We start from the raw sequence: 288,358 nt of genomic DNA, 5'->3' as shown, positions 1-288,358 counted from the left end.
AATCAGGAGTTCATTATAATATATTTTGCGAATCTATTTAGTGCCTGGAATTCTCTTCTGCTATTATAGGGGTTCACAGTCATTGAAGGGATCATTGAAAAAACATTGAAGCAATGGTGAAATTATAGGAAAACAGCTGGATAAAATCAAGTTTTAGACTCTTTTGCACTTACTATCTTAGGAAAATAGCAAAAGTAATTGTTGAATCATCTGACCTTCAAATTTAGTTAGGAGGCTTGGTGCGGTGGCTCAATCCTGTAATCCTATCACTCTGTGAGGCTGAGATAGATGGATTGCTTGAGCTCAGGAGCTCATGACCAGTCTGAGCAACAATTAGACCCTGTCTTTATTAAAAGTAGAAAAAAAAACAGCCAGGTATTGTGGCAGGTACCTGTAGTTCCAGCTAGTCAGGAGGCTGAGGCAAGAGGATCACTTGATCCTAAGAGTTTGAAGTTGCTGTGAGCTATGATGCCATGACACTCAACCCCAAGGTGACTGAGACTCTGTCTCAAAAGCAAAACAAAACAAAACAAACAAACAAACAAAAACAAATTTAGTTAGGAGAGTTAGTACTGATAATACTGTAACTATGGATTTGCTCAGCAAAGCATTTGCAAACACACTTCCTTCTAGTATAAGACAACCCTTTCCAAAATTGGTAATAGAGGCAATTAGGTAAATAAGCCAATAATCTAAAAATTTTAAAGTATTATTTTAATGTAATAAATCATGAATTACACTATTTTATAAAAGGATAATAAAGTTTCTTGGTTGAAACTCTGTGGACCAGTTTGACTTCAGGTATTCTCCCCAACCCTGTAGTCATTCAGACCATTTTATTCTTCAATCACCATCCAAGACATAAGCTTTTTGTTTTCCAGAGAAATTTCTTCTAGGCTTGGGAATACCTGGCTGTTAGAGAGAGATGCAGGGTCAATATTATGATATTTCAGGAAACCGAAGAGTATTGGTGACAATATTTATCAACCAACTCACATAAACTCTCTGAAACTCATTATTAGGCCACCAAGAGGCTGGCTTAGTACCTCTTCCAATTGCAGGAAGCTTATAGGCGCCAAGATTTTTATAGCCCATAAAAATCTGAGCTGGCAATAAGCTTTTTTATCTTCTGGCCATGAGATATAAATGGAGATCGATAACCTGTGAATATCTCTCTGAGGAGAGAATAAACATTAAAGAGAGTGACAAAAACATTCAAACAAATAATAAAGGTTAAAGAAAGGATGGCTGAAACTTAGTAAATGTAGAATGTAAATGTCTTAACACAATAACTAGGAAAATGTCAGGAAGGCCATGTTAACCAGTGTGATAAAAATGTGTCAAATGGTCTATAGAACCAGTGTATGGTGCCCCATGATTGCATTAATGTACACAGCTATGATTTAATAAAAAAAAAAAAAAAGAAAGAAAGGATGGCAATGAGTTCTAGTGCAGTCCTCACTATCAGTCCTCCCCAGAAACAATAACAGGTCAGCTTTAATTTCTAATGCTAAGTAGTAAGGATCTAACACCATCAAAGTCCACATGCAAAAACTGAAGGAGTTGCTGTCTTCTCAAATTTGCATGCATCAACATAAGGTGCGAGGATTGTGAACGTTGAGGAAAATATGATATAATCAAAGATAAACAACAATGCTTAGCAATGATTCCAGAAAAATTGGGACCTGTGAATTGTCTGACAGAAAATTCAGGATAATCCTCTTAAAGAATATTAGGGAATCAGGGCGGCACCTGTGGCTCAAAGGGGTAGGACACTGGCCCCATATGCTAGAGGTGGTAAGTTCAAACCCAGCCCCAGCCAAAAACTGCCAAAAAAAAAAAAGAATATTAGGGAATCATAGATTATATAGGTAGAAAACTAACTGAAATTTGGAAAACAATCCAAGAATGTTATGAGGTATTTAAAAAAAGATATAGATATCCTATAAGACCATGATAAGTAAACAGAAAAACTCATTGGCAAGCTTTAATATCAGAATTGCTTAAACAGTGAAAAGAATTGGTAAGACTAAATTGCACCATTGAAGACAGAACATATGAAATTTCTTGATCAAAGGACCAAAAAGAAAAAAAAAGCAATAAAAAGAGAAAAGAAGGCCTATAAGAATTATGGACACATCAAGCAAACTAATATTCACATAACAGGAATTCCCAAAGGAGAAGAGAAGAAATAAGGGCTTAAAAGCATATGTAAAAAAAATAATGGATGAAAATTTCCCAAATCTGGAGAAAAATGACAGTGTCCAGCTCTGAGGATACCACGCAAATTCAACTCAAAGGGGAATTTTCTAAGGGACATCATAATTTAATTAGTAAAAATAAAAAATAAAGAATACTCAACAAAGTAAGAGAAAAAAAGCATATTACATAAAACAAAGTCCCAGTATGGCTATTAGCAAATTTCTCAGCAGAAACCCTGCTTGCAGGCCAAGAGAGTAAGATGCAATATTCAAAGTATTAAGGAAAAAAACATGCCAATCAAGAATAATATATCCAGCAAATCTTGTCTTCCAAAACACAAAGAGGAGATAAAGACTTTCCAAGAAAAAGCTCAGATAATTCATCCACACCAGGCCTGTCTTACAAAACATATTAAAGGCAATTCTTCAGCGTGAAAGAAATGAACGTTAATGTGTAACAAGAACACATTTGATAATATTAAACTCATTGGTGAAATAATTCACTTTAATTTCGCAAAATTATTTCACAATAATTTCACTTTATAATCACTTGTATCTTAAATATGAAGACTAAAAGACAAAACTATTAAAAAGAATAATAACTAAAGTTGTTTAGGAGATAGACCCTTCATAAAGTTACACATTTAAACATCAAAAAGACAAAATGTCTTTTGATGTTAAACTGCGGGATTTGTTTTTGTTTACTTTACTATCAAAGTTCAGGCATTATCAGTTTAAAATAACCTGTTGTAATTATAAGATGTTTTTGTAAGCCTTGTGGTAACCACTAAGGAAAAACCTTAATAGATCCACCAACACTACACAGCCTGGAATAAAAACACACTGCTAAATGAGGTCACTTAACCACAGGAAGGCAGTAAGAGTTGAAAAGGAAGAAAGGAACTACAAAGAACCACTAAACAAGTAATAGAGTGGCAGTGGTAAACCAATACTTGTTAGTAATAACCTTTAAAGAAAGGAATTAAATTCTTCAATTAAAAGACATATAAAGTGACTGCATTGATTTAAAAAAAACTCACCTATATACTGTCTACATGAAACTCACTTTATGTATAGACACATGCATACTAAAAGTGAAGAGATGTAAAAATATATCCCCTGCAAATGGAAACAAACAAACAAAAAAAACAGCTAGAAAACTAACTGAATACATTAGATAAAATAGACTTTAAGTCAAGAAAGGCAAAAGAAAAAAAGAAGATAAGAAAGCCATTATGTTATGATGTAATAATGAAGGGATAAATAGAGGAAGAAGATATAACTATTATAAATAGATATGGCTTCAACATCAGAGGAAACAAATATATAAAACAAATATTAATAACCTAACAGGAAACATTTACTGTGATATAATAATAGTAAAGCATTGCAGTACCCCACTTTCAGCAGTGAACAAATTATCCAGACAGAAATTCAACAAAGAAACATTGGCATTAAATTGCACTCTGAGAGCCAATGGACCTAACAGACATTTATATAACAGTCCATACAACAGATGTAGAATACAAAATTTTCACAACATCACATGGAACATTTTGCAGTATAGACCATTTGTTAGATCTCAAAACAAGTCTTAACAAATTTTTGAAAAAATAAACGTCCTAGAAAGTATCTTTTCTGACTATTATGGAATAAAATTAGAAATCCAATAACAGAAGGAACATTGGAGAATGTAACAAGTTTATGGAAATGAAACAATATGCTCCTCAGCAATAAATGGGTCTAATTAAAAATTAAAAAATGTAAGACAAATGAAAATGGAAACAAAGTACCAAAATCTAAGGGATACAGCAAAAGCAGGTTTAAAAGAGAAGTTTAAAACCCCTAAAAATTCTAAAAATCCCTTCATTAAAAAATAATTTGTTATATATTTCAAAATAGCTGAAAAAGATTTGGAATAGTACCAAAGAAATGATAAACATTTAAGGTGATGTATATTTTAATCAGCCTCATTTGATCATTACACATTGTATGCAGTATCAAACTATTACATATACCTCATATATATGTACAGTTATTATCTATTAATAAAAAATATTACATCTATTATCAAATGAGTTGAAACACACAAAATGTGATTAACATTTTGCTTTCATAATAATACTAAAAAACCCATAAAAATAAATCACTCTTTGATTGATTTCTGAGGATGTTTTGGAATCAACTTATTATTTTGAAAAATAATAAATAAGCGAGAATTAAACATTTATCCCTTTTTTCCTATGCATACTATGCCTCAGGTTCAGCAAATAGTTGATGATAAAAAAGGTTAACTTTAAGAAAGTATTCCAGATAAACGACACAAAAGAAAAGACATAACTGGAATATTATAGAAGAAAGGGGTATATGTTAAATAAACCTAGGTTTTTAATCATCACAATCTTGACCAGTGGTCCTCAACCTTCCTAATGCCGCGACCCTTTAATACAGTTCCTGTGGGTTGTGATCCATAGGTTGAGAACTGGTGATCTAGACTGTTAGAAACTCTAGGATAGGACCAACAAACCAATTTCTCCATCAAATAAGTTGATAGGGAAAAAGAACGTATCAATTGGGCAACATGACTCAAGAAGAGAGAGAGAGTCCACCTGGATCTTATTTGGATAATAAGTCAAAGAAACACACAACACATACAAAATGGAAAACAGTTATTGATTGTATAAAGACTTATTATAATTTCTGTGTTTGACCATGACCTGACTCAATGATTTGATATAATTACTGAAAAGACTCAGAAAAGATGTTATATTTATCATTATCCTTTAATACAGTGAAAGAAAATAAGGTAAACATAGCAAAGGGAAAATGCTTATGGGGCAAACAAAGTTAGAGGAAACAGGTACGCATGCCTAGGAGTATTTTCCTAGTGGAGTTTCAGACACACTTCATTCTCCCAGTAATTATGTGTAACGGCATATGCAAAATCTTGTCAACCAGAGGAGCATGCATGAACCTTGGTGTCCTGGGGTTTATTGAAGTTCAGTCATGCAGGCATGCAGTGTCTGTGTACCTGATCTAGCGACTCAGACTCTCTTTCAACACAAAAATATGTGTTCACGTGAATCACATTGTTAGCCAAACTATCTGATCAGACTAGCAGTACATGGCACAAAGCCTCAGGCATATAACAATATATTTATCAGGAAGAATATTCCAGGGGCTCAGGACTCATCTCCCAGGAGTCCACCAAGAACCCGAAGACAGATCTCTCTTGAGAATGTGCAGGGTTTGAGTAAACCAGGCCTCCTGAGTTATCACTTTGTTGCAAAGTATTGATATTGGGATTTCATTTATATAAAAAAGAAATATATTTTAGATTTTGTGTCAAAATACTTTATGTAAAATTGTATAATTCTTGGGGATGGCTTCCAACATATTATGGGAAAAAAGGAAATTTAGATGAGTAAAGATTGACCATAGTTTGGAGTGTTAGGCCTTGTAATAAGTACTTGGCAATAAGTATGTCATCCTCTCTATTATAGACTTACATAATGATTTTAAAATAGACATAAAAAACAGTTAACCTTATAGGACTTTTCTTGATGTATCTGGGCACTTCTCCCAAAATTAGATACAAGACTGGAGGTTACTCCTAATGGAACTGGGGAGCAGCACGCAAGGATAAAGATATCCCATTGAAAAAAAGAAAATCTGTGAAAGTCTAATATTTAACAATGAAATCTGACAGCTAATTAATGAACAGTCCAAAATGATTGAGTAGATGAATAGGAGGGAAACTATCAAACAAAAAATTGAAAAAAAATTTCCGAAACTGAAGAATGTGCTCTGTATGTAGCCTCTAAAATTGAAAAAGGATCACCAAGCATGTGATTCCTTTTTAATGGTTGTCTGTGCAAATGAAGCATTTTTTTTATGTTAGTAGAAATATGTTGAAATATTTCACACAGACTTCAGAAAATTTCATCAGGGTTTTGTGCCTCTGAATTTTTATGGAGAGATACTTTGAGGCTATGTAATCTGTTCTTCTTTGATATTTCACCCGCTGGATTTAGTATTCATTGATGATTCTTGCTTGAATAAATTATTGTTACGATAGTTGACAAATGTTAATATTCTAATTCCTTCATTCCTTCATATAAAATGCTAACTAACAAATAGAGACTTCCTTTCTTTTCCTCTATTATATTAATTTATTGTATTTATTTCTATAAATATGGACAGTGTTAATAATCTATTACTATCAATATTTGTTTGGATGTTTCAATATCACAGGTTGGCCAGTGGGAGTGTCTTCAAGAAACCTTCTTCATCCTTTTTAGAACTCCTCATCTTTATTTCCGCACTTCATAAGTACAAAATAGTCTAGGTTCATCTTTGAAATTTCCTGACTCTAGTGCTGAAATCATCTATTTGAATAAGGAGTTCTGATTGCTTTTGGTAAAAAGCATCAGAACATTTTAGCAACTAAGTTTACTAAAAAGGCAACTTTTCCTCTGGGCCCTTGTAGTCACCAAACCTAAGAATTACACGTACTACGTGTACATACACACACAAACACACACACAGATTTCCACAGATACGTCAAACATCTCTCCTTCTATCCTCTACCTATCTATTCAAAACCAGTAGTTCACATCAGTGAACCCAGCTGAAACTACTGAGCTTGTGTTTTCTCGTATTTCCATATTATTTCTCCAACAATGAGATATCTGTCTCTTATTATCCTCAATATATTCACTAATTTTTTGAAATTCTTCTGTATTTCCTGACAAGGTGGACTGCTGCTTTACAATACCTATGTCCATAAGCTCTGTCCATGCAGATTTCTTTCCTGGCTCCAAGGTCACTGAACTTTCTGGCTGAGCCCCATTTAAATTCATCCTGACCTATCAACGCCATCAGCCAGAGTAGCCACACTGAGAGACCACCAGCCCAGGAGAAGAGTACATGAATTGATTTATTGGAGTCCTGCTTAATATTGACCAAATGGCACAGTGTAAACATTACATTGAAATACTTCAATCTCCAAATTGAAATAAGTTCTTTCCTGGTAGCCTTCCTACCAATACTTAAATAAAATACAGCTGGATTTCACAAGGTCACTAAGATGTTTATAAGGTAGCTGTTTGCAAATAACTCATTTAACTGGACATGAAGACGCTTGTCCTATTTTATTATTATTTTTTTGTAGAGACAGTCTCACTTTATCGCCCTTGGTAGAGTGTTGTGGCATCACAGCTCACAGCAAGCTCTAGCTTCTGGGCTTAGGTGATTCTCTAGCCTCAACCTCCCCAGTAGCTGGGACTACAGGCGCCTGCCACAACACTCAGCTATTTTTTGTTGCAGTTTGGCCGGGGCTGGGTTTGAATCTGCTACCCTCAGTATATGGGGGCAGCATCCTACTCATTGAGCCACAGGTGCTGCCCTTTCTTTTTTAAAAAAATTTATTGTTACACTTTGTTTCTTTTAATTTTTGGTTCTCAGAGACAATATTTTCACTTTCCTCTTCTCTCTCCACAAAAAAAGAAAATTACAGTAACTTCCAACGACTACTGTCAAGATTTGTTTTAATCCACAGAAAGGAAGGCCTTTAAAGTGAACATTTCAAAGTCTGTATGCATATAATCAGCTTTTTTTCCTTCTCACTATCACCTTCATTCAAGCTTCATGTTACCTAACCCTAACCCTCACCAAGCTCAAAATGCCATTTTGTCAATAGATAAGCACTTCAGGAAATGGACAGTTTTCCTAGTTACCAACTCAGCTTTGACATTTGAACTTTAAACATGCAACAGGCACATTCTAATTCTGTAGGAAGGGGCAGTTTAAAATAGCTTCAACGAATGTTCTCAAATGTAGACTTTTCTCTCTGCCAAAAACTTCATCTACTCTCCTGATTTCCTTTCTCTCCTCAATGAAATATATACTTAGCTTGAAAAGCACATATAAACTAAAAATATTTCAGCTTAAAAATGAAATTAAAAGCTGCAGAAAATGTTATCATGGTTTTAAGTATCTGTTTGAGCTTTAAAAAAATTGTCATGAAGTAGATTATTTTTACATCTAAAATCTGAACCAAATTTGTAGTACTGGTTTTTTTTTCAGGTTTTATACATTTTCTTTTCTTCTTACACCTTAGGTATCATCTATATGTTGGCAGAAAATATGAAATGATTTGAGATAAAACCATCTAATTTTGGTAATTGTGGCAGAGTAAAAATTTTTTAAGCCCTCTGTAAATAATAATTATAAAATCTGGAATAATTTTGACAAATAACTATTTAGGTAACTGAAAAGAGTCTAAAAAAATCATAAAAACTAGAGGAGAGTTTACTTTTGAAAAGTCTCAAATAGGAAGAAAACTACGAAAGTCATCATATTAGAACAACATATTAAAATCATTCAAATAAAAAGAAATGTTAACTGAGAATTCTATAAATGACATGTTTCAGATAAACAAAACCTAAGAAAATCTGGAGCCAGCAGACAGATCCTATAAAATACGCCAAAAGCAGGGTACCCAGAAGGGAACCCAAATTTCAGAAGCAACAATAAGCACAGTAAATGGTAAATATGTTGGGTAAAGATAATATTTTTTAACTCAGTGTTTACCATTTATTTTCTTAATTTCTGAAAATTAACATAATCTGTTGAAAGCAAAATTATAAGACTATTAACAGGTTAAGGTCATATACACAAAATACCAAGGAGAGTAGAAAGTGGAAATACAGTGCTTTAAAGTTTATATATTTTATCAGAATTAAATTCAATATTCACTTTAAGTAGATTGGGATAAGTTAAAGATGTGTACTTTTAATCTCTAGATACCTAAAATTAATATTTTAATTCTAGTGCTTAAAATAATATAAAGAAATATAGTTAGGAAGCAAAAATACGAAGTAAAATTGAATACTCAAAAAATCTGGTGAACAGAAAGTAAGGCATGAAAAGATGAACAGAGAAAAAATGAGAAATAAAAGAGAGAACATGTAGCAAAATGGCTTATCAAGCAGTACCTCTGTAAATTGTAAGTAGACAAAACACTCAATCAAAATGGAATGGCTTTTAGACTGTTTACAAAAGCAAGAACAAACTCTACCTTGTCTGGAGGAGGTACACTTTAGATGCAAAATACAAATAGATCAAAGTAACAGTGTTATTAAAAAAATCACTGTGCAAGGCAAAAATATAAAGAAAGTTGGAGAGGGCATATTTATAGTAGACAAGATAGACTGTGAAACAAAGAGAATTACTAAAGACAAGAACACTTTAAAAGTTTCAATAAATCAAGAAAATATATTTACATATGTATATTTGCCTAAAAACAGAGCTTTAAACGAAAGGGGTAAACAACAAGTTTATAGTCACATTTGGAAACATGAATATCCTGTTTTTAGTATTCCCTAGAAAAGTGAGTCAAAGCAATAAGAATAATAAAGATGTAGAAGATCTAAATGACTCCATGAACTATTTTTAGCCTACTAACATTTATCAAAGATTATATACCCAACCTGCAGACAATATGTGGAGAAGGAGAAAGTATTAAATTTAATAATTCAAATTCCCTCTTTAGGAAGCGAAAGAATTAAAGAGAAAAGCAAGCCCTAAATAAATCAGAGGATAAACATAAAGATAAAAACTAACAATAGATAGGGCGGCACCTGTAGCTCAAGGAGTAGGGCGCCGGTCCCATATGCCGGAGGTGGCGGGTTCAAACCCAGCCCCGGCCAAAAACCACAAAAAAAAAACAAAAAAAAAACTAACAATAGATAAAAACAAATACAAAATAAAATTAAGGGGAAATTCTTAGATCAGAAAAGTCCATTACACGTTTTTAAAAAATGTTTCAGCATTATTCATCCTTGGGGAAAAAGAGTCTTTTAAAGCACAGGGAGACACCTTCTGTGATTAACATTAAAAAGACGTACAAAACCAAGCCTCAGGGAGAAGATGGGACAAGTGCAATTCTCACACATTGCTGAATATTAAAAGTGCTATATACAGCGAAAAAAGTCAGATACGAAGAGTAGATGCTTAATGATTCTCCTTATATGGAATTTTAGAAAGTACATATTTTTACAGAGACAGAAAACAGACTAGAGACTGTCTGCAGACTGAAGGTAAAGAGAATTCACTATTCTTTATGGTGATGTGGCTGGGGTTGTGTAAAGTCATGGACTTCTAGACTTGAAAGGGCGAATTATATTACACGGCAATTATACTTCAATACAGTTTATTGTAAACATAAATGAAAAACAAGAAAAACCAAAAGGGAAAATCATTTGTAACGAGGAGACAGGTTTAATTACTCTGGAATCAAGCCATTGCTAGTTGTTGGGCATGAGAATTTTCAAGGAAAAGACCCCTTGTATATTGAGCTCTTGCTATGGGATACAGACTTTACCAATTTACTCACTGTCACAGTGGTGCTCTAACATGGGTGCTCTTCCCACCCTAAATTAAAAAAAAAGAAAAGAAAAGAAAAAACAAGCCTGTTTCAATAGAACTTATTATAAGAGCTCATTAGATGTAAAAAGTCTGTCAGATTTTAAAGCTAATGCTTTTTTATGCCTCACCTCTCTTTGTCAACTTCTGTTCACTAGTTTGTTAATGTATTAATGAAAATGGCTTTAAATAACCTGCCTTTATTAGCAAAAGGCCTAATACAATACAAATGAATGATGGGTCATTTTAATATGTGAAACCAAAGACTCAACACAGCCCTTTAAAAAACTTATGCTAATTCAGTATTAAAACTGTTGGTTTTCTTGTTGTTAGCAGTGTTATACTAGTAAATGTTTAACTGTCAGTTCTCTGAAAGGAGGAAAAAAAAAACACAAAGAAATCTGAGGTTGTAACATTAGACAATTTCCTTGATATGAATGCTCCCGGAAAAGCCAATTTCAAGGTAATTGGTGATGTCATGTAGCTTGAAGGCCAAATTGGGAAGAAATGGACATCATTGGCCCTCCCCAGCTAATACAAGACAGCTCAAGCATGGGTGCTTTTAGCTTATTTAATAAACAGAACGAGTTGAGATTTCTAAAGTTTATTTTATTTCACAGCTTTTTTGTTAATAGCAAATTTCTCTGGCAGGTGTTAAAGTAAGTGTAGTTTTACGGCATTCATTAATAGAATTTGGAACTCATTAGCAGGTTTGTGTTACTTACAAGAAGAAAATTTCGTGATAGCAAGTTGAGTTTAGTACATCAACAACACAGGTCACTTTGGGCTTCAAAACATATCCCTTTCCGTCACAGTACATTTAAAAGAAGAACTTCAGGACTTTGTTGACTCACTTTCTTTTACAACTAATTATCAGTCCTTCAGAAAATCCTATTGGCTTTACTTTCAACACACATCTCACCACTTGTCATTACCTTCACAGCAATATTTATCCCAGCACAATCTACCCCCTAGATGAAAGCTGTTGTACTCATTTGCCACCTGGAAGAAAAACTCGGACCCTACTTCAGGTATAAATCAGATGGTGATTTATTACACATGCGCAGGTGGGTCACTGCCCAAAGGGCAAATGGCCCCAAAGTAAAGAGCAGGCCGACTTTTATACCATTTTTTGTTGTCATGCAAGCAAGCAAAAACAAAAGCAGAACGTAGCAGTTAGCTGGGGTGGAATCACAGTCAGGGGGTTACAGCGTGGCGACGGTGTGGCTGTGGCGTACGTCATGACCGTTGGCATGGGGACAAACCTAGGAGACTTAGTAGCTTGGGAAACCATTTAGGTAAGTTTTCCACCATTGTTTACCTGTTGCTAGGAGTTCTTGGGAATTCAGGGAACTTCCTTGTCCTGAAACCTGTTCTCAGAATTAACCCAAGGGTGGGGTTTGAGACTTAGGGGACTCTGGCTGAGACAGTTAGGGGCCTTTAGGGGTCCTTTTGCTAGGTACTACAAAGGCAATAGCCTCCTATCCTCTCTTTTATCACCTGTGCTCAATTGTTGTCTCTTCCAAGTACAGTCCAACATTAGTTGTCTAAAATCTACATCTTGACACTGTTCAGCTTAAATCCCTTTGATGGTTCCACTTCCCATTCATGGTTGAAAGCAAAGTTCCGACCTTGACCTACAAAGACATCCTACCCGATTGCTACAGGCTTCTGCCTGGTCGCATCATCCTCCAGGTTCTCTTTGCCTCACTTACTTCCCCTGCTACGCTGTTCTGCCAGTGCCCCTGGAACTTTTTGCCAGAGGCTGTTTGCTCTGCCTATAATTCTCTTCTGGAAGGTTTTCACATAGTTCTCATGTTCGTTCCCTTCATGTCTTTCTCAAACTTCATCCTCTCAGTGAACTCGGGCTCTCCACTCTCTCTGTTGGCTTTAAAATTGCACACTACTACTCTGTCCTATCCTGGCCCCTGCTCTGCCCCCTGAACTTACATGTTTCCCTGCTAATATTTACAGCATTTACAAATTTACTTCATGATCTGCACCCTACTTCACCACCAAGGTGTAAGCTTGACAAAGGCAGGGATTTTTGCCTGTGCATAATACCTAAAACGATATCATATAGATCATACTGCTCAAGAATATTTCTTAAATAAATGAGGCGATCAGTTAAGAATGACTAGATTTTTCCTTCTAGGTGAGGAATGTTTTCATTTTATTCTCCACAGGCAATTATGTAAAACAAAATTCCAGGGGGCTGAGCAATACCACAGCTTTGCCCAACTCTAGAATCTAAGTGCATGTTCCATGAAAATGTCATCCTTTTAGCTGGGCGCGGTGACTCCCAACTAATCCTAGCACTCCGGGAGGCCAAGGAGGGTGGATCACTTGAGCTCAGGAGTTAGAGACAGCCTGAGAAAGAGTGAGATGCTGTCTCTAAAAATAGGTGGGCACCTGTAGTCCCAGCTATTTGGGAGGCTGAGGCTAGAGAATCACTTGAGCCCAAAAAACTTGAGATTGCTGTGAGCTCTGCTGCCATGGCACTCTACCAACAGAGTAAAATGACTCTGTCAGAAAGAAAGAAAGAAAGAAAGAAAGAAGGGAGGGAGGAAGGGAGGAAGGAAGGAAGGAAGGAAGCTGCCCATCAATGTTACATTTTCCTAAGAGGGACAGTACCTAGGGAGGAAGAGTTCAACATTAGTAAGTGCTGTGGAATTTTTACCCTGACTGAAGGAAGGAAAGAAAGAAAGAAAGGAAAGAAATAAAATGCCACCCTTTGGAGAACAACCATATATTATAAATAAAGATTTTAGAGGCCCTAATACTTAGAAGAATCCTGATGGAAACAGATTTATTTAAAGCCAATGAAAACTCTTTCTGACTAGGGCGGAGTGAGCAGTTTTCCAGGTTCCTCCAGAAAAACAGACCGAGTAGAAGATATGTATTCAGAGATTTAATGCAAAATACTGGGTTTTAAGACTGTAGGTGCTGGGCGGCGCCTGTGGCTCAGTGAGTAGGGCGCCGGCCCCATGTGCCGAGGGTGGTGGGTTCAAACCCAGCCCCGGCCAAACTGCAACAAAAAAATAGCCGGGCGTTGTGGCGGGCGCCTGTGGTCCCAGCTGCTCGGGAGGCTGAGGCAAGAGAATCGCGTAAGCCCAGGAGTTGGAGGTTGCTGTGAGCCGTGTGACGCCACGGCACTCTACCCCAGGGCGGTACAGTGAGACTCTGTCTCTACAAAAAAAAAAAAAAAGACTGTAGGTGCTAACTAGGCAAGGCCAGCAATGACAGGGCAGCCTGGCAGGAAGGACAGGCTGAAGCTCCAGGCCCCAGTGGAATTTCATTTTCTTCTAGAAAAGCTCACTTCTGTTCTTAAAGCCTTTCCCCTGATAGTACGTGTATCAGGCCTACCCAGATTTTCTAGGATAAGCTCCTTCCTGTTAAGTCAACCGATTATGAACGTTAATCAATCTACAGAGAAACTTCACAGCCACACATCCATTAAGGTCTGACTAAATGACTGAAACTATCCCAAGTACAGACTTTCACTTTCTCCTCTCTCTCTCTGTCTCTCTCTTTCTCTCTCTTTCTCTGTGCCTGTGCTATCCCTTTTGGTGACCGAGCATACAAAGGTGCATTTTGGAATAATATCTTTATTTTGCTAGGAATTTTAGTGTCATTTTTTTTCTGTACTTGCTCAAAGCTCAACATTATTACAATTACCTGGCATCCTGCCACAGATTCTGGAAAGTTGTGGCAATTTTACTTCTTAATATAGAGATTCCACACTCTGTCCCTCACTTTTAAATCCACAGGTGATTAGTGGCTATATCAGTGTCATTCAGAAAATTATAGAAACAAGAGGCTTTCTGGCCCTCACGTCAGACCTCCAAAACTTTGTGATTTCTTCCTTGGAATTTAGATGATTTTCTTTGTTCTTTTTAATAAACTATTCCCCCACATTATTCTGATAGTCAGTGCTGAGAACTGTTGCTTTACTTTTGTGATTACTCATTTCTGTTCTCTATGGAATCAAGTAAAACACATTTTTATCATTTTTCCCTTTTCCTTAATTTTTTTTTTTTTTTTTTTTGGTCAAGGTAGAAATTGAGTGTTTTTCAGAGTAATCCTTCACTTAAAATTAAAACTGAACATAGATGACCAGCTTTTTAAAGAGTCAACATGAAATTGCCTGTGAAGTAGCAGTGAGCACGTAGCCTGGCCTTCCGTGAGAGCTCGGAGACGTTGTCCATCTGTTGACTTCCCAACCTGATGTACACTGCATGAAATTATAATCCCTTCAAAGCTGCCCATCAAGGTTACATTTTCCCAAGAGGGACAGTACTTAGGGAGGAAGAGTTCAACATTAGTAAGTGCTGTGGAATTTTTACCCTCACTGAGTTATGCATCAGTGTGGGGTATGCATCCAGCGTCTCTTAGGCTGTCCATCTCCATCCTGTTTCCAGCAAAGTGTAATTGGTCTCTAGCAGAGGCAGGATTTGACCTTTTCATAGAACAGCTGAAGATCAGAGCAGGAAAGGTCACTGTGGCAGGGCAGGATCATGAGTTGCATTAGCAAACCGACCAGGTCACTTCAGGGAGGTTTTCTTTTATTTTGATTTTAGAAACTCTGTATTTTCTTCCATTTATGCCTATGGTATAATGCTTAAGGTTTTGCCTTAGATCTTATTTTTAATTTTTCTGTAAAGAAATAAACCCTATGCAACGTTTTGTTGGTAGGTTAGTGATATTTATGAACAAAATAAGTCAGAAAAGGAAGCATGAAGCTCTTTAACAGCAAAACGCTGTGTACTTAATGGGTAGCTATTAATTAACGGTCCCAGAGACCCACCAGGCTGCCACAGCCAAGGGTTAGCCCTTCTAGGAATAAGTAGCTTCACGCACTAATTGCTAGTATAATCTATTTTCTCTGATTCAAAAGAGACCATTGGTTACGTCAAAGTAACAGAAAATAATAACTAGACTATTGGGTAAATTCTCTATTGATTTCAGACAGCCAGATTTTGCATGCCAATTTGTTAAAGATTTGTTACTACTGTTCTAAAAATAGACTTCAATGAGTAAAAGAGAGATTATCTCTACATTTCAGATTTATTGAGAATAATGATAATGATGATGATGATGGAATTTTTGCCAGGAAGCAGACATTTTGTTGTTACCTTAATAAATATGAAATTGACTTTGCTGATGACCAATATATAATAATATTATCCTTTTAATGATTTGAAAACTTAGAATAAAAAGACTTACAAGTCACGTTGACCAATTTCATCATGCAGTACGTCTACAGATGTATAATCTCAGTGGTATCTCTCAGGCGTAGCCTCTGCCAAAAGGAAGTTGAGGCGTAATGAAAAAATAGACATCTCAGTACCTATAAGTATTTGCTTCACTCCTAAAAAGGACCAGGTCTGAGTAGAAAATCCTGAATTTATTCAAACTTGCTTTTTAAGTGTACTTACTATACTACTGGTCATGCGAAGCCATCTTGTATATGTTCCCGTCCCAGAGAAGACCAAGAAAGTCTATGGTGAGGAACTTTTCTGTCACTTCACCTGGCAAAACTCTTACATCGATTTTTGTGTGTGTGTGTGAGAGAGAGATAAAGAAAGAGAGAGAAGTTGAGAGGTAGACAGTGGGAGTGCTAGACAGAAAGTATGTTAAGTCTTCAAAGAACAGTTCTGTCCAGGAGACTTTAGGAAGAAAGCATTCTTGAAAGTTATTCTTTGTAAAATATCTGCAACACCACATCTAAAGTTAAAATAGAAACTGATGAGTCCATGGAATGTGACGATGGAGTCTTAATTTACAAAGTTGAATTGTTTCAAGGGAATTGCTTAGATAGTTGGGACATCCATAATCAGGTAACACATTGCTACATGTAACAAGATTATCGCTCCCTCTGAAAGATTAAAAACCTTCTGACTGATGTCCAAGGGAAAATATATAAAACACATCTTTTTTTCTTTGACGTTCTGTCATCTCACCATCCCTAAATCTTCAAGGAGATGTTTCTTCTGTTAAAACTGACACCGATAATTTTTTTTTATATTAGTGAAGAGGTATTGGCTCTAAACGTAATTGCCACTTTCAGTTCTCACTCCTCCAAATAAAATGGCTACAGTTTCACTCTGGAAAACATTTTGAAATAAGAAAGTTCTTTCAGAATAGAAATGGAACCTGAGAATTTTTCAAATTCTTATTTTTTGCAATCATCCTTAGTGATTCTCCAATAATTTTATTCATTCATTTATAGGAGTTTTTAGTAACTATGCCCTTTGCAAAATTGCCTCAGGATTAATGCATATATATATGCACATTAATTAATATATATGTGTGTGTGTATATATATAGCATATATATCACAAGTAAATAAATGTATATATTTACACATTAATTATGTATATAATTACATATATTATTATATACATAATAATATATGTACATTATGTACATAATATTATTATGTACATTAATTAATATATATGTGTGTATATATATCACAAGTAAGTAAATGAAATTTTTTTTTGTTGCAGTTTTGGCCGGGGCATGGCTTGAACCCACCACCCCCGGTATATGGGGCTGGTGCCCTACTCCTTGAGCCACAGGTGCCACCCAATAAATGAAAATTTTAAAAGAGCTAAAATTAGGTTTTATTTAAGCTGCAGAAATGATATTCTATAAAAATTAATTTTGTCAGTGCAATTTCAACAAAAAGTGCCTTTTCAGATTTCTGATTGGAGTAGATGAGGCTGTTTTGGTAAAAAAAAAAAAAAATACGGGCAGAAAGGTTTGGATTTACATAGTGCTTTTTGTTTTACATCATGAACTAGAATAATTAATTCTAGTGTTACCTAGAGGATGCAGTGGGCTTTGCAGTAGTTTTCTTAATAGTATAAAAATGTGGGGATGACTCATTACACCTGCAAAAGGGTATGATATGAGAACAGATCAGTGATGACTGGACATTATAAGGAAAATCCAGGATTCCCATTGTGATCACTAGATTTACGTGAATTGCAGTAAGATGTTTTAATGTCACGTTACACAGTACATCAAAGATGAGCACTGATACTGAGAAAAGGAGATAAAACTGCCAACAAGTCCCCCATTAAAATGGAGATTAATACAAACAAGTGAAGAGTATTCAGATGCTTGGAACTTTTAATTTCCATGGGATATTAACTTTCATGACACAATTCAGGGACCTTTTAAAAAGTAAATTAGATTTTATTCAACCTAGACTTTTGCATTTAAATGCATTTCTATATAAACGTTTCCAAGGTGGTTATCCCTCTCATATGTATTTGCATTACATTTAAAGAAATAAAGTTTCAGCCACAGACCTCCATGGATGAGTGTTTTTCAACCAGATACATTCTGAGTTAGACATCTTCATGAGTCAAATGAGAAAGTGTACATGGAATAGTATTTCAAGCATCACATATCCATGGGACTCAAACTAGAGACAAACAGCTAGCTATGAAAAAAATACTGAATATAATATTTGCAACAAGGCATACTATGAGAATTCTGTAGTAAAAAACATCTCAGGTTTAGTGATCAGGCCTAACCTTAAGGCTGACTGTGGTCAGTGAACCTGTAGCTTGTAATTTTGTAAACCATTTTAAATAAAAATAAATAAGAACACAGAACTGTGGATACCCTCTACCTACATCCTGGGAGTCCTAGAAGGGTCTCTGCAAGTAATTCTAAAGCTGAATTCTCATCATAACACTGCTTCTCTTCTCAGCAATCAATGCGCAGCATTTCATTAAATTATTTTATCTCATGAGCACCATTGACTAGAAGGGCAGAGGAAACTGGGAAGACCCTCTTCTGTGTTTTTTCTTAATTAAATAAATGTCAACTCTTCAAATGAGGTGATAAAATCTGAAGCTGGATCCCAAAAGATTTTAAATGCCAATCCAAGGTTTGGGGGCTTTATTAGCTAGGTAGTTGGAAATGAAAGAGAATTTCACGGACAGAACTAGTCATCGATGTAAATAATAGAGAGATACTCTGGTTTGGGATACTATTGAGATTCCACGCTACCTGAGTAAGGAAAAGAGCTTTGATAAATATGTTGATAATGGAAAGAAGATGGATCCAACATTATACAGAAAAGGCTAACTGAATAGGGAATAAAAATAGTGTGTGTGTGTATATAGTAATAAGCCTAGTGCCCAGAAAAAATGGACTGTTTAACATGTCCATGCAGAGCCAGCAATGTTATTATAGCTTGGTGAAGATTGTTGTTGGAACTTTGGGATCTTGGAAATATAGAATCATAGGAAAAGTGAGCTGAAGGTCCTCTTGTAAGAGTCGAGCCATACTTGTCACATTTGTCCTTGTTGTTCAAATTCCAATGGGACCATCAAAGGGTGAACACTATAAGCAGGGTTGACACTGTCAGTGCTGCTCTTTGGATAAAGTTGTCATTATGATCTTTCTCTATCCATCCCTGCAATGTGAATGTATTACTGCTTCTTATTGGGGACATTTCTTTTCCACTTCCGTGGTCGTTTGACTAACACAGATTGGTGTTACCACAGATCTTCCAGTCATCACTGCTTCTAAATTTTAGTGGATGCATTATTCTGTAATCCTGAGAATAAATTATTCAAGTATTACAGAAGAATTTGGTGACTATACTATGCCAGCTACTACCTAGACACTGGTGCAGAGGGATTAATTAGGCTCCATTTACTGGAATAAACGTGAGTCTTAATAGGAATTCAAACAGGGAAGGTGCTGATCATAATGAACTGTCACAGGTGTTAAATTATATAGCATGTGGACTTATATAGGTAAAATATACAGACATAAATATAACAAGATAAGTATGAAGAGTGCTCTAATAATGAGGTTATACAATGGTTACAATTTCTTAAAAGCATGATGAATAAAATGGAAATTAAAGAAAAGCTTTGGACGCTTCCACCCTCTAGCTGCTAGCCCACTTCTCTTTTCTCCTTTACAGAATAATGAAACCAAAAGATTGCCAGCATTTGCTGTTAACAACCCTCCTCCATCCCTCTCTTGACATCCTCCAATTTGGATTATTTTTTCTTCAAACTCCAATGAATTTCCTTCTTGCCAGAGTCAATGGTTGACTTTCCTTCTCTGTATTAGTTGCCAGAAAGTTTGGAAGAAGAAAGCATTATCCTCTTTTTAAATTTTTAAATCCTGTAATCTCATTGATACAGCATTCTCTACGTGTAACTTCTTCATGGACTATTCTTTTTCTGTTGTAGTTTTTTTTTTTTTTTTTGGCCAGTGCTGGGTTTGAACCTGCCACCTCCAGCATATGGGGCCAGCGCCCTACTCCTTGAACCACAGGCACTGCCCCATGGGCTACTCTTTGCAAGTCTCCTTTTCTGGCTCTTTGGCCTTTGCCCAAATCAATGTAGGAAAGGACTCCATTTCCTTAGTCTTTTCTTTTTCTCTAACTATAATCTTTTCTTAGCTGATCTCATCCAATCAAATGGTTTTAAACATCCTCCCTGTGTGAAGTACCACCATGAATGCTTCTTTATAGTAAACTCTTTCCTCGTCTCCAGACTGACTCAATTATAGCACTGCCTGTTCCACACCACCCTTCAACACCTAATATGCATGTCAAATTAACATATTGAAAACAAAACCCTTTTGTTCTTTGATGTTTTCTTCACTCATTTGCTCCATTTCGATAATTCACACCACTTTTCCTGCTGCTAAACTCAGAGCTCTAAAAGGGATGAATTATTTTTTTCTTTTTCTATGGCATTCCACCTGCAACCTATCAGAATGTTGTGTCATTTTTAACTATAGTATTAACCTCAAATCAGAGAGCGTCTTAGGGTCTTCGCAGGCATCCTCAAACTTTTTAAACAGGGGGCCAGTTCACGGTCCTTCAGACGGTTGGAGGGCCAGACTATAGTTTAAAAAAAAAAACAAACTATGAACAAACTCCTATGCACACTGCACATATCTTATTTCGAAATAAAAAATCAAAACAGGAACAAACACAATCATACCGCTTCATGTGGCCAGCAGGCCGCAGTTTGAAGACTCCTGCGACTGGCGTACCACCATCATTGCCTGGCTGGATTGTTTCACAACCTCTCAAACTTTATCTATCTATCTATTCGTTCTTTCTTTCTTTATGTTGTGAGGCAGGGGCTCACTCTGTCACCCAGGCAGAATGCAGTGGTATGACCATGCCCCCCTGTAGCCTTGAACTCCAGGGGTCATCAACCCTCCAATTTCAATCTCCCAAGTAGGTGGGACTCAGCCTGAAGTAATCCCTCTCTCTCTGTCTTGGCCTCCCAAAGTGCTGGCACTACAGGCACGAGCCACTGTGCCTGGTCCCAATTTTTATTTTTATTTTTTCTTACTTCACTTCTACCCCTTCCCACATGAACATTCTATCCATTTTCCAAATTACATTCAAATGATCTTCTCAAAATCTAACCAAATCCTATCACAACCATATTTTAAAATTTCTAATGGCTTCCAGTTACATATGAACTAAATTCAAAATCTTCACAATAAAATAACTCATAAGGCATTTGAGATCTGGCCCCTCCCCATGTCTGAACAGAACTTACACAGTTCATCTACATCTTCCTGGTTCCAGACACTCTAGCCTTTTTTTTTTTTTTTTTTTTTTCCTGTCACTTGAATATCATGGCTGGGTTATAATCTAAGGAATTTTGGAGTAGCTGGTTTTTCATTCCCCTAATGTAACCACTTACTTGGGATCATGGCCTGGATGCTTTCTTTTTATCAGTGAGATCTCAGTTCAAGTTTGTCCTCTTTAGGAAAGTGGTCTGTAATTGTATGCAATGCAGTCCTCTACACACTCAGTCACCAGTCACTTATTATTGTGCTTTCTTTGTTGATAGTTGTACCTAACAGTAACTTTTTAAAAAAATTGTGGATATTTTCTGCCTTCTTCCACTAGAATATAACATCTATGAAGGCAAATATTTTGTCTTTTTTTTTTTTTTTTACTGCTGTATCTGCTGTGACCAGAACACACAGTAGATGTTCAGTAATTATTTGTTGAATAAAAGATTGAACAAATGTATACCATGGAATACTATTCAGCATTAAAAAAAAATGGAGACTTTACCTCCTTTATGTTTACATGGATGGAGCTGGAACATATTTTTCTTAGTAAAGTATCTCAGGAATGGGAAAAAAATATCCAATGAACTCAGTACTACTGTGAAACCAATTTATAATCACTCACACTTGCATATGAAAAATAATACATGAATCAGCTTAGTAAGAGTGCCAGAAGATATAAAAAGTACCCTACTAGGTCATGGCTGTTGTTCATCGACTTAAGTCTTCAATGGATCACATTACTGTGGAAGGCTTGCCTGCCTTTTAAAGAATTATCCTTGTTGACTGACATGTGCAGGTTCATATTCTAATTCAATCTAATTTCTCTTAATCAACATATTATGAATTTATAAGACATTCTGGGAGGATGTCTCTATTTTTTTTTTCTTTTTACTTAGAATGAACAGTTCACTAACAGAAAAGAGAGAAGGAGGCACATTAATCTGCACATGACCCGTAAAGTTTTGGAGATTCATAAGACAATCTTCTGTATTTTAAGTTCTATCTTCCTCTGGATATGCATTAGCTTTGTCAAGGATGATCTCATCCAAATGTACTTTGCTACATTATTTGAGCTGAACATTTTAGAAATCTTCAGTGCTTTCCCAAATTGGTATTTATTCAGCAGTATGAAATGAAAATGCTTGCCTAAGGTCAATGCTTACCAAACCCTTTGAATTTTGGTTGGGAAAGCCAAACTCAATCATTGCAGTAAAACCTTGAGGATAGATTTTCTTTTCTTGTTGCATCTCCAGTCACTACTGAATGGCTGAAATGTGCAGCTTGGAGGAGTGAACCCAGGGACGGCCTGTGGACCTTCAATTCCCACGAAGACATTTTGTATGCATCAGTTGCATTTTGCCTCTCTCCATTTTCTATACTTGTAATGTCTAATTTCTTTTTCTTTCCTTATTTCACTCAACCTAGCACTTATCTTCAAAAGTAGTGTTATGAAAAAGACAAAGCAATGTTTCTTTAACAGAAAACATTTAGATCTCCTGTGACAGCTTGCTATATTATCTTCTGCTTTTCTCCCACTCCTTGTTTGCTATCCGTATATAGTAGCTGCTCTTTCACAACTAAAATTTTATTTGTTAATTTTAATGGAAAATATTTGGAATTATCATTCAAACTATGATGAAAGCAAAATACAATTTAGGATTGGAATCATGGTCAAAGAAATATAGAGCTTGTGATTAAATAAATATTTCTAAGAAAAGAAAGAATTGTGTTGATATGCATGTTTTAATTAAAGGGTGTAATTAATTAAATGCAGTCATTATATTTTGGCACAATGCTATTAAATTGATACAGTTGGTTGAAATAGTCATGGCAGCAGAAAATATGAAATCTTGTTTGCCAGTTATTTTAGAATGATAATGTAAATATGCAACATTCTTGTTTTGAATAAGTACCTCTCTCTCTCTTTCTCTCTCTTTCTTCCTTTCCTTCTTTCTTTCTCCTGGCATTTATTTATTTATTTATTCATATTTTATGAAACCAACTCTCTCTGTCACCCTGGGTGAAGTGCTATGGCGTCAGAGCTCACAGCAACTTCAAACTCTTGGGTTAAAGTGATCCTTTTGCCTCAGCCTCCAAAGTAGCTGGAACTACAGGCTCCAGCCACAACTCGAGACTAGTTTTTCTATTTTTAGAGGAGGGTGGGTATTACTCTTGCTCAGGCTGGCCTTGAACTCCTAAGCTCAATTATTCCACCTGCCTCGGCCTCCCAGAGTGCTAGGATTACAGGTGTGAGCCACCACGCTTGGCCCTTCTCCTGGCTATGGCTCATGACCCTTTAAAACAATTTCAAATCATCCAAAAGTTAAAACATTATCGTTCTAAATAAGGGTGGAAAAGGTGATCATCTTGGGAAACAGAAGCTTTTATGATAAACCTGCATACCCACACAGCTTACCAGTGATCATGTTCACAATAATTCATTGAAAGTCTTGAAAGTCTTTTGCACAATTCAGAGAAAATATAAGCTATATTTATATACATAAATCTGAAGCATTGCTGGATCTTTTGATTGATACATGCCCCCTTTAAAATTGTTCATTTATATATTCTATTGCTTGACAGATTTCAATTTGATTTCATAGTTTCATTTTTTTAAAACAAATATTTGCTACCTGCTACCTTCCTATTTAAAGTTATCCCAATCTGGGACAAATCTGTTCAGGCTGAAAAACCTGGTCTATTTTAGGCAAAATTTTGCTACTGTTAAATGATGATACCACTGGACTGGAAAGACATATTTTATTAATAAAATAAAATTAAATAGAATTTTTAAAGCTTTGCTGAATGAAACTATGAGAATTTTTATAGCAAGGAAGGGAGTTGAAAATACTTTTGGTTGTTAAATAAAATAAAGGAGAATATTTTCATTCTAGCCTTCTTTAAAAAATGTGACAATGAAAGGTAATTTATATGAAGTGGGAAAAAACCTAACACTTAACAGTAAAGAGCTATACAAATGTCTTTTATATTTTTCTACCCCATACTAAAATTTTATACTACAATCGAGTTTGTAAAAAGTTGAGGTTTTTTTTTCTTTTGTTTGTTTTTTATTAAGAGATAAAGAAAGGACAAAATACCACAGGTATTTGGTCTTTAGGAAAGAGTAATTCTTTAATTCATTATTTAAAAAAAAAATGTTTATGAATGGCAGAGAAGATAGAAAACCAGGCTTTCCATAAGAATATTCATGCAGAGGTAAAAATACCTGCTGGACATGAGTCATGTAGAAATTTAAGAAAATATTGGGCATGATTTAATACAATGAACTTTATCTATCCCTTAGCCTAAAAGTCAAAGGCCTATGGGTACACAAAGAATTTTGGTAAAAGAATTAATTATTCAGCCTGAATTCAGTTGAATCTATCATAAGCAGCTTAATTTCAGGGTAGTATTATTATTGTCAAAATTAATTACATCTCAAAATTTTATTATCTTCACTTACATGACATTCATAATGCCCTGAATACTTGTGTTACCTTTGGACTAAATTCCTTTATTTTCCCTTGAAAGGGTGTGTTCTGTCTATATATATGTACATATATGTTTGTGTGTGTGTGTGTGTGAGTGTGTGTGTATGGATTTGAATTATTGGATGGAATCAGGTTTCTGAATAAGGTTTTTATTTAATCAGTTAAAACACAACATAACATAACCAACTAGTAGGATCATATTGGTAATTGCTCAAGGTTTTTATATCATTAGTTAAAACATAACATAAACCAACAGATAGGATTATATTTGTAATCACTCACTAAGAGATGTTTAATTTTTCCTCAAATTAGGATACTTATAGCCTGAGAATTAAAATTATTCAAATATATATGTAATAATATAATAATAATATAATTATTGTAATAATATAATAATAATATAATTATTATTTATATTTATATAAATATATTTATATTATCTGCATGTATAATATATAGGCTAAGGGATAGATAAAGTTCATTACATATATAATTGCATATATTATTTTACATATACAATACACACATACACATACATATATTTATGAATGTTCTAGTAGCTCACTGGCTAAGGTCAGAGTCAATACTGAGAGCCATGGTATCTTGTTCTTTTTCTAGTCTATAAAATGCTCTTTTAATATAGTGTCCTAATAAGTTGGGGTGTTTGATTTCCTTTGTATATATTTGAGGAAACAGAAGAAAAGGCTTTTGCCTCTCTGCATGCCTGTCCCAAGACTCAAAGGAGAGATCTCACGGGAATTCAGACACAGCCAGTCAATTCCCTAACGTGTGAGCCTCCTTTCCTACCCATTAATATATTTCAGATAGTTTTCCTGGAGGAATTCTTGCTCTTTGCAATTTGCCCTGTATGTGATGTTCTGTAGCCACCTGTTTTTCTATCATTAGTAATTACAACCAAGAGCATTTGAGGGACTATTAATGCTATTCCTAGTCTCATAAGTGACTTCAATTTCTACAATCCTTCCTTCTTCTACCCTTTGTTATCAACTTTGGAGGCTTTATCCCCATTGGCAGTGGAAATTGGTCATCTTGATTCATGCTTCAAAGTTTGAACAGTAGATACATGAATACTAACTTCTTTGATGTAACATCTCCCTATAGACTAGAAACTATGGTGATTGACAGCTATGTCCTAGTTTATTTAATCTTGGAGGCAGTCGTTATTATTATCTGCATTTCAGAGATGGGACACTGAAGCTCAGAAAATTAAGTAACTCACAAGGCATATCAGGACTTGTGCTAGATATAGGATTTGAACATAGGAGGTCTAGTTCTGGACCCGGCTCTTCTTTTACTGCCCAGTTAGTCAGAAAAACATATTGAGTGCATTTTTACCGGTGCGGGAGTCTATGAAATGGGAACCGATAAGACTAAGATATCAACCATGCAGCTGACCTGCACAGAGTGATTAAGAAGCTACAAATTAGTGTATGTGCATAAATTCAAGGTAGGCCTGGGGGTGGATTCTGTGATGGTTATGTATTTATGTTATTAGTCAATGTTCTGGCAGAAGCTGCAAAATAAATTCCAATTCCCAATAGTCTTGCCTCTCCTTCCTCACCTCCACCAACCAGTGTGTGTGTATTTATCCTGGATAAAAATAATTCTCAAATGTTTCATGTCAGTCTGTAAGAGAAAGTGCTTGCGAAGATGAATTCAGAATAAAATTCCTAAATCAATCTAACATTTCTGGTAGTAAAAAGAGCTATTTTTAATGATGAATAACTGTATACTACCTATTGACACAATCTTTCCAACCATTATCTCCTTTCAGTTTGATTTGAGCTATTTTACCAATACGAAAGTATGAATGGCACTGGGTGGAAACATATTTCTTCTCCAAACTGAGTAGCATGTGTTTATAAAAGAATATCCAGAGTACATGAAAATTATGATTGGATGCTCCATTCTAATATTCACAGCAATGAAGTCTACAGTAAAGATCATCATATTTTTCCCCTCCCTCGTGTTGCCAGAGAACAAGATGAAAATACCTTAGGGATATACACTTTCGGTGTTAGGAAATCAAACATCTTTGAAAACTTAGTATTTCAGAATAAACTAAGAACCCCTCAAAGACCTAGCAGATGACATATCACTTCTCTTTGATTCTGAAAAACTACAAACGCGCGCGCGCTCGAACAGACACACCCCACCCCGTACACAGGCAGTCACTTAAAACAGAACCCCAAAATTCTACATTTGTCTTGCTATAACTAAAACGGTCCACTAGAGGGCAGTACAGCTATTGTCATGCCGCCGTGCCGAGTTTTGATCCAATTTCCTGACGCTATTACAGAATAGAGAAAGCATACATTAATTTAAAATAAACTCCACACGTTTGTTTTAACAGCACTTAGCTTGCACCTGATGGTTAATAGTCTGAATTGCTTGGAGCCCCTGATGCACACAGAGTAGAGAACGGAATGTATGTGGCATATTTTTTAAAGAAGGGAGGTTGGGGAAAAAGATAAACATAAACTAAATTCTTTCCTTTGCCTTGATACCTTAAGGTAAAAAAAAAAAAAAAAAGTCAGGAATAATACAGAACCATTAAGTGTAAGTATTAGTTTACATTTAAATGAAAATAGCTTATAGAGAAAAAGGTTATGTTTCCAATAGTTTCCAGCTTCTCCTTTGAAATGCAAAAGAGCAATTTAAATTTACCTTAATTTAGGTGAATGTCTCTGGTTTTCTTGGGCCTTCTTAATGATTTGTTTCCATTCACCTTGGCAGTGAGTATTTGGAACATGAGTTGGAAGCTGTACAAACGTCTTGAACTCAAGACCTACAACGCTGGATGCCAATTTAGGAAAACAGAGCCTGGGTCATTTGAACATCCGTCACCAAGGAGAAGCAGACAGAGGGGACCCAAGCAATATGTTAGGGTGTCATTCCCTCTCACTGGCAAAATTTAAAAGAATAAATTTATAAACATAAGGCACCAGAAATAAGAACATCCTTTCATTCTATTTCCTGCAGTGACACGAGATATATATTCTAGATTGCAGACAGAGCTGCCTTGGAGATAAATTGTCTGATTTCAGCATCTCAGCGGTGGATAATAGATTCCCCTCAGAACCACATAATTAAAAAATGACATTTCTGCTACTTTGTGCCAACTCAGTACTGCTGATGCCCCTGGCTTCCGGGCCTGGGAGCCCTGCAGGGTACAACCAAACAAATTTTGCATTATTCAGTGGGACAAAGTAAGGTCGTGTTAATAAAAAAAAAGTTCCTTATGGGAGGACCAGAGGACTTTATTATATTATTCTCTACAAACTACTCTTTCTTTCTGCTTTTTTGCTTTGTTTTCCCCATTCCCACCAACTAGAAAATGATAGGAGTGATGTGATTAGGGCATCCACTCATTATAAGTCAGCCAGATGAAAGAGAGCATATGTGACTAGCAGAATAAATTAAGAGCCTAATTTTAGCACCTTTTTTCCTCCAAGCAGAAATTTACAATCAGCCAAAGAAAAGGCAAACGCTATGAAAAAGATATGTAAATTAAAGTTCTATTTAAGTCCATTTCCTTAGAAATCTTTTGGATGCGATGGTTAGTCCTTGTATGGATTCCCAGCCCCACTCCCCAGGAGTATCCTCAAAGGCAGGGGACTGCAATCTGAACAACTGTTTTTCATGGATCTCTCAGTTAACTGTGCATCTCTAAAAAAGTGTGCGTGCTAGACAAGCTTCCAATTAACAGTTACTAAAGTGTAAATGGGTTTCCAAATGTCACATGGCTGATAATTAGTGAAATCAGGACTAGCAGTGGATCTTTTGATTGTTCTTTGGGGTGTTTTTTTAGCAGCCAGTATTCTGCAGGTGTCTTTGGTTTAAAAAGCACTTAAAAGAATATTCCTTTATCTTAAAAAAATAGAAGATATAAGACTGTTTATAAACATGTAATGCAGTGAATTTAAATTTGAAGATTTCAACTCTCAATCTGGGCTTTGAATTTTAGGACCACAATTTTTTTTTCCCTTGACCATGAGGATTTCACAACACCTTCTGAGACTCGATGTTCTCATGAGTAAAAAGCAACTACAATTACTTGGACTGGACTATTTTTCTCTCAGACTCTTAAAATCACATAAAATACCATGTATGTAAACCATTTGCCTATTAAAAAGTGATAAAAAGAAAAGTAAAGGAGGATCATTATATATTTTCATCAATGTGTGCTGATTTAAAATCAACATGTTGGTGTAGGGACTGAGAATAGAGTTTATGGAATATGACAGTCAGTCCTGGGGCCATGCCTTTCTTGTACTTAAGGGTTGGGTCGTTTGGGGCAGAGGTGACAACTAAGCGCCTTTCTATAGAAGGTTTTGAGAATTATGAGGATTGACAGGTATGATTTGGATGCAGCAACTGATGTCTAGTAAGCTCCCAGAAAATACGCAGGCCCAAAATGTTCACCCTTATCATTTTAAACTTACCAGTGTGCATGACTTTTCCTCAGCAGACTACCAGGATACAAGATCCACTCTACTTATTAGCTGTGTGATTTTTGGCATTGCATTAAACTCTCTATGCCTCAGCTTGCCTCCTTTATTTTTTTACTCTTCAAAATAGAGAAAATAATAGTACCTCCCTTATAGGATTGTTAGGGAATTAAATGAATTAATATATACAGGGTGGCCATAAAGTGAATGTGCAATTTTAAATTGCACACTATTTTAAATTGCATAGAACCTTTATGGTCACCCTGTATATAGGAGAATACATAGCATATGTATCTATTTACTACTCCACATATTATGAGAACTAAAGAAAATGATATTCTATTTAAACATAGAGAATGGAGAAAAACAATGATGATATAAATCTATTAACATTAGATAGAATTTCTATGTGACCATAGAGAGATTATCTTGCTCTTTTCCTGAACTAATGATAGTCATATTGCCAGTGTGATTAAAAAAAAATAATATATCAGATGAATTACCATAGTGTTTGTGTGAATTGGTCTTGTTCTTAAATCAAATTCTTATATTCCTTTAAAATTTTTTGCATTAAAATTTAGGAAAAAATAGTAAATTGTGACTATCAAAACCTACAGTGACCTTGAGCTATATTTTCAGCAATTTACATATTGATGGCTCAGAAAAAGTGGTCTAATTACATTTTATTACATTGACTATAATATTAAAATATATATATACACTATGTTATTCATTTCAGTATCATTAGCAATTGTTAGATATTGAATACAAACTAAATAAATACCCATACATACTTGTGGGTAAGTGAATGCAATTACGAAAGAGGGAATATAGTTCTGTGAACAAAGATGGAGTGATTTGTATAATATATAGATAAGCAAAAAGAGCAAAGTGTAACAATATATAATATAATATGGTTCATGTTAGAAAAATAGGAATATGAGAAAGTATACATGCATATATTTATTTATAGAGAATAAATATAAGAATGATTTCTAGAAACTAAGGTGACAGGAAGAAAGTGGAAACAGGGTGGGTGGGGGAGATAATGGGAGAATGGAAAAGGAATAGTACATGGCTGGGTGCAGTGGCTCACACGTGTGATCCCAGCATGATGGTATTGCCATAGGACAGGTGGTTGAGACAAGATAGTCAGATCTCATCTGTACAAAAAAAAAAAAAAAAAGAAAGAAAAAGAAAGAAAAGAAAAATTAACTGGGCATAGCAATAATCACAGCTTCTTGGGAGACTGAGACAGGAGGATCACTTGGTCCCAGGAGTTTTAGGCTGCAACAAGCAAACTCATCACTGTACTTGTGCTCGTGCAACAGAAAGGGACCCTGTCTCTAAAAAATAAAAATAATAAATAAATAAGTACAAAAGAAAGAAATGAAGTGGTACAGATGAGAAGAGAGTGACACCTTTTGGAATACCCTTTTTGATTGACCTGAAACTAAGTTCAAGTAATGTTTATATACCCAAAATATACATTAAAGTATTAAAAATCCATGAGAATACAGGGCAAATCAAACATGGAATACAAGCACTAATTAATTAGTAAACCGAACTGTATCACAAATGGATTAACGTACCCCCACTAAAAAGGGTAGAAAAGAAAAGAGCCAACATCGGTCACTTTGGAAGGTGGTCTTGTGACAAGGTACTGAAAAGTTGAGGTAAAAGGGAAGAAAAACCAAAAACATTGTACTGTCATTAGTAACAATGTTTTTTTTACAGAAACAGATTTATAAAATCTGAAACTGCCTTTTGTGTATACCAGAATGGAATATACAAATATATTATGGATAATGTGATCCAGGTTTCTCTATGTCAGTTAAAGAAGTAACAATGAGGATAGGAGATGAGCTAGAATAAAGCCTACAGTGTTGGACTAGAGCTGATACCATAAAACATTATGGATTGTTAATATGTAGACAGATAAATAGTAAAGACATATTTATATGTGTCTATGCATAAAATACGTTTATGCATGCTTTAGTGTGTGCCTGTATAGGCAGTATATATATACACACACATATATATATATAATTTATATGTATATATAATTTCTTAGCTCTATTGGAAAAGCCTAGTAATATTGCTGCTCAAGTACCAACCAACACACATAGTAACCAAATCTTAGTTTCTAAATGCCATCCTTCATTTCTTTTTAAAAATTTTAAAGTATTAAGGGAGTACAAATGTTTTTGTTATATGGATTCCTTATATGTGTGTAATGCTTAAGTCAGGGTTCTTAATGTGCTCATCACCAGAACAGTGTTCATTATACTCTGTAGGTAAGTTTTCATCCCTCCTCCTGCCCAGCCTCTCCTTTTTCAGTTAACAATGTCCTTTACATCTCTGTGTGTGTGTGTGTGTGTGTGCACGTGCGAGTGTACCCAACGTTTAGATCCATTTTATAAGTGAGAACGTGTGCTGTTTGCTTTTCAATTTCAGAGATACTTTACTTAGGATAATAGTCTACAGTTCCATACATGTTGCTTCAAAATACATTAATTCATTTCTTTTTACAGCTGTAGCACTCTATGGCGTATATACACCACATTTTGTTAATCCACTCATGAATTCATGGGCACTTAGGTGCTTCCAAATATTCAAGTGCAGGCCAGGTGTGGTGGCTCACACCTGTAATGTCAACACGCTGGGAGGCTGAGGCAAGTGGATTGCCTGAGCTCACGAGTTCGAGACCAGCCTGAGCCAGAGCAAGACTTTGTTCTCACCCCCCAAAAAACCAAAACAAAACAAAAAACAAATAGCCAGATGTTGTGGTGGGTGCCTGTAGTTCCAACTACTTGGGAGGTTGAGGCAAGAGAATTGCTTAAGCCCAAGAGTTTGAGGTTTTTGTGAACTGTGACACCACGGGGACAAAGTGAGACTCCTTCTCAAAAATAAAATAAAATACTAAAATAAATAAATATTTAAGTGCAGATGTCTTTTTGATAAAATTACTTATTTTCTTTTGGGTAGATACTCAAGATATTATAGTGGGAATACTGGAATGAACGGCAGTTCTATTTTCATTTTTTGAGGAAACTGTACTGTTTTCCATAGTGATTGCACTAATAAGCAGCGCAACCAACAGTATAAAAGCATTATTTTCTCTCTACATCCATGCCAGCATCTATTGCTTTCTGACTTTCTAATATTGACCATTCTGAAGGGTAAGGTGGCATCTCATTATGGTTTTAATTGAATTTTGTTGATAATGAGTGATGATGAACATTTTTCACATGTTTCTTAGTCATTTGCCAACTTCTTTTGAAAAACTCTGTACATTTCTTTTGCCCATTTTGGAATTTTTTTTTTTTGTTTGAATTCTTTGTACATTCTGGAATCAGGGTATTAGCTTATTGTCAGGTATACAGTTTACAAATTTTTCTTTCATTGTGTAGTTTGTCTGTTTACTCTGTTGGTTATTTCCTTTGCCCTGTAAAATTTTTTTAATTTAATTAAGTCCCATTGATTTATTTTTGTTGTTGTTATATTTGCCTTTGGGATCTTAGTCACAGATTCTTTACCTAGGATAATGGCTAAACAAGTTTTTTCTGTGTTTTCTAGAATTTTTATGGTTTCATGCCTTACATTTAAATCTTTTATCCATCTTGAATTAATTTTTATATGTAGTCAGAAACAGGAGTACTGTTTCATTCGTCTGCACATGGCTGTTCAATTTTCTCTGCACCTTTTTTAATTCAAGTTTCTTTTCCCCATTGCATGTCATCATCTGTTGTATTGAATATCGGTTGGTCATAGCTATATTGTTTCATTTCTGGGTTCTTTACTCTGCTCCAACACCTTGCTGTTTACATTACTATAGCCTTGCAGTATAATTTGTAGTCAGGTAATGGGATGCCTCCAGATTGTACTTCTTGATTAAGATTGTTTTGGGTATTCCGGTTCTTTTTGGTTTTGAATGTAACTTGGAATTATTTTTCATAGGTCTTTGAAATACATTGGTATTTAGTGGGAGTTACAATGAATCTGCAAATATCTTTGGGTAGCCTGGACATTTTAATGATGTTGATTCTTCCATTCCATAAGTAAGGGATATTTTTCCATTTGTTTTTGTCCTCTCTGATTCGTTTCTTAAGTGTTTTGTTTGTTTTTAGTTCTTCTTGTAGAGATCTTTCACCTCTTTGGTTAAGTATATTTCTAGGTATTTTCTTTGCTTTATAGCTACACTAAACACTGTTGAATCTTTGATTACACTCTCAACTTGATCTTTGTTTTTATTTTATTTTTTTTTTTCTGTCTCAGGTTTTACTTCCAAGGCAATAGCATCAGGCACCCCAGTTTTATTGAATGCAACAGTTGTTTCTATGACCATTGGAGTCTTTGAAGCACAGCCGCATCTTAGGACAATACTTCTCCAAATACAAAAGTTGCTTGCTGTTAAAAGCTCCCCGCTGCTTTTGTCTTATGAATTGTACTGCATCTTCGTATTTCATTCCACCTTCAATTAACGCGAGAGCAACGAGCACTGGTGCTCTCCCAAGGCCTGCAACACAATGAACAGCAATACAACAACCAGGTTCTTCATGAAACTTGATTTTTACAAGACTTAACCAGTCATCAACAATCTGGTTAGATGGTGGTGCACCATCATCAAAAGGCCAGTCGAGAACATGGATGCCTTCTTTCTCCACAAGAGTAGTGTCATAAGTTGCTTCACACACTCTTACTATTGTGGTAACTCCATACTTTTAAGTTCCTCTATAAATTTGTTTAAGGTCGCATTGGTTGGATTGTGTGTAATAAGAAATCTCATGTTCTTGTATGTGACTTCTACAGGAGCTGGGCGGTTCATTCGAGCCATGTTAATTTAGTTAAAAACACTCAAAAGGGTTATGAAAGAATTTTAAAAATTGAATACAGAAATGATGCAAAGAAACTGAAGTCTACTTCAATATACTCCACTTGAAATTCTCAGTGCTTTGAGGGTGAAGTTGGAAGTAATGATAAATGAAATGACCCTCCTAACAAGAAGCAGCAATTCTTCAATCCAGTAATACTGAGGCAACAGAAAGGAAGTGCACTGAGGTTTACCCCATCCAGGTTGGAACTCTTGTAAAATGCTCTGCAGATTTCAAGTCAACCCTTCTGTGTCCAGGTTAACCACTCTTACGGAGGCTTCTTGGTGGAGTAGTAATGAATTTCTACAGTTCACTTGTCTGCATAGAGGTCGTGCTGTGCCTGGCAGTAATCTCCTTTGCCCTTCAGAAACTCCATAAATGTGTGACCAAGAACACCACAGAACTGCCCTTTCTGTAGTGATGTTTTCTCTCTCTGTGTGTCAGCTCCTCAATCAGGAGAAAGTGCCACTACTGGTGGCTTCACCCTCAGCTTTCCAAGCCTCAACTTGATCTTTATTAATATAGAAACATGCTATTGATTTGTGTACACTGACTTTGAAACCTGAGACTTTTATGAATTTAGTTATCAATTTTAGGAGTCTTTGAGTGCAAGTCATTAGGGATTTATTGATACTATATCATTTTATAGGCAAACAGGGACAGTTTGACCTCTTTCCTGATTTGGACAACTTTATTTCTTTCTCCTACGTGATTGCTGTGGCTAGGACTTCCAAAACTATGTTGAATAGAAGTGATGATGGCAGTTTTGTTCCAGTTCTTAGGAGAAATGCTTTAAATTTTTCCCCTTTCGGTATAATTTGGCTATATGATTGCCATATATAGCTTTTGTAATTTTGAGCTATAAAAAAATTCCTTCTATGGTTTATATGACTTAACAATTATGAATAGGGCTGCAATAAACATTCTGGTACAAATATCTTTGTTAGGATGTGATTTTTGGTCTTCTAGGTATATGCCTAGTAGAGGAATTATATGAATGGCAGATCTATTTTTAGATCTGTGGGCTGAGGGAGGGTGAATGGTGGGATTACACCTGCGGTGCATCTTACAAGGGTATATGTGAAACTTAGTAAATGTAGAATGTAAATGTCTTAACACAATAACTAAGAAAATGCCAGGAAGGCTATGTTAACCAGTGTGATGAAAATGTGTCAAACAATCTATAAAACCAGTGTATGGTACCCCATGAGTGCATTAATGTACACAGCTATGATTTAATTAAAAAAAAAAAAGAAGAAAAAATAATTCCTTCTATGCCTAGCATGTTGAGGACTTTCATCATGAAAGTACTAGATTTTGTCAAATGCTTTTTCTACATCTACTGAGCAGATAATATTGTTTTTGTTTTCGTTTATGTGGTGAATCATGTTTATTGATGTGTGTGTTAAGCAAACCTTGAATCCCTGGGATGAAACCTACTTGATTATGGTGAATTATCTTTTTGATGTGCATTGCATTTGGTTTGATAGTACTTTGTTGAGGATTTTTATATCTGTACTTATAATGGATATTGGTTTGTAGTTTTCTTTTTTATTGTGCCCTTTCCTGAATACTGGCTTCATGAATGAATAAGCAAGGATTCCCTCCTTCCTGATGTTATGGATAATTTTTGTAGAATAGGTACCAGTTTTTCTTTGTAGGACTAGTGGTTTCGACTGTGGGTCCACCTAATCTGGGCCTTTTTGGGGTGAGGGTGAGATATTTTATTACTGCTTTGATCTCAACACTCATTATTAGTCTATTGAGGATATACATTTCTTCCTGATTAAGGCTTAGAAGATTGTGTGTTTTCAGGAATTTACTCATTTCATTAGGTTTTCTACTTTGTGTGCACATGGGTTTTCATAGTATGCATGGATAGCATTTTGTAGGTTTGTGGTGTTGGTTATAATTTCTTCTTTTTTATTTCTGATTGAGATTTTGAGTTCTTTCTCTTCTACTTCTAGTAGTCTATCGATTTTGTTTATCTTGTCAAAAAAACAACTTTTTGTTTTATTGATCCTTTGTATTTTTTTTTGTTTCTATTTCATTTAGTTCTGCTCTGAGATTTGTTATTTCTTTTCTTATGCTGTCTTTGAGTTTTGTTTAATCTTGTTGTTCTAGTTTTTGAAATGTAACATTAAGTTGTTTTTAGAGCTCTTTCTGTCTTTTTGATGTAGGCATTTAAGGCTATATACTTTCTCCTTAACACTGTTCCTACTGTATCCTATAGATTTTGGAAGTATGTATACCCTTTGTCCTTCAAGTAGAAACATTTTGATTTCCATTTTAACTTTATCATTAATGTAAGGATGGTTCAGAGGCAAGTTGATTAATTCCCATGACTTTGTGTAGATTTGAAAGTTCCTCTTGAAATTGAGTTCTAGTTTTGTTCCACTGCAGTCTGAGAAGTTACATGGTATGATTTTGATATTTTTTTTATTTGTTGTGACTTGTTTTGTGGCCTAAGATATGATCAATTTTAGAAATTGTTTCATTTGCTGATGAGAAGAATATCTATTAAGTAGTGTTTGGACAGAAAACTCTATGAATGTCCATGAAGTCCATTTGTTCTAGAATCTCATTGAGGTCCAATGTTTCTTTATTGATTTTCTTCTTGCATGATCTGCATGCTTCTCTCAATGGGGTGTTGAAGTCTCTCTCAAGTGTGACGCTACTGTTTATTTTTTTGCTAGAAGAATTTGTTTTATGAATATGGGAGGTGCTGTGTGAGGTGCATATATATTTAAAATTGTTATGTCTTCTCTTTAAATTGCTCTCTACACCATTATATGTTGGCTATCTTTGTCTTTTTTTTTTTAACCATTGTTGATTTAGTCTATTTTATCTGATAAGAGAATGGCTATACCTGTTTGATTTTGCTTTCTGTTTGCATGAAATATTTTTTTCCATCCTTTTACTTTGCATTTGTGCAAGTACTTGCATGTTAAATGGGCTTTCTTGAAAACAACATATACTTAAGTTGTGCTTTTTTTATCCATTCTGCCAATCTGTCTTTTAAGTGCAGCATTAAAAATGTTCATGTTCAATGTTAGTATTTGGTAGGTATGGTACTGTTCTGTTCATCATGTTGGGTGATAACTTGTTTTGTTATTTCTCTTGTTCTATTGTTTTATAAGAGCTATGAGCTTTAACTTTTGGGTATTGTTACAATGGTGGTTATCCATTATACTGCTCTATGTACAGTGCATTTTTGAGCATTTCCTGTAGAGATAATCTAGCAGTGATACATTCTGTTAGTGTTTGTTTATTTGGAAAAGTCTTTGTTTCTCCATCATACATGAAACTTAGTTTTATAGGAATCAAAATTCTTGACTGGCAGTTGCTTTGTTAAGGACCAAAAATGGGGCCCCAATCCCCACTGGCTTATAATGTCTCTGCTGAGATGTTTGCTGTTAGCCTGTCGGGTTTTCCTTTCTGGGTTAGTTGTTGGTTTCATCTTGTAGCTTGTCGAATTTTCTTCTTCCTTTTGTTTTTGGCCTTGAAGTTATCTTATTTGTTATGACTCTTCCCAGTCTCTTGATATCTAAATCTCTGGCAATACCAGGTAAGTTTTTCTCAATATTTCCCTTGGACAGGATTTTTTATGCTTTTTGGTTTTTCTTTGTCTCTGCAAAGACACAGTTCCGTATTTTTCTGGGTGATTTTTCATGCTTCTTTATTCTTTACTCAGCATCTTTGACTGACTGGGTTATTTGATAGGCTTGTCTTCAAGCTCTGAGACTCTTTCTTCTCTTCATCTAACCTACTGTTGAAGCTTTCTGCTATATTTTGAAATTCCCTAAATGACTCTTTGACTTCTTTAATTTTTGTATATCGTTTCAAATGTTGCTATATCTTTAGTTATTTCTTCATTTTTTTCATTCATGTTCTGAAAGGTTTTCTTTTTGTTCCTTTGTGTTGGTTTTCAATTTTCTCTTCAGTCTCATTACTCTTATTTGCATTTCTATTTTGAATTCCATTTCTGACATTTCCTTTCTGGTGGGGTCCATTGCTATAAATCTATTGTAATCTTTTTAAGGTGTTAAACTAGCTTGTTTTTCATGAATTATTTTGAATTCTTTGAATTGAATTCTTCAATTCTTTCTAGAATTTTTTTGCTTCTCTTTCTCTCTCTTTCTTTTTTCTGAAAACTCTTTTCTTAGCTCAAGGAAGATAGATTTGTAGTGAACCTGTTTTTCTTTGCAAGGAGTTCTCTTATTTAATGAGTAGAAGGAGAGGTCTTTCAATATGGTGCTTTTGTGTGCTCTCTGGAAGACTGACATGGTAGGAAAGGGGTAAATGCAATGAGATCTCAAAATGTAGCTGTTCTGTGTTGTTCTTTCCCCTGTGGTTAGCACAGTCCAAGCCGGTGCTTGAGGATCTTCCTGCATAGCAGTGAGTTGGTTCCTAGGTCACTCTAAGAAGCTCAGATGAGGTGCTGGGGATTTCCTCTCCCTGGATGCTGGAACTGTAGGAGGTTGCTCTTCCTGGGTCTCCTCACAAGCTGTGGAAGCTGGAAAAATCTATCTAGCTAGTGTTTATGGGTTCCAGGGCTATGGGCCATTGCTTCACCCAGGTCCAGGTGCAATGTTGGCATCAGCTAGCAGGTTCATTTGGTGTATTGGATCACTGGTGCAGGTCCTGCTAGGTGGAAGCCATGGGGCTAGAGCCTTGGGGCTAGGTGATGGTATGGGAGCTGCACCAGTGGGGCTATAGGGCTGGTGGCAGTATGCTAACTACAGCAATGGGGTCAGGCTGAGCTACCTAGCAGCTGGGGCTTTTTCTCAACATATTCACCACTGAGGCAGTTGCTGCAGGGCTTCTAAGGTGGCACTGGTGGTTCCTGCTTTGTTTGAATCACCCTTGGTGGGGAGGAGCACTGGGCTCACAGTCATAGAGCAATCAAGAGAGTCTTTCCTCCCTACTCCCTCCCCAGCCCAGCAGGAGCTATACAGAGACAGTTGCAGAAAAGTTGAGTCTTGCATAGACCAGGTGCTCTGGATCTGAGTGGTCAGAGTAATGACATTTGCAGGAACCTGGGAAGGGAAGCCACCAGGTGGCTGCTGTGTTTACTCTCCCATGCAATGTCAATGCATAGACTCCAAGCAGTTCCTTGATAAGTTTGGTCTCTCTGTGGTGATGGCGGAGGCCTCCCCCATAGCTTGGGTTGCAGTGTTCATAGGGGAAGCATGGTGCCCCAGGATTCTCTCTTCCTGTCCCCATGTTGGATCACTCTCCCCAGGTATCATGTATGGATTCCTCCCCCAAGTACCATCCACTCTTGCCAAGTGGATCACCCCTTTATCTTCTCCTTCGTTCTGAGTGTCTCTCATCAATTCTTTGATAATTCACAATGCTTCTCTGAGAAAGTCCATCTGTACTTGTAACCTTTAATTCCCCCTTTGAAAGCAGCATACAAAGACTGCTTCTAGCTCTCCATATTTGCCTTGTCTTTATATTCCATATTTAAACAAACATAAATGGGTAGAGTCTTCTTTGGACAAGTGGATTGGGTAAGAAAGTATAAAATTAGCCTGAAACCTCTTGTGGTGCAAGAAAACAATGAAATCCTCAAGCCATGATGGGGACATGTAAAAAGAACAAAGGAATCAACTTAAAATTTCAATAGTGTTGACTGAAAGAATTGGAGAAACAATAATGATATTGTTTATCATTATTATCATTGAATTAAAACTTATAAATAATGATTGGTGAGTGATAGGAGAATAATAGGAATAAATAACTGAATACATTTAAAAAGCAGTAGCTCATCCTTACAATATAATTACAATTAAGTAATGTGGAAGGAATGAAGGAACTAGACAATCACCCTGGACATATACCATGGTGTAATATTATAATTTCAGCAATAATTATCAATGGTAACTAAAATTAGTGAGAAAAGTGGCCAATAGAATATAGTCATGATGTATCTTTATGAAAGATACTTATTAATTACAAAGAGGAAACTGAAAATTTATCATGGAGAAAATTGACAGACTCCCCATTGACCAATTGATTAAAGTTAACATCACTGATATTAAGACATACTGACATGAGATTTCTCCTTATACAACACAATAAGAAGGTTAAAACATTTCAGTGTCATTTTTGCTGAAAATAGAAAACTAAGTTTAATCATGAAAAATTTTATGCAAAATGGATGACATCATATGAGGTCTGACAATTAAGTTCACGATCTCATCTTAGAAAAAATGCTGCATACCTTATTGCTGAATATCACTCCAGTCACCTTTGAAGTACTCCCCTTGGGAAGCTATGCACCAATGCCAGTGTCTAGTCTACCCTTCAAAACAATTTTGGCAATCTTTTTTTAGAATGACATCAGAGCTGTTGTCGTAGAGCACACAAAAACAGGCAGCAACAGTAAAGAATGCCATCAGCAGGACACCACCACACATTGATACAAAAGCAGCTATAAGACGCTGATACACCAAGGTTAGTTCTCAAACGTAATTGTCAGCCCTCGTACAAAATACCTAACCAGTCCTCATCACACATGTTAAGGGTTTAAAAGACAACCCCCCTGCCCAAATTGAAAGATTGAGAAATTCTTCTAGATTGGATAAAATTAAGGAAAAATGGCAATTATGTGCAATATGGGATCCTGATCAGATACAGGAAAAAAACCAGTGTGAAAACTTTTGAAATTCAAATTAGACCTCTAAACGAGTTAATGAAAGTATATGTAAGGAAATTTTCTGGTTTTATTAAGGTCCATGTTTCTGGGGGAAATCTGAATAAATGATATACTACAACTCTATTAATTTTACTACATTTCTATAAACCTAAAATTATTTCAAAATAAATATTAATTAGAGAAAAATAATGAAAATAATCAAAGATCCAGGTACTTTTAATCTGTAGTGTTTATTTTAAAAATAGAAAAGGGAAAATCTATACAAAAATGCTTAAGACTGAAAGTAAAAGACTTTTAACATAGGTCTAGAAATGCAATCTAATTTCTAGTAATATAGTAATAATGATTGTTTAATTTAATTATTTGCTGTTCAGGTAGTATATTGGAATGCATATATTATTTCAACTATAAAGGTAGCTTCTATTGTTCTCTCCCACTTTAAAGAAAGATTAATTAGCAATTGAAGGGACTAAATCATTTCCCCAGAGTAAAAATTTGTTCTAAAAGAAATTTTATTTACTGAGTACTTGTAAGCTTCCATGGTTCGGCACCCGTAGCTAAGTGGTTAGGGCACTGGTCACATACATCAAGGCTGGGAGGTTCGAACACCACCCAGGCCTGCTAAAGAACAATGACAACTGCAACTAAAAATACCTGGGCATTTTGGCCAGTGCCTGTAGTCCCAGCTACTTGGTAGTCTGAGGTTGCTATGAGCTGTAATACCATGGCACTGTACTGAGGAGGATGTAATGAGACTCTGCCTCAAAACAAACAAAAAATAAATAAATAAAAAAGAGAGAGAGAGAGAGAAATTTGGTAAGTATTACAACCTTTGATATCAGACTCAAAGGCGATTGGGAGTAGAGCATTGTATTTAATTGTCCCTAGTTATATCCTCAAACAAATGGCTATCACATTTGGAACCAGGTGTGGTAGGGTTAAGGCTAGGGAACTATGTCAAGGAAAGATTTATAAACTGATTTTACTCTGCAGTATGAAATAATAGAAAGGGAGAGAAAATTGAACACTTTCTCCTGACCTCTGATGTCTACTAACCGCCATGTGCTTGTTCTCCTAGGGCTCAGAGCATACTATGAATGTTGACCTATTTGTTATCAGAGTTTCAGGGACACCTGGATAGACCTGATGCATCTTCAATGCAGATGCCAGAGGTGCTGTGTAGAATCTTTCACAAGGCTGGGGACTCTTCAAGAAATACCACCTGAGGTTATCAGAGGTAGAGAGGACGAAAGTAAGGATCAGCGTGCAGTCAAGGCAACAGAAACTTCCCATCAGTGGATAATTCAACCTCTGGAGACAGAAAAGAAATGGGTTAAATTTTAGAAAGGAGTTTCTGGGATGATAATATTTTAAGTTACTTGTGGAGGCAAATCCAATAGAACATGTTTTATTATACTTAATGGATTCATCCTTATTATAGTCCTGGAAAACTGGAGATACCAAATGTTGAGTTGTACTAACTTTTATTTAGAAATAAAAATATCCCTGAAGGTATTAGATTTTTTTCAGCAAATAAACACAAATCTACTTTTTCAATGAGTCAAGGTACACTAAATGAATTACAAACTGGCTACAAAAATATCTAATCACTTGAATCAAAAGTTCTAAGAATGAGTCCATGAAAGGAAGAGTTTGGCCAGGCAGATTTCCTTCCTATAATTATTCAGGGACCACATGTGACTGAGGCTCTCTCATTTTCTAGGTCAAGCTCCCAAAATTGCTTTGGAGATTGCTTCCCTCCTTAAAACTAGAGGGATAAAATAACACATGGGGTTGCACATGGGAAGGTTTTATGGACCAAACCTGTTTGTGTGTGTATCTTTAGGCCTGTGTTCCCTGTTCAAGAAATATCTTTAGGGCCACATGTCACTGCGGGACAGCTGGAGAGGAGAGCCTGCCAGACCAGGAAGAAGGAAATACAGGTTTTGTCAACTCGTCAGCAATCTCTGCCATACTCAACAGGTGTTCTTTGAATTAGTTTTACCATTCATTAAGAACTGTAGGGAGGAAAACTAAATACAGGTCCTACACTTAATAAGTATTGCTTAAATCCTTGTTGAATCAGTCAGATCTTTTAAAATAGACTTAATTTTTATAGTGATGAGCAAAATGTCTAAATAAAAGTTAACTTTTCATTTCATTATGTAGAGACATAGTTATTTAGAACCTATTTCCTTTGTCCATTCAATGTATTTATTCAGTGTAGGTTTACAAAATACCAGTAAAATCCCAATTTTAGGCATGGAGTCTATGTACGTAGCAGTTAGTAAGATCACTCAAGTACCTATCCTAACAGAGATGAAGGTAAGACAGAAGATGAGCAAATGAATCATCACATATATTCATCTATTCAATAAACTGTGATTACAGTATTGACTGTGTTTGAGGCACTATCCTGGGTGCTGGGGATGGGAGTGAATAAAAAATTTAAAAATATTTTCCCCCAGGGAGCTAAGATTCTAGTGAAGGGAGATGGACTACAAACAAACTAAATTAGAAAATTGTACAAGTTTATTAGGAAGCCAGCTATAGTATTGTGGGAAATCTGGAGCAGGAGAGAACAAGAAAGCTGAACATTGTACAAGCTAGGGCAGGAGCAATAATGATGGTAGAGTCTTTGGAGTATGAGGGAGTTATAGAAACCAGAAAGTGGGTCAGGCAACACCTAGGGCACATATGAGCAGAAGCAGTATAGGGACCTGCACAACTCAGCCTACAGCCAGATGGGCTAAGCCAATGTTTTTCAACCTTTTTAAAAATCTCACAGCACAGTTGAACCTACAGTTACACGTGTGCAGAACACTTATGTTGATCAAGAAAATAATAAGGAAAGAATCTACTTTCTGTGCTTTGAACTCCTTTCAAAAATAATATATAATGGTCTTTAAAAATGTTCGCAGCACACTCTAAGATCCTCTCATAGCACACCGGGTGGAAACTACGGGGCTGAGCCCAAAGGCACCCATACCTTAGACTCGGCCACATGGTTTGATAGTGGAGATGGGTACAGAGCCTCTAATGGATTGATGATACAACAGTTCACAAGACTATCTCAAGAGAGGACAGCAGACAAGGGCCTATTTTTATTTTTCAGAAGAGAAGTTTCAAAACCTGATTTTGTAATTGACTGAAATAGGGAAGCAGTTATGAGCTGCCATTCCTCCTCCAGATGTGACCACCCATGGTGAGAGGCTGCCTGAAGACCAAGCAAAGGGTGTGTAGAGAGGTCTGTATTCTTAGGCAAATGTCCTAGTTAATGGTGTCCACCCTTCTTTTCTCTTAGATGATGTGAGGTGAACCCCAAAGAATCATTGCATTTAGAGGAAATTTAGCAACTATGGAATATGCATTAGGGAAGGAAGCTAGGAGCCACCTAGATTTTGGCCCAGATTCCTAGGCCTTTCCGTACCAGGCATCCCTCAGCCTACCAAAGAAGTTGAGGATGAAGAATTAAGTCTAGCCAAGTTTACTGCTGAAATTCTTGAACTAAGCTCCAGTGTCCCAAAGGCCTGTAGTAGCAGCATGTAGCCCAATGCCATCCTCTGCATAACTTCATGACATAAACCACCTTATATCCATTTTTTATAGAAGTACTGGGTGAGACTATCCTTATAGGTTTCTTGTATTACTAATTAATTTGCCAGGTATGGCAAGAACACAAGGCCTTGACTGCTGGGCCATTTGTCAACTTTGACTTTGAGGAGTACAGCCTTGAAAGATGAGGTGATGTCTCCTTCAGGAACTAAGAACAAGCTGGTGTCTGCAAATTATTAAAACAGTGAATTGCTTTTCAACTCTATGTGCTCACTACTATTAACTTGAAACTAATCAACCAACACCCACATGCACATTTAATAGTAAAACCTAATGGAAAGCAAACAGGTGGGGCAGGGCAGCAGGGAGGGGTAAGTTCACATGCAACAGGTACTATGTACACTATCCAGGTGACGGGCACACTTACAACTTTGACTCAAACTGTACAAAAGCAGTTCATGTAACCAAAACATTTCTAACACCATAATATTCTGAAATTAAAAAAAAAAATAGCACAGCAAAGAAACCTCCAAACAACAGCTTGTGCAAAGTCAGTGCTCTTCAGTAGCAATGGAAGTCTACTGCAAGGATAGCACCCATCTACACCCCTGTATGTAGGGGCTTGAGGGCAAGGGGATCATTTATTGATGTCACTGTTGTTTGTGGTATCATAAGTAATAAAGTCTTTTGTCTCTGAACCAGGAATTTCAGTTCTTCTGAAAGAGTACTCTTCCTGAAAGAGTACAAGCTAACTTCTTTGCTTGTTAGTGGGGTTAAAGAAATCTAAACATGATAGGAAGTCTGCAGATGGTGTTTACTTTTGGGCAAGTTGTGTTTGAGAAGCATATTAAATATTTAAATAAAGATGTCCGGGCCGGGCATGGCGGCTGACACCTGTAATCGTAGCATTCTGGGAGGCTGAAGTGAGTAGATTTCTTGAGCTCAGGAGTTCAAGACTGGCCTGAGCAAGAGTGAAACCCTGTCTTCTACTAAAAATAAAAAAGCTAGCCAAGCATTTTGCAAGATGCTTATAGTCCCAGCTACTCTGAAGCCTGAGACAAGAGGATCGCTTGAGCCCAAGAGTTTAAGGTTGCTGGGAGCTATGATGCTATGGCAATCTACCCAGGGCAACAGAGTGAGATTCTGCCAAAAAAAAAAAAAAAAAAAAAATGCAGAAGTCCAGTATGTATTGCATATGAAGTTCTGGAATACAGGGGAGAGGTCCTTTCCATAGGAAACATTGGAAAAGTCATCAGTATTTAAAATCTTGAGACTAGATGAATTTACCAAGATAGGGAATGTAGTTATATAAGAGTAACCATGACCAAGACCTAACTTCAATCTTAATGTAATAGCAAAGACAAATAAATGTGTTACAGCATTTAGTGTTATTTTATTTCTCTTTCAGGAAAATAATATAGACTTCAGGGAGGTAGAGCAATATGCCCTTTGGAGAATGACAGTCTGGTCTTTGCCCACCTCTCCTTGTATCATACGGATTACTCTAGCAATGTTGGATATATTTTTTTCTTTGAATAAACCTATGTTATCTCTGCCATTTGTCCTTGTCTTAGTCTCATTCCTGGGCTTGATATGCTCTGTCCACTCCCTTCTGATTCCATCTGCCCGTTTAGAGCTCTGCCAAAAGAAAAGGCCATTTCCTCATTGAAGCCTATGTTAAACATTTTCCAACCAGTTCCAGTCTACCCAAATGCATGCCCTTTTTTTTTCTTTTTTAAGGCAGAGTCTCACTTTGTCATCCTTGGTAGAGTGCAGTGGCATCATAGCTCACAGCAGCCTCTAACTTCTAAGCTTAAGCGATTCTGTTGCCTCAGCCTCCCATGTAGCTGGGAGTACAGGCCCCCACCTCAATGCCCAGCTACCTTTAGAAACAATGTCTCACTCTAGCTCAGGCTGGTCTCGAACCTATGATCTCAGGCAATCCACTTGCCTTGGCCTCCCAAGTGCTGGGATTACAAGCATGAGACACCATACCCAGCCAACCATTTTCTTCATTGTATTAATCAGTTTATGTGTTTATTTATATGTTTAAATATTTTGATTATTTTATTTTATTTTATTTTTTGAGACAGTCTCACTTTGTCACCCTCAATAGAGTGCTGTAGCATCAGAGCTCACAGCAACCTCTAACTCTTGGGCTCAAGCAATTCTCTTACGTCAGCCTCCCAAGTAGCTGGGAGTATAGGTGCCCAACACAATATCCAGCTTCTTCTTTTTTTTTAGAGATTCGCTCTAGCTCAGGCTGGTCTCAAACCTGTGAGCTCAGGCAATCTACCCACCTTGGCCTTGCAGAGTGCTAGGATTACAGGTGTGAGCCACCACACCCAGTATTACTTTATATATGATTGCACATTTGCCTTATTTAGTATGCCCTATATAATGGTTCATGAGGGCAAAGACATGAAAACTCTTACTCTCTGCTAACTTCCCAACATCTGGCCCAGTGCCTAAATTTGGAAATAATGCAGTAAATATTTGGAGAATGAATTCAGAACCTGTTGTATGACATTTTGCTTCTTAATCTATCTGAGTTTCAGGTCACTCATTGGTAGAATCATATCAGTTTTATGAGTGTTATGAGAATTAATTAACCTTTCTCTTGTAAGTACTGTTGACACATAGTAGCCCCTCAGTAAATTAAAATTTAATCATTTAGTATTTGAAAACCTTATGGGAAGGATATGCCTAAACAAACAAACAAAATCATCTGTTCAAATGGAGAATTCTCTCTGCTTAGGGAGAAAAATAAATGGGTTCGACCAGTCTACAAGTGGATAAAGAGCAAATACAGCAAAAGACTAATGGACTGAAACTTCAACTACTGGGAGATTGGAAAAAGTCCAAAATGAAGCTAAAAAGACTAGAACCAAAATGAGTAAAGATCCAAGCTATGAAATGAGAAGAACATTGTACAGAAAGTGTCCATAAATCTAAGGAATGTTTCTGATTCAGAGGGAGCAGGAGATCAGCCAAGAAGAAGATAGATACTGAGAAATGACAAAGATTGCTCTTTGATAGAAGTGGCTGAGCTGTCATAAAATCAAAAATAATACTTTCTCTTCAGGATAATAAAAGAGAGTGATGGAGAAGAGATGCAGAAAACATGGGCAAAACTTCTTGAAGAAGTATTAGTTGTTGATGTTGAAAACTATCAATCCTGGTCTTAAATAACTGATTAAACATTGAGCATTAAATGTCCTTGACTGAACTCTCAGAAAATGACAGAATTCATAAGAAATCAAAATGCTCTAGTAAATATCTTAGAAGTTTCCTTAAAAATCCAGATATAAACTATAAGCTTTTATTCGTAAATTGGGAGTGCTTGGAAACACATAAATATTTAATATTTATGTTAATATATTTGTGTAAATATGCATATTCATAAATATACAATGAAAAGACTACAATAAGAAAAATATTCCAAAAGACTATTTCCAAAAGAAGGTCAATACAGTCTTAAACATAAAGTAAGCATTTAATTATAATTGTTATAATTCTATTATGATAGTTTATAATTATTATAAATTATTATGTGAATGAATGCTATACATAAACATCTGAACCACCCTTTGGAACAAGTGTGTGCTCAGGCTGAGATTCTGGGCCCTTGGACTAGGTCCTATGGTTAGCTAGAAAAATCCTCAAATGACAGATACAAAGCGGTAATTCAAAAAATTACATCATGAAGTGAAACTTAAATTCCATATGAGTTTTCAGTCAAGGGTCTTGGTAGAGGGGTAGAATATGAGTGGAAAAAAAAGCGCAGTGGAAATTCTGTAATGGGAAATATTAATAGAATGGAACTAAGGAGGTGGAGCCTGGAAGTTCCTTCCTCAGTTATCAAATCACTAAATGGTCAGTAGACAGAATATTGTGATGGTTAAGTTTATTAACCATGTCAAGTTAACCAAGGGGATCCAATTTAAACCGTCTTTCTCTGTGTGTCTGCTATTTCCAGATAAGGTTAGAATTTGAATAGGTGGATTCAGAGCAGATTGCCTTCCCCATTGTGGGCAGGCATCATGCAACCTGTTGAGGGACTGAAAAGAATAAGAAATGAGAGGAGGAGGAATTCATCTCCTTAATTTTATGCATCACTGTATGAGCTGGGACTCTCCATCTCATCTCCTGCAGTTGGAGAGCAATTTACATCATGGATTGCTCCGATCCTCAGGTATTTGGGCTCCAGAATGAATTACACCACCAGCTTTACTGGGTCTCCAGATTGCAGGTGGTAGATTACGGGAATTCTCAGCCTCCGTAATCACGTAAGCCACTTCCTCACAATGCAGGTATCTTTCTTCTTCTTCTCTCTCCCCCCCTGTTATGTATATCCGGTTGTTTCTGTAATACAACTATCCCAGGTTTTTGAGAGTGGTGGGGAGTTCTTAGGAGTAGCATAATATCTGAAAAAACAACTCTGAAGTTACTAAGCAGATATTTTAAATAGGTATTTCATATCAGTGTACTCTGAGGGACCTCATTCTTTTTTTTTTTTTTTAAGACATAGTCTCACTTTGTTGTTCTTGATAGAGTGCCTTGGTGTTGTCATAGCTCATAGCAACCTTAAACTCTTGGGCTCAAGTGATCCTCTTGCCTCAGTTTTATTTTTCCTTTTTTTTGTTTGTTTGTTTTTCATTTTAGACCCCCCCCCCATTTTTCATGGGGTCTCACTCTTTCTCAGGCTGGTCATGAACTCATGAGCTCAAGCCATCCACCTGCCTTCACCTCCCAGAAAGGTGGAGTTGTGAGCCACCGCGCACAGCCTGGAGCTCATTCCAAATAGCATCAGCTCCCTAAGGGTGCCCACCCTGCAAAAGTCAAATAATCATTTCCACTATGTGCCTCATTTGCATTTATCTTCATACCCAGGCAGTAATCTATTAGCAATGACATTACATAATAGTCAGTAGGATCCTGAGACATCTTTGGTGGAGATTATATTAGTCTTGATATTGACCTACACATCTAAAACACTATTTCTTACATTAATAAGGTACCAGGTCACAGCAAACTATGATGGTATGGGCCAAATTCGGCAGACCAATTATTTTCATTAAAGCTGAAGCTCAATCACACTCATCCTTTCACACCTAGTCTATGGCTGCTTTTGGGATGTTGATTTATTGTGACTAGAGTCTCTAGACACTGTTTCTAACATGAGCACCTACTATTCTATAGAACCACATCTGGTGGGGAAGTCTGCTCATAGATTTCTGGAAGAAACACACCTGTGAGATTTCCTTTTACAACATCATGATGCCTACACCTCTCTGTGGATTTCCTAACCATGTATGTGTGTGTGTGTACATACATGTTAATAATTTATACTTTCTAAGAGTATCTGAAAAGTTTTACAGGTATTTGAGGAAAAATCTCTACACTAATCACAAGGATCAAGATTCATGTTTTTTCCTTGGAGAGGCATTTCTCTAGCTTTCCAGATTCTGCTAAAGAATCCTCTAGAAATTATTATTTTTTTCCACACAGAGACATAGATCATGCCTGAATTCACTATCAGTATTCTTAATCTGAAATGTTTAAATAGCTTTTTGTTACTCCACTGGCCAGCTGTCTTCCATGCTCTCATCAATCTTTTTTCTTTCAATTGCTTGAACTTTAAAACATTATGATGACTTCTTCTTTTTCTTCAGAATAAAGTCTGAGTTTCTTAATGCATTGTGACAGGCTTTGCATTATATGTCTCTGGTCTGTCACCCACCACCTTCCTATGCTCACACTTTTTCCTGGCCGTACAACATGTTTTTTTATGCTCCCAACATCCTTGAACCTTCTGTTGCCTATCCTCTAAGCACCTTGTGCCTCTCCACGTGAAAAGTTCCCCTTCATCGTTCATCTCTGTGTCCTCTTTCATTCATCAAGTCATTATGGAGCACCTGCTCCATTTCTGGCTCTCTGAAGAATATGGGGGCATGGAGGCTGTATAAATACACATCACTTTCGAGGAACTAATAGTTCAGAAGCAACTTCAGCCATGTCGACATTTAATTGTAATGCAGCAAATCTATATAAAGAAAACTCCACACATTTTGAAAGCAAAAGACATATGTACATTATAAATCATTTTAAGAAATATTTTTATGGGGGATCCAAATGAAGCTTGAATCTAATGAAAGTGGCAACAAAATTGTCTACATTACATCGGAGTTGTCTGAATCCATAAGTGGACTTTCTTTTCATTCCTACCATTACTTTCTCACCAAATATGCCTCTCTTATGTAACTCCTTCCCTTTTAATTGAATTCCCAACCTGTAAAGTCATAAGCATCTTCAAAATCACGTAAGCACATGCACATACACATACAGCTTACATTTCATTTATTCAGAGAACTTGGCTAGTCTTATATTTGCTTATTTATTTCTATCATTTTCACAATATTGATAACAATTGAATTAGGGATAGCATGAATAATTTATTATCTCTCCTTACCTGCCAATTCCACCAGACTACAGCTGTATGGTACATGAGGAGTGGACTACTTCATCCTTAGTGTCTAGGCAAGTATCTGGCACAGAGTAAATGTTTAATAAATAGATCTTGAATGAATAAAGGAATATTAATCTATGTGTCCAATTATTTTTCTAGATCCACTGAAATCAATCCTGTAAAATCTTTTGTGTTGCAAGCTTTTGCCCTAACTTTTGTAAATTTACACCACTAGACTTCCCACTTCTTTTTAATGTATTTATTTATTTATTTATTTATTTATTGTTAAATCATAGCTGTGTACATTTCTGCAATCAAGGGGTACAATGTGCTGGTTTCATATACAATCTGAAATATTCCCATCAAACTGTTCAACGTAGCCTTCATGGCATTTTCTGAGTTATTGTATATAGACATTTATAATCTGCATTTAGTAGGTTTCACCTATACCCATTCTAAGATGCACCGTATGTGTGGCCCCACCCATTACCCTCCCTCCACCCTGACTTCCCCCCTTCCTTCCCCTCCCTTGGCCCTTTCCCCATATTCTTGTGCTATAGTTGGGTTATAGCCTTCATATGAAAGCTATAAATTAGCTTCATAGTAGGGCTGAGTACAATGGATACTTTTTCTTCCATTCTTGAGATACTTTGCTAAGAAGAATATGTTCCAGATCCATCCATGTAAGCATGAAAAGGTGAAGTCTCCATCTTTCTTTAAGGCTGCATAATATTCCATGGTATACATATACCACAATTTGCTAGTCCATTTGTGGATTGATGGGCACTTGGGCTTCTTCCATGACTTAGCAATTATGAATTGGGCTGCAATAAACATTCTGGTACAGATGTCTTCGTTATGTCATGATTTTTGGTCTTCTGGGTATATACCTAGTAAAGGAATAATAGGATTGAATGGCAGGTCAATTTTAAGATCTCTAAGTATTCTCCAAACATCCTTCCAAAAGGAACGTATTAGTGTGCTTTCCCACCAGCAGTGTAGAAGTGTGTCCTTTTCTACACAATCATGCCAATGTCTCTGGTTTTGGGATTTTGTTATATGGGCTACTCTTACTGGGGTTAGGTGATATCTCAAAGTAGTTTTGATTTGCATTTCTCTGATGATTAAGGATGATGAGCTTTTTTTCATGTGTTTGTACATCGTGCATCTGTCTTCTTTAGAGAAGTTTCTCTTCAAGTCCTTTGCCTATCCTGAGATGGCATCACTTGTTCTTTTCTTGCTAATACGTTTGAGTTCTCTGTGGATTCTGGTTATTAGACCTTTATCGGAGGTATAACCTGCAAATATTTTCTCCCATTCTGAGGTCTGTCTGCTTGCTTTACTTACTATGTTCTTGTCTGTACAGAAGCTTTTTAGTTTGATCAGGTCCCAGTAGTGTATTTTTGATGCTGCTTCAATTTCATGGGGAGTCTTCCTCATAAAATATTCACCCAGGCCGATTCCTTCAAGAGTTTTCCCTGCACTTTCTTGTATGTATTTTTATAGTTTCATGTCTTAAGTTTAAATCTTTTATCTTAGTTAATAGTGAAAGGTATGGGTCCAGTTTTAATCTTCTACAGGTTGCCAGCCAGTTCACCCAGCACCATTTGTTAAATAGGGAATCTTTTCCCCACTGAATATTTTTAATTGGCTTGTCAAAGATAACATAATAGTAAGTAGCTGGATTCATCTCTTGGTTCTCTATTCTGTTCTAGACATCTACTTCTTCTTTTTGTGTCAATACCATGCTGTTTTGATCACTATCAATTTATAGTACAGTCTCAGGTCTGGTAGCGTGATTCCTCCTACTGTGTTTTTATTTCTGAGTAATGTTTTGGCTATTTGAGTTTTTTTCTGATTCCATATAAAATGAAGTATTATTTTTTCAAGATCTTTAAAATGGACTTTGATAGGAATTGCATTAAAATTATATATTGCTTTGGGTAGTATAGACATTTTGACGATGTTGATTCTTCCAAGCCATGAGCATGGTATGTTTTTTCATTTGTTAACATCTTCACCTATTTATTTTCTTAAAGTTTCATAGTTCTCTTTGTAGAGATCTCTCTTGTCCTTTGTTAGATAAACTCCCAAATATTTCATCTTCTTTGGGAGTGCTATGAAAGGAATAGAGTCTTTGACTGTTTTTTTGGCTTGGCTATTGTTGGTATATATAAAGGCTACAGATTTATGGGTGTTGATTTTGTAGCCTCAGTCATTGTTGTATTCCTTGATCACTTCTAAAAGTTTTGTAGTAGAATCCCTAGTGTTTTCCAGATATACGATCATGTCATCTGCGAAGGGTGAAAGTTTGATCTCTTCTGAACCTATGTGAATATCCTTGATCACCTTTTCTTCCCTAATTGCAATGGCTAAAACTTCCATTACAGTGTTAAAGAGCAATGGAGACAATAGGCAACCTTTCCTGGTTCCTGATCTAAGTGGAAATGATTTCAATTTAACTCCGTTCATTACGATATTGGCTGTGAGTTTGCTGTAGGTGGCCTCTATTAGCTTAAGAAATATCCCTTCTATACCAATTTTCTTAAGTGTTCTGATCATGAAGGGATGCTGGATATTATCAAAAGCTTTTTTTGCATCAAATGAGAGAATCATATGGTCTTTATTTTTTAGTTTGTTTATGTGCTGAATTATATTTATAGATTTACGTATATTGAATCAGCCTTGAAAGCCTGGGATAAATTCCCCTTGGTCATGGTGTATAATTTTTTGATGTGTTGTTGGATTCTGTTTGCTATTATCTTATTGAGTATTTTTTAATCAGTATTCATTAGTGATATTGGTCTATAATTTTCTTTTCTTGTTGGTTCTTTCCCTGGTTTAGGAATCAAGGTGATGTTTGCTTCGTATAATGTGTTGTGTTGGGTAGTATTTCTTCTTTTTCTATATTTTGGAAGAGGTTTAGTAATATAGGTACTAGTTCTTCTTTAAAGGTTTGGTAGAATTCTAATGTAAAGCCATCTGGTCCTGGGATTTTCTTTTTAGGGAGATTTTGTATAGTTTATGCTATTTCAGAACTTGATATAGGCCTGTTCAACACTTCCACTTCATTCTGGCTAAGTCTTGGTAGGATGCGTACTGCCAAGTATTGGTCGATTTCTTTCAGATTTTCATATTTCTGAGAGTAAAGTTTCTTGTAAATATTCTTTAAGGATTTTCTGAGGGCTCTGTTGTTATTTCATCTTTACCATTTCTGATTGATGAATTTAGAGACTTACTGTTTTTTGTTTTTTTTTTCTGATTAGGTTGGCCAAAGGTTTATCTATTTTTTTTTTTTTTTTTTGTAGAGACAGAGTTTCACTTTATTGCCCTTGGTAGAGTGCCGTGGCATCACACAGCTCACAGCAACCCCCAACTCCTGGACTTAGGTGATTCTCCTGCCTCAGCGTCCCGAGTAGCTGGGTCTACAGGCGCCTGCCACAACGCCCGGCTATTTTTTTGTTGCAGTTTGGCCGGGGCCGGGTTTGAACCCGCCACCTTCGGTATATGGGGCCAGCACCCTGCTCACTGAACCACAGGCGCTGCCCAAGTTTATCTATTTTATTGACCTTTTCGAAAAACCAACTTTTGGATTTATTGATCTGTTGTATAATTCTTTTGTTTTTAATTTCATTTAATTCTGCTCTGATTTGGGTTATTTCTTTTCTTCTGCTGGGTTTGGGGTTGGAATGTTCTTCCTTCTCCAGTTGTATGAGGTGTCCCATTAAGTTAGTAACTTCCTCTCTTTCCATTTTCTTGAGAAAGACTTGCAGTGCTATAAATTTCCCTCTTAGGACTGCCTTTGCAATATCCCAGAGGTTCTGATAATTCATGTTTTCATTGTTGTTTTGTTCCAAAAATTTGGTGATTTCCTTCTTAATCTCATCTGTAACCCATCTATCCTTCAGCATAAGGTTATTTAGCTTCCATGTTCTTGTATGGGTATGCAGATTCCTGTTGTTGAGTTCAACTTTTATTCCTTGATGGTCTGAGTAGATGCAAGGAATAATTTCTATTTTTTAAAATTTGCTGAGGTTAGATTTGTGGCCTAGGATTTGGTCAATTTTGGAGTATGTTCCGTGGGCTGATGAGAAGAATGTGTATTCAGTTTTGTTGGGATGAAATGTTCTGTAGATGTCTGTTATGTCCAGATGTTGAATGGTTAATTTTAAATCTAAGATTTCTTTGCTTAGCTTCTTTTTAGAGGATCTATCCAGCACTGCTAAAGGGGTGTTACAATCTCCAACTACTATGGAACTGGAGGAAATTAAGTTGCTCATGTCTGTTAGAGTTTCTCTTATAAATTGAGGTGCGTTCTGGTTGGGTGCATAAATATTAATAATTGAGATCTCATCATATTGAGTATTACCTTTAACAAATATGTAGTGTCCATATGTATCCTTTCTTATTTTGGTTGGTTTAAAGCCTATTGCATCTGCAAATAGGATTTCAATGCCTGCTTTTTTCTGCTTTCCATTTGCCTAGAGTATAGATGACCATCCCTTCACCTTGAATCTATATTTGTCTTTTAATGTAAGATGAGATTCTTGCATGCAGCTGATATCTGGCTTGAGTTTTTGTATCCAGTCAGCCAACCTGTGCCTTTTTAGAGGACAGTTTAAAAAATTCACATTAATTCAGAATATTGATAAGCCTTTCAAGAGTTCAGTGGATATTTTTAATCCTTTTGCGATTGTGGAAGTTGGAATTTGATCAAAATTTTCAAAATTTTTCTGGGTAGGTTTACTTTTGTGGTGGATTATGCTGGTCTTTATGGAGGACAGGTCTGAAAATATCCTGGAGAGCTGTTTTAGTTGTGGCAAATTTCTTCAACATGTGAATGTCATTAAAGTATTTAATTTCTCTATTATAAATGAAGCTCAGTTTAGCTGGTACAGGATCCTGGGTTGAAAGTTATTTTGTTTTAGGAGATTAAAAGTTGATGATCATCCTCTTCTAGCTTGAAAGGTTTTAGCAGAGAGATATGCAGTTATTCTAATATTCTTCCCCTGGTTGGTAATGGTTTTCTTTCATCTGGCTGCTTTCAGAATTTTATCCTTCACATTAACTTTAGTGAAACTGATTATGATGTGTCTGGGGGATGTCTTATTTGGGTTGAGTTGTGTTGGAGTTCTGAAACTGTCAGCTGTCTGAAATTCAGAGTCTCTTGGCATGTCTGGAAAGTTTTCTTTCATAATCTCATGGAGAAGAGACTCTGTGCCTTGTGAAGCCACTTCATCGTTTTGGGGGATCCCTATAAGACGAATATTGGTTTTCTTTGAATTATCCCAGAGCTATCTGAGAGAGTGATCTGTTTTTGCCCACCTTTTCTCTTCCTCTCTGAGAGTTTGGGGGCATTCGGAAGCTTTGTCTTCAATGTCAGAAACCCTTTCTTCTGCTTGCTCCATTCTGTTACTGATGGATTCTACTGTGTTTCTCAGATCTTTGAGGGCTGCAACTTCTTGTTTCGAGTGTCAAAATCTTTGGTCATTTGGTCTTTGAATTCATTGAATTCTTGAGACATCTTTTGGGTTACTGCTTGGAATTCTAATTCAATCTTATTTGCTATCCAGATTCTGAATTCGATTTCTGAGATCTTAGCTATTTGTTTGTGCATGGGATCTTATGCTATGTCTGCCACATTGTTCCTTGGGGGAGTTGATCTACTCTGATTATTCATATTGCCAGAGTTTTTCCTTTGAATTCATCTCATGATTGTTTTTCATCATTACCTCTAGCCATCCTCAGAGTTCGAGTGGTGTCTCTCTGAGATTAGACCCTGGGTGGGGGGGATCACCCTATTGTTGCTAGATCTTTGTAGGGAGTGACCCTGTGTAGCTCTTCTGGGGCTGCCCCAGCCAGGATTTCTTGTTGTGGTAGCAGCTCCATAGTGTGACACCCCCGGATCCAGCAACAGGGCGGGGCTGGTGGTGGTGGTGGTGGTGCACATGGTTCTGGGAGTGTCTGGAGCCCAGTGACTTTGGCACTGAGGGCCCAAGGCTCCAGCAGTCTTTGGCCAGGAGAAGGGTTCTGCGCAGAGGCAGGGAGGGCTCTGGAGGGCACGCGGCTACCAGGGTCCCTAGCTAGAAGAGCAGGCCGGTGTGGAGGCAGGGAGGGTACAGGAGGGAGGATGAGGGGTTGAGCAGCTCCTGGAGTTCCTAGTCAGGGCATGGGGAGATCCCTCTGGCAGGGTAGTGGGTCCCGGCACAGCTCTTACCGAGGTCTGGGAGGGCGCAGCTCTTACCGAGGTCCAGGAGGGTGCCGATCCCGGGTCCTGGCGCAGCTCTTCTGGAGGTTTGGGAGGGTCCTGGTGCAGCTCTTACCGGGGTCTGGGAGGGTGCTGATTGCAGGTCACGGGGCAGCTCTTCCAGAGGTCTGGGAGGGTGCCAATCACAGGTTGTGGTGCAGCTCTTCTGGAGGTCCGGGAGGGTCTAGACTTCCCACTTCTAATTTATTTGATAGAAAGGGGTCAAATTATATCACTTGAACTACTGTTCAAAATATTTTACCAAAGTAGCACAAAAATGTTCCTTAATTACACATTAGTAAAAAAATGAGCCCAACATTATTACACTGTTAATCAATACCCCAAATATTCTCTAAAATCTATAATGCATTTTCCATTCACTAAATTTGAATAACGTTTTCTTGTCCCCACTAAAACTCATGTTGAAATTCGAGTCCCAATTTGTTGGAGTTGTGAGCTAGATGTGTTAGGGTCGTGGGAACAGATCCCTCATGAATGGCTTTGTGTTCTTCTCTTAATGAGTTCTATGGATTAGTTCTCACAGAACTGAATTAGTTTTTGCAAAAGTGGGTTGTTATCACCCCAGGATAATCCTTGAGTTTTGTTCCTTTGCATGAGGCCCACTTCCTTTTGTGTCCTTTAATTGCCCAGCCCACAGAAGTGTCTTTAAGATTGGCTGGTCTGTCAGTCTCAGGTGCTCTGTTAAAGCAACAAGATATGGACCAAGACACCAGTCATTCTTAAAGTTAGGTGTGCACATGGAACTGAGTTTCATTCAGTGGAATTCACCATAGTGATGAGCCTTACTTCCAGGGTCAGTTCATCCTACACTCCAATATGTGATTCTCCTTTACCTTCTCCTTTCTGGTTGCCGGGTGACAAATCCAGGGCAATCTTGGTCACTGCATCATAAAGACGGCAGATAATCCATCAGACAGTGTAATTGAATGTGTGCAGCAAACTCCCTCTACATCTCACATCTATCAGTTGGGCTTTGCATGAGTCGGAAGTCTATTTTTATTTTGTTAAGTCACTGAGATTTTTAGGCTTACCAGTTACATCACCTAGTATATTTTATCTAATATACACTTATTTACACCAATATTCTTCTTTAGATAATTTTCCTGTAGTCAAAGTGAGATCATACCCATCTCCTTTTAGGTATAAAAGGCATACTTTGTACTTGGTATAGTGCACATTTAATAGAAATATAGCCTGTTGTTTATATATCACATTCTTCCTCCCTGAAGTCATAGCAGATTTTAGAAATTATAGTCAAAACAAACTCAATTCTATTAACTGTGCCAAATTGGGGCAGACACTAGTTGGATAACGTCAAGACCTCAAACCGAAAGTACACTGGAGGAGCCACACTGAGACCATTGTCATGGATCCAATATGAGGAAAGCCTAGAAGACTAATATGAAGAGGAAGAAATTCAGAAGACGACCGAGGGAATTGGAGATGAGCCCTCATTTACCCTGAGACAGAGACAGGAAAAGGGCAACTGTTTATCTTTTCAATGACATTCATGCTTTTTTTTTTTTTTTTTCCAGGCTCTGGTTAGGCCCAGATACCCTGTTGGCCATGGCTTCACCATAAGGCTTCTGTGTTCATACACTAAATGTTCCCTTTCAGTGTAATCTACTTTGAGTTGTCTTCTGTTGCACTCAATCAAAAGTCAATTTGCTAAGGCGGTATTCCAACCTTTTGGTCTGTGCACCTTTGCTTGATCAAGTTCCCTGTGTGAAATGTCCCCTGCTGACTCCTTCACTTTCCAATTATACTTTTTCTTCATGGTCTCTCTGATTGTTTTAGGAAAGTTTAAAACTAACAGAAAAGGCACATCCTCTCTCCCAAATTTTCCAAGCACACATTTCTATAAAAAAATGGAAAGAAAAAAAAGAAAGAAATGAAATGCTTAAATTCTTTAAAAGCTCTATTTAACAAGAGCTTTATTAATTCCTTAAAATCTGTGAAAGAAAACATTTTATAGTTCAGAGAACTGATAAGATCAAATCGTGAGCATATTTTGTCTTATATTAAAATATATAAAGTATAAAGAAAGAATAAAATAGTCTCTCAAAGGTACTGGTGTATTTTACCAAAAGAATGTGTAATGACTCTAGTTAATTAAAATGTTTAAAATACAAATCATAAAGGGAATATTTCTACAGCTTCACATCAGGACATATGTAGTCTCATTTCTCAAGCTTGCTTCCTTTAAAAGTATTATTAGAAAATGTTATTGAAAGGAATTTTTTTTTAAAGGATTACTTGATTATAAATTTTATGCCTTCTATTGTCTATATGCCTTCTATTGTCTAGTGTTGAACTGGTGTATTTTATCATTTTCCTACGTCATAGTTTGGTCATTATTACGTCTGAAAGGAAATATTCTGCTATCATCTTTTTTTTTTTTTTTTTTGTAGAGACAGAGTCTCACTGTACTGCCCCTGGGTAGGGTGCCATGGCGTCACACGGCTCACAGCAACCTCCAACTACTGGGCTTAAGCGATTCTCTTGCCTCAGCCTCCCGAGCAGCTGGGACTACAGGCGCGCGCCACGATGCCCGGCTATGCTATCATCTTAATAACATTTTGATAGTAAAAAATATTTTGCTTTGATCATCAAAAATATTCTTATATTAATCTAAATATGAAAAGATACTGAGACCTCTTTAACTTCACTGGGTTTACATTAATGCTTATTATTTTTGGTATTACTGTGTCTTCTCATTTGCGTCTTAGTGCCACAAACCAAGTCAGAATTCTGCTCCAGTCACTAGTTGACAATGTACCTCCCTCAGCTCCATCTTCATGCCAAGAAGAAATGGCAAGTATTTTTACTGAGGAGGAAATTAAGTCTCAGAGACATTCACTATCTGACCCTGAGCCACAAGAGAGCTGAAAAATGGCTTTTTGGTGCTTCAGCTTAGCTCATTCCAAAGCCCTCTATCTCAATCTCTTTCAAAGAGGGGAACAGTCATGTCATGGGGGCTGTAACATGGCTCAGAGGATGACCATTGTTTTGGTTTGGGGAAAGGATGGTAGACATTTGTTCAGATGGTAGATAGGTATGTCCACATAGAATATCACACTGATACAGGAGAGTGTTTGCTGTGATCTACCTCAGATTCCTCTTCTTGGAAAGAATTAACATGACAAAATAATTGAGTAGAGAAATCCAGTGATAGCCTCCAAAGGTAAGAGGAAAGATCGGAAGAATAGTCCATGCTAAACTTAATACATATGTCATCATCACTATAAAAACCCAATACATGAATGGAAAGAATTTTGTGCTGTAAACTTTTTTAACACACAATAGGTATGGTAGGTAGAAAATTGTGTTTGTATTTACTATGCTAGTACTTAATGCCATACGCCGCTTCCTTCTCTAGAAATAACATACCTAATCATTTGGGTGATGCTTATATTAGTAAGAGGATTAGATTAAAGCAAGCTCAGAGATGGTGGGCTTTTCTGTTCAGAGCTATTTCAGCATTACCAGCTGGAATCCTACTATTTTGGCTTTTGTTCTATATCTGCTACATTGTGCCCAAGCCTTGAGAAGATTTAAATTCCCTCGGCAGATTGGAGCCAATCCCAGCATCGATTTAGAACTATAGCATATTCCCACCCACTTCATGTTCTTGCCTTTTAACACTTTCCCTGTAACTTGTTGGATAAAGGTGCTATTGCTTTGGGGAGAAATGGGGGAGAAAGAGGTATATTTCTGATATCCTGAGGATAATTGGCTAATTGCTGGTTATAAAGTGACTGTGGCTTGCTTCTTTTTCTACCATAAGAGAGGAGGCCAAATATATAATGTGGAGTACCAGGAAAGGGCCTGAGCTGTGAGCAGGTTGGTTGCCCCCAATTCCAGATACAGAAACCTAGCCATGGCCATGATGGACTTTGTATTAGGCAAACATCTTCGTTCAGAGACATTTTTTGCTGAGGTGACATTTCTGCAAACCACATAGCTTCAGCTTTCCTGGAAAGTAATAGAGTCATGGAGGAGCCAGAAAATAAAGGATTTCAATGGTGTATGACTTAGAAATGCCATGGCATATGGAATAAATTGTGAAGAAGTAATCATGGACTAGAAGCCATAGATTTAATAAGACTCCATTTGCGCCACACATACAAACAAAATTAGGCATAAACCTATGTGATAGCATGGACAAAGTAAGACAAGAAAATTTCTCTTCAATTACTTTACTTATCTGTTTATACTTACAAAGGGAAAAATGTACAATGTTTTATGCATTTACTTTAACTCTTACAAACAAATGCATGTTATAAAATTAGTGTGATAGTTCAATAATGGCTTTAAGATTTTCTCCCTCTTTGTAAACACTCATTAGCCATATAATACCATGGTTTCACAAACAATATGCATGCCCTCATAACTCAAAGTAATTTTTGGATCTCTGTAGCATTGGAGCTGAGAACCACTAGCAACATTTGAAAGCTGGGATTTTTCTCTATGAATTTAATTTAATTTTATATTTTACTCAGCATGATATATATAGTGATTTATTTAACTTTCAACCCCTCACACATTCTTCCTATATTCTTGTGGTTAGTTTTCTTAAATTATGGGTAAAGGCTTAAATAAAATCCTCCTTGACTTTTTTTATTTTTCAATTAAAATAACTGGTGTGGAGGGGTGTGTTCCATATTAATCCCCAAATTATGACTAAATAAGAGCTTTAGAGTCTAAATTTACTGGTATTATTTTAAATTTTTTATTTATAAAAAATAAAATGGAATTTAATATAAAACTGATTACTTAAAAAATAGCTTTTAACTTTCCATAGTCTGTGCTCCATGTAATAAAAACTAGCACAATTTAAAATTAAATTGTTTCATTCTTGGGGGGAGACAAGATGGCGGACTGAAGCCAGCTTTCCACAGAGACTCTTGTCCAGAAGGAGAATTAAGGGACGAAAATTTAGCAAGAAACCTGGTGGATTTGAGCTGCACCAAGAGAGAAGGTTGAAGAACGCACATCAACCCCACTGAGGTGAGCTGTGACCACAAGGATACAAACAAAAGGTACAAAATCCATAACCAAGCGGACTGGAGTCCCCCTCTGCCCCACGAGACCAGCTCAAGAGCCCCACAAACAAACAAACAAATGGGCAGAAATCAAAGACCTTCCCACTACACTCCACGGGAGAGACCTTCTCAAAACTGGACCTACCTCCCCTACTAGGATGCCATGACGTCCTCCTGCCAGGCATAAAATTGTATAAAACTGTAAATCCTTTACCTGCAACCCTGAACTCCCAGCACCCCCCTCCACTCACACTGAGGTCTAGAGGCCTGCCCCCCAGGAGTTCAGATTCTTGGGTGATTTCTTGAGGAGTGTGGACAGTGCCCAAGCTGCAGCTGGTCAGCGCTGACCCTAAGGCATGGGAGTGAGGATAGGGCAGTAGACTGAGGGGTAGCCACGCCAGGGTGGCCCTTCCCCAAAGCATGTTGCAACAGCCCTCCTTGGGCAGCAATACAGCCAGGCATAAAACTAAGTGAAACTGTGTGTGCTCGCTACCTGCAGCTCTGGGCTCCCAGCACTCTCCTTCGCCCTCACCCTCCTTCGCCCTCACTCTCCTTCACCCTCACTCTGAGCCCCCCAAGAGTCCAGACTTTTTGGTGATCTCTTGAGGGGTGTGGACAGAGCATAAACTGCAGCTGGTCAGTGTTGACTCTGGGGCACAGGAGCGAGGAGAGAAGGGTCGGCTGGGTGCAAGCCACACCAGAGCTTCAGTTCCCGGAGGCAGATCAACAGCCGTTCTTTTTTAATAGCAAAACACCTCACTCCTGGATATTCTGAAGCCACACCCCCTATCTCCCTGGGCAACCAGAGGAGGCCACCCGTGAGTAAAGGATTTGCCTGAGGCTACTCACAAACCCAGGAAGCTTCCAGGGCGGGCCGACTCAGAGAGGTAACCGAATACAAACCTCCAGCAGCAAAGAGGTTGGAACTCAGAACAGCTTATCTTCTACAGACAATTTTAGCAGGAACAGAGACAGAATCCCACATAGTTGTTCTGTTCTGTTATGTTCTGCTCTGTTTTGTCAGTAACATCAATCAGGGGTGGGGCTGAGCCTAAGTGAATGCCCCCCAACCTTCATCAAGAGCCCGAGGATGTCAGGCATCACCTCTTCCTGCTAGATAGTGGCAGAGTGCAGAGGCCTGGCATATTTCCTTGTGATTCAGGCAGGTGCAAACCCCTGGAGTATCTGTTCACTACAGGCAACTGGGTCAGCCATCTGCAGTGATATCAGTGACTGGGTCTAACAAAGGGGCAAGGTAAGGAAGGAGGCATCAACCTTCCCAGACTGATCTATTTGCTAGGTGTCTCCTCCTGACTCCACGCAGCACTGGAGTAAGCTATCTCAGAGTAGTCACCAGACCCCTGTGACTCAACTGCCAGAGACCTCTTGAACTCTCCCACCCGAGACAGGTGCCAACTGAGACAATTGATTTGGACCTTTTGAACTGAACCAATAGACTGAGGACTTTTCAGGTGGTGCCCTGGGTGTGCGGTTGTAGGAAGGTTTGATTTTCCTTTTCCAATTTGTGCCAGAGGTGGGTAGGGTGACTTAATTGCTGGTTTTTCTCAACAACTGAGACTTCAACCCAGAGTAAATGTTTCACTAGGGTTGAACAGAAACCACCTAAAAACAAGACAGAACCACTTAGCCCCACCACAAACAGACAGGGCCCCAGTTTCTCAGGCCACAACACTGTATGGGCCCTCGACAAAACCCCAGAGGAAAAACCAAAGGGAGTAAAACAACCATGGGGTGGAATCAGTGGAAAAACTCTGGTAACATGAATAACCAGAATAGATCAACCCCCCCAAAGGAAAGATATGGCAGATGTAATTGAAGATCCCATTCATAAACAACTGGCTGAGATGTCAGTAATCGAATTCAGAATTTGGATGGCAGACAAGATTAATAAAGTGGAATTAGGAATTCGAGGAGAAATTCAAAAGTAGTCTCAAGAATTTAACGAATTTAAAGACAAAACCACCAAAGACTTAGACACACTGAAGCAAGAATTTGCAGCCCTCAAAGTTATGAAAAATATAGTAGAATCCCTCAGCAACAGAAGGAAGCAAGCAGAAGAAAGGATTTCTGACATTGAAAATAAAGCCTTTGAATGCTCTCAAACTCTCAAACAGGAAGAGAAATGGAGAGCAAAAATGAATCATTCTCTCAGAGAGCTCTGGGATAATTTGAAGAAGGCTAATATACCAATAATTGGAATTCCTGAAACCTATAAAGTGACCTCAATGGGCACAGAGGCCCTTCTGCATGAAATTATGAAAGAGAATTTTCCAGACATGCCTAGAGATTCTGAAATTCAGATAGCAGACAGCTTCAGAACCCCAGTATGACTCAACCCCAATAAGATATCCCCCAGGCATATCATAATTAACTTCACTAAAGTTAATATGAAGGAGAAAATTCTCAAAGCTGCCAGGCGAAAGAAGGCCATTATGTACAAAGGGAAGAATATTAGAATGACTGCAGATCTCTCTGCTGAAACTTTTCAAGCTAGAAGAGAGTGGTCACTGACTTTTAATCTCCTAAAGCAAAATAACTTTCAACCCCGGATCTTGTATCCAGCTAAACTGAGTTTCATTTATGATGGAGAAATTAAATACTTTAATGACATTCATATGTTGAAGAAATTTGCCATAACCAAACCAGCTCTTTAGGATAGTCTCAGACCTATCCTCCATAATGACCAACCCAATCCCATACCACAAAAGTAAACTCACTCAGAAATTTCGGATCAAACTCCAACTTCCACACTGGCGAAAGGATTAAAAATGTCCACTAGACCTTTGAAAAACTCAATACCCAAAATTTCATCAGACTTATCAGTATTCTCCATCAATGTGAATGGCCTAAACTGTCCTCTAAAGAGGCATAGGTTGGCTGACTGGATACAAAAACTCAGGCCAGATATTTGTTGCATACAAGAGTCACATCTTAAATTAAAAGAAAAATACAGACTCAGGGGTCAAAGGATGGTCATTTCAGGCAAATGGTAATCAGAAAAAAGCAAGTGTTGCAATTTTATTTGCAGATACAATAGGCTTTAAACCAACAAAAGTAAGGAAGAACAAGAATGGTCACTTCATATTTGTTCAGGGTAATACTCAATATGATGAGTTTTCAATTATTAATATCTATGCACCCAACCAGAATGCACCTCAATTTATAAGAGAAACTCTAACTGACATGAGCAACTTGATTTCCTCCAGCTCCATAATAGAGATTTCAACACTCCTTTGGCAGTGTTGGATTGATCCTCCAATAAGAAGCTGAGCAAATAAATTTTAGATTTAAATCTAACCATCCAATATCTGGATTTAGCAGACATCTATAGAATATTTCATTCCAACAAAACTGAATACGCATACTTCTCTTCAGCCCATGGAACCTACTCCAAAATTGATCACATCTTAGGTCACTAGTCTAACCTCAGTAAATTTAAAGGAATAGAAATTATTCCTTGCTTCTTCTTGGACCACCATGCAATAAAAATTGAGCTGAGTAACAACAGGAATCTGCGTACTCATACAAAAACATGGAAGTTAAATAACCTTATGCTGAATGATAGCTGGGTCAGAGATGAGATTAAGAAAGAAATTTCCAATTTTTTGGAACAAACAACAATGAAGTCATGAACTATCAGAACCTCTGGGACACCGCAAAGGCAGTTCTAAGAGGAAAACTTATAGCACTGCAAGCCTTCCTCAAGAGAACGGAAAGAGAGGAAGTTAACAACTTAATGGGACATCTCAAGCAACTGGAAAAGGAAGAACATTCCAACCCTAAACCCAGTAGAAGAAAAGAAATAACCAAAATTAGAGCAGAATTAAATGAAATTGAAAACAAAAGAATAATACAACAGATTAATAAATCAAAAAGCTGGTTTTTTGAAAAGGTCAATAAAATAGATAAACCTTTGGCCAATCTAATCAGAAAAAAAGAGTAAAATCTCTAATCTCATCAATCAGAAACAACAAAGACGAAATAACAACAGACTCTTCAGAAATCAAAAAAAATCCTTAATGAATATTACAAGAAACTTTATTCTCAGAAATAAAAAAATCTGAAGGAAATTGACTGATACTTGGAAGCACGTCACCTTCCAAGACTTAGCCAGAATCAAGTGGAAATGCTGAACAGGCCCATATCAAGTTCGGAAATAGCATCAACCATACAAAATCTCCCTAAAAAGAAAAGCCCGGGACCAGATGGTTTCACGTCAGAATTCTACCAAACCTTTAAAGAGGAATTAGTACATATATTACTCAACCTGTTCCAAAAGGTAGATAAAGAAGGAAGACTACTCAACACATTCTATGAAGCAAACATCACCCTGATCCCCAAACCAGGAAAAGACCCAACAAGAAAAGAAAATTATAGACCAGTATCACTAATGAATATAGATGCAAAAATATTCAACAAGATCCTAACAAACAGAATCCAGCAACATATCAAACAAATTATACATCATGACCAAGTTGGTTTTATCCCAGGGTCTCAAGGCTGGTTCAACATATGTAAATCTATAAAAGTAATTCAGCACATAAACAAATTAAAAAACAAAGACCATATGATTCTCTCAATTGATGCAGAAAAAGCTTTTGATAATATCCAGCATCCCTTCATGATCAGAACACTTAAGAAAATCGGTATAGAAGGCACATTTCTTAAACTGATGGAGGCCATCTACAGCAAACCCACAGCCAATATCATATTGAATGGAGTTAAATTGGAATCATTTCCACTCAGATCAGGAACGAGACAAGGCTACCCATTGTCTCCATTGCTTTTTAACATTGTAATGGAAGTATTAGCCACCGCAATTAGGGAAGAAAAGGCGATCAAGGGTATCCATATAGGGTCAGAAGAGATCAAACTTTTGCTCTTCGCAGATGATATGATTGTATATCTGGAAAACACTAGGGACTCTACTACAAAACCCTTAGACGTGATCAAGGAATACAGCAGCATCTCAGGTTACAAAATCAACATTCATAAATCGGTAGCCTTTATATATACCAACAATAATCAAGTTGAAAAAACAGTTAAGGACTCTATTCCTTTCACAGTAGTGCCAAAGAAGATGAAATATTTGGGAATTTATCTAACAAAGGACGTGAAAGATCTCTATAAAGAGAACTATGAAACTCTAAGAATAGAAATAGCTGAAAATGTCAACAAATGGAAAAACATACCATGCTCATAACTGGGAAGAATCAACATCGTTAAAATGTCCATACTACCCAAAGCAACATATATTTTCAATGCAATCCATATTAAAGCTCCACTGTCATACTTTAAAGATCTAGAAAAAACAATATTTTGTTTTATATGGAATCAGAAAAAAACCTCAAATAGCCAAGACATTACTCAGAAATAAAAACAAAGAAGGAGGAATCATGCTACCAGACCTCAGACTTTACTACAAATCGATAGTGATCAAAACAGCATGGTATTGGCACAAAGACAGAGAAGTATATGTCTGGAACAGAGTAGAGAACCAAGAGATGAATCCAGCTACTTACTGTTATTTAATCATTGACAAACCAATTAAAAACATTCAGTGGGGAAAAGATTTCCTTTTTAACAAATGGTGCTGGGTGAACTGGCTGGCAACCTGCAGAAGACTGAAACTGGACCCACACCTTTCCCCATTAACTAAGATAGACTCTCACTGGATTAAAGATTTAAACTTAAGACATGAAAGTATAAAAATACTAGAGGAGAGTGCAGGGAAAACCCTTGAAGAAATCGGTCTGGGTGAGTATTTTATGAGGAGGACCCCCCAGGCAATTGAAGCAGGTTCCAAAATACACTACTGGGACTTGATCAAACTAAAAAGCTTCTGCACAGCCAAGAACACAGCAAGTAAAGCAAGCATACAGCCCTCAAAACGGGAGGAGATATTTGCTGGTTATGTCTCCGACAAAGGTTTAATAACCAGAATCCACAGAGAACTCAAATGCATTAGCAAGAAAAGAACAAGTGATCCCATCACAAGCTGAGCAAGGGATTTGAAGAGAAACTTCTCTGAAGAAGACAGGCACATGGCCTTGAGACATACAAAAAAGTGCTCATTATCTTTAATCATGATAGAAATGCAAATCAAAACTACTTTGAGATACCATCTAACTCCACTGAGACTAGCCTATATCACAAAATCTCAAAACCAGAGATGTTGGTGTGGATGTGGAGAAAAGGGAACACTTTTGCACTGTTGGTGGGAATGCAAATTAATACATTCCTTTTGGAAAGAGATATGGAGAACACTTAGAGATCTAAAAATAGAGCTGCCATTCAATCCTGCAATTCCTCTACTGGGCATATATCCAGAAGACCAAAAATCACATCATAACAAAGAGATTTGTACCAGAATGTTTATTGCAGCCCTATTCATAATTGCTAAGTCATGGAAAAAGCCCAAGTGCCCATCGATCCACGAATGGATCAATAAATTGTGGTATATGTACACCATGGAATATTATGCAGCCTTAAAGAAAGATGGAGACTTTACCTTGTTCATGTTTACATGGATGGAGCTGGAACATATTCTTCTTAGTAAAGTATCTCAAGAATGGAAGAAAGAGTACCCAATGTACTCAGCCCTACTATGAAACTAATTTATGACTTTCACATGAAAGCTATAACCCAGTTACAACCTAAGAATAGGGGGAAGGGGAAAGGGAGGGGGTAGAGGGAGGGAGATTGGTAGGATTACACCTGCAGTGCATCTTACAAGGGTATATGTGAAACTTAGTAAATGTGGAATGTAAATGTCTCAGCACAATAACTAAGAAAATGCCAGGAATGCTATGTTAACCATTGTGATGAAAATATGTCAAACGGTATGAAGCTAGTGTATGATGCCCCATGATCATATATATGTACACAGCTATGATTTAATAAAAAAAAATAAAAAATAAATTATTTTATTCTCCATTGGTGGCAATTATATCTAAGGTTGCAACCAATATTTTCATTATTTTTAGCTTTCGTGGTTTGCCCACTTCTCTCTTCTAACACTGTATTACATTATTTTAGGACTTGGATCATACTTTGTTTTTAAAGTATCCAATAGTATTTGACATATGAAAATTTATAGTTTTACATTGTGAACCACCAGTGCACTCCTGAACACACACTCTCCATTTACTCCAGTCACATGATCTGGATTCTTTAGTAAAGTAACCACTACCTTTATTATGTTCATAATTTTCTTGCTAGTTTATAAATGACAATTTACCACACATGTATAGAGTCTTAAATGATACATTGCGTAATAGCCTTTATTGGAAAACGTTTGTAAAGTATCTTACTGTAGGGAGTCTTCTTTTCCTGGCCTGATTTTTCCCAATCATGTTTCTACGATCATATAGTTTCTTACATGTGGCTGTAGTTGATTCATTGCTGTGTAGTCCTATGTGTAGGCTATGCTGTACTTTATTTAGCTATCCTCCTGATGATTAACATTTGTGTTGTTTGCTGCTCTTGTTTTGTTTTATTTTAATTATTACAAACAATACTATTATACATATAGCATGTTTTATATATTTTTTAGTTTATATCCACAAGAGAGTATTCATAGCTTTCAAGATTTTTTGATAGGGATCCACAACCAGAAACATTTTATATTGTGGCCAGGAAAATACTGTAAAGAACTATGCAGAGTGTAGCACGTTGCCCTACTTGCAAGCTGATAACCTACCCTGTTATTATTTCAGGGATGCTAATAGAAGACCTAAAATTCCCAGGTCAGAGACAAAAGACTTTAATACTCATGGGACAAGCAGTAGCCAGAGCTTTATGTTTGCTGGACTCAATTTCCCATGCTCTTCACGTCCCAGAAGCAGGCTACAAAGGGCCCATGATGGATATCTGGACACAGGCTGTGTCAAAAGAGAGAAACAATGAGTGCAGGTGATCTTCTGCTTATATATAATAGTAATCCTGCACTTTGTCTGTAGGGAGACTACACCTCATGTCTCAAGGCTGTTCACTACGAACATAATTCAGGGTAGTTCCCTGGGAAGAAAATGGTCAGAGTTTGAAATTCTTGACACATGCAGCAAGGATGTGCAGGGACATGAGAGAGAGCCCACCGTGTATACCCTCCCTCAACAAATAATTTTTGACTGAAGCCCTTGTGTTTAGTGAATGTTGACCTTTTCCTTTGTATTCTAAGTCATCTTAAAAAAATATGTATGTATGACCCATTAAAAAATTTAACAAACTAATATGTAGTAATTTGTCAATTTACAAAAAAAAAAAAAATTAAATCACTATGCTAAGGTATATTTGCTACCTTAAAATACACTGTGAATTGTTTTATGAAGTGATTAATCAGTTATTTCTTACTCTGTTTTTCACAGTGTACGGATATTTCCCTTGTTAAGTGTCTTCACCACCACTTTGGTTTGTGTGACATTTTATTATTTGATAATCAAGTACTGCATAATTATGTCTGATTCGGGTATAATTTTCATTTTATATATTAATGAGGTTCACATGCGTGTATGTCATTTGTGTTTCTGTTTCTTCTAAGGTTTCCCATGACTTTGGCATATTTTTAAATTGAGATATGTGTCCCTTTCAGATTAATATATGAATTCTACATAGATCAGTTATGGACACTGCTAATATCTCGTGTCTCTCAATAAATGAAATTCCTTTTAATGTTTTTAAGTTTTCCAATTTAAATTTATAATATTTGTCATAGATAAGAAATCATCCTAGACCATTAGTTATGAAGATATTTTTCAAAAGTTTTAAACACTTTTAACATTTATGTCCTCAATGCTTCTGAACTGATCAAACCATAAATGAATCAAATGACTAAGAAAACTACAGCAAGAGAAGAGAAAAACCTATACAGAGTAAATTATAAAACATTCTTGAGAAAGAAGCCTTATGACCTACATAAATGAGGAAGTAATCATGAAATGGAAGACTTAGTAAGTCAAGAAGCCAGTTATCCCCCAATCCATCTGAATTTACTACTGTCTCAAGAGAAATTTCAGCAAGAGGTTTCTGTTGTTACTGTTCCCTTTGAAATTGACAAGTTGATTATGAAATTCATAAAAACATTTAAAGAATAGCCAGTATAATCTTGAAGAAACAGGCAAAAATTGATAATAAAAACTGTAGCTTCTGATAACCAGTACAGAAAGCTACACTAATTAAGATAGTAATTATTGGTACAACAGCAGACAAACCACTCAAGACAAGAATAAAAAGTTCATAAACAAAGCCAGACATACACTCATCAATGGTACAAGTGGCATTAAAGGAGGGGAAAGGGCAGTCATTTCAGTAAAGTGTACATTATCGATCGAATATTAGTGAGAGAGAAAGAGACAGTGAGAGCTTTTTGTTTCCATCTTGCAGCAAAAGCAATGATTTCAAGTGCACTTCATATTTTTAGGCAAAAAGTAAAATTGCAAATCTTTTAGAGGATAATATAGATATTTCATTATATAGCATACGTATAAAGATTCAATAGGACAAAAACTCTAATTATAAAAAAAGACTTGACAAATATCACATTGAAATTAAGAGACTATGTTCATAAATGTGCAATACAACTTTAAGGAAAGTGAGAAGAACAGTGATAGAGTGGGAAGTTTGCAATACACCTGACTGATAAAGTATTAATGAAAGGAAACTAAAATGACATACCATTAATGTGGCTATAAATAGAGTTAAAATAACACTAGGGAGGCACCTGTGGTTCAGAGTAGGGCACCGGCCCCATATACCGGAGGTGGTGCGTTCAAACCTGGCCCCAGCCAAAAACTGCAAAAAATAAATAAATGAATAAAAGAATTAAAATAGCTCTATGTTGTTGAGGATGTAGAGCATCTTCTTGGGCAATGATTATCCAGGCAAGTAAGTAGTTTTCCTGGTTGGCATTCCATACAGAGTTTTCATAGTTTATCATTTCTAAATCACAACTGAATGATCTATAGTAAATTCATAACCTATAAATGAGTTCAACCATTATTCTTTATAATTCTACCATTTTTATTATAAAAGTAGGCTGTTTACCTTCAAAACACATATCCAGCAACAGCACAACAGCATTTTCACCTATAACTCAGGTCATATTCACTTACTAATTTTTTAAAAAACATTTGGTGTCAATTTGACCCATTCTACAGGGAAGGAACTTACAGGGGCATGGCTGACTTATTAAACATACTCAACGAAAGTTGGCAGTTTCACAGTCATCAAGCTCACTAAAGTCTATAGGTAAATTTTCTTTAGTTTACATATTTGCATCTTATTCTTTATCCAAGTATCTCTATAATTTTAGAAAATAAAAATAAAACAGGAAAGAGAATAAATTTCTTTGTGGGGATTTTTTTTGTATGTAAACGAATAACTTAAACACAACCTTACGAAACCAATGATTAGAGGATCTATGAAAGTTTTCAGAAAATGATGTGAATGATGAATATTTGAAGTCGGACTAAAAGGTCAGTGGAATTTGGCAATAAATAAATGATACTCCCACAATATTCAGGTCTCTTTTCCTCTGATGTTGTGCCCACCGTGTTGATTTGTCTAACCTGCCAGGCTCTGTGTAATCACCTGCGTGTACATATTCTGTCTCATATTCTTTCTTCTAAAGAGTTCTCTCCTTTCATCAGTGACATATGAATCAGTTCTTAAAATAGTTTTAATCTATTTTCCTGATGTAATCATCAAATCTTCCGTTTCGTACCTTTCTTGGGGAAGCTTTCTGATCTCTACAATTGCAAACCCAGAATTGCATTCTAGCATCTTTATAAATTCTCCTCAGATTATATCGGTTCATAAAAATACTGCCATTTTTGTGCACTCCTCTACCTCCTAGTAGAGTTTGTGACTTCTTTCTATAACCTGTGGTCACCCTCTTACAGGGATGTTCTGTTACTCTTGTTTCTGTGTAAATTTGGAATGTGATTTTCTGTGCCAATGGAATGTGATTTTCTCCTTTTCCCTTTCATATCACCCTATAGGGACTTGCATTAAACGAATCTAATAGATACATGCTAAATATCATCTCAAAATAATATTACTGAAACTCATTTACGATCCAATTCAATTATTCTCCTGTGGTTGTTTGACAGTTCAAACTATTGGGCTTCTCTGTGGACTCATAGAAATTTGTCTGAACCCTGTGATACTAAACCTGAACCAGTGTTCTCATGGGTGGTTTGAGAATCATTCCTTGCTCGGTAGACATTTTGGTATTAGTGGAGTTGTGGAAGTGAAATTATTAGGATGTCTTTAAAGTCCTTTTCCATAAATGAATGATTTATTGGAGCAATGACAGAGAGGAATAAGTTTGCCTGCTCAATATAGCCTGTCATTTTTGATAAATGTGACTCACCTTTCTTTAAGAAGTCCAATTTAGTACTGGTACCAATTCTTGGATTTTATAGAGAAGGAAATTGTTAAATTTCTTAGAAATGTGGCCATGGAAGGAATAAACTGAGATTGAAAAGATTCAAGATGTGAACTACAGTGGACGCAACGTAATGTCAAAGCTGTACAGTACCAACGTCCTAGCAGGGGAAAATTTGTCTTTTTACTTTGGAAGCAATATATGCTTGATGTTGACTAAACTCAGGTGGCCACTTTATGACTTCATTACCTTCCTGCTTCATGTTCACATTAAGGTCACATTTTGAGACATGACCTTCAGTGCTGTGCAGAGACGGCTGCCATAGCTGCAGCGTGCATTGTATACATTTCTTCCTGACTTCGCAGTAAGCGACATGAAGTTGCTAGCTTGAAATTGGTCAGGAAGAAAGCATTTACACCATGAACACAGGCACATGTGAAAAATGAGGGTTCCTTCCAGAGATCTAATTGGCAAGCATTTATAAGCACAGTACTATCTGTGTTCCAAGGTTGAACTGCAGAAGCCTCTTAAATTTCCACCAAAGGGACCATAAAAACTTTGTTAGCTGATGGTTATGTTCATCTAATAAATGCAAGTTCTTTCATATTTGCAAATTTCAATTGGGTATTACTAATTACTAAATAAAATAAAATATGAAAAAAACAAATTGATGCACACGTATTTCCAGGTAACATAAAACATATGTATGTAACTGTAATTTATCTTCTATGGCATAAACTTAACCATAAAGCACAGAAGAAATAACTTGGGAGAAACTCCAGGGGACCTTGACTTAATTTGGATTTCATTGCTTATGCTTATTAGGGGAGTGATCTTGGAGAAGTTTGTTTCTCTGAGCTTCCTATAGCACATCTGCAAATTTGGAACTAATAATACGTGTATTACAAAATTTTTGTAATTCACTTAAATATGTGGCCACATAGTGCCTAACACATAGCAAATAAACACATACACACATCAAAGAAAATACCAAAATTCAAGAGAAAAAAGTCGGTAGTCTTCACTCCCTTGTTGGTGTTCCCTTATTTTAGGGTGTTAACTGTGTACATGTATCAATTGTGTCTCTGTCCAATGTGTTGGGATAGTACTAGAATAATTGCTCCTTTGTTGCAATTCCAGCTATGCCACTAAGTTGTTCACATAGTTGCATGAGCCTGAGCATATAACTTGACTGTCTTGGGAATCTTCTCTATACAGTAAGTATATTAAAACTTATGCGCGTTTTTATGAGAATCAAATAAAATAATGCATTTAAATAATTGTCCCCATGATGTTACTGAGTCGTTTCTTTTTTTTTTTATTATTTAATCATAGCTGTGTACATTGATATAATCATGGGGCATCATTCACTAGCTTCACAGACCGTTTACCAAGTTTCACATATACCCTTGTAAGATGCACTGCTGGTGTTTCTTAACAACAATAATGTATTTTTTTTTTTACATTTTTTTTTTATTCTTGGGTATTCATTGAGGGTACAATAAGCCAGGTTACACTAATTGCTTTTGTTAGGTAAAGTCCCTCTTGCAATCATGTCTTGCCCATTGTATTTTGTTTTTGTTTAAATTATCATTATTAGTATCATTATCACTTTAGTGATTATTATTTTATGAAATGTCTTGGGTGCATATTTCTTTTAAAAAATATGAATAGAAGGTCATAGAATGATGGATCAATCTCTCCTTTCACAAATATTATTTAGCCACGGGGTGCATGCCACCTAGCAGTGGAGACTGACCTGGCCTTGACACTGACTAACATCTATGTAACACAGGTGGGAGATATTGGGACACCCAGTCTCCTAACTCTACCTTTCATGTCTAAATACACTGCAGAAAATAAACACTGAATTGTCCTTCACTGGGGACAAAGTCTCAAGTATCAGAAAAATAAAGTATGATTGCACCCTCACGCCTGTTCCCCACTCCAGAATTTTCCTGAATGACTGAGGCAAGAAAGAAAAGAGTTAAGGAAATGCCATGTCCTTAATGTTTACATCTTTCCAAAATTCAGAAGCTGAAATCCTAACCCCTGCAGAGATGGTATAGGAGGCCTTTGGGTATTAACTGGGTCATGAGGGTGGAGCCCTCATACATGGAATTACTGCTGTCATGGAAGAGACCCAAGGGGGTTCTCTCACCCTCTTCTCTGAATGTCAGTACAGAAGAGAAGTTACAGACTTCGCCCCAAAGACTGCCCTCACCAGAATCTGTGGGCACACTTATCGTGGAAGTCCTGCCTCCAAAACCATGACAGATACATTTCCGTTATTTATAAGCCCCTTACTCTATAGTAATTTGTTATAGCTGCCTGAACTGATTAAAACAGGAGGCCTGATTTACAATTTAAGGCATGAGGATCATCGCGTGGGAAAGGAGAAGGTCTAAAGCTTCCCTGAGTCGTCAACATATTCTGATCCCTCAATTGATTTGACCCTTGCAACTGTTTATCATGGTTTCTTCTTGTGAAGACTAACATATCTTCTTCACTCCTCACCTCTCTCCTTTTCCACTGTTTCCACAGCTCCCAAACTCCTGTCAAAGCTCCGAAGTTTCACCTTTGTTTCTTCCGAAGGATTCCAAAAATGCCCCAATATGTGCCAAAATCATACGTGTCCCTTCCCCGCATTATCTCCCGGTAGCCTATATCACAGGAATTATTCTCTCCACTTTGTCCTTAGGGGGAATGACATAACTCATTCACCATCACCATCTTTTTAATGGTATGGGAGGAATTTTTATAAAGATAGATTTGTTTAAAAGCACCTGATCTTCCCAGCACAGTTCACTATCCCCAAAGGCAGGATCGGATAAAAATTAGAGGATCTAGACAACAATTCCAAATAATCCAGGTGACTCTCTAAAGGGTTGTATTTAAAGTTTCCTTATTCAAAAACCTCTTTGTGATTGAAAGAAAAAAAAAAAAAGCTTAACTTCAACAGCTGGAACTGATAAAAGGTGTCCTGAGAGAGAAAAATCCAGACAGAGGAGGCTTTGGGGAAAGGCAGAGGCTTGCAGTAGTAGTATGGAGTGTGGGTGTAAAGAACATTGTTCCTACAGAGAAAAAGAGAAATACATGTTTTGGTGAGGTCTAGAACATTATTCACTCTTTGCTGGGTGAAGGAGCTTTATTTCTTATGTGACAGGCCAGGATTTATTTATTCTTAGGGAGAAAATACATGTTGTAATCTCCCATTCTTTACCTACGATGAATGCGTACACTGACTCCCAAATCCATAGGTTACGACAGAGGAGTGAAGAAGCCATAGTGTAATAACATGTGTGTTCCACAACAACAACCCTCCCCTGGGATAATTTATCTTTTTCTAGTTGTGTTTTGTGGGCCAGATGGTCTATGGGGATAATGCTGTCTCCAGCCCATGGGTGGAGCTCTTTCCAAATAAAGAAAAATAGGTTCCTTCTTTGGTTTTGACGGTTTTCTTTAAAACTCATGATTGTGCCATGTATATTTCAGTTCTTTTTACTCCTCCAATTTCAAAACTATTAAAGTCATTCCTTAGAATGACTGCAATAGATCTGCAATAAATTGATTCGTTTAAATGTGTGCCCGGTTAATCTGCCTTTTGATTTGCCTTCTTACTCGGCAGAGCACAGGTATAAAGAAAGCCCATCTAAGAGTCTTCTGCATACAGGAAATTAATAGCTTGTTTTCTGAATGAATTTATTTTTGACTCTTCTTGTGATTTGTTCATCCATATTCCTGACCTGGAGGGATTAGAATTGATTTTCCTATTATATTTAGTCCAAAACAAATTTTATAAAATGAGTGTATTTTTTCAGATGATCCTTTGGACTCGGCAGTTCTAAATGGATGGAGAGTATAAAATATACTTAATTCTGTACCTGCTGCAGCCAGTTCTGATGTTGCATCCTCTTCTAAGGACAGCATCGAACAAGTCACATATCCTGTCTAAAGCACAGACATCTCATCTGGAAAATGGCGATCATATTATTCCTCACAGTATAACTCTAAGTGTATATAAACGAAGCTATAACTTTTGAAAACAGTGCCTTGCACAAAGTTAACATTAAGCAAATATTGCCTTTCTTGCCATTGTTCTTCCTTTTTTCTGTGTATTCCTTGTTTCCTTCTATTCCTTTTCTTTCTGAGGTTTGTCCTTTAATAAATCACATGTTCACCACCTCTTTATATCAGATGTTTTTCACATGAATGATAGGATATCATGAAGAATCTCATTTAAATTACAGTCACTATTGTTCCTAATGCCATTAAACTAAAGTTCTATAACTCAGACTTTCCCACCTCAGGCTTTATCTACAGTCACTGAATCAGCCTTCATTGCAGCAGCCATTGACAATTGAACTTTTCTAAGTGGAGAAAATTTAGGTGAAATTCCATTGCTGTAAAATAAATCTCTCACTCATAAAATCTAGTCCTTGGACAAAGGAGGTGCAACCTGGGCAGTTGCTGTTTTAACCATGTGAAGGATGGCTGGACATTAACAGGTGCTGCCAGGTGACAAAAGAAAACCTGTTGCATCACACACACAACAGGAGCTGTGGGGTGTTTATTTTGGCGGAAAAAGATGCTATTTATCCTATGTATTATTACTGGGAGATGTAGATTTCATACCAAAAGGATAGAATGCAACAGAAGGGACAGAATTCTGACTATATATCGCTTTTTTTGTTTTCTCTGGGAGAAAATTGACAGGTAGAATCTGAATTTTTGGAGCCTCTAGGTAATTCTTAGAGGAAGCAAGTGTGGCATATATAATTTGCTCCTTTTTTTTTAGACAGAGTCTTATTATGTTGCCCTTGGTAGAGTGCTGTGGTGTTACAGCTCACAGCAACCTCAAACTCTTGGGCTTAAGCGATTCTCTTGTCTCAGCCTCCTGAGTAGCTGGGACCACAGGCGCCTGCCACAATGCCCAGCTAGTTTTTGGTTGTAGTTGTCATTGTTGTTTAGCAGGCCCAGGCTAGGCTCAACCTACCAGCTTCGGTGTTATGTGGCCAGCGCCCTACTCACTGAGCTACGAGCACTGAGCCATAAAATTTGCTTCTTTGTTGCATTTTCCCCCAATATACATGTATGAGTGTTCTGGATAATTCTTTTCTCTGCAATGTGCCTTATACTGAGGACATCAGTATGTTGTGGCTAATGAAAAAAAAATGTGATTTTTAGTTGCATTAAATGTATCACATTATATGCGTCAATTGTTTAAAAACCTTATTACTTAGCAAGAAATAGTCTGTTTGAATCTCATTTGGCATTGTGTAGAGCGTAATTCTGCCCATGCTTTTGATATCCAGAAAAAAGTATATACTTTCTAGGACTTGTATTTCGTAATGACTTCCCTTTCCATCTTATTCATATATGAACACTTTCTAATACATCTTGTTATGCAGGAATCAAAATGCAAATGTCATTCCATAAATAACTTAATATTGTCAATTACAACGTCTACCTTGTTCAACCCTCCACACACTAACAGTGTGTTAGTGTTACCGTAATCACTTCGCCAGGTCCTTATTCTCAGAAATTCAAAGAATGAATTCGCAGACCACCATCAGTAAGCAAAAGCATAGATTTTGTTGATAGATAAGAGGAGAACGCAGACAAAGCCTTCAGCACAGCAGAGAGTTGTCACTAGCGGGTAGCCCACTATAGCAAGCTGTCTAGGGGGTTAGATATGCAGCTTTTCCTGCCCTGCAGGCATGGAGGTGTAAGGAGATGGAATGCACATCTAAAATATGTCACAGTAGTTGGGGCCAGAGGCCCGTGAGCAGACGCTAATTTGATAAATCTCCTTCCTTGTGTGGGAATGAGGTCCTGTTTGCAGCATTCTTCCCCTCCCCGGGAGTGCCAACTCAGATGGAACCTTTGCAACATTGATCAAACAGGTTTATGAGCTTGTTTGGGCCCAGAAAATGGGGTCTGTCTTCAACCCTAGGTGAAGGGGACCTGCACAGTAGGACTGACACACTTCTTTTAGTGAAAGGACAAAAAAAAAAGTCCTAGCCAGGCTAAGCTGATACGTATGTTTCTCTCGAAGTGAGAGAAGTTGTTTCTTCAGCTCTGCAAACCTCATATTTCTATTATCACAAGACCAGCAACTCAGAAGTCACTGTGCCTATTACTTCACAAAATTATTTTTGGCAACAGAAATAAAATAAAAATTAAACAGGTTTCCTTATATATTTGCAATAAAGACCGTTTTCCACAAAACATCTAAGCACTAAACAAAGATTATTAAATTTTCCTTTCACACATCCAGTCCATCTGATCTCTGAAGCTTATCTGCGTAATTTTTCTTTTTTCTTCTCTTTTCTTTTCTTTTTTTTTTTTTTTGCTGACACACACCCTTTTCTTTTTTTATTTATTGTGGGGGAGGGTTAAGGGTACAAGAAACCAGGTTACACTGATTGCATTTGTCAGGCAAAGTCCCTCCTATAATCATGTCTTGCCCCCTAAAAGGTGTGGCACACACCAAGACCCCCCCACTCTTCCTTTCCCCACCCCTTCCTCCTTCTTTCTCTTTCTGCTCTCCCTTTCTCCCACCCCACTGTGTCATTAATTGTCATCAATTGTCCTCATATCAAAATTGAATACATATGATTCATGCTTCTCCATTCTTGTGAAAGACACACACCCTTTTCATATGCATATAGCAGTAATCCCCTCTTCTCTGTAGGGGATATGTGCTAAGAACACTAGTGGATGCCTGAAATGGTGCATAGGGTAAAACCCTACATATACGCTATGTTTTATCCTCATTAGATTGAGAACTTTCACTTTTTCACTTAAAAGAAACACTATATTTTCTCTTTGGCATATCCAAATTGCCAGCATTACTGCTCTTATACCCTAGCCATTATTAAATAAAATAAGGGTTACTTGAACACAAGCACTGCAATATTTTGATAGGCAATCTGATAACTGACTCAGTCTACTAAGTGAAAAGGGGTAGTGGTGTACACAGTCTGGATAAGCTGGACAAAAGGATGAATTACATGCAGGGTGGGACAGAACAGAGGATGGCTCAAAATTTCATCATGCTTCTCAGAAGGGTACACAACTTAAAATTTATGAATTATTTAATTCTGAAATTTTCCATTTAATTTTGGATCACAGTTAACTGTCAGTAAAGCAAACTGGAAAGCAAAAACACGAATGAAGGGGAACTACTGCATGCACTCATCCTAAGTCTTACCAACTTTTGCACATTCCGACTGCACAATCAATTCTTATATGCAAATTTGTATATCCCGTTATGAAGATATACAATTATACCTTTAAACATAACATACATGCACTATTTGCATTTCATTTCTTAGTAAGTGACACAATAAAGGGGCCACAGATTTAACCTACTAAGGTTGTAACACAAAATTTGGGCTTTTTCCAACAATAAAAAAATCTAAATTTCAGTTGTCTGCTCTTGTCACACCTCGTTATTACAGTGATTACACTTTCTTTTTTTTTTTTGTAACTATTCTTTTTTTTATTGTTAAATCATAGCTGTGTACATTAATGTGATCATGGGGCACCATACACTGTTTTTATAGACCATTTGACACATTTTCATCACACTGGTTAACATAGCCTTCCTGGCATTTTCTTAGTTATTGTGTTAAGACATTTATATTCTACATTTACTAAGTTTCACATATACCCTTGTAAGATGCACTGCAGGTGTAGTTCCACCAATCAACCTCCCTCTGCCCACCTTCCCCCTCCCTCCCTCCCTCTCCCCCTTCCCCCTATTCTTAGGTTATAACTGGGTTATACCTTTCATGTGAAAGCCATAAATTAGTTTCATAGTAGGGCTGAGTACATTGGATACTTTTTCTTCCATTCTTGAGATACTTTGCTAAGAAGAATATGTTCCAGCTCCATCCATGTAAACATGAAAGAGGTAAAGTCTCCATCTTTCTTTAAGGCTGCATAATATTCCCTGGTGTACATATACCACAATTTATTAATCCATTCATGGATCAATGGCCACTTGGGCTTTTTCCACAACTTAGCAATTATGAATAGGGCTGCAATAAACATTCTGGTACAAATAACTTTGTTATAAGGTGATTTTTGGTCTTCTGGGCATATACCTAGTAGAGGAATTATAGGATTGAATGGCAGATTTATTTTTAGATCTCTACATATTCTCCAAACATCTTTCCAAAAGGAATGTATTAATTTGCATTTCCACCAGCAGTGTAGAAGTGTTCCCTTTTCTCCACATCCATGCCAACATCTCTGGTCTTGGGATTTTGTGATATGGGCTAATCTTACTGGAGTTAGATGATATCTCAAAGTAGTTTTGATTTGCATTTCTCTGATGATTAAAGATGATGAGCATTTTTTCATATGTCTGAAGGCCGTGTGCCTGTCTTCTTCAGAGAAGTTTCTCTTCAAGTCCCTTGCCCAGCCTGAGACGGGATCACTTGTTCTTTTCTTGCTTATAAGTTTGAGTTCTCTGTGGATTCTGGTTATTAAACCTTTGTCGGAGACATAACCTGCAAATATTTTCTCCCATTCTGATGGCTGTTTGCTTTCTTTACTTACTGTGTTCTTGTTTGTGCAGAATCTTTTTAGTTTGATCAGGTCCCAGGAGTGTATTTTTGAAGCTGCTTCAATTGCCTGGAGGGTCCTTCTTATAAAATACTCGCCCAGACTGATTTCTTCAAGAGTTTTCCCTGCACTCTCTTCTAGTATTTTTATAGTTTCATGTCTTAAGTTTAAATCTTTATTTAATCCAATGAGAGTCTATCTTAGTTAACAGTGAAAGGTGTGGGTCCAATTTCAGTCTTCTACAGGTTGCCAGCCAGTTCACCCAGCACCATTTGTTAAATAGGGAATCTTTTCCCCACTGTATGTTTTTAATTGGCTTGTCAAAGATCAAATAACGGTAAGTAGCTGGATTCATCTCTTGGTTCTCTAATCTCTTCCAGACTTCCTTCTGTGTAATTTCTACAGGTGTACAGGTATATGTGCATATGAACCTCGGGTAATTTATAGACGAGACAATGATTTTTTGAGTAAAAATCAATTAATTAAAAGGCATAAAGAAAAAGAGGAAGAAAAGTAGAAATAAGACAAATAGTAAATAATAAGGAAGATATACATTTATATAATAGTAATTTAATTAATGTTAAAAATTAAGTAACTAAAGAACAATGTGGTTGAACTAGGGAAAAAAGTGAAGCATAGGCCTTTTTCAAAAATATTTTTAAACTAGAAAGGTAGAAGAAAATTAAAAGTAAAGAATTTAATGATATATCTAACATGTAAACTCTAATAAAAGATCAAAATATTGTTACGTTAATATTAAACATATATGTTTTAATGCAAGTAATATTACCAGAAATAAAGGTGAGCTCAAATCATTAAACATGTATTTAATCTGAAAGATAAAATTATTTCAAGTGCACGAACCTATCAATATAGCTTAAAATATATAAAGCAAACATTAACAAGTAATATAGGAGCTATGCACAGTTACAGTTATAGTGAGATCATTCTTTTACTAAACAAAGCAAACACACAAAATAATAATAATATTTAGAACATTCAAAGAACAAGATAAACAAACATTGTCTATTGAGACTTAGGGGGCACCATACTCCAAAACTTTTAGAATATGCATTTTTCTTAAATAATTATGAAATGTTTGTCAAAAGTTAACCATGTATGAGCTATTGTTATATTAAGCCATAGAACAATCTTCATAACTTTCAGAGAAACGAAATCAATAGCCAATAGTTTGTTCTTCAGTCATAGAACAATTGATTTAATAGTGTCATGTAACTGGAAAATTATTGCATGTTTTCAAATGAGGAAATCTACTTGCAAATTATTTATGTTTCATAGAGAAATCTCTAGTTGTGACACTGCAATCTTAGTTCTTTCAGCTTCCACCTCTGCCTATTATGCCAGGCCCATAAGGGTGTCCCCAAACTCCTGTGGCAGTAAGTCACAGGTTTGGGCAGAACTTACATGAATATTTTAGAGCTCTCCCTTGCCTTATCTCCCTTCCTTCTGGGTCTCTCTCCCAAAATGTGTGGCTTCTCTTTCCAAATACTCTGTCCTCCATCAAGAGTGTAAACTGCATAATTCCTGCTACTTTGGTCACTTTACTTTACCAGTGCCCTCAGCAAAATGTCACAATTCATTGAGCAGTGTTCCCACCTTTCAACCATCAACCTTCTTGCAGATTCTGCTTGCATTGTTTGTGATTATTTGCCAATGCCTTTAGACACCTTGTTTTTAAATAATACTGTGCTATGATTTTAAAATTCTGTGATTACCAGAAGCTAGAAGCTAGGGTTTGTTTTTGTCTGTAGTTGGGAGGTCATTCAGTTTGTTTAATCTGGAGGATAATGTCTCCATATTTTAATAAAAAAGTCACCTTGATCTCTTTCTTTGATTTTAGCACTGTAGGGGATGATCTTTGTCCCTCCCTATAGTTTCCAATCCATCAATACTTATCTTTTCCTATTCCAAATGTGTCAGAAAGTTTTGATCTTCTTTATTTTTTGAGGGGGATGGAGGGTCTCTTGCTGTTGTCTGGACTACTGTTCAGTGATGTCATCATAGCACACTCCAACCTCAAATTCCTGGACTCAAGTGAACCTTCTGTCTCAGCCTCCCACGTAGCTAAGACTACTGGTATGTGCCACCCACCTAATTTTCCTTTCCTTCTTTTATTTTTTAATTTTTTCCCCTTCCTTTCTTCCTCCCTCCCTTCTTTCTCTCTTTCTTGTAGAGACAGGTTCTCATTATCACTTAGGCTGGTCTAAAACGCCATACCTCATCCAATGTTCCCACCTCAGCCTCCCAGAGTGCTCCTAAAGTGTGAGGGTTGCAGGGGTGAAATACTGGGCCCAGCCAAAGTTCTTTTATATGGCTCAACCTAACTTTTCTCTGTGATAAAGAGAACTGACTTGTTTAATTCTCTCTGTACTCAAATAGATTGTTATATTTAGGGTTTATTGACATTTTGATATTTCACAAAGAAAATAAAAGGCAAAATACATCTAATTAATTTTTTTCTCTTTTTTTATTGTTAAATCATAGCTGTGTACACTAATGCAATCATGGGGCACCATACACTGGTTTTATAGACCGTTTGACACATTTTCATCACACTGGTTAACATAGCCTTCCTGGCATTTTCTTAGTTATTGTGTTAAGACATTTATATTCTACATTTACTAAGTTTCACATATACCCTTGTAAGATGCACTGCATCTAATTAATTTAATTGAAAGAATATTATTTGAAAACAAATTGACCGTAAATTCTATGTTCTCTTTTAAGATTTTAAGAAATAAAGAAAATGAAACTTGAGGGTGGAGCAAGATGGTGGCCGAGTAATAGCTTCCCTGCAACTGGGCATGGTGAGTCTGAGGAGATAAGACTCCAGGCATCTCTGGCTGGTGGGATCTGCCTATAATCATATAGGCAGATACAGAAAATCAGCAAGGGACTTTGAAGATACAGAAAATCAGCAAGGGACTTCTGGACCCCAAGAGGAGGACAAAAACAGTGGAAAACTGGCAAGTGGTTGCTTGTGTTGGATCAACCTAATCCTGCTGGCAACCGTAAGTATAAGCATCAGTGAGATTGCAAACCAGAAAGGCCTTCCCTGTGAACTGTTTTGGTGTTTTTGGACTTGGCACTCAGTTGCACTGCCTTGGGGAAAGCTTGAGCAGGAGTGCAGAGAACTTTGGGCATTGTCTAGGGCCCCAGACTGAGCCACTGAGCTGGGCCGCAGGGAGCCATTGTGAGAGAACTGCCCCGGCAAGCTCTGCCCTCAGGGTCCCAGAGCAAGGATCAGGCAAGAGCTAGTAAGTTAGTGACTGAGCAGCCTAAAGGTGGGGACTGAGCTGCCTTACACCCTTAACCCTTAGGGGCACAGTGAGACTGGTTTTGGCACACTAGAGACTAGGGTTTTTGCCCTGGGTAGAGTGTTGTGGCATCACAGCTTATAGCAACCTCAAACTCCTGGACTTGGTGCCGCCCGGACCTCCATAAAAGCTGTATCACTACCCCCAACCTGCGACCCGTGCCCGCCAGGCTTCCGCATGCCCTGACCAAAAACTGCGGGAGCCGCGCAACCCCACATCCTCCCCCCATATCCTCCCTGCCTCCACACTGGCCAGGGATACTGGTAGCTGCGTGCCCTCTTGAGCCCTCTCTGTCTCTGCACAGAGCCCTTCTCCTGCCCAGAGATGGCTGGAGCCTTGGGTGCTCTGTGCCAAAGTCACTGAGTGCCAGACACTCCCAGAACCGTGTGCACCACCTCCCACCCTATTGTTGGATCCAGGGGTGTCACATGCCAGAGCTGCTTCCACAACCAGAAATCCCTGGCTGGGGCAGTCCCAGAGGAATGACACAGGGTCACTCCCTACAAAGATCCAGTAACAATAGAGTGATCCCACTGAGGTCTAATCTTGGAGAGACACCTCCCCAACTCTGAGGATGCCAGAGGCAATGGTGAAAAATAATCATGAGGCGAAATCAACAGAAAAACTCTGCAATATGAATAATCAGAGAAGATCAACTCCCCCAAGGATCAATGGGGCAGAGACAGCACAAGATCCCAAGCACAAATAGCTGAGATCTCAGAACTTGAATTCAGAATCTGGATAGCAAATAAGATCGAATTAGAATTCCAAGCAGTAAGCCAAAAGATGTCTCAAGAATTCAATGAATTCAAAGACCAAATGACCAAAGATTTTGACACATTGAGACAAGAAGTTGCAGCCTCAAAGATCTGAGAAACACAGTAGACTCCCTCAGTAACCGAATGGAGTAAGCAGAAGAAAGGATTTATGACACTGAAGACAAAGCTTTTGAATGCTCCCAAACTCTCAGAGAGGAAGAGAAATGGAGGGCTATCTGATCATTCTCTCAGATAGCTCTGGGATAATTAGAAGAAAACTAATATTCATCTTATAGGGATCCCTGAAAGCGATGAAGTGGCTTCACAAGGCATAGAGTCTCTTCTCCTTGAGATTATGAAGGAGAACATTTCCAGACATGCCAAGAGATTCCAAAATTCAGATAGCAGTTTCAGAATTCCAGCATGACTCAACCCAAATAAGACATCTCCCAGACACATCATAATCAATATCACTAAAGTTAATATGAAGGAGAAAATTCCGAAAGCTGCCAGATGAAAGAAAATCATTACCTACAAGGGGAAGAATATTAGAATAACTGCAGATCTCTCTGCTGAAACCTTTCAAGCTAGAAGAGGATGGTCATCAACTTTTAATCTCCTAAAACAAAATAACTTTCAACCCAGGATCCTGTACCCAGCTAAACTGAGTTTCATTTATGACGGAGAAATTAAATACTTCAATGACATTCACATGTTGAAGAAATTTGCCATAACTAAACCAGCTCTCCAGAATATTCTCAGACCTATTCTCCATAAGACCAGCGTAATCCTCCACCACAAAAGTAAACCCACCCAGAAAATTTTGGTCAAATTCCAACTTCCACAGTCACAAAAGAATAAAAAATGTCCACCGGACTCTCAAAGGCTTATCAATATTCTCAATTAATGTGAATGGTTTAAACAGTCCTCTAAAGAGTCACAGGTTGGCTGACTGGATACAAAAACTCAAGCCATATTTCTGCTGCATACAAGAATCACATCTTATATTAAAAGACAAATATAGACTCAAGGTGAAGGGATGGTCATCTATATTCCAGGCAAATGGAAAGCAGAAAAAAGCAGGCATTGCAATCCTATTGGCAGACGCAATAGGCTTTAAACCACCAAAATAAGGAAGGATAAGGGTGGACAATTCATATTAGTTAAAGGTAATACTCAATATGATGACACCTCAATTATTAATATTTATGCACCCAACCAGAATGCACCTCATCTTATAAAAGAAACTCTAACAGACATGAGCAACTCAATTTCCTCTAGTTCCATAGTAGTTGGAAATTTTAACACCCTTTTAGCAGTGCTGGATAGATCCTCAAAAAGGAAGCTAAGCAAAGAAATTTTAGACTTAAAGTCAACCATTCAACATCTGGTCTTAACAGACATCTATAGAACATTTCACCCCAACAAAACTGAATACACATTCTTCTCATCAGCCCACGGAACATACTCCAAAATCGAACACATCCTAGGCCACAAATCTAACCTCAGCAAATTTAAAAAAATAGAAATTATTCCTTGCATCTACTCAGACCATCATGGAATAAAAGTTGAACTCAATAACAACAGGAACCTGCATACCCATACAAAAACATGGAAGCTAAACAACTTTATGCTGAAGGATAGATGGGTTATAGATGAGATTAAGAAGGAAATCACAAAATTTTTGGAACAAAACAACAATCAAGACATGAATTACCAGAATCTCTGGGATACTGCAAAGGCAGTCCTAAGAGTGAAATTTATAGCACTTCCAGCCTTCCCCTAGAAAACGGAAAGAGAGGAAGTTAATAACTTAATGGGACATCTCAAGCAACTGGAGACAAAAGAACACTAAAACCTTAAACCCAGCAAAAGAAAAAAAATAACCAAAATCAAAGCAGAGCTAAATGAAATTGAAAACAAAATAATTATACAACAGATCAATAAATCCAAAAGTTGGTTTTTTGAATACATAAACCTTTGGCCAACCTAACCAGGTAAAAAAGAGTAAAATCTCTAATTTCATCAATCAGAAATGGTAATGATGAAATAACAACAGACCCCTCAGAAATTCAAAAAATCCTTAATGAATACTACAAAAAACTCTACTCTCAGAAATATGAAAATCAGAAAGAAATTGACCAATACCTGGAAGTATGCCACCTACCAAGACTTATCCAGAATGAAGTGGAAATGTTGAACAGACCTATCTCAAGTTCTGAAATAGCATCAACTATACAAAATCTCCCTAAAAAGAAAAGCCCAGGACCAGATGACTTTACATCAGAATTCTACAAAACCTTTAAAGAAGAACTAGTACCTCTACTACTAAACCTCTTCCAAAATACAGAAAAAGAAGGAATATTACCCAACACACTCTATGAAGGAAACATCAACTTGATCCCCAAACCAGGGAAAGCCCCAACAAGAAAAGAAAATTATAGACCAATGTCACTAATGAATATTGATGCTAAAATATTCAATAAGATCCTAACAAACAGAATCCAACAACACATCAAAAAACTTATACCCACAACCAAGTGGAATTTATCCCAGGGTCTCAAGGCTGGTTCAATATACATAAATCTATAAATGTAATTCAGCACGTAAACAAACTAAAAAATAAGGACCATATGATTCTTTCAATTGATGCAGAAAAAGCTTTTGATAATATCTAGCATCCCTGCATGATCTTAAGTGTTCTTAAGAACACTTAAGAAAATTGGTATAGAAGGGACGTTTCTTAAACTAATAGAGTCCATCTACAGCAAACCCACAGCCAATATCATATTGAACGGAGTTAAATTGAAATCATTTCCACTTAGATCAGGAACCAGGCAAGATTGCCCATTGTCTCCATTGCTCTTTAACATTGTAATGGAAGTTTTAGCCATTGCAATTAGGGAAGAAAAGGCAATCGTATGCTTATAGGGTCAGAAGAGATCAAACTTTCACTCTTCGCAGATGATATGATTGTATATATGCAACTAGGGATTCTACACTAGGGATTCTACTACAAAACTTTTAGAAGTGACCAAGGAATACAGCAATGTCTCAGGCTACAAAATCAACACCCATAAATCTGTAGCCTTTATATACACCAACAATAACCAAGCTGAAAAAACAGTCAAGGACTCTATTCCTTTCACAGTAGTGCCAAAGAAGATGAAATATTTGGGAGTATACTACCTAAGGATGTGAAAGATCTCTACAAAGAGAACTATGAAATTTTAAGAAAAGAATTGGCTGAAGATGTTAACAAATGGAAAAACATACCATGCTCATTGCTGGGAAGAATCAATGTCGTTAAAATTTCTATACTACCCAAAGCAATATATAATTTTAATGTAATTCCTATTAAAGCTCCTTTGTCATATTTTAAAGATGTTGAAAAAATAGTACTTCATTTTATATGGAATCAGAAAAAAACTCAAATAGCCAAAACATTACTCACCAATAAACACAATGCTGGAGGAATCCCACTACCAGACCTGAGACTGTACTATAAATCAATAGTGATCAACACAGCATGGTACTGGCACAAAAACAGAGAAGTAGATGTCTGGAACAGAATAGAGAACCAAGAGATGGATCGAGCTACTTACCATTATTTCATCTTTGACAAGCCAATTAAAAACATTCAGTGGGGAAAAGATTCCCTATTTAACAAATGGTGCTGGGTAAACTGGCTGGCAATCTGTAGAAAATTGAAACTGGACCCACACCTTTCACCATTAACTAAGATAGACTATCACTGGATAAAAGATTTAAACTTAAGACATGAAACTATAAAAATACTTGAAGAAAGTGCAGGGAAATCTCTTGAAGGAATCAGCCTGGGTGAATATTTTATGGGGAGGACTCCCCAGGTAATTGAAACAGTATCAAAAATACACTACTGGGACCTGATCAAACTAAAAAGCTTCTGCATAGCCAAGAACATAGTGAGTAAAGCAAGCAGACAGCCCTCAGAATGGGAGAAAATATTTGCAGATTATACCTCTGATAAAGGTTTAATAACAAGAATCCACAAAGAACTCAAACGTATTAGCAAGAAAAGAACAAGTGACCCCATCTTAGGGTTGGCAAAGGACTTGAAGAGAAACTTCTCTAAAGAAGACAGACGCACGATCTACAAACACATGAAAAAAAAGCTCATCATCCTTATTCATCAGAGAAATACAAATCAAAACTACTTTGAGATATCACCTAACCCCAGTAAGAGTAGCCCACATAACAAAATTCCAAAATCAGAGATTTTGGCATGGATGTGGAGAAAAGTGCACATTTCTACACTGCTGGTGGGAATGCACACTAATACATTCCTTCTGGAAGGATATTTGGAGAATACTTAGAGATCTAAAAATAGACCTGCCATTTGATCTTATAATTCCTTTACTAGGTTTATATCCAGAAGATCAAAAATCACAATATAACAAAGACATCTGTAACAAAATGTTTATTGCAGCCCAATTCATAATTGCTAAGTCATGGAAGAAGCCCAAGTGCCCATGGACCCACGAATGGACTAGCAAATTGTGGTACATGTATACCATGGAATATTATGCAACCTTAAAGAAAGATGGAGACTTTACCTCTTTCATGTTTACTTGGATGGATCTGGAACATATTCTTCTTAGCAAAGTGTCTCAGGAATGGAAGAAAAAGTATCCAAAATACTCAGCTCTACTATGAAGCTAAATTATAGCTTTCACATGAAGGCTATAACCCAACTATAGCACAAGAATATGGGGAAAGGGCCAAGAAAGGGGAAGGGAAGGGGAAAGTTATGGTGGAGGTAGGGTAATGGATGGGACCACACCTATGGTTCATCTTAGAATGGGTATAGGCGAAACTTACTAAATGCAGAATACAAATGCCTACATACAGTAACTACGAAAATGCCATGAAGGCTACGTTGAACGGTCTGATGAGAATATTTCAGATTGTATATGAAACCAGCACATTGTACCCCTTGATTGCACTAATGTACACAGCTATGATTTAACAATAAAAATAAATTAATTAAAAAAAAGAATCTTAAAAAAATTAAATAAAGAGAATAGAATATATAAGAAGTTTATGTTAGGTCAGTATCCAATTCTATGATTTATTAAGAATTTGTTATAGTCACTGAATTCCTGAATCCACAGCTTGCAAGACATTAAAATGCAGCATTAAAGTGACTATGGTTTACCTACCTGTCGAATCTGTTACAGTTGGATAAACATATCATCTATCAAATAATATAGTTTAGTATTTCAAGAGATTTCTGTCAGTAAGGAAAATCAGCCATATCCTTCATTAATGGTGGTATTATTTTATATAATTCATTTGTTCCGAATAAATACTTGACTGCCTTTTTATATTTAGATTTATATGAATGAAAGTAGCAAATTTTTTAACAGAATTCTTGCACATGGTGAATGACAGGAATAAAATGACAGGAATAAAGACAGCTTCAGAGAATCAATCTGCTTTCATTGTTTTAACTATGATATTTTAATATTTTGATTATTAATGAAAAACTAGGTTTATGTATGTATCTTCATTTAGAATGTTTACTGATTTAACATAGTTTGACTTTATTTGTCTCAGAATAGAATAAATAAACACAACCTATTAAGCATTAACAGGATTGCAGAAAGAGATCATTTTTTTCCTAGTTACAAAAGTATATTATTTTAAATCAGAGAGCTAGAATTGGAAAACCACCACCCCATTCTTTAAAAAATTAATTCTCTCTGAAACACAATCCAAATCGCGTCAATAACTGTATCTATGCTTTTTGCACTCATTCTATGTTATTGCTTTGTACCCTGGTGTGTACCAACAAGCTTGTGAAATGTTTGATCTGGCTGTTATTCCTTATGATAATGGGTATTTTCTCAACCACTGATGCATTAATTTTTGTCTTTTGACCTTGCTTTAGTGTCCTCCTGTTGAGTCTGGACAGTCTTTTCCAACATGTACACTAGCTACTCATTTGAAATGAAAAACCAGGCAACAAAAGAGAGGTGATTTAAAATGACAGCTGGGTCCCACAGAAGTAAATTTAAAAATATAATTCTATTTTTGTTCCTGTGTTTAATTTTCTACCAAGAGATGAATCTATGATAGTTATGGGAACATGTAATTTAGCTTGCCTTTTGATAAGGCACTCCAAGCTTCCCAATGCAGATTATGAGGGAAGATGTTCCCTATTAAGTAACTACTACTGATGGGGTTATTAAACATGGATAGAAAGAAACTAGGCTAACAAACACAATAGCATATATTTGAGTTTGGGTTTGTTTTTCTTCTTAAGTTTTCCAACATGTACACTTGCTACTCATTTGAAATGAATAGCAGAAAATCTAGAAAAGAAAACAAAAACAGAATATAACCTAAAGAAACTAAGTAGCCTATAATATATATGGCTATATATTATCCAAACGTAGTGCAAACTAGCTATATTTTCTATGGAGAATCACACAAATGTTGTAGAGATAAAAATAAGATCATTTAAAGCACAAAGCTGCCCTAGCAGAGAAAGGAGACAGAGATGGCAAACTTTTAGAATGGAAGTCATATTTTGATAAGATTTTGATAGGTATTACGAATGTCATAAAAAGTAAGGGAAGCACTCAGCCCTAGAGGAGATTACATTATAATTGGGATATGAGAAATATAAATATAAAATAATTTTTAAAAATTATTATTTAAAACAACATAGGATAAATAATAGAAAAGATATACCTTTTCAAGTTGGGTTCAATGATGTTAATTATTATAAGGACTAAAGTGAAATAAAGTATCTTCCAGATTATCTTTACTAAGAAGGGCTTTCACAGAAAGGGCAAGACTTGAATGGAAATTTTGTATTCAGTACTTAAAATGTAGTATATTAAAGGCAATATAAATATTTTTAATATGAGTTTTCATGGCTTGCCTATTAGTACCCCATTTTATATAATTTTTTTCCAGGCTTCATTTAAGCAAATTGGTTTTTGCCTGTGGGAGTAAAGATTGAATGCACTTTATAATTCTTATCAAACATTTATTTTCATATCCATAAGTGGTGAAGCATATGAAACTGATTGATTCATTCACCCTAATAGGCAACTATGACAATTTAGGAAAACATATTTGCTTAAAAAATTTCCTTGGAGAGAATGTTTTGGTTGATGACACATGTATTTGAAAGTGGAGGCATTGTTCAACACTCTAAGACAAAACAAGCAGGGGAAATACAGACATCCAAAAAGATAAAACTGATTTCAGTATATATTTTAATTTAGATTAGCATCATAACCATCCATGATGCTGTTGTTTCTCATCTTTCCTTCAACTCATTCAAGTGATTGCATTCTTTTTGCATAAATTTTGCATTACATTTAATTTTGTAATCTCAGTAGAGGCAACATGTCTTTTCATTATGCACCTCTCATGACTCCCCCCAGAGTCTCCACAGCGATCAAGTCATATAATCTCATATAATCGTAACAAAAACTAATCAGCCTACACTTGTGAGGAAGAAAGTTAAGTCTGGGAAAGTAAATAGAAGCAGTGAATCGGGAGACAAGTGAGAAGGAAAATAGAGCACTGAGATTACTAAATAATCCGAAGAGGTGAGATCTCAGGGTAGTTTTATTTGCATTTCTCTGATGATTAGAGATGATGAGCATTTTTTCTTTTTTCTTTTTTTTTTTCTTTTTGTAGAGACAGAGTCTCACTTTACCGCCCTCAGTAGAGTGCCATGATGTCATATGGCTCACAGCAACCTCCAGCTCTTGGGCTTAGCAATTCTCTTGTCTCAGCCTCCCCAGCAGCTGGGACTACAGGTGCCCGCCACAACGCCTGGCTATTTTTTGGTTGCAGTTTGGCCGAGAACTGGGTTTGAACCCGCTACCCTCGGTATATGGGGCTGGCGCTGCCACCCGCATTTTTTCGTATGTATGTTCGCCATTGTCTGTCTTCTTTAGAGAAGGTTCTATTCATGTCTCTTGCCAGTGATATATGGAATTGTTGGGTCTTTTTTTGTTGATTAATTTGTTCTCTGTACATCCTAGTTATCAAGCTTCTGTCCAATCCATAATATGCAAATACCTTTCTCCATTCTGAAGGTTGTCTATTTGTTTTGATTGTTTTTTCCTTGGCTCCTAACCCCAGTGAGAATGGCCCACATCACCAAATCTCAAAGCTGCAGATGCTGGTGTGGATGCGGAGAGAAAGGAGCACTTTTACACTGCTGGTCGGACTGCAAACTAATACAAGCTTTTGGAAGGAAGTATGGGAAATCCTAAAAAAACTCAAATTAGACCTCCCATTTGATCCTGCAATCCCATTACTAGGCATCTACCCAGAAGAAAGAATAATCCCTTTTACCATAAGGACATGTGCACTAGACTGCTTATCGCAGCTCAATTTACAATCACCAAAGTGTGGAAACAACCTAAATGCCCACCAACCCAGGAATGAATTAACAAGATGCGGTCTGTGTATATCATGGAATACTATTCAGCCATTAAAAAGATGGAGACTTCACATCTTTTGTATTAACCTGATGGAGGTGGAACACATTCTTCTTAGTAAAGCATCACAATAATGGAGAAGCAAGAATGCAATGTACTTAATTCTACTATGAAGGCAATAGATGATCTAACACAAGGGGTGGGGTAGGGGAAAGAGGGATCAGGAAGAGGAGAGGTGGGAGGGAAATAGGCAGTCACAGAGTATAGCACACCTCTCGGGGGACTTTACCTAACAAATGCAATTAGTGTAACCTAATTCTTTGTAACCTCAATGAATCCCAAACAATAAAAATAAATAAGTAGCATTGTGGCTGGCGCCTGTAGTCCCAGCTGCTCAGGAGGCTGAGACAGGAGAATCGCGAAAGCCCAAGAGCTGGAGGTTGCTGTGAGTCCTGTGACATCATGGCACTCTACCAAGGGTGGTAAAGTGAGACTCTGTCTCTACAATAAATAAATAAATAAATAATCCAAAGAGAGGAGGAATTGGAGGCATTTTCAGAATGAACTTTTGCCAATTTCCGTAATCACATCCTTTACTGTTTTGGTGCAAGGAATCTATTCTGCCTGCTAATTAGAGTGGGAAGAGTAATTTTTTCCTCCCATTCTCTAGTCAAAATTTAAAATGAATGTAATCATCATTCTGTGTTTTCATTTTGCCTTTGGTGATAAATGCATAGGAAGAGAGAAGAATGCAAACTTGTTTGCTTACAGCTATTGTTATCTTTTCTTCCTTTCTAATTCTTCCTTTAAAGAAAGTTTCTTTTATTAAAATAATTAGGCTTACTATAGCTATTTACAAAGTTTACAGGAGTTTTTGAATCATATTAAATCTTGTTAAGGCATTTTAAGGCTTTTATTTTCAAAATAAAATGTGAGAGGGTCACTATTAATAGTTATAATTATTATAACGATTGTAGTAATTATTACCAGTTACAATTATTATAACTATTATAGTCATTATTAATAGTTATAATTAAAGACTTGCTACTTAAATCTTATTGCCATTTTTCTTAACAAATGCTAATCTGTAAGCTTTTTTTTGCATTATGAGAACAAAAATTGATTAATTATAAGCGACTAATGTAAATGTCGATTTTTCCTCAAATGGTTTACTTTTTCATCAAATGAGAAGGACTTGTTTTCATGTTATCCTAAATATTATTTTTATTTCTACTTTTCTTTTTCCTCCTAAATTCAAATAATAAAGCCAAATTAATAATTAACATGGTAGAAAAAATGTATAATACTTGAAGGACAAAATTCATCTGTTTATTCATTAAGAGTAATTGGCTATATAGTATTAAGATCACTGGGCAAAGACTTTTGTAATGTTGCTGTCCAGTTAGCTATTAAGACGGATAGAAGAATTTCTATTCCACAACCCTAGGTTCTATTTATTTCCAACCCATTGGCTAATAAAAGGACGATAAGCATGATGATGAATGGCTTAGGGTACCCCGTTATTTTCACTGGACTGAGATGGCAGCAAAACATTGTAGAGAACTTTTATCTTATGTCTTCAGTCCTATCTTGTGTCCTCTTTTATAGGGTTAGTTTGGAATTAATTGTTACTCATTAAACAAATGAACCCTTTTTAAGTCATTCACCCAATTTTTCCATATTTAAAATAGAAATAACAACCCTTGTAAATGATATTAATAGATAAATGTAGAATATAAAAATCACACAGTTCACATCCTCTTTGAAAAACTATTTCTAAATAAGGAATTCCTACTATTTAAATTAAGATTTCAACAATAAGTTTTCTTTTCAGAGAAAAATAAAGTTAGATTGACCAGTCTGCTGGGAACTTTGAAGATACATATCTTGACAAGTCTTTCAAGATTCTATAATGCTTCAAAGCCTTGAAAAATCTAACACCAGGGCGGCGCCTGTGGCTCAGTCGGTAAGGCGCCGGCCCCATATACCAAGAGTGGCGGGTTCGAACCCGGCCCCGGACAAACCGCAACCAAAAAATAGCCGGGCGTTGTGGCTGGCACCTCCTGAGCAGTCCCAGCTGCTCAGGAGGCTGAGGCAAGAGAATCGCTTAAGCCCAGGAGTTGGAGGTTGCTGTGAGCTGTGTGAGGCCACGGCACTCTACAAAGGGCCATAAAGTGAGACTCTGTCTCTACAAAAAAAAAAAAAATCTAACACCAAAATAGTAAACATGGATGAATAATTTTGTGAATATTTATGTAAAAATTGTAAATGATATAGTAGGTAATATATAGTAGGTAATAAAATACAAAGACACATTAGACTAGAATTGAGAATTTACTCCATAAATAAAATGATAGTTCATTAATAAGAAATGTATTAATGCAATCATATTAGTGGAACTTAAGAAAAACATCATATGATTATTTCTATATGTTCAGTATAGATGTAGGAAAAGCATTATACAAAAAAGCAACATAAATATTAATTTATATAACAACATTCAGTAAAATAGAAATTGCTACATATGTCATTGACATGATTATATACAGACACACATGAAAAACACACCCACACAATTTGAAGAGCTGGAAGCTTATCCAGTAGGAAACATAAGCTTCCATGCCAAATCAACAGCAAAGCATAGATAGCCAGGAACATTTAACAATTTACAGGAAATTTTAGCTAATACAGCTAGCTGATAGAGAATGATTAAAATTGTAAAATAGAAAAGAAAGAGTAAAACAGACACCATTTGCCAAGGGTATAATTGCACCCTTGAAAAATCTAATAGAATTACTTATATCGTTATGTTGCATTTGTCATAAAAGTGGCTGAAAAGAACTAGTAACAGGAAGAAAATGAGGAGTATATTGTATCATGAAAGCCATGTAAGAGAATAATCCAGTTTTTAACATGTAGAAAATATGTTGAGAAGAATTTGCAGTCAACTCAGACAAATTATGAAGTAAAGTTGAGAGAATCAAAGGCAGAGAATTGACTACTGGATTTGTCCAAGTATGTAGTTAATTTTGAAGAGAATTTTGCATTATGGTGGATTGGATACTTCCATAAATCACCTGTTGGTCAGTATCTTATTTTCCGTATTTCGCTACATTGGAAGGTGGAGGCTGGAACCAGTATATTCTGAAATTATATCAGAGGTAGAAAGGGTTGTGGTCAGGAAGATACTGACCATTTTATTTGGTCCCATGTAGTTTTCTCTCTCTGATACATATTGTATTCTTTTTCCAACCTTACAATGTTTGGATTAAAGACTACATGATGTTTCATCAAATCTAAGATACTGTCAATCAAAAAATGTACCATTATTCTATGTACCACTAAGTATGAAAGATAAAGAAAAACAAACAACCCAAACCTTAACCAGAGAAATTATTCTAATACCATTAATTGTAGACCATATAAAAATTACAGAGTTAAGGTGCTGGGGAAAATGGTGCCTTTAAATTGATGAAGTACTGTTAAGTATTCTCCTTAATAAATTGACATATTATTTTTGCACTAAGAAAACTCATAATGAAATTAGGAAAAGAAAGAACAATTCCAGTCCAGTGATTATCCCTTAGAAGCCGAGCAACAAATTAAATGCGTGTCCCTAATATAGAGAAGCATTAAAGAGAAAAATTACTCTGTGAAAAAAAAGCATGAGTATAGACTCTGGTCCTCAGTTTATCTGGATTGTTTTAATGTCTTCTTATAGTTGATGCTTATTATATATTAAAAAATTAATGAATATTGTTATAATGTAATTTGTATTATTTTATTAATCTTGGTATTATATAATTGACAGAAGCATTAGTAGATTTATGAAATGGTGGGCTTATGAACATTTAATGATTTTCTAGGTCATTGGAAGATAAAAAATTTGAGAAAAAGAAGAGAAATAGCTAAAATTTAATTCTAAGAATGATGTTGCTAACAAAACTCGACACAATTGGAAAGATACTTGCATGTGATAAAGAATATTTTCTCTCTCTCTCTTTTTTTTTTTAAGACCAAGTCATTAGTGTTTTAAAGTGATGGTCATTTTATCTTCTTTTTTCTCTTTCTTCCTCCATATGATCATAATTAAATCTATCTGAAAGGCATTACAAGTTTAATTCAAACCAAATGTTGACTTCAGTGGGTCTCAGATAAATAAAGTTCCCTCAGAAGTAATGGATTCTGAGATTTTAGTTGGAAACTACATTTTTTTCTTTTTTGAGACAGAGTCTTACTATGTTGCCCTCAGTTGAGTGCTCTGGCATCACAGCTAAAAGCAACCTCAAATTCCTGGGCTTAAGTGATTCTCTTGCCTCAGCCTCCCAAGTAACTGAGACTACAAGCTCCTGCCACAATGCCTGGCCATTTTTTGTTGTTGTTGCTGTTGTTGTTGCAGTTGTCATAGTTGTTTTAGCTGACCCAGGCCAGGTTCAAACCCACGAGCCTCTGTGTATGTGGCTGGCACCATAACCACTGTGCTACGGACGCTGAGCCAGAAACTACATTTTAATATGTCTCTGAACAGCATTTTAAATGCTAACATTATCTGCATTTAGTCCTTGGTTACTTGGTGTAGTTTTCCCTCAAGTTTTAAGTAACTTCATAACTGGGCCCTCTGGATTTCTGGTTATGACTTTAATATAGGTTGTCACAAAAGTTGTCATACAAGGATGGAGGTGTGAAATTATAGCTAAATATACCTTTATTTACAAAATATTAATTACAACATTTCACAAAGAAGGTCAACAAATAAAGAATATTTTGTAAATCTTTATAAAATTTTAAAATGGATATTTTGTAAATAAATGTACATTTATATACAATTTTCCATTTCCTTATATATGGCTACTTTAGGGACATCCTGGAGAATGATTTTTGCCATAGGCAAGTTATTATAATATACATGTAAGAGAAAATATTATGTAAGAAAATCTACATATTAAAGCATGGGCGGTTGTTCAAATTGAACATCATTATCTTCCCTTGAGTCTTCCATTTGCAGGCTATTATAAAGATATAAAAAAATGCAATATACTTAAAAGGTTTATATTGAGGTTTTAGGTTACACACCTCATGAAAGTAATTACACAATTTATGGAAAGCATGGCCTATTTAACTGACAAAATTGCTTGCTGAGATTATATTTTTGAAATTCTATGAAAGTGGTAGCTAATAGTTACTCAACCAGAATGTTCACTTCACTTACATAGGACAACTTGATGGTTAGTCTTAAAGAAATATGAAAAAAAAAAATTACAGATAGATAGAAAGAAATTGTTAATACCCTTGGGTGGCACCTGTGGCTCAACATTCTGGTTGAGTATGGCGCCAGCCCCATATATCGGAGGTGGCAGGTTCAAACCCGGCCCCAGCCAAAAACCGCAAAAATAAATAAATAAAAATAAAAATAAATAAATAAAGTTGTTAAAAAAAGGATATTGTTAATACCCTTAAAAGAACATGTGTTCATAATAACCGATTGGATTTTAGAGTAAAGAGGAGTTAAATAAAAGATAACTGTGATAACTACATAGGATCAAGGAATAGAAAATATATTTATGATTTACAGCTTATCAACAGAAGTGAATAAACTAAAATAGATGTACTGGGAAAAAGAAATAAGAGTGCAGCAGCTTCGCTGGGGAGAAGGTGGGCTCAACTGGCAAGAAAGCCTGTGTGCCATCTCAGATAGGAGAGCATAGTGGGGGGCTAAGGAACAGGCATCTGGAAGTGTGTCCACCCATCCCCAAATGGGAAAAAAGATCAGACTATGGCTCTTTGCTGATAGTATGCTCTTGTATCGAGAAAACCCCAAAGACTTTGCCAAGAGACTTCTGGAATTAATAAATAAATTTAGCAAAGTCTCAGTTTATAATATTAATGCACACAAATCATTAGCACTGTGATATATCAACGTCAAGCTAAGAACAAATCAAAAACTCAATACTTTTCACAATAGCTACATAGAAAATGAAACACCTAGGAATCTATTGAAACAAGAAGATGAAAGTATCTCTAAACAGAACAACCAAACCCTGAGGAAGGAAGTCTGAAGACTCAGACAAGTGGAAAAACTTACCACGTGCACGGATCTGCAGAACCAATGTTGTTAAAATGCCCACACTATCCAAAGTGACTTACAGATTTAATGCACTCCCTATCAAAATACCAACACCAGAGCCACCTTAAGTAAAAGGAACAAATCTGGAGACATCACTTTATCAGATGTTAAACTATACTACAAGGTTATAGTCACCAAAACAGCTTGATACTGATTGGGACAAAATTAGAGATGTAGACCAATGGAACAGAACAGAGGACCCAGATTTATAACCATCCACACATTTCCATGTGATCTTTGACAAAGCACATTACAATATACAGTGAGAAAAAGATTCTCTGTGCAATAAATGGTGCTGGGAAAATCAGTCACATGTAGAAGATGGAAACAGGATCCATATTTCTCACCACTCACAAAAATTAATTCAAGGTGGTTTACAGACTTAAACCTAATGCACAGAACCATTATAATTCTACAAGAAAATGTTGAAAAAACTCTTATAGACCTTGGCCTGGTCATACAATTTATGAAGAAGACCCCAATGGCAATCACAACAATAACAAAAAGGAATAAATGGGGCTTGATTAAAATCAGAAAGCTCTGTACAGCCAAGGAAACAACCCACAGAGTCAATAGACAATGGACAGAATTGGGAGAAACTTTCACCAGCTACACATCAGATAAAGGGTTAATAACTCTATTCTACAAAGAACTCAAGTAAAATCAAATAATCCTTAAAAAGTGAACAAAAGACAAGAACAGAAGCTTGCAAAAGAAGATAGACAGATGGCCAATAAACACAAACCAAATAATAATGTCATGGATATGGAGAAAAGGAACACTTACACACTGTTGAGTAATCTCCATAAGTTGTATACTTCGCAATCCCACCAACAGTGTGTAAGTGCTCCTTTTTCTCCATATTCATGACATTATTATTTGGGGACTTTTTAATAAAAGCCTGGTTTTGAAGTTCATTGTCAGCTTTTGAAGTGAAAAAGAAGTATTTTCAATAGGAGAAATGGATCTAAGTGGTTTGCAAAGTTTTCCAGAGAAACACAGTATGCCAGTGGAGACATTCTGTCTAGTTGACATAATTCATGAGAAATTTTGGATTTTAAGACTCAGATGTTAGTTTTCAATGAGATCATTATCCTTTCTGCACTTATCTGTCTTCTAGACTTAAATTACAGCAAATGTGAGAGGCTGACCAACAGGTGAAATTTGAAAATAAACTATCACCTCCTTATTTCAGTGTTGCCATATGTACTCTGAAATTTGAATGTTCAAAACACGTCCCTACTTTATGTTACAAAAGTGATATGTCACGTCTATGTCAATCTCTCTCTTTCTCTCCCTCTCCCCTCTCTCTGTTTCTCTGTCTCTGTCTCCCTCTTTCTCTTTGTCAGTCTCTGTGTGTAGAAGTAAAAGCAACAAGTACAAATGATCTTTAAATAATATGATTGCAAAATTTAAATGTGAAACTAAACCTAATCGTTGTGATGCATCAGCTACAAGTATAAAATCATGCATTAAATATAAAGTTTTAAAAAGAACCAATTCTTTTAGTTTAAATGCAAAAAATAAAAAAACTGGAAAACATTTATGGCCCGATTAGGGAAAAAACACATGAAAGTTAAATAAAGCTCCATTCCTTACACGACTTACTTCTGAAACTTTTTACAAAAAAAAAAACCTATAAAAAGATTTAACTCAAGTTTTTCTTTAAGTTTTTCTCTCTTATCTCTCTCAACTGGTACAAAGTCAGTTCAAAATATCACTATTATCATATTTAGTGCTACGTCATAATCAAGTATTTAGAAGAGATTCCATGAAATCTTATTAATATGATTGAAGGCCTAAGTAAATAATTTACATGTTTCTATAAATTTCTATGCTGTAACAGATAATTCAGGTGCAACTTCGCAGAGCTGGTTTAAAACATAAGCATCATTTGATTTCTCTCTTTCTCTCTTCCTCTCCCCCTTCAGCCCCCAACCCTTATTTCTTTTTGTATGTGTGTATGAGAAATGCAAGAACAATTTTAGTATCTCCATTTAATATAGTCTTTATAGCAGAGCTTTCATTAAGTCTACCTATCTTTATTCTTATTATAGTAAAACATTACTCATGCACCAAGAGTACATTTGGGTTTGATTCCCAGATCTGCTATTTAAGATTATGAACTTACCTATCTGAATTTCAGTTTTACCATCTGTAAGTTAGTATACTACTACTTCAGACAGATCTATTGTTAGGATTAATGTGATCATATATATGGCATACCTAAGGATCAGTATCATATACGCAATTACCTACAACCTCTTTATCCTCTTCCCTCCTCCCCCCGTCCTGTTCTAGAGGGACTGTAAAGTCCAACTAGTTACTTTCTCAGGCCCCACTGCATGTAGATGTGAATATGTTACTAAATTCTGGTTATTGGGATGTAAGCAAAATCTCTGAGGAAGGATTCTTGGACCTTTTTTTTTATGAAAATACTTAAATGACATATCCCTTGGGCCTGTTGCCCTTCTTCCTGTCCAGAACATGGAGAAGATAGAAGAATCATTTTGCACTCAGAGGAATAAACACTCCACCCTGGTGATGCTCAAGAAAATAAAATTATTTTCTAATTAGCATCTTTAAACATTTGAACTAACCCTGGGTTGCTACCTCTAGAATTCTTGTATGGTGAGAAAAATTAAACATTTTCTATTTTAAGACTCATAGTTTGTGGTTTGTTTTTCCTTGTGCTTGTGGGAAGCATGCCTTACTTTTACAACGTGTAAAGAGTCCAGGGATTGTGTTAGTACAATTTGTACTTAAAATATTTTCATCTTTCCCAAACACCCTACTGATTGAGTACAAAAATAAAACAACAACAACAATAACAAAAAAGAAAACTAATGAAATTTGGAAAATTTTCGATATTGTACAGTTAGGTTTTGAAAGGAAATAGTTTGTTACTTTGAATTTTGAATTTTATTATTTTATTTTTGAATTTTATAGAGTAGGGTGCCGGCCCCATATGCCGGAGGTGGCGGGTTCAAACCCAGCCCTGGCCAAACACTGCAAAAATAAAAAAAATAAAATAATAAAAGTTACTTTGAATAGCTAAACTTAAAGAGAAGCTGAAATTCTCAGGACAATAGTTATAACATTAAGCCATTTAAAGGCAGAATATTGCTCCTCTACACATCACATCAGTCAATTCTCCCGACTCAATAAATATTGAGTGTTTTTAGTATGGAAATCAGACATAAGTTTTACAATTTACTATTTCTACAGAAATCCCATCATATTCTTCATAAAACAATTCAAAATCTCCTTTTTCAGCTCAAACATCTCTCCTTTTCTTCAGACAGTCCCTTAGTATCATCTTTCACATCTAGGCCAGTCATCTCTTGCTCTCATCCTACTAAACGTTCACTCCTACCTGTGGTTTACAAATCATGTGCACAGTAAGGGCAGGGGGAAGAAGTGAAGTGGGGAGACAATGTGTATAAAGGGTGAATCTCAGTTTATCTTGCTCATTGTTTTATATAATTATGCCATTTTTTTTTTTTTTGCCAAATAACAAGACAAATTATTTATAGGAACTCTACTAAACCAAATAGAACTGCCAACGAGCCACCAAAAAAACAATTTCAGATTACTACATCAGTTATAGCTATTAGTATATAGCATCAAAGGAAATAAAGTTGAAAATAGAGTAGCAAAAACAAATTTTATTTATAACTATTGAAGAGGGGCAGTATAGATATGTACTCAACCACAAATGCATCATAGCCAAGTGGGAATTTATAGACAAGAAACTGAGTGGGAGGCTGGGCACAGTGGTTCATGCCTGTAATCCTAGCACTGTGGGAGGCTGAGGCAGGTGGATAGCTTGAGCTCAGGAGTTCGAGGCCAGCCTGAGCAAGAGTGAGACCTCATCTCTACTAAAAACAGAAACATTGAGGTAAGAGGATCTCTCGAGCCCAAGAATTGAAGGTTGCTGTGAGCTGTGACACCACGGCTCTCCACCTAGGGTGACAGCCTGAGACTCTATCTCAAAAGAGAGAGAGAGAGAGAGAGAGAGAGAAGGGAAAGGAAAAGAAAGGAAAAGGAAAGGAAAGGAAAGGAAAAAGAAAAGAAAAGAAAAGAAAAATGGTGGGGATCAGGTAGAAAACTACTAAGAAGAACATCAAGGATGAGGGTAGCTTGGCTAAACCAACTTCACAGGATTTTTCTGGAGCTAGGCCAAGGTGATTGGGTGACACCTGGGGGATGGTGGAAGGTGCAGAGCTTGTTCAATTATTCAGGAAGATCAAACACAGAGGGTGGGGGATTCTGACTGAACAATTTGGTAGGTTTCTACAAAGAAGTGTACAGATAGTGATTGGAGAAGTTTTAGCAGCCTAATTAAAGTTTGGTCAAGAAAACAATCTTTGGCATAATTTAGCAACAATCTTTGCCATAATTTAGTATTTGTTTTACCAAAACAAATACTAAAATAAAATCACATAAACCTGTTCTTTCCTTTGCTTATAAGCACAGGGTTATAAAAAAGATTTTAAAATACAAAGATTTTAAATGTTACCTGTGATACTATGATACATTATGTAAATAAGCAAGCCTGTGGGCACCTGTACCACAGCAGTCTATTAGGAGATCTAATTTTGAGGAGACCCTAATCCCCTATAATACGAAGTCGAGAATGTACCATATATACATTTGAATATCATCAGATATTTTTGGGTTTTAGGCTTTAGTGTTTCTTTCTTTTTTTTTTTTTTTTTAACTTCTTCTACCTTTGAGAGTGGAGGATAACAATATTTGTTCACGGATGAGAGTGTACAGAATCAAAATCAGCTGACCCGTTCAATTTGAGAAGGAGTTTGTTCTTTATTGTTTTCCAATCAGAACTCTCCATTGTGTGATACCAGCCACCATTAATACCTTTATTCTTTTAAAGAGGCTTTCCTTGAAACTTGGCAGGGCAACAGGCCACAAAGATGTGCTTCACTGGCTATATAACTTCTTGCCCATCTTATTTAAGCAAGGAAAGGAAAACAATTCAAAATATTCATTGCAAAGCTTTTCTAGATTGACAATGTATATACTAGTCCATATAAATGTACATCTGGTTTGGCACTCACATTTGTCAAACATCATTTTCATCAAAAATCAACCCTACTTTTTTTTCTATAAGCTAATAGTGTCCAAGGTGCATGTAGGATGCATTTTGCTCTTTATCACTTAGAAATAGTGCTAAGAGACAGAAATAATCTAATAAACAAGCCTATTTCTCAGAGGAACTTGGTATTGGAAGCTGGTCAAAATTAAGGGAACTATTGAAAGCAATATATATTTTTTGAGCTCTTACGATGTGTCAGGCACATGCTTCTATACATCCTTTCGTTCGATCCCCCAATAAGTTGCTAACGTTAGAGGAATAATACCATTTTTAGATGATAAAATTGAAGCTGAGTAAAAATTAAGCAATATTGTCCAGGTCATTTTGGTTATCAAATTACAAAGCTGGCATCCAAACACCTGCTAATTCTATCCTGAAATCCTTCTCTATACACTGTGTATGTGTGTTGGGTGGGAGGGAATGCGTGGCACGAGTGGTCTGATGGCTAATTGTCCTTCTTGGAGCCCTAGGAATTCTAGATAGGTAATATCAAGATAGTTTTATTTCTATTACATATATTTAATTCTTATGTAAAAGTTGATCTTAAGAAAATATTCTCCTGTTAAATACAAAAGTCATCACATACCAATTTTTTGAAAAGATTATCTAACTGTGAAACTATTTTATTACCTTTGCCTCTGTTGCAATCTTCTCATTTTCGGTATTTTTAATTGTTAGTAGCCTCGTTCATCTTTCTATAATCTTTCACATATGTGCATTTTAGGCATTTTAGGATGTAGTTCTGTAAGAGATTTCCAATTAACAATGAATTGAGTAGCAGCATTTATTATCTTGCTTAATAGGAACATTGGAAAGAGACAGCTTCAGGGCTGGTTCGCTCATCAGCTCACAAATGCCATTACTAACTCTGTCTTCCTCTAACTTGTTACCAGCCTCTATTTGTTTGCTGGGAAGCAAAAGGCAGGGAAAAAAGGCTATCTTATTTCTAGGCTCTATCTCTTTAGTTAGAAAAACAAAAACAAAACAAAAACTCTTCCTGAAAGTCCCAGGCTTCTTGTATACCTCATTGAGTGGGAAGTACTAGGAATTTGAGGATGACCATTATCTACGTTGTGAGATTAAAAAGATAGGAGGATTGGCTGTTTTAAACAACTAGCAGTTTTGGTAAACTTTACTTATACAAAAGAATCTCTGTAAATTGACCACCCAAGAGATTGTAACAAACTAGTCGACATATTGAGGTGGTCAACATATTTTAGGCCTATTGTACTGATACGTATGTGTGGCGTATGTCTGGTACTGCGAAACCTAAATTAGCTTTAGGAGGTGGTCAATGTAGGGAGGTGGTCAACCATGGAGTTTACTGTCATTTCCTCTCTAAATCATGTAAAGATTTAAAAAGTAACATATGATGAATATTTGGGTACAGTGTCACTTTTATCATTTTGGATAAAATTTTACATTTATGATATATAATGTCTTGCTAAATAATAATTTAGATCATTTTTAATGTTGCTAAATAACATTTTATAATTTTCTGTTTGCTAGATGTATTTTGTAGAATATTTTGTTTTATGATAATTACTCATATGTAATTATATAGTGCACATTTGAAAATTTAAAGGTGTGTATATATCTGTATATATGTACATTTATATAGAGATAGAAAGAAGCACAAATGTATTCAATATATTTATTATTGTAAATAATAATAATAGTGCATATTTTAAGTGTCATATTCTGTCTGTAGTTTAATAATAGTAGAATTAGATTTAATATATCATTTTATCAGCCACCTTGCCAAACTAATTTAATATTTCTAATGATTTGTAGATTTTGAAAAATATTTCTATGTAAACAATCATATAATCCACAGTAAGTTTTTTCTTATTTCCGAACTTTATACCATTGCTGGATCTTCTTGTCTGATAATTCTTTCACTGGTTTTAATCCATTGTCTAGGATCACTAGTTCAATTTTCAATGAAAATGAGGATCATTGACATGGTTATGGGTTGCAATGTGACCACACCTTGAAAAAAATGTGTGTGTGTGTGTATATATATATATGTATATGTGTGTGTGTATATATATATATATATATATATATATATACACACACATATACATATATATATATATGATCTCTGATCTCTGGTACCTGTAAATGTGAATTTATTTTGGAAATAGGGCTTGTGCAAGTGGAATCATGTTGAAATGATGTCATTGAATAGACCCTCATTCAGTATGACTGGTGTCCTCATAAAGAGAGATGAGACAATAGCACAGACATACAGTAAAGCATACCATCTGAAGATGGAGGCAGAGATTAAAGTGGTATGTCTAGAAGCCAACAGACACCAAGGTTAGCTGGCAGCACTAGAAGCTAAGTGAAAGGCATAACAAATTCTCCCCCACAGCCTTCTGGAAGAGCATGCCCTTACCAACAACTTGCTTTTGGATTTCTTGCATCCAGAACTATGTGGGAATAAATATCTGTTCCTTAAGCCATTTAGTTTACCATGCTTTGTTATGATAGCCTTAGGAAACTAACACAGGCACCATTCACAGGCTTTCCATGGTAATGTTTGTAAAATTGTACCGTCCAAGAATAATGTTTGCCTCTCCTCTCTCTGCTCTCTCTGCTCTCCCCTTCCCCCAGCCCCACCCCCACCGTGACCTTAATTATCACTAACTGTCCGCATACCAAAATTGAGTACATAGGATTCATGAGGGGAGTGGGGCCTTGGTGTGTGCCACACCTTTTGGGGGCAAGACACGATTGCGGGAGGTACTTTACCTAACAAATGCAATCAGTGTAAACTGGCTTATTGTACCCTCAATGAATCCCCAACAATAAAAAAATAAAATTAAAAAAAAAAAAGAATAATGTTTGCTTGGCAGACACCTGAGGATTAATTGTTGCCAACAAGAATCTTCAAGAAATACTAAATTAGTGGGTAAGAAGTAGGATATTTGTATGGTCTCAAAATATCTCCCTACAAGATACTTATCATTACAAAAAGAAATTGATGAACTTTACAGATGAAACTAGAAGATACCACCATCACTCAACGATCAAGTTAACATCACCAGATACACTCCCTCTGTGTGCTGCACTGAGCAGGTCAAAGCACCACTTTTGGAGACTGTCCGCTACAAATGCATGACAAAAAAAGCAAAACAAAACAAAACAACAACAACAAAAAAAAAACAGGACAAAACACCAGGCAAACACAGCTTGAAGCACATTCTACAAAATGTACTATTAAATATGTACTTCATCATCTTCAAAAATGTAGTTATGAAAAACAAAGGTAGGCTAATGAACTGTCCCCAGGTGGAAGAGACTAAAAGCAGATTAAAGGAAATCCACTGTGTAATTTTATATTGGATAACATTGAGTCCCATTCTATTAATAGTTTTCTAGGCAGTTTTTTTTTAAATCGTCAACATGCATTATTATTTATTATCACTTACTAAGGTAATACTACTCTTTCTACATTGATATATGCATGTGAATGCTCACATTTGCACATTTTATAAATGTTCATCCACAGTGGAATGAATCCCATTTGGTTGAAATAGATTTATCTCTATTATACATAGATATAATTTAAAAAAAATATTGCTTGATTAGGACATATTTATTCATATTTATAAATAAAATTGACTTCTAACTCTACATGTGTATAGTGTCTTTAAATGATTTTGTAAGAGTTCATTTTTCCTATCCCTAGTGTTTTTCTTTCTTTTTTTTTTTTTTTAATTGCGGTTTTTGGCTGGGGCTGGGCTTGAACCCACCACCTCTGGCATATGGGGCCAGCGCCCTACTCCTTTGAGCCACAGGTGCCACCCATTTTTTTTTTCCTAACCCTAGTGTTTTATATAACTGGAGTTGGCTTCTCTTTGAAAATTTGAGGAACCACCTGCAAATCTCTCAGGGCATGATTTTTATTTGTTTTTTTAACATTTCAAAATGTGATAATTTATTTCATTCTTACAAGACTCATTAAATTTTTAAAGTTCTGCTTTAGTCTACTAGATGTTGCATGATTTAGGAATTTTTCCAATCCACTTAAGAATTTGAAATTATAGCATAAAGTTACTTTAATTTTATTTAACAAAATTTCAATCTTTGCTATATTTGTAGCTAAATTCCATTATTCATTCTTAGCAGGTTTTATACATAGCTTGTTCTCCAAATGTCTGTGTATTTTATTGATATTTCCTAAGAGCTTTTTCTTTTTACATCTTATCTACTGTAACTTTGTTATCTAGTTCATTGATTTTGCATCCCAACTTACCATCTCCTTTCTTCCATTGTCTTTATGTCTATTCTCTTCTTTTGGTAACTCATGTAAATTTCAGCATTAATTATTTAAAGAAAATTTAAGAATCTGTTCTAAGTGGCATTTTATTGCAGTTAATGATTTCTAATAGGAAGTATTTCAATTACCATTTAATTATAATTTTTAAAAATCCCATTATTTTTTCCCCTATGGCCTATGAGTTATTTAGAATGTTTCTTTTTATATTTACAGCAGGCCTCATCAAAGAGAGGCAGGAAAGTCAGAGTCAGGGAAGGTGATGTGCCCACAAAGGGAAAGATTGGAGTGCTACAGCCCCGCCAAGTTGTACAACCAGCCTTTAGTGACTAGAAAAGGGAAAGAATAGAGGGGAACCTCTGCAGCTGTCCACTTCTGCACATTGACCACCTCCTTAATCATTGACCTGATTATCACAGACCAGACATGCACTGAGTTTCTTACGTTGACCACTTCCGTATGTTGATTAGTTTGTTATAGTCCCCTCAGGGGTTAAATGATGGAGGTTCTACTGCATACCTTCCTTGAGGCTTCCAAAAAGAGAGCGGTTCTGCTGACACCATGCCTCCAACCCCATAAAATGGATGGATTTCAGGCTAATAACTTCCAAAGCTGTGATATAATAAATCCTTGTTATTTTAAGCCATTTAATTTATAGTAATGTGTTACAGAAGAAACTGAAAATTATATGCACTCTAATTCTATAAAAATAATATTCGTAGGATTTATAATCAAAAATTGGGTGACTCTAAACCCATGTCTCTGTTAACATGTTTCTGTCATAGTATCATTTGCTGATTATGTAAAAGTATACAAAGGCACACATCTGGTCTAACTTGAGTAAGCAGGGCTGGGAGTTAAGATAACTGACACACCAGAAGAGTTATTCAAGGCAAAAGGGATGTGCTAAGGGGATAAACAAGAAAAGGAAGGTGCTTTTAGAGAAGGGAAAAAGTATCTCTGAACAATTTAAGTTTCTTAAGAGCTTGGAACAATGCATACCTGAAAGATGTGATATTTCAACAGTCTTCAAAGGGATGTAAAAAGTAGTGTAAATTAGGCTAGTGAGTTGGGCAGAATGGTAGTGACTTCAAACTAGATTATCACAGATCTTTGCCTTCTTTTTAGAAGAATTGGAAAACCATTGAAGGATTTTAATGCACCAGATCGGGAAAGCACAGATTTATGTTTCAGATAAATTATTTCATTTTAAGGTTTGACCCTTTCTTGTTTCCATTCAAATATTTCGATGCTTTTCTTCACCCTATCTTAAAACTGTCAACAACAAATGTATGGCAGGAGTCACAATAATTTTAGTATCTCACCATAATGCATCTGCAAAAGTATAAACACTATAAAGTATTGTAATGTTTTACATTAGGTAGTGTGCAATAAAGTATCATACTTAAATTTTCATATTTCTGAGAATTACCTAAACAGTTTAGGTAATTTATAAAAGCTAGTTAGCTGTTCACATCACCTTGTCAATAAAAGTTAGATGGACTCAATATGTCTTTTTGCCCTTTTCCCTAACCATAATGCAAATAGAGTTGAAAATAAAATCACTGTGATTAAAAACAAATCTTATACAAAAGAACTTTAAAATGAATGTGCTTCTTGGCATAGTCATGTTCTGAATTTCATTCTCCATTAAGTGCAATTCAAAATTGAATTAAAAATGACAGTTGTAAGTTCAATAATTTAGATCTTTAAAAAAATCTGAGAGTAAGAAGGAATTGGTCTATGAAACTTTTTATATCAGCATTTCCCAGAGACAGATGAGGCCATACTAACTTAACTAACTTTCTGGGACTGATCTAGGTTTTGTTTATATGCTTGTTTGTTTTTGCAAGTGGCTAAAGGATAGTGTGTATATATATATATATAATTTTATATGTTCTATCAGTCATGATAAATTTTTGAAATGTGAAGAGCCCTGCCAAATACTCAAAAAGCAGACTTTAGAAAGAATATATAAAATTTCATGAGGCCATGCTAATTACCGTCAAGCTAAGTATACCCCCCTATCACATATTTCCAAGTAGATATAAATGCTATATTTTAAAATAATTATGAGTCAGGATCTTTTTGTATGTTAACATAAACTACCACTAGAAAACAAGTAGCTCAGGTTGAAGCAGTAGGACTCAATTATAAGTTGCTCTTACTTCTAGGATGAACTTTTCTGTACCCCAGCATCATAGTTTTTCTCTACTTAAAATATGTTCTCATTTTTTTATTAGGATAATTACACTCTCCTAGAAATATTTTATGTTCTATGGTGAAATCAAACTGAAGGCTTTATTTACAGTGTTAGAGACAGCATATGATCCTGAAGTCAGAGCTCGTGCAACTAAAATATCAGGTTCTTTCTGATCATCCTTCATTCATTGACTTCAACCTACCCCAATTCCTCCCATGCAAATAAGATATAATTATTTTTCTTTTTATGCTCCATTTATAAAATAAGACCTTTTGTTTATGGTATTATATAATTATTAAAATATCCCTAAGAAAAATATTGAGTATATGGCCTTGGTCCATGATGCTTTTAATATACATGGCTTTGTTTCTTTATGAATTCCAGATTTAATTCATGATTTTGTGCTTTAGGAGATGTATGTATTTTTATAAAACATTTCCACCTCTATTCTCAAGATCTAAAGGAGGTTTATGATTTTTGGAACCAAAAATTATTCTAAAAAACTCTAATATTCGTGTTAGAATTAGGATTCAAGTTATCTGTGCTTATATCATTAAATAGGTCAACTGATTAAAATAACTGTGAATAGGGGAATGTAATTCCTGGATTTCTATCAAGTAGTTTGTTACTTTAACAATTTTGTTCCAACTGAAAAAAGATCCATCATGATGACTTTATTAATGATCTGGAGAAAAACTTCATTGCATCATTAGGAGGTTAAATGACCTATATATGTTCCTGCTCTTTTTTTATGTTTTCCAGAATCTTCTCTTAAAGAAGTGCTAGGGAAGCTAATAGACTCCAATTTGTTTTACGAAATCTTTTCATGAAATATTCAGGTATAGTCAAATTTAATCCAATCTTAAACGTAATGAAAAATGACATGTGTAACCAACCATCTGTACTAACAAAGAATATTATCTGTGAACTAAAATAATTCTGGTAAGTTTTATAGACCACATACAGAGGCAATAAAACTAGGTATTTATTTTAACAATCAATTTGAATTCCATATGTGGAGTATATGTTGGTATAATTATATTTATATTATATATTTATATAATACAATATCATATATTAATATCCTTAGACATCTAATCTTTCAAATTTCATTAACAGAAATGATGATCATGCATTTGACATTGAAAATTGGGATACTAAACAAAGGAATATTGAAGTAACTTAATTCTGAAGTTAATCTGTTCCTTGAGAGGCTCTATTTTCATCTGGATGACTTATGAATAACGTTATTGTTTTTTTTCTCCCTTATAAATATATAGTCATAGAGAGCAAATATGAGTGCGGGGGCTTCCATTCCCCCTCTTCTAGGGACAAAATATGGTGAAACCATCTTTATTGCATGTAAGTAAAATGCACATGTTCCCTAAGAAGGTAAAATCATGGTACTATAAATTTAGTGATATAAAATAGTATATTTATTTATTATAAGCAAAAATTGAGACAAATAGGGCTTTATTATCCTCGGTTGGTAATGAGAGTGATTAAGGGTCATGTATGTCCATGATCAAAATCCCCCCAACTGTTTAAAGACAAGTCCAAAACACTAATTTAGACCTAACAGATTATCCTTACGTAAATTCATACATTTTCCATCCCTCTACACCAATGTGCAGGGAAGAAAGAAATAATAGTAATGATCCAATTACCACACAGTAAGAAAAGAAATTTCCTACAACGTTAACAAAGTCCAAAGAAAACATTATGATTCTGATACTTCTACAATACCATCAGGGTGGGCAAGGGACTTGAAGAGATACTTCTCTGAAGAAGACAGGCGCACGACCTACAGACATATGAAAAATGCTCATCATCCTTAATCATCAGAGAAATGCAAATCAAAACTACTTTGAGATATCATCTAACTCCAGTAACATTAGCCCATATCACAAAATCTCAAAACCAGAGATGTTGGCATGGATGTGGAGAAAAGGGAACACTTCTACACTGCTGGTGGGAATGCACACTAATATGTTCCTTTTGGAAAGATGCTTGGAGAACACTTAGAGATCTAAAAATAGACTTGCCATTCGATCCTACAATTCCTGTACTAGGTATATATCCAGAAGACCAAAAATCACATTATAACAAAGATATTTGTGCCAGAATGTTTATTGTAGCCCAATTCATAATTGCTAAGTCATGGAAGAAGCTCAAGTGCCTGTCGACCCATGAATGGATTAATAAATTGTGTTATACATACACCATGGAATATTATGCAGCCTTAAAGAAAGATGGAGACTTTACCTCTTTCATGTTTACATGGATGGAGCTGGATCATATCCTTCTTAGCAAAGTATCTCGAGAATGGAAGAAAGTATCCAATGTACTCAGCCCTACTATGAAACTAATTTATAGCTTTCATATGAAAACTATACACAATTATAACCTAATAATATGGGGAAAGGGGAAAGGGAGGGGTGAGGAGGAGGGAGGATGGGTGGAGGGAGGGTAATTGGTGGGACCAAACCTACGGTACATCTTACAAGGGTACATGTGAAACTTACTAAATGTAGAATATAAATGTCTTAACTCAATAATTAAGAAAAAGCCAGGAAGGCTATGTTAACCAGTTTGATGAAAATATTTCAAATGGTATATAAAACCAGTGCATGGTGCCCCATGATTGCATGAATGTACACAGCTAAGACTTAATTTTTAAAAAGTGAAAAAAAAAATAAGACAATTTACACCTCCATTTGCATCTATCTTCCATTCCTTGCTCCTGATTGCCTTTTACCTAAGAGATAATAAACTTGACTATATCATGCTCACCCCCCCAAAAAAAAGAATTAAACAAAAGGTGATTTTTGTATAAAATGGCTTTTATTTAAAGTGTGATGAACTTTGATTTTTTCCTTTTCCTTCGGTTTTGTTTTTATCAGTTTTTATCAGCATTTTTGACACCAGAGACCAGTTTCACGGAGGACAATTTCCACAGATGGTTTCAGGATTATTCAAGTGTCCACCACAGATCATCAGGCACTGGCATCTCACAAGGAGCACACAGTCTACATCCCTTATATGCAGTTTGCAGTAGTGATGACTGACGCTCCTATGAGAATCTACAGCCACCACTTATCTGACAGAAGGTGGAGCTCAGACCGTGGTGCTGTGAGGGAAGCTTCACCCCCATTTCTGTTCACCTGCTGCTGTGCAGCCTTATTTCTCACAGGCCACGGACTGGTGCTATTCTGAGGCCCGTGTGTTGGGGATTACAGTCCTGGAGCATTTGTGCTACTGTAACAATGTATTTCCGACTGGATAATTTGTAAAGGCCTAGATATTTATTTCTCACAAAAATTCTTCTTTGTCTGGGAAGCCCAAGGTAGAGATACCAGAAATTTCATTTGTTTGGTGAAGGTCCACTCTCTGCTTCCAAGGGGGTCCCTTGATGTTGCATCCTCCCAGGGTAGAAATACTGTGTCCTCCTACCTTTGTGAAAAGGCAAAGGGGACAATTTCTCTCCATCTAATATTTTATAAGGGCACTTAATCTCCATCATTAGGGAGAAACTGCAATGACCTAATCATCTTTTTTTTTTAATTTTTTAATTTTTTGAGACAGAGAGTCCTCGCATCACAGATCACAGCAACCTCAAACTCTTGAGTTCAAGTGACCATCTTGCCTCAGCCTCTCAAGTAGCCGGGACTTTAGACGCCCTCCACAAAACCCAGCTGTTTTCTATTTTTGGTACAGACAGGGTCTTGCTCTTGCTTGGGCTGGTCTCCAACTCTTGAGCTCAGGAATTGATCCACCTGCCTTGCCTTTCAAAGTGCTAGGATTACAGGAGTGAGCCACCACACCCACCCAACCTAATCGCCGCTTCAAGACCCCACGTCTTTGGCAACACCTGAATTTTGGAGAGGACACATTCAAACTATAGCCCTCAACACACCCTTCCACTTTTCCTACTACTTCTAGTCATGGTTAATAGATTTTCCTTTTAGAAATCACTTTCCTTCCTGTTTAGTTCATGTAATGTGAGAATGGAATCTATTCAAATGGTGTGAGAAAGATGATACCAGAAACAGCTTGTCAAATAATGGAAAATCAAGGCAAAAAAAGAGGCAGAAGGAAGGCATGAAAATTAGATCTGGTTTGGGCCATTTGCTGTACAATGAAATATTACTCAAAAACATCAGTTTTTCTGCAATTTGTCATTCTGTGTAACCTGATACTCTGATCAAGGTCCACAATAATGCTCCTGGTTCATGAAGAGCACTTTGTATTACATTTATTATAATCTCCTGCTGAGACAGAAATATTCAGAATCTTGTTAGTTTTTTTTTTTCCCTGTCAAGAATCTTACTTGGTATATAAGATTGTGATGATCAAAGGGATAAGCTTCAGATTTCTAAAAAGTCATTGGTCCAATTCTTCAACTTTTACAAATGGAAACTAAGTTCTGGTGAGCTTAAAGCATTTCTCCAGATTTCCAGGCGAATTGTAGTACAGACCTAGATACGAATCTACCTCTTCTGAATCCACAGTACACTTTAATATGCCAATGCTTCCCTAGTTGCTGAGTACTTATCCTTTGATAAACAAAGCTCTTGTCAATTTATATTTGTCCCAAAACCTTGTTATTGATAAATATTATTCTACATAAGCAGTTCCTTGAAAGGACACTCAAAGTAATCAAATTAATTTCCTTTTTTTTTTTGTAGAGACAGAGTCTCACTTTACTGCCCTCGGTAGAGCACCGTGGCATCACACGGCTCACAGCAACCTCCAGCTCTTGGGCTTACGTGATTCTCCTGCCTCAGCCTCCCGAGCAGCTGGGACTACAGGCGCCCGCCACAACGCCCGGCTATTTTTTTGTTGCAGTTTGGCCGGGGCTGGGCTTGAACCCGCCACCCTCGGCATATGGGGCCGGCGCCCTACTCACTGAGCCACAGGTGCCGCCCAAATTAATTTCTTTTTATAGAGCCTTCTAGTAACTATCCATGTAATAAAGTGTAATAACCATTCAAAAATAATAATTTCTAGTATTTTTTATAATCAAGCAGACTGGAAATATTATTGTTGCTGTAAACCTAAATGTGGGTGTTTTTTTAATTTATTTAGTTAAATTTATCAATAAAAATTATATAAGATCAAACTACTTCAGAAATATAAATGAGAAATTATTACAATAAAAGTGATGCTTTTATTATAAACAAATTAAACTGATGAATAATCAAACTCTAGATTTTAGGAGTTATATATAATAACAAGAAGACAATTTTTGTCTAAACATTACTTTGACATGTCTAACTTCATCTGAATTTGTGTTTTCTGCACCACATAAGCCCTTCTGCAGGAAAACTTATTAAATGTGTTTCTTGTTAGTTTCATAAAGTTAACAAGGGATATAAACTTTCCTTATCATTATTAGTGTTATAATTAATTTTAACAGTGAAAGAATCAAGTTTTTTTTATCTAATCACAAGATAGAATGGGGCATACCATCATAAAAATAAAGGTAACCTGTAATATAAGGAGGCATCCAATTTCTATAGGAAAATATACATACTAACAAAGTCCAACAATTAAGTTTGTGAACTCATCCTAGAAAAAGTGCTATGTATCTTTTTGCAGAATGTCACTAAAGTCACCTTTAAGGTACTTTGCTTAGGAAGCTATGCACAGTTGCTAGTGCCTAGATGACCCTTCCAAGCAATTTTGGAATTATTTTTCTGAAATGGCCATCACAGCTGTCATTGTATGAAGTCTGATACTTAAGGTCATGAACTTATCCTAGAAGAAGTGGTGCTGCGTACCTCATTGCTGAATATCACTACAGTCACCTTTGAAGTACTTCCCTTGGCCATCTGTTGATCACAGTGATATTTAGCAATGAGGCATGTAGCACTTTTTCTAGGATGAGTTTGTGAACTGTCTGATCTTGTGTGTGAATGTGTATGTGTGTGTGGAGATTCTTCCTAATTTATGATGGGGTTACATGTCAGTAAATCCATCACAAATTGAAAACATCACACATTAATGCGTCTAACCTGCTGAACATCATAACTTAGTTTAGACTTCCTTAAGCATGCCCAAAAAGAAATTTTACCTTAGCCTATAATTAGACAAAAATCATCTAACACAAAATGTATTTTATTATGAGGTGCTGAATATATCATGTTATTCACTCAGTACTCCACATTGCATTGTAATTGCAATGATTTACATCATTGTGAAGTTAAAAACTTGTAAGTTGAACCATTCAAGTCAGAAATCATCTGTACTTTTTATAAAAACAGGCGATTTGAAAATATAAGGTACTGCAGCTGAATGGGACTTCAAATAATTTATTTCACATATACTCCTGAAATGATGAATTTTAAGGAAATAAGGCAAAAGAAATAAGTTGTCGAGATTAAATTCTAAGATTTGTAAAGATAAATATTGTATTTTTTATAATACAATCAATTATCTTTAGATGAGGATTTGTCCCATGTACAGAGCCACACAAATAGTGATATTCTTACATCTTAGTCTGTTTCGCATTGCCATAAAGGAATACCTAAAGGTGGGTAAATTATTGGTTTATAAGTCTCGTGGTTCTGCAGACTCTGCAAGCAGCCTGGCACTGATATCTGTACCAGCTGAGGGCCTCCTATTGTTCCCACTATGCTGCAGAGTGTGCGGAGATCACACGATGAGAAAGGAAGCAAGAAACCAAGAGGAGAGGTGCCAGGTTCTTATTAACAGCTAGCTCTTATGGAAACTAATAGAACAAAATCCCACTTTCAGTGAGTGCATTAACCTATTTGTGAGAAATCCTCCCTATGATCCAAACACCTCCCATTAAGCCCCATCTCCAACATCAGGGATCAAATTTTAGCATGACATTTTCAGAAGAGAAACATTCAGGCCAGGGCCTGTGGCTCAAAGGTGTAGGAAGCCAGCCCCATAATACCGGAGGTGGTGGGTTCAAACCTGGCCCCAGCCAAAAACCACAAAAAAAAAAAAAAAAAAGGAAGAGAAACATTCAAACTATAACACCTCCTGTGTTTTCCATTGATGAATTTTTTTTAGGGAAAAATAAACCTAACAGTATAAATCTGACTTACAAAACTAAGTAGATGGGGAGAGAAATAGGATGCTTACATCAGCCACAGCAGAATGAATGAAGTAAAACTGTAGAGACTATTTTGGAATAAAAAACCTGTTGTTATAATTGGCTCTCACAAAATTTCAGGAGGAACTGTGGAAGTGAAGTTCCAAAGGGGGTAGTTAAACAATCTAAGAAAAAACAATAACTATACCTGGCAGAAGTGAAGGGAAATTTGTCAGGACATCTGGAGTCTAGACATATCCCAGAGCTGTACTGGGACCATAAATTGTGAGCATTGTAGAAGACTATGGAAGGATGTTAGCTCTTCATGGTTATGATCCCACTGTGTTTCTAGCAAAATATCTCATGGTGGACCTGATTTTGCTGTTGATCATTGTGGCTGACAGTAGGGAAGGAATGCTGGAAGTAAAGCTTGGATGAATGAAGACCAAAAGGAACATGACAGATTCTCTATTTCTCTCACTACCTTTCACCGATGATTTCTTTTGGAGTGTCATGGCAACTGCTTCATTTTGCTTCCCAGGTCTCATGATACTTCTTTTTGGCCAACTCTAACCTGGAGCCATGCAGGAAAAGTATTTCTGGGAAATTTAGCTCCTACTGTAACCAAGTTGACAAAGCAAATGTTTTGACCATTTTGACAACAAGCAACATAAAATAGAAAGTACGGTACTCAATAATATCCTGTAAATCATAGGTCTACAAGTAAGTGTTTTTCAAAATGGCATACCAGAACAGTTTTGAAAATATTGATAATGGGGCGGCGCCTGTGGCTCAGTCAGTAAGGCGCCGGCCCCATATACCGAGGGTGGCGGGTTCAAACCCGGCCCCGGCCAAACTGCAACCAAAAAATAGCCGGGTGTTGAACTGGCGGGTGCCTGTAGTCCCAGCTGCTTGGGAGGCTGAGGCAAGAGAATCGCTTAAGCCCAGGAGTTGGAGGTTGCTGTGAGCTGTGTGAGGCCATGGCACTCTACCGAGGGCCATAAAGTGAGACTCTGTCTCTACAAAAAAAAAGAAAAAGAAAATATTGATAATGATGTTAAAGATAAAAGAGGCTGAGGATGCCACCCCAATCATGTTTAGGAAATGCAGTATTAAACTATTTAAACAAATACGAATTTAAAAATTCTGAGAAGATTTCACATTCCAATATTTATTTTGATTCAATAGAAATAGGAAATAGTATGAAGAATTTAAAATTGTTCAGATAACTTTTTTTATTTTTCTCTAAGGACAAAAAGGAAATGCTTCTATAGTCTAAAAAATATCATATGAGTTTTTACCTGTATTTCTTACATGAAGGAAAAAGAAGGTTAATGACTTTCAAGTTATCCAATTGTGTTGTATCATTTTTTTTCTGACTTCCCAAGAAGTAAAGAATGGATAGTTTAATGCAAGCAAACCTACCATTAAAGGCAATTTTTAATTCATCAGCAAGTTTTAAAAGTTCATAACATATATGCAGAGTTGAGTTCTTTCTTGGTCCTTGATTTGTGATGTCCCTGTGACTTTGCTCAGGGCACAGAGTTGGCAGAATCATGTCGCAGTCGATCACAAACTACCATGAAATGTTTATAATAATTTCCCGCTTCTAATAACATTGTGGATTATTTCAATAAAAGGTAAAAAGACATGGTTTGAGAAAAATTGCTTTAGATTTTAGTTTTCAGTGTAGAGATATATTTTTGTTTGTAAAATTAAAATTTTATTGTATTTGATACTTTTATTTTCACCAGGCCACCCACAGACAATTCACATTTTACAATCTAGAAAGATATTTAGCAGTAACAAAAGCTCTTAATAGCTAACTAGCAAGTCAGTATGAGATCATAATACCTTAAAAACTCCTTAAAAACTTTGTTCTATAATGGTCCCATCAAATGTGAATGAGAGCTCAGAAATGGCATTATGGAGAGAGGCATAAGAAAGGTCAATATTATGGGGCCATTTAGGTAGTTTTTATGTACAAATCAAAATTGGTTTTTATAAAATTGATGCTATGGAAGTATTGGAAGAGTATCTGGATTAGAAAAATCAAAACAAACATGAATAAAATTTGCATGAGGAGGGCGGCGCCTGTGGCTCAGTCGGTGGGGCGCCGGCCCCATGTACCGAGGGTGGCGGGTTCAAACCCGGCCCCGGCCAAACTGCAACCAAAGAATAGCAGGGTGTTGTGGCGGGCGCCTGTGGTCCCAGCTACTCGGGAGGCTGAGGCAGGAGAATCGCTTAAGCCCAGGAGTTGGAGGTTGCTGTGAGCTGGGTGAGGCCACGGCACTCTACCGAGGGCCATAAAGTGAGACTCTGTCTCTACAAAAAAAAATTTGCATGAGGAAAATGTCAATGCTTTTATATTTGCAAAAGGATTAATTTTTCACTCTATATCTTCAATGATATCATTTAAATCCCATCATAACTTTTACTTTAATCTGCATATTTTCATCCACCCTTCAATTGGTTAAAGAATGCCATGAGAAACAAAATTAGCTTGCTGAATGTTTTAAAAAGTACATTTATATATGCAACATATTTAGTCTTATAAGATTCACATATTTCATAATATTTATATGTTTATCTAAAATATAAATAACATATTTGAATGAATGTGGATATATGTAACAAAGATTGGAAATTGAGACAAAGTGGCATTTTCTACCCTTGTAAATCATTATATATATCTACTCATTAATCTTTCCTAATGTATTTTCTATTTTATTTTTTAGGCAAGTTAGATCTTCTTGCCAAAGAAAATCAACTTTAAAGTAAGAAAGAAATCCTGGAGAAGTTCACTGGATATCCTGTAGAAAAGTTAAGATCACAATGATTTGAAAATGTACTTAAATTTGACTAATTAAATAATAGAACCCCCCCAGAAAGAAATGTTATCAATATTTCCAAAGTAAAACTTACAAAACTTAAAAATATGAAGCAATAGTTATCAATGTACATTGGCTAGAAACATTAATATATTGACTTAGGTACTATTGTCCAGAAAAATTATGTGCTAAATTTGTAAAATATTTTAAAAGAATTAAGATGTATTTCCCTTGAGGCATAAAATAACTAAAGATTTGTTGGTAAATAAAAAATGTTCCCACTTTTTATTCATTTAAGTTTGAACAAACAAACAAACTTTATTGATGTAAGTTTAAAGTATAAACACCAAGAAGAAAGACTTTTTCTAGTTAGTAGTTTAGGTAACAGAGAAGACCAAAAAATGGACTGGACCATTCAATTAAAAATTTCAGGGGTCCTCAAACTCCACATGAGGCAGTGTGATTATATTTGTTCCCATTTTGGTTTTTTACTTCAAAATAAGATTTGTGCAGTGTGCATAGGAATTTGTTCATATATATTTTTTAACCTATAGTCCGGTCCTCCAACAGTCTGATGGACAATGAACCATCCCCCTGTTTAAAAAGTTTGAGGACCTCTGAATTAGATAATTTTTTTCTCACATAGTCTAGAGAAAGGTAGGTAGGTTCTGGTCAATCAGCTGGTACGATTATATAAGAACTCATGTTCCTTCTACAAAGTATGTTGAACTTGTGGCATTCTCAAGGTGTTACACTGAACAAGGGTCAATACTATCTCACCTACACAATGTCTGTGTTACATTTAGTATGTAGGTTAAGGAGGAGAATGAAAGTTTGGAAAGGGGAAAAGAATGAGATTATAAAGAGGCAAGAGGAATCTTCAGGCGATGAGAGCAACTTTCATCATCTTGACTCTGTGGTGATGATTTTACAAGTGTGTACATAAGTCAAAATGTATCAAATGTACACTTTCAATAAATATGTGTAATTTGTTTTGTGTCAATCTTGCATTAATAAAGCTCTTTTCTTTAAATAAACAAAACGAAAAGAAAGCATTATTTTCTTCAAGTCACTTAAAGTCACAAAATAGTTTGCTTTATGGATTTGATCTCTAGGCCAAATCTCTTGCTTCTACTCAATTTTCCCTTCTTGAAGCTTACCCCCATGCTGCCTCACATAATTTAAACAGAGCCCAAGAACTGTATTCTCTAAGTTAAGTCACCAAGTGTTCATCTAAACCACAGTGGCAGGGTGTGGCAAGATCACAGGAGGTTCTGTAGCCAAAGAAAAAGGGAGATAATAAAAACCCAGGAGACTTAGCCCTCCATGCTCTGGTCACTCTATTTCACTAATGCATCATCAACTGAACAAGCTCCTGGTCCACTGTAGTCGTTCAGTGAATATATTTATCAGGAAAAATAACTCATAAGAAAGTACTTTTCACCCAAAGTATAATATACTAATTTATTTGTACAGAATCCACTATTTCTGAAATTAGTTTATCAGAATGTATATTAAGGAAACTTCTGTAGTAGGCTAGACAATGTAATTAGGTATTTTAGTTGTTACTATTGAAAAGAATCTTGAATGTGTTAATGAAATTATATTTTCTCAGATTTAATCCCATAAATCCAGTCATTTTTCCTACCTCTTGCTCAAAATTTGTTTTTTTTTATTTAAATTCTTTCCATGCTATTAATTCAGATGAGATTGTTTTTTTCTTTATATTGCCATATTTTCATAATTAAAATTTGAATATATACTGATATCTGATACTGATGCCTGATTTATATTGTGATTGAGGCAATGGAAATATGGATTTTTTTAAACTATTAAATTATTATGCTTTTGTTCTCCCATTCTTATGATGCTTTTCATTAATTCCTTTACATTATAACTTATCAGTAAAAAAATCTAAAAAATTACAAATCAATGTTTATTTTACAGTTATATTCTCTACAAATTTATGAAGTTAGCAAAGCCCTAATTTTTAAATTAGAATCCAAATAATTCTAGACTATTTAATTTTCATAAAATTTGGCTTACATTTTAATTTTTAAAATTAGGCAAAACTGTAATATTTTAGTTTACTTGACCCACCAAATATCATTAACTTGTCTAGTTTAGTCCACTACCTTTTAGTAGAAGAGGCAGACAATGTAAAATTAAGTAGTAAAATATGTGGCACATTAAATGCTGATAAATCCAAAGTGTATAATTCAGCAGACAGAAAAAATGAAATAAGATTCTTCCACTAAATGGCAAGTGATGCTCAATTATTTAAATATTGGTATTCATGGAAGTTGACATTTGAGCAAATATTTCTCTAAATAAGAAAGCATATTAAAATTAAGTTTTGACACAAGAATTAAAAGATAAATAAGCAGAACAATAATATGTTACAAATCATAATGATACAATGTTTACTATGTGACAGGTATTGTCTTGTGTAATTTATACATACACATGTATTGAAACTCTATTTTACTTTCCTTAATTTATAGATAAAGAAATATAAGGAACACCAAAGTTCAGTAATTTGCTCAAATTTACACGAAAGATATATAATCTGACTCTCAACACGTTCGTATCTCAAGGTCGAACATCCAATAAAAAATATCAGTTAAATATAGAGACAGAAAAGTGCGATACATATCAAGAAGGCATAAAAGTAATAGATGCCTTCCCTAAATATGTAAAGTGCAGTAAAAATCAATATCCAAATAAAATTTTATAACCAGCAAAAAATAAAAAGAGAAAAAAATTTCAGAAAATTAAAAGCTGAATGAAATGGACATTGCCTAAGATTTTGCTATTATGGTTAAAGTATTCTTCCTCTATTTTTGGTGTTTCTTATACATAACTAGTTAAATATTTAAATAAAAAAATATTTATGGGATATTTATAGCAGACGTATATCTAAAAACTGATGAGAATAATAAAAATGTAGGAAGGGTTGGGTGAACGTTATTTTATTGTTGCAATATTTTGTATTATACTTAAACAGTTATATTACTAACATGAAATAATAAACGTTAAGAAGTCATAGCATAATGCCTATAGTCACAACTAAAATGTAAAACAAAGAAATATTAAGTAGCTAAAAAAAAAGCATAAACCTAAAAAGAACAAAAATAGTTAATTATTACAGAGAAATCAAGGAAAAGAATAAAATGATAGATTTAAACCCATCAATCTCAACAATGAAATTAAATGTAAATACAAGAAATACTTCAGCTAAATTGGAGCCACAATAATATTAGGTAATGAAGAAATATTATCATATGCTGTTTATAGAGATAAATTATAAAAAATAAATAAAATGAACAAACAATGGAGATAGAGACAATGAAAGCAAAAGTAGTTTTTTGAGGAGATTAATAAGTTTCTATCACATCACAATAAGGCTAATCAAAAAATAGAATTAACACAAATTACCAATATCAAGAATAGAAAAGAGAACAGATCTACACATCTCCTAATGTTAAAAATACAATGAAGACATGAGTTACTATCCAAAAATTTGAGAGAATTGATACATTACCTGGAAAAAACAATTACCAAAACTGACAAAAGAAGAAACAGAAAATGTCATTAGCCTTTTAATTCTTAAGGAAATCAAATAATTATAACCCTAGCCATTAATAGTACTTGAATCCCAGATGTCTTTAGGATGATGTTTTATTAAACTGTTAAGCAAGAAATAATATAAACCTTACACAATACATTTTTTAAAATACTGTTATTCAGTGCAAAGGAACTAAAATTAAAAATATATTTATAATAACAAAGTATAAGAGAAGGCAATACTTACCAACTCATTTCATAAGGATATCATAAACTCTGATATCAGACCAGACCAGAGAATTGCATGAATAGAAAATTAGTGTCCAATGACTTCTATGAGCATATTTGCAAAAAAATTATGTAAACAATATATGACACGGTAATGTTATATTCTTGGTGGGTTCAGATGAAACATGAATATCTAAGTGTGGTATGGTTTACCTACCAGAATAAGGACTTCGTGATGTGTGATTTTAGGTGTCAATTTGACTAGATTAGGCTGTCTGGATATTGAGACTTCTGCACAGCATTATTTCTGCTTTGTCTGTGAAGATAGAGTCTTGGAAGCAGTAAAGACCTCCTGTTAGTGTTTGCTGTAGGGATGATATGCTAGTAATGAAATATCTTAGGTGTTTTTTTTTTTATTTGGCATATCAAATTTCTCTTTCATTTCAATGGATACTTTGCTATCTATAGAATTAGTACTTGGATTTTTTTAGCTTTATGAATATAATATTTCATGGACTTCTGGACTCCACTGTTTCGGGTGATAAATCAAGTATTAATTTTATTAAGGATCATTTTTACATTTCCTGCTACTGCTTTCTTGCTGCTTTTAAACTTATCTCTTTAAATTTGGCTTTTAATAGTTTGACTATGATAAGCCTAAATTTGGATAACTTGAGTGTATCCTATGTGAAGTCCATTAGAATTCTTGTAGGTGTAGATTAATGTTTTTCACAAAACCTAGGAAAGTTGGCCATTACTTTTTCATAGTCTTTCTTCCCGTTTCCCTCTCCTTGCTTTTTTTCTGGGAATCAATTACAGATACATCGTATGCTTTTTGGTTTCCAAAAGGTCTTTGAGGCTCTGCACATTTTTTTTTTAATCTCTTTCTGACATTCAGATTGGAAAACCTCAACCAATGTGTCTTCAAGTTCACTGATTCTCTAGCCAGTTGAAATTTACCAATTGAGTATCCCAGTCAATTTTTTACTTCACTTATTGTAAGTCATTCCCAAAATTTCTATTCATTTTAATAATTTCTATATCTTCATGATTTTCTCTCTATTTTGTGGGACATTATTTTCATACTTCCATTTGGTTCTTTACAGATGGCTTTCTTTTTTTCTTTTTTTTTTTTTTTAAACAGTTTTACTATGTTGCCCTGGGTAGAGTGCCCCAGAGTCACAGCTCACAACAACCTCAAACTCTTGGGCTTAAGCGATTCTCTTGCCTCAGCCTCCCAAGTAGCTGGGACTACAGGCGCCCACCACAAGCCTGACTTTTGTTGTTGTTGTTGTTGTTGCAGTTGTCCTTGTTTATTTTAGCTGGCCTGGGCCAGGTACGAACCCACCAGCCTTGGTGTATGTGACCAATGCCCTACCCACTGAGATATGGGCACTGCCCTTCTTTAATTCTTTTAACAAGTTTATAACAACTGATTGAAAGTCTGTTTGAAATATAATATTGGAGCTTCCCAAGGGACAATTTCTATTAACAGGATCTTCTTCTGGGTTTATGCCACATTTTTATGTACTCTGTATGTCTCTCATAATGTTTTTGTTAAAAAGTAAACATTTTAAATCCCATATTGTGGCATCTCTGAAAATCGGATTTATTGAAGGTGGGAAGTCCCAGTTCCCAGAACCCAGTTGATCTGATTCCATTATTTGGCTGAGCCATCCCAGGCATGGCTGGGATTGAAAGTGAAAGTAGGTGGAAACTGAAAATAAAACGAAAGTATCATGGGCAGCTTGAATAGAAAGCAAAATTAATGTTTTGGCTTTTACTCAAGTTTCAGAGTAACAATAGGAAATTTTATTTAAGAACACAGAGAAGGTTTAGAGCACTCTCAAATAGAGTTGGAAGTGCGTCCCTCTAATGAATGAGAACAGGTGAGAGAGACAGAGATGCCAAGGCTATGCAGAGGTGGAACAGCCTCTTTTTGCGTTTGAAATTGGTTGTAAGTCTTTCATTGACTTCTCCGTGCATCCAGGCATTATTGCCCTTTTCTATTGGTCATTGGTTAGCTAAGTTACCTCAGACCCACATTTCGTATCTCTTTGGAGAACTGTTGAGTGATACATGTTCCTACTGGCCTTCCAGATTTCCAGACTTCCAGACTTCCTTGTGTAGCAGACCAGGCTTTTCTCCTATCTCCCGTGAAGCTCCTTTCTTCCTGTCCCTTCTCAAGATTTACCCACCTACTCACAGATTGTTGTTATTGCTGTTTATTGTTTTGTTTGATTTATTTGGATTATTTCTATAGGTCAGTATCTGTTATGTTAGTTTACTGGTCAGCTTTTGTTGGGACTACTCAAAGGTCCTAGTTGGCAGTCCCATCAACAGTGTAAAAGTTGGACAAAAGTTGCCTTTTCTCCACACCGGCACCAGCATTTGCAGCTTTGGAACTTTGTGAAGTGGGCTATTCTTATTGGGGTGAGACGATATCTCAAAGTGGTTTTGATTTGCATTTCTCTGATCATTAGAGAAGATGAGCATTTTCTCATGTGTTTGTTGGCCATTCGTCTGTCTTCTCCAGAGAGGGTCTGAGCTAGAAAGTTCAGTCTCTAGCCAGAAGTTTCTTTAGCCAGAAGAAAAAAAAGTCATTTTACCATGAGGACACATGTACTAGAATATTTTTCACAGCTCAATTCATAATCACCAAGATATAGAAACAAGTCCAATGCATTGTTTGAATGGATTGATAAATGTGGTGTATGTATATCATGGAATACTATTCAACCATAAAAAGATGGAGACTTTACATGTTTTTTTATTAACCTGATGGAGTTGGAAAATATTCTACTTAGTAAAGTATCACAAGAATGGAAAATCAAGTATCCAATGTGCTCAACACTAATATGAAGCCAATATATGCGCAAATTCATATGCACACAGGAGAAGAGCACAGTGAAACTCAGTGGAAGGTAGGGGGAAGAAGGAGGGACTGATGTGCTCTCATCCACCAGAGACAACGTAAGGGCACATGGCACACCTCCTGTGTGAGGGGCACAACTACAACTTGGACTCTACTTAGCCAACACAAACAATTTAACCTAATCAACCGTCCCTTAATATTAATCTAAAATTAAAAATAAAAAAAGGTCCTTAAACGCCTTGAACTTTGCTGAGGGTGGACCATAAAACTTACAACTCTGCCTAAGTCTGCCCCTTCTGTTTATGCGGAATTTCAGGGTTAGGCGGCAGTGAGAGATTCAGGCCTTCTGAGGTGTCTTCTGGGCACATACGACATATACACACAGTCTTGTACATATGTTTGACTTAAATTTCCAAGAATGCATTAGCACATTTCAATGTCCACTGCTGACATCTGTTTTTCTAACTTGTCCTTTTGAGATTTTTAGTGAATCTCTTATTAGCTTCAGATGATACAGCTGCTTCAGGCTTCTATAATGTTAAGCAATGGGGAGTGATTACTTTTGACCTATGCCTTTGATATTGGTCTTTTTGCTGGAAGTGCGCCCTGAGTCATGATAATATAGACAAGTTCTAAGAGGGACCTTCTTGTCATATTAAATAGTGACTCTTGCCTGGGCATGGAATTGTTGAAGAATTCTAAATTCATTTGGCTCCATGCAGTGGTTGCTAAGCCTGTAGGCTGCTGGTTTTCAACTACAGTAATTGCAAGACTGTTGGTTTTAAAAATTACCAGACACATGTCAAGAGGGGAATGGAAAAATCTGTAGTAGGTTAAAGTGTCACTAAACTTGCTATACTCACTGAGAAGATGCCATATTTTCTTCAATTATTCTTGGATGATTCCTGTATTATTACAATATTTTGGCTAATTTCCAAGTTTTAAAACATTCGTTTTGTAGACTTTGGTCAGTCATTTCCATACCTTTAGGGAAGAGGGGATTTTTACAGATCTTTACTCTATCATTTGAGGATGCTGCTTAAAATTGGATACCACTGAGTTGTTTAAATCATATCTAAGTAACTAGTAACTTCAGAATTTTCTGCCATCTCCTTAAATATATTCATTTATTTTGGAAAATTGCTATGATAGCCCATGTTAATCTTTATTGCAGTTTGTTATCTTTTCCTGCAGGTTGAATGCATTCTCGGCAGAAATGTTCAGTGCCAGTCCATACTTTGACAAACCCTCATTATTCTTTCGTGATTCTAGATAGAATCCCATAGAGAAGCTATACCATCCTGTGTCATTAAGGGAAGATGTCGAATAATCCACAGCCTGCCACTGACACAGTTACAGCATAAACTGAGATTTTGAGGTTAGCTATTGTAGCATAACGTAACTTATTCAAACTGACACAGTATCTAATATAATGCACACATATTTTAAGCAAATTTCCTTCCAAGAAATTTGCAGAATTTTTGTTGTTCATTTTGAGAAATCAAATAAGCACCACGTGGCTTCAATAGTGAGTCAGTGACAGGCACTTGCCAGTTGATGTGTGATACTTGAATATCCCATACACCTCTGAATAAATCATAAGTGAGTTTCCTACAGGCTGTTTTTATTTATATCTGTGGACAGTTAGTTGCAGCTTACATATCTGAAACAGAGTGGGCATAAAGCAGGTAGGAATAGAACCCTTCATAGGAATTGGAAATTCTTAATTCTGGATTTTATAATCTCACTCAAAACCAAACAACAAAAATTAACCTAGCAGTGATGACTTATCTATGCCCTATTCAGGGTAGTTATAAAAAGTGTATGTGAAACAGTTAATAAAAAAACTGTAAAACAGTTATATAATAGGGCGGCGCCTGTGGCTCAAGGAGTAGGGCGCCAGTCCCATATGCCGGAGGTGGCGGGTTCAAACCCAGCCCCGGCCAAAAAAAAAAAAAAAAAAGTTATATAATAATTCAGAACTCTAAACCTTCAAATGCCCATCTTCAAATACCTATCCTATTCTCCCAGGAAATTTAGACTAGGTTTGATCACAGAAAAATAAGATATTCTATTAGGAACCAAACTGACATCTCATTATTTAAATCTCTTTGTTATACAGCTAGAGAGTTTGAAATTTAGGAAATTTAAATGTCTTTCCCAGCAACCCATCCTAGATGAACAAACACTTTTTCCAGGATGGAACCAAGGCCTCTCAAATTTCTGGCCAGCTCTGACCAATATTTAAAAAAAAATTATATAGACAATAGGTATATATTTTATGTATTTCTATGCATATATATTATATTTATGTATATTATATATATCATCACACACACAGAGTAGAGATTTCAAAGTCAGATAATGGTGAATTAAACTTGGAAGAAATATCAGAATGAGTCTCAGACAAGAGAAGAAATGGATACCCATGAAAGGAAGGTGTTCGATTCCTAAAAACCAGCCACTAAAGAATGAAACAGATACTTGATTTTGCACGAGAGCTCTTGTTTGGAAGTTGTTTCAAGGTGATATGTTTTCTTTTAAGTTAACTGGAAAATGGTCTGCTTTTTCATTATATAATTCTCTCCCTCATTTTTTCATTTAAAACTGCTTATTAGAGGTAGGAATATCTGTGCCATTGCTGTCAGTAAAGGGTAACTTCATTTCATTTTACTTAATTAAAAGTTCAAGAAAATAACTTCTTACATTTAAATCAATCTTTCCTCTGTATGTACTGCCACAAGTATTAGGTAATCACTATCACTCAAGACCAGCTACTGTAGACATTTCTTTGAACAGGACACTTTGAATTTTGCCAGTCATGCTAAATTTCAAACTCACTGTGGTTACCTAAATGAATTTGGAAGTATCCCGATCATGTGAACAAATTGTCTGCATGCTCATGTGGGAAAAAAAAAAAAGAACATCACCATCTTGTAGCTCCTCACCCATGTCCTAATCCACAATTGTTCATTATTACTAAAACTAAGAAAATTACTCTGTCTTGTCCTGTTTTGGAACATGTCCTATGGATAAAACAATTCTGTCACTTTTTCCCCCAGTTAATGGAACTTTAGTACGCCCTGGAGAAAAGAAAGTTTGTGTTTTTAGGGAGCAGAGATTATTAGCCTCTGGTTCTGCTATCCTCAAGGGATTTCCTATGGCCAAGAACGCTGGGTGAGTTTTACAATACAGGCTTTGCTCACAACCAGCCAACATGCCTGTTAGAGAAGTTCAGAGGCAGGCACATGAACTAAAGGGAAAATCTTGGGGGATCTGGTTACTTCTCTCTCCCCTAAGCATATAACCAGTGTATCAGAGGATCCTCTGAAACTACACACGTGGACTTAATTCTTTTGGTTATGTTCCTGTTTTACCAGAATATTACACTGAAATAAGCTCTTGGCATTTCCTGGGATTGCATCTCAAACTTCTAACAGATTCTTTAATTCTTTTTGCAGCATCCTTTGGAGTTCTTGTAAAGCTTGATCAGAAATGCCCATGTGGGAACACATTTAAGCTGTCTTATTAGAAACAAATTTGCAGACAGCTTTTGCCACAGTTTGTTGCAGAAGCTTGAACAAGAAACCTATTTGCGCACACAGTGTGCTACAAAGGCCGATGTGATCTTTCGAAATTCAAAGTGCTCCCTCGTAAACAGTCTCAAAACACCTAAGTCTGTCTGGAGACTCTCAACTATAACCTACTGCGAATGCCTATTTAAAACTTGGAACAGAAATTGGCAAGTTTGTTGGAAGATATTAATGTGTGAAAGGCTTGGAAGTAGACACTGCATTATATTTTTAGTGTGATGTTTCTCTTTCTCTAGTAAAACCTATATAAATAGATTTTCTGATGAATTCTTACAAATTGCTTCTGTTCCTGTTCTAGGGATTTAATTGTTTGTTTTGTTTATAATTGTTGTTACTTACAATGCACTGCAATCTGAAGAGATAGATGCCATGTGTATTTTTAAAACCTTCTTAAATAAATTATGTTGTAACCAAACAGACCTTTTTTAAAATGCATAGTGCTGCCTCAAAGACCAAGCAATAGGTGCGCAGGTAATTGAAAGTTAAGTGGCAATTCCATTCATATATGGTATGTGGTTATGGTATTAAAGAAGCAGTGACCTGCTGTTGGCAATGACATTATAAAGTGGATAAAAAAGTCATTCTCCAATGTCTTAGGTTAAATTAATTCTTCGATCTGTAAATGAACATATAAATACCAAGAAATTAGCAGTTATACCTGTTACATCTCATAAAACAGGGTTCAAAAGCATTTGTGGAATGCTGTAACTATACTACTTATGCAAAGAACACAGATATTAATTTCCAGGATGTTTTTCAGGTGTTAGTGCCAGAAAAATTGATATTTCACATTATGCAACTGGCCTTGAAAATCAAGTATCTAATAGATCTTTCCCATTATTATCTAATGTAGCAGTCATTATTATCTAACATAGTTCTTTACTCAGTACTCCACTAAATAATATCTCCTGAATTCTTCTGTGTTCTAAACACTGTTGTAAGTCCCTGGGCTATATCAGTGTAAAAGAAACAAAGGTGTTTAGAACTTCTAAAACTGTAGAACTTGGGTGGTGGCTGTGGCTCAAAGGAGTAAGGCATGGGCCCCATATGCCAGAGGTGGTAGGTTCAAACCCAGCCCCGGCCAAAAAAAAAAAAAAAACCCAAAACAAAACTGTAGAACTTAAGTTTTACTTAGCCAAGGTTATAAACAACTATAATAAATAGAGAAATTTAATTGTACATAATTAAAGAAAAAGGTAATCAGAATGATTAAAAAAAAAAACAGCAATGAGAGGAATAAGGAAGTAAGGTGGCAGATGAGAAGTTAGTTGCAACCATTAAGTAGAAATTAGGCATTCTTAAAGCAATTTAAAGAAGGTAAGGAGATTGAGCAATGTTTTCATTTTGGGAAGAGCTTTCCAGGTAAGGGAAAATGAATCTAAAGGTACTATATCCTGGTAAAATGCCTAATGTGTTGGAAGGACAGCAAGGAAGGAGATGAGGTCAGACTATTAACAACACAATAGGGGTAAAGAGATCATGTAGGACCTTTGGGTTATAGTGCACTGAAAATCATTAAGAGGTATTACAAAGTTCTGAGCATAGAATCCAACTTGCTTGTTTAAAGTATAATGCTGGATGTTATTAGAATGAAGGATACTACTAATCAGAAAACTATTTCAGGAGTCCACATGGGAAATGATGGTTGCTTAGATCAAAGATTAGCAGACAAGGTAGTTCAAAGTGGTCAGCTTCCTGATAAATTTTGAAGGACAATCCAACAAAATTTATGACAGATTGGATTCCAGTGTGAAAGGAATAAAGTAATAAAGAATAATCAAAGGACACTCCAAGGAAATAATTGTCATTGACTAAAATGTGTAAGCCTGCGAATTGAGAAAGTTTGGCAAAGCAAGGTGTTTGGGAGTTTTTTGGAATTTTTTTTTTTTAATTGAACACTGGTTTAATGATAACCTGTGGTATTTAAAAAGTCTTTAAGTTCAGAAGTAAATCGTGGTCGGGAGATGTAAATTTAGAAATTGTCAGCATTTACATGGAATTTAGTCATGACACTAGACTACATCATTGGGAAGGGAAGATGGAATAGAAAGTTCAAAAGAATGGAAGGCATAGGAAAAGTAAGACAGGAGAAGACACATGGGAGCAGAAGGCAGGAGAGAACCAAGGATTGAGTCCTCATACAGTCTGATATGGTCAAGGGGAAAATGGGAAACTTGGGGAAAAAAATGAAGAGTATTCAATTAGAAGTAAAAAACCAAGAGATATCCTGGAACTGAGTGAAGAAACTGATAGCATTCATCAAATACAATGACATTACAATCAGTGTACTGACTAATATTTAATAATTGAATTCAGCTATATATTATTTATCAGTGATTTGACAGGAGAGGTTTCGGTGGAGTGATGGTGGTAAACATTCGGAGCGAGTTTAAATAAAACACTGCTAGCTGCTTCTTCTCTGGCCCTAGGCTTAAGCAAAGCAGGAGGTGGTGAAAATTTGACAATGTAGGAAAAAAGGGGGAAAGTATTTGAAAAAGGTCCTGTAATAAAGAAGTTTAAATCTCTACACTATAGAGATTTAAAATCACTGTAGAGATTTAAAATCTCTACACGTAGTTGATCAATGGTAGCCAAGTCAGATGGTAAAGATATGGAGAATGTTACACTGGAAATGTGATATTGACTAAATAGAAGGGGATAAGGAGGCAAGGGTGTGTGCAAGAAAGAGATTTTAATGACTGACTTTGGAGTTTAAGTTAGACAGGGATGGAAAAGGGGACTTTAGGAGATGAAGTATAATGAAAAGAAGATAAGATCAGCTCTGAGTTACAGGACTTTTGGAGACATAGAAGACTTGAGATGGAAAAATAAGTGTTGATTTTAGAGTGGGGTGCAAGAATCTAAGAACACAGGATCAAGGGAGTAAGAAATTTAAAGACTACAAAGTAGAAGCATAAAAGGACTAGATCAATAGGATTTTCATGTGCGTAGATAGGTATAGGTTTTATCAGTCAGCTTTTGCTACATAACTAAAGAATTCAAAACTGAATAGATTAAAAGAATAAATGATACATTTAGCTCATGATTCTGTGGGTTAACTGGATGATTCTTCTGGTCTGGACATACTTGGCTGAACTCTGTTGAGCTCTCTTACGTGTCTGTGGTCAGGTGCAGAATCAGCTAGCCTATGAGTGATGGAGGTTGGTCTCACTTTCAATTCTGGCAGTTGGCCAACTTCTGGCCAATACATTAGCAATGACTCATAGACAAGTCTCCCATCTCATCAGATTCACCCTGTTGGGGTCCCTCCCAGAGGGCTGTTTCCACTGAGACCTGTGGAAACTGGCAGCCATAGACTGAAGAAACACAGAGTTAGAAGCAATGGTAAAGAAAAACAAAGAGACATAGGGTAGAATTGAAAGTGGGAGCTGAGGGGTCCATTGCCCATTGGGGGATTCTGGCAACACCCCGAGTGTTTGCTCCACTTTGATTCTATTGAAATCTATTTGCCCAGAGGGTAAGATGAGGGAGGGAACAAAGAGGTCGGCAGTTTCTCTGATTGAGCATATCAGCTCCTATTTTATTATTATTAACCTTAAGGGTAGCCTTCAATAATCTGAAACCTAAGCCTTGTATTGAGAGATGCTCCTGCTTGAGGTCATGCACACAGATTTTTAGGAAGGTGTTAAGCTCCAGTAGTTCTCTGGAGCTATCAGCATTAATCTCCTCTGAGGGATTGGTGGGAGGAAGGCATTGTCCTCTCATCACCACCACAGAGGATTTTCCTCTGCTATAAAGGAAGTAAGCTCTTTTGCTCATATCTCAGAGCTCAAGAAACTCCCTTGGTCTCTGCCCCAGGCAAATGAAAATCTCCACAATGGGTATCTGCTTTGCCTGTTTAATGGGCAGGAAACAACCTAGAAGATGTGTCTTTTATAGGACATTGTCATAGCCTCTTCTATGACCATTATTCTCCTCAGAATGCTCAAAAACTCAGCAGGGTGTTTGTAAGCTATATCCTCAATAGGCTAGAATTTCAGAAAAGTCAAGAAGCTTGCTAGCAATGGCTAGCTTAAATGTAAGCTAGCTGACTTTTCTTTGTTCTGACTCACTCAGCTTACTTTTCAGCTTTCCTCTTTTTCTGGGGATGCTTTCCTTTGCCAAGAATGGGGTCTTCAGTCCACATTCTCCCAGCACACCCAGACTTTTTTACGTATCAATGTTAAGATTTCAAAACAAGAGTGAACACACACATATTTTACAAGACTCTACCATGATATGCTTGCTAATGATCCTCTGGCTGAAACAAGTCATGTGGCCAATATAAATTCAAGGGTTATCTAGACACACTCTCTGAGTAAAATGGGATAAATTAATGACTATTTTTTGATCCTTTTTTTTTTTCTTTTTAAACAACCACACATACTTATTTTGTGTCATAACAACTAGACTCCAGTTTCCATGCAGGTACAAACTGATCTACCATATTCATTTCTGAACTTCCATTTCCTACCTAGTGTAGTATTTGGCACACAGTAGACCTTAAATAATATAATCTCCATAAATGCTTATCTACTAATACTGCAACACTTCTATAAGAAAGTCATCTCTTCCCATAGTAAAGCATCAAGATGTCCAAGCCTCCCTACTCCCAGTTAAACCAGTGTCAATCCTCTAATTCCTGAGCTCCAAACTTTGATGTCATTCCTAGTCACTCCCACTCTGGCCCCTGCTTAGCTGAATCAGATCCAGCCTTTTGTTAATCCTATTCATGCAATTATTCTCAATTGTATCTTACTTGATTTCCACCACTTTTTATTTCTTCACCATTATGAAGGTCAAGGTTTCAAAAATCTACTAACAAAATTAATTCAGCTTAACTATCTGCCACTAGATCTACACCCATTTTTTAACTGCCCTGCCACCAGTGTCCTGGAGTAATCTTCCAAACAGACAATACTGATTATGTGATTCCTGCTTGGTGATCTTTAACTCTTCCTTATCTTTTAACAACTTGTCAGTGAACATTTCGTGAATCCAATCATTTTTTCTTAAAAATTTCCCTAAATTTCATTTCATATACCTTATATTTCCACTACCTGGACTACAAACGTTTCCCTCCAGGAAATTCATATTATTTTTCTTTGCTTTTGCTCTTATATCCAACAACAATTTAAATATTTTACTTCTTTACTCATCCCCCTCAGCTTCTTTGTTGGTGAAGATCCAATTCACCGTACATTGCTCCTTTTAATGACACTTATTTCAGAAAAATCATTATTCAAAACACCCTGTCCCACAACAACTAAAATTATTCTTTTGCTGCTGAAATTGAATAGCACTTTGTCTCTTTTTTGTCTTGTTTTAAAATTGGCCGTTCGCACTTCTTTCTGTCCTCCTAGAGTCCAGCCTTTTTCATTAAGAGACAGTATCATTTGAATTGCTGTATTCACAACGTATAAAACATAGTGCTTATACATAAACTATACACTAAATATTTGAAAGAAAGTCAAAAAAAAAGAACTGAAAACTTATCATATTATTTTTGTATTACTAAACATTAAGAGGCAATAGAGATAAATGAAATGAACTAAAATTGCCATCTCATGTACTTGAATTTGCTCTCTGACTTCCACCTGCGGTGTGTCTATTTCCAGAGGCTAAATAATAAATCACACATTAGACAAATGCAAATTAGACCAACCTTAAGGAAAGTTGTTAATTCAAAATTAAATACATAACATTATAACTACATTTTACTGTTAGGATGCATAAATTTTATGGCCAGAATGAATCTAAGACTCCTGTACATGTATCAGTGAGGATTTGAAGTTAAAGAAATGTTGTTAAAAGTTATGTTCAGTATCAGTTAAATAGGGTAACACTTCTTCTTAGGTAGTAATATTAAACATACACTCTTGATGTCTCAGGATGCTGAAGGTCTAATCTGATAAGAGCTCTCTCTTTTTTTTTTTTTTTATTGTTGGGGATTCATTAAGGGTACAATAAGCCAGGTTACACTGATTGCATTTGTTAGGTAAAGTCCCTCTTGCATTCGCCTCTTGTCCCCAGAAGGTGTGGCACACACAAAGGCCCCACCCCTGCCCTCCTTCCCTCTCTCTGCTCTTTATTTCCCCATCCCTCCCTCTTTCTTTCTCTCTCTGCTGTCCCCTTCCCCCACCCCCACCATGAACTTAATTTTCATTAATTGTCCTCATTTCAAAATTGAATACATAGGATTCATGCTTCTCCATTCTTGTGATGCTTTACTAAGAAGAATGTCTTCCACTTCCATCCAGGTCAATACGAAGGATGTAAAGTCTCCATTTTTTAATGGCTGAATACTATTCCATTGTATACATATACCACAGCTTGTAATCCATTCCTGGATTGGTGGGCATTTAGGTTGTTTCCACATATTGGCGATTGTAAACTGAGCTGCAATAAATAGTCTAGTACAAGTGTCCTTATGATAGAAGGATTTTTTTTCTTTCTGGGTAGATGCCCAGTAATGGGATTGCAGGATCAAATGGGAGGTCTAGCTTGAGTGCTTTGAGGTTTCTCCATACTTCCTTCCAGAAAGGTTGTACTAGTTTGCAGTCCCACAAGCAGTGTAAAAGTGTTCCCTTCTCTCAACATCCACTCCAGCATTTGCAGTTTTGACATTTTGTGATGTGGGCCATTCTCGCTGGAGTTAGATGGTATCTCAGGGTGGTTTTGATTTGCATTTCTCTAATAGATGGGGATGATGAACATATTTTCATATGTTTGTTAGCCATTCATCTGTCTTCTTTAGAGAAGGTTCTATTCATGTCTCTTGCCCATTGATATATGGGATTGTTGGCTTTTCTCATGTGGAGTAATTTGAGTTCTCTATAGATCCTAGTTAACAAGCTTTTGTCTGATTGAAAATATGCAAATATCCTTTCCCATTGTGTAGGTTGTCTATTTGCTTCGGTTGTTGTCTCCTTAGCTATACAGAAGCTTTTCAATTTAATGAAGTCCCATTTGTTTATTTTTTTTGTTGTTGCAATTGCCATGGCAGTCTTCTTCATGAAGTCTTTCCCCAGGCCAATATCTTCCAGTGTTTTTCCTATGCTTTCTTGGAGGGTTTTTATAGATTCATGCTTTAAATTTAAGTCCTTCATCCATCTTGAATCAATTTTTGTGAGTGGAGAAAGGTGTGGGTCCAGTTTCAGTCTTTTACATGTGGATATCCAGTTGTCCCAACACCATTTATTGAATAGGGAGTCTTTCCCCCAAGGTATGTTCTTGTTCAGTTTATCAAAGACTAGGTGGTTGTAAGATGTTAGTTTCATTTCCTGGTTTTCTATTCAATTCTAAGTGTCTATATGTCTATTTTTGTGCCAGTACCATGTTGTCTTGACCACTAAGGCTTTGTAGTACAGCCTAAAATCTGGTATGGTGATGCCCTCAGCTTTATTTTTATTACTAAGAACTGCCTTAGCTATACAGGTTTTTTTTCTGGTTCCATACAAAAGGCAGAATTATTTTTTCTAAATCTTGAAAGTATGATGTCTGTATTTTAATAGGAATGGCATTGAATGGTATATTGCTTTCGAAAGTATAGACATTTTAACAATGTTGATTCTTCTCATCCATGAGCATGATATGTTCTTCCATTTGTTAATATCCTCTGCTATTTCCTTTCTGAGGATTTCATAATTTTCTTTACAGAGGTCCTTCACCTCCTTCATAAGGTATATTCCTAGGTATTTCATTTTCTTTGAAACTATGGTGAAGGGAGTTGTGCCCTTAATTAGCTTCTGATCTTGACTGTTATTGGTGTATACAAAGGCTACTGACTTGTGGACACTGATTTTATATCCTGAAACATTACTGTATTTTTTCATGACTTCTAGGTGTCTTGTGGTTGAGTCTTTGGGATTCTCTAAGTATAAGAACATGTCATCAGCAAAGAGGGAGAGTTTGACCTCCTCTGCTCCCATTTGGATACCCTTTATTTCCTGTGTTGCCTAATTTTATTGGCTAGAACTTCCAGCACTATGTTGAATAGTAAAGGCGACAGAAGACAACCTTGTCTGGTTCCAGTTCTAAGAGGAAAAGCTTTTAGTTTTATTTCATTCAGTAATATTTTAGCTGTGGGTTTGTCATAGATAGCTTCAAGCAGTTTCAGAAATGTGCCACCTATGCCTATACTCTTCAGTGTTCTAATTAGAAAAGGATGCTGGATTTTATTGAATGCTTTTTCTGCATCTATTGAGAGGATCATATTATCTTTATTTTTGCCTCTGTTAATATGGTGGATAACGTTTATGAGCTTGCATATGATAAACCAGCCTTGCATCCCTGTGATGAAACCTACTTGATCATGATGTATGACTTTTTGACGATAAGCTGTAATCTATTGTCTAGGATTTTGTTGAGAATTTTTGCATCTATATTAATCAGTGAAATCTGTGTGATATTCTCCTTTTTAGGTGGGTCTTTTCCTGGTTTTGGTATCAGGGTGATGTTTGCTTCATAGAATGTGTTGGGGAAGATTCCTTCCTCCTCAATTTTTTGGAATAATTTCTGCAGTACAGGAATAAACTCTTCCTTGAAGGTTTGATAGAATTCTGGTGTGAAGCCATCTGGACCAGTGCATTTTTTAGTCGGAATATTTTTTATTGTTTTTTCAATCTCATTGCTTGAAATTGGTCTGTTTAGGAGCTCTATTTCTTCCTGGCTATGTCTAGGGAGACAGTGTGATTCCAAATATTGATCTATTACCTTCACATTGTCAAATTTCTGGGCATAGAGTTTCTGATAGTATTCAGAGATTATCTCTTGTATCTCTGTGGGATCAGTTGTTATTTCCCCTTTATCATTTCTGATTGAGGTTACTAGAGATTTTACTTTTTTATTTCTAGTTAGTCTGGCCAATGGTTTATCTATTTTATTTATTTTTTCCAAAAACCAACTCCTTGTTTCATTAATTTTCTGAATGATTCTTTTGTTTTCAATTTCATTGATCTCTGATTTGATTTTGGATATTTCTTTTCTTCTACAAGGTTTAGGCTTAGATTATTCTTCTTTTTCTGATTCCATAAAATGGCTTGTGAGTTTGTTGATGTGTTCTCTTTCTGTTTTTTGAATTTAGGTAGCTAAAGCAATAAATTTTCCTCTCAAAACTGCTTTTACAGAATCCCACAGGTTTTGGTAGCTTGTGTCTTCATTGTTTTTATGCTCAAGGAAGTTAATGATTTCCTGTTTTATTTCTTCCTGCAGCCATCTGTCATTCAACAGAAGGTTGCTTAATTTTCTTGCCTTTGGGTGGGGTCAAAAATTTTGTTAGAGTTGAGTTCCATCTTTACTGACTAATGATCTGAGAAGATACAAGGTAAAATTTCAATTCTTTTTATTCTGTTGATATTTGTTTTGTGTCCCAGGACATGATCAATTTTGGAGAATGTTCCATGGGGTGATGAGAAGTTTATTTATCTTCTATATGCGTCTATTAAGCACAGTTGTTCTAGGGTTTCATTTAAATATCTTATATCTTTGTTTAATTTCTGTTTAGAGGATCTGTCCAGCTCTGTAAAGGAGTATTAAAGTCCCTGCTATTATGGTATTATTGGATATCATATTGCTCAGGCTGAGTAAGGTCTGTTTCAAGAATCTGTGAGCATTTAAATTGGGTGCATAAATATTTAGAATTGAAATGTCTTCTTGTTGTACTTTTCCCTTGACCAATATAAAGTGACCAACTTTGTCTTTTTTGACTTGAGTTGCTTTAAATCCACATGCATCTGAAAATAAGATTGCAACTCCTCTTTTTTTCTGAATTCCATTTGCCTGAAAACTTGTCTTCTAACCCTTGATTTGGAGTTTTAATTTGTCTTTTGAAGCCAGGTGTGTTTCTTGCAGACAGCAAATGGATGGCTTGTGTTTTTGAATTCAGTCAGCCAATCTATGTCTCTTCAGTGGGGAATTCAAGCTCTTAACATTTATTGAGATAACTGATAAGTGTGGTAGTATTCTATTCATCTTTTGTAAGAGTTCTTTGCTTAGTTTTATCTTTTGCATCAGTGTGGAAGTTAGATTCTGTCCTTTATTTTCTGAGTACTTACTTTGCTGCTGATCCATTGTGATGGTCAGAGCATAGAATAGGTTAAATTATTCTCTGTAGAGTTGGTCTTGTGGCAAATTTTCTCAATGTTTGTATATCTGTAAATGATTTGATTTCTCCATCAATTTTAAAGCTTATCTTAGCATGGTACAGAATTCTGGGCTGAAAATTGTTCTGTTTAAGTAGATTAAAGGTAGATGACCATTGTCTTCTTGCTTGGAAAGTTTCATTAGAGAAGTCTGCAGTCACTACGATGGATTTGCCCCTGTAGGTCAACTGGCACTTACTCCTTGCAGCCTGAAGAATCTTTTCTTTTGTCTTGACTTTGGACAGGTTCATCACAATGTGTCTTGGAGAAGCTCGGTTAGAGTTGAGGCATCCTGGGGTCCGATATCCCTCTGAAAGCAGTGTGTCAGAATTTTTGGTGATATTTGGGAAATTTTCATTTACAATATTCTCTAGTATCGCTTCCATTCCTCTGGGTCATTCTTCTTCCCCTTCTGGGATTCCTATAACTCATGTGTTGGAATGCTTCAAAAAGTCCCATAATTCTTTTTTTTTGTTGTTGTTGTTGTTGTTGGGGATTCATTGAGGGTACAATAAGCCAGTTACACTGATTACAATTGTTAGGTAAAGTCCCTCTTGCAATCATGTCTTGCCCCTATAAAGTGTGACACACACTAAGGCCCCACCCCCCTTCCTCCATCCCTCTTTCTTCTCCCCCATATCCTTAATTGTCATTAATTGTCCTCATATCAAGATTGAGTACATAGGATTCATGCTTCTCCATTCTTGTGATGCTTTACTAAGAATAATGTCTTCCACTTCCATCCAGGTTAATACGAAGGATGTAAAGTCTCCATTTTTTTAATGGCTGAATAGTATTCCATGGTATACATATACCACAGCTTATTAATCCATTCCTGGGTTGGTGGGCATTTAGGCTGTTTCCACATTTTGGCGATTGTAAACTGAGCTGCAATAAACAGTCTAGTACAAGTGTCCTTATGATAAAAGGATTTTTTTCCTTCTGGGTAGATGCCCAGTAATGGGATTGCAGGATCGAATGGGAGGTCTAGGTTGAGTGCTTTGAGGATTCTCCATACTTCCTTCCAGAAAGGTTGTACTAGTTTGCAGTCCCACCAGCAGTGTAAAAGTGTTCCCTTCTCTCCACATCCACGCCAGCATCTGCAGTTTTGAGATTTTGTGATGTGGGCCATTCTCACTGGGGTTAGATGATATCTCAGGGTTGTTTTGATTTGCATTTCTCTAATATATAGAGACGATGAACATTTTTTCATGTGTTTGTTAGCCATTCGTCTGTCGTCTTTAGAGAAAGTTCTATTCATGTCTCTTGCCCATTGATATAAGGGATTGTTGGCTTTTTTCATGTGGATTGATTTGAGTTCTCTATAGATCCTGGTTATCAAGCTTTTGTCTGATTGAAAATATGCAAATATCCTTTCCCATTGTGTGGGTTGTCTCTTTGCTTTGGTTATTGTCTCCTTAGCTGTACAGAAGCTTTTCAGTTTAATGAAGTCCCATTTGTTTATTTTTGTTGTTGTTGCAATTGCCATGGCAGTCTTCTTCATGAAGTCTTCCCCCAGGCCAATATCTTCCAGTGTTTTTCCTATGCTTTCTTGGAGGATTTTTATTGTTTCATGCCTTAAATTTAAGTCCTTTATCCATCTTGAGTCAATTTTTGTGAGTGGGGAATGGTGTGGGTCCAGTTTCAGTCTTTTACATGTAGACAACCAGTTCTCCCAACACCATTTATTGAATAGGGAGTCTTTCCCCCAAGGTAAGTTCTTGTTTGGTTTATCGAAGATTAGGTGGTTGTAAGATGTTAGTTTCATTTCTTGGTGTTCAATTCGATTCCAAGTGTCTATGTCTCTGTTTTTGTGCCAGTACCATGCTGTCTTGAGCACTATGGCTTTGTAGTACAGACTAAAATCTGGTATGCTGATGCCCCCAGCTTTATTTTTGTTACTAAGAACTGCCTTAGCTATACGGGTTTTTTTCCGGTTCCATACAAAACGCAGAATCATTTTTTCCAAATCTTGAAAGTACGATGTTGGTATTTTGATAGGAATGAGATTGAATAGGTAGATAGCTTTGGGAAGTATAGACATTTTAACAATGTTGATTCTTCCCATCCATGAGCATGGTATGTTCTTCCATTTGTTAATATCCTCTGCTATTTCCTTTCTGAGGATTTCATAGTTTTCTTTGTAGAGGTCCTTCACCTCCTTCGTTAGGTATACTCCTAGGTATTTCATTTTCTTTGAAACTATGGTGAAGGGAGTTGTGTCCTTAATTAGCTTCTGATCTTGACTGTTATTGGTGTATACAAAGGCTACTGACTTGTGGACATTGATTTTATATCCTGAAACATTACTGTATTTTTTGATGACTTCTAGGATTCTTGTGGTTGAGTCTTTGAGGTTCTCTAAGTAAAAGATCATGTCGTCAGCAAAGAGGGATAGTTTGACCTCCTCTTCTCCCATTTGAATTCCCTTTGTTTCCTTGTCTTGCCTAATTGTATTGGCTAGAACTTCCAGCACTATGTTGAATAGTAAAGGTGACAGAGGACAACCTTGTCTCGTTCCAGTTCTAAGAGGAAAAGCTTTCAGTTTTACTCCATTCAGTAAAATATTGGCTGTGGGTTTGTCATAGATAGCTTCAATCAGTTTTAGAAATGTGCCACCTATGCCTATACTCGTCAGTGTTCTAATTCGAAAAGGATGCTGGATTTTATCAAATGCTTTTTCTGCATCTATTGAGAGGATCATGTGATCTTTATTTTTGCCTCTGTTAATATGGTGGATAACGTTTATAGACTTGCGTATGTTAAACCAGCCTTGCATCCCTGGGATGAAGCCTACTTGATCATGATGAATGACTTTTTTGATGATAAGCTATAATCTATTGGCTAGGATTTCGTTGAGAATTTTTGCATCTATATTCATGAGTGAGATTGGTCTGAAATTCTCCTTTTTGTTTGGGTCTTTTCCAGGTTTTGGTATCAGGGTGATGTTTGCTTCATAGAATGTGTTGGGGGAAGATTCCTTCTTCCTCAGTTTTTTGGAATAATTTCTGCAGTAGAGGAATAAGCTCTTCCTTGAAGGTTTGATAGAATTCTGGAGTGAAGCCATCTGGACCAGGGCATTTTTTAGTTGGAAGTTTTTTTATTGTTTCTTTGATCTCAGTGCTTGAAATTGGTCTGTTCAGGAGCTCTATTTCTTCCTGGCTAAGTCTAGGGAGAGGGTGTGATTCCAAATATTGATCCATTTCCTTCACATTGTCAAATTTCTGGGCATAGAGTTTCTGGTAGTATTCAGAGATGATCTCTTGTGTCTCTATGGGATCAGTTGTTATTTCCCCTTTATCATTTCTGATTGAGGTTACTAGAGATTTTACTTTTCTAATTCTAGTTAGTCTGGCCAATGGTTTATCTATTTTATTTATTTTTTCAAAACCCAACTCCTTGTTTCATTAATTTTTTGAATGATTCTTTTGTTTTCAATTTCATTGATCTCTGATTTGATTTTGGATATTTCTTTTCTTCTACTGAGTTTAGGCTTAGATTGTCCTTCTTTTTCCAATTCCATAAGATCTCTTGTGAGATTGTTGATGTGCTCTCTTTCTGTTTTTCGAATGTAGGCATCTAAAGCGATGAATTTTCCTCTCAAAACTGCTTTTGCAGTATCCCACAGGTTTTGGTAGCTTGTGTCTTCATTGTTTTTATGCTCAAGGAAGTTAATGATTTCCTGTTTTATTTCTTCCTGCACCCATATGTTATTCAACAGAAGATTCTTTAATTTCCATGCCTTTGTGTGGGGTGGAGCATTTTTGTTAGAGTTGAGTTCCACCTTTAGTGCCTTATGGTCTGAAAAGATACAGGGTAAAATTTCAATTCTTTTGATTCTGTTGATATTTGTTTTGTGTCCCAGGATATGATCAATTTTGGAGAATGTTCCATGGAGTGATGAGAAGAATGTATATTCTTTGTCTTTGGGGTGGAGTGTTCTATATGCGTCTATCAAGCATAGTTGGTCTAAGGTCTCATTTAAATGTCTTATATCTTTGTTTAATTTCTGTTTAGAGGATCTGTCCAGCACTGTAAGAGGTGTGTTAAAGTCCCCTGTTATGATGGTATTATCAGATATCATATTGCTCAGACTGAGTAAGGTCTGCTTCAAGAATCTGGGAGCATTTAAATTGGGTGCATAAATATTTAGAATTGAAATGTCTTCTTGTTGTATTTTTCCCTTGACCAATATAAAGTGACCATCTTTGTCTTTTTTGACTTTAGTTTCTTTAAATCCACATGTATCTGAAAATAAGATTGCAACTCCTCTTTTCTTCTGAATTCCATTTGCCTGAAAAATTGTCTTCCAACCCTTGACTTGGAGCTTTAATTTGTCTTGTGAAGCCAGGTGTGTTTCTTGCAGACAGCAAATGGATGGCTTGTGTTTTTTAATCCAGTCAGCCAATCTATGTCTCTACAGTGGGGAATTCAAGCCATTAACATTTATGGAGATAATTGATAAGTGTGGTAGTATTCTATTCATCGTATTTGGTGAAAGTCCATTGCTTAGTTTTATCTTTTGCATCAGTGTGGAGCTTAGGTTCTGTCCTTTGATTTCTGAGTCTTACTTTGCTGCTGATACATTGTGGTGGTCAGTGTGCAGAACAGGTTGAAGTATTTCCTGTAGAGCTGGTCTTGTTGTGGCGAATTTCCTCAATGTTTGTATATCCGTAAATGATTTGATTTCTCCATCAATTTTGAAGCTTAGCTTAGCAGGGTACAGAATTCTGGGCTGAAAATTGTTCTGTTTAAGTAGATTAAAGGTAGATGACCATTGTCTTCTTGCTTGGAAAGTTTCATTAGAGAAGTCTGCGGTCACTCTGATGGATTTGCCCCTGTAGGTCAACTGGCGCTTACTCCTGGCAGCTTGCAGAATCTTTTCTTTTGTCTTGACTTTGGACAGGTTCATCACAATGTGTCTTGGAGAAGCTCGGTTAGAGATGAGGCGACCTGGGGTCCGATATCCCTCTGAAAGCAGTGTGTCAGTATCTTTGGTGATATTTGGGAAATTTTCTTTTATAATATTCTCTAGTATGGCTTCCATTCCTCTGGGGCATTCTTCTTCCCCTTCTGGAATTCCTATAACTCGTATGTTGGAACGCTTCATAAAGTCCCATAATTCTGACAGTGAACGTTCTGCTTTCTCTCTCTTCTTTTCTGCCTCTTTTACTATCTGAGTTATCTCAAAAACTTTGTCTTCTACCTCTGAAATTCTTTCTTCTGCATGGTCTAACCTGTTGCTGATACTTTCCATTGCATCTTTAAGTTCCCTGATTGACTGTTTCAGTTCCTTCAGCTCTGCTATATCCTTTTTATATTCTTCATATCGTTCATCTCTGATTTGATTCTGTTTTTGGATTTCCTTTTGGTTATTTTCCACTTTATTAGCAGTTTCCTTCATTGTTTCCATCATTTCTTTCATTGTTTTCAACATGTGTATTCTAAATTCCCTTTCTGTCATTCCTAACATTTCTGTATAGGTGGAATCCTCTGCAGTAGCTACCTCATGGTACCTTGGCGGGGTTGTTCTGGACTGGTTCTTCATGTTGCCTGGAGTTTTCTGCTGATTCTTCCGCATGAGTGATTTCTTTTATCTGTTTCCTTACCCTAATTTTCCTTTCACTTCCTCTTGCTCTTTAAGTTCTTGTGCCTGTGGACTAAGGGTTACAGGACAAGAAGGGTGAGAAGGTTGAGGAGCAAAAAATGCATGAAAGAAAGGAAGACTGAGTGATAAGAAAAAAAAGAAAGATAGAGAAAGGAGAGGGGGTGGGGATAAGGAATATTGACAAAAAGAAGAGAGGTACAGAAAGAGGGAGATAGGGCAATATATGTGTACAGTAGGGTACTTTGACACAACCTTAAAAAACCGCACCTTCTGGGAGTGCCCAGTTGGGTGGTTCCCATGAGGTCAGCAGCTCTTTGCTAACCTGATCAGACACAGTACCCCACCTCCACCAAGTAGAGAGGAAAGACAAAAATGGTATAAATCAAACCAAAACAAGCAAACAGAAAACTTTACGGGGATAAAATTGGGTGAAAAACCAAATGATAGCGGTAGAAACACTAGCAAAAATGAAATTGTAGTTATTAAAAAAGGCAGCAATGGGAAATTATAATTAAACTAGAAAAATTGAGAAAGAAAAGGGATCTGTATGGAAAAGATTGAAATTAAAAAACAAAAGAACATCAACAACGTCAAAATAAACAAACAAAAAAAAGAAAAAAATACACAACCAAAAACAAAGCAGTTTGTATATGTTATTGAATATTGTCTGGGCAACACGTGGTCTTCTGGGGTATGAGATGTTAGTCACAGTTGTGATACGACTGGAGGCTGCTGATTTCTCAAACCCCAGCAGGTAGACACCCTAAATCTCTCTTCAGCACACTTAAAAGGCAGTTTGAACTTGTTCATTTACTGAGCAGAAGCTTTCCCAGCTTTCTCACTGGAATCACTGCTGAAGTGGCTATCCACTTACCCAGTGTGCCAAAACCAGTCTCACTCTGCCCCTGAGGGTTAGGGCTGCAAGGCAGCTCAGACCCCACCCTTAGGCTACTTGGTTGCTGGGTTACAAGCTCCCACCCGTTTCTAGCTCTGTGACCCTGAGGGCGGAGCTTGCCGGGGCAGATCACTGACAATGGTTCCGTGTGACCCACCACCAAACACTATTAGCTCCGTCTGGCTCAGCGGCTCAGACTGGGGCCCTAGACAACGGCCAAAGTTCTCCGCACTTCCGCTCAGGCCTTCCCCAGGGCAGTTCAACTCAGTGCCAAGCCCAAGGACATCAAAACAGTTCACAGGTAAGGCCTCTCTGGTTTGCAGTCTCGCTGCTACTGAACTTACAGTTGTGGGCGGGTTTAGACGGCTTGAACACACACGACCACTTGCCGGTTTTCCACTGTTTTAGTCCTCCTCTTGGGGTCCAGAAGTCTCTCGCTGACTCTCTGTATCCTCAAAGGAGTGATGATAGGCAGTTCCCACCAGACAGAGATGCCTGGAATCCTATCTCCCCAGACTCATGGTGCCCAGATGCAAGGAAGCTGTTACTCGGCTGCCATCTTGCTCCGCCTCCAAGTCCCATAATTCTAACAGTGGACGTTCTGCTTTCTCTCTCTTCTTTTCTGCCTCTTTTACTATCTGAGTTATCTCACGAACTTTGTCCTCTACCTCCGAAATTTTTCCTTCTGCATGGTCTAACCTGTTGCTGATACTTTCCATTGCATCCTTAAGTTCCCTAATTGACTGCTTCAGTTCCTTCAGCTCCACTATATCCTTTCTATATTCTTCATATTGTTCATCTCTTATTTGATTCTGTTTTTGGATTTCCTTTTGTTTATTTTCCAATTTATTAGCAGTTTCCCTCATTGTTTCCATCATTTCTTTCATTGTTTGTATCATATGTTTTCTAAATTCCCTTTCTGTCATTCCTAACATTTCTTTATACGTGGAATCCTCTGCAGTAGCTACCTCATGTCCCTTGGAAGGGTTTCTCTGGACTGGTTCTTCATGTTGCCTGGAGTTTTCTGCTGATTCTTCCTCATGAGTGATTTCTTTTATCTGTTTCCTTGCCCTAATTTTCCTTTCACTTCCTCTTGCTCTTTAAATTCCTGTGCCTGTGGACTAAGGTTTCCATGAGTCCTTTTGGTATAGGAGCAGAAGAATGAGAAGGTTGAAGAACAAGATGGGATAAAAGAAAGAAAGAAAATAGAGAAAGGAGAGGTGTTGGGTAAAAGGGAATATTGAAAAAAGAAGAGTGGCACAGAAAGAGGGAGACAGAGCAATATAGGTGTACAGTTGGGTATTTTGATACAACCTTCAAAAAAAAAAATCCAACCTCTGGGGGTGCCTGGTTGGGTGGTTCCCTTCAGGTCAGCAGCTCTTTGCTAACCTGATTGGACACAGTACCCCACCTCCACCAAGTAGAGAGGAAAGACAAAAATGCTATAAATCAAACCAAAACAAACAAACAGAAAACTTTATGGGATAAAACTGGGTGAAAAAGCAAATAATATGGGTAGAAACACGAGCAAAAATGAAGTTCTAATTATTGAAAAAGGCAGCAATAGGAAATTGTATTTAAACTAGAAAAATGGAGAAAGAAAAGAAAGAAAAAAAGGAAAAAAATCTGTATGGAAAAGGTTGAAATTAAGAAACAAAACATCAAGAACAAAATAAACAAAAAACAAAGAAACAAATAAAAACAACCAAAACCAAAGCAGAATATATATCTTGTTGAATAGTGTCTGGGAAACAGGTGGTCTCCTGGGGTATGAGATGTTAATCACAATGCTGATTCCACTGATTTCTTAAACCCTACAGGGTGGAGACCCTAAATTTCTCTTCAGCCCTCTTAATAGGCACTTTAAACTTCTAAACTTGGCCAAGCATATGCTTTCCCAGGAAAGTGCTTGTCACTGGGATCACTGTTGAAGTGACTATCTACTTACCCAGTGTGCCAAAACCGGTCTCACTCTGCCCCTGAGGGTTAAGGCTGTAAGGCAGCTCAGTCCCCGCCTTTAGGCTGCTCAGTCACTAGGTTACTAGCCTCCGCCTGATCCTTGCTCTGCGACCCTGAAGGCGGAGCTTGTTGGGGCAGTTATTCTCACAATGTCTCGTTGTGGCCCACAGCCGAACACTATTGGCTCCGTCAAGCTCAGCAGCTTAGTCTGGGACCTGAGATAATGCCCAAAGTTCTCTGCACTCCTGCCCAAGCTCTCCCCAATGCAGTTCAACTGAGTGCCAAGTCCAAAAACACCAAAACAGTTCACAGGTAAGGCCTTTCCGGTTTGCAGTCTCATTGTTGCTGTACTTACAGCTGCCGGTGGGTTTAGACCAATCAAATACATGCAACCACTTGCCAGTTTTCCACTGTTTTTGTCCTTTCCTTGTGGTCCAGAAGTCTTTCGCTGGCTCCCTGTATCCTTAAGGGGATGATTATAGGCAGATCCCACTAGCCAGAGATGCCTGGAGCCTTATCTCCCCAGACTCACAGTGCCCAGTTGCAGGGAAGCTGTTACTCGACAGCCATCTTGCTCTCCCAGGATTATATTCTTAATTTTTTTGTTTTGTTTGTTTATTGTTAATGAGTAGTAACATTAGTAATTTTTGTCTGTTACTTTTGTACTTGCAACTTCACTGGATTTATCAAACACTTTTTAATTCTTTATTCTGTCAATCTGGTGTATCATATTTACAGATTTTCATATACTAAAGTGTCACTGCATCCCAAAATTATACCACACTTTATTATGTGATATGATCCTTTGAATGTATTGTTGAATTGGTTCTGTAGTATTTTGTTGGGGGATTTTCACATCTACTTTTATCAGGGTTATGATTTACTTTTTTTATATTAATACTATCTTTCTCTGGATTTGATACCATAGTGCCGTGTCCTAACTTGAAAAAATGAATTTAAATCTATCCTTTCACTTCACTTTTTTGGAAGAGTTTGAGAAAGACTGGCATTAATTTTCCCTTAAATGTCTGGCAAAATTCTCCATTGAATCCATAAGGTCTTGGATTTTTCTTTATTGTGTTGTTTTTGATTACTGATTCAATCTCCTTATCATTGATCTATTCAAATTTTCTGTTATTTTTTTTTGTTTTTTTTTTTTGGCCGGGGCTAGGTTTGAACCTGCCACCTCCGGCATGTGGGACCGGGGCCCTACTCCTTGAGCCACAGGCGCCACCCAATTTTCTGTTTGTTCATAAAAAGTCTTGCTAGTTTCTGTGTTTTAATAAATTTATCCATTTCTTCTGGATATCTAATTAGTGAATAATTTGTAAAAATAGTACTCTCTATTTTCAGTTGTAATGTCTCTTCTTTCATTTCTAACTTTATTTATTTAAGGTATGACTTTTTTCTTACTCTACATAAATGTTTGTCAATTTTGTTTATCTTTTCAAAAGAAACTCAATTTCCTTGATCTTTTCTGTGGCTTTTCCAGTCTCTATTTTATTTATTTCTACTCTAGTCTTTATTATTTCTTTCTGCTGATTTTAGTTGTAGTTTGTTTCTTTTCTGGTTCCCTGGGATGTAAATGTATATTGTTTATTTGAAATCTTTCTTTTTCCTTCATGTATGCTTTTATCACTATAAACTTGCCTCAGAAAACTATTTTAGATGCCCCCCCTTAAGTTTACCTTTATACTATATGTATGTTATGTTTTTATTTTTATTTTTTCAAGATACTTTTAGATTTTTTTTTTTTTTTTAGGTTTATTCTTTGACCTATTGGTTGTTCAGGAACATGTTTACTTTCTATGTATTTGTGAATTTTCCAATTTTTATTATCGGTTTCTAGTTTCATACTTAATATTTTATTTTACATTATATAAATTTTTATTGAATCTTTTTATACTACCAGTAAACTGATGTTTTATCACCCTTTGGCACTTAAGAATGTCATTCTAAGGAATTCTCTCCTAAAGCATATATCCTTTGGGATGCTTCATTGGAATTAATAAGGAAATAATAAAATAGTCTTCTTTACTCAAATAAGTTAGGAAAATTGTGTTTAGATTTCTTTATTATAAAATTTCACAATACTTTAGTTTGATGATTTAACAAGTATCCAAAAATGATATGCTTATAATATCTCTCAAAATATATATGACAATGAAACAATAATATTTTTTTCTTTTAATATATAGTCATATCAATCTACTAATGAATTGAGAAACACACTTTGGTAAATAAGTATTAATACCACTGACTAAATTAAATGTTTCCATGTGCTCTGTTAACTACTTTGTTTACATCTTTCTAATTATGGATATATTGGGTATTTGTTATTCTATGGCTCCTTGAATGCATTTCTGTTGGTTTTGTGGTAGCAGAATCCTGATATAATTCAATGAGTTTTCTCTATTTTAGGTTGGAATTAATGAACAGAACAGTCCCATCCCATAGCCAATATTGAATTATTGTGAGCCAATCTGGGCTAACTGTGCATTTGTCAATAGAATAGACAACACCATTCCCTTACCCTGCCAAACATATACATCATAATCTCCTTACTCTATAGATTGATTATCCAGGCAGGGCACAGAAAAAGGAGAACCAGAGAGTAAGTATGAGAAGGATGTTTACTAACATTGCTGACTTTGAAGATGGAGGAAGGGACAACTGGCCGACAAACCTGTGCACCCTTTCAAAGTTAGAAAGGACAAGGGGATAAGTTTTCCCCCATAGGATATAAAAAGAAAATGGTTCTGCTAACATCTTAAGTTTAGCTAGTAAGACTGATTTCTGACTGTGAAACTGTACAACTGTACATTTTGCGTTGCTTAATGTTAGTAGATTTACAGCAATTCATTACAGCCTTCAGCCATAGAATAATAATATAAGCCTTCTACCTTTATCACCCAAACTGACATGGGTTTTGTCCATTACTATATGATGTTTCAACTTTCATTTATATTATGTAATTGCTCTTAAATTTCTGGGGCTTTTATACACAAAACATAAAATTTAAAATATTTATCCATATATTTTGGTCATTATTTGTCTCCATAATACATCATAGAAGACATTATTATTTATTTCAAATATAAATGGAACATTATACAATCTCATAAATATTTTCTTATTCAATAAACATATGCTGATTATGATTAACTGGATTCATTAAAAATTCTGATAAGAATAATACATAGAAGAACATTTACTACAGAAATTTAACTAGAAATAAAAATGGGAATGTGAAATGAGTAACAAAGCACTACATTTTCTCTTTCTTTCTGAGACCTTGTTTTAATGTATGCATACTATTTAATAATTTTAATAGAGCAGTTATATGGTTTTAATTTTCATCTTTTACTTAATTATTTTGTATGTTAGACTATTATTATTATTGCTTTTATTTCTACTGGTAGTGTAAGATTTCATTAATGTACTAAAATTTATATATTGTTGGAGTTTATACTATTTTAGTTTTTAAGATGTTAATAAATATACTTCTTTCTCTTAGATATATTCCCATGAGTCATAATTTTTTACAGAAAGTAATTAATTTAAGTACAGTAGAACTTCCATTATTGACCACCTCTCTACATTAACAACCTCTTTAAGTTGATCTAATTTTTATAGGCCAGACATGTACCATATGTGCCCATCAGTATAGTAGGCCTAGCTCCTTATGTTTGACCACCTCTGTATGTTGACCCGTTTGTTACAGGCCTTTCAGTGATCAACTCACAGAGGTTCTACTGTATTTATATATATGAAGTTTCCAAAGGTTTGTAGCCATAAATACTGGCATCAACTATGTATGCATGCAAAAATATTATGCCATAGTCTTGCAGAATTTGAACCTGACTTTACGTCTGCTTTTATTTTTGTTCTTTGTGTATGCAGATTCGTAGCTGACAATTCATTCTTCTATTGCTTCTGACTCTATTGAATCTGTTAATTTTACACCTATCCTATGTATGAGTGTAAGAGTGTGGAGAATTATTTTCTTCTATATTCTTTTTTTTTTTTTTCTTTTTTTTTTTATTGTTGGGGATTCATTGAGGGTATGATAAGCCAGGTTACACTGATTGCAATTATCAGGTAAAGTCCCTCTTGCAATCATGTCTTGCCCCCATAAAGTGTGACACACACCAAGGCCCCACCCCCCTCCCTGCCTCCCTCTTTCTTTCCCCCCCCATAACCATAATTGTCATTAATTATCCTCATATCAAAATTGAGTACATAGGATTCATGCTTCTCCATTCTTGTGATGCTTTACTAAGAATAATGTCTTCCACGTCCATCCAGGTTAATACGAAGGATGTAAAGTCTCCATTTTGTTTAATGGCTGAATAGTATTCCATGTGAGAAGAATGCATGTGAGAAGCATGAATCCTATGTACTCAATTTTGATATGAGGACAATACCACATATACATATACCACAGCTTGTTAATCCATTCCTGGGTTGGTGGGCATTTAGGCTGTTTCCACATTTTGGTGATTGTAAACTGAGCTGCAATAAACAGTCTAGTACAAGTGTCCTTATGATAAAAGGATTTCTTTCCTTCTGGGTAGATGCCCAGTAATGGGATTGCAGGATCAAATGGGAGGTCTAGCTTGAGTGCTTTGAGGTTTCTCCATACTTCCTTCCAGAAAGGTTGTACTAGTTTGCAGTCCCACCAGCAGTGTAAAAGTGTTCCCTTCTCTCCACATCCACGCCAGCATCTGCAGTTTTGAGATTTTGTGATGTGGGCCATTCTCACTGGGGTTAGATGATATCTCAGGGTTGTTTTGATTTGCATTTCTCTAATATATAGAGATGATGAACATTTTTTCATGTGTTTGTTAGCCATTCGTCTATCGTCTTTAGAAAAGGTTCTATTCATGTCTCTTGCCCATTGATATATGGGATTGTCGGCTTTTTTCATGTGGATTAATTTGAGTTCTCTATAGATCCTAGTTATCAAGCTTTTGTCTGATTGAAAATATGCAAATATCCTTTCCCATTGTGTGGGTTGTCTCTTTGCTTTGGTTATTGTCTCCTTAGCTGTACAGAAGCTTTTCAGTTTAATGAAGTCCCATTTGTTTATTTTTGTTGTTGTTGCAATTGCCATGGCAGTCTTCTTCATGAAGTCTTTCCCCAGGCCAATATCTTCCAGTGTTTTTCCTATGCTTTCTTTGAGGGTTTTTATTGTTTCATGCCTTAAATTTAAGTCCTTTATCCATCTTGAATCAATTTTTGTGAGTGGGGAAAGGTGTGGGTCCAGTTTCAGTCTTTTACATGTCGACATGCAGTTCTCCCAGCACCATTTATTGAATAGGGAGTCTTTCCCCCAGGGTATGTTCTTGTTTGGTTTATCAAAGATTAGGTGGTTGTAAAATGTTAGTTTCATTTCTTGGTGTTCAATTCGATTCCAAGTGTCTATGTCTCTGTTTTTGTGCCAGTACCATGCTGTCTTGAGCACTATGGCTTTGTAGTACAGACTAAAATCTGGTATGCTGATGCCCCCAGCTTTATTTTTGTTACAGAGAACTGCCTTAGCTATATGGGGTTTTTTCCAGTTCCATACAAAATGCAGAGTCATTTTTTCCAAATCTTGAAAGTACGATGTTGGTATTTTGATAGGAATGGCATTGAATAGGTAGGTTGCTTTGGGAAGTATAGACATTTTAACAATGTTGATTCTTCCCATCCATGAGCATGGTATGTTCTTCCATTTGTTAATATCCTCTGCTATTTCCTTTCTGAGGATTTCATAGTTTTCTTTATAGAGGTCCTTCACCTCCTTCGTTAGGTATACTCCTAGGTATTTCATTTTCTTTGAAACTATGGTGAAGGGAGTTGTGTCCTTAATTAGCTTCTCATCTTGACTGTTATTGGCGTACACAAAGGCTACTGACTTGTGGACATTGATTTTATATCCTGAAACATTACTGTATTTTTTGATGACTTCTAGGAGTCTTGTGGTTGAGTCTTTGGGGTTCTCTAAGTATAAGATCATGTCGTCAGCAAAGAGGGAGAGTTTGACCTCCAATGCTCCCATTTGGATTCCCTTTATTTCCTTGTCTTGCCTAATTGTATTGGCTAGAACTTCCAGCACTACGTTGAATAGTAAAGGTGACAGAGGACAACCTTGTCTGGTTCCAGTTCTAAGAAGAAAAGCTTTCAGTTTTACTCCATTCAGTAAAATATTGGCTGTGGGTTTGTCATAGATAGCTTCAATCAGTTTTAGAAATGTGCCACCTATGCCTATACTCTTCAGTGTTCTAATTAGAAAAGGATGCTGGATTTTATCAAATGCTTTTTCTGCATCTATTGAGAGGATCATATGATCTTTATTTTTGCCTCTGTTAATATGGTGGATAACGTTTATAGACTTGCGTATGTTAAACCAGCCTTGCATCCCTGGGATGAAGCCTACTTGATCATGATGAATGACTTTTTTGATGATAAGCTGCAATCTATTGGCTAGGATTAACAGGTAATTTATGTCTTTAATGTTCCATAGTTTAATTATTTTATGCCTAGGTGTGATTTTATTTTATTTATCCTTTAGTGCTTCTAAATAGGAAAATAATTTTTATTTATTTGCTTAAGTGGCTAAATCTGAGAATTAGCATTTCTCAGTAATTCTGGACTCAATAATACTTGAGTTACTTGGCTAATAGTTCTTTAAATTTTGTTTTTTCATTGTTGATATTTGTTGAACTCAGATTTAATGTATGGTGATGCTACATTTCTTATACTTCCATATCTTTTTCAACACTTATCATACTTTTCATTTTGCTGTGTTTTTCTCCTGAATCTGTTACTTGATTTATATATATATATGTATATATATATATATAAAACAAAGAAACATTATAAATACATAACAAAGAAACATATATATCTTATTTCATAATGTTTCTTTGTTTCTGATCTGAAGATTAGTTAATCTGAAGATTAGTTAATTATCTTTTGATAATTTTAATAATTACATATAAATATATATTATATATATTAGTGCATGTGCATACATAATTTATATTTCTTCCTTAGGAATTTACATTCAAATTGTTTTTCAATTTAAAATCTATTTCTTTATTGAATATTCAATCCTTTTTTATTTCTGTAAAGATATTCATTATCTTATTTTACATTTACATCTCATAATTTTAGAACTGCATTTTAAAATAAAATTCTGATATTAATGTTGTTTTATTAGTTGTCAATCATGATTCCTTATTTTCTTAGATAATTTGCAATTTTGAACTATGAGGCCATGGTTTTGAGAACCTATGAAAATTCCATGGGTATGTGTTCAAGTTGAGTTACTTTGAACACTATTTTCTTTTACCATCATTCTATTGTCTGCAGGAAAAAAAATCTAGGATTATTTTAAATTAAATTATTTAGTTAAAATTTTTCAAACGACATGAACTACAACAGACTGGGTACCTTATTTAAAAACCTAAAATTTATTTGTCACTATTCTGGAGGCTGGGAAATCCAGGATTAGGGTATTGACAGACTCAGTGTCTGGTAAGGAACTGTTCTTGACTCATACAAGGCTGTTTTTTATTGTGTTCTCATGTGCTTAAAGGAACAAAGGAACTTCTTGGGCCTTTTTTATAAGGCCACTAATTCCATTCCTGAGGGTTCCACCCTCATGAACTAATCACCCCCCAAAGCCCAACTTTCTAAAACCATCTTCTTAGAGATTAGATTCTCAATATTCAAGTTTTGGAGGGAAGAGGAACAAAAACATTCAGACATAGTTTTAATGTGAACTACAAATCTGAAGCATTGTTTATGAAGAAAGAAAAAAGAACTTCAAATAAGTATTTTTTTTAACCTTTAAACAAATTTCCATACACAACTAAACATAGAAATGGATCACTGCTATGTAATGAGAAATTTTATTTTTCTTGGGCTTTGTCCAGCTCTTATCAAAAAATGGTGGCTAATTATTGATGAAGACTGTGAGATTTATGACATTTTCATTTGCCTTAGTACTACTCCTTTCTCTGGCACAGTATAGACATGTAAAATAACAGTTCCATTCCCAGTACTAAATAGAGTAGAATGAAGCTCCAGCTTTTTCAAAGATTCATTCTCAAACAAATCGATAGTATTTGACCTGTCTGGCTGTTCCCCAGAAACTTCCCATTTGAAGGACTTGCCTTTATTTGCCACAATTCAGACTCACATTATATGAAAAGCTTCTACTAGGATGAATTTTTTAAAAAAACATTCATAGGCAAGCATTTTAATATTGCCGTTGTTGGGAGTAAAAGATAGAAGTTGAACCCAACAGTAGACCAATCAAAAATCTTAAAGCTGAAAAAAGAGATGTTATATTAGTCAAATAGAGGTACCATAGAAAATACCATAGACTAGATGGGTTAAACAACAGAAATTAATTTTTTTATAGGTCGGGAAGCTAGAATCTTAAATCAGAGTTCTACCTTTAGTGGTTTCTGTCAAGGATTCTTTTCTTGGCTTGCAAATATCCACATTCCTCACTTGTAGAGAAGAGAAAGAGATAGCTCCCTCTCTTCTACTTATATGGCCATGTATCTATCAGATTAGGATCCCAAAGTTATGATCTTAATTGCCTCCAACAGTCTTATCTCTGAATACAATCATATTGGGAATTAGAACTTCAAGTACAAATCTGGAGATAGGGTGGCACACTCTAAAATAGCGGATCATATAGCATCTTTCAAAAGCTTTGATATATTCCTAGGATCCCAGAATACCGAGCACATCTCTGGGGCTGGTTAGATGCTTAGGAAAAACATGAAAAGGCTTTAAGCTCTCACCTTTAGCTGAAAGCTCCACAGAAGCAGGAATGGAAGGCTAAGGCAGGAAGGTAACTGACCTTGCTAAGAGTTAAAGGCATGCCATGACACTCACACAGATATTTCAAAAAAGATGTGAAGATTTATCAATTTTAGGCATTTAAGGAAATTACTGTCAAATAATTAGGTGACCACTAAGGTACCAAGAGAAACCTGAGTTCCATACATAAAAAGGAATACGTAATTTCCAGAATTTGTAGATGAGCGTTTATGAAGATACAGCCCCATTGTGAGTCAGGGAGTGTTTATATTTTAAGAAATAAAAAATGACTTCCCCAATTTAATGAAAGCTATTAAGGCTTATACTCAAAAGCTTAACAACTTTAAGTAGGATAAATTTAGAGACATACGTGTAGATACATATCATGATGAAACTGTCAAAAGCAAAAGATAAAGCTAGAGGCATGAAAATGGCCAGGATTACCAATTCCACAAATAGGACAAGCATTCTCCATAAGTTCAACAGCTGATTTCTTATCAAAAGCTATGCAGGCCTCCAAACAGAGAGAAGATATTTAAAACTGAAGTAAATTAGCGGTAAACTAAGAATTCTGCATATAGCAGAACTATCTTTCGAATATGGAGCAGGAAGTAAGATATTTCAGGATAAACCAGATGTATGAGAGCAGTTTATAGAAGATCATCATAAAACAAACGCTCACGGATGTCTTTTAGTCTCAAATGAAAGGATACAAATTAATGTAGAGAAATAAAGAATATCAGTAAAGATGACTACATAAGTAAAAATAGAAGTATAAATGTAGTTTAGGTTTCTGACTCGTTTCTTTTGTCAGATTTAAAAGCCAGTTGAATAAAACAGCAATTATAAATCTACATAAGTTTGCACACACTGTATAAGAGCATAATAATAGCATAAATGAGGTGTTATTTTGTATAGTAATGAAATAAAGTTGGTATTAATACAAATATATTGTAATAAATTAAAGATAATGTTAATCACCAGCACAACCATTAATCAAATAACTAAAAATATACTAATACAATAAGAGTAAAGAATGTATCAAAGAATAAAAACATCATATGACTTATGTAAGATACAGCATAATGTCAGATGTCACTACCATATTGTCAGTAATTGTATTTCATATGCAGTTGACCCTTGAACAACGTGAGTTTGAACTGCAAACATCCACTTATACCTAGATTTTTTTTTTCAGTAAAGTGTCCAGTTGAGTATGCCTGCCTCTCCTGGCTCTTCTCCCGCCTCCTCACCTCTGCTAACCCTGAGACAGCAGCACCAGTTCCCCTTTATCTTTCTGCTCCTCAGACTCCTCCGCATGAAGATGACAAAGATGAAGACCTTTGTGATGATCCACTTCCAGTTAATGAATAAAAATACATGATATACTTTCTTTCTCTATGATTTTTATTAATAGTATTTTCTGTGCTCTAGCTTACTTTATAGTAAGAAAGTAGCATATAATATGTATAACATGTGTGAAAGTATGTGTTTATCGACTCTTTATGTTATGAGTAAGGCTTCAGGTCACCAGTAGGCTATTAGCAGTTAAGATTTGGGGTTCTCAAAAGTTTTCTTTATCATGGGGGGGTGGGAGCACCCTAAACCCCTCATTGTCCAAGAGTCAATTGTAAATGATTTCAATATTTCAATTAAAAAGCAAAGATAAGATAAATAGATAAAAGATAAGTTACATAGGTAAAATATCCAACTATATACTGTCTAATTTAAACATTAGGTCTATTTAAAGACAAAAAATAATGATAAAAAAGGCATATCATACAAACTGCAATTCAAAAGGGGCTGGAGGGTCTGTGCTGATTCGTATCTTAAAAATAGACCTTATGGGGTGGCGCCTGTGGCTCAAAGGAGTAGGGTGCTGGCCCCATATGCCGGAGGTGGCGCATTCAAACCCAGCCCTGGCCAAAAACTGCAAAAAAAAAAAAAAAATATATATATATATATATATAGACCTTTGAAAATTGTCCAAAGATACAGCTTATTATTTTACTATAATATAAATGTCGATCCATCTATAAGTTATAGTGATTAATTTTGCACCTAACAAGAAAGCCTCAAAATTTCATCCAGCAAAAACTGAAAGAAATAATAGGAGAAATAGACAATTCAATAGTAATAGCAACTCTAAAACCCCCCTATCAATAAAGATTAGAACAACTAACAGAAGATCAGGAATAAAATGGATTTGAACAACACTGCAAAACAACTGTACCTAATAGACACCAAGAATAGCAGAATACACATTCTTAAGTATGTCTGCAGCATTCTGTAGTACAGACCACGTATAAGACTCTAAAACAAGTCTGCAAATTTAAAAGGCTTCAAATAATACGTACTATGTTATATCCACAATAAAAAAGATAGAAATTAATAAAAGAAAGAAATTTGAAAAATCTGCTAATATGTTAAATCTATAATGGCACATTAATTGTATAATTAGTTGTATAGATTATACAATTAATGTACCAAGGAATAACAAGGGTAATTGTTGGATTGCTGCTATTAATTTGATATTTTTTTCTTCTTTAAGTATTTACATCTTTAAATATCTGAGCACTTTTCAGATGCTTCCTGTGAGTTTTGATAATTTGTGTGTTTGTTTTTATTCATCTCAGATTACATGTATTTTCTTATTACCCTGGTTATTTCTTCATTGGCACATTAATTGTATAGATTTTTTAAAGTTAGTACGGTAACAATTGTTTGACAGAAATTAGAAATCATTTTTGAAATGAAGAAATTTTACCAAACATGACTGAAGAAGAAATAGGAAATATGAATAGGTAACAACAGGGTGATTGAGACAGTGAATTAAAGATAAACAGAAAACTGAATCAACAACTTCTCTCTCACACACAACACACACAAACTGAGAAACAGACAGCTTCAATTGTGAATTCTATCAAACATTCAAAGAAGAAATGGCACCAATTTTTCACAAACTCTTTCCAAAAAATAGAAGAGAAAGAAAAATTCCTAACATCCTTACAGATGAATATTACCATGATACTAATATGAGATAAAGGCGGGCGGCGCCTGTGGCTCAGTAAGGCACTGGCCCTATATACTGAGGGTGGTGGATTCAAACCTGGCCCCAGCCAAACTGCAACAAAAAAATAGCTGGGTGTTGCGGCGGGCGCCTATAGTCCCAGCTATTTGGGAGGCTGAGGCAAGAGAATCACCTAAGCCTAAGAATTAGAACTGCTGTGAGCTGTGACACTACAGCACTCTACTGAGGGCGACAAAGTGAGACTCTTTAAAAAAAAAAAATGAAATAAAGACATCAAAGGAATAGAAAGTTAAAGATGGATATTAATTACGAATATAGATACAATGACCAAATACACTTGATCATAAAAACAATTTGCAAAATTCACACCTACTCATGATAAAAATCACTCGGCAAACTAAGAACAGACATTTATTATTTCTGCATTATCCTAAAGTGCTTCAACATTAAACCCACCGAAAGCATCATACTTAATATGAAAGACTGACAACAACATTACTCCTAAGATCAGGGAACACACTGAGTATCTTCTCTCATCACTTATAGTCAACCTTGTAACTAATGTTTCTAGCGAGGACAATTAGGAAGGAAAATAAAATCAAAGGCATCCAGGTAGGAAAGGAAGAAGTAAATTATCCTTATTTGAAGATAACATAGTCATCAGTAGAGAACATTCTCAAGAATACACACACACACACACACAAACATAGTAATAATTACCATTCATTTTCAAAAACTCAGAATATGTCAGTATTCTTAAGTAATTTTTTAATTCCCTAGACAAATTTTAACTCTGATTTAGCTTTTAGAGAACTGTGTTTATAATTTATAATATATGTTATTATTAGGATAACATATATACGTTATTCTTATCCAGTGAATATTTGGAGATCAGAACCATTGTTATTATTCCTCTTTCTTTTTTATTTCTTCTTTTCTTTCTTCCTTTCATCTCCCTCTACCACTTTTTAAATATGCATGATATGTTTATTACAAATAATTAGTAAAAAATAATAGCACTTAGCTTAAGGTAGGTTCCCCTAAAACATACATTTCATACATTTAAAAAATTATATTAAATGAAGGGGTATTTTTTGCCCTAGTCAGAACACTAGTATGTGTAATTGAGATTGATTCAAATCTGTATTTGAGCACTATGCTAAAATACAGAGCTTATTATTTTTCAGTAATTTTTCTAACATATAGGTAGATGTATGGTAAATTAAACACTACTCAAAATAATGCTAGATTTTTAACAAAAAGTCAAATATTAATCTGCCTATAAGTACATATGCACACATTTTTTTGTGTGTATATATGTATAGATCTACCTGCACTGTGTTTTATGCATCTATACATTTTCTGTGATCGATTTAAGATACTTTAGAGCTAGAAATAGAAAAAAATAGTAAATTTTCATTTCAACATTATACAATTAATATGTAATATAATCCTGAGAGACAAGAACAGGATAGTTTGCTTCTTTTGATAATTTATCTTATTCCTCAGTCCAAGGTAGAGTACTCCCAGACAGCAATAACCCATAATATATTTCTTGTCATTCCCTTTATCAGTCTCAGGATAGATAATGCTCTTCTTTATTGATCCTTCTAAGAACATTATAATTAATAGGAAGTCTGTCTTAAGACTTGCCTACATTGAAATGGTAGAGAAAAACATTTTGCACAACTATTTTCTCTTCCAAATTGGACCCACCATATGAATTATATAAGTATCTTCCATCTCACTACATACATCAACATTGTTATAGATTTTCTATTATTTACTTGGCATAGAGGCCAATTAAGACAGGAAGGTCAAGTAACATTCACAAGTTTCCACATCCAACAAATAGTGAAACCATGATTTTAACCAAATTGTACAGAATTTCAAAATGTCTTGTAATTTTACTGTGCCTCATGTCCTAACATAACATTGAGAGAAGATTCTTGAAATCTATTTGGTGAAGAACAATGAAATCTGCATTTTCTCAAAAGAATTGTATCAAGTATCGTGGAAGTTGAGTGCTTTCAATTTTTTATTTCTGTATTTGAAGTAGAAATTAAAGAGATGTCTTTCTATTTTCTAGAAGCATGTTGCAGATCTAATAAGATAATGTAAGTGAACTCTCTTTGGAACATGAAGTACTTTCAACCTATATTTTTTTCTCTTTTCTTGCTTACTATTACATTCAACAATGTTATTGAGGCCACAGACTAAAGGTCTAAGGTCGAAGACTGGTCAGTGAACTTTATTCCCTAAATATCTTTTAGAATAAAACCTTTGCTTATATACGTCATTACCAAGTAGTCCTTATCCACACTTAAAGAAATATCATACTTTTTAAAATGTTATGTTAACTTTAAAAATGTTATGTCAATTTGTGATTGAGCATATGGGTACCCAAAGCCAGATTACATACTGGGTATTTTTGGTCCATGAAATGGCCTTTCCAATCATTAGAGCAGAACTTTTGCTTGGAGCTATATTTAAAAATACATTAAGCACTAAATATATGAATATAGCACAAACATATTAGATGTTTTTAGGTGCCCTAAATTTTATAGTCTTCTGGACCTGCACACATTTCCTTTCAAAGAAATTGAATTATTTATATGCACAAATTTATGTTCTTTGCTGTGTGTGTGTATATAATATATATTTAATTACATTTTATTGTTAACTGTTAGTATCTCATTAGCTGATACTTGCAAACTCTTTTAATCCTAGTCATGTAAGAGGTTTTTAAAACTGTTTCAAATAGAGAACGAATTTTTTTTCCAGAAGTTAAATCTGAAGCAGTCATAGTCTGCTTGTAAGTGGCATAGTTGAAAGTGGGTAGGGTAAAAAGTCATTTAAGTGGTATCACAAACCAGTTCGAAAGAAGTAGGGGACAATTGCAAGATGGATCTTTTTCTTTTCTTCAAGTCAGGCTCAATACACTAGGTGTTTTTCACTAAAATCTCAATTAGATGCATAGGCAGGGTACCGTGCGCTGCCCAGCTCAACTGTGTGTAGGTCAATCTCTGCATACCCATCAATAAAATAATCAAAGTTGAAATATATTCCACTTACAGCTTCTTGTTTTCAATACTCTAAGAAATAACTGCAATCATTATTCCCTTCAGCTCTGCCTCTTGGAAGATTAGCAGGCGAACAGGGCTTCAGCAAGGAGAGTCCTAATTGGACGAATTGGTAGATGGGTCACTTGAGACATAGGGTGTTAAGACTAAGGATATATGATTAATCCTCTAGCAAAAAATATGCACTTTGATTCAAAAGTTATAATGTTGGCCTCTCTGAAGATTGCCAAAAACTTTTTAGAGAGTCACTTGGATTCAAACAGACCCTAAGGGGACTTTCCCCCTCCCCCGCCTCCTAATAATTTCCTACCTCCTGGTATTCACAACTTTGTGTAATCCTCTCTTCTAGAGTAGGAGTAGGATTGGGAGATTTGCTTCCAACCAATCGGATACAGCAAGAGATTAAATGCCACCCCTACGATTACATTACACTCTCTCGGACTTCCTCTTAGCTTGCTGCAGAGAGACATTCTCCTGCTTTTTTGGAAGAAGCAAATGTCCATGTTGGGCTCTGCCTGTGGATCAGGACATGGGGCAAGGATCTGAGGGCAGCATAGAGGAGCTGGCAGTTTCACAAAAATGTGTAGACGTCAGTTCTATGATTGCAAGATGGATTTTTCCAAGAACCTCGGGAACTTGGAAGCAGCTCTTTCCAACTAAGCCTCCAGGTGAGCAGGTAGACCAGCCAGTAATTTATAGCAGCCTTGAGAGACTCTTGAGCAGAGGATTCTGTGCCTGGCTTCAAACCACAGAAAATGTCAAATAAAAACTTTTGTTTTAGGGGCGGCGCCTGTGGCTCAAAGGAGTAGGGCTCCGGCCCCATATGCCAGAGGTGGTAGGTTCAAACCCAGACCTGGCCAAAAACCGCAAAAAAAAACAAACAAACACCTTTTGTTTTAAACCATTAAGGTTGCGGTCATTTTTTATACAGCAATGAACACATACAATAATGAAGAAATACCTTCCTTGTGTATGGTTGACAGCTAAGAGTTCTGGTAAAATAAAGCTGAGACATTATAAATAAGTATTCATAAATGGTCGATTTGTCTTAGTGAAGATTCTCCTTAAAATGAACTATGTGTTTTACTGATGCGGCTTAAAAACATGAACTCTGATTTCCTGGGATCAAATCCCAAGTTTTCTACACCCCAGCCTTGGGATTCTAAGCAATCCATGCAAACCCTTTAAGCCTTATCAGAAAAATGGATAATAATCATATATATCTCACAAGATTATTATGATGATTGGATGTGTAGATACATTAAATGTATTTGTTACATTAGTGAAGTAAGGCTTTTTGTTTTTTTTCTCCAGTATAACTGTGCTGGTAAGTGTGTTATTATTGTCAAAATAATTAAGCTTCAAAAATGAAATAAATAGCTCCTCTCATTGTACCTAGAATTAATGTCAGAAACGATTTGGACTGTGGAACAATGGGAATGTGCAGATGCCCAAAATTGAAAGGAGGTGAATACAAAGACAGAGTAAAAGGAATGATGGAAAACAGTCACAGATTCAAAGCAGATCTTTGAAGCAGATTGCAGATGTCATTTGTCAATCTTATCTCATTCTTCATTCAAGCGTGTAGTTTACAAAAATATCCCAGAGATCAAATTCACCTGCTCCTGGCAGGAGAATTATTATCAACGTCTTTGTGATGTTTCATCAATGGCATAAACTAAGCTTATCAATATTTTTTTTAATTTCTGGTGCTTATATACACTTCAAATAAATAGTGAATCTGTATATGAATTTATCTACTGTGCAATGCTGATTCTGGCAAAATACGTTATTGGATTCTTAATTAAGTAATGCAATTTCTCTTTAAAATAATCTTCAACAGATTTGTCCATGGTGAATTTTCCATAGGTTTCTTTCTCGGGTGAAATGTTTTGCACAAGTTCTTCCACGCAAAGTGAGGGTATGTATTTGAAACAGGTGAAGTGTCCTTGATTTAAATGGATGTTGTCTTTAGTCACCTTTTCAAAGATGACACTTGGTCTAATCATCTTTTTTGTGAGACAGACTCTGCCCTGGGTAGAGTGCCGTGGTGTAGCTTATAGCAACCTCAACTCTTGGGCTTGAGCAATCCTCTTGTCTCAGCCTCCCAAGTAGCTGGTACTATAGGCATCTGCCACAATGCCCAGCTAGTATTTTTTTTCCTATTTTTAGTAGCGATGGAGTCTCACTCTTGCTCAAGCACTCCACCTGCCTCGGCCTCCCAGAGTGCTGAGATTACAGGTATGATCCACCGTGCCCGGCCTTTAATCATCTTAGGTAAATTGATTAAAAAACCTAGATTCTTTGAATAAAATTATCTTTTCTTTTTCTTTTGAGTATAGAGGCATTCTGAGTTCTCTATTATGAATATTAAACAGTTATAAAATAATAAAATTCAGAAGAAGACAAACTTTCACAAGAAATAAAACCAGACTTTAATTGTTTTGACTTTACCTAGAGAACAAATTCAGATGATGGGCAGGGAGTAGTCATAACAGCTTTGAAGAAGCTTCATATTAAAAACAATTTAAAGCCTACTTTATATTGTTGTAATAAATCACAAAAATATAACCAATGAATCTCAGTAAACATGACCTTTTTTTAAGGGTTTGTAAATACCACTGAATTTTTCTCTGTCATTCTCCTCTAATTTAGAAAGATAAATAGAATATAAATATTGCTGAGGTGTTGAATCAACTGGTTATTTTCAGAGTATCAATGCTTTTTCTCCTTGAATAATAGCTACACTTCAAATATTTTCTATACCCATTGATAATACTTCTCAATACTTCTCAATATGGTAATATTTTATTAATTAAAAAAATTAGTATAATAAGATGTTCATTGTGCATATTAAATGTCTATTTATGCAATATGATGTGCATAATTGGCTTAATTATTTGTATCAGACATCAGAAATAAATTTCATAAATGCAAAATGAGTAAAATTGTATATGTATGTATAAGTGTATATATGTAATTTTTGGTTCACATTTCTTTTTTCTATGTTTACATTTAGCTTGCCCTTGAATTTATCACAATTGGTGCTGTTATATGTCCAATGTAAATTTTGGACAATTTTACTTATCCAAATATTTTTGTCATCATTCTTGAAGATAATTATTTTCTGAAGTACATTTATGAATAATTTATGCACAATTGAGTGGTGTTTCCATATGGGATATTATTAACTAGATGGAGAAAATAAATACCAGGTAACAACTCACCCACATATCAACTAAAAGCAGAAGGGAATGTACAGTCCATTATGTTTTGCTATGTTTAGGACAAAAATTTGCTTACCGCTTCACCAGGGAATAAAGATATAAAATATATATTTTAAACAGAGCATGTTAAATAGGAGAGGCAAAAGGTGATTTGCTCATTCATTTCAAGCCATAGGTTGATGACCCTCAGTCACATCAAGAATAATAACAAATCAGGTAGCTTTGCTTGGATATTAGTAAAAAGTAGAATCAATGCATTTAGTTTTCTGAATTCCTAAAGGAAATTAATTTTTCTTTAACAAGTGTGCCATCTATATAGAAGGTGATTATTTTTCTACTAATCTGTCCATTCATTTGAAAAGTGCTATTATGTAAGGAAAAATCTATGAGTATATTCAGTACATTTTAACACAGCCAGTCAATTATTTACTTCTCAATCACATATGCACATTTTCTTTTTTTTTTTTTTTTTTTTTTTTGTAGAGACAGAGTCTCACTTCATGGCCCTCAGTAGAGTGCCGTGGCCTCACACAGATCACAGCAACCTCCAACTCCTGGGCTTAAGCGATTCCCTTGCCTCAGCCTCCCAAGTAGCTGGGACTACAGGCGCCCGCCACAACGTCCAGCTGTTTTTTTGGTTGCAGTTTGGCCGGGGCCGGGTTTGAACCCGCCACCCTCAGCATATGAGGCCGGTGCCCTACCGACTGAGCCACAGGCGCCGCCCCACATATGTACATTTTTAAGATCTAGATGGTTGATTATTAAAAAACTGATAGAATGCATGACTAGTCATACAACAAAGTCCTTGAAAAAATATTAAAATTGTGTTGGTGTTATATATTGATAAATTATTTTATTGATAAATTACTAGTAGTAATAGCATTATTGCTACATGTTAACAGCAGTAGTGATTTTTTGCTTGCCATCTTATGTTACTGATTTAAAATGTTGGGTGGTGCCTGTGGCTCAGTGAGTGGGGTGCCGGCCCCATAAACCGAGGGTGGTGGGTTCAAACCCAGCCCCAGCTGAACTGCAACCAAAAAATAGCCGGGCGTTGTGGCTGGTGCCTGTAGTCCCAGCTGCTCGGGAGGCTGAGGCAGGAGAATCGCGGAAGCCCAAGAGCTGGAGGTTGCTGTGAGTCCTGTGACATCATGGCACTCTACCGAAGGCGGTAAAGTGAGACTCTGTCTCTACGAAAAAAAAATAAAAAATAAAATAAAAAGTTTAATAATGTTTTACTATTGTATATAAGTTCACACATAAGTTTTTATATAACGAGTTATTTTTAAAACTCACATGTAAGTTCACATGTGCTCGCACATATTTATTCAAATCATGACATAAACACAAATATTTTTATGTATGTGTATTATTTAACTGATACAAATTAACAATTTTAAAATAAAGTTGTATTTGAAATCACGATGGTTTTATTTGCATAGATTATGATGTATCTGCAAGAATTACTAATAGGAGCAAATCTGTAGAAAATCTGAGAATATCTATATACTTAGTCACAAATAATGAAGATTGGCATACATGATATGTTGAATTTATGAAAATTATTTCTTAGCTCTTAGAATGAATAAAAACAGAATAAAAATTGAAAAGTTCTTCAATTAGTTATAAGTGTCAATGTCAAATGAAAAGGGCAGATAAATTGTAATGAGATGGCAACATACAGACCATTTGGGAATATAAGATGTGTATCTATAGAAAACAAATGTAGATATGAATGTTATATGTAAATATACTTGAAATTATGATAACTTTTTCTGTACTATGTTTCCTCCTCCCAAACTTTCATGTAGTTGACTTGTAAATATGTTTTTTTCAAAGTAATTTGAGTGGAACTTTAAGGAAATACTTAGATAATTAAAGCAATAACACAGAAAAGAGTTTTAGCTAATTAAAGAAGATAGAGACGAAAAGATTGATCTGTTTATAACTCCTGACTCCGTAGTTTGATGTCTTTATTTTATGACTTAATAATTCACAACCACTATCACAGTGAAATTTGTGCATAAGTGTAGATGGAGACAGCTGGCACTATTTTATTCCTCCATATAGAGGTGTCTCTGATTTTGAAATATCTTCATCTAGAACAGAATCCCTTTTAGTTATTAATCCTCTTTTAATTCTTAACTCTGATTTTATTGTGATGAATATTTTTAAAGTTAATATTTATAGTTATAGGATTTAATACCAGTAAGAAGATGTGCTTTAAACAAAATCTTCCGAGATGTAAGTAATTTGGGAATATGTTAAATCATAATCTTCAGATGTACAAATGCTCTCCGTGCATTTTCATCCACTTCTATAAAACTGGCATTCACAATTCAGGACTTTCTCACAAGAGTAATCAGGTTAAGTTATTTTAGAATTTTACCAGAAATGGGATTCATCTGCTAGGAACACAATTTTGTAATGTCTTGTTTGTAGAAATTCATATTAAAATGACATCAGGAAATCACTTTGAACTATTTAGAAACTCTATTCTCATCTGAATTGCTTCTGCTTTTCTTATTTTCCTGTTGAAATTTCCCATTAATGTAAAATCTCCTTATAAGAAACTAGACGTGAATAAAGAGTTGTTTTCTTTCTTGGGTATTTGATCCCTTTTACAGATGATATAATTTCCTACAAATTGCCTTTTAAATTAGATCACCTTAAGACAAACTGCTGAATGTACACAGGACTCTGTCTCTGTTCAGACATTTAGCGAATGCATTGCCTAAGGAAAGGCAGGAAATGGACTATGAAGAACAAGTCTCATTTAACAGTATATATTGAAAATATGGACAATATGTAGAAAGAAGGAATTTTATATTTGAAATAATTTGGAATAAAAATCTGTGTCTGATCTTTCTGCCATGAATTGCAAGTTAAGAGAAGAAATGGAGCTACATAAATTCTACCATTAACCAAATGATGAAAAATAAAGAGGGTTCAATATGTATGGCATATTATACCTCTTTTTGGTAGAATTTTACTGGTATTTTTGTGTTTTAAAAATTTTATTTAAAATGCTTTAGTTATATGTATGCTACTTAAGGTTATCTTAGGTGCCTTTGCCACCACCTCCAGAAGCTCTGTTAACAGTACTAACTAAAAGTTTTACTTGAATCAGCTGAATTATCTTTGCTGGTTCCATAGGTTGTGAATGTGTCTGAAATACAGAGAACATTTAGCACAATTTATTCCCATATTCTTTGTCATGCTAGTTGTCAAACGTTGTGTTCATATGATCATTTTCTGTCTTTCCAATCTTTCTACAAATGTGCACATATGTACAACCTATGACCAGGAGTAGTGGTAATAGATGGACGGATCTTCTGACTATTTTTGTTAGGACCAGCACTTCATGAAATTATGTCTGTGGGAAACTCTGTCTTCAAGGAATGTTATTTAATATGTATTTTAATATTTTCAAATACCTGCTCCCAAAATGTCAAGACACTCAATTGCTTCTAAGTGATATGGAAGTTCAAACTTGCCAACAGGTCCTTCCTGATGCTTTTAGATTTAGAAGAGGAAAAGTTGTACTGGTATCCTATTGATGTTGAGGATGGCAGTTGCTTATAAATTTCTTAGTATTTTCAAGCTGAAGAGTCTTCTGTTTAATGTCAAAAACGTGAAGACATGTCTTGTGATTGACAAGATTTTAATGTATCTATAAGAAACTCATAGCTCATCATATAGACTTCTCTGTTGCCCACACAGGAACCAATTTCTTTAGGGTAAAGATTGAAGTGTGATTAAAAGCCATTGGTAACTGTGTAAAAACATCAGACCCCTAATGTTTGGGATTGCACACATGAAACTGACACTTCATCCAACAATAGCAAATATCTGGGCAAGAAACACTTGTATCATGAATAAGGAAGTCTTAACAGATGAATGAAGAGACAAGTATTAGTATACTTAGGAAGTGATGTTCCTTCGTTTCTAAACCCTGCATTACTTTCCAAGAGACACTTATTAGCGAATCGAGAGCCACACAGTTGATATTACTTGTTTTTATGTATTTTTTTATTGTTTCCATTCTGTTATTGCCTTTAATTATTCTGTTTCATGTTATATTTATTTGTCTACATTCTCTCACATCACTTTGGGTGTACATTTTCAAAGTAAATTATTAATGTATTCTCTCTAAAATGCTCAATACAATAATACACTCTGTGTTGACAGAAAATGAGCCTACTGAGAAGAGATCTTTTCTTTCTATCTTTGAAAATGGACATATTAATCACTGGAGGAATGAAAGTCATACGGGAGGATATAGAGGATTAGAAACTGAGATGGGAGATGACAGGAAATCATTAGAAAAATCAATATGTTTAAATGATGAAGGATCAAAGCATTATACTTCTAAGAAATGTGCAAATATCAAATATGGTAGTTTAGTTTTCAAAATGCAGTATTATTCTCCTCGGGGTGGGGACGGGATCAGGATATGAAATATGGTAAGAAGGACGTAAAATAAAATGTAATTTTTTGCAGAGAGTGAAAATAATACTGAGTTCTAGGAAAGAAGGATAATTGTTATGGATTACAACATTCTGTTTGGGAGTCTTGCAGACAGGAGTGTCTTACAAAACTTGCATCCACATTCACGTTTGTCCATATGCAATATGTTGGTGTGCATGTGCATAAGCAGGACAAAGGAAAAGGTAACGCTAATAATGTGAGCCTACACAGCACTGAGTTTGAAAAATAACACTTAATATACATATATTCTATGTTGGCAATCCTCATACCTGGTTCTTATCCAGGAGATATAAATAGGGATGCCTCAAAAAATGTATGTCATCATCTTTATAATAGCTTACTTAAAATAGTCCTAACCTAGAAACAAGCCACACTCCCCAACACTAAAATGAATAAAGTGTAGTGTCTTTATCACAAGTGAGAAGGAGTTAACATAGTACACTTAAAAATTGTGTATTTTACCATAGGTAAAATTTACTTTTAAAAAACCCATAAACTCTACTTAATAATATAAATGCTAATGCATTTAGAAGCAAGATATACAACTGTCTGAAACTTTCATTAAAATATGCCAAAAATAAGACATAATGCTAGCCAGCCAGAGATACCTATAATAAAATGTTAATTTCATGAATTAAGCGACGAACATATTTGTATTCACTGTATGATTATTTTAAATTTTATCTATTTCTAAAAGTATTCATGATAAAATGTTGGGGTAAATTAAAAGGAAAAAATATATCTCAAAAGAAATAAAACCTCCAATTTCTTTTTCTGTATCTACATTTATAACTGTATACATTTGATATGGAGAGATTTTAAAAACATATATTAATTGAAATAAACTGGACATAAAGAGTTAGATCTCATGACACCATCATGAAGGTTAAGGAAGGAAAAATTAATACATGTTAATATAAATCAGAAAAGTAGTTGGTCATTTTGAAAGAGGAGGAGGGCATTTTGGGAGTGGAGTGGTAGTTACATGGGTGTACACAAGAACATAATCCATCACTAGTAAACCTAAGATTTTATCCAAAATAAAAATAAAGTGAAATAAAACACTGTAAGATTAAAATGATACTATGATGACTTTTCTACAGTATAATTTAATAAAGGAACTACTAGAAGATATAGGCTGTTCTCAGGTTGCAGATGAGATAGATTTTATAGGTTTGGTCCTAAGTTTATTTGTATGTAAGTTGAAACAAGTACACGTATTTCCTATGATAGTCTTTGTTTGTAAGTGCAAGTTGTATGTAAATCAGATGTTTGTACCTTGGGGGCTGCCTGTATTCTATGTCAGAAGAATAATTCCAGCTAGATATACAGAGAAAGTGGAAGGAATGGGGAACAACAAAATGAGCAAGAGGTGGGTAACTCCCAATATAAAACAATTCCAATAATATCTTATCGTGTTTAGAATGTGTATCAAACTAAATGATGAAGAACCATGAAAATAATAATAAAATATGTATAACTAGAAATCCATTAGAGAAAATACTTGTTTTACAAATAAATAAACAAGAAAGGAGATATAAAGGTAATACAACATATTAAAATATACATAATGCTATGTAGGCATGTAAGTATTTAGGGCTGAATGCTATGTAATATACCACTTTCTTTGAAATAGCCAAAAAAAATGATTTGATGGCTGGATATATGGATGCAAAGATTTATAAAACAGTTTTGAGCTAATTATAGAACATAAGAGAAAGTTGATTGCACTTAAGCCCAAATATTTCAATGATTACATCATATCGTATTAACCAATTAATTATCAGATAAATATGGTAAGACTGGCTTTGTAAGAAAAAATGCTATACTGTTTACGAATAATCCACTTTAACTATAAAGATACAGAAGTAAAAGAAATAAAGCAAAGAAATAGAAAACCATTAGCCAAAATAAAGCTCATGGAACTATACGATTATCAGACAAATAGAATTTCAGGCAATGCTACTAAGATGAACAGGCATATCTCAAAATGATATGAGTAACTGAACAAACTATGAGAAGGAAATTAAATGTGCTTATACCAAATACATAACCTCAGAATATATAAAACAGGATGGGCAGAAAGTAAAGGAAGAAATAGCCAAATTCAAAATGATATTGGAAAATTTTATCCAATGTTTTTGTGGTAGCTGGTAGAACAAACAAAAAATCTACAAGGCTATAGAAAAATTGAGAATGACAATTATGATAAAATTTTCTCTTTAAAGGCTCATGGAATATTTACCAATGTGGAAGCATGCTGACAAATGAAGTCAGGGTGTATTTTCTTACCAATGTAAAGTTATGATAGACATCGATAAAACAAAGGCTAACAGGAAAATAGGAAATATATGGAAACAAAGTAGAATATATTTATATATCCAAGGGCTTAAACATAGAAAATGAAAATTAACAAGCTGTGGTACACGTATGCTGTGGAATACTACTCAGCCACTAAAAAGATGGAGACTTTACATCTTTTGTATTAACCTGGATGGAAGTGGAACACATTATTCTTAGCAAAGCATGACAAGAATGGAGAAACAAGAATCCTATGTACTCAATTCTGATATAAGGACAATTAATGATTTAGCACACGGTAGGGGGTAAGGGATGGGGAGAGCAGAGAAAGGAAAGGAGGGAGGGAGTGGGGGGGATCACGGGGTGTGGTTCAACTTTTGGGGGTCTTTATCTGACACAAGCAATCAGTGTAATCTGGTTCTTTGTACCCTCAATGAATCCCCAACAATTAAAAAAAAAAAAAGAAAATTAAAGAATAGTTTGAATTCAGTGAAAAGCAGCACTTACAAACTTTTGTATAACATTTTATAGCCATATACCTATAACAAAGGATAATCATCATTTATATAAGCATCGCATTAAGAACTTATTCATAAAAGAATAATGGTTTAAATTTTAAAGTAATGAAATCAAAGACACATTGAGACCCATGTTAAATGGGAGTGGGTGAAGATGGAAAGAAAGAAGGCCCAAAGGAATTTTTTTTCATATTGGAAACAAGATTATGAGAAAGTTCTTTATTGTAAGGCAGGCTCTCAAGGTTGAAGGCCCTGAGAGGAAAAAATGGCTCCTTAAGAAACAAAAAATATTTTTGTTCAAGTTGGAGGAAATCATCATTCCCTTCCGTTGTGGAGGCTTGAATTATGTTCCGCTCCTGATGTCTTATGTTTGCCACCACCTCACTGGTGCATGGCTAATCTGAAAGTGTAGTTGTCTATTTCATATATTTTCTCTCCTATGTCAGCCTCTAATTAAAGCAATGTCCTTTTTTCATGCTTAGAGCAATGTGTTCCACATAATTTCATGGTTAACAATACTAGGTAAAGTCCCATAGAAGTACATTATATCCATTTTCTTCCAGTGAAAGTTAGAACAATATTCAGTAAAATACATGCAAGAAGTTGGCTGATCAAAAATTCACAGCACATGTGAGTTACACAATAATAATTATAGTAACAAACATTTTCAAAGCCCTGAACATAAACCAGTGTCTATTGGAGGTGCCCAACCAATCAAACCTTAGTTCAGGTCTATTAGGTGTGTAGCATTACAAATCTCAGTTATATATGAGGACGCTAAGGCAGGAAGTGTTTCCCTAGGAACAAAGCTGATAAATGCTAACATAAGTCAAGATACTCTAGCTCAAACCTACTGTTGGCTGTTGTGCTATATGGTTTCTGATAGACATAGAAACACAAATATACGCTAATGTATACATCTGTTCTTTTTCATAGCCTAACACCTAACTTCTTTTTTGCAATTAGGACCTCAGAGTTGATTGAAAATATCCTAGGATATTTTAGAATTAATTGATCTGAAAAAATTAAAACCTATGTATTCATTGCCCTGGATTTTTCTAAACTAGAGAGAGATAATTTACAAAATAATTAAATCTTCATTCACTAGCTATTAACCTTTCACCATTTAATCCACAGCATTGGATTTGAAAGCCATTATGTTATCATTGGCTATTTTGCCAGAACATAGGCTTTCAAGACAAATGCCTGGGTTCAAATCTCAATCAGTTACTTCTCAGCTAAACCATATCAGGCAAGTTGGACAAACTTCCATAATCCCAATGTTCCCACATGTGTAGACATAAAATGATGATCTCTGGCCCACAGGAAAATAACTAATACTAAATAGAATAAATTATGTAAAAATATATAAGACTTCATACAACAAGAGTGCAATAAATAATCAATAAATGTGAGGAATTATAATACTGTGTTTAACAATGTGCTATGGGCTTGTAAAAGGAAAAGTGGAGGGAGGTATGGTCTGGCCTTCCAAGGGCTTATACACATATGTTCCTTTTTTGCTTTTCCATGCTTTCTTTTTTTGAATGTTCAATGTTAAGTTCATTCTCAGGTATGTCACAGGTGTTTTGTTTTTTGCACATGTACACTTACAGTTTTATAAATTGTTTTTTAATAAATACACACATGTTTTTTAAAGTATAAAAAACACAAAGGGGAAGTTCCTCCTAGAAGTCCACAGAGGTACCTCTTAGGGGTTGATAGTCGGGATTTAGTGGCAGTTTGTGCATATTGTGGTCAACCTCCAGGAAGCCATCAATCCCATCACTTCTCCCCCAGGCATAATTCTCACACACCAGGGGACACAGAATAGAAACCAGAAACTTATATAGCTAGTGGTTATAGGAGAGGTCTGCATCCCGATGCAGAGTTGTTAAAGGTCAGGTGACAGTGAGACCCAATTCTTTAACATTGAAGGCCCAGTTGAGAAACTTTGGGAGCAAGCTTGGAAGAAGATGGGGAGAAACAGGTTTGCCTTGGTGCAAATGGATGAAACAATGCCTCAGGCACTTTCTGTGTTCTTCCGGACCTTTTCTGTGCTATACAATAAGATGAAAATATCACATGTACGTAAGTTATTATACAATTTGTTTCTTCACTCAACAATATTATAATGTTGCAATTTTTACATCATATATGAACGTATTAAATTCTATTTAACATAATGCATTCTTACATTGTCTTTAGCTGTACAGAAATTTATTAAACATCCTTTAACTGATGGATATTTGTTTCCAATCTTTTGTCTTTTGATGCTGTAAAAGGTAAGTACCGTAAAGAAAGATGATGCTTTAGCTGTCTCCCTCCATGCCATGACTCTGCTTTCTTCTGCATATCTACTTGAGCCATATAGGCAGGGATTTCTCTAGGATATAACTAGAAGTTTACTAAATGGGTGGATGACACTGTCCATTTTTTAAAATTAATTATTTTGTTTTTATTTTAGTTTATTTATTTATTTTTGAAACAGAGATGGAGTATCACTTTTTCATCCTCAGTTGAGTGATATAACATCATAGCTCACAGCAACATCAAATTCTTGGCCTTCAATGATTCTCTTGCCTTGCCTCCTGAGTAGCTGGGAATATAGGCACCTGCCACAATGCCTGGCTATTTTTAGAGATGGGGAGGTCTAGGCTGGTCTTGAATTCCTGATGTGAAGTGATCCACCTGCCTCAGCCTCCCAGAGTGCTAGGATTCAGGTGTGAGCCACCATGCCTGGCCTTTAATTAATTGATTTATTAATTTATTTTAATTTCAGAATATTACAGGGGTACACATATTTTGGTTACATAACATGCTTTTGTACATTTTAAGTCAAAGTTATAAGTATGCCTTTTACCCACAAATTGTGCATTGTACCAGTTGGATATGAATTAACCCAACCCCTTCTTCTACTGATTCTCATTGAGATTTATTTCCATAAGTGCACATGAGTGTTGATTGACTAGTTCCAGTTAGTGCTGACTATACGTGGTGCTGTTTTTCCATTCTTGTGATACTTTACACAGAAAAGTGGTCTTCACTTCTATCCAGGTTGTCACAAAGATACTATATCACCATTTTTTATGGCTGAGTAGTACTCCATGGTGTACATATATCACATTTTATCAATCTGCTCATGTGTTGATGGGAACTTGGGTTGTTTCCATGTCTTTGCTGACATAAACATTTGAGTGCAGGTGCTTTTTTATTAAATGACATTTTTTTCCTTTGGGTAAATACCTACCAATGGGATTTCTGGATCAAATGGTGGGTTTGCTTGTATATCTTAGAGGTTTCTCCATTTTACTTTCCATAGAGATTGTACTAGTTTGTAATCCCACCAACAGTGAGTGTATAAGTGTTCCTTTCTCTTCACAAGCATATCATCACTTGTTGTTTCGGGACTTTTTGGTAAGAGCCATTCTCACTGGAGTTAGGTGATATCTCACTGTGGTTTGGATTGGAATTTCCCAAATTATTAGAGTTTTTGAACATTTTTTCATGTGTTTTTTGGCCATTAGATGATCTCCATTTGAAAAGTTTCTGTGCTAAAAAAAAAAATAAATAAAAAAAAAAGAAAAGTTTCTGTTCACATCTTTTGCTCACTTTTTAACAAGATTACTTGATTTTTTTTCTTGCTGATTTGCTTGAGTTCTTTGTAGATTCTAGTTATCTGCAATTCATTTATTAATTTCTTCATTCATTCATTTATTTAAGACAGAATCTCACTCTGTTGCCCTGGGTAGAGTGTTGTGTGTCATCATAGCTCACAATGACCTCAAGCTATCCTCTTGTCTCAGCCTCCCCAGTAGCTGGTACTACAGGTATGCACCCCCATGCCTGGTTACTTTTTCTATTTTTTAGTAGAGACAGTGTCTTCCTCAGGCTTGTCTTGAACTCATGATCTCAAGCAATCCATCTGCTTCATCCTCCCAGAGTGCTAGGATTGCAGGTATGAGCCACCACACCAGGACTATCAGCCCTTTATTAAATGCATAGCATGCAGATGTTTTCTGCCATATTGTGGGTTATCTATTTACTCTGTTGATCGTGTTACTAGCTATGCAGGAACTTTGTGCTTTGATCAGGTCCCATTTGTTTACTTTTGTTATTGCTGTGATTGCTTTTAGGGTCTTCTTCATAAAGTCTTTCCATAGGCTGCTATCGGTAAGAGTTTTTCCAACCTTTTCTTGCAGAATTCTTACAGCTTCATGTCTTAGGTTTATGTCTTTTATCCACCATGAATTAATTTTTGTGAGTGTTAATAGGTGTAAATTCTGTATGTCTTTTACATGTGGCTGTCCAGTTTTTCCAGCACCATTTATTGAATAGGGACTCTTTTATCCAATTTATATTCTTGTCTGTTTTGTCTTGGAGCAACTTGGTTATTATAGGAGGCCATGATCCTAAGTAAAGTATCCCAGAATGGAAAACAAATACTACATATTCTCCCCCATATGTGGGTAAGCAGCAGCTAAGCTATGAGTATGCATGGTCATACAGGGTGTCATGATGAACCTTGGGTGACAGGTACATTAAAAGTTCAGACTTCACCATTGTAAAATTCTATGCAATTTATTCATGCTACAGAAAAACCCTTGTACCCCTTAAATCTATTAAAATAAATTTTTAGAAAAGACATGTTTAGGTAAGCTGTTAATACTACTGGCATTTTATAAATAAGTTATTTTTATTTGGTAGTGGTAAGAAATCATCCATTTCAAGGAAGCATCTGGATTAATGGTGAAATACAAAAAGGCTTCTTTAAGTGAGGGATAAGGCAACATTGTTTAGCATATAAAAGCTTACATTCTAATTAAGCCAGGAAGCTTGAGAAATTCAAAATAAGAACAGATATACAAATCACAAATTATAATGAAGTGCTAATTAATATAGAGAAAAACAGCTCTCAAATTTAAATATGTATAGCTTAAAGACTCTTCAATAAAATATTCTCTCTTCCCGGCAACATCCTTAGCCTTTTCCTACGTCTCTATCCTAGAGAGTTTTTTTGTGTTGCCCAAATAACCTGTATCTTTTGAAGACCACAGCTTCTTCTAGGAATGTCTAAACTGGCTCCATCTGGTCTGCCCGGCAAAAGTGTAACCCCTCCTTTGAGTTTTGTCTTAATTGTCATTTTATCAATTAACCTTCTCTTCTGATCTGTTTAAAATTTTGGTCTGTCATTTCTTTGGGCTGCCAAAAGAATGTCATTTTATTGCTATCACTCTGAATTGGGAAATCACATGCTACAGTTAAAATTCTTATGTCTAAATCCTCTAAAAATTACTGCTCAAAGGACTCCAGAAAAGTTAAGCTCTTTATTCCTTGGATAACTCATCTGTAAAATGAAAGCACATATCCTATCAAAATTTTTGTGTAAATATGAAATGATGTTGGTGAGGACCAGGTCGTAAACCATAACAACTGGCAATTTTCAGTGTTTACTAGATTTCGGATATTGTTCAAAATTTTTACACATTGACCAATGTAAACTTTTATGCTATTATTTTTCACATTTCACAATTCAGAATTCTGAAGTTCAGGGACATTTTAGTCTTATAGCATAGCCTTGATGTTAAGCCAGATAACATTGCTAAAAAAAGTCTATATCCTTCCCCAGTGAAAAACTTATGATTTTCTCAATATGATATAAAATACATGGAGAAACATATAAGAGAAAGTAAGAATGATAGTAAATATTTTAACTTTATGTTATCCATTTTCAGAGCAATAACTTAAGGGGAAAATGTTTGCTGCTTTAGGTTACTATGAATGAGAAAATACTGACTTCCATTTAAAGAAGAAACACTCATTTCGAAGTCTCTACTGAGCTCATGAAATTGCATTCTGCTTCATCAGTTAGGATGTAGACACACTCTTATGTTGGGACATAATCAGGCCTGAAAAGCCAAATTTACTGATTTCTTAATAGGCAGCACTGAATGGTTTATAAATTCAATTTATTGTAATGAGTTCACGGAGGAAAATTACATTGTTTAATACTAGCTAACCTCAAAGAAAAAGTTCATCAACAGAGTTATTTTGCCAATCAAGTATGCTATGTTTTACATAATCATGTAAATGACTGTTTTATCTATCCATTCTGTGCAGGGAATGATATCTAAAGTAACTCTGTACCTGCTGACAAGGTTTAAATTACAAGGGCATGTAGCAGCTGTCTTATGGTAAAGTCCAGTAAATACAGCTTATCAGGCACACTTAGAAACCACGTATCTGTCAAAGGGTTTAGTCTCATCCTAAGGTAAAGTTAATTTCATAAGCCATGATAAAGAACCACCAGTCACCCTTGAGAAAAGAGATTGATGTGGAAAGAATATTACATTCTCAGGCAATCTCATTAGACAATATTATCATAGGATATCAGATAAATAGGTAGTTTTAAACTCTCTGGCACTTTATATTCATTTATAAACAAGACTGGAGTTTAACACCACTCTAGAGGTGTCAAATATATATATATACACACACACACATACATATATATACACACTATATATAAATATATATATGCACAGGCTATAGTGCATATAGACACTGTATATACACGTTTGTACACATATACATGTGTATACTACATGTATGTACATGTCGAAATTTATATATACCAGTGTTGTCAGGATATATAAATTGGCCATGGTTGATAATTATTTTTCATATTCCATGTGAAATGAACAGCCCTCATATCCTATATATACTATAAATTTTTAACTTGATTCTCCATGCTCTGGAGAACCTTTAATATAAACTATCACTTAACTGCTTTAATATCCCTCTAATTTTTAAATTCCTTAACCACATGGAATATTCAATCAGACAAAAATTTTATTAATTTCTAAAGCACAGTTTTTGGCTGCCCAAACATAGTTTTATTTCCATTTAAATAATTTCCAAAATGAGCCCATCTAGCATAATGTAACAAAGTCATGTACGATTTAGCCAACCTTTTGAAGATCTGGGGACGGACGGTTGAACGCAGAGGGAAAAAACAAGTGTGAAGTTAAGATGGAAATGGAAAAGGAATTTGTGCTTTGAGAGTAGGAGAACCTTGAACTTGTGAGGATGAGGCAGAAAGTGCAGGACAGACAAAGTTTCAGAGGATCTTCCTTGGCCACGGCAAGGAATTTGGGATTCATTTTAAGATGACAATCTATTTGAAGGTATGGTTTGTTTATTTGTTTGTTTCTCAAGAGAGCTGAATAAATGATTTGGCATCATAAATCCAACTATGTCTTCTGTATAAAGATTATATTTTAAAACTTGGATAGAGCATTTAATTATTGTTGCACAGAAAGGCAAAAGTTTATGGTTGTTCAGAGTAGGCAAGAGGCAGGGAATATCTAGAAAAGAGGATTCATTTCAAACATATTTTGGAATGATAAACAATAGAACTTCTGATGGATTAGATGTAAGAAGGGAAGAAATATGGGGACTTGGTGACTAGTTTTAATCTTGGACAACTGCATAAGTAGTTGGCCCAATTAACAGAATGAGAAATCCTCAGAAAGAACGGATTCTAGTCCGGATTAAGAAATAAAATAGATGTTTAGGATAAGTAAGTGTGAAATTCTTCTTAAGTATAGATGTGTTAGTTTCTCTCCCTTTTAGTAGTTTCTATAAAGAGCAACCCTCTTTGCTGTTGTACCTTTGAGATAGATCAGTCTCTGTTTTTGCACTTCTGCCTAAGCAAGTCACTGTGCTTTAGAAGTTCCCTTTCGTCAACCCTGCCTTCCTGGCTTGCAGCAATTTCCAATCACAGATATTTGTCAAGGTTTGCTAAAGGGATGAACCCTTCTCTTTTCCAAAATTATATCATATTCTGGTGTGCTTCTTAGCAAGAATTTCTAATTCTAGTATAATGTTTTGAAATATTTATATATTGATTTATTTATGCTGTTGTCAAAATTCATTTTACCTTCAACCTTTCTTTCTTTCTTTTTTTAAGACAAAGTCTCAAGAAGTCTCCCTGGGTAGAGTGCTATGAAATCACAGCTCACAGCAACCTCTTGGGCGTAAGCAATTCTTTTGCCTCAGCCTCCCAAGTAGCTGGGACTACAGATGCCTGGCATGACACCCGACTATTTTTTTGTTGCTGTCCTTGTTTGTCAGGCCTAGGCTGGGTTCGAACCCACCATGTGGCCGGCACCCTAGCCGCTGAGCTACAGGTGCCGAGCCTACCTCCAACCTTCCAACGTGATTCCATTTCTGTGTTTTCTCCAAGATATCATGGTTGATGGTGGAATGGATTAAATATAACCTGATGAATAGAAATTATTCTAGTAAACTGAAAGAAGTAAAGTACACTAAATGCAAAATTAATGCCAAACTGAGAGTGAATATTAATATTTAAATGACTGAAACCACAGTAAAAAAAAAATAGGTATCATTTATTGACCAAGTATCTCTGGTCAATATGCTAGAATATACTAGAGTCTTCACTTTTTTTTTTTGAGACAGAGTCTCACTATGTCATCCTCAGTAGAGTGCTGTGGGTGTCGCAGTTCATAGCCACCTCAAACTCTTGGGCTTAAGCAATTATCTTGCCTCAGCCTCCCAAGTAGCTAGAACTACAAGTGCCTGCCACTACGTCTGGCTATTTTTTTTTTTTTATATATATATAGTTGTTGTTGTTGTTGTCATTGTTGTTTGGCACTCCCGGGCTGGGTTAGAACCAGCCACCCTTGTGTTCGTGGCTGGTGCCCTAACCCCTGAGCTATGGGCACCAAGCCGAGTCTTCACTTTTTATACAGTTCATACCCATCCAGGACAGTGTTGATTTTCACATTTTACAGATAAGTAAAACATCTCAGAGAGGCGAATCAATGAATGTGAGATTCATAATTTACATGAGCACAATCTTATAATTTTTGAAAGGTGTAAGCAGTGGCTCCCAAAGAGGAGACCACAGGGAGCCGAGACTCTTAGGTCAGTTAACTGAAAGGGACAGTGCTGGCATAGTGGCTCACATCTATAATCCTAGCACTCAAATCCCTTGAGTTTAGGAGCTGGAGAGCAGCCTGAGCAAGAGGGAGACCTTATCTCTAAAAATAACCAGGCATTGTCGTGGGCACCTGTAGTATCAGCTACTTGGGATGCTAAGGCATGAGGATTGGTTAAGCCCAAGAATTTGAGGTTGCTTTGAGCTGTAACCCCAGGGACTGTATCAGGGTGACAAAGTGAGACTCTGTCTCAAAAATAAAAGAAAGAAAGAAAATAAAAAGAAAGGGACAGAAACCTGCCTGGCCAGTACAAAGATGGCACCTGCACTAGCAGGGTGCGGGGATCAGAGAATCCCTTTTATATGGAGCCGAAGAGGGTGGGCAAGTTCTATACCTTGCCCAGAAAGTTAAGGTTCTTAGGTGGGAACTTCTTGGTGGATGGTGGGGCTAACCAGATCCATTGTCTCCTCTGTCTTGGGAGGAAAGGATGGGGAATGTTTGTGTAGGGCTATGTTGTGCCTCCCTACAATTTTGATATTTTTTCTCAGAATGAAAGATGTAGCATTCAAATCACTAAAATGAACAAATACAAAAGTGATTTTGTACATACATGCTAACTGTAACACATTGCTATTAGCATACATATCAAAACACAGTAATGCAACATTTTATCAGAAGAAATGGCTCTCAAATGGCAGGTGTTTTTGTACGGGAGCAAGGGCCAGAGAGAAGCCACACACACCTGTGGTCAGGACCATTCTTCTGATTGCCAGCAGATTATTTCTACTTTTTATGATTAACGTATTTTGATCACATGAAATATTTCAGTTGTAGGGCGTCACCTATGGCTCAAAGGAGTAGGGCACTGGCCCCATATGCCGGAGGTAGCAGGTCAAACCCAGCCCTAGCCAGAAACTGTAAAAAAAAAAAAAAAAAAAAAGAAAGAAAGGAAATATTTTAGTTGTGAAAAGAATATGTATAGTAGCTCCCTCACTGACTACTGGTATTAATAGTAAGTGAATTTTTATCTATGATTTCTCATTTGAAAACTAATAATAGTTTTCAAAGGATAATCACAGTGTCCAGTTCAAGGCTGTGGTGAAAATTAAATGATACAACACATGAAGAGTGCTTAGAAAGTGCTGGCTACAAAGTAAGTATATAAAAAAGTTACTAATTTCATTATTAGTATTATTATGTATTATGTATTATTATTTCTATTTATTTTTTATATTATACTCCTGGCAAAAATATAACCCTATATTTTCATCATATAAAGTTAAGCATTGATCTTCATATTTTTAATTAATTTTCAACAGATTAATTGATATGTAAAATTCTTACCTTCACTCATTACCCAAATACTTAGGTTTTTAGAAACATTCTAAGATAATATCTAGCATCCAGGTTATGAAAAATATTACAAAGTGTTTCTGAGATGTACAAACCTAAAAAGTGATGGCTGCGTTTTCAAATAGGTAAGGAAAGATTTAAGATAGGTGATTATGAAATGCATATTTTTAAAGTTACTATGCAAATTTACAATAACAAGATCAAGTCTGACCAAACTAATTCTTTGATTCTCCTTATTTACTTTCAATAATAGAAGAATAAGATAAAAAGATGCTGCAATTTGGCTCAGCCATTACTAATATTTTTAACTAATTTTAGAATTATTATAGGCACATAATAGTTGTATATATTTTAGGGTGCATATGATGTTTTGAAACAGGAATATAATGTGAATTGATCCAATTAGGATAAAAGTCTGTATTCCCCCTTATGATCTGAAGAATAGATATTTTTTATTTTTTTAACAATTTTTTTTTTTTTGCAGTTTTCGGCCGTGGCCAGGTTTGAACCTGCCACCTCTGGTATATGGGGCGGGTGTCCTACTCCTTTGAGTCACAGGTGCTGCTCAGGTCAGAAGATATATTGGAGGATATATTATTTAGGATCAAGGTTATTTTCCTTCAGCACTGTGAATATGTCATGCCGCTCTCTCCTAGCCTGTATGAGAAGTTTATTGCCAGATGTAATGAAGGGTAACATATAAGGGTATATGTTACTTTTTCCCCCTTGTTTCCCATTGGATCTTGTCTTTAACTGTGATCTTTGGGAAGTTGACTAGTAAATGCCTTGAGATCGTCTTATCTGGGTTAAATCTGCTTGATGTTTTATCAATATGACCTTCTTGTACCTGGGTTTTGATATCTTTCCCTAGGTTTGAAAAGTTCTTTGTTATTATTTTTTTAAATACATTTTCTACCCCAATCTCTCCTTCAACCTCCTTTTTAAGGCAATAAATCTTAGATCTGACATTTTTGAGGCTATTTTCTAGATCTTATAGACGTGCTTCCTTCTTACTTATTCATTTTTCTTTTTTTATGTTCTGACTGTGTATTTTCAAATAGCCTGTCCTCAAGCTCACTAATTCTTTCTTCAGCTTGGTCATTGCTGTTGAGGGACTGATGAATTTCGCAGTTTGTCAATTGAATTTTTAAGCGCTGGAGTTTCTGCTTCGTTTGTTTATGATTTTAATCTCTTTGTTAAATTTCTCTAGAAACCTTCTGAATTCTTTTTCTATGTTGCCTTGAAGTGCACTGAGCTTCTTCAGGACAGCTATTTTGAATTCTTTACATGGAAGGTCACGTGTCTCCATCACTCCAGGATTGGTCACTGGTACCCATTTAGTTCATTTGGTGAGGTCACGTCTTCCTGGACGTTCATGCTGTTTGTGGATGCTCCTCAATGCCTGAGCATCGAAGAATTAGGTATTTATTTTAATCTTCACAGTCTGGGTTTATTTAAACCTGTCCTTGAGAAGGCATTCCAGATGCTGATAAAGAATTGAGCGTTGTGATCTAAGTCTTGGTTTGTTGCAGCCATATCAGGACTACACCAAGCTCATTAATTGTGTGACTCTTGCAGACTCCTAGTGGTAGTGCCTTGGTGGACTTGAGTAAAATATGAGAGAATTCCCTGGAATACCAGGTACAGTCTCTCCCTCTCTCCTCTCGTTCTCTGTGCTGGGTTGCTGAAGTTGGGGTAGGAGTGATATGGGCACTGCCTCATGGCCACCAGCACCAGGTTATACCTGAAGCCAGCCTAGTCTTACCCGAACCCCTGGTGACTGCTGTCTGGCTACCTGTAATCTGCATCCAGTGCCTGAGAGCTCTTCAGTTTGCAGGTGCTAAATCCCTCCAGGACTGGGTCCTTCCCTTTAGGGCAACATATTTCCTCTTGCCCACAATGAGTACAAAAATTCCCCAGGGCCTAAGTCCTGGGCTCAGGGACTTCAAAAATCTGCTTTATTTTACTGTGCCTGTGCTGGTATTACAGTTGCAAACCAAAGTCCTCTAAGCTCTTGCCTTTCCTTTCCCCAAGTGGAAGAAGTCGCTCCCTGAGCTGCACTGCCTATAGGTAGGGGAGGGGTGATGTAGGCACTGGCTTGGCCCCAGCTGTTGGTGTCACCCTGTGTCACATGCATCCCCAAGTCCACTGGCTCCCAGGCAGCACACACAGCTGCAGGAACTGTCCCAGGACCTCAGCCTTTGTGGTCCAACCACCTTACGAATTATTCCAGGCCCCAGGCTGCCTTTTGTCAGCTGGTGATGGGGCGCTGGCCAGAATTTGAGTTTCAGGGAAGAGGATTTCCCTCCACAGCACAGAATTCTGCTCTGAGCTGTGTTCCTTTGCAGCAGAGAGGTCCTGGGTTTTAATGCAAAGTCTCACAATCACTTCACTCTCCCTCCCTGGAGCAGAGCGATGCAGTGTCCACTCTGTGCACTGGCATGGCACAGCCAACGCAAACCTGTCTCTTCTGCCCTCCTCTGTGCCTCTTCCTTGACATAATTTTGAAACCAGGTAGCATGATACGCCACTTGATTTTTCATTTTTCTGAAAGTGCTTGCTTGTGTGCGTAGTTGTCGAATTTGGTGTTTGTGCAGAAGAATGATAACTGGACATGATTTTGTTTCGAAAATAATTTCTGACTCAGCCATTACTGTTACAAGTAAAATTTAGGCAGCACCTGTAGCTCAGTGAGGCAGATTTGAACCTGGCCTGGGCCAGCTAAACAACAACAACAATTGCAATGAAAAAATAGCTGGGCATTGTGGTGGGTGCCTGTAGTCCTAGCTACTTGGGAAGCTGAGGCAAGAGAATCATTTAAGCCCAAGATCTGGAGGTTGCTGTGAGCTGTGATGCTACAGAACTCTATTGAGGGCAACATAGTGAGACTCCGTCTCAAAAAAAAAGGAAAGAAGAAAAGAATAAAATTTAGTTTTGGTTAACTTCAGAAGAAATAAAATTGACTCATGATTCCATGAATTATGCAAGAGAGGGAAATTATTTCTCTTTGCAAAATCTGAAATCTTACAAATGCCTATTTATATATTTAAGATTAATACACGTCCAGAATTTTTTTTTCTTTTTTTGGTTTAAAACAACAGAAATTTAGTTATTGTAGTTCTGAAGGTTAGAAGTCTGAAATTAAAGTGCTCTTGAAATTGAGTCCTCTTGGAGGCACTGAGGGATAATCTGGTCCCTGCCTCTCTCCCGGCTCCTGGCTCCTGCAAACCTTTGGCAATCTGTGGCTTGCTGCTGCACAACTCCAATCTCCTTCTCCATCTTTATATGGCCTCCTCAGTCCAGAATATGGGGATTTTTGTTTTCAATTTTCTAAGTGTTTGGAACCAAAGACATTATTCATTCGGTTAATTTCCTTGGATTCTCAAGATAAGCTAGAGACCAAGCTGGGTGTTCATAGCCAGTGCTCAAGCAATCAGGTAAGCCAACACAAACTCTATAAAACTTAAGTGTTACAAGCGGCAGGTGTTAAATAAAAATCGCGCGGCTATGAAAAAATGTAATAGAATAGACTGATTAAACCGTGATATAGTAAGTGCAGGGCAACATTCTTTCTTTCCAGAGCAAAACGAAGACCAGCTATGATTATTTTATCAGTTGGGGATGTTTTGCTAACTCATTATGCATAACTCTTTCAGTCACGATAGTTGCCAATAGTATTCAGTTATTGCAACCAATAATGTCTCTAGACATTGCCAAATGTGCTCTTGGGACATTCCCCACTCCTACCAAGTGTGAATCAATAGTTTAAAATAACAAAAACATAACTTACAATAGTTGCAAACAAGAATCTATTTTGCTCACAGAACAGGCTGTTGCTTCTGTTAGTTGAGTGGCTCGAGGCTGTCAGCCGAGAGGACTCCAAGGTTCCCTTGTATTTTCTCATTCTCATTACGCTTTTTATCATGTGCCTCTTGGAGGGTAAAAAAATAAAAAGATGAGGCACAGAGAATCGTACCTGTCTCTTTTTATCAGGAAAACTGCTATTTTCCCTTCCCCTGCACAGGGGCCTACTTTTGTTATTTTGTTTTTATTGGTGGAAACTCTCTCAGCCATTCTCAGTCACTGGAGAAACTGAGTATCTTTTCCTCACCTCTCTGGCAGATGACCGGGAAGAAAGGTTTTCGGAATGGGCATTGTGTCATCCCGTAAGAAATGATGGCCATGGTTTCTAAATTTTAGAGATAAAGGAAAACGAAAATCCTTTGTAAGTGTGAAGTGCTAAACCGATAATAAATATTATTAATTTGTAATGTTCATTATACTGTTACTCTTGTTAGTTTGACTTTGTTTCTATATTTTGATCAATGTGTTAATGAAAAAATTAATGTATTTTTTAATTACGGATTTGTCTGTTTTTTTTTTTTTTGGTTTTTTTGGCCGGGGCTGGGTTTGAACCCGCCACCTCTGGCATATGGGACCGGCGCCCTACTCCTTGAGCCACAGGTGCCGCCCTCGGATTTGTCTGTTTTTTAAACAATATATTTTATGGTTTTATCCTCGAAGCTACCACACAAATCAAATAAAAAAAAAAAATCTAGTTTTGGGCAGCGCCTGTGGCTTAGTGATTAGGGTGCCGGCCCCATATACCAGAGTTGGCAGGTTCAAACCTGGCCCCGGCCAAAAACTGCAAAAAAAAAAAAAAAAAAAAATCTAGTTTTAATTGTGGCAATTTAACAAGTCAGTGGAGAGATATCTGAATCTATACCTGCATATTGCATAAACCCATGTGTATGTCCCATATGCCTGTGTGTATCGCAATCTATGTGGTGTCACTTACCCATGTCCTCTAAATGAATCTCCACGAGTGTTTCGCCTCATTATTTGTACCACATATCCTATGCTTATCATTTTGAATTTAAAGGGATATGTATTTTACATTTTTCTTATTGCCAGAATTGTAAGTACTTAAATGCAAAGTATCTTTTCATCTAGTGAAGTTTATGACATATCTTACAGTAACCAATCACTATTACCTATTTATAGAATAAATAACTAAATGGAAAGGCCAAGAACAAAGTATGCTTGACTGACAAGCATAGCAAAAATCTTTCTTTAAAAAAGATATATATTTATTCTTCTAACGAGAGCATAGCACCACTATGTTGAGTCCTAAAGATAAGTCTCCAAATCAAAAGCTGTTCACGTACCGCACTGAATCTTAGAACAACACCAATTGCTGAAAAAAGCAACAAACGTACAAAGTTACATGTGGGTAGAGAATGTCCTGTAATCCATGAATGCCTTCCTGATTAAGCGAAGGAGATCAGAAAATATAGAAATACCTCTTTCCCCCAGAAGAAAACATTTTTTTGTCAGATAAAACCACCATTAGAATGGATATAATTTAATGCTCCTACCGGCCTTCACCTCTCAGCCTTCTCCTCTACTGTTTCACCCAGTAACAGAAGAAGAGTGAGCGACAGACCAGCCAGAAGGACCCAGCGAGATGTCACACAAACATTCCCGATTTCACCCCTTCTTCTCTTTCTTGTTTTATTAGGAAACATACAAAGGTTTCCTTTCAGGCGTGCAGCCCTGGGTGCCCTGCTGTAAGGTTTGTCTCACAGCCCCTGGTGCTAGTTGGAGGAGCAGGAAAGGCCTCTCCTGGAATCAAGGTGTTGACAGAGAAATATTTCATAGGAATGATTGTTTGGCTGGTAGATTTCTTCAGCTGCTTGTCTTCTCCCGAGGGAAATGGCATAGGGCCACGGGCATGGAAATAAAAATAGATTTCAAGAGAATTAAAAAAAAAATCCTTCTCCACTTATTTCTAGTTTTGGTTCTGTGGATGTTCTTGAAAAATACTCGGGCCACGCACACCCTGCTTCCTGCTGAGGGCTGGTCCAGCAGGCGGCTGAGCAAGAGGCGCTGTGGCCAGGATGCCTTCCAGTCTTCTCAGATGTTCACAGTAGGGTCTTAGAGGAAAAAGGATTAAAGTCCACTCACACCGTCTGGGACATATGGGTGTAGCACCTTGTCAAAACACATCTCTGCCTGGAAAGGCATTTAGCATTAATATGTTTAACATACAAGGAGAAGTAACACTAGGCAGTGGTTTTTAATCAATTCATTAATTCTTCTCTGACCCACGAGACTGACAGAGCTCATGTCCACTCCACCACCCAAAGTCACGTTCAATATCCAGTGAGAAAGTCATATAATTACAAATAGCCTCCCATCCATTCTTATTTTAAAAACGCTTAACAAGTTGTACTTTTTGATGTTTCATCCTTAGCAATAAATGGCATGTAATTTACTACACCATTACTTGATGAATCAGTGAGTTGTCATACCTGTGTGAGAATTTCTCATATAGGGCGTGGTATCTTGGCCTGACTTTGTAAAACCAGCTGTTCTGGTTGTTTCCTAAAACCCCAATCATCCTGAGAAACTCTTGTTACCTGCCCCCACTTCATGCTTTTAGGGTAAAGGTCAAAAACAACAATGTTGCTTTTATCCCTTCCAGACCTTTGGAGAAGGACACTTACCAACCCTTTCTGAATTCTGCAGCTGGCTTTGTTCTCTACTTCTTTCCAGGACCCGGCCAAATAGTCATTTAGGGTAACACTCTTTCTACATTTTTGGGTTTTCTAGCTTTCCCAAAGATGTAGCCTGTGTGTGTGTTTCTCCGTGTTTCTCTTCGTTGTGGAGTGCTCTTCTACAGGTGAATAGGAGAATAATTACTTTACACTGGAATTTTCCAGGGTCTTACTTAAAATTTATTTTTATTTGTTAGGAAAGATACCTGCATATGAAATAATGTATTAATTCCACACTTAGTTGCAATGATACCTCTGTCACGGATCAAGTTACACATCTCCACATAACTGTTTCCACCTGTAATCTAGATCCATGAGTCTATTTGTCTAAGTGCCAGAACTGCACTGCCTTAATTACAGTGTTGATATAGTTTAAATTTTGATATCTCTGAGCACAGATTATACCTTTGTTGTTTCTTTCTCAACATTATCTTGGCTAGTTTTGTTGTTTTTTTTTTTTTTCTTATTAATTTGTGAAATGTCTTGTCAAATTCCAAGAAGATGATACATTATTTTACTGTACTTTTATTGAATTTATATATTAATTTGGGTAGAAATACAAGCTTCATAACTTGTTGATGTGATCTATCTCTTCATTAATATCCCTCTTATGTTCTTTCTATGTTTTATAATCTCTTTGACAAGAATTTGCAGTTTTGTTATAGGTATTTCTAGTAATCTTATGAACTTGATGATTTTGGAAGTGGAATTATTTTAATATCACATTTTCTAATTGGTTATTATTGACATGAGAGTCCAATATTGTTATGTGAATCAAAGTGTTTCCATGGCTTTCCTTTTAATTGGTTTATTAACATGTAGACAATCTCGACTTTTTAATGTAGATAATCATTGTATTTGCCACTAAATAAAGTTGTGGTTCTCTTATATCCACTTCATTTTTCTTTATTTCATACATTTCTTTATTAAGTCTTCAATAAAAAAGACATTAACTATAAATTAATCATACAGAACCAGCTGTACAAAAGTCACAGAAAGAAAATATAAGTTTTTACAGGCTGTTAGTATGCTGCAAAAATAATTCAAATTCAGTTAGTATTTATATTTTTAAATCATAATCTCTTCCTCTATCTTCAAAACAATTCTATTAATTCTATCTTAGGCATTTAAGGATCTTGTGGAAATTTTTATTATGGCCCATTTTTGTTCTCCCTGAACATTCAATGTCTATTCACATCAGACTTAAACTTTGTCACCAGCTTATATCCTACCTATTCTCAAAAACTTCTCTAACATTCAGAGCAAGATTCTTGCTCTTTTGATTTTCCACAGCAATAATTGTCTAGGCAATTCTCTGAATAATTATGCATAACATTAGCATAATTAATCCAATGTGATAATGTTGTGTCATGTGTAAGTTACAATTTAAAATGTTCACCTTGATATCTTGTTTCTCAAATAGTATTTCAAATACTTTGAAGCAAGAGACTGTTCTTTGTATGTTTCCCAGTAGGCAAAGATTGATATTTGCTGAAACAGATGTTCATCACACATGCCAATATTTTCTCTGTGTCTCTCACAAAGCTTTCCTAGAGTTCTTTGGAAATTTGGGGGTGTTGAGTAAATACTTCTGTAGCTAAGGAGATAAAATCTTTCATTATTTTCATAGAGTAAAACCAATGGTAGGTTTTTAAAATGTAATATATGGTTTTCTCTTTTCAGCCAGATGCCCAGAGAGATGGGCATCTCTTAGGACAATTGGCACAAGTACCAAGAACCAGTCAAGAGAAGGTCTTACCACAAGAAGCGAAGTATGAGTTGGGATGCCCACTGCCTACACAAAGACTGCCACCCCGCCCTGGGCATACACACAGTCCCTGAGTGGGGAGGTAACAAGAAATGCCCTTCTCTGAGGCTGGACGTGGGGAACTTCTCCTGGGGCGTAGAGTGCTATGCTAGGAAAACAAGGATCGTTGATGTTGTCTACAACGTATCTGGAAATGAGCTGCTTGGTACCAAGACCTTGGGAAAGATTTGCATCCTGCTTGTTGACAGCAAACTATCCTGATAGCTGACTCCTGAGGCAGAAGAGATTTTAAACAAAAAAAGATCAAAAACAATTCAGAAGAAGTATGACGAAAGGAAAAGAATGCCAAAATAAGCAGGGCAAGCTTCTTGTGTGCATTGCATGGAGACCAGTCCAGCGTGGCCCAGCAAATGGCTGTGTGCTAGAAGACAAGTAGCTGGAGCTCTGCCTGAGGAACGTCAAGGCCCAGAGAGGCAAATAGTTCTCCTCTTCCCTGTCTTAGCTCATGGAATAAAGGTGTGCATTGTTCTAAAAAAATAAATAAATAAAGAAAACTTTTTATTTTTTTAAAAATAATTATTTTGAGCATGGAATTTACTGATAATTTAACCCAACAATAAACAAATTCTAAACTTAAGTGGCAGACCTTTTCAGAAAGTAAGATTTGGCACATGTACTTACATTTTCTCAAGTTATCTCTGTCTCAGGCAGTTCTCGTGGGAATTTTAAATATATATTTATATGTATGTATCTATATATTATATCTATATATTTATATTATAGCTATAAATTTATATCTATATGTTTTAATATATATATCTCCACATGTATGTATATATACACACATACATGTTATATATATATATATATATATATACACACAGCCAATTCCCCAACATACAATTCAGTATCACTCTATGTATATGAAATTAGGTGTTAATTCAAGAAGGAATACAAGAAGGAAACATCCGAAAGAACAGAGAGAGAGAGGACTAAAATTTCCCATATGCTATAGACTTAACTATAGACTTAAATGTTTATACTTTACCCTCAAAATTCACATATTGAAAGCTAACCTCAGTGTGACTATATTTAGAGTTGGGCCTTCAGGAGCTCATTCAGTCATGAGGGCAGGGGTCATGAATGGAATTGGTGCCCTTATTAAAGAGATTCAGAGAGCTCTCTGGCCCCTTCCACCACGAGCAAGAAGAGAGCCGGCTGTGAACCAGGAAGGGGCTCTCACCAGACGCTGAACCTTCAGGCATGTTGTTGATCTTCCTCTTCCCAGCCTCCAGAATGGGGGGAATGAGTGCTTGTTGCTTAAGGAATTTAGTCTGTGGGATTTTCATTATAGAAGCCAAAATGTACTAACACGCCACATACGACAAGCACCTTGCATCTTCTTTCTCTTGTAATTTAGGAAGTCATGTGTGCCTGGAGTATCACAATTTAATACAGGGTTGTTTTTTTTTTTTGTGTGTGTGTTGTTGTTGTTTTTTCAAACAGTATTTACTGCCTTCAAATACCACATCCTAAAACCAGAAAGTGTAGCCTAGGAAAAAGAATTAAGAAAGCAAATTAGATTATTCAGAACCAGAGAAAAAGTGAGGCATTTAGGGGAAAAATGCAATGGTGGATGGGTAGTGAAGAAAAAAAAGGACAAAGACAATGGGTGTGGAAATAGTAAAAGAAACTTTAAGCTAAGAAAGAATAAGTAGAGAAACTTATGGGTAAGGGGTCAAAACTGCCACCTGTGAAACATTCCCAAACTGATATCTTGTTATTAAATGTGAAATACTTTGGGTGGGGTTTTTGTGCAGATTGAATTCTTTTCTCTCTGTGGTAAGACATTGGAATTCTTTCCATTTTATGGGAACTGTGATATTTTTCACTGTTGGCAAAAATTGAATTCACTGTTTTAAGTATCTGACTAGGCATTATGCTCACCATATGTTCTAAGATGTTCAGATCACTCTAAAAAACCTATAGATTATATATAATACACATATTATTATAAATAACAATATATTACAATGTGCAATAAAATATGTGATAATTATAAATATGTAATATATAATACATATATGTGTTTATATACAGAGGGTGGCAGAAATATAAATATTAAAATTATAATTCTCAATATATACCAATAATATTTCTTCTTGTATATTGTATCTTCTTCTCACATAATTGCCAAAGTCAAATGTGACTTGAATATCACAATTTAATATAGGTTTTTCCTTTCTTGAAATGGATATTTGGATATACTTTTTAATAAATGGATATACTTTTTTTTGGCACCCTCTGTATTTTTTTTTTTTTGATATGTGTCTTTCTTATGATAAAGACAGCTAACTTGGAAGTTATCTCTGAAATATTTTAATTCTCCTGACTTTGAAACTTAACAAGGGATTATGCTTAATCATAAATAAATGGATTCTCAAGAAATACATTTTTTTCACTCTGAAAACAGGACTTCAAGTCATTTCTTACAAAATATAACTTAAGAGTTTCAGAGGGCTAAACATAAACTCTCAGATTAAGAGAAATTATAACTAAGTGATGAATCAACTGAAAGATAGAGTGGAACTTCTCTTGGTCATTCATGCTCTAGTTGCTAAAAACAAACCCTCATTTCTGATTTGTGCTCCCATTTCATTTCTTTTCTTATTTAAATGAAACCTTATGACATTCATAAGCAACTAACTTGGAGTTCACCTACAAACCAAAGCCATCAGAGAAGAAAAGAGTGAGCTGTCACATTCCCAACAGTGGCTGATTTAAGGGTCTCTGGGCTGGTACTTTTGTTTTTCTTCCTTTATTTTCATTTCCTGGCTGGAATCTGACATTTTCCACTTACTTCACCCTTTCTGATATTGGCACGCACTTACACACAAAACGGTGGTCACAGTTTTAAGACATCAATCTTCATTTGATATGAAATCTTTCAGTACAGATAATGTTTTCAATTTTTCTGATGCAGACACTACACAAATGATATCTTTTATTTTTGAGATCTAGAAAAGCTTTAGAAGAAGTATATACTTTGAAAAATAAGAAAAATTGCAACCTCCCCCTCCACTTCCCTCTCTCTCTTCCTCCTTTCTTTCTTTTTTGAAGTCTTAACATCAAACTCCCTCTTGCCTCTGAGTTAAATTTTCATGTTTTAAATGCAAAATGTGACAGTATATAGTGAGGTAATTTAGATTTTTTTCCCTAATTTCTTAGGGAAAAGTCACATTATATTTATATAGAGTGCTAGGCAAATATCTCTATAAATGAGAAAATATTACCTGTCATAATTCTAAAAGTTAAAAAAAATTCTTATTGTTTTCCAGTCTTATATAATCAGCCTAAGGCATCTTTAGATTCTATATTTTACTGGACAGGTATTACAGGCTTTTTCAAATATATGTTATTGGAAAAAGTTATAAATTTCCTCTTTAAAGTTAAAAAAATAGTTGAGTTTTGCTATGATTTTCAACTGTGCCCCTGATGAGTATTTGGAGTCCAGACCCTCCATAACTAAATTATCCTGAGGTCTTTCTTGGCTAATCCCAAGGTAGTTCATTTAAAGTCTCTTAGGTAATACTCGTGTATTACAGGCATTCTACACTTTTAAGATATATATATAGACTAGAGTATGATGTTTCTTAGCCCCTGGCTGACAAGCTCTCCTCATCTTTCTTCTTGTAGTACAATCTTTACAAATGGCAACATTTATCATTTCCAAACACGACTTTTGTGCTTTAGTTTGTGTTCTCCTAGGACATTAGCGCGTGAATTATGCTTCCATATATTTCAATGGACATTTCAGTTTCCTTTTGTGTGTGTGGAAATAATTTGGGTTATTGTTCTCTGAATGGGTTCTTATGGAAATGATAATAGTCCTTTTTCATGTTTGTGGTAAACATTTTCCTTTTATGGAAAGCCTACTGTGAATGCTAATTTTACGAATCAACTGGACTTCAGGGCTCAGTTGTTTGGTCAAACACCAGTTTAGATGTGACTGAGTATTTCTTATGTATGAATAACATTTGAATCAGTAGATCTTGGGGTAAAGGAGAAATCTCTTGCTGGAATTTTGAGTCTACCCTGAAAATTTCTAATTTGCCTGCCACCAGAAGTTCTATTTGCAGATGAGAAAAATAAAGATTGGAAATATGAAGTAACAAGCCATTACGCTTAGAATAGCAAAAGACAGTGTTCTGGGTGTCAAAGGGTTCTTTCTGATTCCAAACTCTTTGCTTTCTTTTTTTTTTTTTTTTGAGATGGAGTCTGACTTAGTCACCCTCAGTAGAGTGCCCTAGTGTCTTAGCTCACAGCAACCTCAAACTCTTGGGCTTAGGTGATTCTCTTGCCTCAGCCTCCCATGTAATGTAGCTGGGACTGCAGGTGCCTGCCACAATGTCTGCCTATTTTTAAGAAATAGGATCTCTCTCTGGCTTAGGCTGGTCTCAAACTCCTAGGCTCAAGCAATCTACTGGCCTTCCCCTCCCAGGCACTCTCTGTTCTTTCTACTGTGTTGCTCAACTCATCTTATTTTGGAAATCAGAGGAAATAGCAATAACATTTTTTTTCAAGTAAAACTGAATAAAAATTGTGCTGGTTAGTTATTTTTCCTTTGGTAAATAGCAAATGTTTCATACTTGTTGGGGGTTTTTTGCTCGACTTTTTTGGTTTGTTTGTTTTTTAAATTAAAAAGAGGGTTAGTTCACCATTAACTAAGATAGACTCTCACTGGATAAAAGATTTAAACTTAAGACATGAAACTATAAAAATACTTGAAGAAAGTGCAGGGAAAACTCTTGAAGGAATCGGCCTGGGTGAATATTTTATGAGGAGGACTCCCCAGGCAATTGAAGCAGTATCAAAAATACACTCCTGGGACCTGATCAAACTAAAAAGCTTCTGCACAGCCAAGAACATAGTGAGTAAAGCAAGCAGACAGCTCTCAGAATGGGAGAAAATATTTGCAGGTTATACCTCCAATAAAGGTCTAATAACCAGAATCCACAGAGAACTCAAACGTATTAACAAGAAAAGAACATGTGACCCCATCTCAGGGTGGGCAAGGGACTTGAAGAGAAACTTCTCTAAAGAAGACCGACGCAAGATCTACAAACACATGAAAGAAAGCTCATCATCCTTAATCATCAGAGAAATGCAAATCAAAACTACTCTGAGATATCACCTAACCCCAGTAAGAGTAGCCCACATAACAAAATCCCAAACCAGAAATGTTGGTGTGGATGTGGAGGAAAAGACACACTTCTACACTGCTGGTGGGAATGCCCACTAATACGTTCCTTCTGGAAGGATGTTTGGAGAATACTTAGAGACCTAAAAATAGACCTGCCATTCGATCCTATAATTCCTTTACTAGGTTTATACCCAGAAGACCAAAAGTCACAATATAACAAAGACATCTGTACCAGAATGTTTATTGCAGCCCAATTCATAATTGCTAAGTCATGGAAGAAGCCCAAGTGCCCATCGACCCACGAATGGAGTAGCAAATTGTGGTGCATGTATACCATGGAATACTATGCAGCCTTAAAGAAAGATGGAGACTTTACCTCTTTCATTTTACATGGATGGATCTGGAACATATTCTTCTTAGCAAAGTATCTCAGGAATGGAAGAAAAAGCATCCAATGTACTCAGCCCTACTATGAAGCTAAATTATAGCTGTCACATGAAGACTATAACCCAACTATAGCACAAGGCTATGGGCAAAGGGCCAAGGAAGGGGAAGGGAGGGGGGAGGTGTTGGTGGAGGGAGGGTAATGGGTGGGGCCACATCTATGGTGCATCTTAGAATGGGTACGGGCAATTGCACTAATGTACACAGCTATGATTTAACAATAAAAAAAAAGGAAAAAAATAAAAATGAAAAGAGGGTTAGTATTAATAAAGAACAAGCATGGGTAGGCTACAAACCTACTTATTTTATATATCATGTGTTTTTTAAGGGACACAGAAAACCAAAGAAAATATCATTCATAGAGGAAATAGTGAAGAAATTTGTTTGCTAACAAAAATAGGTAACTCCTACCTGGTTTGGAAGGAAGGATCCATGGGAGTGGTTCTCGAATTGTTAGAGGAATACAGGGAGATGTAGAGTCACAGGAAATGGCCGAGGTTAAGAGCTGTGGTGTGAAGGAGAGGAAAGCACCGGGCCTGGATGGGAGATCTGGGACATAAGTTCCTGTCTCTTTACACTCTTGTACTTCATGTAGATTTCTCCCACTAACCAGATGCAAATGGTTGGGGAAGTCCAGGTGCTTGACTCCCTCAGTTGGCCTTCCCTTCTGGTTTGCAAGCAGGAATGAATAGTATGCCTCCATCATCAGAGGCAAATAGACACTACTTAGCAAACCACACAAGTTTATTTACTGAAGATAAAAATGAAACATGCTGAGGTTTTATTCTATTACCCTGGATTTCTACTCATGTGGGATATACATAATGGTTGAAACTCCAAAGTAGATTACAGAACAAAATATTTTAGATAATTTCCACAATATGTCATGAACCCCTTAAGAATAGCAAGTAAATAAATAATGACCAAAATGGAAATGATGACACGCAAATCATCATTCACATTCTCAGCACTTTTAGAGAGCTTTGTCAATCCTCCTGGCCTTTATCTCACCTCTGGGCAGTTTTAACCACACAGATAACTTGTAGGTTGAGTTGGCAACAGAGTGCTGGAAAGAGCAAAGCCACGTCTTCCAGAGATTCCACCTCTGTAGTTTTCACTTCTTTTTCACCTGCAAACTCTTCCCCCTCAGATGACCTTTGCTCTTGCACACAATCTCTTGTTTTCTATATGAAAGCCAGTTCTCGGGAAAGAATAGGACACACCCACTTGTTTCCAGAGATATAGCTAACTATTAGTATATTAGATAACTATTCGTATATTCATCTGAATAGAGGAAAAAATATCTTGATGGGTGCTGCATGTGGAATGTGAGAGATGACAAAAGTGCTTGAGGTTTCTGAAAGGCTGGGGGACTGGTAAAGGGAGGGGTCAGAAAAAGACATGTGTACTGAGCACACACACACGCAGGTGTAGTTCACAGTAGTTTTGGTTTGTTTCTTTCACTTGGCATTGTTAAAACACTTCTTTTTTTTGCACAAAGCTTAGGGTTTACAAAGCATGATTGAATTTTCAGACTACTCAAGAGACAGACTTGGTAGAGAGCTTCCCTCTTCTTTAAATACACGGAAACTTACATTTCAGAGAAGAGAGAGGAGACCAGGGTTACACAGGTGATAGGTGATGAAAGTAGCATTTTCCACAATTTACTTAATTTGGAAATGCTATCAAATATTGCTTCACTTTTAAAAGATCCTTACTTTCAGGTAAGTATTTGGAAATAGTTACCTATATCTATCAATACAGCTCTGTACTGTGAACAAAAATGTATGAACTCATAATACTAACTTCACAAGGAAGCACCTATACCCCTTTGTGGGTTAAATTGAGATTCTTCCCGTGTACAGTCCAGAATTAAAAAGAAAAAAACTAAATAACAGTTTGTGGGAACTCTTATAAAAACTTTTAAAGTTTATTATATGGTCATATCATAATTCATTTCCTATCCTGAAAAAATAATTAAAAATATTACTGGAGGTGAGAGGTACAGAGTAGGAAGAAAAGCTGGCATCTAATTAAAATAGTGAAAATAAAGTCTACTGTGAATTGGTGTAGCATGTTTATACTTCTAATAAAACTTATCAAGCATTTGAGAATGAATAATGAGAGCAATATAAATAGTCAACATATAAATAATATGCTGGCAGAATTTAGCTTGAAAAAATATTTTTATGAGTTGTCTTTGCATTCAATGGTTTCTGATATTTGCAGTAAATCTTTAGATCCATTTCTCATTCTTTTTTCCCCCTTTTCATTGTTAAGTGTCATGGCTACTTGAGACACTATATTATGATTCAAAGTGGTTCTTCTTAGATTTCGTGACTGAAAAACTGAATACAAGTGATACTTTTCAATCCACTTAAACAAATGCAATTCTTAAACACTGCTGTTTCTCAAGCTTAATTTTTAATTGCCCTATATGAAATTTGACATATCGAACCCCAAATTATTTAAAATTTTCTGCCTGTGTATCTAGAAATGGCTTTCTTCTGTGTAACAAAAAAAAAGAAAGTTCAATATGACACAATTTACTTGCAGAGACAGTGAATCATTTTTTCTTTGGACACATTTATCTATTACCAATTGGACAGGTAATGATTTGTATGTTGAGGGTTTAATCAGTTTGAGTTATCAACTGGGGATTTGAATATTCTACACCAATGCCTTTCTATTGTTTTCTAAATTTCAGAAGGAACTGCTATGAATTCTCTGAGCAGCATAAGGATCTCTAAGTGTACAAATACATTCACTGCTTATAACTGAGCTTGATTCTATAAGTTATAAGGAAGTATGTAATATCTGGGGGTATAATTCCTTAATTTTTGCTATATTACCTCTTCCAATGAAATCACCATCCATTCCCCATATCACTGAATTTTTTTATGAAATGATGACTAAATGTGGGGTCACTATATATATGTATGACAGTTATAGATAACAGATTTTATATACACATTAGATTGCATAATTATTTAAGAATCTGTAGATGTGAAGGCCTAGAAGAAGAACTGGGAGATCAGAGAGTCCCTCACAAGTTAATCAGAGCAACTAAGCTCTTGTAGCTTCTAAAGTGGAAGAGGGAAAACTCATGTGGTAGTCTGTGGAAAACTGTTGACTTTCTGTAACTACCACTTCTGTGGGTCCACACTCAAGTTCCCAGAAGTGTACCTGGGTTTGCTGCGGTCAACTGGTCTACCACAGTTGGGACAAAGAGCTAGAAAAGAGCAGAGGAGAGTGATGACAGGCAAGGGAAATCTAGGCACCTCTACATTTAATCCTCACCACATTTGACCATGGCAATGTTCAAAGAGTAATGGTAGTTGCTTCACTCTGCCTTCCAAATCTGTTATATTTTTGGTTAATTTTAATATGGAATCATCTATTAACAGCCTCCATAAGAAATGTTTTACTTTGAAAGCAAAAATAGTATTCTTTTTAACCCATTTATTTATTATTTAGATTGTTCCTATTTTATTTTGTATTGGATTCCCCAGAAGCAGTTACAAGAGCGGGATTTATTTGAGATTGATTCATTTAGAGGAATTCACAGGAAAAGATGGTAAAGGGGTTGGAAAATGGAACCAAGAAGTAAAGGCAGTCCAGAAAGTACCATGCAAACTACCACAGTGGACAATTTTGGTTTGTACAGGAGAGGAGCTCTAGGGAATATACAGGTCACGTCTCAAAGTGGTCCTGACGAGGCAAAGGAACTGGATGATGTCTTTGCCTCTATCAGATGCTTGTTAAGGGATACTTGTGAAAGGGATGTGAATATACAAGCTCTTTTATATTCATGTAATTTCAGGGAACTCATACTCTAGATGTTGGAGGACAGTTAAAGAACAGTCTCTTGGTAGTGAAAGTACAATGGGATCCAAGGGACATGAAAATAGCATCTTTTGCATAAGTGATTCTAAATAATACATATACCGCTATATGAGTATTGTTTTAAAAGCATGCGTATATAAGAACGAAGGCAAGGCAAAAACAGAAAGGAAAGGAGGGAGGGAGTGCTGTTTTATTCTTTTTAAAGAATATTTAAAAATATTCTTTATTGATTCTGTATTTAAAAATATATGATTGTTTTTCTAATTTCCAAAATTTTCTTGAATATGCCTATAAAAATCTGAGAGAAACATAAGAATAGTGTCCTGGGTGAGGTGGTTAAATTTTTCTGTGGATAGATTAAACAGAATTCAGGAGTCCAAGTGAAGAATCCCACTCTAGCAGTTACATAATAGTCCCATCATTCTCCACGTACTAGTAGAGCTTTAATTATAACAGCAGAACGTGGCTCATCATGGGTCTCTAAGCACCCAAATATACACATGTGTTCCCATCATTCAATCTGCTACACCAGTGATTGGATCACTTATCACAATTTTTTGGAGAAAAGAAAAAACGACTGAATGGGGTCCTTGACATTTTCATTTGCCATTTGCTGGTAGTTAAGTCTATCTTTTGAATTGACCATGTTTATTTTAGCAGATGGTGTTCTACTAAAACAGGGTACTATCAAAAAACAGACCAAAAAATCTAAACATACCAATCTCATGAAGATGTGAAAGTAGAATTGGATATTCTTATAAAGTTTATTTAAATATATTTAAGGACTGATTTTGTAATTGGTGTCTTTATACATGTATAGGTATAAGCTACATTGCAAAATTCTAGTATATTTAAGGACTGATTTTGTAATTGGTGTTTTTATACATGTACAGGTATAAGCTACATTGTAAAATTGTAGTATAATCAAAAAGAATTTCTGTAGCATGATGGGCTGTGGTTTTAACAACAGTAGAAATAATATACTTTATAAAGATAAATTGGTATATTCTATGTACTCTTTTGGTAAATAAAGCTACCCTATAAAAGGAAAAGTATTTATCTATAAACTTTACGATAAATTATGCTGTTATAAAAGTCTCATTGGCAAATATTTTAAAAGAGTTATATATGGGAAGATATCGATAAAAAATAGATATGGTATCCTAAGTCCAGTTCCCACTGAGATAAGGGGTGTCTACAGAAAATACAGTTGGATGACTCTTTTATAGAAGCAGACGCATGGGCATGGCTTTTTTTTTTTTTAATGTGCAGGTAAATAACTAAAATTTGCTTGAAAGAGACTTTACCTCTTTCATGTTTACATGGATGGAGCTGGAACATATTCTTCTTAGTAAAGTATCCCAAGAATGGAAGAAAAAATACCCAATGTACACAGCCCTACTATGAAACTAATTTGGGACTCTCACATGAAAGCTATAACCCAGCTACAACTTAACAATAGGGGGAAGTGGGAAAGGGGGGGGTGGGTAGAGGGAGGGGAATCGGTGGGATCACACCTGTGGTGCATATTACAGGGGTATTTGCGAAACTTGGTAAATGTAGAATATAAATGTTTTGGCACAGTAACTGAGATAACACCGGAAAGGCTATGTTAACCACTGGGATAAAAATGTGTCAAATGGTTTATGAAGTGAGTGTATGATGCCCCATAATCATATCATTGTATACACTTATGATTTAATAAAAAAATTAAAAAAAAAAAAAAAAAAAAGATTTTATGTAAAAAATGTTAAATATTTGAAGTTATGAAATTCAGTTTGTTATTCCTTAAAGGGGGGGGAGATTTTACTGTTTTTAGAATGTCTGTGTAAAATGAAGATTTTCATCAATATTTTACTTGTCCTATTTTATTTAATTTATATTAGAATCATGATAGTTACTCATTACTGCTAATTAGACTAGAATATAACATCTCAAGTTATAGTTTCTTAATGTTGTTGGCAGCATTTGAAACTATTTGAATTGTCTGAATTTGTGATGTTTTCTAATTTAGAAAAAATTTTTTTCCTTTGATAAGTTATTAATCCAACTTCCTCCCCTCTCTTTATTCCTTCCTTCAACAAATGTCTATTGATTACCTTTTATGTACCAGGTATTGTTCTAGGTAATAGAAAAAAGCAACAAAAGCAGAAGAGAAAATTGATTAACCTATTTTCACAAAAAGTTCAGCTTAGTAGAGGAAACAAATGGTGCTTTAAAAAAAATCACAAAGCCTATTATTACAAACTGCACTATGGATCTTGCTGGGTCAAATAAACACATAACAAAAAAATGTGCCCTAGTCTATGAAGCCATGGAAAAACATACCCACAGAAGTGTGCTGAAATCATTCAGTGTGTGCTGTGGGCTCATGGTGGCAAGCTGGGAGGATGAACTAGAATGAGCATAGCCCTTGAACCAGCTGCACCAAGGCACATGGGAAACACCTCATGCATTTGTGGATATCAGCAAGGAATGGGTGATGAGCAATAAGGTATTTAGGGCAGCAAGGACTAGGGGAGGGACCTATCATATGCCATCCTGTTCTGCTTATGGGCCTTGAAAGCCTCTGCCTGGTATGAACTTATACCGAAGAATAAAACTGCAAGACTAGAAAAAGAGATTTGAGTTTATTTGGGGAACTCACCAGTGCTCCTGTGACAGCAGTCCAGGTAATTCTCCCTGTAGCACCTACACACAGCAAGTGGTTATATAGACAAGTATAAACAAAGAAACAATAACTTGGGGCTCTAATATGTCACCAGATATGGTCTTTCCTAAAGGTAGGCAAGCTTTCAGTCATTCTCTAATGGGTGAGGAACAGGGACATCTCCTGCAGCTTCTTTTGTTATAACTTTCTCAGCCTCCTGAGCAGGATTGGGGTCAGAATCTCCACCCTACACATGTAAGGAAATTTGCCTTTATTCTAAGAAAAATTAGCTACTTTAAGTGATTGTAGTTGTAGGAGGATTTAATTTTGAAATGATTGCATTTTAGATGTGTTTGAGATACATAGATGGGGTAGACACTGGTCAAATATGTTGTTCTGGAGATCAGAACTAATCAGAATATGTCAGGTAGATATAATATTCCAGAGAGTTACATTAACTCTGTGTGATTCATATGAATTCTCTGATTGTTCTATTTCATATATAAGAAGATATGAGAGAGAACACTCACTCATCTGAGTGACAAGTAAACATATTTAATGTATAAATATCAAATTAATTTGGTAAGTATATCTGGTGTATACACTAAGAGTTTTAATCAGGAGGCTTTTAGGTAAAAAAAAAAAAAATGCTTTCCTCAGTAGAATACACTCATATGACAGATGAATCAACACTTTTACAAACTTCTGAATGTTTGATATTTCTGAACAATAATCACAGAATTTGATGAATTTTATAGATAATATATTTCTAATATGTCATACTTTATACTTCATGAAAAGTACAACTTGGCATTGAAAGGAATACTTGGAAACAGGTTCATGGCATAAATTTAGTTTATATAAGAATCATTTAAAATGCATAAGCTTATTATACTACACTTAGTAACTTAAAATTGTTACTAAAGATATAAATATATATTAAAGATCTATGTATATCTATCTATCATGTCTCTCTCTCTTGAAACTTCATACATAGGCATATCTATTTGTACAAATATCAGCTTTGAAAAATATGCCTCTTTTTTTTTTTTTTTAGCGGAGTCTCACTCCGTCATCCTGTGTTGAGTGCCATTGAGTCATACTTTATAGCAACCTCAAACTCTTGGGCTCAAGTGACCCTCTTGCCTTAGCCTCCCAAGTAGCTGAGGCTATAGACTCCTGCCCCAACACCAGCTAATTTTTTTTATATTGTCAATAGAGACAAATGTTGCACTCTTGTTCAGGTTGGTTTCAAACTCCTGACCTCAAGCAATCCACCTTTCTCAGCCTCCCAAAGTGCTAAGATTACAGGCACCACCATTGAGCCACCATACCCAGCTTACAAAATATGCCTTTTTAAGAAAACTTGGTTTCTTACACAAAGAGATTTATATATTCACAACTGATGAAAAAGTGTGCTTTCATTTGATAAATATTTCTAGCAATGTTAAAAGAGCTGCAATTGGTTTATCCCAAAGAAATAAATACGTGCACTTAATAAAAATTATTGACAAAATCATCTAGCTCATGGAATATGCAGAACCAATGATGAAGATGATCGAAATTATTTATTAGGTATTTGAGATTTTTAGGTCCAGGTAAGGATATGATTCCTCAAATTTCTATTTTATGTTTTTGTTTTATATTTCTGTTACCTCATTAACAGCTTTACACGTGATTAAAAAATTCTTTTTATTAACTTCTTCCTGTTAAAATAGCTGGTGTGCACTTTGGGAGCCCAAGGCAGGAGGATCTTTTGAAGCTAAGAATTCAAAACCAGCCTGAGAAATAAAGGGAGACCCTGTCTCTAAAATATAAAAACATCATATGAGCATGGTAATGTGTAGTTGTAGTCCTATCCATTTGGGTGACTGAGGCAAGAGGATGGCTTGAGCCCAAGAGTTTGAGGTTACTGAGCTGTGATTGCTCCTCTGCTTTCTAGCTTGGACTGGAGAGCAACACCTTATCTTTAAAAAACAACAACAAAGGAATAAAATAAAGTAACTACTGTGGCTCATATCTTCTAACTGGACTCTGACTAATAGGTTGAATATAACCTGTTGTGTTTAAAGTGAGGAATGTTATACAGAGAGGGAAAGACTGAAATAAATTCCATGCATTTTTGCAGCTATGCCTATCCTCTACTGAGAAAACTGTACTTCTATAAAATTAAACATATTGAATAATTACTGTATATTTGCAGATAATTTTTTTTTTGGTAAATACTAACCTGGATATTAGGACTAACACTAATGTCAACACTGTGTTAGAAGGAATGAATTATGAGGTGTGCTTGTAAGAACTATGCAATGATGATGTAACTTACTGGACCATTTTGTGGTATCCTGGATGTGAATGAAAGAAACAGAAATGCATCCTTAGAAGGAAGAAAATGACAGTAGGAGAAATGTTGCATGAAGTCCCTCATGTGTGATCGGTGACGCAGAGTATACGCCTGCAGTTGAAATAGTATAGAACAAAAAGTGGCTACAAACTCTATGATGGTGAGCAGCAAACTTCTTTAATTCTTCCCAGCTTATATAGGCACATAACTTAATAAACACATGACTTAAACCTTGGACCAAGGCCTCTTACCGCCTGGTACTAACCAGCCCATGGATAAACCAGATTAACTGATAACCATTTTAGTAACATTATGTAAAGCTATCCTTATGGGCTAAGGTTAACCGGATTAACTGATAACTCCTTTATCTAACTTAATCCTCCTAAAAATACATGACTTAATGGAGAACATGTTGTTAGCCATTACTTCTTTGCTCTTATCTGATGAAGCCTGAGGCTCTGGGGGAAAAAGATAGACTGAACACCTGTCTTACTGGCCTCACCGTTTGGAGGCAGTTACTTTAATCTTTAAGCAAGGCATAGTCAGGAAATTCTTAAGACATACAGAAACTCATTTGCAGGTCTCCTCTCCCATGTGGGCCTTAGGTCAGGGTTTTTTTATGCTCACAACCAACCCAGCCCTATGGGATTCTGCCTCAGTTTCTCACAAGTATGCCTACACAAAGTCTTTTCACTGCTCTCTCTCAAACAGCTTCATTGGCCGGAGGCATATAGGCCTTTTGCCTATAGAGAAACAATTCCAAGACTAAGGTGAATGTTTGAACTAATGTAAACACCTTTGAGTCATATGCAAAGAAATATTATAACTCTTTCAGTGATTATAAATTGCAGCAATATTTATTGGTTTATAATATGATCTACCATGAACATCTAAAAAAAGTTTTCAAAAGACCAGGTGTCAGGAGGGTGAGCTTCATGATTTTTTTTTCTTTTGCTTGTCCAATGTAGATGTAGAAAATAAGCAAACAATGTGTTTTGATTGTATTGAATTTCCCATTCCTTAGGAATAGTTTATACAGATTTTCAAAACTGTATTTTTAAATAATATATTATCGATTTGATTTTCTCTGCATACCTAATGGCTTTCAACTAAGAACAATCCCCAAAATTCTTCTCAATATTTAAAATTGTCAAAGTTTTTTGTGTCCTATTGTGTCCATAAAATAATAAAAAATATACCAAGGCAGCTGAAATGCATGAACTGGAAGTAAAATATACCTAGCTAGGAGAACAGGGTGAGTTAGCCAATTTTGGCATCCACATCACTAAGCTTTTCAACATATGTTTCAACATCTCATGACTTGTTACTTACAGCACAATTCACTTGACTCTCCTCATCATAACAATGAAAATATATAAATCATTCATCTTTCCAGATTTTCAGACATGAACCTGGAAACATCTGTGGGTTTTTGGTTCACTATGCAATGTTCAGACCAGTCATTTAGCCTTAGACATTCTCCCACCACCACATTCTGGAATCTATTTTCATATGAACTATACTACTTTGTACAAACCTAAATATCTTGGTGGAGTTTTAGATTACTTTTTGTTTTCTTTTGATAAGTTCTACTTTTTCTCTACAATTTCTTAGCTAACAACAGCTATGACTTTAAAGCAAGGAAAAACACCAGCATGGTATTTAAGGCTGATAAATCTGGTACAGAAAAGCCAAGAGAAAATATGCAACATTTCATCAACTAAATAAAATGTAAGATCTGAAATTGCAAATTTTGATAATAATATAAGTCGTTTTTAGTTTCAGGGCTTTTTTGTGTTTTTTTTTAATAAAATTTATTAATCAGAATACTATTTCCTATTCACTATCTCAAAGTCAATAAGGTAATGTATTTATAGAAACAATTTATTACATAGGAATGAAGCAAAAGAATCTTATGGTGGAGATATTGTATATGAAAGAAGAATCAACTACAAAATGATATAAATCCTATCATCATACTTTTCTTTTAAAGAAGATATCCTTAAAGGATTTTAATATGATGAAGATAGCATGTAAGAATATTGTCTGAATGGTTTCAAGAGTCCTTTTTAAAAATCAGCTATGTATTTTCTTTTGAGACATTGTATCACTTTGCCCACGTGAATGCACTGCTGTGGCGTCCATAGCTCACAGCTACCTTGAACAATTGGGCTCAAGTGATTCTCTTGCCTCAGCCTCTGGAGTAGCTGGGACTACAGGTGCCTGCCACAATGCCTGGCTATTTTTAGATATGGGGTCTCACTCTAGCTGGTCTCAAACTTGTGAGCTCAGGCAATCCACCTGCCTCAGCCTCCCAAAGTGCTAAGACTATAGGCATGAGCCACTGCACCTGGCCTTCAGCTATGTATTTTCAAAGAGCCAGTCTCCCAAGGAAATGATAACAGATTTTCTCCATTATTTCTTCTCTCAAAATCTTAGCTATAAATTTAGTTATCTCTCTTAATGAGACACCCTGAAGCTTTAAAATTTAGTAAATATTATCTAACCCCAAAAGAAAAAGCTATTCAAGCCACTGGCAAGTGTTTTTCTTTTTCTTTTGTTGCCTAGGTCACAAGTGGAAGGAACCTTTCCTCAAAAAGTGTGAATCAGAAAGACCAAACTCCAGAAAGGCATGATGCATGTTTCATTCATACATTTAATACATTCAAAAAATGTACATGCATATGTACATGCAAAAAACAAAACAGTTTCAGCAAACACATGGCTAGTTAAAAGATGAAATATCTCTTCCCTAAAGGTACTTACGTTTCAATGATATGCAGATGGCCAATAAATTATTTTACCCATTAAAAAAGAAATGACTACAAGGTAAAATAGGAGAATAAAAAATGTATTGATAGTAAGATACAGGTAAAAAGGCTTCCCTTCAGAAATAATACTTCAACTGCATCTTTAACTTGGTAACAAAGGATGCCTAGGAGTTCATTAGTCACATGAGACTCAGAAGATATTTTATTCAGAGGTTACTGTATGTGAGTAAAACCAGTAGCATAAAGTAGAATAGCATGTTAAAATAACTGAATAGTTTTTAAACATTTGTTAGAGGAGGAGTCACAAATCTACACTTCCGGGCCAAATTCAGCCTGCCACCAGTTTTGCTATTTATCAGAATTCAGCCTCACTCACCCGTTTAGTATTATACATGGCTACTCTCATATCATCAAGACAGAGCTAAATAGTTACAAAAGAGACCAGACAGCGCTGAAAGCATCAGCCTTAACTACCAGACCTCTCAAAGAACGAAAATTGCTGACCCTTGGTTAGAGTAAATTTATACCGAAGAGGAAAGAAGAAAGAATTGGTATAGACTTGATTACTCAATGAGGTTTTTAAGGGAGTGAGTAATTTGGTCACAGCTGCATTTCCAAGAGATTAGGGACAGCTGTGTGGAGAGTTGTTCAGCAAGGAGTGAGGCCAGTGGATTGCAAACCCCTGAAGGAACTATTGCCCTACTCTCACATGACAATAATTGGTACTGTTTTTATGAGATAGGGAGCAGCTGGAAAAAAAAAAATTATACTGTGTGTTTTGATGACGAGAATTTCAGATAAGCAGTCCACTATCCTGGGGATCTGAGCAGGGGAAAGAAACAAGAACCAGGAGCACTGAGGCAGCCCAGAGACAGTAACTCAGGAAGCAGCACGCCAACCTCTCCTGCTCCCCAACTAGAGTGATGGAGTGGAAGAGAAGATGATGTTTAAGATATTAACCCTAGGTGTTTCCATATTGACCTTGGGCAATGTTGAACTTTACCTGAACCCTCTGGTGAACAGCAGTAGTCAAGAAATCTGCCTTTTGGGTTCCAGAAAAAGGCTTCCTACAAACAACCACCCTCTCCGGCATGACTTAGATAAGCTCTCTTGTTTATCAGTGATAAGGTGAATGTACTCCTTCCAACCGAGACCCAGATCTAAAGAGGTTTGGTGCTGGTACTTAAGGAGCTCAGAGCAGGGATCTTATAGACTTAGGACTCTAAGAGTGGGCCCTGCCTAGTTGGTGGTGTACTCTGAGGGGCACATGGAGGCTGGGTCTAGGACTCTACGAAAAGCACAACTTCTCTCTTTCCATTGCTTAACGTATCCATTTTGCACCTATTATATGACAGATGCTATTAGCTAATGTTACTATTTCATTCATTAAAGTAACTTCTCTTTCTCACTTATCTTTTTTTTCAACATCTCATTCCCAACCTTATGTTATCATCTCTTTTATTATATATAAATGCATATGAAAAGAAAGAGATTGGTTTATGAAATAGTAATTTTTATAATGAAAACTCAAGGAACTTTTCTATACTTCATAACCTACGGTCCTCATAATAATCTGTGAGTCAAATGTCTCTAACTGAGATACTAAAGTTTTGAACTTTTTCTTCTAAACTCAGATAACTTATAAATAATTTAAATACAGATCTTCAGGCAGTGCCTGTGGCTCAGTGAGTAGGGCGGCGGCCCCATATGCCGAGGGTGGCAGGTTCAAACCCAGCCCCAGCCAAACTGCAACCAAAAAATAGCTGGGCGTTGTGGCGGGCGCCTGTAGTCCCAGCTACTCCGGAGGCTGAGGCAGGAGAATCGCCTAAGCCCAAGAGTTGGAGGTTGCTGTGAGCTGTGTGACGCCACGGCACTCTACCAAGGGCAATAAAGTGAAACTCTGTCTCTACAAAAAAATAAAATAAAATAAAATAAATACAGATCTTCAGATTCTTAGGGCACTGATATTTAAATACTGACAAAGCTCTCTCTAATTCCAAGTGATATTTTAGAGCCAATTCTCTTAAACACTAATCTAGTATTGCTGGGTGTTATATATATATAAATTCAGGCTAAATGTAAGGATTGCCTTTGTAGCTCTGTCTTAGCCTGGTCTTCCAGAACAGAACTCAAGAAAGGCTTACATACTTGGGGGCAGTTTATTTTAAAAGTGATTCTGAGGAATAGAAGTGAGTTGGTAATGAAGAAGAGGATGGAGGAATGGCAATTTAAGGTGTTTCCACTTTGACCCTTGGCACTGTTGAACTTCACCTGGGCTTTTGGTGAACAGGGGGCAGTAGTCAGGAAATCTCCCTTTTATGTTCCAGGAAAGGACTTTCTGCAATGAACACCCTTTCCCACTTGACTTGGATAAGATTCTCTTGTTTATCAGTGATAAAGCCAAACACAAACTCTACAACTGCCCATTCTTCATCTCATAACAAACATGAATTATTTGTTCTCATTTACCAATCTGAGCCAATCTCTGCTAATTTGATGAAACTAGTTAGACTTCTCCCCTCAGATACCTGAATTGAAAACCACTGCTTCTTAATGGTCACCCCCAAACATAAACTGACCTCATGGAAAACACTCCCTGATATACGATCTGATTATACTTCTACTTCGTATTTTTCAAACTATATTTGTGAATTTGTCAATAATAACATAGTCTCATTCTCTAAGACATGAACAGTAGACTGTATGACAGCAGTTCTGTGGCTACTTGAACTCACTTGTGCATAAATGATGCAATAAAAAGCTCAGAATGAAGTAATTGACATAGCCAATGTTATAAAGGAGCAAACTTACATGTGATACTAAAAAAAAAATACTGATAAAATATCTCTATTTGTGCTAATACTAACATTGTTAGCATTAGTACATATTTCTTACTCTGGTATCCAACATTTTCTCATAAGTTTTTTTGTGGAAACATTCAGAATATAGTCCAAAAGATTTACGAAGGCTAAAAATTTCCAATATAAACTCATTTTGGGGAAAATCATTAAACTGTACCATAAAGCTAAGTAATCTGTTATGATCATCCTCTATTTAAACTCAAAGTGAAGTATTACCTTTCATACAGTTCAAGGGATTCTATGATATATTCAAAAACAAGTTTTATAAAATGACTTATTTGTGGAGCCAAGATAACTACAGAAGAATTATTTCGCAATTTTTTAATCATTTTGATGATTAACTTGAAAGGAAAAAAATATTAACAGACTGTTCTTTTCCCGCCTTGTCATCTATAAATGGATTATATGTAGTAAACACTAGTTTATAGCTACTGATTTCAAATTCACGTAATATCACAAATTAGGGCTGAATAATTTAAAACTGCAATCAAGACCTCTTGCCTTCCACATAATGGTAGTTGATCATTGTGACCTGACTTAAACCAAAAAGAAAATATTACTAGGAAACTAACACATTCCATAGTTATTTCAATTACTATGGTATAAAAATTGCCAGAATCCTTACTTTGATTATGAAACTAGGAGTATAGATGTTTTTCTTACTGTTTCAGTGATAAATTTATTTAAAACATTTAATTAAAAAGTGTCTATGTGGGATGATTGATAGGTACAAAGATACAGTTAGAGAGAATGAATAATATTTGATAGCACAACAAACTGACTATTATAAAAATTAAGTTAGGGTATAGTTTAAAATAACTAAAAGAGAGACATTGGAATGGCTCTAACACCAAGAAATGATAAATGCCTGAGGTGATGTATGCCTTAATTACTTTGATTTGATTAATTCACATTGTATGCCAATATAAAAAATATCATATATACCCCATAAATACCAAATGTACTCACAATAATTAAAAATAAAAATACTTTTAAAATACTCATATAAAGTAGGTTGATTATATACATAAGCACATGCTTACCTAACATATCTATGCATGCGTTTTTGAAAGAGACACCAGAGAGATTCTTTGTTGCTTCCACCATGTGAGCTCACAATATTTTTTGATTTGTTTTGGTCATTTGGTCATATATATATATATATATATAATATATATTATATAGGGCTGCTGTAATTAGGTTGGTTAAACAACAAACACATTTCTTATAGTTCTGGAGACTTGGAAGTCCAAAGTCATGGCACTGGCAGATTTGGTGTCTGGTGACCGCCACTTCCTTGTTCACAGATGGTGGTCTTCTCATTGTGAGCTCACATGGTGGAAGCAACAAAGAATCTCTCTGGTGTCTCTTTCAAAAGGGCATTGAATCTAATCATGAGGGCCCCACCATCATGACCTAATCACCTCCCAAAGGTCCCACCTCATGTTGAGAATTAGGATTTCAACCTATAAATGTTGAAGGAGCACATTTAGCCCATAACAGATACATATTGCAGGGTTTTTTTATTAGAATACATTTTTTCTATATAGAACCACTCAAATGTGGCTATTTATAAGCACACAGAGTGGCTATTCTTCATAAAAGTATTGCTATTACCTTTAATTCTTTTTAAGGATAATTTCTTTATTTCAACAAATTTCTCTATTGATGTGATGGTGTTTTGGTCATTTATCTTCCACTGTGATTAAATTTCAATTGAAATTGATCGTGAACACTTTGTACTGAGTGGATGCTGAAAGGAAACAGAAAATTCATTGACTAGAGTTCAAAATTGATTACTTGGTTTTGTTCTCCCTTTGTTATTTAATAGATGTATGACTCTACACAAGTGACTTTAAAACTTTACAATTCAGTGTCATTGCCTTTTAAATGTATAGGAAGTTTTCCTGGATTCTTAGTAGTGATCTTTCTAGTCCTAAAATTTAAATTTTCTCCTTCATGTTCTCCCTTATTTCAGTATGTAAATCTTACTGAAAATGTTGTTCCATTCATGAAAAATTCTATTTTAGAAATGTACTCAAGTACAAAGAACTTCATAAACTATAATGTCTGCACTCTTTCCAAATCTTAGGAAAAATTTAACACTTAATCTATATTGTAAAAGTCACATTTATTTGGAAGCAATCATAATTTTATAATCTTTGTTCACAATCGGTGGCAAAGGGATAGTTTATCTGTAGTAGACTTACACAACTCAAGTTACTGTTTTTGAAGTGAGTCACATGACTCAGTTAAATAAAATGCAGACACAAATTAGATTTTTGTAGGGGTAAGTAGTATAATGGTTTCCCAAGGATATCCACACCCAATCTACAGGACCTATGCATATGTTATATTACATAACAAAGGATAATTAAGGTAGCAGATGGAATTAAGATTGCTAATCAGAAGACATTAAAATGGCACAATCATCCTGCCTTACCTGGTGGGCACAAAGTAACCAATAGGGTTCTTAAATGTGGATGACAGAGGCACAAGAGAGTCAGTGTGAGAGTGATGTAATATAAGGAAGCCTGGTAGCAATTGCTGGTTTTAAAGGTCTACATGTGAGGACCTTCTAAAAGCTGAAGAAGATAAGCAAATGGGATTGTTCTCAGGTCCTCCCTGACAACAACTTAATTTTAGCCCAGTAAGACCCATCCAGATTCCTGACCTCCATAACAGTAAGATTTATAAATTTGTCCTGTGTTAGACGATAAGTTTGTGGTAACTTGTAACACCAGCCATAGGAGATTAATATGGTCATTAACAAGAAACAGGGATAACTTACTTAACAGCTACTTTGATGAATAATTTGCTATACAGTTAGTAAACAAAATCATTTTTAAATGATTTTCCAATATCATAATAATATTTTAAAATACATAAACATGCAACACATCTCATTTTAAAATATTGATGTCGTAGAATGATAACCACGAAGACTTTAGAAACATAAAAACTATGACTATAGGCATAAAAAGCAGATAAAATAATCTAGCTAAAGTAATATATGCTTATATATGAAATATATATATTTCAATGATACACAATATGAATTCAAGTAGAAAAGATATGAAAAATAGAATGAAACACAAATCTCTTAGTGCAGTTAAAATGCAAGTTTTTAAATTTATGATATTTTCATTGTTAAATCGTGTTGTTGTTATTGTTCATAAAATTGGTGTAAAAATAAATAAATGGACACCTAGTACAAACTGACCCACAGCTACCTGACATCAATAAAGCAGAATTAGGTGATACAAGATGCGCTGAACACCAAACACTCTGTCTTCCCTTTCCCTTGTGTTAGCTTCACTCTGTCTCACTCCACCCCTGGTGTCCATGAGAACCCAAACACGTGTTGAACTTTCACCTACATCTAATAGCAACAAAGCAATGAGAGTTGACCCTTTACTATCTGTCTGGTGACAGATGGCCCAGTGTGAAGCTGAGCTTACATCCTCGCTAGAGTGAGGAGGTGCAGACTGGTGCCCACTTTCTCTAAGAAGGTGGCTGAGGTTTAGCTACACCTGTCTGTAGTGAGGCAGGCCGAGGCAGTACTCTGTTCTTGCTGGGGTGTCTGAGAGAGACACAATGGAAATAAACATATGCACCCACTCTGCCCCAGAAAATACCCTGCTAAAAAGAAATATTAAATAGGACCCAGAGTCTCATAACATCTAAAGTGTCAATAACATATTGAGAATGCACTCATCAGGCCAAGAATTAAGAAAATCACGGCATGAGTAAGATAAAAACAGACCCCGACAGTCAGATGGGTCAGATGTTAGAATGATCTTAGAAGGATGTTAAAACAGCCATTATAAAAATGTATTATCAAACATATTTGACTTATCTTGAAAAAAATTTAAAAAAACAGAAGAGCTCAGCAAAGATGTAAAACTTATTTTAAAAACGAGACCTGAATAATAATGGATTTGTGCTGAAGTTATTTTGTACCACACAGACACATAGAAAAGTTATATTTTGCCACTTGTTTTATCTTTTTAAGGGACAAACCTGGTTAAATGAAGTTAATTGTCCTGATTTTTTGTTGCTGGTGGTTGTTAATACATTTTTGATAAACACGCTTAATATATTTAAAACGCAACACTTGGTTCCTGGTCTATTAAACCATCTCTTCCCACATTCTCTCCCTCTCAGCCAGTGGGAATTCTATCCTTCCATTTACGCATGCCAAAAACCTTGGGTTTATATAGATTTCACACTTTCTTCTACTTCTTCCATACACCCAATTGCTGTAGCTCTACCTTTAGAAAAGCTCTTCTTACTGTTTCTCCTTCTCTCACTTGTATTTCAGCCATCAACCTTGTTCCTAATATGCTTCAAGTATACCTAGACAGCAAGTCTTATGTTCAGTGAGGCCTGAAGGAATTAGAGAAACGGGGAATGATTCCTGGCCCCTGAACAGCTTCTTTTGTTTTTGTAGTGTAAGACACAGACATTCAAATTCTCTGTCCGTTTCCTGGATGGAAAAGATTGGGAGCATTGGTGTAAACTACTGCAGTAACTTGTAATAGTTTAGTGTTCTATGCTCTGTCTTCTTTCAATGTATTTTGCACAGAGAAAATAAGTGATTAAAAAATATGTCAGATAAAGCCTATATTTACTAAAACACTCCAAAAGCTTACTATCTATGTAGCTGTTCAAAATTTGGTTTCACTGTCAACATTAATGGTGCCCCTCCACCTCGAAACCACCCCCCACACACACACACATCTGAAGAAAGAAAAAAAATAAGATTTTTTTCCTGATATAGGATGTTTTCTGTGAAAAAGCAAGGCCACCCCCAAGGCAGTCTGAAAATGGTGTAAGAGTAAACAAGAAGAAAACTGGCGTGAGGCTCTCACCGTGGTTAGACAGCAGGGCTGAGCTTTAGGGTACAAACTTGAGTAATTTGAACCTCTCTCACTGGAGCTTTCTTATCAGCTTGCCTAGCTGTGAGGCAGAAAGGAAAAGAGGGAGGGAGGAAGCTTAAAAGTTGTCAGCAGTCAAAAACCAAGAATGGAGTCAGGCTCTTCAAGTCAGGTCACAGCACGCAAACTCCAGTCTCTGCACCACGGCCTGGAATCTCTGAACTGCTTCATCTCTTTTCCTTATTCCCCACTCTGCTTCAAATACAGTAGCATCCTGTTTTCCCCGCCAATCCAAGCAAACACCCAGTACCTGTAATAGTGCTTGGTAAATATTTGTTGAGTGAAGTGACACAATTATTTTTTCTAATAAATTTAAGGTCATTCAGTCTATCCATCCTTCTCTCAAACAAAATAAAATTTTATATAATTTAACTACTTATAAAAATAGTTTCTATAAAACCAGTGTATGGTGCCCCATGATCGCATTAATGTACACAGCTATGATTTAATAATAAAAAAAGAAAATTCACAAAACCAAAAAAAAAAAATAGTTTCTACCATTTTTGTTATTAATGGCTTCTAGGCCCTGAATTTCAGCCTTCTATTAAATAAAAATAGTAATGATTTCAGTTTACTTCAATATTTACTAAAATGGGATGTTTTATGAGTTTCTAAACACTAAGTTCTTTTGCTCTGTATTTTTTTTCTAAGATTCAGATAATTTTTGCTTAAGTGGTCATTTAGTAGATCCTTAGCAATATTTATCCAGACATAAAAATCTCTCCTCATGGCTGGGCCCACTTCTAGAACTCTGGGAGGCCAGGGTGGGAGAATTGCTTAAAGTCAGGAGTTTGAGGTTGCTGTGAGCTAAGCTGAGGCCACAACACTCTAGCCCAAGCGACAGAGTAAGACTCGGTCTCAAAAAAAAAAAAATAATTAATCTTTTCAGATGTATGTATACATTTTTAAAAACTTTGTATATTCTTTTTCTAGTATGCTCTTTTAGGACAGTAATTGCCCATAAACATTTTGAAAGGATGCTCTTTATCTTGTGCCACACATTATTTCTGGTGAGGGGAGAATTTGTCCAATTATTGCTCTTTTGTAAGTGATCCATTTTTTCACTCTGTCCAATGTTTCATCAAGAGATAAATAGGTGAGACTGAGTACATTGGATACTTTTTCTTCCATTCTTGAGATACTTTGCTAAATGAAAGAAAAAATATCCAATGTACTCAGTCTTACTATGAAACCAATTTATAGCTTTCTTATGAAAGCTATAACCCAATTAAATAGCCCAAGAAGAAGGGGAAAGGAGAGAGGGAGGGGAGGGGGGAGGGGAGGATGAGTAAAGGGAGAGTAATTGGTGGGATCACACCTACGGTGCACCTTACAAGGGTACATGTGAAATTTACTAAGTGTAGAATATAAATGTCTTAACACAGTAACTAAGAAAATGCCATGAAGGCTATGTTAACCAGTTTGATGAAAAAATTTCAAATTGTATATAAAACCAGCACATTGTACCCCATGATTGCACTAATGTATATAGCTATGATTTAATAAAAAAATAAAAAATCAAAAAAAGAGATGAATAGGTTTCTTTATTTATTTGTTTTTAATATTGATGGGTTTTGAATGAGTTGCTGTTTGTTCCTTTGCTTGCTGTAAAGGTCAATGTTGTTTTCTTTGGTCTAGTATAATACTGCCCTGTCTAAAATTTTCAGTTGCTACCAGCAGGAGTGCTGAGTCCAGATCCAGAGGGAATATTGGTGTGTTAGGCTCCCATATATTGATATTAGTTAGAATACGGGGGATTTAATTCATGAAACAATGAACACCCCATTGCAGGCCCTGGCTGTCATCTTACCTCTCTGAGTATGAAATTATAAGTGGATTGTGGACCAAGAGAGAAGTAACAGTTTTTATCTTTTTCCCAGTCCCGACCTTTATTCAGTGAACATGGCTCTTGTCAATTTCCTTATAGAAAGAAACATACTTATAGAGTTCGTCTCATTTCGGACTCCATCGTAGACTAAGTCATGTACTGCTCAGTAGGAGTCTAGCAGATCTGCAAATCAAGCCTGATTACAGTTTTTGTGCTGCTTTTCCAACTAGATATACAGTATGGCAATCTCTTTCTTATTTAATAAACATTTTTTAAGTATGCCAGATATATAAGAGCACATATGTTCACATTAAAGATTCATAAATCATCTACAAGTCAAGGTACCTAAACAACTGCCAACCAGATCAAGAAATAGAGATTCACAGCCAACCCCCAGCCCTCATGCCTGTGTGCTTTTATTGATGTCATGGTACCCTAGAACTGCCCTTTGACAATCATGGTCAATGTGCATAACATTCAATGGTTTTGTGATTGTATAGAATGAAATATCCAGTTTAAGGGTATTCAAATGAATGTGAATAATAATGATATAATTGACTACTAAGTGTTCAGACATGCTTTTAACTTCCACCATAAAACTTCCTTTGGCCTCATTCTCTGAGATAATATAGAGCTGGGAAGATTTATTTTAGACTTACATGCATTTCTCAGTTTAGTCCCATCGGTCTACGATGATGCCATTTCTGTCTTCCAGGTTACTATTGAAATAAGTGACTTGGGACATTGCACATGTGTCTGTATATTTTTTTTAATGAAATCTAAAACTGGTAAAAATTATTTGAGTTTGCCTTTTTTTTTTTTTCTATGTATACCCTAAATGGGACTCATGAGAAGCGTCAGGTGAACTTGGCCCAAGTTTCAGGGGGAACTTGCTCCTTCCCAAAGGATATAAAGAAAAGATTTATGACTCCAGGTGAAGCACGTAAGAAAGCTGGTGACTATAGATGACTTTAGCTTTGTTTCTGGTTCACTGGGAGTCTAAAATGAAACTTGGCGATTGCAGGGTGCATGCCTCTAAAAATGAGAAGGAAGCCCTTACAGAAACTGTGCAAAATGGTCTTTGGTCTGTGGTTGTTTATCCACATACACTGTCTCCAAAGGCCACAGAGTTAACTTGTTGAAAGTAGACTGTGTTTTCCTCTTGAGATTAAATGTTGTCAACAATATTTTATTAATAGTTTGGAATTCCCCATTTCCTCAATTAAAACAAATCTTGATAACATTTTGCTTTAGTCACAAGTGTGACTGAAACACTAGCCCTGAAATGGACTCAGTTGACGTTCCAATGTGCTCTCCTGTATTCTGAACAGGAAATCAAGTCATGTCTGTCTGTATATCCCTTACCACGTACATAATTCATTAAGGAATTAGAGCTCTGAGTTTTCAAAGTACTTTTCCCCCTGCAATGGAATTTTTAATATGTAAGTCTAAATCAGGGTGTGTGTTTATGATTTAAAAGCCCCCAAATTAAAGACTTTTGCAGGTGCATGTTGGCATGTGGGCGGTATCTAGACCATGGACTAGATCACATTTCAGCACCAAAGTAGAAAATGGGTGTGGAATGAATCCTCTCTTGCTCCATTAACAACTAGCCTCATAGGCACCATCTGGAATTCTCATAGGTATTTTATGACTAAAATAGCAGTAGTCACTCTACCATTGACTATATACTTCTGGGCTAAGAACTGCAGCAAAGTCATTGAAAGAACAGTCTTCTCATTGATTAAAAAAGCACAAGTATGTTTCTCTTCCAATTTATGAAAAATTATGCAAAATTATAGACATTTGCTCTACCTTCTGTTTCTAATTTAGGGCATTATAGTGCTTGATTGTCTCCTGCCATGCTGGGAAATAGAAATGAGCAATACTTACAAGTAATACCCTCCTTTGCCGGGCCCCAATCCTGCTAGCCCTTCTGCACTCCTGTCCATATGTCAGAGGTCTCAAATAACTGAAAGGCAAGGCAACAAAATGAAAATATGGCTAAGATATGGATTTAATGCTACACCACAGTAAAGGCGATTGGTATACTATGAGATTGACTTTAAGGCATCCTTAGCACTATGTAGGTTTCCTACATTAGTTTTCTTAAAGGAATGAGTTTCTTTGTTTTGCTAGTTTAAGATCAATTGATTTGAGTGAGATAAAATACCTCAAAAATATGAAGAAACAGCTGATATCTTCAGAAAAATAATATAATACAAAAGTCTCCTGAATGCTTGGACAACTTGATCTTATTGAGGAAAGAGGTTTTTGTTTTGTTTTGTTTTGTTTTATTTGACAGGAGAAATTAGAAAGTGCTTTCTCAGCCCCCTTTGAACATGTCAAGGTTACATCATTACTTTGATGTTTGAGTTCATTTTCATGGGATGCTTCAAGAAGTAGTTCCCTTCTTCCACAGAGACCCACAGCCTTGGTAACTAGAGCAAATGACGCAGGAGAGAAGAGCCCAGAAACTGTCACTCTCTGGCAACCAAGATCTCGTTAATAAAGAAGGGTTACTGTTTTTCCTATTTAGAAATACAAAGCCTTAATTCCTTTGAAGATTTTTAATATTTTAGTCAAAATAAACGGAAATTTAAAAATAAGCAAGACACCTGGTGTCATTAGTCTCACAGAGTTATCATCCAGTGAAGCATGCCAGTAAGCAAATATTAGGTGGATTTAATGAGTTAAGTCACCAGGATGCTAGGAGAGTAAAAAACAGAAGAATGGTTCCTGAAGAGGTGATATCTACACAGATAATGGAAAAAATGAGATGTTAGCTTCTCAAAAGCTGGGGCAGATAATCTCCAGGCAGGTCAGCTTGTGTCAGAGTCCTAGGGCAGGAAAAGCTGCCATTGCTTCAAGTAATTGAAAAGTACTAAGCAAGAGGTGAAACTGGACAGGAAGGCTGGGGATCAATATTCTTTTCTTTCTTCTAGTGGTTGGGATTTGTAATGTAGGATACCTGAAATAAAAGGTCCATTGAATTCAGTTTATGGCAAGGGACTCTAAAGACTTTGAACTCTAAATAATTTTAACCTTATTAGACAGAGGAAAACTGTTTCTTTGTGAGAAGGAAACTTGTGTATTGGGCAGAGGATCTTTTCTAATAATACTTTCCATTTGTCTAGAGCTTTTGAATTGGTAAATGTTTGTCACTGGGGTTCTTTCCTGTTCTACAAAATGTTTCGAAGTGTGGAGGATTGAGATTTATGGTCAATTTCTCAGAAGAGATATTAATACAATCCTTGAATATGTAGGAAAAATGATGCCAATTAAACTAAATAAGAGGTTAGGCGTCTTCTATTTGATTAAAAAAATAATTATAAAATCTAAGTGGGGAATAAAAATCTGTTTTAACTAGATACTCTCTAAACCAATACATGGAATGGAGTTCCATTTATATGAAGTTCAGAAACAAACAAAACAATTGGCTTCCTCTGGTAGGGAATGGTTGATTGGAAAGGAGAATGGAGGAATATTCTAGCATGATGAAATTTTCTATATACAGAAAGAAAAATAAAAACATTGTAGTTGGATCCCCAAGAGATTTTAATTGATGGTCAGATCTGAAAATTACAACTGTGACTAGAATGTCTTTGTCAATCAGGTGACTTGGCATGACAGAAACAAAGAAAACCCAAACAACAAAATCACTAATTGTGATATTTCTAGTTTCTACCTCTCTGTGACTGTAAAGTAGTAAGTATGAGAAGGTACCAAAGAAGTCACTTTTCTGACAGGCATCCCAGGGGCTGAGATGTTGAAAAATACTTGATTAAATCTCTATTGTGGTTGAGACTATGTCCCCAAAATGAAACTGTAACCCTTAAAATAGATTTCATATGTTACTGAGATTGAATGCATGAAAAATAGCCAACAGGCATCTAGAAACTAAAACTTGTACTTTTTAAATCTAAAATATGTTTGATTTGTCTGTGTATTGATTTATTTACACTTGTTTTCTATCATGTTAGGAGTTGTGGGAAGCACAAAATATCCTGAACCAAAAGAGCTCAACAGAGTCATTAGAGAGTTTAGCTACATCTAATATGAGCCTTGAAATAATTGCCAGAAATAAAGAATAATAGGTCTCAAATATCCACTGAAAACCTGTTAATCTGAGGAATATGATTCGGTTACTTAAGATGTTTCACAGTATAATTGAAAATTGTTATTCATTTTTATATGCGTGATCAGTACACTTTCAAATTTTCCTAATTCCTTTTTAAAACCCACTAATCTTTTTAAAAATCACTCCTGCTGTTTAACAGTGATATATCTCACAGATATCTCACAGTTTACCCTTTCAACTAAAATTATAGATTAGGATGAATTAGTCCAATAACTTCAAATCTACCTTTGGATCAGAAGTTTTTCAGACTGCATGTCTTTGTGTGTGTCTGTCTCCAGGTCCTTTTGCTGTGTTCTGTGCCACTAGCTTTCATTCAGAAAATTTCCAAACACTAATGCTTCATTAATTACTCATTTCAGAGGCTAGAGAACTTCTGGTTCAATTCTAAACAACTAATAGAGACATGAAAGGAAGAAGTCAAACAAGACATGTTTAAATGCTTTTAAATGTAGGGTGCAAAACAAATTTGTTCCTTCAGTGTAAACCTCATAGTGCTTCCTCTGTAGGCTTTTGTGGTCTAGGCTGTTCTGAAATAGCAGGAAATGTTTTAACAATTAGAGTGAGCAAATTGTAAAGGGAAATATGGTAGTGCATTACCAGCCAAGTCCTTAAATAAAACATTCCTTTCCTAATGTAGTCCTGATGCTGCTCCCTCTTTTATTAGTCAGGCCACTGCATAGCCACAGGCAAGGTTCAAGTATACAGTAGTTTGATAATAATAATATGCACAGCAATAGAACAAAAATGCAGTTCTGAAAGGAGCAAAGAAGACATTCACTGCATTTACCTTTAAGCATATTTTTGGGTTTTGTGTGAAAAAAATCAAAACAGAGTCAATTCAATAACGTGAGTTTGTCTCCTTTGCACTCATTTAAAAGGTTCTAACTTTTCTAAATTTAGATATTACTGTGTTATACCAAATTTGCAAAGAAAAAGTTAGTGCATGAATTATATCCATTTATATTTATTTCTACTTAAAGAGTAGAAATAAAAGAGGTTTAGGGAAAAATATAGCTTTATTAATTTCTAGTAAAATAAAAATAATTTTATTTATTTTTTAATTTTTAAATTATTTTTTATTAAATCATAACTTTGTACTTTGATGCATTTACGGGGTTCAGGGTACTGCTTCAATATACAATGTGAAATGCTTACATTGAATTTAGTAACACATCCATCACAATTATACTTATTTCTTAATAGTTTTGAAATGTACCATTGCATCATGCCAATTAGGGGAGGTCTCCCCAAATACCCTCCCTCTTCACATATACCCCCTCCCCATAATTTTAAAGTCCTCATATATTAATGTTAAAATAGATTAACTTTTCAAAGCTTCATCTTATCCAATACCTTAAGGATTTGTTTTCAATGAGTTTCTAGTTATATATGATATTTATTAGATGAACAAGCTAATGTACTTAGACCAAAAGTTCAGTTGAAGTAATTTACCAAAATATTGGAAGCATTTATTGTTAAAAAAAATTATACACATACACACATATATACATTTCCCTAAGCTAGGCCTTTGACAAGAGATTAATAACTAGAATATATAAGGAGATTAAACAACTCAATAGCAAAACTACAAATAATCCTATTTAGAAATAGGCAAAAGACATCAACAGACATTTCTCAAAAAAAGACCTACTAATGGCCAACAGTATGAAAAAATGCTCAGCATCACTAATTATCAGAGAGATTTAAATCAAAACCACAATGAAATATCATCTCACCTCAGTCAAAAGGCTTTTATCAAAAAGGAAAAAAATACCCAGGGGATAACAGATTCTAACAAAGATGTGGAGAACGGGGAACCTGCATACACATTGGTGGGAAGGTAAGTTAGTACAATCATTATAGAAAACAGTATGGAGGTTCCTTACAAAATTACAAATGGAGCTACCATATGATCCAGCACTTCCACTAATGGGGATATTTCTAAAAAAAAAATAAATCAATGTTATCAAAGAGATTACTGCATTTTCATTATTATTTAAGCACTATTTCCAAAATAGAGACTCAATCTAAGTGTCTATCAAAGGATAAATGGATAAAGAACATGTGATATACATACACAGTGGAACATTATTTAGCCACAAAAAAGAATAAAATCCTGTCATTTGCAACAACATGGAAGGAACTATCACATATTCTCACTCACCTGTGGGAGCTGAAAAAGTTGATCTTGTTATGATAGAAATGAGGTCAGTGGTTACCAGGAAAGGAGAATGAAGAAAGGTTGATTCATGTGCGCAAATATACAGTTTAACAGAAGAAATAAGACCTAGAATTTGCTAGATCAGTAGGGCGAATATAGTTTACAATCATCTTGAATATTGCTAAATAGCTAGAAGAGAATAATTCAGAAGTTTCAGGCTAAAGGAAAGACAAACATTTAAGGTTAAAAAAATCCCCATTATGTTTTTTATCTTTACAAATTATGTGAGTGAATATATTTGCATCAATTATGTATCAATTAAAAATTAAATTAAAAGTAAAGAAAAGAACTAAAGAAAAAATCTAAGAAGTTATCTTATGTGATGGTCATAGATGTTATTTATCTAAGAGTACTATTAACCCTAGGCTAAATTTACTGTGTGATTTCGACTAAGTATTAAGATCAAATACAGTATAGGATTAAGTTTCTGTTGAACCAAGTGTGGTAACTAATGAGAAGAGCTGTAAGGCAAATTCTTAAATTTGTATTTATTTTTTGAGTAAGTGTGAGTGTGTAAAAGATTGAAAGTTACTAGTAAACCTGAATTCGGATATACCCTGTATTTAATAGTATATCCCATTATAAAATACTTGTTAAAAATCTTGGCCCTGGGGACATACTTCATTAAATACTGTTCTCTAAAACTTCATAAAACTTTGACCTCCATGAGGTTGTTTAACCTTATTAATGCTCAATTCTTCAAGTTAGAAAGCTGGAATAATGATATAATCTATATTATTAGGTTGTATGAGATTGTTCTAAAATAATGAATCTAAGGTATTCACACAGTATTTGCTTTCATGTCGTGTGAGCTAATGTCCAGTTACTGGAACAAATGATTAAGTATTTTCTGTGATCTATTCTCTGTCTCATTCTACTCCAGTCTACATTTTAAATTATTTTTCTAATTCATGAATGTTCAGAAATAGTTTGGAAGAAAGAAAAGTCAGTTATAACCAATTAGGTTCTTTACTTAGTACCAGATTTAACAAGCAGTTAAGTAATATTCAATAGACTGTTTGAATACTAAGAAGTTTGGTAATTTTTTGTTCATCTGGTGTTCTCATAATACCAGTCATCTGTCTGTTACTTTGTATAATCTAATGTAGAATAAAAACCTATAAATTGTTTTTCATCATTGTAAGCAGCCTTGTTTGCTAAAACTGCAGACAACTTAGATATTTTTTCTGGATATAGTTCTTTGAACCCATTTATAATCATTTAAATTTGGTAAAATTTACAGGTTGATTATTCTCCCCCTCAAGGATATTTCCCTTGCTTGGCTGCTTTTTTCCATAACATTGTTACCTTTATTATGAGTAGCATAAATTAAGTACTTAAATTATATTTTATTGCTAGGTATAAATGTAATATGCTTCTAATACATTGTAATATCCACTTTTTACCTCTTTGAATCCTCACCACTTAGCACCCTTCCAGGCATATATTTGGCATCAAATAAATGTTTGGTACCAATAATAGATTTGTGATTATAATAATATATACACGAGAACTCTAAATTTCTAGGCCAAGTATTAAGTTTATACAGTGTCTCAACTATTGCACTCAAAATCCTAATAAATTTTCAGGAGGTTAGTCACAAGCAATTTCTAAACATGTATTATGTAAATTACTTGATTTGGAAGGGGACATATACACCTGGTCATTGTATCTAAAAAGAGCAATTTTTGGATCATTTGCATGAGACAGACAGCCATTCATTAGCGAATAATCAGACACACTCTGATTCTATCCAGAATTAAAGACACATTTAAAATAGTGTCAGAGAGGAGAGAAAACCATGAAGAGTGTGTCAGAAGTTTAACAAATCTGACTCAGAGATCTTGACTTGTTCTACATGTGGAATCCATCAAGCTGACTTTAGTGGCACTTGCAAACTTCCCTTTTCTGTAACTGTTCCTCATTAAACTCAGAGGGATCGAGGATAACTTTTTCAGTAATTTATGACATTTATGTCTATTTGCAACAGTTGTAAAAATAAAGTATAACCAGGAAACATCATAAAACACTCATAAACTCTTCTAAAGGCAGCCAAAGAGCTAGACTTTCCACAGCAGTTAATGATACAAACGTGAGCGAATTATCCATTGGCAGAGGCTGTGTGAAATCTGTGACCTATGTGATTCATTTTAGCAAATATTTAAGGCATAAAAATACAAACAAAAGCAGTTTTGTATAAAATAAAATTTATATAAAATAGAATTTCTCAGCATTTCTGTCAAGCTCAAGTATGATTTTTTTATAGAAGAAAAAACCCATATTAATGTATTTTACATGAAAGATACAGAAAATGTCTACTTCTTTTTTGTAAATATTTTAAAAGAAAATTTTATCCTACAGGTTATAATTTGCTTACATCTTAAAACCAATGAACTCAGTTATTTATAGTTAGAAGGGGAATCTTTATCCTCACAGAAAAATGAACACTAATATTCTATAGATGGACGATTCATAAGGAATTGCAAATATAGAAAATATATATTTATAAAATTGCTGATACATGCATATGTGCATATATCAGTTCCGTTTACCTTTATTATGAGTAAGTTATATATTTTAGAACTTTTTAAGTGAGAGCTGAAGGACTTTGGTGCTTTGAGAGTTCACATTTTCTAATTCACTACTCCATATGAAAATAATTCTGAAGTGATGTTGGCAAAAAAAAAAAAAAAGTTACTATGCAACTGATTGTACTTGCTGAATTCAATTTATTTTCTTTTTCAAGTTCCTGATATGTCTTTGTGTTTGTTGGAATATGTGAGACCTTTCCTTTCCAAACCATACAAGAAATGCCTTGGAGTTGATTACAGTCATCAGACTGATCTTTCCCCCAGAAACAAAGCTGTTGAGAAGATTAAGGAGAGATGAAGTTTCACAGTTATGCTACTAGTTTGAATCATGAGACTGAAAAGGACAAAAATCGGGTCACCTTCTAGGTTTGTGTGATATCAGCAACACAATTCTCGCTGCTACTATAGGCTGGATCTCTAGGGGATGCCTCATTCTGGAATTCAAATATTGCTCATGCATTAAATTCCTTTGGCACAGAGAGGCTGTCTACTTCTAGTTTGGAAAAAAAGAGCTGGTGATAATAGGTTGGAACAGTCACTTCCCAAACTACATTTATTCTGAAAGATTTCCTTCCTAAGGGATTCAGAAAAATGAAATAGTAAAGGGAAACACAAACACACTCTCATCTCTGTCTGCTAAAAATAGTAAAGCTGGTATAGTAAGTGTCTTAGTGATGGAATACAATGAGATAAAAGAGTTATATTATGAACAGAGGGTCTTATGTAGAATTAAATGTGAATCATGAAATAAATTTAGAGACCCGTTATACACTCCACAATTCCCCATACCCATCAAAGCCTTAGTCTCTGAGCAATGTTACATTAAGCTTAGCCTTTTTCAGTATTTTAAGTTTGGCCTAAAGGCTTCTGAAAGTGTAAACAGACTGCTACCTATTCTTCTTTTTTTTTTTTTTTGTAGCTTTTGGCTGGAGCTGGATTTGAACCCACCAGCTCTGGCATATGGGGCCCAAGCCTTACTCCTTTGAGCCACAGGTGTCACCCAACTGCTACCTATTCTTAATGCCAATCACTGAGTTTTGGCCAATCAAAGGGCAGCCAAATTGGGTTCATAAAAGGTAAATGCCAAGCTGCAACCAATCCAGTTGCTTCTCTACGCACTTTCCTTTTTCTGTCAGTAAATCTGCCTTAACCCTGTGGCAGCATCGGAGTCCCCTAGAACCTCTTCTGGTTCTACTGCTGCTCATTTGTGAATCGTTATTTGCTCAATTAAACTCTGTTACATAATTTGCCTGAGGATTTTCTTTTAACAGGGCTCACCTCTGATCATCTGTCTTTGAAGATTTTAAGAGCTGAAGTGTAGAGTCAAATACAAATAAAGAACAAATAGTTTTTAAAATGAGAAAAGGAAAAAAAGAGAAAGCAGAGTAGTGGAGACTGAAATTTCTCAGAACTGATAAAGTAGAAGAAATAGAAAAAAATGAGAGAAGGAAAATAATGCTGGTTCCCTTTACTTCTTGAAATTGGAAGCACTGAATGTGGAAGTCACATTTCTTTCCATGACTATTTTATGACAAACATTGATATTGACAGATTAAATTTATAACATACACACACATATATGTTATACATATATGTTTGTAAAATAAAACAATTTTTAAAGTGCATTGATTTAAAAATACGATTTTATTGAAAAAACAAAATCTTGATAAATAGCAAAAATTAATTGAAAATTAGGATGGACGCAGTCCAAACGTCCTCTATAATCTTGGTTTCATTGTCCAGGCACCAGCAATGCAGAATATTGACATTACGGAATGTAAACATGTCCATGACACTTACATCATTATGTCACATGCTGTTAGTCACTAGCATGCTGTGAAATCTGCTAACCTGCCATAAAATACACACATTTTCTTATTTGGAAAAGTTTCAACTTATTGCCTTTTTTTTTTTCTAAAAATGACCTGAAATTGATGTTTTCAAGACATGGCTAAACATTCATGACATTTGTCACAGAGGACCAACGAAATCATGTATACACTAACGTCCACTTAATAACTTTCTGCTTGTATGTATGGTGTACCTTTAAATGGTTGCAAATGAGCAGCCTTATTATAATGGATTGAGAAAGTTGTGCATTATAATTTATTAAAAACTATGTTGAATAAAATTTAAAAAATGAAGAGATAATGAAGAGGTCATTAACGTTGGTTGACATTTGTCTTTTAGATTTTTTTTCAATAATGGCAGTCAGGCCACTTTCCATATCTTCATTAAGATGATAATATAGGTGAAAATTAGGAGTAATGATGAGATATTATATTGGCCATGAAGGTTGCTTTTTTTTGTGGTTTTTCTGTTTGTTTTTTTAGACATGGTCTTGATTCTCTATTCTTTGGAATATAACAGTGTTCAAAAACATCATTCTGATGGATTTTGTGCTTCCAATAGCTTGATATTCAAAAGCAGATCTGATAGAACCAGAATGTTATGCTCATTTCTGAGCATTTCCAAAATTCCTTCCTGAGATATTTATGGAAATTGTATAATACGTTTGATTTCTGGTCGATTCCTGAGCATGAAATGAATTCTCTTCCTCCTCCTTAATCTTACCCTTACTATACCGTTTCCTCGGCCTCTTTATTTACTTTGTGGAAAACTCCTGTGTTTATTCTCAAACCACCAAATTCTTTAGCCAACTATCATGACTTTATACTGCATGTTCTCACTCATTTGTGAGATCTAATAGCTTGATCTTATGGAATTAAGAGAGTAGAATGATAAGCCAGAGGCTGGGAAGGATATATTGAGAAAAGGGAAGAAGAGAGGTTAATGGGTGCAACATAAAGTTAAATAGAAGGAATAAATTCTAATGTTTAATAGAGTCAGATAACTAGTTAACGGCAATGTATTGAATATTTCAAAAAAGCTGAAAGAGAGAACTTGAAATGTTTCCAACACATAGAAATGATAGTCAGGACGATTGATACCCTAATATGCTGACTTAATCATTACACACTCTATACTTGTAACAAAACATCACACATACCTCATAAATATGTACAAATGTTATGTATCAGTTAAAAAAATCATGAATTATATCTTCTTTGAAGTCTTCCCTAAGTTTCCTAGCCAGAGTATTCCCTCTTTCCTTCATGTTCTTATAGCACTTTTTACATAACTAAAGCATTTATAGCACTTATTGCACTATATAATCTTATGTCTGGGCTACAACTAATCCTTGGGCACCCCGACTGGAATGGATAGCACATTATACATCTTCATTTAATATTTTTTTAATGTGGTGTCTTACCCTTAAAAGGAATTAAGTAAATGCTTGTTGGTTTCCCATTTCAGTAATGATAAAAGTCATTTATTTTCCCAAAAACTATGTATTAAGTCTTCAGTAATAAAATGCAGAGAGATAAGTTGGTTGTTTTTAAATATTATTTTAAGTATAGTGTGATAATGGAAATAATGAATTCAAAGGTTATGCCACAGACTTTTTTTTCAAAAGTTCTTGTTTTATTCTTTTTTTTTTTATTAAGTCATATATACATAGATCATGAATACATTTATGCCTTTGTGGGATTCAATATGTTGATTATTTGTACAAATTGAAGTGTTTACATCCTACAAATTAACATAGCTTTCACCTATTTACTTAATCACAGTGTTAAGATATTTGTCTTCAATACTTGATGGATTTGACTTGTACCTTTGCAATATGTTCCATAGGTGTGGTTCCACCAGTAACCGTCGCTCTATCCAACCACCCCTTCCCTTCCCATCCCTTTCCCCTTCCCTCTCTCATACTGGGTTATAGTTGTGATTCATCTCTCATATGAAAGTGTGAGTGATTATAAATTGGTTTTATGGTAGTGCTGAATACATTGGATATTTTTTTTCCATTCCTGAGATACTTTACTAAGAAGAATATTTTCCAGTTCCATCCATGTAAACATAAGAGAAGTAAAGTCTCCATCTTTTTTAATGCTGCATAGTATTCCATGGTATACATACACTACAATGAACTTGGGTCATGGTATAAATGAGAAGCAAGCCAGTCTTGTATTTACCACATTATCTAAACTGTTCTTTTATGATTACTTTTGGGGGAAGGGAGATTGATAATGGAAAGGACTAGGAGACCACATCACTATATCTTGACAGAAAAGTGAGGATTGTTTCAAATATAGCTTTTGGGGAAGAGAATGTTTAGGAGGCAGATTTTCTGTTGCTCATTCCCAGGGGTCTAAATCTGCCACATGATGACTCAGGTCACATGAGAGAACCTGATATACAGGGACATAGTATTCATTCTGTGATAGTGAGTACAGAAAGAAAAATACACAAGCCATTTCAACCTATATTTGAAATCTGTATTTCACTTCAAATCAAAGGGTTTTCTCGAAAGATAATTTATGAAGCACCTTACATCTTCAAACTATTTTAAGTGAACTAACGGCAACTAAAGGCACACTAAAGTTATAAATTGTGCATAAAGACATAAGTAGCATAAATCTACAAAAATCTAAGAATTTAATAATTATTCACATTGTTAAGTTCTGCCATTTTGAAACATTTTTAAGCAAAATCTAGGGTCCATAAAGAATAAAATACACAAATCTCTTTTTTTTTTTTTTTTTGAGACAGAGTCTCACTATGTCGCCCTCAGTACTCAGTAGAGTGCTGTAGCGTCACAGCTCACAGCAACCTCAAACTCTTGGGCTTAAGCAATTCTCTTGTCTCAGCCTCCCGAGTAGCTGGGACTACAGGTGTCCACACCCAATGTCTGGCTATTTTTTTGTTGCAGTTGTTATTGTTGTTCAGCTGATCCATGCTGGGTTCGAACCCACCAGCCTTGGTGTATGTGGCTGGTGCCATAACCACTGTGCTGCTGGAGCCGAGCCATAAATCTCTTTTTTAAAGTCTGACCTGAGGGTGTAAGTTGGAGTGCTCCTTGTAGGAGTTGGTATTAATCTTTCCAATACGGTAATTGGAGTTCATGTTCTTTCTATAGTCTAATTTAAAAACATTGATGAGGAAACTAAGCACCAATAGCAGTGATAAGTTGAAAATTAATTAGTGGAAAAAGCTGTATTTAGAGAATTTCATTTTATAGAATGAAAAGATGATTAAAAAACAAATGAGGACCATTAAAGGGGGTATATGTTATACTGGTTCCACATTAATTAGAAAATCAGAGATAGAACAACACTTTTAAAATTAAAATAAATCATATTTAAACAGGATTTGTGTATGCTAAAAAATACACATCCCCCTTTCAGATCAATGGTGTTTAAAATATGTCAAAGTAATGAGGTTACGTGATTTTTCTTCCCTTTACAGTTATGCATGTGGCCTGATTCACCAATAACCCCCCCACCCACTTCTTTAAATCCTACAGACCCTGATCTAATGTTTGAAAGACTAAATTTTCTATTAGTTTCTAGACCTAGACCAATGATATTAAAGGGAGTTTTGCCTTACAAGTTTCAAGTCAATAATTGTTGAATACCCTGCTTATTCCATGGAAAGCCTTAAATCTGACAAAATAGAACTTCCCAAGAGTTTAAACTTTCATCAGACATCTTGTTAGCACATACTATTCACTCCCAACTGGAACTTTTATTTGATCCTTATTAATAAGAAAGGGCTAAGAACATTTAATTTAGTAAAAACAATCCTCTTCCATCTGGAAAGCAAATCAAGTTAGATAGATGTTGATCTAAAAGAAAATTAGTTAATTTAAATTAAAAAAAAGAAGTTAAAATTTGACTCCATACTCTCTTGTTTTTAAAAAAATTATATTTGGCTTGGTGTAATGGCTCATGCCTATAAATCCTAGGACTTATTTGAGGAGGCCGAGAAAGAAGGATTGCTTGAGCTAGGAGTTTGAAACCAGCCTGTGCAAGAACAAGACCTCATTTCTACTAAAACCAGAAAAAATTAGCTATGTGTTGTGGCAGTTGCCTGTAGTCCCACCTACGTGGAAGGCTGAGAGAGGAGAATGGCTTAAGGCCTGGAATTTGGGGTTGCTATGAGCTAGGCTGATACCACTGCACTCTAGTCTGGGACAACAGAGTGAATCTATGTCTCTAAAAAAATTAAAAGTATAAAAAAGATAATACTTAAGGACTTTCCACAGTGATAGTTCGTGAGACAGGAAAGGACAGCATCTGTGAAACAGTGAATTAAAATGCTACTGAAGTTTTAGAAAACAGCACATTGAGTTAATAAAATAATTTCTTACAGCTCGGCACCCGTAGCACAGTAGTTACGGCGCCAGCTACATACACTGGAGTTGGCGGGTTCAAACCTGGCCCAGACCAGCTAACCGACAATGACAACTGCAACAAAAGTTAACTGAGCGTTGTGGCGGGCACCTGTAATCCCAGCTACTTGGGAGGCTGAGGCAAGAGACTCGCTTAAGCCCAAGAGTTTGCGGTTGCTGTGAGTTGTGACACCACGAGACTCTACCTGGGGCAACATAGACTCTGTTTCAAAAAAAAAAAAGAAAGAAAGAAAAAATAATTTCTTACTGTTAGACTTGGTTGGTACAATGTAGACATTTGAGTAGTGAGCAAAACCATGTAATTTTCCTGAAGCAGGAAAATAGAGTTTTACTTTATCCAAATTGAGTAGTAACAAAGAATTTCAATTTCTTTTTGGTTATTGGTTTTATGTACTTTCATTGAATATGAATATGTGGATGAATTCTTAAGGCAAAAAAATAAATAAAGTAATTAAAATAATATATAAAGAGTCATTAAATAAAAGATGAGTGTAAAAAGGATGCATTCTTGTTTGAAGTAAAAAACCAACTAGTTTACCCTTGCTTCGCTAATTTATCATTAGATATTTTGTCCTTTAAAAACCAGTGTATCTCTAATCTTCTTCCAATTGAATTGGTCTAATAAGTTACTCATACTAAATTGACAGACGATCCAGTCCCATGGCTATTGTGATCAATTGTTATTTTAAAGTTGTATTTTCCAGTTTAGTTACTAATAACTGTGTAAGGATTATGAAAGTCTGAGTCATTGGAGTTGTGTAAGCATATAAACAATCAAGTCCTGCTCAATTAAATCTAAAAGATAAATTATGATTGTGCATTCAGGGAAATAATGGTTTAATGATTCTTAGCTGGTTTGTACACCCTTTACTTGTTTTTCTCTGCTGATATAAATAGACACATTATATCCAAATGACCAAGTATTTTTTACTCTTTACCTTTTAGGGAAGAGTGCTTGTTAAATATATCATGCACTAAGTTTTACAAACTTGTATGGTAGATATATTACCAATACCTTTGTGGTGAATAAATGTTCTACTGATCAAATGTAAAAATTCACAGCTGCCTCTCCATAGCTCCCCGATTTCTCATATTTTCCTGTCATTACTAACTCTAATTGCTTGCACATTAGCTTTTAATATAAAACTTAGCCAGATACAGCAAAGTAAGATTTAATAATAACGATTGGATTTATAGTCTTCAAGAACCAGGAGGCTCAATGGCAGTCACATTGCCCAAATTGTGTAAATGCGGGTCGCGGGGATGACTGCAGGATGTGTGGCAAGTTGACGGGAATCTGGACAACAATAGCATTTTATATATCTGTAATGGTTTACAATTCCCAAAGCACTTTTCCGAAATTATCTTACTATATCCTCAAAATAACTCTAGGAAATAAGTAGTCTAGACATTATTTCTTTATCTTCTCTCCTTTTATAGAAGAGTAGTTTTGGGAATAGGGAGTCTGTGTTACTTAACCAAACACAAAAGGTTAGCAGAAAGCACAATCAGTATAAAAACTTTCATTTCATTGGGAATAGCCACTATTCCCTTGGCATACATACCTAGAGCCACTGTGGCCCAAACATTACTTTAAAGATACAGCAGTGAGTGGCCCAAACCATCTTTTCTTTTAGCGCTTTATATTCTAGTGGAGAAGATACATTGTGAACATGTTCAGAATATAATACATATTAACATGTCTGATGATAATAAATACTGTAAAAATTCAAAACAAGTAACAAAATGCATGATGACTGTGGCTGTCATTACTATTACTGAAAGAATGGTCAGGGAGAAATTCTTTGATGAAGTTATAAAGAATGAATAAGTTGGGGGCGGCGCCTGTGGCTCAGTGAGTAGGGCGCCGGCTCCATATACCGAGGGTGGCGGGTTCAAACCCAGCCCTGGCCAAACTGCAACAAAAAAAATAGCCGGGCGTTGTGGCGGGCGCCTGTAGTCTCAGCTGCTCGGGAGGCTGAGGCAAGAGAATGGCTTAAGCCCAGGAGTTGGAGGTTGCTGTGAGCCGTGTGACGCCACGGCACTCTACCCGAGGGCGGTACAGTGAGACTCTGTCTCTACAAAAAAAAAAAAAAGAATGAATAAGTTGATGTGAAAACTTCTGGGAAGACCTTTGTAGGTGAAGGGGAAACGCATTCTTATTGGGAACAGCACTCATATTGGGGAAGGGTATTATTTGGCATGTGCTGGACAATGTGGCCTCAGAGTGCTGAGAGTGAGGAAAGGAAGGAAAGGCAAGGACAGAGGTCAGCAAACAGGTGGTCCTGGGGAGGAGCTCAGATTTTATTATCAATTGTATTTGGAAGTCACTGCATGGTTTCTGTAGGTAAGGGTTCATTTTTTTTTTTTTTTTTTTTTTATTGTTGGGGATTCATTGAGGGTACAATAAGCCAGGTTACACGGATTGCAATTGTTAGGTAAAGTCCCTCTTGCAATCATGTCTTGCCCCCATAAAGTGTGACACACACTAAGGCCACACCCCCCTCCATTTTAAAGAGATCCTTTTGACTGCTGTGTAATCATTTTTCTTTACATGATCATCGTGTGATTTTATAAATTCAAAACTAATTATAAAATCTCTTTGGTCAAAGAAGGGTGTTTAGAATCAGCTCCATATTTAAAACGTGGCTGCACCTTTGAATGCTATGCAATGTTCTGGATTCATGGATAGAGATTATGACTATCTTGGAGGACCAGTATAATACACAGATATAACATGTGTACCAGGAAAAAGTATTTTTAAATGAAATACCGTTATTAATTTAGAAAAGATATGTTAAAATTAGGTCTCACCAGTTAAATATAGACCTTACTCCCAAAATTATTCATTGTGTGAATAACCTGAACATCTTCTTTTTTTTTTTGAGACAGAGTCTCACTTTGTTGTAGAGTGCTGTAGTGTCATAGCTCACAGCAACCTCAGATTCCTGGGCTCAAGTGATTCTCTTGCCTCAGCCTCCTGAGTAGCTGGGATTATAGTCACCTGCCACAATGCCAGGCTTTATTTAGAGACGGAGGTCTTCCCCTGGCTGAGGCTGGTCTCAAACTCATGAGCTCTGCCTGCCTTGGCCTCCCAGAGTGCTGGGATTACAGGAGTGAACCACCGCACCTGGAATTGAATATCTATTTTTTAAGTAGTTATTTTAAAATATGTAGGAGCAAAGAATAAGCTATATAAACTTGAACTTTAGATTTTGTCTTTTTATTTTAAATAAAGTGGGAAATCTTGGGCTGCAGGAAACATATAATTAAACCAGATGGAGATAGCATACATTCAAAAATGGTTTACGTTTCTAGAAAAACAGAAATATATAGCACATATTTGTTACACAAATTCCCCAAGAGATAACGCTTTCTTTGGTATAATATAAAATTAAGTTTTTCACGATTTTTAAATGCCGTTGAGTTTTCCAAACTTTACCCACAATTCTTTGTAAAGATGTTGGTTCACTTCCCGAGGGTTTCCTCTCTTATGTAAAATGTGAAAATAACCTTCAGGGGGAAAAAAAATTCCCCAAAATCAACAATAGCAAAGACAAATATCTTGAAATACACACACTGTTCTCATTGAGCTAAAATTTTTATAGACGTGCAGCGTTATATTGGTAAGTAAGGAGAAATAATTTTTATGAGTGCAAGTATTTATGAGCCCAGATGAAGCTAAAGCCCATAGAAAGAGTCATTAGTCAAAAAAAAAAAAAAATTAGACGTATACAAAACAAGATAACTTCATTGTGTGCAACATATTTCACATAAACTGCATTCCACAAATGTTTTGCACAGTTAAATTATATAAGGCCTTGGATAGTACATGTAAATTATGGGCTATAAATTACAGAAATATGTAAATACATTGCATTGTGGCTAAATTAAACATTTAATCATAAAGCCACAGACTAAGGAAGAGGCAAAATAAGGATTACAAGCAAAAATAGGAATTGTAAAGAAATCATTTCATGTAATATCTATAGTCAGAGAAAGGATGCCCTGCTATATAGATGGGATAAGAGAAAGTCCAAAGATAGCAAACCGTGGATATAGGACTGAAAAAAATCATAATTAAAAAAGAAAACAATAATAATAAATCTTGAAAGTCAACTGTACTGGACAATTCTGGGCCTTTGCTTATACTTTATCATAGCCAGTCATCTTCGTATATATATAGCAATGACAAATATGAAAAGAGAAAATCTCAGAAATTAGATCTGCAACTTCTGGGGATCAGAAATTCAAACTGGGCTTTGAAATAAATCTAAGGGCCCTATGGACTCTGGAGGAGGGGCTGGGAGGTCACTGTGGGGTGAAGAGAACATGGAAAGTAGGAAATAAATGTTTCTACAGCAGATGGTAAGTCAGCATGAGACCAAAATCTTGAAACCAGGGACTTAAATGAAACTCTCAAGCATGTGGACTGAAGCTGAAAAGAAGGGCTATAGATCGGGTGTTAGTTTTAAATTACTTGAGAGTCCAAAAAAAATGGTGAGATGAAATCATGAACCGATGAAAAAAAAAGGGATACAAATAATTCACTACTCATTAACTGGATCTCTAATACCGTCCACATCACCTGTTGAATAGGAAATAATGGTCATTGAGGTATTTACACAAAGTTAGAAGGAAAAGGTAGCAGGTTAACTAGTAGCAGTGAAAGACGAATCTAAGGTAGCATATTCATGTGAACCTCTTCTGGTCAGTAATATGTCAAAAAATAGAAAAGAAGAAAACCAACCATTACCAACAACAAAAGAGATACCTGTCAAAATTATACATTATATTTGATATTATTGTCAAATTAAAACTGTCTAAAAGATCTATGAGAAAGAAGACACAGTACATCATAAACATTCAAGAAATTTTTCTAAAGTATCTTTAGTTATGTAAAGTAAAATTTAGAGTTAAATATGTGGTGAAAATATTGCCATACCACTAAAACTATTGAAATATAATCGATCTCCTTCAAACCAGACAAGGGAGAAGGATAGATACCAAGAACTTCATCAATCCAATCAAAATTATAAAAAGGAGCAAGGGTTCAAGACCAGCCTGAGCAAGAGTGAGAGCCTGTCTCTACTTAAATATATATATATATATAAATATATGTACTGTCCTATATATATAGGTGTATATATGTGTATATATATATATTAGCCGGGTGTTGTGACTGGCTCCTATACTCCCAGCTGCTCAGAAGGCTGAGGCAGGAGGATCACCTGAAGAGTTTGAGGTTGCTATGAGTTAGGCTGGCACCACAGCACTGTAGCCTGGGCAACACAGTAAAAGTCTGTCTCAAAAGAAAAAAAAAAAAAGTATTAAAAAGTTAAAACATAAAGTATCACAGGAATGGAAATACAAATATCCAATGTACTCAGTACTCATATGAAGCCAGTAGACGATCTAATACATGCCCATATAGGAGAAAAACTCAATTCAAGTTAGGGAGAGGTGGAATGAGGGAGGGAAGGAAGGGGCGGGGACAACATGCATGTGTCTCACTCCAGGAACACTCTGTAAGGTGCCAGACATAGCTACAAGAGGGACTATACCCAACACACACAAATATTGTAACCTATTGTTGTTTGTATGCTCACATTAACCTGAAATTTAAAAAAGTAATAAGTTAAAAAATGTTTTTAAAGGGGTTAGAGGGAAAAATCAAAGAAAACATAGGGCATAAAGAAAATAATGTGGTGTGTGTGATACACACATGATCACAAAAATAAACAATTAAATTCTCATATTAAAAATATTAACAGATTAGACTAAGAACAGTTCCAGCAATACAGAACCAGCTATATTCTGCTTAGAGGCACATATTAATAAACACAATAGGTAAGGTGATAATATAGGTGTGAAAGCCCTTATGTCATGTAAACCTTGATAGATGAAAAAATAATAGGTAAAGCTATATTAATTCCAGATAAAATGTACTTTAAGCGAAAGTATTAGTAGAGATGGCACTTGGCACTATTGAACATTAAAACAAAATATACACGTGGCTCTTTAAGGAGACATAAAAATGACAATTTATTAATCACTTCACATTATTGCCTTTACGTATAAGGTTTAAAAAAAGGCATTTAAGAAGCAATTAGGAAATCAGCAATGATGTGGATATTTTTTAGTGCATATTCAGAAATAAGCTAGGAAAAGTAGGCAATAAACATGGAGACAATTTTGACAAAAACTATAGCACAATTAAAATTAATAACTATTTACATAAGATGGAATCCTCCCAAAAGGGAGAAAACCCCTAAATCTTGTATTTGTTTATTTTCACTTAGAATTTAAGTGTCAACATTCAGTAGTCCCCCTCTTATCTTCGGTTTTCCTTTCTGTTGCTTCAGTTACCCATGGTCCACTGTGGTCTAAAAAGATTAAATGGAATTTCCAGAAATAAAGAATTCATAAGTTTTAAATCTTAGCTGACATTGCTAAGAACAAATCATCTATCCGTGAAATTATGAAAAGGAAAGGGAGCTCGTGCTAGTTTTGCTGTGGCAGCTCAAACAGCAAACATTACAGTCCTAGTGCACAGTGAGTTAGGATGGAAAAAAGACTTAGGAGTGGAAGACAAGAACAGAAAGGTTTGGAAAACTGCTACCTTCAGAAAACCCATGGTCTTCCTGGTCCTCAAGAGTGGCCTTTTGACTGAATTCAAACTTCACATAATAAATCCTTTCACTAAAAGGGGTGCAACAGAGAAAGATGAAGCTTTTCTTGTTTCTTTTTTTTTTTTTTCTTGTTTCCTTTTAAGCACCAAAGGAACAAGATGGATCTTGAATCTGAAGGCCACAGGTTCCCCACCCCTCAATAGTGTTATAATTGGTCCATTGTATTATTAGTTGTTGTTGTTAATCTCTTACTGTGCTGATTTATAAAATAAACTTTATATGTATGTATAGGTGGAAAAAACATGGTATATATAGGGTTTGGAGCTATCTGCAGTTTCAGGCATCCACTGGGTTTTTTGGAAAGTATTGCCAGCAGATAGGGTGGGAGGGGGCTATTGGGGGCTACTGCAAATCACGTAATTATAGCTCAATGCAGTCCCATTTAAATAAACAATAACATCAAAAAATGTGCTTGAAGACAAAGAAAGAGCATCACATATCTCACAGATGGTAAAGGAAACCATAACAACAACTACAAAATCTGAATATAACAAAACTGAAAATGTAATACATCAAAATTTGTTTAAAAAATAGCTGAGATAGTAAATTGTGGTAAAGTTATACCTTTAAATGAATTGCTTTTAAATGCTGGAAAAGCAAAACTAGGAAGGGTTAGCAGACAAACGAAAACTTAGACTGTACAGTAGAGATAATGGTAACAAGAGTAAAAATTAATGAAATAGAACACTAGGAAATACAATACCAATATATTGATAAATTTAGTTAATACTGAACAGAAAAGAAAAGCATAAATAAATTTGGAACAAAAAAGTATATAAACTCAGATACAGTAGAGTTTCTAAAACTCATAAGATAGGGTTTTGAATAATTTTCTGGCAATCATTTTGACTGTATAAATGAACTGATTAAATAATACTAAATTGATTAAACTATCAACATCATATTTTTAATTATTAAGAATTTAGATTCAAGATCCACACAAAATGTAAAGAAATTGATTAAAATGATTCACAAAACATAGAATTATAAAAATATACTGAAAATAATTGAAAACTTGCATATACTCAAAAGTACACAAATGAACATTAAATCTGTAATTATAAACGTTTTACTTACTAAAGACACACTCGGCCCAGTTAACTTTACCTTCATGGAACAGGTGTTCCTGATTTTATACAATTTCAGACAATAAATTTTATAAAAAAAGAAAACTACCCTGCTCAATTTATGAGGCTAGTATAAGGTCAATAAGAAAACCAGAAAAGAACACCAAAGAAAATTTGATAACAATTTATCTGAAGAACTCATACACACAAATCCAAAATATAATATTAGCAAGTCAAATTCAGTATTATAAACACACACAAAGGATAAAAAATTTTAGTTAGGAGAAATAAATTCAAGACATCTATTTTACACCATGGTGACTATAGTTAATAATAATGTACTGTATACTTGGAAATTACTAAAAAAAAATCATACATGTGCATGTAAATGCCTGCACACGTGTAAACCATATTCTAATAAATTAGTGCTTTACCCAGGAATATAAAGCAATATCTTTTCCAGAAAAAAAAATGCAAGCTATAGTATGCTGCATAGAGTTTAAAGGTGAAAAATTACCATGAGCTTCTCAAATGAAGCAGGTGAAGCTTAAGTGAATTTCCTCATAATAGAATTTTGTAGGTGGATTTGAGCTGGAAGGATAATTCCTTGACCATTTGAGAGGCATTTGTCAAAAATCTACAATGAACGTATTCCACAGTCCAAGTTAGAACCAGACTTTACTCATTTTTGTAATAGGATGTCCTAGACATTGCATCGCTGAGATTAAAAAAAAAAAAGAAAAGAAATAGTACAAAATAGAAATCGTCTCTATTTCTAGTTTTATGAATACCCCAGTAAAATATTTAAGAAAATTAATACATTAAACTGCCAACATCATTTTTTTAGTTGTTAAGATTTCTACATTCAAGATCTACGTAAAAATCAGTAGTATTCCTGTATTCTAATAGTAATACATAGAAAGCATAATGGAAATAAAAACACTGCATTTATAAAAATGACAAAACTGTAAGGTACCTAGGAATAAAGTTTTTAAAAACTTAAATGGAGAAAATTATCAACAATTATTGAATGACATAAAAAAAAGTTTCACACCAAGATATAGCTATGCTACATCTAGGCATGAATAAAAGCCAGTATTTTTCTCCACTTAATTTATGAACCCCAAAATAAAAAAAAATAACATTTGAATGAGTTTTATATCTTGACACTAATGTGCGTGTGGAAAATAGGTGCAATATGTAACAAATTGGAAGGAAATATATGAACTGTCAAAGAGAAATTTTTTGTTGTTGTTGTTATTTTAAAGACAATAAAAAAACCCAGTTTTCTCAAAGTGTGGTATTGGCAGAGCAGGGACAAGTAGATTAAAATATTGATTATAGCTCCACATACACTTTGTGTATAGGAAGGGTAACATTAATAATTAGTGAGGAAGAGATGCTGTGTTCAAATAAAAACGCTGGCCAAATCACTGTGAAAAAAAGTCTGTATCTCGCGTGGCACCTGTGGCTCAGTGAATAGGGCACCGGCCCCATATACCGAGGGTGGTGGGTTCAAACCCAGCCCCGGCTGAACTGCAACCAAAAAATAGCCGGGTGTTGTGGCAGGCGCCTGTAGTTCCAGCTGCTCGGAAGGCTGAGGCAGGAGAATTGCGGAAGCCCAAGAGCTAGAGGTTGCTGTGAGTCCTGTGACATCATGGCACTCTACCGAAGGCAGTAAAGTGAGACTGTCCCTACAAAAAAAAAAAGTCTATATCTCTACTGCATGCTCTAAACAGAAACAATTACAGATTTCATGTTGAGATATAAGTTTGAAGAGTAGAATTTAAAATCTTAAATAAAAATATACAAAAATATTTTTTACAACTCTAAGATTAGAAAAAATTCTTCACACAGACCTAAGAACTATAAACCATAAAGAAAAGATAGATAAATTTGAATAAAATAAGTGAAAGTTACTTTACCTCCATGGACAGGATAAACACTTTTTTTTTTCTTTTTGAGACAGAGTCTCACTTTGTCAACCTAAGTAGAGTGCCATGGTGTTACAGCTTACAGCCAACCTGAAACTCTTGGGCTTCAGTGATTCTCTTGCCTCAGCCTCCCAAGAAGCTGGGACCACAGGTGCCCACCACAACAGTCGGATATTTTATTGTTGTTGCTGTTGTTGTTTTTGTTGTTGTGATTGTTGTTTGGCAGGCCCGGGATGGGTTCGAACCCCATCAACTCTGGTGTGTGTGTCTGGTGCCCTAACCACTGAGGTACGGGTGCCGAGCCAGGATAAACACTTTTTAAAATAACAATGATATTCTAGGAGAATATATTTGCTGCATAGTAACCAATATAAAATTATAATAGCATTCTAGCTCCGTGCCCATAGCACAGTGGTTAGGAACAAAGTAAATTTCTTACTCTATTTACCATGTAGAGCACAATTTGAAAATATCCAATATATTTTAAAGTGAAAATGTCCTTTACAAAAAATGTTTTCTTTAGGTAGAGATGTCACATAAAAATGCAGGAGGAGAAAAAAATGTGTTCCTGCATCTTTTTGTAATAGTGAGAAGCCAGAAATTTTTCACAATATCCATCAACTGGAGAATGAATAAATACATATTAGGTATCTCTATACAAAGAAACGCTGTAAAGCAATTAAACTAATGAACTACTAGCATTATATGTGAAATTATCAATGACTAAAATTGAGTACATTCTCTTTTTTTTTTTATTGTTGAGGATTCATTGAGGGTACAATAAGCCAGGTTACACTAATTGCAATTGTTAGGTAAAGTCCCTCTTGCAATCATGTCTTGCCCCCATAAAGTGTGACACACACCAAGGCCCCACCCCCCTCCATCCGTCCCTCTTTCTGGTTCACCCCCATAACCTTAATTGTCATTAATTGTCCTCATATCAAAATTGAGTACATAGGATTCATGCTTCTCCATTCTAGTGATGCTTTACTAAGAATAATGTCTTCCACTTCCATCCAGGTTAATACAAAGGACGTAAAGTCTCCATTTTTTTTAATGGCTGAATAGTATTCCATGGTATACATATACCACAGCTTATTAATCCATTCCTGGGTTGGTGGGCATTTAGGCTGTTTCCACATTTTGGCGATTGTAAATTGAGCTGCAATAAACAGTCTAGTACAAGTGTCCTTATGATAAAAGGATTTCTTTCCTTCTGGGTAGATGCGCAGTGATGGGATTGCAGGATCAAGTGGGAGGTCTAGCTTGAGTGCTTTGAGGTTTCTCCATACTTCCTTCCAGAAAGGTTGTACTAGTTAGCAGTCCCACCAGCAGTGTAAAAGTGTTCCCTTCTCTCCACATCCACGCCAGCATCTGCAGTTTTGAGATTTTGTGATGTGGGCCATTCTCACTGGGGTTAGATGATATCTCAGGGTTGTTTTGATTTGCATTTCTCTAATATATAGAGATGATGAACATTTTTTCATGTGTTTCTTAGCCATTCGTCTGTCACCTTCAGAGAAGGTTCTATTCATGTCTCTTGCCCATTGATATATGGGATTGTTGGCTTTTTTCATGTGGATTAATTTGAGTTCTCTATAGATCCTAGTATCAAGCTTTTGTCTGATTGAAAATATGCAAATATCCTTTCCCATTGTGTAGGTTGTCTCTTTGCTTTGGTTATTGTCTCCTTAGCTGTACAGAAGCTTTTCAGTTTAATGAAGTCCCATTTGTTTACTTTTGTTGTTGTTGCAAATGCCATGGCAGTCTTCTTCATAAAGTCTTTCCCCAGGCCAATATCTTCCAGTGTTTTTCCTATGCTTTCTTTGAGGGTTTTTATTGTTTCATGCCTTAAATTTAAGTCCTTTATCCATCTTGAATCAATTTTTGTGAGTGGGGAAAGGTGTGGGTCCAGTTTTAGTCTTTTACATGTAGACATCCAGTTCTCCCAACACCATTTATTGAATAGGGAGTCTTTCCCCCAAGGTATGTTCTTGTTTGGTTTATCAAAGATTAGGTGGTTGGGAGATGTTAGTTTCATTTCTTGGTTTTCAATTCGATTCCAAGTGTCTATGTCTCTGTTTTTGTGCCAGTACCATGCTGTCTTGACCACTATGACTTTGTAGTACAGACTAAAATCTGGTATGCTGATGCCCCCAGTTTTATTTTTATTACTAAGAACTGCCTTAGCTATGCGGAGTTTTTTCTGGTTCCATACAAAACGCAGACTCATTTTTTCCAAATCTTGAAAGTACAATGTTGGTATTTTGATAGGAATGGCATTGAATAGGTAGATTGCTTTGGGAAGTATAGACATTTTAACAATGTTGATTCTTCCCATCCATGAGCATGGTATGTTCTTCCATTTGTTAATATCCTCTGCTATTTCCTCTCTGAGGATTTCATAGTTTTCTTTATAGAGGTCTTTCACCTCCTTCGTTAGGTATATTCCTAGGTATTTCATTTTCTTTGAGACTATGGTGAAGGGAGTTGTGTCCTTAATTAGCTTCTCATCTTGACTGTTATTGGTGTATACAAAGGCTACTGACTTGTGGACATTGATTTTATATCCTGAAACATTACTGTATTTTTTGATGACTTCTAGGAGTCTTGTGGTTGAGTCTTTGGGGTTCTCTAAGTATAAGATCATGTCGTCAGCAAAGAGGGAGAGTTTGACCTCCAATGCTCCCATTTGGATTCCCTTTATTTCCTTGTCTTGCCTAATTGTATTGGCTAGAACTTCCAGCACTACGTTGAATAGTAAGGTGACAGAGGACAACCTTGTCTGGTTCCAGTTCTAAGAGGAAAAGCTTTCAGTTTTACTCCATTCAGTAAAATATTGGCTGTGGGTTTGTCATAGATAGCTTCAATCAGTTTTAGAAATGTGCCACCTATGCCTATACTCTTCAGTGTTCTAATTAGAAAAGGATGCTGGATTTTATCAAATGCTTTTTCTGCATCTATTGAGAGGATCATGTGATCTTTGTTTTTGCCTCTGTTAATATGGTGGATAATGTTTATGGACTTGCGTATGTTAAACCAGCCTTGCATCCCTGGGATGAAGCCTACTTGATAACGATGAATGACGTTTTTGATGATAAGCTGTAATCTATTGGCTAGGATTTTGTTGCGAATTTTTGCATCTATATTCATGAGTGAGATTGGTCTGTAATTCTCCTTTTTGTTTGGGTCTTTTCCTGGTTTTGGTATCAGGTTGATGTTTGCTTCATAGAATGTGTTGGGGAAGATTCCTTCTTCCTCAATTTTTTGGAATAATTTCTGCAGTACAGGAATAAGCTCTTCCTTGAAGGTTTGATAAAATTCTGGAGTGAAGCCATCTGGATCAGGGCATTTTTTGGTTGGAAGATTTTTTATTGTGTCTTTGATCTCAGTGCTTGTAATTGGTCTGTTCAGGAGCTCTATTTCTTCCTGGCTGAGTCTAGGGAGAGGGTGTGATTCCAAATATTGATCCATTTCCTTCACTTTGTCAAATTTTTGGGCATAGAGTTTCTGGTAGTATTCAGAGATGATCTCTTGTATCTCTGTCGGATCAGTTGTTATTTCCCCTTTAGCATTTCTGATTGAGGTTACTAGAGATTTTACTTTTCTATTCCTCATTAGTCTGGCCAATGGTTTATCTGTTTTATTATTTTTTTCAAAAAACCAACTCGTTGTTTCATTAATTTTCTGAATGATTCTTTTGTTTTCAATTTCATTGATCTCTGATTTGATTTTGGATATTTCTTTTCTTCTACTGAGTTTAGGCTTAGATTGTTCTTTTTCCAATTCCATAAGATCTCTTGTGAGATTGTTGATGCGCTCTCTTTCTGTTTTTTGAATGTAGGCATCTAAAGTGATGAATTTTCCTCTCAAAACTGCTTTTGCAGTATCCCACAGGTTTTGGTAGCTTGTGTCTTCATTGATGTTATGCTCAAGGAAGTTAATGATTTCCTGTTTTATTTCTTCCTGCACCCCTCTGTTATTCAACAGAAGATTGTTTAATTTCTATGCCTTTGGGTGGGGTCAAGTGTTTTTGTTAGAGTTGAGTTCCACCTTTAGTGCCTTATGGTCTGAGAAGATAAAGATAAAATTACAATTCTTTTGATTCTGTTGATATTTGTTTTGTGTCCCAGGATATGATCAATTTTGGAGAATGTTCCATGGGGTGATGAGAGGAATGTATATTCTTTACCTTTGGGCTGGAGTGTTCTATATGCGTCTATCACGCACAGTTGTTCTGGGGTCTCATTTAAATCTCTTATATCTTTGTTTAATTTCTGTTTAGAGGATCTGTCCAGCTCTGTAAGAGGAGTGTTAAAGTCCACTGTTATGATGGTATTATCAGATATCATATTGCTCAGACTGAGTAAGGTCTGTTTCAAGAATCTGGGAGCATTTAAATTGGGTGCATAAATATTTAGAATTGAAATATCTTCTTGTTGTATTTTTCCCTTCACCAATATAAAGTGACCATCTTTGTCTTTTTTGACTTTAGTTGCTTTAAATCCACATGTATCTGAAAATAAGACTGCAACTCCTCTTTTCTTCTGAATTCCATTTGCCTGAAAAATTGTCTTCCAACCCTTGACTCCGAGCTTTAATTTGTCTTTTGAAGCCAGGTGTGTTTCTTGCAGACAGCAAATGGATGGCTTGTGTTTTTTAATCCAGTCAACCAATCTATGTCTCTTCAGTGGGGAATTCAAGCCATTAACATTTATGGAGATAATTGATAAGTGTGGTAGTATTCTATTCGTCTTATTTGGTGAGAGTCCATTGCTTAGTTTTATCTTTTTGCATCAGTGTGGAGGTTCGGTTCTGTCCTTTAATTTCTGAGTTCTTACTTTGCTGCTGATCCATTGTGGTGGTCAGTGTGCAGAACAGGTTGAAGTATTTCCTGTAGAGCTGGTCTTGTTGTGGTGAATTTCCTCAATGTTTGTATATCCGTAAATGATTTGATTTCTCCATCAATTTTTAAGCTTATCTTAGCAGGGTACAGAATTCTGGGCTGGAAATTGTTCTGTTTAAGTAGATTAAAGGTAGATGACCGTTGTCTTCTTGCTTGGAAAGTTTCATTAGTGAAGTCTGCGGTCACTCTGATGGATTTGCCCCTGTAGGTCAACTGGCGCTTACTCCTGGCAGCTTGCAGAATCTTTTCTTTTGTCTTGACTTTGGACAGGTTCATCACAATGTGTCTTGGAGAAGCTCTGTTAGAGTTGTGGCGACCTAGGGTCCGATATCCCTCTGAAAGCAGTGTGTCAGAATGTTTGGTGATATTTGGGAAATTTTCTTTTATAATATTCTCTAGTATGGCTTCCATTCCTCTGGGGCATTCTTCTTCCCCTTTTGGGATTCCTATAACTCGTATGTTGGAACGCTTCATAAAGTCCCATAATTCTGACAGTGAACGTTCTGCTTTCTCTCTCTTCTTTTCTGCCTCTTTTACTATCTGAGTTATCTCAAGAACTTTGTCTTCTACCTCTGAAATTCTTTCTTCTGCATTGTCTAACCTGTTGCTGATACTTTCCATTGCATCTTTAAGTTCCCTAATTGACTGTTTCAGTTCCTTCAGCTCTGCTATATCCTTTTTATATTCTTCATATTGTTCATCTCTTATTTGATTCTGTTTTTGGATTTCCTTTTGGTTATTTTCCACTTTATTAGTAGTTTCCTTCATTGTTTCCATCATTTCTTTCATTGTTTTCAACATGCGTATTCTAAATTCCCTTTCTGTCATTCCTAACATTTCTTTATAGGTGGAATCCTCTGTAGTAGCTACCTCATGGTCCCTTGGCGGGGTTGTTCTGGACTGGTTCTTCATGTTGCCTGGAGTTTTCTGCTGATTCTTCCTCATGAGTGATTTCTTTTATCTGTTTCCTTGCCCTAATTTTCCTTTCACTTCTTCTTGCTCGTTAAGTTCTCATGCCTGTGGAAGTTGCAGGCGGGTTTAGACAGATTGAACACACGCGACCATTTGCCGTTTTTCCACTGTTTTAGTTCTCCTCTTGGGGTCTAGAAGTCTCTCGCTGACTCCCTGTATCCTCAGAGAGGTGATGATAGGCAGATCTCACCAGCCAGAAATGCCTGGAGTCCTATCTCCCCAGACTCACAGTGCCCAGATGCAAGGAAGCTGTTACTCGGCCGCCATCTTGCTCCTCCTCTTCACCATATGTTTTTTTTTTTTGGCCGGGGCTGGGTTTGAACCCGCCACCTCCAGGATATGGAACCAGCACCCTACTCCTTGAGCCACAGGCACCGCCCATGAGTACATTCTCTTAAAACTCAAATTGCATTTGATTTATTACTATATAATAGTGTTCATACAAACTTTTACAAAAACGAATAAACACATTTTTTATTTTATTTTTTTCCATGTTAAATGTAAATTTTAAAATTTTGGAATTCTACAGGGGTACACATATTTTGGTTACATAATTTGTTTTTGTACATTCTATGTTAAAGTTATAAGTCTGTCCTTCACCCAGAATGTGTGCATTGTACCAGTTAGGTGTGAATTTACCCAACACCTCCTCCCCCCTCCAACCTACTTGATTTCCATTCAGTTTTACTTCCATGTGTGTGCATAAATGTTGATCGAATAGCCCAATTTAGTACTGAGTACATGAGGTATTTGTTTTCCCGCTCTTATGATACTTCACTTAGATGAATGGTCTCCAATTCCATCAGATTGTTACAAAATATACTAGATCATCATTTTTTATGGCCAAGTAGTACTCCATGGTGTACATATACATATAATATGTTTTATTAATTCATTCATGTATCTACGGGCACTTGAGATGTTTCCACACCTTTGGAGTTGTGATTTATGCTGCTATGAACATTCAAGTGCAAGTGTCATTTTTATGAAATTCCTTCCCCCCCTCCCACCTTTGGGTAAATGCTAGCAGTGTGATTGCTTGATTAAATGGTAGGTCTACTTTTATTTCTCTGAGTTATCTCCATATTATTTTCCTTAGAGGTTGTATTAGTTTGCAATGCCACCACCAATATATATGCTTCTGGGAAATTATTGTCCCAAAGGCATATATCAACAGCATATAAGTGTTTTTTTCTCTTCGCATCCATACCAGAACTTGTTTTGGGACTTCTTGATAACAGGCATTCTCACTAGGGTTAGGTGATATCTAACTGTGGTTTTGATCTGCCTTTCCTTGATGAGTAGAAATGTTGAGCATTTTTTCATGTGTTTGTTGGCCATTAGACTATCTTCATTTGAAAAACTCTGTTCATGTATTTTGCCTACCTTTTAATGGAATTGTTTGATTCTTTTTCTTGCTGATTTGCTTGAATTCTTTGTAGATTCTTGTGATCAGCCCTTTATTGGATGTATAGCATGCAAAATTTTCTCCCATATTTTAGATTGTCTATTTACTCTATTGATGGTATCCTTAGCTGTGCAGAAACTTTGTAATTCCATCAGGTCTTGTTTGCTTATTTTTGTTGTTTCTGTAATTGCTTTTGGGGTCTTCTTCATAAATTCTTTCCCTATGCCAATATCTATAATAGTCTTTCCAACATTTACTCCTAGAATTCTTATAGTTTCATGCCTTAGAATTAAGTCTTCTATCCATCGTAAATTTTGGTGAGTGGTTAGAGGTGTGGATCCTGTTCCAGTCTTTTACATGTGGCTATCCAGTTTTCCCAGCACCATTTACTGAATAAGTATTCTTTTCCCAGTATGTTTTTACCTGCTTTGCCGGAGATCAAAATGGATTTTGAGGATTGCTTCTTTGGCTTCTCCATTCTGATCCATAGGTCTATGACTCCGCTTTTGTGCCAGTACCATGATGTTGTGGTTACTGTCTCCTTGTACTACACCTTGAAGTTTGGTAAAGTGATGCCTCCGCCTTTGTTCTTATCTTTTAAGGTTGTGTTGATTACTCAAAGTCTTTTCTGCTTCCATATGAAGCATAAAGCTCTTTTTCCTAGATCTGCAGTAAATGGCATTTTATTGGGGGATTGCATTGTACCTGTAAATCGCTTTGAGTAGTAGAGCTATTTTAACACTGTTAAGTGTTCTGATCCATGAGCATGATGTGTTTTTCCATCTGTTCACATCTCTAGGATTTCTTTCCTCGGTGCTTCATAGTTTTCCCTATGATGGTCTTTCATCTCCTTAGTTAAACATATTCCTAGCATTTATTTTCTACCGTGCTACTATAAATGATATTGCATCTCTTATTTGATTCTTAGCTTGACTGTTGTTGGCATTAATGAAAGCTACTGATTTGTGCAAAATTGATTACATAACCTGAGAATTTGCTGAATTTATTCATCAATCCAAGTCATCTCTTGGTTGAATCTGTGGGGGGTTTCTAGCTATACAATCATATCATCAACAAAGAGCAATAGTTGACCTGATCTGTCCTCACTTGGATACACTTGGTTTCCTTCATTTGCCTGATTGATCTGCCCAGGACTTTTAGCAGGGTGTAGAATAGAAATGATTAAAATAGGCAACCATGTATGATTCTAGTTCTAAGTGGGAAGACTTTCAATATTTTCCTATTCAATATGATGTTGCCTGGGTTTGTCACACGTGGCCACTATAATTTTAAGGTATGCCCCATCTATACTTACTTTGTTAAGCGTTCTTTTCATAAAAGGGTGCTGAATTTTGTCAAATACTTTTTTCTGTTTATTGAAGGGATTGGTTATATGGTCTTTTTTTTTTTTTAGCATCTATTTATCTGTTGAATTATGTTTATAAATTTGCATATGTTGAACCATTCTTGCATCTCTCAGGTGAAGCCCACTTGGTAGTGATGGATTATTTTTTAATGTGCAGCTGAATTTAGTTTGCTAAAATTTTATTAAGAAATTTTACTTTCTGTGTTCATAAGGGTTATTAGTCTGTGCTTTCTTTACTAGTTCTGTCCTTTCCTGGCTTTGGTATCAAGGTGGTATTGGCTTTATACACCCATTTTGAGATAATTCTTTCCTTCCAATGTTATGGAACAATTTCTATAGTATAGGTATAAGTTCTTCTTTGTAGGTTGATAAAATTTGGGTGTGCACCTATCTGGTCCAGGACTTCTTTTTGTTGGAAGAATTTTTTATTTCTACTTCAATTTCATGCTTGTTACTGGTCTGTTCAGGAGTTTTATTTCTTCTCAAATCTTGCAGAAGAAATGAAATAACCAAGATCAGAGCAACAATAAATTAAATCAAGAACTAAAGATCTACATGTTGTATAGAAGATTAATAAAACAAAAAGTTGCCTCTTCAGAAAGATAAACCAAATTTGCAAACCTAATCCTAGATTAACCAAAAACAGGGGAGGGAAAGGACTCCAATAGGCTCAATTAAAACTGGAAAAGGAGAAATCACGACTGATATCATGGAAATATAAAACATAAGTTTGCTATAAAAATCTCTATGCTCATAAATTTGAAAATGTGAAAGAAATGGACAAATTCTTGAAACACACGGCTTCCCTAGGCTCAATCAGAAGGTGGTACTTTTAAAATGCATAATATACCTGTATACGATGTGATGATACAGAAATATATGTGCTTGATAGACTCAAAACATACATAGGAGTGACTGTAGATGTTAGAGAGTGGTATTCAATAGACTTACTTAGCATATATGGTATTGTCATTAAAAATGTAAAGCAATATTAGCAACAAATTATTGATAAAATAAGGTAGAGTTTTATATTGATATATAGAGAATCTGTATCTTTTAATGATGTTTTTATCTTTTTATTCTTTTTTTAAAAAGTCTCACTTTGTTGTCCTCTGTAGAGTGCTATAGCATCATAGCTCACAGCAATCTCAAACTCTTGGGCTCAAGTGATTTTCTTGTCTCAGCCTCCTGAGTAGCTGGGACTACAGGTGTCCACCACAACACCGGCTATTTTTAGAGATGGGGCTCTTGCTCTTGCTCAGGCTGGTCTCAAACCTGTGAGCTCAGGCAATGTAAGAGTGCTAGGAATACGTGCGTGAGCCGCTGCACCCAGCCCTATGACATTTTTATTTTAGAATAAATTTAAGTTTACAAAAATATATAAAAAAATAGTACAGAGAGTTCCCAAATATCTCATATGGGTTTCATTTATTGATAACTGACATTGATTTATCATAATTAACCAATATTAATGCATGATTTTTTAACTAGAATCCAATTTACTCATATTTTCTAAGTTTTTATCTAATGTCCTCTTCTAGGATCCCATCCAGGAAAGCCCATTGCATTTAATTGTCATGTCTCCTGAGGCTCTTGGCTGTAACAGCTTCTCTGATTTTTCTTGCTTTTGATGATTTTGATAATTTTGAAGTATAATTTTAGGGGAACTGTCCACCTGAAATTCTTAATAAAATAAATAGACATTGGGCGGCGCCTGTGGCTCAGTGATTAGGGCGCCGGCCCCATATGCCGAGGGTGGCGGGTTCAAATCCAGCCCCGGCCAAAGCTGCAACCAGAAAATAGCCGGGCGTTGTGGCGGGTGCCTGTAGTCCCAGCTACTTGGGAGGCTGAGGCAAGAGAATCGCCTTAAGCCCAGGAGTTGGAGGTTGCTGTGAGCCGTGTGACGCCACGGCACTCTACCCAAGGGCGGTACAGTGAGACTCTGTCTCTACAAAAAAAAAAAAAAAAAAAAAAATAGACATTGTACAATATCCTTATATTAGAATTTGTGATATTGTCTCATGATTAGAATGGGTTATAGGTTTGGGGGAGGAAGATCTGGGTTTTGGGGAGGAGAAGATATGGAGGGAAAGTGACTTTTCCATCACATCTTTTTTTTTTTTCTTTTTTTTTTTTTGTAGAGACAGAGTCTCACCTTACCGCCTTCAGTAGAGTGCCATGATGTACACAGGACTCACAGCAACCTCTAGCTCTTGGGCTTCCGCGATTCTCCTGCCTCAGCCTCCCAAGCAGCTGGGATTACAGGCACCCGCCACAACGCCCGGCTATTTTTTGGTTGCAGTTCAGCCGGGGCTGGGTTTGAACCCGCCACCCTCGGTATATGGGGCTGGCGCCTTACTCACTGAGCCACAGGCACCACCCTCCATCACATCTTATAAAGAGTACCTGCTATTAAAAAGACTTACCACTTTTGATCTTAATTTGTTCACCTTGCTGAGCAATGGCCTGTCAGGTCTCAACACTGTAAAACTATTTGTTACCCACACTCACACTGTACTTACTGCAAGTCACCCTTAAGAAGCAAGGGTAGAGCATCTACATAAATTATTGCTATTCTTCTGTATAGCATATTTGCTTCTTCCTATTTATTCACTCAACCCTTTATTTATATTAACATTGACTCAGACCTATTTACTTTATACTTTGGTTTGCAATCCAGTACCTCTTCACTCGTGTTCAAATGTTTCCGATTTGGTCATTGAGACCTTTTCTACTTGCCCCCTGCATCTTTTTAGGTACCCTCACCACCATGTGTCTGTGTGTGAGACTTTGCACTTGCTTCCTTAACTAAAATTCTACAAAATAGACAAGGCTTATTAGTCATATGCAGACAAGGGCATATTTATTGTCCTTGCTCACTGCTCCTATTTAACATTGGTGGAAAGTTCTTATTAGTGCTATAAACCAAGAAAAACAATTAAAAGATTCATATTGGAAATCAAGGAATAAAGATACTTGCATTTATAGATAACATTTCTTATGGATGAAAGAACATAGTTTTTAAAAACTCTACAGAAAGTCCTGGATTAATTAGAAATTATAACAAAATTATAGTATACATGCTTAATACACAAAAGCCAATTTTGTGGGACATGATGGCTGAGGTCTGCAATCCTTGTACTTTGGGACGATTGTTTAAAGCCAGGAGTTTGAGCTGGAAACGATGGCACATCTTCTAGTCCAAGCGACTTCAGGGCCTGAGGAGTGTGAAGTGACAGTGGGCTATCATGGAGCTGCTGCATTCCAGCCTGGGTGACAGAGCAAGGCCCTGTCCCACAAAAGATACCAAAATACTTTCCTTTACAAAAATAATAAACAAAATGTTTTATTTAAAATTAAAAAAAATGAAAGATGAAGAGCTACTTACAGATAAGTCAAACAAAATATATACAAGATCTCTATACAAAACACTGGAAATGCTAAAGGATGAAATTAAAGAAGCGGTAATAGAATGAGATATTTTATACTCATGGATTGGAATATAAAAAACTTCATGATTTAACCTCATGTTAAGTCATATCTCAGTTCATTAGGGACTGCTGTAACAAGATATCCCAATCTGCTCATAAACAATACAGATTTATTTCTCACAGTTCTGTAAGCTGGATTAAGGCAAAGACAAATTAAGGCACAGACAAATTTTGTGTCTGGTGAGGGAGACCTTTCCAAGTTCAATGACGGTACCTTCCTCCTGTTTTCTCCCAAGACAGCTCTCTGGAGTCTCTTGTATAAGGGGAATAATCCCAGAACCCTCATGACCTTACCGTGTCCAAAAAATTCACCTTTTAATATGATCAGTTTGTGAATTCAGATCACACCATATGAATTTGGGGGGACACAGTCAGACCAGAGCAGCCCTGTGGAACTAAAGACAACAATCACCCCAAGTCACCCATGGAGCTCCCTCAGCACTCAATTTCTAATTAGCTACTTTGTAAATACGTAAAATGCTTGTAAGTAATTATCATCCTTAGATTTTATTTCATAGCCAGCTGTGAAAACTTTGCATTTAATTATTTTTTGGCATTTATTAAAATTTCCCAGGTGGGTAGTAGTTGTACAAGGTATTTCAGAGTATGAGTGTTAGAAACTGAAGTAAGACAAATTATAACCAATTTAGGAGTTTACAAACTATAGTGTGAAAAAAGATTCATACTTTATCCATCTGACAAATAATTTGGGTTTCAAATATATCTAAGAACTCTTACAATTCATGTAGGATAATATTTAGAAATAAATATTTAGAAATAAATATTTAGAAATATTTAGAAATATATATTTAGAAATAAATATATCCTACATGAAGCACACAAAGCGAACTCAGCATTGGCATTCACACCAACAATTCAATAATAAAATAAAAATAAAAACAAACAAAGATGAATAGAAAAACTAAACAGTCACAAAAGAAGTTACATGACTGGCCAATAAACTTATTAAAATGTTTGAGCATTTTCATGGACAAATACAATAATATGTTCCTTCTAGAGTTGCAAAAAAAGATTGAAAATGCTAAACATTTATGGGAATATAAAGCAAATTCAATTTTCATACTTTCATGGTAGGATTATAATATTGTATGATAATTTTGAAAATGTTTGGCAGTTTCTTAAACAGTTTAACATGACCTACCCATTTTATGATCCATAAGCCTTAAAATATTCTCTTGATTGTATCTAAATTATACCTCAATTAAATAAAACAAGTAGAGAAGCCCAAAAGGAAGAAAGCTCTCCAAAATGCCTGATCCATTTTTTTTTTTTTTTAATGTAACAATTGAACTTATTTTTTAAAAAATAAAACTTAAATGGTGATAGAGGGTTTCCCCATTCAGGGCTGGATAGGGACCCCTCCCCATTATCTGGGCCCTGGTGAGCTCAGAAATCAGGCCCCTCTCTAGGCACAAATAGGCTGTCCTTTCCAGGGCCCACCCTCAGGGCTCTAACAAGGTCCTGAAAGAAGCAGCCAGGAAGCTCTGAGTGGTTCTTCTCTGAGTAAGTAGCACACACCCTAATTCCTTGCCTGAGGCAAAAACTGCAAGGGCAGCATTCTTGCGTTAATTTTAGGCTTATTTTAGGATTATTCCCTGCCCACATACTTCTGGCCAATTGTGACATGTTTCCCCATCACCCGCAGCCCCCCGCAGATTGGGAAAACAGCATTTAAATCCCCTAGATCAAAGACTTGGGGGCTTCCCACTTGGATCCCCTCCTCCCCTGCTGCCTGAGGTTCTGTTCTCTCTTCTGCTCACCTTCTTTTTCTCATCAGGCTTATCTATCTTTCTCCCTGTCAATGATCTCTATCCTGTCACTTGTTCTCAGGGTCTGTGGTTTCATTCTTTGAACCCCAAGACCAAGGACTTGGCTTAAAGAGACATTTGAGCAACAATGGGACAATGTATATAAAAAGCTTTTTCTTAGTAATGAGTAAATATGGGGCAGCACCTGTGGCTCAGAGGAGTAGGGTGAAGGCCCCAAATGCAGGAGGTGGCGGGGATTCAAACCCAGCCCCAGCCAAAAACTGCAAAAAAAAAAAAAGTAATGAGTAAATAATGAGTGAATATGAGACTATTTTTAATATTGTCTTCAAAACATGAAAAATTTTTTATGAACTTTTTTAATTCACAAAATTTAAGCTTGATATTATGCACATTGTACGTACTTACAGAGCAGTAATAAGATTAATACATTTATACAGCATCAATAGCTTTGAGCCTCTATTTACTTAAATTCATTAGGAAGAATTCCTTTTGTATCTGATTTCTAAATGAATTATTTACTGCAATGCTCCTAAATATGAAAGAAATTCAGATGATCTAATTATTTAAGTAGTATATAGTTTTCAATTATAGAAATCATACCATGAGCACTACTGCCAGATTTGAATTGTAGAAAGAATTATCCTATTATTGTAATAAAAATAATCTTATCCACATATGTGTGATGAAACTAGTTATTAGTTCTAGCTTTTTCTGTGCAATGATAAATATTTAAACAAAAGAAAGAAAATAATTGTACATATGTGCATGATTTTCATATACAAATGCTCCTTTTTCTTTAAATATTTTATGATCTTGTAATCTATGAACATAATCTTCTATGTATTATTTATTTGTTTTCTGCAGCATGTATTATGGGACTGAAGATTAACATCGTAGAAGGGAAAAAGCCCTGAGAAAAAGTGGCTTGCGTCTCAAATATTTTTTCAGTACACAATAATTGAGCATCTAGAGCAGGGCTCTCCAATGTTAATCCTTTAAAAGGCATCTTAATAATAATAATAAAAAAACTAATACAAAAAGAATCCTGTAAAAAATAATAGAGTACCCTGATATGCAATCAGTAACAGGTATAATTATAGCAAGTTAGAGTACAGGAGTGGCTAATTAATTTTAAGAGTAAGGTGAATAAAGAATTTACTTTAAGCTAGGAAATGTTCTTCAACAACCATCTTTTGTGCTGGGAAATAAGAGTTCCTGGAATGTCTTTCAGACTAATACTGAGAAAGGATACTGGAAAAAAGTGAGGTCTAGAGAACAGAGGTCTTCTCAAGGAAAACCCAAGAATACATACATCTGTGAGGTCCTCGCCATGGTGACTCAGCTCTTAGGAATTTGTAGAAATGTAACTTCCTGGCACCTGGAAACTAACACTTGCTTCTGCTTCCCTAAAAGCCTGCTTATCCAGCTTATTCAAATTGACCAATGAAAAAAGTACCCATGGACCACAACTTTTTGACTGGGAATAAAAAGGAGGAGACTGAGCCAGTCGGGGAGCATGCCATTTTGAATTCTTCCCTGCCATTGCTCTGCAAGCTTAAATAAAGCCCTTCCTCTTATAAACATGGTGTTTGGGTGCTCATTCTCTCTATTAGGCTTCATCTTCTGCAACAATAAGATAAACTGTTGTAGAAAGACGAGGCCCAAGAGAGAGAAAGAGCACCCAAACACCATGTTTACAAGAGGAAGAGCTTTATTCACCAGACAGGAACTTATGGCATAGAAAAATTCCAAATGGCCATGCTCCCTGACTGGCTTGGTCTTTCCCAGTCAAAAAGTTCCAACCCATAGGTATCTTTTTCATTGGCCAGTTTGAATTAAGCAGGAGATGCTATTCCAGCCCCCACAGGATTTCACAGAAGTGGAAATTTCCAAGTTCCAGGGAGTTCAGTTTACAAATTCCCAAGAGCTGAGTCACCATGGAGAGGACCCTGCAGGTGTATCCTTGGGGTCTCCTTGAGAAGGCCTGTTCTCCTAGACCTCACCCTTCTCAGGTAGCCTCTCTCAAAACCATGAGCACCTTGAAGACAAAAGATCTTTCCTTTATCAATTTATCTTTGGCAAGTAGGTTGGTATTTCCAATCTTGGTAAATATTTGATGCTTGTTTGTTGATTGAGTAGATCTAGTACTTTACCTTGAGTTCTTGAGTATTTAGGCAGGATAATAAGATTTAAACAGAGACCTCAGTGAAATATGCTCTCTGGTGGCAAAACCAAATAAATGCCCTTACATTATTGCACCGGAGCTTCCTACCTGAGTTTATTCCTCGTGATACAGAGTTCCCCTACTAGATCCTTGCCCCCCATTCTTTAGGACGGTGAGCTTAGATATCTGACCCCTGCTTCTAGGCACAAACAGGCTACCCTTTCCAGGTCACAATTTCTGGTATCTAGCAAAGCCATGAACAAAGCAGCCTGAAAGGTTCTGAGCTGCTCTTCCTTGAATAGGGAGCAAAAAACTGCAAGGGTGGTATTCCTATTCTAACTTTAGAATTGTTCTAGGATTATTTTCTGCCTAAAGACCTCTGGCCAGTTGTAACACACTTCCCCAAGACCCCCTGACTTCAGGATAGGAAAAACAGTATTTAAATCCTTAGATTGAAGACTCTGGGCAAGGGGTTTCCTCCTTTGATTCCCCCCTCTTCTGCCAGAGGTTCTATCCCCCCCTTCTTTTGTTAACTTTTTTTTTGCTCGTCATGCTTATCAGTTTTTCTCCCTGTGAATAAACTATCCTGTTGCTTATCCCTGTGATCTGTGGTTTCATTCTTTTTTTTTTTTTTAATTTTTTTATTAAATCATAACTGTATACAATGATATGATTATGGGGCATCATACACTCACTTCGTAAACCACTTGACACATTTTTATCACAGTGGTTAACATAGCCTTTCCGGCGTTATCTCAGTTACTGTGCCAAAACATTTACATTCTACATTTACCAAGTTTCACAAATACCCCTGTAATATGCACCACAGGTGTGATCCCACCTATTCCCCTCCCTCTACCCACCCCCCCCTTTTCCACTTCCCCCTATTGTTAAGAGATGTTGGCGTGGATGCGGAGAAAAGGGAACACTTTTGTGGTTTCATTCTTGATCACCAAGATATTCTTTTGCGTGGTCAGTGTCGCAAAGTATAGGACTTGCTATCAAGGACTTGGCTTAGAGAGAAACGCCAGAAACACTAGATCTCCACTATCTTAAGGTGAGACCAAAGAGGTTTGAGCATGTTGCCTAGGCTGGCCCTACTCTAAAGGACAGTTAGATTCAGAGACCGTACCATTTGATAGAAATGCTCTACTTCATTAATGGGAAAGTAAATTTTAAATACTAGAATATTTATATAATTTTTCTTTCCGTTCCCCAGATGCCTCAAAATTTTACCTATAGGCAGATTTAGATCTAACAATGATTTTTTTTTTTTTTTTTTTTACCTACACTCTTTGCAAATGTAAGTATTCTCCCTCCATCAGCAGCTTGGAAATTCAAGGAGATTGCAACAATAACCTTCAGAAACAAACAAAAAAATAATAAGTAAATAAATAAAGACAGTGGTAGTTCTATTTACACAAGTGCAATAACATGTAGATCTTTTTGATTTCAGAACATTACAGTCCTTTCCTGATTTAGAAATGAAGTCACTTAATCAACACCACACCATAGAAAGGGCAGCTTTTGAAAGAAAACTCAAACTTGCAGGTCACAGACTTGATATGACAATCCTGATCACTAAGAAACCAGTGAAATCCTAAGTGTTTGTGTTTATCATACAAAAAGCATAGAAGTAATAAAGATTAGAGCAGAAATAAATGAAATTGAAACATGGATCAAAAACAATACAAATGACCAACAAAAACAAAATAAGTTAGTGTTCTGAAAAGATAAGCAAAATTGACATAAATTTAGCCAGATTAAAAAAAAAAGGTGAGAAAACCCAAATAAATAAAATCACAGATGAAAATGGAAAAATTATAGTTGATATTGCAGAAAGTCAAAAAGGATCATTATAGACTGATGATCAACTATATGTCAACAAATTAGATAAAAGAAAAATAGAAGCACGGTGTATTATCCAGCATTTGAGGACAAGCATTATGTTTTTATAAATAAGCATATTGAGAATATTTTTTTCAGGGGTGTTTTTGTTTTAGCTTGAAGATAAATATTGCATTCAATTTCTAAACTCGCTTAACACATTTAGAATAATCTTTCTTATTTGGTCAGTCAGCACAGTGGTAGTTTTTCAAAATTTGTAAAATCAGGGACATTTCACATAGGATTTGTATAGCTGAAAATCGTGTTAGTCGGCTACACAAAAAGTGACAAAATTTAGGGGAAAAGGAAGAAAATCATTGTCTCACTCTAGCAAAGCAAAGTTGATGTCACTAATTTTCCTCTTTTTTTTTTTGAGACAGAGTGTCACTATGTCACCTTTGGCAGAGTGCTGTGGCATCACAGCTCACAGCAACCTCCAAACTCTTGGGCTTAAGCGATTTTCTTGCCTATACCTCCCAAGTAGCTGGGAATACAGGTGCCCACCACAACGTCTGGTTATTTTCTTTTTTGTTGTTGTAGTTTTCATTGCTTGGCAGGCCAGAGCCGAGGTTCGAACTTGCCAGCCCTGTGCATGTGGATGGCACCCTAGCTGCTAAGCTACAGGCGCCAAGCCTAATTTTCATCTTTTTTGATCCCGCAAATACTAATGGGCATTTCCACAGCATCAATTTATTTCTGGGATGAAGAGATACCAAAAGTTCTAAGTACTCACAGAAAATGCTATCATACTACATATATACACAGAGTATCCTGGGTCAACTCCTGGCACACTAGATCCACTGAGAGAACTCTCTTGTTCAAAATGGCAATTCATATTGTTAAAAAGGAGTCCCATTAACACAAAGTAGTCACAAGCAGGTTAACACAGATTGTCTCTGTGACAGGCTGATGGTCAACCTGGTATCAGTAACCACCCACAAACAAGCCTGCTGAAGAATTTCCTTTAATCTAACTTAGTGACATCTCCAGGAGAAAAAAAAAAAAAAATCCGGCAATAGATTTATATGTTACGTTTTGTAATAATCAATCTTCTTTAATCCCACAACACATTATTATTCTCACTCTATACTTCTATAAATTGAGGCTCAGATGAAAACAGTGACTTGCTAAAGAGCACAGGATAAATGATTGTACAGAAATTCAAACTCGAAATTGCTTATTTCCATGATGGTTCTACTATGTCACATTTTACTTTTAGTAATGGCTCAAAAAAATATTGCCAGAGATGACAAAGAAAACTAACATTCAAAAAAACTCTGTTTTGAGTCTTATTTACTGCCACATGTACATAAACCCTTCCCATAATTACTCATAAGTTGTTTTTTTTGTTTTGTTTTTTTTTTTTTTTTGTAGAGACAAAGTCTTACTTTATCACCCTTGGTAGAGTCCCATGGCGTCACAGCTCACACCAATCTCCAACTCCTGAGCTTAGGCGATTCTCTTGCCTCGGCTTCCCTAGTAGCTGGGACTACAGGTGCCCGCCACAACACCCCGCTATTTTTTTTTTACAGTTTGGCTGGGGCCAGGTTTGAACCTGCCACCCTCGGTATATGGGGCTGGTGTCCTACCCACTGAGCCACAGGTGCTGCCCGACTCTTAAGTTATTATCTATGAAGCGGTCTACACTTTATCTTTTATTTACTCTTTAATTAACTTCGAATTGGCTTCATTACCTATCACACTACTGAAACTGCTATCAAATATCTTTTTGTGTTCAAATATTATTAATAATTCTTTGTCCTAATTTACAGCATCCTGAATCTCAAAAGATTCCCTGTTCTCCAACTATATCACATATATTTCACCTTGTCTTATCTTCCTAAGCAGCTCCTTTAAATTCTCATGAAAACTAATCACTCTGCTTTCTCCATCAAACCTTCAAATATTGGGCAACACAGACTTTAATTTGGCAATTCTTTTTTTTTAAAAAATTTATCCTGTCTTTCTGAGTGATCAAATCTAGTTCTAGAGTTTGAAATACTCTTCATAAGCTAATTACCACAAATTTACATCTCCAGCCAGACATCATCTTAGGATTCGAAATGGGAGTATCCAATTGCTTGCTTGATAATGCCACTTAAATAATAATAGATTTTCAAATTTCACCTGCCCAGAAGCAATGCACAATCCTACATTGCTTGATATTTTTATGAAAATAAAAAATAACACCGTTTACCCAATTGTACTAACCCTAAACTGAGGAGTCTTCCTTGATTACCCTCATCCCCTTATCCCATAGATCTGATTCATCAACAAATCTTTTTAATCTGTATTTCTGGACTATATCCCAACCATTTCCATTTAGTGCTACTGTCATTTTCTAGTTTAAACTGCCATTAAATTTTGCCAAAATAACTGTCTTTTAACACTGATTGGTCTCTCCCCTTGTTTTCTGTTGATGCTGTAACAAGTTACTAGAAACTTAGTGGTTTAAAGATGTAACCGCTTGTTATCTCTTAGTTCCATCAGTCAGAAGCACAGGCAGTCTTAACTAGCTTCTCTTAAAGTGTCAAAAGACCGAAATTAAGGTGTCTGTCCAGCGAGGCTCTTCTCTGGAGGCTTTGGGGAGGAATCTACTTCCAATATCATTCAGGTTGTTGGCAGAATTAAGTTTCTTGTGGTTTTAGAAATGAAGTCCCTGTTTTCTTGCTGGATGTCAGCTGGGAGAGCCACTTTTAGCTTCCAAAGAACCATTTGCCTTACTTCTCAAATGACCCCTCCATCTTTAATCCAGCAAAGGCACTTACATCCTTCTCATACCTTTCATCTCTGTGACTTGCCCTTCTGCAAAGGACCACAGAAAACTGTTTTTAAAGGGCTCGTGTGAATAGATTAGGCCCACCCAGATACTTCTTCTATTTTAAGGAGAATTTATAAACCTTAATTACAAGTGGAAAATCTCTTTTGCCTTGTAACAACAAAATTGTGGTAACAATGTCCAAGGGTCAAAGGTCATGGAGGCTAGCTAGAATTCTACTTGTACTTTGTGTGTTCTTTTTTCATCCCTACACTACTTATCATTTTATTTTATTTTATTTTATTTTATTCATTTCCTTTTATTTTAGAGACAAAGTCTCACTATGTCACCCTTGGTAGAGTGTTGTGGCATCACAGCTCACAGCAACCTCCACCTCTTGGGGTTAAGCAATTCTCGTCCCTCAGCGTCCCAAGTAGGTGGGACTACAGGCACCACCACAACGCCTGGCTTTTTTTTTTTTTTTTGTAGCTGTCATTGTTGTTTAGCAGGCCCAGGCCGGGTTCAAACCCAGCAGCCCTGGTGTATGTGGCCGGCAGCCTAACGACTGAGCTATGGGCACTGAGCCTACTTACCATTTACACAGCAGCCAATATGGCAATTTTAAAACATGAAGCTTATGTACCACTCTCTTACCTTAAAGCTATTGGACAGTTTCAATGTACTGTCTCTCAGTTTCAAAATCAACATTTTTTTTCTATAATCAGATAAACTCAGGCTTTGTTTGATGTATTTTGTGTAAATTGTCAGATAATAACATCTGTGAGTTTAGATCTGATAATCTATAAAATGTTAGGACTTATATTTATTTTGGGACATAAATGAGCCTTTCTGTGTGTGGGTAATTGATATATACACACATATATATCAGTTAGCAAAGGCCATGGCTTAGCATTAATGAAAGGTGTATCTCCATCACTCCATTCTCTTCCCAGCTTATCTACCTGGCACTGGTCCCCCAATGACAATTGCTTGTATTCTCCATATTTTATTCAAATGGTCTCCAGAATGAGTTGTCTACCTATTAGGTAGGATACACGTATTAGGGGAAGGCAGGTATTCATGTCCGTAAGCACAGAATAATTATCCTTTGAAGCATTTTTCTTAGCCCCATGAAAACCACAAAGGTACCACGGACTGTACACCATGCCCTTCAAGAGTCTAGACTCCAGGGGTACAGAGGCAATTAAAAATGTCATTAAAGAGAATTGACATCTGTGCTATAAACAGAACTGAGATCAAGTTGCAGGCAATGGATGTATCTAACTCCAAAAGGCGACTTCTCTGAGTTTGTCATTTATTTAATTTTGATTTGCAGTGGGAGAGATTGTCTCTCTCACCACAAACTGAAATGAGATTTATTAGAAATGTAATAGAATAAGCAAAGTAGTTTGAATATGCCCTACTGTTTCCAAAAAGAAAACTGATACATGAAGTTAAACCACCATTGTTGATAGTCATTGGAAAGGGATGATTCTAATTCATTAAATATGTTTTTATAATTGCTACTTAAAAATTGCAGTTAAATAAAACACTATCATAAGACATGTTATGTTAGATACATATTATTTAAAACATATGTTTTAGACTGAGCAATTATAAAACACGCTATTCACCTCTTAAATAAATAGACCCATAATAATTCACTTTTAGATAATTAAACAATATTACATTAGTAAGCCTATACTATAAGTTCAAGTTAACAAAAATCAGGAACAAAAATTGTTGTGCTGCCTTCCCAGCTGTTATTTATATTTTCAGATTTTGGTTATTGAATTTAGCATAAATAGGATAGACTCTCTCGTGATTGACACATTTGACTTGAGTAACAGAACTAAAGTCATCACAATAGTAGCTATTGAAAGAGACACTAAATGGAACCAGTGTTCCAGAGACTTAGTCTTTAAATATTTACTTCTATGTCCCCTTATTGTTTATCTTTAAACCTAAAGGTGAATAATAAAAATGTGAGCAAGGTTGATCCGTGAATATCATTATTTGGAAAGCATAATTCGATCACTATTTCACTTTGGTTTATATTATCTAGTAAGTGACTAATAGGTTCGTTACCCTTGCCTGTCTCATTGTCCCTAAATTTGATCAATATATTAGTTGTCACCATTTAAAAGAATTGGTAATTAATATTACAGTGTTGAATGCTTTGAAGCCTCAGATGATGATCAGAATCTGTAGCAAATTCCTTAATAATGTATAGTAAAATGAAAGTAAAACCATCGTTCCCAGTCTGCTAAGGCCACAATGTAACCTTATTTGGATTCTTCTGGTGTATTAATTTACTCCTATATTAGCAATGATGGCTATATTGTGATCATTATATTATGGTTACTTTTTTATATTACCTATTGAATTATAAGTACATCAAGCACATGTGTTGAATGAATCATTGATTGAAGAACCATCTTCTGATTTGGAAATTAAGTTGCAAATACTTTAAACCAGTTGTGTCTCTATTTAGTATCTATTAAAGAAAGTAGTTAAAACAGCAAACTAGCTTAATACATTAGGGTAAAATTATGTAATCAAGTCACATATTAATCAAATAATTTTATTAATTATTTAGATTTAAATTCTCTGTTTCTCAACTTTATTTACTCATATTTCTATTGCCTTTGTATTTTGAACTTTCTTCTATTATTTTAGTACTCAAAAGATGGTTTTTGGAAATTGAAGAGTAGAGGAGCTTGCCCTTGGGTAGAATCTTTAGTTTAAAAAAAAGTAAAATGATTTGGGGTGTTTTCATTAGGAAAATATTAGGCTGATTGGGAATTTCAGTTGTTTTGATGGAAAGCTTTATAGAGACACTCTAAGGTTTTTTCTATATTGCTCGTCAAGGTTGACAAGTTTAGAATGGATACAGTAATTTGGGGAAGAAATCTTCCTAGAAATAAAGATTACATTTGGCTGGAGAAATCACTGTCTTATATTCCTGAAAACCTGAAGAAACGTAAGATCACATTGATCTCAAATTTACAATATTATTATTATTACTACAATTATTGATAGGAATATAAAGAATGGCAAAATTATACTTTGCTCTTTATCATGGTACTCTCAGACTTACGTAGCACCTTCATCATTCTCCAGATTTTCCTAATTCCAATCAGTGTTCCATATTTCTATTAGATGAATTTTAGTAGTTATCATTTTAAGAAATCCCAGAGGCTCCTTTTTACTGAAAAGATTAATTTGAAACTTCCCTTTTGATTTTCTTGCTTTTGTGGGGGGTGAGGGGCACAGGGTCTCACTCTCTTGAATGAAGTGAGAGTGCAGTGGTGTCATCATAGCTCACTGGAACTTCAAACTCCTAGGCTCAGTGATCCTCCTGCCTCAGCCTCCTGAATGTCTGAGACTACAGGTGCACAGCAACACACCTGCTAATTTTTCTGTTTTTTGTTCACTTAGTCCTTCAGCAATCCCTCCCACCACAAGCTCCCAGAGTTCTAGGATTATAGGTGTGAGCCATCCCACCAGCTCTGTCTTGGTTTTTAACATTTTTGTTTCTAATCCTTTCAATCAGCCTAGGCTTATTTTCCACAATATGCCAGTATACACCATTTTTTTGTTTGAGTGAGCCTAATTACAGTTAACTTTGAGTTCACCCCCAAGCCTTCACTTTTACTATTTCCTTAATTTAAGCATTTTAAATGTAAGTATTCCCTTTTCTCCCTTCTATACTAAACTCTCACCAAGCCAATCTAACTAGACTGTTCAACTTCTATTCTTCATTTAAACATACAGAGACATACAGATGTTGCCACCCAACCAAGTTCATTTCCCCACCGCCCAAGAGGAGAAGCCAATATGCTCAGACAACAGCAGAGAGAGTTTAATTTTGCATAGTACTAAGTGAGGAGCTGGGAAAAATATCTCAAATCTGCCTCTCCAAGAATTTGGGAGATAAGGTTTTTCTGGACAGTTTGACAATTAAAGGATCAAACAGTGAGGTTTGCCAATTGCCTGGGTTTAGGGCAGAACCATAGGGCTGTAGAAATTGTGTTCTTTCTTGACGAGGATCTTGGGTAAGGGTCATAAGACCAGTTCCATCAGTCCCTTGGCCTGGGTGCTGCCCTGGGTGGGTCAGCCAATCTGATGCAGGACCTGAGAGATATCTCAAAAGCTACCTAAAGTTCTGAAAGGGTGATGTAATCTGTGCAGAGAGTCTACCAGCTATGTGCCTTGGGAGTGGCAATGATAGAGAAGTGAACCAAGGGGACAGTGGCTCATTATTGTTAGTTGGGGTTGTACCTTATTTTTAGCTAAGCCATTACCACAGTTCTCACTTTGCAACCCTTTATTAATGTGTAAAAGCAATTTCACAGACACATGCAGAATAAAAAGAACATTCAAGAGATACTTCAAGTTTTTTCTCCCTATTTGGAGTATGTGAAATCACAATTTTAAATAGTTGTTTGCTGATGTCATCGGAGCTTATAATTATTTTGGGATTTCTGTATGCCAGAATCTCTGGTGGCTTACTCATATACTATTTTATTTAATCTTCCCTTTTTTTTCTATCAAGGAAACAATTGTATTTTATTTTACATTTTATAGATACAAAATACAAGGGTGAGAGAAGTCTAGCTTCTTGTTCAAGGTGACGCAGGCAGTAAGCAGTACATTTGTAATCAAACTAAGGAGCAGTTGTACTCTTATGTGTAATTTTATAGATTAACCACATAAGCACATTTTACCTTGGAATTGGAATACATCGACAATATCAACTACTTGATGAGAGTGAAAAATCAGATAGAGTGATTATTTCCTTTTTCAACTAAGAGTCACATGAGGCCCTTTTATTAAATGATGTTACATAAGACTGAGGTATCCTTGCCACATCGTGGTAGTAAGTTACCCTTGTTGGTACGTGTTGCTAGAAGAAATTGAAGAAGGAAAGAACTGGTAGTTTTCCTTCTCTTTGGCTTGGAAAAAGTGCCTATTTTATAATACTGTATATTGTTTTATAAAAATTGCCTCTTCTGGACTATCCTCTAAATTTTTCCATTTGTTGGCCTTATTTCCTTTTGGACTTTCTCCTGAGAGTTTTGATATTCTTTTAAATTTGCCTCTGCTATAGTATTTTTTCATGGTTAGTTCCACATGCTATCCATTTTTTTTATTATCTCATGTTTCTAAGAAATATACTTTTTGAAAAAAAAAATTGATCATGGGAATTTGAGATAGCTCAGTTTTGAATTCCATTTAAAGGTTTAGTGGAGAGAAGTGCATTCTATGCTGTGAAGAACTCAGCACTGAGAATTGATGAATATGAATTTAAGTTCCACATCTATGTTCATGTCACTTTTGGGTAATTTTGTCTACCTCTAGATTTCATTTACCTTATCTGTGAATTGGAGATGATAATATACTATATAATTCTTTGGATTGTTGAAATAAGAAATATGAAATAACATAAATTAAAGTTCAGGCATGTAGCAACACTTAATAATTGATGGTGATTTTGATTATTCTTGTTTTTTTTTTTAATTATTTCTGAAATTCTTAGAATCTCACTTTAACAAGCTGTACTTATTCTGTTTACATAGCTCCTGAATATATCCAGCACATGTGGTGATAAGATGCAAAGAATGAGACTCAATACCTTGAAGATTTATAACATTAATAACTATCATCTGGACTGTGATGTATATTGTTATAGCAAAATCAGACTCTCTAAGAGAAAGCTATCCCTGATTGTTGATTTGATTGATTTTGGAGTTTTTCTTAATTGAACTTGATTTTAGAAGACCATATTTCAAATATGTATTTTAGTTAGACTGCCAACTAAATTTAATTTATTGTGAACACCTATCCTTTATTTGTGCTGTAGATATCTTAGTAACCGACTGGCAATATTGTGCCTCTTTCCCAGAACTGTCTCCTTTTATTGTCAACCATACTTCCAGGAGGAGCTGCTTTGTTCCTGCTGGACTCACCTTCCTTTGAATCAAATATTATGGACACCTCTTCATAAAGAAGCCAATCAATCCCTTCTCTGGGTACACTGAAGCTGTACATGTAAATCTGAGCCAGGGTCAAAGCAATGTTTTCTCTTGTTCAGAGGATGTTACAGTGGAACCAGAATCTCTCTTTGCCCTTGTTCTCAGAGATTCAAAGAATGAAATTATGGACCACCCTCAGTAAGCCAAAGGATAGATTTTCTTTTCTTTCTTTTTTTTTTAATTGTTTGGGATTCATTGATGGTACAAACAATTAAGTTATACTGATTGCATTTGTTAGGTAAAGTCTGTCTTAAAATTGTGTCCCATGCTCAAGAGGTGTACCAAAGGATAGATTTTTCTCCATAGATAAGAAGAGAAGGCGATAAAGCCTTCAGCACAGTGTGGGGGTTTCCTGAGCAGGCGGCACCTTTGGGTCTTCTGTCTGGGGGTTTACATGCAGCTTTTCCTACTCTGCAAGCAGCGGGGTTTGAGAAGATGGAATGTCACCACCACTTGGTGCCAGAGGCCAGTGGGCAGAAGTTAATTTTAAAACTGCCCTTATGTCTGGTTTACAGTGTGTTCTCTGCTCCAGGAGTGGTGGCTTAGGGGGGATGCTAGTCAGAGTGGTTCTGCTGTTTAGGGTCTGGAATCAAGCTGATTACTGAGTTCACTTAGATGGAGAAAATGGGGTCCACGTCCAGCACAGAGCAGGGGAGAGGGAAGAAACTGCATCAATAGATTAATCCATTGAAAGAGAAAAAATCTAGAGCGGAATAATAGGAGAGAATTCAGATGGTATTCAAATTCCTCAAGACACTATTTTTTTTAGTTTAAGTCACATTTTGGCCTCCCCAGCCCTTCAATACTGAATTCTGCATCAGATTCTATAACTCTCAGTATCCTAAATGTATAGAATTCTTTTTTCTCACATTTACAATTTTATTTTTGTTTTAATCTAATTGAATTGATTTTGTTTTTACCTAAATGTCCTGCTTTTAAAGTATGCTGACACGGAGGACGATATTTTTTGTTTAATCAAGCCCCAGGTATAATAAGTGTTTAATAAAAGATTATTAAACAGAAGTTTATCAAATTTATTGGATTTAAGGTTATTGTAGTAACTAGGGTTGCAGGAGTTGAGAAAAGAGAAGACCTAATGGTTTTCTTTGATTTATAACCTTCTTTTATTTCCAAAATAACCTTAACAGAAAAGGAAATTACAAGCTTGTACAGAAAGACACTTGACTATTTTTACTGGATTGCACTGCTATAGCTCAGCAGTAAGAAAGGAGTCTTTCAATATATTAGGAAAAAAAAAGGAATAAAAAATGAACCATTGGAACCCGAGCAGTTATACAAAACAGAAATTGACTTGGCCCAGTCTGTCAAATCCTGTTGCTTTTATTGGAAATGGTTCCTTTTTCAGTTGGTGCTTTTTCTTCGGTTGCACAGCCTGGAACTGTGCTATAGACCCTGGGTTGAGAAAATGGTCATTCAGAGACCCTGCCAGGGATTCTTGCCTAAGACAGAATTCTGGGGAGAAAAGCATGGATATCTAGCAGTGGAACTGTTTATATAAAAATCCACATTCATTGATTTATACTGTTAGTAGTTGCAAGCTTTTCTCCCATCTACTCAGAGCCCTGTATATTTCTTTCTTTGTTACAATGTCACTGCCAGGAAAAGGAAACAAACCAAGAATCCTGGTTTCTTTTCAGACATATTCTGGTGAGTTATGATGCACTAATTTCAATGGTAATCTGCCCCTGGAACATGAGTGACAATTCAAGAACTGATCATTTTGAATTATTCATGAAACACTCAACCTTGACATTCTGAACATTGTGCTTAAGAATAGAAGAAGTAAACAGGAGACCCACAATGGTCATTATTAAAAAGCAATAACTGCTATTCAGATGATTACTAGCACCCAGAAGGGGTAATCAAGTCTCAAATGGAACTGCTTTACATTTGAAAGAATTCCATACAAATGTCTCTGTGAAATGTAACTACTTTAGGTAGAATTTATTTTCCATCCCTTTCAATTGATTAGATATTTTGTGGTAGATTTTCTTATCATATTACCTTGTAGGCAGATCTTTGGGCTATGGTCACAGGTGTATTTTGGAAGGTATATGCTGAATGAAGGATTTGTAAACAATTACCCCCTAATTGTCCTTCTTGGAGATTTGTGACATTTTCTATCTATGTATATTATTCATAGGGTTTCAGATAAAAGGGAGAAATGAGAGAGAGAGAGACCTGTTATATGAAGGAGAGAATTATTCTTCTCAAGAAATATCTACATTGCTAAGGTTGAGACATTTCAGCAAATTACTAAGGACACATGGACCCACCAAAATACATATCCCCCAAATCATTACCTTGAGTGACATATCATCTTAATGGTTGTGGCTTGAATTAAGCACACACACAAATCTCTTACTCAAAAATCTCAGGGTCCTCCAGTCATTTACTTAAACAAATTCTCAGCATATGGTGACTTTAGTTAAATGCCAAGTTGTATCAAATAGGACACTTTGGGGCCCAAAGCATTAAATGCGCTACGTAAAATGATTCAGAGATTACAGTGAAATTTAGATACCCATTCAAATCTCCTACATTTCTACTGTTGTCTAAAAATACTGAAAGCCTAATTCTTTGAGACAGTTCTTGCGCTTGCTTAATGTAGCTCTATAATGTGTCTAAAAAAAAAAAAAACAACACTATCAAAGTCTATGATTTGGATTTAATGGTTTTATACTAGAATGCAAAGGAATCCTTTTGCAGAATGGCATACATGGGCATTGTCAGAGACACCTGATTACCCTATGATCATATTCATCATGACTTTAATAACATGGATTAGTAATTTAATGTATACATCAGCCGTGACCTTCATTACCTTAAATTTTTTGACTCTGGAAATAAATGTATCAAAATTTCTGCAGGCTGCCCTCACACATGGTTTTCTAGCAATAAGAATCATTTCCATTTAGTTTATGTTTTGGAGTTTTACTAAAACATATAATACTAGGATTAGAAACCCTTTAACTGGTTATCAATCAGTTATTTATAGTTAAGTTAAAATGAATTCCAGAAAATAAATATTTTCAATAAAAATAATATATTTATATGGAAAAACACAAAGAGATCTTAATGAGAGAAGAAAAATTTTAATGAGAGAGAAAAAGGTGAAAGAGAATAAAAATAAATATTTATATGGAAAAACACAAAGAGATCTTAATGAGAGAAGAAAAATTTTAATGAGAGAGAAAAAGGTGAAAGAGATAAGAAGGAGGATGCGGTGGGGATAGGCCCTAAATCACATTTGGGCCTTCTTGGAAGGGATACAGAAGTTTGTAGATTTGTTAGCTTTGTTTTTCTTTTTTATCTTACTTAAAATACTAGGTTTATAGAGTTGGAAGCAAATGAGAAAGAGGACTTCATTGGAATAAAGGAAACACAATAGCGTGTCACTCTCTTGATGATGGAGCTGGCAACATAATCTTTTACTCTGTGACTTACCCTGGCCTGAAAGATTCTCTGCAATCTTGGTATCTCTTTAGTCCACACAGCTCATGTCCCACCACTCTTTCTTGTCTATTTTCCAGCTACATTTACCCTCTTTCTTTTGAATGCTTATTTATAGATGTTCATGGATGCTTGATCATATGTTTAAAAAATTGTTACCCTACCGAAGGCTAATTTCTTTTCAAATTAAATGTCATTTCCTGAAGACATCTTTTTTTTGACTACTCTGATCAAAAAATAACCCAATTCTTTATTTACAAATGACTTATTTTACATCTTTAGTGCATGTGTCACTTTTATGAGATCAATCAATCAGTGAGTTACATAAAAAAACATAAACATCCTAAGTGCATGAACTTTGCCTTACCTGCTAGTGGATTTCTAGTACCTAGAATAGCAACTGACAGATGAGGGATCCAATAAATGTTTGATAAGGGAAAAATGATTTTATTCATTCCAAGACTCTATGATTAGATGCTGCAAAATTTTGGAAGCGTTTGTGTTTAGCATTAATTTTTCATCTTAGTCTATTTCTCTAATTATCATTTATTCTTAAAATGTTTCCTTAAGCTAACTTTGTGCTGTGAACAAGACTACATTCTCTATGCCTGCACACCCCAAACCCTGGGCCATAGACCAGTAGCAGTCTATTGCCTGTTAGGACTCCTGCTGCATAACAGGGGGCAAGCAGCAGGCTTCATTTGTACCTGCAGCCACTCCCCATCACCACATCACTCCCTGAGCTCTGCCTCCTGTCAGATCAGCAGTGACAGGATCAGATTCTCATAGGATCACAAATCCTACTGAACACTGCTCAAGTGAGGGATTGCACACCTCCTTATGAGACTCTAATGCCTGATGATCTTGGGTGGAGCTGAGGTGGGAGCAGCTACAAATAAGGATTATCACTAGCAGAGAGGATGGCCTGCACAGAGGCCATAATAAATCAATTGCTTGTAGACTTGTATCAAAACTCCATCAGTAAGTGGCAATTGACAATTAGGCTACGTCTGGTGACAGGCATTACAGTACCAAGTAAGTTGATGTACTTCAGTTGTATGGCTGCATCTAGTGGCAGCCTTAAGTCAAAATCAGACATTTGTTTTGGTCTGGGCATGGCCTAACCATTAATTTATTTACCACCTCCTTCTGTGCCTGTTTTCTGCACTTCGCACTTGTCTCGGTCACAGTTTTGGTAGGCCCACAGGCTTACCCCCAGCAAAAATGACTCAAAAACAGACATTGCTGGAGAACTTCGAAAAGGGGAAAAGACCCAGTGATGAGACAGCAGAAGACTCTGAGACAAAATGAAAGCTACATTGAAAGAAAACACCAAAAATCCTCCATCAATTATGTGTTCATAGCAAAAGGTAATTCACGTTCTCCAAGCCTGCTTTGTGTATATGGCCACCTGCTATCCAGGAAAGCCAGGAAACCTTCAACATTGCTTCAGTTCACGGAGACCAAGTGTCCTGCATTAAAAGACAAGGTTTTGGACTTTTTCTAAAGAAAAAAATTTGAAAACAAAGAACAGATGCAATTATTGAAGGCCACAGCTTCTTCAAATGTGTCTTTACTGAGAGCGTTAATTCTTAGTGGATAACTGCATTGCTCAACCTAAGATGAGTTGCTGATGAGTTGATCCTGCCTCACTAAAGATATTTTCTGTAAACATTTAGGAGAGGCTGCAGTGCAAAAGGTGGCACCTGTTCTTCTTTGAGCTGGCACCCTAACTAGACTAGGTGATGAAATATTAGAGGAAAATGAGGATCAATTGTTAGAAAAAATTAATGAGTCACTGGGGTACACAATCCAGGATGACTCCTCTACCCATATGGACAACAAGGTGACAATGCTTGTTTTTGTGTATTTTTCAGGAGGATTGCATGAGGATACATTAAGGGCACTTTTGTTGCCAACCAACACCATAGCTGCAGAGCTATTCAAGTTTTTGCATGCTTATACACCAGGAAAATGAAACTGGTCATTTTGTGTAGGTATATGCACATATGACATGGTTGCCATGACTGGAGGACTTTTCTGGTTTCATGATTTGGGTCAAGAAAGTTCCCCCTGAATGTGAATCTACACTCTGTGTCCTATATAGAGAAATGCTGGCAAGCCAAAAATGTCACCTAAAGTTATCAACCACATTAAAGTGCATCCACGTTAAAGTACGTGCCCTTAACTCACGTCTCTGTGAGGAGATGAACATAAAACACACACATCTTCTTTTATATGTAGAAGTGAGATGCTTTCTAAAGGTAGATCGCTGGCCAGAACTTCTGAATTATGAAAATGGTTCCAGAGATTACTTTTAGAAAAACAGTCACCACTGGCAGCACATTTCAGTGACCCAGAATGGGTGGCAAAACTTGCTTATATACGTGACATATTCAACCTGTCCAACAAATTCAGTCTGCCAGCTCAGGTGAGAATGACAATGGTGTTCAAGTCAACAGATGAAGTGGCAACATTCAAAGCCAGATTGGAACTGGGGGAGGGCACCATGAGTGAACACGGGGATTTTTGACAGGCTTCACACCTTGGCAGAGATTATGAAAGAGGCTGAGCCAGGGCCCTTTTTCTCACAGCTGGTGTATGATCACTTATCTCATCAAAAGAGTTCGAGCATTACTTCCCATCCACAAAAGACTCCAGAATATGGGAGGAATAGATCCATGACCCATCTTTAAACAAGCCAGGTGAACTGACTTTGTCCCTGTGAGAGGAGGATTAACTGCTTGAGATCACATGTGCCCATGGCCTTGGGACAACTTCAGATCTCTGTATGTTCTGGACTAAAGTCAAGGAGGATTAGCCTAAGAATGCCACAAAAGCACTGAAACATCTGCTTTGTTTCCAACCTCCTATGTTTGTGCAGCAGGGTTTTCTGCAGTGAGAGCAACAAAAGCGAGATTACAGAGTAGACTGGACATAAGTGACACACTTCAGTGTCACTGTCTCCCATTGCCCACAGATGGGACTGTCCAGTTGCAGGGAAACAAGCTCTTGTATTATATATACCATGATGTAATAATAATAGAAATGAAGCACAATAAATGTAATGCTCTTGAATACACCACCACTACCCCCAGTATGTGGAAAAAGTATCTTCCATGAAAATGGTACCTGATCCCCAAACTGATATTCTATACCATGGAGAGCCATAAAAAGATTTCAAAAAGAAATAAAGTATTTTTTTATATATGTATATACACTGCACACATATGTGTGTGTGCTTTTTCCTTAGTGCATAATTCTGATCTCTAAAAAGAGGATGGGTTTGACACGGGAAAGTCCATGACAGAGAATGAATGTAGAAAGTAGACAGATCCAAGATATAATTTAAAGGCAAAGGTAATAGGACTTGCTAATTAATTAATTAATTGAATTGAGGGTGAAGGAGGCTTCACAGATGGTTCCCAGGTTTTGGATAGTTGAGTGGTTGTATCACAAATTGTTTAAGTGAAATCAGGTGGTTGATAAGGAAAAAGGCTGCATGAGTACAGCTTTTGACAAGTTGAGTTGAGGTTCTATGGAAAACCCATGTGGAAATGTCCACCAGACAACTGGATATAGTTATTTTAAGTTTGGGAATAATTTGTTACTGTGAAAATATAAGGAATAGAGAAAGAGTTACATATAAAGAAAACAGAGAAGGATAAACAAAGGAGATTTTATTTATTTATTAAGAAAATCATGTATGATTTCCAAAATGAAGACTTGACCAATTAGTAATAAAGCAATAAAAAAGAGTCAAGTGTGACAAAGAGTGAAAAATTGTGAAAATGTGTGATCCTGCTATTTCCATAGCATAAGAACTTACTATGGAATATACTAGGATAAAGCAATTTTACAGAATACTCTTTTTCTAGATTCTTGAAATATTAGATCTATGCATTTTCATGTCCTGTAGTAGGTGCTATATATCGGATGAGTGTTTTATAGTTATTTTTGCCATGTTCTACTTGTCATTTCAAAATAATTAACAAGTAACTTTGCAACTGATGATATCATAATATATATATATATATATATTTGTTCTTCTGTGGAAATGAGAGAATATTAGAATTTGAATCAATGAAATCTGAAAACACTGACAGATTTCAATCAGTTGCTAGAGATCCTTTAGTTACAGTAAACAGGTAAATAAAAGAATAATGTTATCTATGCACAAAGCAGGTAGGATCTATCTCAGAAATGAAAATGTTCTGCCTGGAAAATGGTGATGAATAGACTAAGGTGATGAATATCAGAATCTTCCAAACAGTCTAACCTAGTAACTATCCAACATGATGCTGATCTCCTTTTGCAATGAGCATCATTATGTTGAATACAGAGATCTCATTTACTAGGCCACCTACACAAGAGAAAGCTCTTCATTGTTCCCTTTGGTGAAATACTTCTCGTGCTACTATTTACACCTAGTTTTGAATTTATTTAGATCTGCTATCCTTCCCATTGTGCCATCTGCTCAAAACAAATAATATTCTCCTAAAAAACTCATCCAACAGTGGAAGGTTGAGTCAGAATTTCTCAGACAGAGAAGAACAAAGCACAAACAAGGAGGAAAAAATGCCCAAAAAGTAGAAATCAGTGGATCAGAAAAAAAAAAAAAAATAGCAAACTGAGTATATATAACTGGTTAGAAAAATACCCCTCAAAATTTTCTCTTTTCTCTTTGAGTCTCTTGTTTCAACTGTGTTTTTTGTACTCAGGATCATTACTGATCTCCTCAACTTCTTTTTTTTCCATGAACACGAAAAAAACAGTTCATTCTCTTGCTCAGTCATCTAATTCTACAGCTATGCACTGTTCAGTTATTCTTTTACCAGTGTCTTCTCTTGGTTTGCACTGACAGCATCTTAGTGGGATCTGGTTCTTCTGTTCCTACATTATTATGGTGACTTCCTGCTGTCTCTTACCCTTGCTCAAACAGTTCTAAAGTAAATCCATAATTCACGTTGTAATCAGATTATTATTTTTTTAATGAAAAATTTTATCCTACTTCTTTTCTGCTTAGATGCCTACAATGATTCCCTGGGGAATTCAGTGTAAATTTTAGATTCTTTAGCTGGATGTGTGGGGCCCTTCCTAATCTGGACCCTGCATGTTCTCTGACCTCATATCCTCTAAGTCTTTCCATAAAGCCTTTCCTCTGGAACTTTGCCCATTGATTTTAGATAAACGCTATATAATATAGAATGTGTGCAATCTTTTGAAATGTTTGAAAAGTTTTTATGGACCAGTATATAGTTTATCTTGATAAATATACCATATGTCCTTGCACTCCATAATTGCTGTGTGTATTGCTCTATAAATATGAGTTAGGTCAAGGTAGAGAGATAATGTTCAGATCATCTATGTCTTTACTCATTTTTTTTCCTTCTAATTATATCAGTTGCTGAGAGATGAGTGTTAAAATTCCTAATATTGTCATATTGACTCCTGTCCCATTACTTTTTACCAAATTCTGTTATTAGGAGCATATGGTTTTCTAATTGGCTTGTGTTCCTGATAAACTGATATTTTATCAGCATAAAAAATCCATCTTATGTGTGACAATGTTTTTGCCCTAATCCTATTTTATTGATATGAATATAGCTAGGCACTTTGACCTTCTAATTCATATTGTTTGCATGTTGCATACTTTTACCCACTTATTTTCAACCTGTGTTTTTATTTTAAATATATATTTCATACATAGAGCTTACAGTTGAAGTTTTAAATCATTTCTGGCATTCTTGAGCTTTTGATTGAACTATTTAATTATCAATATAATTGGATTTACGTCTACCTTATTATTATTTGTTTTCTGCTTGTCCCATTATTTGTGTGTGTATGTGTGTATTTGTGCTTTCTTTCTATTATTTGGATTTTTTCATTTTCCTTTTAATTTAGATATTGGATTTCTAATTTTTACATGTTTTAGCAGCTACTTTAGGCATAACACAACAAATTTTTCAGTTTTAAATGTGTAACTGTTTATGACCTGTGAGCTTTACGCTATTGTGTCAAATGTATTACACACATAATTATAAAAAATCAAAGTGAATGATATATTTTGTTAACTAGTCATATATATTTAAAACTGATTAAGAAAAAAATAAATTTTATATTTATTCTAAAACTTATCATTTCTGATTTTTTTATTCTTTGCTGAGGATATAAATTTCCATGTTATGTCATGTTTCTTCACTGTGAAGAATGCCTTTTTACAATATTGGACGTCTACTGATGATACATTCAGTTATTTTTCTTTTATCTAAAAATGGCACACTGTCATTCATAAAAAATACTTATGTAGATATGGAATCCAAGGTTAGCAATATTTTTCTTTGGCACTTTAAAGATGTGGTGTGCTTCTATCTTCCCCTTTATCTCATTTCTGATTTAAGTCTTTGGCCATTTAGATAATTTTCTCCCTCTACAATTTCAAGTCATTGTATCTCAGACTCCTTTTTAGATTTTTCTTCCAAGCTCAGGTTTTCAGTAATTAGCTATACAATAGCTAGTCATGATTTCCCTCACATTTATCCTTGTTGAATTTACTGAGCCTCTTGAATCTGCAAATTTGGGAAAACGTCAGGTTATTATTTCTTCAGGTGTTTTATCTGATCACTTACCTATCAAATCTTTGGTATTTTAACCACTCATATGTAAGATCTTTTTTTATTTTCTGTTATTCTCCTGGTCCCTGAAGGTCTGTTTATGTTTCTTCTTCATTCTTTTTCTCTGTAGGCATCTTCTATCAATCTATCTTTTTTGTCAGTGATTCTTTCAAAGTCCTCTCTAGTCTTCTGTTAAGGCCATCATGTGTGTTTTTGATGTCAGACACTAAATTTTTCAAATCTAAATTTCCATTTGGATCTTCCATTGTTTCCATTTCTCTTTTGAGACTTTCTGTCTTTCCTCATTGTTACCTTAATTTCCTCTTTTCTAATCAAATATAATTAACGTGTCTGCTTTAAATTCCTGGTCTGAAAGTTCTAACATGTAGGTCACCCAGTGTTAGGCCATGTTGATTATTCTTTTTTCCATGAGAATAAACCTTTCTGTGTGTAAGTCACTGTTTCTCTCAGTGACTGCTGATACTTGTCCCCTCTAAAATAAATAAATAAATAAATAAATAAATAAATAAATAAATCCCAAGTTGAAATTGCAGACCTAGTGTTGGAAGTGCAACCAAGTGGGAGATGTTTAGGTCATGGCGTGGTGTCATCCCAGATAATGAGTGAGTTCTCACTTTATGAGTTCCCAGGAAAGCTGGTCATCTTAAAGAGCCTGGCACCTAAATCGTCCTCTTGCTCCCTCTCTCTCAAGGCCTAATAGGCTCCTCTTTGCCTACTGCCTTGACAGGGAGCTCCTTGAAGACCTCATCAGAAGCAGATGCTGGCGTGATCTGCACCAGCAGATCCATGAGCCAAATAAACCTCTTTTCTTTATAAATTACTCTGTCTCAGGTATTTCTTTATAGGGACACAAAACAGACTAACACAGTCACAGTTTCTAAGTTGTTCATATGCTGAACAGTTTTAAATTATACTCTGGAATTTTAAATATACTGGAAACTTTTACGTGGCCTTCTGGATTCTTGAATGTGGACTTCCAACTGAATCCAAATCCTTTACTTACTAAACAAACTTACTAAACAAATCCTTTAAACAATGGGATTGGTTCTGTTCCCTATCTCTTGGTCCCAAAACCATTTAGTTATTTTGTGTTAGCAAGGCTGTTAGCAGTCTACCCTGTATTGGTGCATTTTAAGCTACAGTCAAATATTTGAAAAGAGTTTACACATAGAATTTGGGAGCCTCCTTCTCTTGCCCTCTACTCTGCAGGATTTACTTTTCACTTTCACTATGGCAGACTCAAATTATAGTTGCTGGTACTTTGGGTTAGAAAGACTATATGTTTTCTTTCTGAATTTCAGCTACCCCTTAAGGTGTTGACTATGCCTTGCCCACTAGCTAAAAGCCATAAAAATGAGGAACTCCTTCTAAACTATTCTCTTTTTCAAGCGTTCAACTCTCTAGTAGAAAATTTCCCTCTTTTGTGTGTACCTTAGAGTCCCTAGGTAGGGATTTGGTGTTTTCTTTTTATGGTGTGTGTTTTTTTTTTTTTTTTTTGCTTTTGTTTCTTTTGTTTGTTTGTTTTAGCATTTGTAGGAGTGCCTTTGAAATATTAGAAGCAGAATATACATATTCAGTTTGCCTTTTGTCACATAGTTAATCTGTAAGAACACTCAAGCCAGAGTTGGAAATACAGACATAAAACTCATTTATAGTAATCACTGGTAGCTATTAAATTAGGTGTGAGGATCTTCAGATACTATCTAAGGTCAAATAAGACTCTACTACGAATTTTAGGCCTAAAATCTGATTTCTGAACTTCTAATCAAAATATGACTGTTAAAATATATAAAAATGATGATATCTTTTCTCTGAAATCATCACAAAGTTATGTAATATTTTACATATTTACATAGGATTATGTAAACTTGTATAGGTTCTTTGCAATCTCTTGGTAGTATCCTACTCCCAGCAAGGTACTTAATTTTGTTTACTTGACATAAGGAGCATCTCGTGATTACATTTACTATTTATGTGAATGGAATAAAAGCATCTTGTGAGGGACTCATGCTATGATACATGGCCTTAGTAACCTGGTAGCTGTCCAAGGGGGCTGTAGAACAAGACTGTTAACACAACTCTTGTAAACCTCTCATGATATCTTCTTTAGAGTCTAAGCTTATTTGGTGGAAAAATTGCATATTCACTGTTTTTATATCTCTAGCATCTAGTTTCATGACTTGTGTATCCTGGGCATTTGGTAAATTTTGAGGAAGTGATACCAAATGAAAAATAATTTTTGCTTATTAAATAATAATTTCTTAATGTATAATGTATAAGAAGTATTGCATTCATAGTCTGAAATGCTTTATAGCTTTATTCTGTATCAGGATTTAGAATTTAATAACTACAGTCAGGCAAGTGAATCTTTTTGATTTTTAAGTGACTTTTCATAAAAAATGATAATAATGTGAGTGCACTGAGAATTGCAAGTTGCATAAGATAATGTAGATGGAATTGTTTTTGAGGTATGAAATTGCTAACAAATGCTAGTTATGGTATCTGTGTATGATGCTGCATATTTATTAGGCCTTGGACTTAGCATAAAGGAGTCAAGGTAAAGTTCGATGTAACAAAGAAGTGACAATCAAGACTGAGACGTAAATGTCTCTGGGTTCAGTGACTCACTCCTATAATCCATGGCTCTGGAAGGCCAAAGTGGGAGGATTGCTTGAGGTCAGGAGTTTGAGACCACCCTGAGCAAAGTGAGACCTCATCTCTACTAAAAAATGAAAAATTAGCAGGTCATAGTAGTACATGCCTATAGTTCCTCTACTTGGGAGGCTGAGGCAAGAGAATTGCTTAAGCTCAGGACTATGAGGTTCCTGTGAGCCAGACTGAGGCCTTGGCACTCTAGCCTAGATGATAGAGACTCTATTTCAAAAAAAAAAAAAAGACTTGGAGGAAAATGTGAGTCTATAAATATTTACAGTAGAACCTCCATAGCTGACCACCTCTCTACACCGAACCTCTCCTTTAGTTGACCCAATTTTCATAGATGGACATGCACTACATGTCTGTGTCAGTACAGTAGGCCGAGTTCCGTATGTTGACCAGCTAAGTATGTTGACCAGTTTGTTACAGTCCCTGCGTGGTCAACTTACAGACATTCTACCATATTGAACTTCTATTTACTATATGTGAGATTCATGTGCCCAGATAAATTACTTGTGACTAAAAACCAAGGAACACTCCTATGAGGAGATATGTATAAACTTCAGAATATAAACTGTGTGATGTGGTTTTTGCCTTTCTGAGCTCCATGCTTTGCTTCTCTCCCCTTTCTTAGTCCTCAAATACTCAGGAAATCTGAGTATATAAAACGCCATTTTGTATGTATTTATTATTTGTGTATGTACGTGTTTATTATTTATATATTAAATATTCTTTATAAGATGGCAAAAAATGCAATCCATTTTGCTAGAGAGAACATACCAGTAACTTACAGGATCCTGTAAGTCTAACACTCTCCTTCAACGAGAAAGGAGAATAGGACCCGTGCCAAAAGGAAGTGCAGGCAAATGACAGACCTCCTCCTCTGGTTATCAGGCAGGGTCTCTGCACTTGAGTTCCCCTTTGACCTTCCTTTTCCCTTTCGTATTTTGATATATACTCAAACCCTTCCTAGAAATTCTTAAAAATGAGAACTGAAATTTCCTTTTTAAAGCAATTCATTCTATTTTCCTGATCCTAAATTAGAAGTAAAACATTTAGAGATTAACTTTTAGAATTTAGTTCTAAAAACCTCTTTTTTGTGACGCTTATTCCTTTCTTTTCCTATTAAAGACCTAGCTGAGTAACAAATCAAGCACTCTATAGTGCTAACTACATGTTTAAATACAGCAGTGGACTTGATGAACCTGCTGTTTTTAGGTGGATTCCATACTGAGGAATTTAGTGTAGCCAGTGCATTATTGCCAGAACATTTGCTTACTTCCTTTGCTTAATGACAGCTTGAGAGAGGAAATATTTTTGTTTGTTTGTTTGTTTGTTTTTGTGTGTGTTTCTTGGCTGGCTCCCCACATAGTAACAACAACCCAGACACATATAGGCTGCTATGGTGCGCTGGCTCCTTAGGCCCTTTCCCTCTTCTGCAAATGGTTTGCATCTCTCTGTTCAGAAGATTAGTTCCATTTCTCATGTTGAAGAAAAGGTCCCCCAATTTCATTCTGGCATTTACATCATTGAATAGACATCTCATTGCTTAAATAAATTTATATATAATATATCTCAGCTTTAGGGTTCTTGGATTTTAGTTAGACAATGAAACGTAAATCAGAGTTCAAGCTATAAAAGTGAATCAAGCTGTCCCCCGGTTTTCTGTACGAACAGTACCAATCACAGTCTTCAAACTTCACTGCTGCATATTAATTTCCTGCTTATTCTTTGGAACTTCTTTGCAAAAATATTCTGTACTTTGTATTGGCTAACGGAGAACTGAGCAGGATTCGAGCATGCTG

The 288,358-nt window shown here is 35.8% G+C and overlaps 1 pseudogene across 1 annotated transcript; it reads right to left on the bottom strand.

The window, feature by feature from the left end:
• Positions 1–33,482: 33,482 nt before the first annotated feature.
• On the bottom strand, positions 33,483–34,461 carry LOC128593921 (protein tyrosine phosphatase type IVA 1-like; annotated as a pseudogene). The gene has a single exon (XR_008382423.1). The product of XR_008382423.1 is annotated as a protein tyrosine phosphatase type IVA 1-like (transcript).
• Between the last annotated feature and the right edge of the window lie 253,897 nt (positions 34,462–288,358).

The sequence above is a fragment of the Nycticebus coucang genome, chromosome 9 (genome assembly GCF_027406575.1).
Source record: "Nycticebus coucang isolate mNycCou1 chromosome 9, mNycCou1.pri, whole genome shotgun sequence".
Lineage (NCBI taxonomy): Eukaryota > Metazoa > Chordata > Mammalia > Primates > Lorisidae > Nycticebus > Nycticebus coucang.
Note: the sequence above shows the minus strand (reverse complement) of the source record. Positions and strands in the feature narration are given on the sequence as shown.